Consider the following 288358-nt stretch of genomic DNA (forward strand, 5'->3'; position numbering starts at 1 on the left):
GCAAAGCTAGCTGAGCACATTTGGAAGTGTATTCTGCACAAATGAAAGAGTGATGGTGCTGTGTGCAAACTGGGAGATCTAGGAGGAATGCTGTCCCCCGCTGCAGCACAGCCACACTGCACTCCCTAGTTCAGGACATGGCTTAAAAGTCTCAGTCTGGCCCCGAGTAAGGATCCCTGGATGTAAAGAATAAAAAATAGTTTAGGAAAAGGTCTATTAAACTATATACCGGTAGTCTATCCTCTAGGTGCACAATTGTTTCCTATTGTAAAAGGGTTAGTGCTTTATTCAGTCTACTTTTAAAAATCCCAATAATCTGCTAGAAGCGGACATTGTGGTATAAGCCTGCTCTGGCAGATGGATGTACTAGACAACCTAATGCTGGTCCTCTACATCTCTAATATCTATTATTGCAAGATCAATGTGTAAGCATCTTTTGAAATCAGGGAAGCATTCTTTGGCTCCTTAAAGTATTGCAATTGGACAGAATCCCATTACCTGTGGTACTTCTGACATTCCTGTTTGGTGACTCTATGTCAACAGTAGCAATACAGTATAATTTAAGTGGAAGTTGTTTCTAAATCAGTCAGATAAAGGAAATAAATTCAATTAAGTGTAAAAATAACACTTAAACTAAACACTTAAACAGTAATCTTCTAGTCCTAACCGGCGATGTACAGAAGAAGAAGAGATTATGATAGGCTAGATGACCACAACCTTCTTGACAATAATATTAGAAACAACCCCAGATAGCTACAGAAAGTGGGATGTAATTTCTTGCTTCTTTTTCAGTGATCAAATCTGTCTATATGGGGATGGCTATAAATACTTGTTTTGTTTATTCTACAGCTCAAGGGCAAATGTACGGGAGAGACAAGATTCTGCAGCTGCAGAGTTACAGAAAACTCAGCGTTCTACTGTACCAATAGGAGCTTCTAAGTACGTTTTGAGACAATCTAAAAATAAATCTGTATGGCTCTCCGCATCTTATAGACACATTTATCAGAGAAAGGAAAATGAAAAACAGCATAATGGTTTAAACAAATCTTAAAAACCATTTTTTTCTAAAGAAGATGTATCTTCACATTGAAGTATAATTTATATGCAAATAAATGTCAAGGGTGAAACCCATGGCTGAATTAAAATACAATGCACTTCAGAATTTTGGTCCTGAGCCAGTCAAAACTCTGATGTGTCCCCATAGGTTAGTGGTTTGGCACTTGCAGACCATAATGGCATTTCTACTCTAAATAAATGTTAAAGCCATTACTGTAGAATGCTTCTTGCTCTGTTTACCTCCCTATGTTCTTTTCTTAAATGGGCTATAAATAGCACTTGGTCTTCATTAATAATGTTATAGGCCATATAGAATGATAATAGATTTGCTGCTCTATAGCTTCTATGCCCTACGGAAAAAGGCCTATAGAAATTTCCACATAATTAATAAGGAAGGCCACAATTCTGAACAAGATAAAAGAAAAAAATATCCCAACTAATACCCATTTAATAATAAAAGATGTTAGATCTACAAGTTATCTCTGAATGAAAGGTAGATTTGTAGTCTAGAGTCTCCTTACCTGGAAATTAGCAGCACACTGGCAGTTTTTTCTAATCTGCCAATCAGAATGTTGAGTTTTTATCCTTGAATGTGACTTAGATTAATCAACATACATTTTCCAAATTATTATTTATATAGTACACAAAAACATTACAACACAATCCTGTTCATTTTTACTTCATGGGACCAAAATGCTTGACCATAGTACAATTATGTCACCTGGAGTTTTGCAGGGTCTTAAAGATCTCACAGAGCATGTCTCCTTTAAAGGCATATCCAACTGGCTCTCTCTTCCTTCATCCAAGACCCCATTTTTCCAAAGGCTTCAGATCAATATTCCTGGCTGAGGTAGGGAAGAATAACTATTCCCCCTCCCCCCCCATGGAGGTTTCAGCACCCATGGTTGTATATGTATATACACACGAAATCATAAGTGTAACAGTATACCTAACACAAAATGCTAAATATATGCACTATGACCAAGTTGGGTTACTAAGGGAAACATCATTTTTACTTTTCTGTCTTTTGTGGCTTAAATTTGCAGCCATTTGTGTATATTTTTGAACCAGAAACCTCTGTCATAAGCAGAGATAACTCCATTAATGTAGATGGAATTGAGCAGGAGCACACTGGTGGAAAAGCTGACCTCCAATCTAGGATGCAGTAAAATTAATTTATGGTCTGAGTTTTGTTGTTACACCATCAAGTAAACACTTATCTTCTGGTCTTCCTAATGAAGATTAAGGCCTTACTGAAAAGGCATAGGCATTACTTTGTGCACAGACCTAGTTACATAGATATTGCTTAAGTATAACCTACAGCTTCCTTTATTAATGTTACTGTAGTATGTAAAGAGTGGATTTTGCTCCTCACTCTACTTCTTCACTGACGACATTGTTTCATAAACATTTCTTTTTTCTTACTGTTGCAATATAATAAAACCATTGTTTTAATAAGACTAGTGGCAGCATATTAATGATATTGTTTTCTAATAGCTATTCAGTAACTTATTACAGGTACATTTTTGTCTTCTCCAACTTGTGTCCTGGAAATAGTTAGTGCATTGCAAGGACCTCACTGTGCTTGCCAGCTCCCTGAGAAGTCCCCAGGCAGGTACAATAGGAGCAGAGGCTGGAGGCGAAGAGCCTGCTGCTGTTGACAACCTTTGGCTTTCACTAGGGGTCGCAGGATGTCAAAAAATCAATCTGCCAGCAAGGACAAGGCTGCCATACCCAATCTGTACAAAGCAGCTTGAATGCAATCATTTGCAAACTGAGAGTAATCCTTTGGAAAGCTCGCAAATTAGGACAGCACATTAGGGCCATACATTTTCCTCTATCCTGGTGGTGCTGGTTCTAGATGAAACCTTGAGTATGCAGAATATTAGCCTTAAGTCTTGGTAAAAGGCATCTGATTTTTAACAAATATATGCAGTAGATCAACTGCAGGAAATATCTCAAGTTGACACAGATGAGAGATTTTCTTTGCTGCTGCATTTAATCAGGATATTAACTAAAGATTTGGTCAGACTCCATATATCCTATAATGTCATTTTTAGTAACCAGTGACACACACTACTGTAAATGAATAATACATTTGGTTCATAAATGCAGATCTTTCTCTTAGGATCATGTCACTGCCAGAGGCACGGCTGTTGATGCACTTTTAGAGCAGGGTATCTGAGTAGCACGTTTGGACTTCCTCTATATAATATTTGATCAATTGCATTTCTAACCATTGACTTTATAAAGTATTGATATTAAAACACAATCTCAGCTAAGGCTCTCGAAAAAGAGAGTTTCTATATTTCTTCACTACTTTAAAAACAAATCCCTTGTTTTTCATACTACAAGGTTGTCATTTTAACTTGCTTTTCTAATATCCTGGGGAAACAGACACTCAGTTACTGTGGTGATGGGGGCTATATAAGTACTAGATAGAAACAGATACAAATACACAAGAAACAGCAAGACTGAGGTTGAGAATGAAACTAAAGTGGTCTTTTTTTTATTGAGGAAAACAGAATTTGGAGTATGGGTGGGGAAATGCTCTCAATACATCAAGCTATCCTTTTCTGAATTTATTGAATACCAAAATGTCTGATGCTGCTTTCAGTAAATATATTCTGGCCTAATTCACCTTGTTCTTTCTTTTAAATATCAGAATGAAAATGAATGAACGGACGACTCGGATTTCTGAAGGGAGGGGAGAGAGGGGGAAAAAATAGCAGACCTCTGCATATCTGCCTGTGTATATATAGATAATTAAATATACTGTGGGGGGAGGGGGGGAGCAGAGGGGGATATGACATATTCTCACAAGTTGAGGATGATTCTTGTAACTCCAAAGTGTCAGAGTTTGATAAGCTTATCCCTTAAAAGCAGGAAGATTTCTGTCAATTCCCACTGTTATATATTTCATTTGTGAAACCTAGGTGAAATTTGGGGGTTTAGGTTAGAATTTGTCTTGCATTTGGTGTTTGAAGTTGTGCTTTAAAATGTTTACATGTAGCTTATCCTGTAAATTGTTACCTGCAACTCATGACTGTTGCTGTTGTAAATGCAGTATCCAAAGAAACACAAGTTGCACTGTGGCAGGATAGCTCAAACATGCAGCTAGTGCTTTCTACTTGTTGGAAAGTAAAGAAAGTTAATTTTTTAACATGCCCTAGTAATCAAAACATCACAATCCTTTTGTTTCTATTGCATTTCAGTGTAAATATAGTTAAAAAGCTGCTCCTGATTGTTGTGGTAACGTTTTACAGAATGATAAACTCAAGTGCCAAATTTAGATCTTGACCCAAATTTCACAAAGCCCTAGGTTCAGATTTGTAGCTCCAGTTCAGCACATTAGAGATACAGACTAGATGTGAAATATGTGTCCAGGTCAGGATTTGAATTCTGGATGGGTCTGGAAATCAGATTTTGGTTTGGGCCAATTATAGTATTGGTATTTCTTTGCCATCAATCATCCATATTTCTTTGACACCTCTACTATCCTCCAATGTGTAGTTTCATAGGCAGGTAAAAAAGAAATATTTCAAAAATATATTTTGCATAAACTGTATGGACTTAGTTCCGCAGCTGCTCAAAGTGGAAGTCCACTGAATTAATAGAATTAACTGCATAACTGAGCTCTGCAATATGTGTATATACTATACATATTTTATGTGTGTATATTATTATATGTATAGTTTACATCAAATATTCATTGGTGGTTGGGTATATAGCACAAAACTATTGCTTTGATGATTGAAAAAAAAAACTATCTCTGAGTTACAGTATGATGCCTAAATCTTCAGAAACGGGTAATTAATTATTGGCACTTGACACACTAGTGTCTCATAAAAGAAGCTTTATACAGCACAACCTAGGAAAGAGGCCCATAATAATAAAGGAGACTAATACACACAGTACAAGTAATATGATAGAGCAGCTGAATTCTATGGATAACATTTAAATTAATTTTCCCATAGACATTCATGATTTTTACAGTACTGTACATCAGAAAAAGATGTCCCGGAGTTGATCTACACTAGAAAGTTAGGTCAACCTAGCTGCGTCGCTCAGGGGTAGGGAAAATTCCTATCCCTGAGAGCGTAGTTAAGCCGACTTCAGCCCCAGTGTAGACAGCGCAAGGTCAATTCTTCCACCAACTTAGCTACCAACTCTCAGAGAGGTGGATTTACTACAGCAATGGAAGAACCCTTTCCATCATTGTAGTAAGTGTCTACATTGCAATGCTACAGCGGCACAGTGCTGCAGCTATGCCTCTGTATTGTTTCTAGAGTAGACGTACCCTAAGTCACACCATTTATATGATGTTTTTCTGGAACAAAATCATCAGAGCTCTGAGTTCCAAGCCCAAAAGGCATCATGTACCTTATTAGTCAAATGTATGTCTAGGTAATTTCTATTGTATGTGAGAGAAGAAAGAGATTGCAGTGTAGCTAACTTTATATAAATGTTGTTGCTGCCAGCAGAATAAGACACATAACAGATACACACTTTATCAATGACCACAGTGTTATCTAATTTTCTTATCCCTTACCATAAGACAACTGGCAGAGTCTTCCAAGTTCTGTGGGTATTGGATGTGCTTTATTTATTACTGGTGATCCGGAGTTTTAACAGTCCATTGTATCTGTTCAGAAGGACTAATTAGAAATTAGCTACCCTATTTATTGAGGTTCTCATCTTCATTCATAAATACTAGAGTTGGGAGGGGATATCTTCCTGTCCCCAGGCAGTACTGCAGGATTATTTTCATAACTTTCTTCCTTTCCTAGTTTTGCCTTGAATATCTCCAATTATGTTGATTCCAGACATGAAACCTCTTGGCAAGCTTCCTTATGTATGCCCATTTACGTTAGAATATTTATCAAAGAAGTTGTTGATAGCCTAGTTTAATATCCAAAAGGTTGATCACGCAAATCAAGTTAGAGGTTCTCATCTGAAATGCCGATCCAAGGGGCTGAGCATCCACAGCCAGCAGGAAGTGACTGGGAATTGGGAGTGCTCAGGACCTTGTGAGATCAGACCCATTGGGGGTTTTCTCCTGTCAAAGGTTAGCCACTGGGTTTGATTTTTTGAAATTGATATTTCGACAATATGCTGAGTACTGAAGGGAAGAATTAACCCTGTACATTTACTAGTCAGTCCCGTAACAATGTTTAATTATAGATCTGGAGTGCACAGAATTCAAAACATACCTTCTTAGACCAATGTTCTTTTCACACCTATTATTTGAGGGCATGCTGTAGTCACTCAGTAGAACCGTGATAGGCAATAAATAAGAGTTAAAAAATCTGGTACAACCTCAGTAGGCCAGATTCTGCCACCCTCACTCACTTTGAGCATCACTTTTCACAAAAAGCCTCCATTAAATCAGTGGAACCACTTCTGTTGATGCTACTCTATGTAAGTGAGGGTGGCAGAATCTAGCCTACTGAGGCTGAAACAGACATAGGATGCTTTTGCCCTACAATTATTGTTGTTTATTATTTACTGAGTGCTATCAGTGTGCTTGGCATTGCACAAACTTATTTTGTGGCAAACTCAGCCTAAATTCAGCATACACTCGCAGTCTATGATTCATATATAGTAACATGACTGGCTATGAAGTTGGTTTAAAACATTCTATTGCTTGCGGGCAATTAAGATTTCAATGATTACTGGAGAAATAGACAATTCTAATTCAACTCCTTTGGACTATTTGAAATGTAGATTTTTCATTCATTGCTTGAAGGTGACATATAATTAAGTATACTAACTAAACATTTGTTCAGTTCAGACTTAGTCAAGGTTGCTTTTTTTTTGGCAAAGAGGCTGTTGTCTCAGTATTAATATTTTTGTGCAAAGGAAGCTATTAGTACTGAATAGTCTAGAATTGTAACTAAAAACTTATTACAAAAGCTATTTTTTTCAAGATTAAAATGAAAGTCTTAAACAACCTTTTAAAAGGACCACAGTGTTGTGACTATAAAAGTGGACAATAGACATAGCACCATTTTTATAGATATAACTTATTACTATTCCAAAATGGAAGAACATTCATTGTATTCCCAAAAAAACAACTAAGTTTACAAACTCAAAGTCCAAAATAGCTAATATGGGGTCCTGTCCGGGTCCTGTTGAAGTCAATGGATGTTTTGCTACTGATTTAAGAGGCAACAAGACTAGATAAAAGTTGAGGGCCAAATTTTGCTTGATTTACATATTTTCACAAATAGTTCTATAGGCTTCATGAATAAGGTAAGCAGGAATTGTCCTGAGTGTGCTATGTGTCAGAGGTTAAAATAATATAAATCTACTAGTAACCACTGATAAGTGTATTAAATTCACGTAACAAATACTTAGATTTGGTTTTTTTAATCTGGCAATCTACATTTCCTTTCAGAGTCAGAAAACCTAATGAAGGACAACAAATCAGCAAAAATTGGCGTTTATGCACACTGTTTATTAACTAAAAGGAAGGCAAATTGTCTCCTAAAACTCAGAATACAGATCTATGAGTGTGCTCCAGACAAGTGTATATATAAGATAATCTGACCCCTTTAAGTTTGAACATTGCTTCCCAATTAAGCTCTTCTGGCCCTGGATCTAAATAGCTGTCCACAGCTGCTGCAAATTGATTTATTCCCTGAGGAGAGTCAGGGATGCTGACCAAACACCAGAGAACAGCGGTTTCTGATTTAGATATTTGTACTAAACAATCTGTTTTATGCTTATTTGCTTGTTTTACCATCCATACAAGTTTTACAGCTAATCTTGTGTTTATTTTTACATTTTATATAATATAAGAAATAGAGAGAGGATACAATCATTATATTTTAGGTGTAGCTAGGAGCACTGCCCATTATTAAGGTTGCCTGACACTTCCTATTATTAGACATTATTTTTACTTACTTATAACTTTGCTGAACTTTAAGCTTTGGGCTGACATTTTCCATGCTGGGTGTCTCCCTCAGACTGATTTATTTATTTATTTATTTATTTTAAATATCAACCAATATGGTCCAGCTATTTTTGAGAATGAGGTCAGGGAAAAAGATGTAGTTTTGCCCATGTTAGAAATTAGTGACCTTTTCTTCATACAGCTGTAGTTCCCCCATGTTTTGGAACAGGGACTTGAAATTTGGCATGAGGGTGGCCTTTCTATCAGGGATGTGCCTTTTGCCATCCCCGTGAAAATAGGCCCAAATTTGGTCAAGTTATAAACCTTTGAAAAATCTGTTGCACATGCTCAGTAGAAACGTCTAAGATTTTAGCCGCTAAATTCCTTGCAGATTCCATCTGCACTGAGCATGCTCCAGGGCTGAGCAGGATTTTCCCTGCCATTGTAGATCTGGATAGTTGGTCATGCTAGGTGTAGGTCCAGGTACCTTCGCTGAGAGCTGTGCTCTGTGACCCGCCTGTTGGGCCTAGACAGCCTGGAAGAGGAAGCTGCCTGATTTGAATATAGAGGGGACAAGAACTGGACCGGCAGAAGGGGTATGGGGACTAGACTGGGACAAGGAGCCTGCGGGGAGTGTATTAAATTGGGACTGGAAGGTGGTGGGAAGAGGAGAGGGGAAACTGGGAGCTGGGGTGTGATGGGAGGTTGTGCTGGGCTGGGCAAGGAAACTGACACTGAAAAACAATGGGGTAGGGAGGAAGAGGTGAAGGGGGAGGGGAGATGGATCAGATGAAGGACTGAAGTGCGTGGCAAGAATTGGCACTGACTGAGCAAAGAGATTGGGCCAAGGAGTGCGGGGGGTGGGTGGGTGGGGGGATAAGGACACTGAGATTGGGGAGGGAGCCTGGACAGGGAGATTGGAATTGGGAGCCAGTGAGGACATAGGCACCAACTCCGTGGGTGCTCTGGGGCTGGAGCACCCATGGAAAAAAATTGGTGAGAGCTCAGCATCTACCAGCAGCTCCCTATGGCCCCGGCCCGCCCCCCTGCCCCAGCTCACCTCCGCCTCCTCCGCGAGCGGGCTGCTGCGTCCTGCTTCTCCCCCTCCCTCCCAGCGCTTGTGCCATGAAACAGCTGATTCGCGGGGCAGGGAGGAGGGGGAATGCAGCGCGCTCGGGGAAGAGGCGGGGCCGGGGCAGGGATTTGGGGAAGGGATCCAATAGGGGCAGGGAGGGGGAGGAATTAGGGCGGGGACTTTGGGGATGGGGTTGGAATGGGGGTGGGGCCAGGGGCAGGAAAAGGGGCGGGGGGGGCGCGGAGAAAGTTGGCGCCTATGAGTGAGGATACAGGGTGATGGGGTTGTGAGGCACAGAGGATGTGGACAAGGAGCTAGGTGGTGGAGTCAGGGTGGAACTGGGAATGGCTGGACAAGGAGACTGGGAATGGGAGTGTGGAGAGGGTGAGACTAGGACTTGCTGGGCAAGAACTAGGATGAGCTTTTTAGTGGAGATTGGGAGTGACTAGGTGAGGAGAATGGGCTGGGCTGAGGAGCCAGGCATGGGGAAGAGACAGGACAGGGACAGGGCAAAAGAGGGAATAGGCAGAAGAGTCTGCGTCCAATAGATTACACTCCATTCCAGAGCCTGGAATGGAACCCAAGATTCCTGAATGTCACCATTCCTCTGCTGTCAGCAAATATCTGTGAAACCCTCTGGCAAAGCATCTCATCCTCTTCTGGTGTTGGTCCACATGCAAGATGACAAACTACTACTGCTATCAGTTACTGCATTGCTTCAAGTAGCAGAGATCTGTGTGATGGATCTAAAAGTTGCCTGTGCAACCTTAATTTGGTCCCCTTGTTCATATGCATGATGATAGTCTTTAATTACAGGATCACATACTATTTTTTCCATAGGACCCCTCCCTGATTCAGTGCACAGGATGAATCTGCTCTGCTTTATTTGTTGCAGAAGTTGGAAGGTGTATAAAAAGGAGGGAGGAAGAGAAAGGATAATCTCATGGTTCAGACAACAAGGAGTCCCATGGCACCTTAAAGATTTATTTGGGCATATGCTTTCGTAGGAAAAAAAACACTTCTTCGCATCTGAAGAAGTGGTTTTTTACCCACGAAAGCTTATGCCCAAATAAATCTGTTAGTCTTTAAGGTGCCACTGGACTCCTTGTTGTTTTTGTGGATACAGACTAACACAGCTATCCCCTGATGGTTAAGACAGTTAAATGCTACTCTAGAGAATTGAATTCTACCCCTGCTTGTGACATAGAATTCCTATGTGATACTAGTAAAGTCACTTAAACCAAATTTGTTTCTGTTAAGTACTCTGAAAACTTAGGCCCAAGGTGTCTCAAATTGGGCACCCAAAATTGGTGAATACTGTTTACCTTAATCTCTTTATGCCCCAGTTACCCATCTGTAATATGGGGATAATACTCCTTCACCTTACAGGGGTATTGTGAAAATAAATTCATTAATATTTGTGAAACACTCTGACTCTAGTGATAAGCACCATAGAAAAAAACACAAGGAAATTAATAATCCTTGCCTTAAAACCAGGGTTTGAATAGTTTGCAGTAAATAAGGCCTAGGAAACACATTGAAGAATGAGGAGAAAACAAAATATTGAATCATTCATTAATTGAGCACTGTCTGTTCTATGCACTGAATGAAACAGGGTCCTGTGGAGAAACTAGTATGTGACCATGCAGTTCTTATTTGTGCCAAAGCTTGCCAATTCATAGCCGCGGCACCTCTGCGCTTGCTGCATCAGTTATGAATGTAAAAAAAATTGCCTGACACCTCTTTCATTAGAAATTAAGCACTGTGATCATGTAATTAAAGACTGTGTCATAATGCATATGCAAAAGAGATCTGAATTAAGACCATACAGGCAATGTTAATTCTGGCATTTTCTAACTTTTGAGTTCTTGACTTTGCAACCTTAATAATGGTCTTTCAATTTTTTGTGTTTGACTATTATTTTACCTTCAACCTCACTGTCTCATCAATGAAGAGAGAAATTGAAACTCATTAAATATAATTTATTATTCATATTTCTTCAGAATATGTGTTAGGCACTTTCCAGATAAGGGCTGGGATTTCAGGATTTTAAGGGAGAGAGAGCCAACTTTCATTGAATTCACTCCCTTAGGCTCCTTTGAAAATCCGGCCAAAGTCTCTGCCCCAAGGAGTTCATGATTTATGGACCCAATCCTGCAATGGTTTAGGCATATGTTTAACTTTATACTGTAAGTAATCCCATTGATTTCAATAGGACTGTACTGTGCTCTGCATGAAGTGCAGGGGAACACACACACCCAGTTCGGGTACAGAGACACATGCTAGCTCTGCTTGAGTTAGCACGCTAAAAATAGCAGTGTAGCATGAGCATTTCAGTTGTAGTGTGAGCACCTCTCTGAGTACAACCCCTATCACCCCCCCCCCCCCCCCCGCCCCGGGTATGTACTTGGGCAACTGGCCCGAGCCACTGCTTGTGCTACCCTTAGCTTGAGCAGAGGTAGTGTGCGTGTCCTCACTGAGAAACGTGTGCCCAGCTGCAGTATAAGTATAAACATACTCTCAGAGCTCAGGGCAGAATTGAGGCCTAAGCAGCAGACACACAGACAAAGAAGGATGGGTGTGTGTGACAAAAATGATTGAGCAGCGACATTTAAAGGTTATCTTTTCAGTTCCATGATTGGTGAGTTTCTTTTGTTTTTGTTAGTTTCTTTTGGGGTTTTTTGTTAATACTTTTTGTGGTGGAAGAGAGGCTCTATAGCCCTGCTCCAGTGAATTATGTAGTGAGACAGGATGAAAGAAGTATTCCATCACCACCTGTTTTGTATATCATTTATACTATAGTATTTTCAGTATTTTTGGTTTATAACATATTCAACATTTTGGAGAAAAGAGGAAATGCTTCAGGTTGGGGTTTTTGTTGTTGCCACTGCTGTTGTGTTCCTTTGGTTGGTTTCCTTCCAGCTTATGCGATCTGTCTCTTTGGCTATGTGTTGGTTTCTTTGGAAACAGCGGTAGGATGTATTATGATTGATTGATTGTGTTGTCACATGGATTGTCAGAACTGTGAGCATTTTGGAGTGGTAGAGACGTATGTGTGATATTTTCCCCCTTCTATTTAAAGTGGTGTTTTTTAAATTGTGCAGCCAGAAACAAGCTATATTGAATATGGAGAAGATTACACTTCTGAAAGTTTTTATTAGGAAATGATGATGTAATAACCAAATTATTTAAGTAAACCGAGAAAATAATTTCTATTAATATGAGGAAGGATTTTCTAAAGTGATTGATGCGAGTAGTAGTATACATTTATTATTTCTCCATCTTCCTGTTTTTAGAATACGCATCACTGTGATATCTAAGTGATGCGTATCTTATAAATGGCAAGAGCTTTACATTTCAATCTGAATCATTAACTTAATCTGTAGTTGTTATGGATAACAAACACAAAGCAGATCTTGTCCTGAACCTGTAAATCACATTTACTAGCTCTTCACACATCATACATTTACATTTTATCCCCATCTACTGTGACAGGTGCAGAGGATCTATTTCTATGTCTTTGGCACAGGTGTATGTCTGGGTCTCTTTCTTATCTTGGTCAGAATTCTACGAGGCAAGCTGTCCTCAAGCCTGCTAGCGGCTGGTGCTGTTCTGATGTTTCTGGTGATGCTGAGGTCAGGGGCAGATTGTCGGCTGGAGGCTAAGGGTGACGTCAGTGCGTACCTTGCTGAGAGAGTTAATCTCCCACTGGCGAGAGAGAGAGAGAGAGACAGTCTAATAATCATCTCACTGAGGAGATTGGCACATTTGGGATCACATACTGTACACTGTTTTTCCGTGGCTACAAAAGAACGGGCAAATACCACAATTACTAACACTCTACTGATACGTGTGTGTCTGTAAAGTGTTTTACAGGTTTAAGACAAGTTCTGTTTTGTGTTTGGGATCCACAGCAACTACAAAGAAAATTAATGTTTCAAAGGTAGGTATATCTATTTATATTTGTGTACAGAACTAGGTTTGATTAACAGGACAATAAACGAAATCTGTTTCTCTTAGGGACAAGATTACTGAAGTCCAATTTGTGAACTAAAAAAGTGACTCGTAAAATTTTAAAACAAATATCACATAGTATAATATAAAATAGTAGAAGTTAGGTTTTTGTTCTGATCAAGGCACACAAGCCCCCTCTGTAGAATACTGTATTTGTTAATAGATACAGCCCACCAGTCCAAAATATCATAGGGATAAAGACAAGGCATTATATTTTAGCATTTCTTTGATGGTTTTGATAGAAATGTTCTCTGATTCCTCTTTGTGAGTTGATGTGCCTGTATTCAGAACTGTTAGGATTGCTGGTCATGGAAACTATGCTGAAAGGAGAAAAATAGCTGCTAAGTTTTTCAGGCTTGTTTGTGAGCTGATGTAACACGCTCTTCACAGGCTTCTGTAACCCACAGAAAACTGAACTGCTAGTAAATTGCCTTTTAAGAAATATTACAGACAAATTTTTTAGCAGTGTTTGCTCATTTTGAGGTCTCAACTTTAGGCTGACCGATTTGAGACCAGATGAAGTCAGAGGGAGCTGTTGGTCCTCCTCGCCTCTGAAAATAAGGCACACAACTTCTTAAGTTGGGTCCCCTGAAATTGAGCAAAATTAATGAATGCTTCTGAAAATGTTGACGTTAATTGATGTTTGACACTGAATGTGGTATGGGGCAGCAAGCTACCACTTACAACTCCTTCCCAGTTTTAATTGCATTAACTGGGGGGCAGGGTATCTATCTATAGCACTGCACCAGAGCAACACCCACCATTCATTTTTGAGGAGTAAATGAATCTCACACTGATGGGCTCAGATAAAATAGATTGACATAAACTGGATAGCGGACAGATAGATGTGACTATTCTTTTCTTTTTTAGTAGCCAGGATTATGTAGTCACAGAAAATACATTAATTGCAGTGAAGATAAGAGGCTATTTTAATTAATCCAGTTTTGGCTATCAGAATCACAACCCCCAGTCTCACATTTGTGTCTCCTGCTCCTCTTCCCCAAACTTCCACTACCTGAAGAAGAGCTCTGTATAAAGTTTGAAAGCTGGTCTCTCTCACCAACTGGAAGCTGGTCCAATAAAACCTATTACCTCACCCACCTTGTCTCCCTAATATCCTGGGACCAACAGGGCTACAATAACACTGCATACCTTCCTCTCAGACAGCTCTAATCAGCAGCAGCCAAAGCTTGAAGGTAGATCGCACATCTAACTTTCCAAACACTAAGCCTTGAGAAACAGCATTTGCTATAGTACTGAAGTTTAAGAAAATGAAACAAGTGCTTATAAATGTTCAGTCCAATCTGATTTTATTTATAATGACTGTGTCCCTGTCTGCACTGCACAGGAGCAGATGCATGTATCCTGTTCACATGCTAAGGAAGAATGGACTATCTCTTGCCTGGGGAAGTTGTTAGGGCATACCAGACTTTTGAGGGCTCTGATGTAAAATAAAGACAGCATCTTCACAGTCCTTTCAAAAGTCAGTGTTAAATGTGACACCATAACGAGATTTGAACAGCAGAAACTCCCAGCTACCTACCCCTCCTCTCCTCTCCTCCACCCTCCTTTCCATGGAAATTTGTAAAAGGAGGAGGAGTTTGTTAGGGAAAAATCTCACCTTAGTTTACAGTTTGAGGCGTGACTGCAGGATCGGAATCACTCTGTCTCAGAGAGGGAGTTAAATGAACACATGGTATTTTTATCGCTTTATTTTTATTCCAGCAGCACGTTTTCTTTCTCCAGGTTGATCGGCTGAAAGGAGGCTTTGGTGTTGATCCGTTCTCTCTGGCTTTAAAAACAACAACAACCACCCACCAACAACTCACCCTCACCGATTGCGAGTGACTGAATGCTCAGGCTGAATTATACAGTCACATATTGAAGGCAAGGGAGGAAGAGAGCGAGCTGGCGCTGCTACTTTTGCTGCTTCTACGGGAACTTTTGAAAATAAACCTTTACAACTCTCCTTCAGATCCACGTGAAAAAAGCAAAGCCGGACTGCAAGAGCTCAGCGTTGCCTGTTGCAATCTGTAATTTTACGTTGTATTTGCCTTTTTATTTTTAATTTTTTTACTTTCATTTTGGAACTGCTTCCCCAGCTCCTTGGCTGAACTTTGGAGATCAATGGACCTTTTATATCTCCTGCCCGTATTTAAACAAACTATGGACGCTTAAACTCCCCCCACCCCCGCTCATGGGGCGAACGCAGCACGGCCGCAGTAGAGGGAGAAACACACAGGCACTTCTTTAGAGACGGGGGAAAGATTGCAGTGATTTCTCATCCTCATCTCATCCTCACGGATTCCCCCGAGTCTCCTTCGCTGCTGAGAGTTGACCCGTGTGGTGTTTTATCTGATTCCCGCAAGATTTCCCCCCTCTTAAAAAAAAATACCATGCGTTGCTTATCTATAGAGAAAGCTATATGGAAAGAGAGGTATACAGTGAGTGCGTATGTGTTTTCATAAGACTATCAAGAGAGCAGATCAGAAGCAGCCCGGATCCTGACCCTGATTGTATGAATAAGTAAGCAGGATGCTGACGATTGTTAGTTGCCTGTAAGGTTTTTATAAGCTGGGAGGGAGGGGGGGGGGGGGAGACCAGAGACACAGAGCAAAGGGGGGAGGGGGGACGCCCTTGCACTTTTTCTCTCTTTCTCTCTCTGTTCCCTTCACTGCTGCTGCTTCCCATCACTGTGGTGGAAATTATTGTTAGCACCCCTCTTCTCTTTCTCTTTCTCCCGGTGGCAGTTTGCCGATGTGCACACCGGATTCATCTTCCCGCACCAGCTGCAGCAGCAACGGGATCAGCGGAGCGCTCGGGAGGAGGCAGCCGGCGGAAAGGATCCTACTTGCCCTGGCCCCGGAGCCCTGGCAGCAGCGGTGGAAAGTTTGGCTGGGGGCTGACAGAGGCGAGAAGACGCCCTGACAAGCGAGATCCCTAGTCAGAATACACCCCCCCCCCCCTGCGCCCACCTACCCGGCAACTTCTCCCCTGCAAGGGGAGGGGGTGGAGAAGGGGAAGCAACATTCTCCTTCTCTATGGTATGCCCATATGACTGGGGACACTTAGAGACCACAACATCTCAGCGGAGCCTTTAGGTGGAGAAGAGAATTCCCCCCCCCCCCCCCATCCCTTGCCTTCCTGTATCGGTCCAGCGTGGACAGCAGCTCAGTCCTGGTTCCTCTCTGCCCCCTTGCCCACCTCTGTGGTAGAGGATGAAAATGCTTTGCTGGAGGGTGGCGTTGTGGCTGGCTGGGTTGACTGCCTGGGGGAAGCTCTCCTCCTGCTCTGGCCTTGATTATGACTACACTTACGATTTCAATGAAGAGGATAAAGCTGAGGCGATAGATTATAAGGATCCTTGTAAAGCCGGTAAGTGACTTCCAAGGCTAAAACTGTTACCCCCCACTTCCTCCCCCAGGTGGTGACTTTGTCTCTTTTTCTTTCCGATGTGTGTATAAGCTGGGAGCTCACCTGCTTCCTCCTCTTTGGGAGGCGAGGCCAAGGGGAAGTCTGGGCGGCAGCAGCAAGTGGAGTTGGGCTCAAGTGCTTTGCTGTGTCACTCGGTGGGATTTCTATAGACCTGCTTTCTCAGGGCTTAGAGTTTCCACTTTCCTTGCACTTTACAACTGTGCTTGGACGACAAAGTGCTTTGAGTGCACTTTTCAGCAGATGCTTCTTCCCCCCCCCGCCATGATTTATTAGAAAGCCTTGAATAAATCCCAGAATTGGGCTCGTTTCCCCTGCTCTCCGGGAGACGTTTCCAGTCACTACAGTCTTGGGTTGGATAGAAAGGAAACCTGTAGAGAGGCTACTGGACACAACCTCATTCCTTGTTATAGCGCTATCAGAATAACTGGTCCATGGGGCTGATCGCTAAGTACAACCCCTTCAGCATCCCCCCCCCCTTCTATTTACAGCGCAATATTGTTGCTGCTTCCCATCGGCAGCCACTTGATTTGGGAACAGCTGAGAAGAACTTGGAAGTTTCAAGGCCACTTTAAATATTGAAAGGGGATGATTCCAGTGAGATTAGCTCTCGTGCGCCTCGCCCTGCCTTCCTTGCACAATCAAAGCTACCCTTTGAAGTCAGGAGGAATGTTGGCCGTCCAGAAAGGCAGGATCAGGCCCCACATACCGCGCTGTAGGTTTGTTGGCTTCTGCTTGAGCGCCCGGGGTAGCAGCAGCAAACCCCCCCCCCCCCCCCAGGCTGCTGCTCGCACACCACGTGAGGAGAGTTCCTGTGGCCCCCTCCTACTTTCAGCAGCTTGTCTGGCTGTCTCTCTTTTCTTTCAACCTGTTTCTTGACCCATTGTCTCTTTCTTCTATTGTTAACGGCTAGCACTCACGTTGAGCGATTACTAGAAGCAATACGCTTCCCGTGTGAGTGTCTCGGTCTTGCACTAAAGAGCCACCTCCAATGGGCGGCCTCTCTTTCCCCATCCTCGGCTACCAGTTGAAAGTGTCTCCCGGCTTTCCATCACAATTGTGCCGGGCTCTTTAGTTAAGGAGCAGCTCTTTTTGTGGATTGACTTTGATGGTCCATTGGATGGTCTCTTCAGACTGGTTTTCCTATGTGTATTTATGCCAATGCTTACACAGACAGAGCTGGAGAGGAGAGTGAATGGGAGGGGGTGGGGGGATTGCTACATTTAAACCACATTCGTTGGTTGTATTCACTATATAGTCGGCTAGTATTTGTTGTGGTTCAGTGTAATCAGGTTGGTAGCCACAGCTAAATAGAAATCTGGGCTGTCTGCATTCTGTGTACTGATCTGTCTCGAGAAATAACCTCCTTTCTTTATTCCCAATTAGACTTCTGTCATTTCCCGTTGCAAAGGGAAGACCTGGTTTTCTATAGTATTTGCTGACTGGGTGACATTGGTTTTAGGTTTATAGGTAAGGTTCTGTAAGTGATTTGAGTAAAATAATATCGGGTCCAATCCTACTTCCATTAAAGTTAATTGCAAAACTCTCATTGACTTCATTGGGACCAGGAGCAAGCTCACAAGTTACTTAAATGAAAGAGTGTACCTTGTTACTTGCAAAATTTGTTGTGGACACCTATTCTAAAGTCATGGTGGTTGATTCACATCAGCCTTGGTGTAAAATAAGTGTTTTGGTTTTGTAGCTGTCTCCTTTGCATTAATTAGTTATTCTATATCCTGAAACCTAGTTCAGCCAAAGGTTGTGTTCTCTGTGTGTATGTGAGTTTGCTGAATTTGAGGAGAATGCGGTGAATATATATGCCAAATATGCAGACACTGTGTTTTTCTAATCACAAAACTATTCCTTTCTGAGGTGTGAATTGCTAATATTCTTTGCTTAGAGCTGAGGAATGTACAAGTTCAAAAACAGCAGAATCAGCTACAAACAAATCTTAATTTACTCCCATTAAAAACATGCAAGAAACTTTATATAAAAAAAGACAGTTACCTACATTTTGACCACAATTGATTTGAATTCTTTTGATGTTTTCTGGGACAGGTTTTAAGTGAGATTTCATTCATTTTTTATTTCGTAAGAAATGTTTTTATCTACACTCAGTGAAGTGAAATGCTTGTAGGTTTTTTTGTACTTTTTGTTTCATTTTATAAAATTATGCATGTGTGAGTTTTAAATAAGTATCATAGGTAGGAAAGAAAAGGAGTTGTAGCTGAAAGACAGCTGGAATGTGTTAAATGTGTCAGCTCTCTTTTTTGATCCATTTTGTTTTACTTTTGAGAAGGCAGGAAGAAGGTGACTATTTGGGTCCAAATTAATATTTCATGTAAAATCATCCATGAATATATATTCAGTCATTATAATGATTAAAAATGAGCCATTCTCTTACTTCGGATTTTACTCTCCCTTAAGTGCTCAGATAATAGTGATGAGAACCATGTAAGATAGATGCATGATAGATTTACATGTGCATAGTTCCCATTAATCTTAAACTGAATCACCTCCATATTTCTCTACACATTCAATATCCTCTTTAGTTTTTGAATGTATAGTAACTGTGAAAACCCAAATGCAACATACATACCATTGTATATTGGATTTGTACCCTCTATTTGAGGGTTCTTTTCCAATCATTGTGTATACATGAGTAATTCTCCATGTATGAAAATGAGACTGATACCCCTGAAAAAGTTTCACTGAAAATTTTTTACGTTTGAGCTTCCCTAAATACTAGAATAGTCTGATTACCCATTGCTGAGTATCCACTGAAGTTAATAGGAATTATGGATGCTCAGCACCTTTTAGGATTATATCCTAAACTTTTATTCTCTCTTGGTCTGATTCTACTCCCTTATTCCTGTTGAGTGGTAACTCTATTGAAGTCAGTCGGACTACTTCAATAGTAAAGTTCCACCCAATGTAAGGAAGGGTGCCAAAATCAGGCTTTGAGCATGGAAGTACATCCAGGTTTGTGTGGATGTGCCATGGGTAAAGCAACAGGACAAAATAAAATAACCTCATCCAGGAAATGTATTCATTGCAAACTAAGTATGTATATTTGATATAATTAAGGTAGATGTTCGCTTTTTTTGCTAGACCTTCAGTGACTATAACTAAGAGTACACAATTATTTTCTATAAATGTTTATGATGAGGACAATTATGTCCCATACTTATATGGATTTCAGCTCACTTCTTCTACATGAAGAAACACCATAAAACAACTAACATGTTACATAGTAACATACTCCAAATATTCAGGAATTAAACAGCAGATTTAGGAGAGCTAGCAGAGTAACATTACCTGTTGTAATTTGTGAGAATGTGGAGGATGAATTCAATATTTGGGAGTTCCTTTTGTAAAACAAGAGCAAAGGGAGGAGAAGAGGAACATGAAATAAATAAGAACACTTTATAATAGCCTTTCAGCTGGAAGACGTGCTGATTACAAGGGCTTAACTTGTCACATAAAACTTATGTTTTCTGACCAAACACAACTAAGGCTTCCTTAACTGCATGTTCGATTTAAAAAATAAAAGTGGGCATTTCCGTTCTGCTTTTCTCCCAGTCAGCCGCTATCATTGTGCTGTCATTTTATGACTAGCTGCTCACTGTGTTTTCATAAGACTATATAGGAAAATGTCCATAATTTCCTGATCCAATGCACACCATGAGGCAGATCCTTAGCTGGCGTAAATTGTCATAGGTCCATTGAAGTTAATCCTCCTCTCCCCCCCCCCCTCCGTCTTTTAGTAGGTTCTCTTCTTACTACAGTATCAAAGACACCGGGGGGGGGGGGGGGGGCATATACTCTTAAGGAAGAGTATAGATAAATGTACTGCAAACCCACTAGTGAGAGGTCAATGGTTTTTGGTTTTTGTTTTGGGGTGCTTGTGTGAATGTGAATCTTCTTGCAGATGTGATTTCTTTCCAGGGAAGCAGGAAGAATGGGATGCACTGAAGACACTGCTAGCTAGGTTCAGATGCTTCTATGGCTTGTGTGGTGAAAAATGCTATAGAAACAGGAAAAATACTCCGCACAGAAAGTACCTCTGCATTATGACACATCACTCCAACTTAATGAAAGCAGAAATACACACATGACAAGTTCTGCAGACATGTGGACAGGGCCTGGGTTGGTAGGGAAAAGTCTTGTTGGTGACTATTAGCTCGTGTGCATTTACAGCCCAAACTTCAGATATTATGTGCAAAGAAAGCATAGCATTATTTTGTTCAAAGCATCCTGAGAACCCTACCATAAGTGGAATCAATGGCAGAAGGGTCTGAGAAAAAGGGATGCTGACAGTGCTGGGCTATGAGTGGAACATGGCACTGTAAGAAGGCCATGTTAAGCTTGTGATCTGTGTGGTTTCTAGTGTGTTTCCCTACTGACCTATAGCCTATGCATGAATTTTGATTCATGTCACTTCCCCTTCTGACAAGCACCCTGGCATGCTGAAACAGTGGGATGTGATGTAGCACAGTTTCTGTGCTTCTGATGCCTCACATATTTCCTTGTTTCTCCCCAGAAGAGGAACATATTGCCCTCAGTGCTTAACACGGTAAACTTCAATAGGGCATTTTGAGTTCAACTTCCAGATCTAGTTAGCTGAAAGTTGAAATACTGAGACAGTCTTCATTACAATAGCAGAAGTAACCCTGTGAAGGTGCTATGAAGAATCTAGGAATGTACAACTTATAAGAAGAAGCTTTGTATAAATGGGATGTTACTCCAGAAACAAAGTCCAGTAGTCAGCAATAAAGGGGTACTGTCCACCTTGTCACATCTGGACAGTTATTTAGAAGTTTTTCTCAGGAGTCCTGTTTGTTGTTGTTTTCTTTTGTCTGATTAGTACAGCAGCAGCATATTTATAAAGCAGCCAAAACCAAGCTTATAATAAACACACCAGATAAAATCTGCAGATATGTGCTGAGACACACAGTCAGTGCATGTATAACTTGCTTTGATTTTGGGCACCCAAGAAGGTATTTTCTTTTGTTTTGCTAATAAAAATAGCAAGGAATAATTATCTTCAAAGAATAATAACAATAATCATCTTTACAGATGGGTAGTTTTGGGGAGTTAATGAGGTTGAGAGTGGCTGGTTAAAAATAGTGTGTGTAGAGCAGGTGGGGATGGGGGGTGGTGGTCTAGTGATCTGAGCATGAGAATCAAGAATCCTGCTTACTATTTCCAGTGCTGACTCCTTTAAGGTCTTAAACAAGTCACTTGATTTCTTTGCTTCCATTTTTTTAAAAATCTGGAAAATGGGGATGATAATACTGCTTACCTCACTGGGTTGTGAAGCTTGATTATATAGTGTTTTTGGAAAGTGCTTGGAACATGAGAAGCATGAAAAACACAAAATAATAGGATTATTATTATAACATGTCATCTGTAACTCCGCAATCTATCTCTTGTCTATTGATGTCATAACACCTTTTGCAAAAGTTGTTTTTTGAGATTATGAAACATATGCGGCTGGAAGACTGTTGTTGGGCTGTGCCTTGTATTCTGGCATACACATCTTTGTTTTTCATGTACTGCAAACGCTCTAATATGCTCTTGGGTAACTGGGAAGTCTTTTAAAGTAACTTATTACACGTTTGAATCTGTTGTGTAATTTATACGGTGAAGCTCTTTCTCTATATACTTAAGTGTTGTTGTAAATGATGAGAGCAGTCCTGTGCACTATTTAAACACTTTATTTAGAGAATGTAATGCTCATAATATATGCCAGATGGACAGAATTAGTCTGAAGTCCTTTATTTTTCCATAGGACAGATACAACATAGGAAGCAGAACAGTAGTAAGCTCCCTTGCATAGCTTCTCAGCTTTGATTTGGACTCACTTTGATTGATTAACAAACTTAATTTTAAATCAGATTTGTTCCTGCAGTTCAGCATTCTTTCTTTCTATTATACCATGCCCATTGCTGTGGAATCCCAGCAATTTACATATATGTGTGAACATAAAGGTCTCCTCTCAATCTCTCTCCCCTGCCCTCCCCTCCCCATCCCTTAGTTAATAGGATTTTGTTGGTAGTAATATTTTGGGAAAGCTAGGTTGAAAAAAGGGTTTTACATTTCAGCTATGTGTCCGCTGTATCATGCCGAAGACTTAGGGCGTGTCTACACTAAAAACTTAAATCGACCTATATTAGGTCAATTAACAGCCACTGCAGTCCACTCTACCCTCCTTGGTTTAGTGGTGTGCATCCTCACAAGGAGTGCTTCCACCAACCTAAGAGGGGCAGTGGGGGGATCTGAGAGCCTGGTCTCTCAGCTCCGCTGGCAGCTCCCTACTGGGAGCCCAGCTGCCCCATAAGCTTCCTGGCTCCCTGTTCCCTGCCAGGAGTGGAGGAAACCACCTGGGGCTTCTTGCCTCCCTGTTCCCCGCAGGGAATGGGATCCAGCCATTGAGGAGTCTTGGGTCCCCCCTTCCCCCTCGCCTGCTTCCCACCAGGAGCTGGGCAGTCTTGTCAATTTCATGCTGGAGCCATGAAATTGACAAAACAGCCAACATTCCCAGCCTGGTGGGCGTGGGGGCAGGGAAGAAGCCACCCAGGGCTTCTTGCCTCCCTGTTCCTTAACAAGAGCAGGGTCCAGCTGCCTGGGCTTCTCGCGCTGGCTCCCAGCTGGGAGCGGGGTATAACCACCCAGGCTTCTCGCCCTGGCTCCCAGCCAGGAGCTGGGTCCAGGGGCCCAGCTCTCCAGGGGAGTGGAGGGCAGCTGGGCTCTAGCTGCCCAGCTTTCTTGTCAATTTCACGGCTCTGCTGGAGCCCTGAAACTGACAAGAGAGCTAACTGGGGATGTAAGTAACACAGTGTTTACACACACATTGCCTCGCCCTAACTACATCAACATAAGCCCTACGTCTGTCATGAAAGTGGAGTTACTATGGCCGTGGCTATACTAGAAACTTCAAAGCGCTGCTGCGGGAGCGCTCCCGCAGCAGCGCTTTGAAGTGCGAGTGTGGTCGCGTGCCAGCTACCACACTCCACCTCCACGAGGGGATTAGCTTACAGCGCTGGGAGCACAGCTCCCAGTGCTGGGGCACTGTTTACACTGGCACTTTACAGCGCTGTAACTTGCTACGCTCAGGAGGGTGTTTTCTCGCTCAGGGGTGTGAAAAAGTTGCAACGGTGTAAAGCGCCAGTGTAGCCATAGCCTAAGTCAATATAGTAGGGGCGCTTACATTGATGGGACAAGGCTGTAGTGTAGACACTGACATAATTAGGTCAACATAAGCTGCTTTATGTCAACCTAACTGTAGTGTAGACTAGGCCTTAGTTTCACATTCAGATCACTTTCCACAGGGGCTTGATTCTGAATGTGCTTACGCCACTGTAAATCAAGAGTGATTCCTTTGAAATAAGTGATGTCATATCATTAGTTATAAACTAATGAAAAATAAAGTTTATAATAATTTGTGCAAGGTTATAGTGAAATTGCACTTCACGGAAGGGACACTGTAGCAGACATTGTTTTAAACCTGTCAAGGGTGGGGAGAAGGTTCTAGGAGTATTCAAGAGCAGAATTGTTTCCTGTGTGCTTGAGTCTTAAGGATCTAGCTGCCCTTACCAAATTCAAAAAGAAAAAAAAATCTAAGCCACGGGTTCTCAATTTTTTTCATAGTATGGACCGCATTTGACAGTGTGTCTTACGGGCCTGTCTCCTCCCATATACAACTGTATAGTTCTCCTCCTCCTATTCAGAATTGTACAGATTTCCTCCCCTTCCATTCTTGATCACAGACAACCTCCGTTTACATTAGCATTACAACTCTTTTGCAGCTATAGCAACTGCTTACATAGAAAAGTAACACTAGGAAAGTATTTTGGTATTTTTAGCTCTCTTTGTGAAGAAAGTTAATCGTGTCAATTTAGCTCTTCATTTCATCTCCACCTTCCATCTGATCTGTTCTGTCCCTTCCTCTCTCAATGTTTTCCTCTACAAACTTCACTATTGCCTGCTCTTCCTTTCCCTCTGCACAGGCTTCCTTTCCCTTTGTTGCTTTCTCTCAGTTCATACTGCTCAACCACCTTGTCCTTTTCTCCCCTTGCTCCCCTTGACAAACTGTCAAAATATTCCATTCCCTTCCACCCTGCTCCCGGGATTTTCCTTTCTTGCTTGTGGCTAGCAGCTCTACTTCCCAGAGGTTGCTCCTGTTTCCTACCATCTCTTATGTAACATTGTCTCCTCCTAGTACAGGCAGCTAGGCTGGCTCTTCATCTTTGTTTCACCTGCTTTTATAATCCCGCCAACCTGCTTTTATAGTCCTGCCAACCTTTCTTTCAATGAAGAGAGTGGGCAACTGTAAAAACATTTGGAAACAAGGAGGAGGAGACAGCAGTATGTGACCAGCCAACTTTTGGAGGCACTCAGGGCCACCATCCGGTGCTCTGTGGACCACCAGTGTTCCACGGAGAACAGTTTGATTATGATTTTTCCTACATTTACCATGCTTACTCATACAAATCATCCTATGTGCATGGGTAGGAGTTTGCAGATTTAAACAATGTGAATGCCTGGATCTGATCTTTGACATACGTGCAAGAGAGTGAACATTTAACCACAAGCTCTCAAAGAGACACCAAAATGCAGGCTTGTGGGTTTTTCCCTTCAATATTTAAAAACACAGATTGTCAGGATTAAAAGAGCCAGAAATCAATTTTGCTCTAAAATAGCTCCTAGAATCTTCTTTTCTTGAGGTATGTGAAAAATGATGCCTAAGGGATGCACAGTGTGTGTTGTTGTTTTTTAACCAGCCACTCTGCAGACTACGTTGTTAAGATGAAATCTTTTAACAGCAGGACCAATAATTGAATACATAATTGATTTTGAAATGTTTGTATTAGCATCAATGACTATAAATTATGTTACAAAACAATTTTATTTCATAAAGATTTCAATATTCTGTTTTTTAGATGTTTTCCAAATCATGTAAATATATAAATGCTCTTACCTACCTACAATTCATGTGCTGCTTGAAACAGATCTACAGATTTTAAAAAGCAATTGCCTAAGAAACATGTATATTTGGGGGTGGGGGGTTAATTTAAAAATAGATATAAATCAGACTGAAAGAAAAAGACACCCCGGGAAAAAAGTTTTACCTCTGGTACACCATGATTATAACTGTCTGTCCTAAGATGTGACAGAATATCTGTATTTTCACATCTCCTCAGGGTTCAGAGATTCCTTTGGTCACTATTCTGACATGTTATTGACAATTTCTGTGCTTTTAAAAATGTAGTGAGGAATAATAAGCACTGAATGTGTTGTCTAATCAGCAAGGAGTCCTCAAGAATGTCAACATTAAGCAATAACATGTTAATTTAAAAATAAATTTTCATTGCAATTGAGAGCAAAAATCTGAGGCTTTAAAATGCTGCTGTCCTTTGTGGGTTTAATGTACATTTAGGCCCTGATATGGCACAGATGGATCCCTGCACCCAGATGGAACTAATGGGTCTCCACTTTGGTAGTTCTCTTTACAGGAGTGGGGCCTTACCTTGTAGTTTAAAATACCAGATTATGGAAGAGAGGGTGAGGCATGGACAGTGAATTAGAATAATATACTTAAGGAATAACACAAATGGACCACCTTGCCAATGTTAAAAGTAATACATTCTTATAACATCTTTTAACTATGATCAAACAAAAACATGAATTTGTTAATGACATGAGATCACTAAGAGTATATTTTTAAGATGTCTAATTTTTGGATGCTCAAAAGTGAATAATTATATAGACCAAGTACTACAGTAAAATTAAGGGGAATTTTGTGTCAGTCTGAACCTGCAGGAATTCCTCACTGTCCATTGCAAATGAATTAATAGAAGAAAGAAGCACAATTTTGAATAAGGTTCAATAATGCCAAGAATAATGTCCAAGTTGCATAGCTTCTGCATATTCCCATATGATGTCCTCAAATAAGCTTTGAAAGGAATTTCAGATGGTCCTTACATAATATCAAGGTTTGTTTCAGCAGTTTACTAACACAAGCCAATTATATTTGGTTTCATAAAAAGTAGTTTTAGAACAACTCAGTGGGTGTGAGAACATGATGATGATCAACTGCCCAATTTCGCCATCTGGTAAAATTCCCTTATTGCATTTATAACAAATTTGCATACATTTTCACAGGCACCCATCAAATAGAATTTGTTTCTTTCTCAAAGTTGATACTTTAATTTTATTCTTTGGTTCATTTTTATTTTAGGAGGATTTTTATCCACTACTGGCCGAGTTGATTAAACCAGTAATTAATTTTTTGATGAATATTTCTATAATTAACATAACTATTATGTATGTTCCTAGTCAAAGTGCAGGATACTGGAGCACAAATGGATATTTTAGGATTTTTGACTTTTATTGACTGGAGAATCCCCATAACCCTTTCTCCAAAGGATCAATACCCGCTGAGAGAGTGAAGTGTTTCAGTGTTGCTATCCTATTACAGACACTTAGTATTTCTTTCTGTGATTTTTATACTTTTTGGTACCAGTGTCTAAGTGTTATATACCTTACTGTCCTCAGGAAGATTTTATTCTTTTTCTAAAACACACAGATATCAAGACAAATCCATAGTGGACCAAATCCTGGAGTCTTTATTTAGTTATAACTCATACGCTATGATAATGAGTGTGGTGTGAAAACCATCATAGATAAATGCTTTTGCCTGAATAAAGACTAAGAAAACAACTACTACTGCTAGGGTGACCAGATGTCTCGATTTTATAGGGACAGTCCCGATTTTTTGGTCTTTTTCTTATATAGGCTCCTATTACCCCCCACCCCCGTCCCGATTTTTCACATTTGCTGTCTGGTCACCCTAACTACTGCTACCATGACTTCTGAGGGCCAGATTCTGATATCTGTAGTCATGCTGATTAGTATCTTACTCCACAAAGAGTTCTACTGAAATCTGGTCCTAGGTAAGCACCTTGGGTCACTCTTCACAAACCTACATTCCAAACAAATGTAGTCTTATATATTTACTGTAATTTAAATAAAGTCACATAAAAGAAGGCCTATCCCAGTTTCCAGATGCCTTTGCCATAATTTAAAAATACAGTGTAATAATCTTTACAAAACCAAAAGGCCATCCCCTGGCACTATCATCAAGCAGCAAAAACACATTACAAACCATATCAGAATCTTGCTAGCCCTCAAATACCCCAAACACACCCTGCCTAGCCACCTTTCTGGTAAGCGGAGGATAGTAAATGTTGTACCTTATTTTAAAAAGGGATGATCTGGAGAATTTATGGACTAATAATACCTGCCAATTGGTTGAAATAGTAATTAAAAGTAGAGTGACAAAACACACGCGAGATCATGTTATGATAGGGTCTAACCAGCATGGTTTCTGTAAAGGAAAATTGTGCCTTGCTAGTCTCTTAGAATTCTTTGAACATGTCAGTAAAATAGTGGATAAAGGAGAACTCGTGACATGATTTATTTAGACTTCCAAAAAGCCTTTGACAAGGTCCCGGACAAGGGACTACTAATGAAGCTAAATAGCCATGGGTGAGAGGCAAAGTGTTGTCGTGAATCAAAAACTGGCTAAGAGATAGAAAATGAAGTGTAGGCTTAAAATGGACAATTTTCATCAAGCAAAAAGTTAACGGTCAGGTGCCTCAAGATTCTTTACTACATCCCATGTGGTTTAGTAGCAATTTATTAATGATCTGGGGAGAGGCGTATGAGTGAGGTAATAAAATCTGCAGGTGACACCAAGTTATTTAGGTTGGTCAGGACGATAGGGGGCTGTGAGGAGCTTCAGAGTGTGAATGGACAACATGATTGCAAATGGAGTTTATTGTTGATAAAAATAAAGTAATGCATATTAGAGGGGACAATTAAACTACTCAAGTGTCTTAGAGTTCTAAATTAGCTGTATCATCTCAGGAAAGGGACTTGGGCATCATTGTAGACAGCTCTATGACGACATATGCGCACTGTGCAGTTATGGTAAAAAAAAAGCTAACAAAATGATAGGATGGAGAAGAATACGAAGAATGTAATTCATATGTGATAGTCCACCACTTCAAAATCCCATTTTTAGTCAGATAGTCTGTTTTAGGATTCTTAAACTTCAGCTTTTCTTCCTGTTATGTTTTCTTACAAGTGCTTTGTTAGCTATAATTATATCCCATGATCCTTATTAGGAAAGAATTATACATCATACATGAAAATGGCTTAACGGGAGGAGGCCTGGGTAAAGGAAATTCTCTTAATCTCCTAATGGAATTTTATTACATTGTTCTTGTGGGGTGAGGATTTACCCTGCATGGAAGAAGCAGTGGGCTCTGCTTCCTAGCACTTATGGGTACCCTAATATACTATGTTTTTATTTTGTGGGCTAATTTTTTTAAAAAATAGGCCTATAAACCTGTGCTTATAGTTTTGTGTGAGTGCAGGCTTCTGGGGGTGCAACATTTTTACACACAAAATTGTAAGTGCAGAATCAGAGACTGAGTGGAGACCATTTTGAACATTTTACTCCATAATGTTGGTAATAGATGAATTGAATATTACTTACAGTCAAATCATATATAGTGCTTGAACCACAGTCACATAACCCATTACTTCAAACATTTTGATTAAAAACTTAGAAACATATAAAATTGACATGGCACACATTAAATGGATTAAAAACTGGCTAACTGATAGGTCTCAAATGAAATTGTAAATGGTAATCAGCATAGAATGGGTGTGTTTCAAGGCAGTCCTGCGGGCATTGGTTCTTTGCCATCCACTATTTATCATTTTAATTAATGACCTGGAAGAAAACATGAAATCATCACTGATACAATGTGTAGATGATGGGGGAGTGGTAAATAATGAAGAGGACAGAGATCTGGATCACTTGGTGCATGCAAAAAATATTCATTTTAATATGGCTAATTATAAATGGAACATCTAGGAACATACTTACAAGATAAGGGACTCTTTTCTGGGAAGCAGTTACTCTGAAAAAGATTTTTGGGGAATATGGTGGAAAATCAGCTAAACATGAGAGGGCACATGCAGTCATTGGATGCAGAAACAGGGAATTGCAAGGGGAAGTAGAGAGGTTATTTCACCTCTCTATTTGGCACTGGCGTGACCACTGCTGGAATACTGTGTCCATTTGTGGTGTCCACAATTCAAGAAAGATGTTGATAAATTGGAGAGGGTTCAGACAAGAGCCATGCGAATGATTAAAGGATTGGAAAACATGTCTTATAGTGATAGACTAAAGGAGTTCAATCTATTTTGTGAACAAAGAGAAAATTAAGGCGTGACTTGATTAGTCTATAAGTACCTACATGGGGAACATATATTGAATAACAGGCTCTTCAATTAGGCAGAAAAAAGGTATAACATGTTCTAACAGCTGGCTCTTGAAGCTAGACAAATTAAGACAGGAAATGAGTACATTTTTAACAGTGAGTGTATTAACCATAGGAACAACTTACCAAGGCTCATGGTAGATTCTCCATCACTGACATTTAGCAAAACATCCAATCTTGACTTTAAAAAATATATGCTCTAGGAGCTATTTTGGGAAAGTTCTATGGCCTGTGGCATACAGGAGGTCAGATTAGATCGCCACAGTGGTCTGTTCTGACCTTGGAATCTATAAAAGTATGGAAACCTGGCCTATGATATTGGAACCTCTGCAGTTATGGAGGGGAGCTCAAATCCTGAGATGCCACATATGTGGATTACAGGAGAGAGATAACTCTGTGTTAGAGAAAAATGCAAACTGTTTTAAAATGATTTCAGTCATCTGTGCGTGGGGCCCATTGAAAATAATGATGAATTCTTAGCTTGGATGAATTAAATTTGATTAGGATCTTCTTTTCCTTGTTTTTTCCATATATAAATTAAAAATCCCCATTAGATTACTTTTGGGGCATGATACAAAACTCTCAGTCATAGATAGGTGTTTATGCTGACTTTTCAGATACTCCTACTGGACCTGGGTATGCACAGGAACTCCAAAGGTTTCCTGAATTATTTGGAAAGACTTGCTTATAAATGTAAACCTTTCTTGCGTCTTTCCTGAACATGAAAAGACTGAGTTTAAAGGCCATGAGGGAAAACAAAAAAAACCCCACACAAAACATTGAGTTATATGTGAAACTGTTGTTAGAGAAAAAGCAATTGCTGTATGTAGAAAGAAACATCTCTAAGCCACATTCTCAGCTGGCGCACCATTGCACATCTTCATTGATTTCAATGGAGCTCTGCCAGTTTACACTGGCAGAGAACTGCTCCCTTATCTTCTAAAAATGAGAGGAAGAAGTTGTTACTGTAGAAATCAGCAAAAATCGACACAAGATTTAAGATGCCACATGCAAATATTAAAGAAACAAAACAACTTTCTCCCACTCGTATGTACTAATATTTTCTAATTTCTTTTAGTCATTTTGCCAGTCACTCCTGTCCTGGATGTCAGAGAGGCACTGTCTTGTTCCTGCTGTCTGTGCTCCAGTGTGGTGCTGTTAGCTCCCCGAGGGGGCAGGGAAGAGCACAGGGCAGCATCCCCTTGTGCCACCTTCAAAATCTGTTTCCTCCTGCCTGTTTGACAGGGAAGGACTCTATGTTGGGAACTGGCTATGTACTTTTACAAACTGGACATATGAAACAGACAATATCTTTGATATGCAAATTTCTTTGTTAAACCAGGCTGATGTGCAAAGTTAGAATGGTGCTGTGTGGGGGGTTGTTTTATTTTTTGCTAATGATATTTGCTCCGAGTTATTAAAAATGAGAAGTTTCACTTTCCATTTTAAGTGGAGATTGAGTCATTTTCTGTTCACTTAGTAAGTTAAGGTTGTAATTTTGATGAAACAAAATTAAAATAAAGATAGGAATTTCAGTGTTTCTACTGTGGTTCTTTATAGCATGGCACTTCATTAAATAAAAATATATCAAACGTCCTTTCCAATGAACCTTGTGGATGTTATGTCTTTAGTATGGCTTAGTACTGCATATTTTCCACTCATTCCATGGATATCACTGGGAGGTCCACATACAGAATGCATGCATCCCAGGGCTGTGCTAAGGAATATCACTATAGGTCCACACCTAGTGTCATGGCTCCTAGGCTCATATGATTACATCAGAATCTTAGCTTTTTTTTAAAAAAGTGTAAGTTCCTAGCCCTCATGGTGCAAACGTAACCTGAATTTAACCAGTGAAGTATCATTTGCCTGAGTTTGCAGACAACCTGAAATATCAGCTCTGAGAGCTTGAACCAAGAAGTGATGTGGGACTGGTGCATCCACCCCAGCGCATGGGGTTAATACTGGAGGACCAGTACTGGAGGATCTCCTGCTTAGTCCGCTTCCATTCCTGAGAGGAAGGGGCCCTACCTGCCATTCCTGGGAGGAGAAGGAGGCTCCTTACCACTGCCAATGCCTCTATGGGAGAGGAGGAGGCGCCCTTCCACCACCACTCTTAGGCTTGGTCTATACTACTGTCAGTATAACTAAGGGCTTGTCTTCACTACCCGCCGATCTGGCAGGTAGCAATCGGTCTATCGGGGATCGACTTACCGCGTCTAGTGAAGACGCGATAAAATCGATCCCTGATGGCTCTACTGTCGACTCCGGAAATCCACCGCAGCAAGAGGCGGTAGCGGAGTCGACGGCGGCGCGGCAGCGGTCGACTTGCCGCCGTCCTCACAGCCAGGTAAGTCGACCTAAAATACGCCACTTCAGCTACGCTATTCACGTAGCTGAAGTTGCGTATCTTAGGTCGACCCCCCGCTGTAGTGTAGACCTAGCCTTAGTTGCTCAGGGGTGTGAAAAATCGTATGATACCAAACTACTCTCCCAATGTAGACAGTGCTATGTTGGTGGGAAGGCTTATCCCGTTGACATAGCCACTGACTCTTGGGGAGGTGGAGAACCTACACCAATGTGAGAAGCTCTCCTGCTGGAGTAGGTAGCGTCTTCACTAAGCACTACAGCAGTGCAGCTTCACTAGTGCAGCTGTGCCGCAGCAGCACTGTTGTAAGTGTAGACAAGCCTTTAGTGGGGGATGTGGCCACAGCATAGAGGCATGGCCATGGGAAACCCCATACCATTGTGTGCCTATGGCATGAGATTACCTGAGTTTGGTTCTGGTGCAGACCGTACAGTGGAGATTTGTCTGCAGTACAGTTATCCCATCGGAGAGGTGAATTGTATCCTTATTTGTAGTAAAATAGTGAACTCCTTACAAAATTGAAATGATTTCATCACCTTTTAAATTCACTTAAAAATGTTAACATAATCAACTAAATGTGTGTCTGCTTGTCTATATGCTGCTGCCCACTGCAGGCGCTCAAGACAGTGCACCAAATTCTCCTCTCTGTTACACCAGTGCAATCCCATTGGGGCTCTGTCCTGCTCCCAATTAAGTTAATGAAAACTTTGTCATTGATTTTAATGGAAGCAGAATTTGACCCTGGAGAATCTGACCCGCTGATTGGCTGCCTTAACTACAGAGCAAAATTCACTCTTCATATAACTTTACTGAAAATCAATAGTTATACCTGGGTGAATGTGACCCACAGTGCTGCTTCTTGTCAGATCCAAATTCTTCTCTGATCTCCTTTGAAACCAGTTTTCCTGTGATTTGTGAATTTGTGAAATACATTAATTAACATTGCAGAAGGAAAATCTCACCTCAGACTAGAATATTTTATTATCCACGACTAAGGGCCTGATCTACTGGAGATTTTGCCATTACATTCATTTTAATTAATCCCCATTACTGGTGTATATGAAACAATTAATTAAAATGAAAATTGCTTGTCTGAGTAAGGAAGAGCGGATAGTAGTATTAGTTATTTTGCTGGAGAGCTTTTATACAGAACACAGATGCAAATTGATTTAAAATACTTGTGTCACTATTAGCATAGCACACTTACCCTTTCACCACAGGGAGTGGAATAAAAAGGAGTCATTGGAGTGAGGTTCAGCATAGAGGAACTGTTCTAAATCAGAGCCAAGGTACATCACTAAGAACACTGCTATTATCTGGAAGTCTGACTTCCTGTCTCAGTTTCCTCGTAGATGTCAATGAATGGCAGAAGAAAGGGAACACTTTCCTGCTTGGCTGGCACGTTTGCTAAATTACTCCTTTTTAGCTGCATTCTGACAGTTGTGCTCCATACAGTGCTTTGGGACAAATCCTGCAGCTCCCCATGGGTCTGGAGGATACTGAATGCAGGCTTCACTTTCTGGGAGAGCAGGACTCAGCCTGCAGTGGGAAAGGCAACTTCCTCCTTCACACTGCAGGGCTGTGAGGCCTCATATGTCTCCTTATACATACTTGTATGTGTTTTTGTGGGAGGGGTTCAGGGAGTAGTGAGAGGGTGTAATTTGCAATTAATACAAATCCACCACTTATTTCCTCTGGAGTAAAAGTAGTTCTTGTTTTAAGTCTCACTGTACATTTTCCCCTACCTGCAAGGAACTGTGTTTTTATATTGGAGACATTGCTCTAGTCAGGTGCTATGAAAAATAGCATGGAATGTTTTATAAAACATGACAGATACACTGAATACATTAAAAAAAAATCTTTGCTTTAAAATAGATAATTAAATTGCTGTTTTGATTGTTTTATTATAATAACTAGTATGTATACTGATGTATTAATTGTAGTTATATTATAGATTATAAAAAATGTGTGGTAAAAATTGTATGCACTGTAATGTAGTGTTGTGAAACAGGTAAATAAGAGGCACAATATTAGGACGTATTGATGCCATATACTTCTTTTTTTTCCCCATTGCCTCCTTAGGGTGACCAGACGTCCCGATTTTATCGGGACTGTCCCGATATTTCCTTGTTTGTCCCGCGTCCCGACCGATGTGCGGTCGGGACACTGGACAAACAAGGAAATGCTCCGGAGCCCGGAAGTGCTCGCCCCCTCCCGCCCCAACTCCGCCCCCTCCTCCCCCCATTGGCTCCCTCCCCGAATCCCCGCCTCTTCCCCAGGCTCACCATTCCTCCTCCCTCCACAAGCGCTGGAGGGAGACCCGGGAGATGCAGGGGAAGCGCGGGGCCGGGGTGAGTGAGAGTCCGGCCTGGCCCCAGTGCAGGCAGGACTCAGTCGGGCGGTAGGGAGAGTAGGGGGGTGGCCCGCGGGGCCAGGCGGCGGCTGTTCTCCCCCCTGGGCAGCGGGACTTGGGAGCAGCCGCTGCTGCAGCTCCCACTGCCGCGGGGGGAGGAAGCGGCCGATGGCCAAGCTCGGCGGCTGCGGCTCTGGCGCCCCCGAACCCTCTGAGCCCGGGCCTGCTGTGGGGACCCAGCAGCGCGCACGCTGCACCCAGCCCCTGGCCAGTCACGTCTGGGCTGCTGCCCAGCTGGTGCAATCCCGCGGCGGCCCCGGGGCGGAGGCATCGGCAGCCCAGGCCCGTTCGTTCCCCTGCGGGACCCGAGCGGGACGGGGGGGCTGGGGCCTGCTGCCCCCACTCCGGGGCCGCTGCGGGATAGCACCAGCTGGGCAGGCAGCCCAGACGCAACTGGCCAGGGGCTGGGTGCAGCGTGCGCGCTGCTGGGTCCCCGCAGCAGGCCCGGGCTAGGGCCCGGGCACCAGAGCCGCAGCCGCCGAGCTTGGCCATCGGCCGCTTCCTCCCCCCGCGGCAGTGGGAGCTGCAGCAGCGGCTGCTTCCGAGTCCCGCTGCCCGGGGGGGAGAACAGCCGCTGCCTGGCCCCGCAGGCCGCCCCCCTACTCTCCCTACTGCCTGACTGAGTCCTGCCTGCACTGGGGCCAGGCCAGACTCTCACTCACCCCGGCCCCGCGCTTCCCCTGCGTCTCCTGGGCCTCCCTCCAGTGCTTGTGGAGGAAGGGTTTTTTGGGTTTTTTTTGCCCCGCCACCTCCCCCCCCCCCCGCGTCCCGATATTTGACTTGGGTGATCTGGTCACCCTATGCCTCCTGCATAGGGTTTTTTCCCCCCATTCTCTGTCCTTTTATTATCTCTATCTAGCACTCTTTTCCTAACATGTATGAGGAAACAAAACATTAGTGGCAAATAAATCTCAGCTGCACATCAAAGAAAAGCCACAGAGCCAAACAAAGGACACTGTCAACTTGAATTCGTTGAATTTGGCTATATTGCAAAAAAGACTTGAGAAGTGTGCCCCACTGAGTCGGGAAAATGTAGATTCCTCTCACAGTTTCCCCACTAACTTTCCTCTCTAGTGGGAGCAATCTGGGGCTCAGCTGAGTTCTTGAGTAAGTTTTCCTGACCCAGTGGATTCTAGAGATGCAAAGAGAAAGGAACTCGTGCTTCACTGGAGGCAGGAGATCTGTGGTTGACTTATGTCTCTGCTGATGCTTTATCCCTTGAAGGAGACCTTGGCCAGGTGTACATTACAGGGATGCTCCCGCAGATGTAAGTCCCCCACAACAATGACTTTATAACTCCCCCTCCATGAGAGGCGTTGCACGTAGGTGACTTAGGTCGATGTCGTTAGGGTGACGCAGTGTCTGTGCAGACACTGCATTACATACATCACCTGTTAGAACCGTGCGGAGCTCACAGCTGTGAGCCTCAGTGCCAGGTGCTGACAGCCTGGGCTATGGGCTCCAAGCAAAGCCAACAGCCAGGGCTGTCAGCGCCCCGCAGTGGGGCTCCACATGGAGCCATAGCCCGGGCTGTCAGCACCAATTTTCACACAGTTAGGCAGCCCCTCTAGTTCTCTTTCCCTGCTTGCCTTGCTGGCCCCTGGCCAAGGTGGAACATGGCACTAGGGGAGGAGGAGATGGCAGTTGCTGTGCGTTGCCAGCAGGAAGATGAAGCAATTGGAGAGTGTGATGAAATGCGGAGTACAGGGTCAGAATGGGAGAGGCTCCACAATGTCCCCTTCCACTCTGTTTCCACTGCCCCCTCCCCCCCAAAAACCCATTCTCTCTGTTGTGTATTTGGTTGTTGTGGTAATAGAATCTTGTGTTGCTATGGCAACTGAGTTAGATTATTAGGGGATAGCCCAGCCAGTTTTGGCTGGCTTTTGGTTAGTTCAGTGTGTGGCAATAAATGGCTGCTTTCAAGGCTTACAGCTCTCTGTGTCTCCAGTGATTTCTTCCTAAAACTGTTGCCCCCAAGGATATAACAATGTGGTGACGAGGATGGGATGTCTGTGCTGCCCCAGCAACAGATGGAAGTAGAAGTTAAGGTACAAAAAAAACCCTTTTTGCTGCTGGAAGGGGGTGAGAACTGGCTTGTTTGCACTGACTGTGCAAACTGAAACTAAAATCATGGCTACACTTACAGGGCCACTGGAACCTTTTGAGGAAACTATAGTGCAATGGCATGTATATACTGCGCGTTTTGAGCTTTTTGTTATTGCAAATGACATTACAGAAGAGAAGAAAGTGCCAATATTCTTAAGTGTTGTAGGGGCTAAGACCTACTCCCTGCTACGCAGCTTACTACACCCTGTTAAGCCAGAGACTAAATCTTACAGTGACATTGTGGAAATCCTGGAGTCCCATTTTTCTCCAGAACCACTGGTAATTGCTGAAAGATATAGGTTCCACAAAAGAGACCAGAAAGAAGACGAAACAGTTGTACAATTTGTAGTAACTTTGAGAAAGCTTGCAGAACACTGTGAATTTAAGGAGATACTAAATGACGCCCTACGTGACAGGTTAGTGTGTGGCCTGCACAGGGACGCTATACGGAAGCACCTATTGACAGAGGTTCAGCTTACCTTACAGAAGGTGTTGACATTGCGGTCTCTATGGAACTGGCTACAAAGGAGGCGCAATACATCGGTGCATCCCCTAAGGTGCATAAAGTGTCACAGGAACCTACCCACAAAACTGTGGGGAGTCAGGAATGTTACCGCTGTGGTAAGCTGGGTCACCATGCATCAGAATGCTGGTGTAAGGACCTGAGGCCAAAAGGGACACATTGAGTGTGCCTGTAAACAAAAGAAAAAGAGGCCTATGGTCTGGCTGACCAAAAAGGGAAATCTGCATACCCTAGAGCAGGCCCAGGATGACCAAGGAGACACCTCATCACAAGAAGAAGAGCCACTCCACGTTTCGTCTTTGGCAGTGGGCTCACATGAATACTGGGTAACCCTGTTGTTGGACGGCAAACCTATACGTATGGAGCTGGACACCGGTGCAGCCGTCTCGCTGGTCTCTGAGACTGTGTATAAAGAAAAGCCACAGCATCTTCCACTTAAAGCAACAAAAACAGTTTGGAAGACATATACGGGAGAACCTGTGCCCATGTTGGGCACTACTGATGTTATGGTGGCGCTCAATGGACAGGCTGCTAAATTGCCACTGTTTGTGGTGAGAGGTAATTACCCAGCCTTAATGGGTAGGTCTTGGCTTAGGAAGATCCAGCTGAACTGGGCAGAAGTGCACCAAATGACTAAAGAAGAATCCAGTCTGCCAGCTATACTAAGGAAACATGCTGCTGTTTTTGGAGAGGATCTGGGAAGTATGAAGGGAATCACTGTAACATTGAACATTTAACCTGACAGTCAACCAAAATATCTGAAAGCCAGAACTGTGCCATATGCCATCAGGCTGAAGGTTGAAGTGGACCTGGAGCGCCTGGTCACAAATGGAGTCCTAATACCAGTTACCCATAGCCCATGGACAACTCCTATTGTTCCAATAGTGAAGAAAGATGGCTCCCTCCGGATTTGCGGTGATTTTAAAATCACCGTCAACCCAGTGTTGTGTGCAGAGCAATCATAGAATATCAGGGTTGGAAGGGACCTCAGGAGATCATCTAGTCCCAACCCCCTGCTCAAAGCAGGACCAATCCCCACTTCCCCGCATCGATGACCTCTTCGCGGGCCTGGCTGGGGGACAAAAGTTCAGTAAGATTGATCTGAGTCAAGTGTATTTACAGATGCACGTCGATGAAAAGTCCCAAGAGCTGTTGACTATTGTGACGCATAAGGGGCTTTATCGATACTGTCACCTACCCTTTGGAATAACATCTGCTCCCACCCTATTCCAGAGGGCTATGGACCAAATCTTGTGTGGCTTGCCAGGAGTCCAGTGCTATCTGGATGTCATCCTGGTCACTGGAAGGAATGAGGAGGATCACCTAAAGAATTTAGAGGCTACCCTACAAAGACTGGAAGAGTATGGCCTACGAGTCCGCAAAGACAAGTGTGAATTCTTCCAGCCCGCTGTTGAATATTTGGGACACATCATTGATGCTGCAGGTCTTCGTAAGGCCCCTGCAAAAGTTAAGGCTATTGTGGCGGCTCCCCCACCTCGAAATGTTAGCCAGCTTCGCTCGTTTCTAGGACTACTGAACTATTATGGAAAGTTCATCTCACAGTTAGCCACACTGCTAAAACCACTTCATGAACTCCTTGGGCAGAACAAGGCCTGGAAGTGGACTGAAGCCTGTGATGTTACATTTAACAAAGCTAAGGATGCATTGCGAAATTCTGAAGTTCTGCGCACTTTGATCCATCCTTACCCCTACAGTTGGCCTGCAATGCATCCCCTTATGGAGTGGGAGCAGTCGTGTCACACATTATGCCTTTGGGAGAAGAGAGACCTAATGCTTTTGCTTCACTCACTCTTAGCAAAGCAGAAACTAACTATGCCCAAATCGAAGGTGAGGCATTGGGAATTGTTTTCGGAATTCGGAAGTTTCATCAATACCTGTTCGGACAGAAGTTTACTCTTCTCACAGACGATTGACCTCTGACATCAATTTTTGGACCCCACACAGGCATTCCCCCATTAGCTGCTAGTCATATGCAACATTGGGCATTGTTGCTTTCCGCGCACACACATGAAATCAAATATCGGAAATCCACTCTGCACGGCAATGTAGATGGTATCTCAAGGCTGCCTTTGCCAGTCAAACATCAAGATATTGCCCAGAAGGAAATCTTTTACTTTGAACAGGTGGAGAATACACCCATCACCGCTACTCAGGTAAAGAAGGCAACTTGAGTTGACCCAGTATTGTCCCAAGTTATGGACCTGGTGATGCATGGAACATCTCGACGAACCTCTCCTGTCTCACCCGACCTTGTTACCTACCTGTCCAGGAGAACGGAGTTATCGATCCAATCTGGTTGTTTGGTGTGGGGGAGACGTGTCATTATCCCACCACCACTGAGATCACAGATCTTAGAACAGCTACATTCTTGTCACTGTGGAATAGTGCGCATGAAGGAAATTGCAAAAAGCTATTTTTGGTGGCCTGGATTGGACAGTGCTATTGAAGAGAAGGCTAGAGCTTGTATGTCATGTCAGGGTGTGAGGAATGCACCCCAGTGGGCACCCCTACACCCATGGGACTGGCCTGAAAACCCGTGGCAATGTATTCACGTTGACTTCGCTGGCCCCCTTGAAGGAAGCATGTTCTTGGTGGTGGTAGATGCCCATTTTAAATGGTCAGAAGTCTCTATAATGCAGTCCACTACTGTAGAGAGTACTATCCAAAAACTACTAGGACTCTTTAGTCGTTTCAATCTGCCAGAACAACTTGTGAGCGACAACGGATCGCAGTTCATCTCTCAGGAGTTTCAAAATTTTATGAAGGCAAATGGGATACACCACATCACTTCAGCACCATATCATCCATCCACCAATTGATTAGCTGAAAGATTTGTGCAGATATGAAACAAGCTTTGAAATCGGCAAGGGGACAATTATCCATTCAAAAGCGTCTGGACACCTTCTTACTATCCTACAGAAACACACCTCATGCTACAACCAGCGCATCCCCCGCCTTTCTAATGGGATGACAGCTGTGCACTTGCTTTGATCTGCTGAAATCTTTTGAACCCCGACAAATTGTGCAATGTCAGCAGCAAGATCAAGTCATCAGGCGTGCACTCAGAGCAAAAGACCGAACCTTTAGCCTGGGACAGCTGGTTTTGGCTCGGAATTATACTTCTGGAGCTAAATGGGTCCCTGCCACTGTCATCGTTCAAACAGGGCCTGTTTCCTACACAGTCCGGACTGCAGAGGCTCTCACCTGGCGATGACATGTAGATCACCTGCTGCCAGGTCATACCAGTCCTCAGGACACATCTTCAGTTGAGTTGCCTGACTTCACCACTTCCGGCAAGACACCGAATCAAGAGTCACCTGTTCCTGACTTTTCCCCTCCATTACTGCCGGCGGCAGAGATATCCCTCTGCCCGGCATGAGCTGATACCACATCCTCACCCATTCGCCCTATGAATCCTGAGCCCATCGTCAGGCCTGCGCCCAAGACACTTTCGGCTGCAACAACACCAGAAGTCCACCGTAATCCACCTAGAGACAGAAGACCTCCTCAATGGCTGGATCTTTAGCTAGGGTGAGCCCACGGTTATGGGGCAAAATAATCCCCGGGATTAGCCGGGAATGGAGGCAGTCTACCCTCCTTCTCTAGTTTAGTGTTTGTTTTATTCAGGGAACGTTCTTATTAAGGGGGGAGGAATATGTTGTGTATTTGGTTGTCGTGGTAATAGAATCTTGTGTTGCTATGGCAACTGAGTTAGATTATTAGGGGATAGCCCAGCCTGTTTTGGCTGGTTTTTGTTAGTTCAGTGTGTGGCAATAAATGGCTGCTTTCAAGGTTTACAGTTCTCTGTGTCTCCAGTGATTTCTTCCTAAAACTGTTGCCACCAAGGATATAACACTCTCCCTCCCCTCTTTAGACTGTACAAGGCAATTTGTTGCCAACTCTTGTAATTTTATTGTGAGTCTCATCAAACAAGTGTTCAGAACCAAATTGTTTGTGATTGTGGGGGGGCGGACGGACTTGAAAATGAGAAATGGGTGTGCACCCCAAAGACTCAACCCTATTGGCAAATAAAAAAGAATCCCAAATCTATTATATTTTAAAATGCTTGATTTTTTTAAGCCAATCCCATAATTTTGGGGCCTGACTCATGATTTTTTATTGGTTGAGATTGGGAACTCCCACTGCTCCAGAAATCCAAGCTTCTCCATCCTGACAGCCCTACCCAGACTCCCTTCAATAGCTGCTTCCCTCTTTCCCCTTGCTTCTGAGGAGTGTGGGGAATAGACTCCTGCTTCCCCCACACCTGCTCCCACTGTTTTTCTTACCATTGAGAAATGTTGCATATGGAACTGCACAGAACTTGGTAGTTGTGTGAAACTTGTTTCTAATTCATCTCTAGCTTTTAGAGGTGACAAACATGTAGGATTTAGCTAGTAAAATGGAAGAATGGTGATGCACACAGTTCATGTGGCAATATAGGCACTGTCCACAATTAAACTTCAGCCACACATTTTTCTTAATTAGTGAAAAAAATCACCTCAGTGCTTAGGGCTCTCAAAAGTCCCATTGTAAAGGGCTTGTGCAACATATATATATATATATATATATATATATATATATATATTTAGGTAAGTGTGTTTGGAGGAAGAGGCTCAATTACATTACTGGAGAAAGTAATGGCATTTTAAGATTGCAAGTCTGTATGGTCACTAGTTTAAGAAAGTATGTTGTCATTTTAGTTGGTTATATGTAAAAGATAATGGAAAACTGGCTGATCTTAAATATTTTAAGAATATAGTTTTTAAAGCTCTGAAGCTCATAATACATTGTATAGTTCAGGGAACTATTCAGGGAAGAATAAGAATAAAGTATGCTTTCAGCTGTAGACGTGGAAATAAATTGCCAAGTACGTAACAACTGGGAAAGATCAGTTAACGCACAAAATGCAGCTTTAAAGCATCTGCAATGTAGGGTTATAAAGACAAAATAGTTATTTTATTCATGTTGGTAGCTTCTTGAAGAACCAAGAGTAACTTCTACATGGACAAACAGGGCTAAATTCAGCCTCACCAGATGTTTGCGTAACTTCATTTGTCTTCAGCGGGGACTGCCCCTGATTACGCAAGAGCTGAATTTTGTAGACCGTAATATTAATTATTTGGTGCTTCTGTTGTTTCATTTGTTTAGCAAAGCTGTCTGAACAGATGATGTCTAGGGAATCATCATGTTAAAACTGGATTTCCTTTAAAGCATGGCGGGACCATGCTAAATAATTACAGATGTGGTGCCAGATTCTGTGTCTGTTTTTTGTTATGCATCAATTGTTTGTTTTATATCTGGGAAGCATTTGCCACCTCTCTTTTCTCATGAACTGCATGAATTCCTATGTGAAAAGTGGGTGTATCTTATGGGAGAAAGGAGGAAAAATTAGCTAAGAAATACATTCTGCCTTTGGCTGCAGAAGTGTTAGCTATAGGTCTGTAGAGCAAAATATTGCTTAAATATTTACATTCTTCCAGTGTTATGACTTTTAAAAAGTGGATTTGTATCCAATATTGGATGCTTAAGTTACAAGTGAGTTTGCAGGGAGGAATAGCTGTGCTTTTGAATCTTGGCCTATTGTGTTTGAGTGAGATCAGCTATAGTCATATTGTTCAGTTGCAGTGATATGTATCCAATCATGCTTAACTCCTTGTATGACGTCTTATGTCCATGGATATACCACATATATATGTTTCATTGTGTGTCCTTTTTAAAGTTTTTGTTATTCCTTTACTTCACAAAGATCTATGTTATATACTTTCACAAAGATTTTCTTACTGGCCTATAAAGGTAACAGTAACTTTTCAGTAGACACACAATAAATCAAATCTGATGTGGGTAGGTACATCTCCTGTACGTATGTGATATTTGTATATTGGCTTGGGGAATTATCATCACTGGATCAAAAAAGATCAAGTATTACATTTTATTAGACATATATGCTGAAGACATGTTGCAAAGAAATGTTAATAAGGAATACTTATAAATCTATCAATAAGTAAATAAATAAATGCTCAAGTTAAGTTGAAAACTGTGAGCACAGTAATTAGTGCGCAAGAATGTTGCTCCATGGAGAATTGTGGATAGAGTAATAATTAGAACATTAAATACAAAAAACATTAACATAATATTTAAATATCACTAGAACTTCCCTGGATATAATAGCTCTAGTAGATGATGAATCCCTATTGGGAATTCTCAATGCATTAGGTTATCTTAAGGCTTGTCTACACTTACTGGGGGATCGACGAGTGGCGATCGATGCATCAGCGGTCGATTTAGCAGGTCTAGTGAAGATGCGCTAAATCGACTGCAGATTGCTTTCCGGTCAACTCCTGTACTACACCGGATCGAGAAGAGTAGGGGGAGTCAACGGGAGAGCGTCTCCCGTCAACATCACGTAGTGTGGACCCCACAGTAAATAGATCTAAGCTACGTCAATTTGAGTTATAAGCAACAGAGGGTCCTGTGGCACCTTTAAGACTAACAGAGGTATTGGAGCATAAGCTTTCATGGGTGAATGCCCACTTCATCAGACGCAAGTAATGGAAATGTTCAGAGGCAGGTATAAATCAGTATGGAGATAACGAGGTTAGTTCAATCAGGGAGGGTGAGGTGCTCTGCTAGCAGTTGAGGTGTGAACACCAAGGGAGGAGAAACTGCTTCTGTAGTTGGATAGCCATTCACAGTCTTTGTTTAATCCTGATCTGATGGTGTCAAATTTGCAAATGAACTGGAGCTCAGCAGTTTCTCTTTGGAGTCTGGTCCTGAAGTTTTTTTGCTGTATGATGGCTACCTTAACATCTGCTATTGTGTGGCCAGGGAGGTTGAAGTGTTCTCCTACAGGTTTTTGTGTATTGCCATTCCTGATATCTGACTTGTGTCCATTTATCCTCTTGCGTAGTGACTGTCCAGTTTGGCCAATGTACATAGCAGAGGGGCATTGCTGGCACATGATGGCATATATAACATTGGTGGACATGCAGGTGAATGAGCCGGTGATGTTGTAGCTGATCTGGTTAGGTCCTGTGATGGTGTTGCTGGTGTAGATATGTGGCCAGAGTTGGCATCGAGGTTTGTTGCATGGGTTGGTTCCTGAGTTAGAGTTGTTATGGTGCGGTGCGTGGTTGCTGGTGAGAATATGCTTAAGGTTGACGGGTTGTCTGTGTGCGAGGACTGGCCTGCCCCCCCAAGGTCTGTGAAAGTGAGGGATCATTGTCCAGGATGGGTTGTAGATCACTGATGAGTTATGCTATTCATGTAACTCAAATTGCGTAGTTTAGATCAAATTTCCCCTGTAGTATAGACAAGGCCTTAGATTTGGGAGTCCAAATTTTCTTGGCCATACTCGGGTGAGCAGTCCCACTGAAGTCAATGAGTCAGGTACAGATTTCATTTACAACAGTGTAAGAGTGCCGACTTACACTGATGTAGTCAAGGTAAAAGTAGATCCAAGTAGAACTGCTTGAGTGAATAAGGCTAGCAGGAGCTATGACCGTTGTGTTCAACAGGGAAGTTAAGATCAGAATTTCAAGAATTTTGATGGCTCTAAAAATCTCATTTTAATTATGTGTGTTATTGAATTTCATTTTCTTTCTCACATTTATGTGTAATCATGTCCATGTTTTTGATCAATTCAGATCAGAATGGGGATACTTACTGAATCAACACATCAGCATGTCTTGCTAGTAAAATGTCTCTTTCATTCATGCTGTTGAAATGAATAACATATTTTATTACAAAGGGAGACTTCATCCTGTTTGTATGGGTTCCATTAGGGCTCTCGTCTCAGAAATGGACAATTAAATTTAGAGACTGTTGGGACTTGTAGCTACAGTATATGTTATTGTAGAGACAGTTGATAAATAATCTGTAGACAATAGAAGTGCATGAACTTGAGCTTTCATTGTGGAGATTTTCTGGAATTTGGTAGTATAAATGAAAAATGAGAATTTACTGTCACTATATGTTCTTGATAAAATCTTGCAGAATTGTTTGCCAACTTTTCATTGCTTTATAAAATAGCCTAACGTTATTAAAATAAGAGTAGTAAAATCTGCCTTGGGGACACTTTACAATTTGAAGAAGACTTGCTTTAAAAGCTCACTGTTGTATTTATCATGCATATTTTTCCTGGAAACAAAGTGGGTCTTTATTTTGTTCCAAATACTGTACTCAAAAATTTTTTTTGCTTGTGGCATAGGAACTCATTTGATAATCAAACAAAGCATACAGGAGTGAATTGCAAATAAATAGTGTAAATGCTGGATAAAAGTTACAAGGATGTTGTATAAATTAGTTGGTGTCATAAATATACTGTGTCTAAACCATTTCTTACATAGAAACTTACATGTTTTGTATTAGTAGCTACACCAGCTAACATATCATATACTGCTTAAGGTCCAAATTCTGCCCTCAGATGGGAATGTGCAAAGTCAGTGGGAGATGAATTAACATCCAATGGCAAAATTTGGCCTGGAGGTTTGATTCATTAGCAGTTTGGACAAAACCAAACTGACTGCAAGGGACAGATGAGTTGTTAGCTATATTAACCCAAACATAAAACATGACCGTCTAATAACAGGAAAATGAACATTGTTCAGTAAATGTATTGATATATTATTTTATGGGACAAATTTTCAAGGCAAAGTGCAGTAGAGGTGTGCCTGCAAAATCCCAAAGTTGCATATGCAAACAGGCATGAGCTCATGCCAATCAAGTGTCCAATTTGCAGTCACTAACATGGATTTTACAGGCACAGTGGATGTGTGTTCATTTCTACCTTGTCTTTCCAAAGCACAGCATTTTGTATTTAAGCATACATTTTCAAAGGGCAGCCTCCATTTGTGTGCATGCAGAATTGTGCAGGTTTTTGCCACTTTAAAGTGGACACACAAGTGCATAACTTGTGTGTCCACTTTAAAGTGGCAAAAACCTGCAGCAGGAAGGCCAATTTCAACAAACACTTGTGTATGCAAGTGTCAGACTATGCACTCACAAAACCTTTTGGGGCCATATAATACCCATTTTAACGAATAGAGCTCTGCATTAAGATAAAAACAGTTTACGATTGCTTTACAACACTGAAACAATAGTTGTTTCTGTGTTGTATCCATCATCTAGGGCTTTACTGTTAGAATTCTCTGCATGGTTTTTAGCTTTCATTCTCATAGAATTTTTATTGCAAATTCCATAACCCAATTTTCTGGTACAATACGCTTAGCTTTACTGAGTATAGAGGTTTGTCCTTTGTCTATTGCCTCTGATGAAAGTTTTCTTGACTGCTGATTGATCCTTTTTTTTCCAGACAGAATTTTAGAACTAAGATAAAGGAACATTTACATTCTGTCACTTTTAAAGAAGATATCTTGTCTTTACAATGTGGCTTTAAACAGTCTCTCTAACTCGCTCACTCATTTAACTACAACAGACTGGGACATTTTAATATTTGTCCATGTGCATTGAGCTTTCTAAACATTGATGCTAAAATATTCAGCCAGAAGTCTTTAACTAATCCTAGAAGTTCTCTACATTCTGCTTTGGCATGGGACTCCAAAATCTAAAAATAATTGGTCATTGACTTTATATTTAGTAGCATGAGATTTGGGGAAATCTTTTACTTGATAGTGCAAGCACTTGTGCTCACCACATTCCTGAATAGTACCTGAAAGCTTTTGTTGGCCCAGCACCTTATAAAAAACATCTTTCTCAAGAGTACACATTATGTAGTCTGAAATAGGTGATCATGAACCTTTCATTTTGTCCAGGACACAGGAGGACTGTTAGTAAAAGCCTGTGCCCAGACACGAAAAGATTGAACCCTGACTTGTGAATCCTGAGCTACAGTATTAAGATTTCTTTAGCATGGATTTGACCTTTGCTTTCTGTCAGGAAAACAAACACTCCATAAAACCATAATGGCCCATTTTACAGCTCATACTTACATATTGGTTAGTGTAGTTTTCAAAATGGTAAAAGTTCCATTCCAGGCTTGGTAAGTATACCTGTCCTTGGTTTGATGGAAGCAAACATTCAGATAGTCCTTAGTCTGTTTCTCTTCTCTTTTCAGTAGAGTGGGCTCTAAGAAAGATCCTTCTTAAAATTCTGCCTGCAGATTGAAGTGAGGGTTGGGGTGATTGCCCTGTTTCTGATGGATTTCACCAAACCATCACTGTCAGAGATGCCTTATTCTTGGAGTTTATAAAAATACTTTGACTCTATTTCACCTCACTCACTCTTGACATTTTTTTATCTGCTTTTTGGGGGGTTCTAGCTACTCTTTAGTTCTACAATATCTTATTTAGTACCAATGGAAGTCAATGGAAAGATTAGGAGTACTTGTGGCACCTTAGAGACTAACACATTTATTTGAGCATAAGCTTTCGTGGGCTACAGCCCACTTCTTCGGATGCATACAGTGGAAAATACAGTAGGAAGATATATAATACACAGAGAACATGAAACAATGGGTGTTACCATACACACTATAACGAGAGTAATCAGTTAAGGTGAGCTATTATCAGTAGGAGAGAAAAAGAACTGTTTGTAGTGGTAATGAAAATGGCCCATTTCCAGCAATTGACAAGAAGATATGAGGAACGGGGGGAGGGGGAGGGAAATAAGCATGGGGAAATAGTTTTACTTTGTGTAATGGCCATCCACTCCCAGTCTTTGTTCAAGCCTAATTTAATGGTGTCCAATTTGCAAATTAATTCCAATTCAGCAGTCTCTCGTTGGAGTCTGGTTTTGAAGTTTTTCTGTTGTAATATTGTGACTGTTAGGTCTGTAATCGAGTGGCCAGGGAGTTTGATGTGTTCTCCAACTGGTTTTTGAATGTTATAATTGTTGACGTCTGATTTGTGTCCATTTATTCTTTTACGTAGAGACTGTCCAGTTTGGCCAATGTACCTGGCAGAGGGGCGTTGCTGGCACATGATGGCATATATCACATTGGTAGATGTGCAGGTGAATGAGCCTCTGATAGTGTGGCTGATGTGATTAGGTCCTATGATGGTGTCCCCTGAATAGATATGTGGACAGAGTTGGTAACGGGCTTTGTTGCAAGGATAGGTTCCTGGGTTAGTGTTTTTGTTGTGTGGTGTGTGGTTGCTGGTGAGTATTTGCTTCAGGTTTGGGGGCTGTCTGTAAGCAAGGACTGGCCTGTCTCCCAAGATTTGTGAGAGTGATGGATCATCCTTCAGGATAGGTTGTAGATCCTTGATGATGCGCTGGAGAGGTTTTAGTTGGGGGCTGAAGCTGACGGCTAGTGGCATTCTGTTACTTTCTTTGTTGGGCCTGTCCTGTAGTTAGGTGACTTCTGGGTACTCTTCTGCCTCTGTCAATCTGTTTCTTCACTTCAGCAGGTGGGTATTGTAGTTGTAAGAACTCTTGATAGAGATCTTGTAGGTGTTTGTCTCTGTCTGAGGGGTTGGAGCAAATGTGATTGTATTGTAGAGCTTGGCTGTAGACAATGGATCGAGTGGTGTGGTCTGGATGAAAGCTGGAGGCATGTAAGTAAGTATAGCGGTCAGTAGGTTTCCGGTATAGGGTGGTGTTTATGTGGCCATCGTTTATTAGTACTGTAGTGTCCAGGAAGTGGATCTCTTGTGTGGACTGGTCCAGGCTGAGGTTGATGGTGGGGTGGAAATTGTTGAAATCATGATGGAATTCCTCAAGGGCTTCTTTTCCATTGGTCCAGATGGATGTAGAAGCCCTCTACACCAACATTCCACACAAAGATGGACGACAAGCCGTCAGGAACAGTGTCCCCAATAATGTCACGGCAAACCTGGTGGCTGAACTTTGTAACTTTGTCCTCACCCATAACTATTTCACATTTGGGGACAATGTGTACCTTCAAATCAGCGGCACTGCAGTGGGGCACTGTGCATGGCCCCACAGATGCCAACATTTTTATGGCTGACTTAGAACAACGCTTCCTCAGCTCTCATCCCCTAACGCCCCTACTCTACTTGCGCTACATTGATGACATCTTCATCATCTGGACCCATGGAAAAGAATAAATGGACACAAATCAGACGTCAAGAATTATAACATTCAAAAACCAGTTGGAGAACACTTCAATCTCCCTGGCCACTCGATTACAGACCTAAAAGTCACAATATTACAACAGAAAAACTTCAAAAACAGACTCCAACAAGAGACTGCTGAATTGGAATTAATTTGCAAATTGGACACCATTAAATTAGGCTTGAACAAAGGCTGGGAGTAGATGGGCCATTACACAAAGTAAAACTATTTCCCCATGCTTGTTCTCCCCCCACCCCCGCCACAGTTCCTCATATCTTCTTGTCAATTGCTGGAAATGGGCCATTTGCATTACCACTACAAACAGTTCTTTTTCTCTCCTATTATAATAGCTCACCTTAACTGATCACTCTTGTTATAGTTTGTATGGTAAACCCATTGTTTCTTGTTCTCTGTGTGTATATATATGTCTTCCTACTGTATTTTCCACTGCATGCATCCGATGAAGTGGGCTGTAGCCCACGAAAGCTTATGCTCAAATAAATTTGTTAGTCTCTAAGGTGCCACAAGTACTCCTGTTCTTTTTGCGGATACAGACTAACACGGCTGCTACTCTGAAACCTGTCAAATGGAAAGACTGTCACTGATTTCAAAGGCATTGGTTTGGGCCACAGATCTCCAGCACTGCATCTTTGTTAGAGTCTTCCATTCTTTTTCTTTTCCTTAGCCCCCAAATGGAGGCTATTGTAGCTCTGTTGGAGATGCTAAAAGCATATCTAAGCATATCTTTGTCTTCCCTTCTCCCAGCTCTCCCAGTGACTAACCCCGAACTATCCAAATTAATTATTTTAAAATAAAATGTTCAAATAAAAAGATTAAATATGTCTCAACAGAACCTGAGCAAATTGCAACAGATAATTTGTTTGACAAATTTAAATTTTCTGTTCTAGAAATGCCCATGAACAGATCAAAAACTTCTAAAATTTAATCAGTTATTCAAAAGAATTTGCTAATTTCTTCAGCAAGCAATCCTGGTTCTGCAGATTGTTTGTACACAGTTCATTACAATGTTCACAGTTTATACAAAGATGGTTAATTATGTAAGTCATGGGTATTGTTTTGCTTCTCTGGTTGGATGGTTTGTACAACTAACCCAACACAATAGTACTGATTTGAAAAATAGATGTGCATACAATTCCACATCTGGTGTCATTGAATATTGAGTTTTAAAATTTGCTTTTCAGCAGTATTCATACTAGTAAATCTCAAATTCTAGGATATTCACAGAAAGCAAATGTGAAAGGAAAAAGAACATAGTCAAATTCAAATTCTCTATATAGGTTTGAATGAAGAATTGTGTATATTTAGTTTCTAAAAGTGCTGTCGAGTGTTGAAAGGCACTATATAATTCTAAAATATATTTTGTTGTCTTTAAGGGAGAAATAGACAAGGTATCAGATTAAATAAATGCAAAGCTTTAACTGAAGTATTGGGAGATAAATAGAACAGGGTATGCTAGTAGATGTATGTGTTATGAACTTATCCCAGTCACAAGGTCCCACATAATTTTTTTACCTGTTCTTGTGATGTACACTTTTGGCATACTGAGAATTCGCTTGGCTGTTGTAAGGAGACTTAATGGTTAAATGTATGCACAAGCATTGATTTTTAAGCAAAACGGCCACTTCCTTCAGCAACAGTTCCATATGTGGAATGATGACAGGATATAGGTCTAAATCTGGTATCATTTAATATCTTGATTGTTCCTTTTATAAAAAAAAGTTGTTGGACACCCCAAGAAGTGCATACAGTATAAAGGAAAAACTTTTCATCAGGTGTCCAGCTATTAGTTAATATTTTACAAACATGGATAAGCTTCTTGTCATACTATCATTTTTTATATTCCACTGCTACTACCTGTACTGCACAAAAGAGCTGTAGAGAGCTTGTTTGGCTCACACTAGCTGCTTGTTAACAGACCCAGCCTTAGATCCCCATCAGTCAGAATCTCAACTTTCATTTATCCCCCCCCCCCAGGTTTTAGCTCTTTTCCTTGCAAAGACAACCTTGAAAATGTAAACAGATATGAACTGATGTAATTTGATCTTGGGTTTGTGAGGAACATGCAGCTGTGCTCCACTTTTGCAGCAAGAGGTTAGGGAGCTTAAAGATATCCGCAAACTTTTATTTTTAACTGTAACAATGATGTATCATTATAGCTGCTGCTGGGTCCTTGGGCTGGAACCTGGAGGGTCGGGCGGGTCAGGGTTTCCCTACCAGTCCTTGGGAAAGTGGCATAGACTTAAAATTGGCATGGAGGACTATCCAAGATGGCATCTGAAGAGTTTGTCCTGTGGGACTTTGGTACCCCTGAAAAGGACTGTACAGTGACCTGGACAGAGGGCTGAGTTACAAAGAAAGAGCACCCTGAGTCCTGGAGAGTGAGAGACCCAGGGGGAGTGAGAGATGGAAAAAAGTGCTAGACCAGACAAGCGCTGATCCCCAGACCCAGCCTCATGGGGCAGGGGCACCCCCAATGGTGAATGAACCCCGTTACACACACCTATCAGTGATATCTGAGATTGGAGCTGGAGTTTGGAACATCTATATTGGGAGGTGAACTTAGAGATGCTAAGATCCTGGTAGAAGTGCAGCTAATCTACTGAATGGATGGCAAGCTGTTCAACCTTGCCTGCTTCCGATACAGAATCAAAACATCACTGACTTCAGCTGTCGAGCTTCAGTATGTGGATGCTGCTGTAGTGTGTGCTCACTTGGAAACTTCTTTGCTGAAGCATATCAGAAAATGGAACTGACACTTAGCATCAGACAGAAAGACAAAGGTCCTCCATCAGCAAGCTCCTGGTGCACAATTCCCAGCACTAGCAATACAGCTCCACGATAACCCTCTAGAGCAGTGCTTCTCAAAGCCGGTCCGCCGCTTGTTCAGGGAAAGCCCCTGGTGGTCCGGGCCGGTTTGTTTACCGGCCGTGTCCGCAGGTTCAGCCAATCGCGGCTCCCACTGGCTGCGGTTCGCCATCCCAGGCCAATGGGGGCTACGGGAAGCGGCATGGGCCGAGGGATGTGCTGGCCGCCGCTTCTCGCAGCCCCCATTGGCCTGGAGCGGTGAACCGCGGCCAGTGGGAGCCGCGATCGGCCTAACTTGCGGACGCGGCCTGTAAACAAACTGGCCCGGACCGCCAGGGGCTTTCCCTGAACAAGGGGCGGCCCGACTTTGAGAAGCACTGCTCTAGAGAATATTGCGCATTTCCCATATCTTGGAAGCTACCTCTCAGACAGCTGATATTGATGAAAAAATCCTGTACTGGCTCAAATGTGCAAACCAAGCTTTTTGGTTGTCTGAAAAAGAGGTTGTTTGAAGATTGCGACATCAGAACCAAAACCAAACTCATGGTCTACACAGCTTTGTGATTCCCCACCTCCTGTATGGGAATGAAACGTGGACAACGTACAAGAGACATCTTACAGCACTGGAGAAATATCATTAATGCTGTATGCATAAAATTCTCCAAATCAAATGGGATGATAGACGCATTAACATCAGCATCCTCTCACAAGACAATATTATGAGCATCGAGGCGATTATTATTTATCATCAACTTCACTGGGCAGGCCATGTTGTCCGGATGCCTGATTCCAGACTGCCAAAACAAGTCTTATACTCTCAACTCAGCCAAGGCAAACATGCCAGAGGAGGACAGAAAAAATGCTACAGGGATGTCCTCAAGGCTAATATGAGGAAATACAACACTGAAATCAACTCATGGAAACGTATAACTCAGGACTGACAACAATGGAGGAACTACTTGAGGCAGGGAACTCAGCACTTCAAGAATCAGATGAAACTACATGTAATGGAAAAATGGAAGTGACAGAGCGTGCTATGGCCCGAACCAATACTCCAGGTTCACCCGCCCTGCTCAGAAACACATCTGCAATGTTACAGTCAGCAGCTCCAGAATAGGTCTTACCAGCCATCAGTGGACCCACAGATAATTTGAAATGGACAATCCATGAAAGAGAATCATCCTCTACATGGAGGGATTCCTGATGATGATTGGGAAGTAGTCTGGAACCCTGTTCCTTTTAGACTTTCTCCTGCCTTTCAGGGGAGATCCACTGCCCCACCAAAACCAGCACAGTAGGCAGGGGGGACTTGCTCTCCCACTTGATCCCTCACTCACTTCCTCACTACCAGCGGTGATGGAAGGCCCACTTACATCAAGAACCAAGGAATCTCATTCCCCAACTGCACATCTCTCCCATAACCAGGGGGACCCACTCCCCACACAACTAATCATGGCACTCTGTCATGGTGCAGGAGGGTCTGCTTACCACCACTGCTACCAGCACTGCCTGCAGGTCTGCCCATGTGCCATCATTGCTGCTGGCAGAGGTTGTAGGATGACCCATCTACTACTATTACTGCATTTTGGCTGTGAGGAGCCACTGCCAAGTAGATGAGTTTCCTAGAGCAGAAACTCCATGAGTGGCTGGAGAGGAGGAATGGATAGATTATTTTCTTAATGAGGGAAAAGTATGAAAATGATGGATTTTGGAGTATCGGGCGAAGATAATTTTTCTATTGCTAACTAAGGTAGAAATTCTTTAGGGAGCCCCTTGTTTAAAAGTTAGCAAGTTAGCTTTATTGCAGCTTTGTGTGCTAACACAAGACAAATACATCAAACAAATAGAAGCACTAGTCTGAGATCCATTGAACACTTCATGTCAAATCCTAGCCCCATAAAAGTCAATGTAAGTCTTGCCATTGACTTCTATGAAGCCAGAATTTGGCCTTTTGAATTTTTTCCATTGAATGATCATTGCCAGAACACTTGTGCTAAATATCTCTGTGCTAACCCCTTTGAAAATTCATAGTGTTCAGTATCACAGTGTGTGGTAACCTAATAGATGTGCACTGGTCTGTAGTGTAAATCATTAGGCACACATTTAATATCTCCCAAGATATTTTTACTGGTGCTAGGTATATGTGTGTTTCTTTACTTGGAGACTGACAGCTGCTATAGGTAGCAGTGCACTTGTGGCTGAGTTGAACCCAGGAAGTTCAAGAAGATATGCAGAACAGTGGATCTACTATCAGGTGAAGGAGTATGCTAAGAAGAAGCATCTACTCAAGTGTGGGAGTGTTGCTTAATGGCTCAAGTGGTGGAATGGTAATCAGGACTCCGGTGATTTAAAATCTTCCGATAAAATGCATTGTATAGGCCAAATTTAGAGCTAACCTCAACCCTCCATTTAAATGTGTATCTGCAAGTTTTGCACTTGCAGGTATAGATGGACATTTGGGCATGAAAAAATAGCAAGTACCCAACTTGTATGTACATATGTCTGTTGCAAAACATAAATGGAAATGTTTACACACACAAAGAATTATATTCACAAATTTTCACGTATAACATTAGAAACTGGTTTTGAAAATTTGGCCCTATAAGTGCAAAGTATTATTACAGTTCTGGTTGCTGCATTCCAATACTAGCTCTGGGTTAAAAAGCAAAGTGCTGTGAAAGAATTCATTGTTACTGTATATTCTATGCCAAAACACTTCAGCGACCTTGCCACTGCTGTCCACAAATATAGCACCTTGGGAAAGGCTGATGCACATTTTTCAGATACTAGGGCAAAGAATGAACAATGTTTCTGTTATATGGGTTCAAGAGCTATGTGCTGTAGCATAGACAACCAAGACAAATAAAGGTTTTGCCGCAAGAAAATGTGTTCCTGTGAATTTAATGTTAATCATAGCTCTTCAGTTAGTTTCATGAGGTCAAAAGAAAACTCTTTCAAATGTTGACCTTTGCTACTTATTATGTGTTTGTTTATTTCTTTTGAATGAAGTTCAAGGTTCCTTTCTCTACCTGCATCATTCTCTGTCTCTTTTCAAGTGACTCTGATCATCTGCTAATGCATCCCTTATGCCTGAAATGGCTTCCTGCATCCCATACACTATGTAGTCTTCTTCAAATCTTTTCTGAGAACCCAGTTCGGACAATTATCACTTCAACACTGAACCCCTTTCCCATTCTAGCTTAACAAACCAACCAACCAACCTACCAAAAACACATACAGACACAAAAGGAAACAATGTGATACATGCAATTTGAAAACTAATAACTTCACAATATATTACTGGGTAATCCTTCCTGCTTTTTCCCTTTAGTCTGTTGTCATCCACATTTTAAGCTGTTCAGGGCAAGGATTGTGTCTTTAATTTGTCTGTGAAGTGCCATGCACATCTATGCAATGTGTAAAATAAATGGGCCAGATCCTGAGTTTCTTTCTTAGCTTTTACTTGGCCTTTACTCAGGTAAACTCTCAGTGAAGTAAACTGGAGTTTGCTTATGTAAAAATGAAGTTAGGATTTGAGAATTTGGTTGGCCCAGTAATAAGGTTAGAGGTATTTAGCCAATTATACAGTATTAGTATTGAAGAGCTTAGAACAATGGTTTTCAGTGTGTGGTCTGCAGACTCCTGGAGGTCCACAGACTATGTCTAAGGGATCCACAAAAGGTGACTATGATCCCAGAAGAGGCATATTCGTTTTTTCTGATCAACCAAAAGTATGTGAATGTTCCCACCTACAGGTCAAACCTGGAAGTGTTGTCATTACCATAGAAGTCCACTGTTCACTGTCTTTTCTCATGCTGCGTCACTTGTCAGGCTGAACATTTATAGTTGAATTCTGTTGTAAGTTTTCAGTGTAAGACTTCTATGATAGGGATGTGTGGACCACAGGTTGAATTTCCAAAGGGGTCTACACCTCCCTTCATTTTTTTTTAGGGGTCTGCAAATGAAAAACAGTTGAAAACCACTGGCTTAGAATGTCAATATCAAAGCCAAATCCTGAGACCTGCTGATTGCTTAAAACTATGACTGATGCCAGTGGCAACTCTGGGTGTGTGACATTATTGACATGAACTGTGACCATATAGATCATTGTTGCAATCAAGGTCCTATAGTTGCACCAAATCTTGTACAAAGAAGGTCAAGTAAGGTGTCTATAGAAAGGTTGTAATTTGCTGGTTACAATTATGCTGTCTGTATGCGTGTATCATTTTTGTATTTGAAGTTATGAATATTGGCTATATACTTGTATCTCAATGAGTTTGATTCTAAGTAGCATCAATAAAGCATTTGGTCAGCTTCTTGAGTAAGTGCCCAGTCAAGAAACACTTAACTGACAATGGACTTTGGGAGACGCCAATCCACACCTGAGCTTTCCTGGGAATGTTCAAACTAACATGTAAACAACGGCATTGGCCGGCAAAAAGCTGAATCATTCATGGACATGTTACTTGCCCAGGTGGCTACAAACTCCAGCTTGTTGCTCTGATTTTGCACAGAAGAACAAAGGGGTTTCCGCCCACAGGAGAGAGAATATAAAAGGCCCTGGAAGCCTCTCCATTTTGTCTTCAGCTGCCTCAAGAGATGGCCTCTCCACCCCAAAGAGATGCCTGAAAAAAATGGAAAAAAGGTCTGTAACTATGGGGGTGTGAGTGATTGCTGGACCCAGGCCATAAGCCACAATGCTGGTCTGAAAAGGATTGGGTCCAGACTAGGGGGGAGTCTAGTCTGTGAAAGAAGCTTATTGGGACATCTCTGAGGGTGAGATTTACCTGTATTCAGTTTCCTACTGTATTAGGCTTAGACTTGCATGTTTTGTTTTATTTTGGTTGGTAACTTACTTTGTTCTGTCTGTTATTACTTGAAACCACTTAAATCCTACTTTTTATACTTAATAAAATCACTTTTGCTTATTAATTAACCAGAGTAAGTGATTAATAACTGTGGGAGCAAACAGCGGTGCATATCTCTCTATCAATGTTATAGAGGGCGGACAATTTATGAGTTTACCCTGTATAAGCTTTATACAGAGTAAAACGGATTTATTTGGGGTTTGGATCCCATTGGGAGCAGGGTGTCTGGGTGCTGGAGACAGGAGCACTTGCTAAGCCATTTTCAGTTAAGTCTGCAGCTTTGGGGGCATGGGTCAGACTCTGGGTCTGTGTTGCAGCAGATTAGCGTATCTGGCTCAACAAGGCAGGGTTCTGAAGGCCCAAACTGGCAGAGAAAACGGGCTCAGAGGTAGTCTCAGCATATTAGGTGACAGTCTCAAGGGGGTCTCTGTGACCAAACCTGTCACAGGGTGTTCATCAGGAACTAAGTACTACATGGAATTTGGCCCTTTGTGGTGCATGGATATCGGTCTGCATATGTGCTGTATACATGAAATGGCACAAAAGCAAATAGAAATGTTGGAGTTTTTTTCAGGAATATTTTGGGCGCTTTTTATCTAACTATGAATGACAATGTGGAGACTGCAAGAAGAACAATTTTTCTACTGAAAATACGAGAATGTTAGTATAATGATATCACTGAGCTATCTCAGTAATGGAACTTAAATAAACTGGTTGATGGGAGTGAAAGGGAATGCTTGTACAAAAATACATCATGCTCCATTGGAGTCTGTCAATATGCAAGATATGGTCATTTATGTACTAGTTGTTCCAAGTGCTCACCATTAAATAATCTTCCCTCTTTTCTCTAAACCAAAAAAAGAGGAGATTTTGCTATAATTCCAAAACACTGAGATATGCATGATGGATGCCATAGAAAAAACTAAGAAGAAAAGTGATAGCTCTTATATTGAGATTTTTTTGGTGTTCATTTTTCCCTAAAGGAGAGAGGGGAGGAATGAAATGCTAAAATATACTGTGGGAGAAGGTGAATCCTGTTTGATGATCTCTGGAGGAGAGGCATTCCACGCGGGAGAAGTGTAGTCCTTTAATAATAGGCATCTTTTTAGTATGGAATAGTCACTCAATGAAGTATTTGAATCTAAGTCTCAGGTGCTGGGTCATATTTCAAATCTGCTCTGCAATTTGGCTTGATTTTTTTTTTTAAGTGGCCTCTTTCCTCTTTGACTTTGAGGGATCTTGATGTTGATTGCTCTTGAGTATAATGCAAACAAGGTGGCATAATGCAAGGAAAAGGAGAGAAAATAGAGAAAACAAGAAAAGAGGAGGTATAATGAGTAGCTAGGGAGTGTAAAGACAAGCAGAAACAAGAGAAAATAAAACATAAAAGCAGAGAGAAAAACATGGGAGATAAAAAACAGAAAACAAGAGAGGAAGAGAATGGGGAGAAAAAAAGAGAAACAGTTTGGAAAAACTGACTGGTTAAAGAAGTCATCCTTCAAATTACACACAAAAAACAGGGAAGATGTATGAAGATAAAAAAGGGATAAGGAAAAAATAGGTGTTTATGAGTTTAAAAAGGAGAAGAAATTACATATGAAAGGATGTGTAGACTCATTCAGATTTGCATATAAGACTTGGGCAGCCCTCGGCAAGGACAGTGTTAACTCTCTTTCAGAAGAGAGGGAGAACCACAGCTGCGTGCCCCCAGTGCAAGGATTGTCAGGCACCTGCCCATGAGGGAAGTAAGGTGGGGCCCAGCCTTAGTGAATTATGTTCTCCTCTAAAGGCATTGTAAGAGGAGTGTGCACTGAGAAACTGCATTAGCAACCAGACCCTCATGTGCGGGAAAGGAGAAATGCTACTGGAAAAGGCTTCTTTGTAGAGTACTTGCACTTGAATTTTGGCTGCATAAAGACATGCTTTTGTTTATTTTGCTTAATGAGTTGGGCAAAGGAAAGGTCCTTTTTGGATTCTCAATTTAAAAATCTCTGGTGGAATGAAGACTTTGTTTGTTTTTGTCTAGGCTTGGGAAAAATCTTAGTTTACCTGGCAGTGCCTCATCTAAGTTTTCACATACATTGCTACATGATTGAAAGATCATGTTTTTTCCCTTAGTCTGTACACTGCCTAGTTAAAAGTCTGTTCTTTTCTGTCATGCAAGTGTAGCAGCCCTGACAGCTGTTAATATAGGGGAAGCTGGTTAAGAGAAAGAAGTCAGGCAAAGCCCAGTTAGTCTACCTAACCTGAAACTCATTTAAGGTGCATGATCCTTACTGTATTATCTTCTCATGCTATACTAGAAGCTCTACATACATTATAAGACACCACAACTATACAAAGGCCTCATCTGCATGCAAAAATTGTACTGATTTAATTAAATTGGTTTAAAGATCAATTTAGTTAAATCAAATGCAACTGTCTTCTACAGACCCTTATTTTGGTTTGAGGGCCTTATATTGATTACTTTACGTTTTAAACTTAATACAAAATAAATCTCTCTACACAAGGGCTTTGGACCAATTTATTAACTAAACCAGTTTCTAAATCTTTTTAGTTAAATTGGTACAACTTTCTCATGTAGACAAGGCCAAAGGCTCTTGTATTGAATTACATCTCTTTCTCTTACCTTCAGAAATCATCCTTCCCAAACAGGAGCTTGCTTAATGCTTTGTAGTGGAAGCAGTAGAAAGTAGAGTGTAGGCTGAAAGGTGGAAGCTGCAGAAAGAAGGGAGGGAAAGTGTCCATTAAATCTGATATTTTTCAATTTGGATTTGGAAACTTGTCACTTAACATTTATGTGAACTATGTCAAACGAGAGGTCCAAGCGAATACAACACAACAAAATAATGCAGTACAAACATAGAATGGTGTACAGTAACTCTCCACTTAATGTCCTCTCGCTTAACGTTGTTTTGATCTTGCGTCCCTGTTCAATTACAGAACATGCTCCATTTAAAGTTGAGCAATGCTTCACTATAACATCGTTTGGCTGCCTGCTTTGTCCACAGCTGGCAGTCCCCCATCAGCTCCCCTACGCCCCCCCCCCACAGTGCCTCCCGCCCACCGGCAGACCCCTCAGATCACCGCCTTCCCCCTTCTCCCCCTGCCTCCTGCCCGCGGCAATCAGCTGGCTTGTGGCATTCAGGGGGGTGGGAGCGAGGACTTGGCGCGCAGGCTCCCCCTCCCCAGCCCCGCCTCCCAAATGCCACAAGCCAGCTGATTGCCGTGGACAGGAGGCAGGGGAGGGAGGGGGGGAGCCTGCGCGCCAAGTCCTCGCTCCTCCCCCCTCCCTCCTGCCTCCTGAACGCTGCAAGCCAGCTGATTGCCGCGAGCAGGAGGCAGGGGAGGGAAGGGGGAGGAGAGAGGACGTGACGTGTGGAGTAAAGGGGGAGGAGGGAGGGGAAGAAGAGGCGGATTAAGGGTGGGGGCTTGGGGGAAGTGGTGGCGAGGGTTGAGCCCCCCGCCCTGGTGCTTGCAGAGTAGGGGAAGCTGTTGCTGCGCAACATGCTTCTCCTAGCCTACAGCACCTTCAGCCTCTTTGCCTGCCTCATTGTCTCCAGTTCCAGTGGGCTGTTCCTGTGTGGGGTAAGGCAGGGGCACCTCCCAACCATAGTACTGTACTGTATGGCAAAATAAAATTTCCCTGGAACCTAACCCTCCCATTTACATTCATTCTTATGGGGAAATTGGATTCGCTTAACATTGTTTCACTTAAAGTTGCATTTTTCATGAACATAACTACAACGTTAAGTGAGGAGTTACTGTATAGTCGTTATGTCTAGAATGCTTCACAGAATAGTAAGATTTTTCTGAAGAAGTAAATATAAGGAAATATTTTGTCCATCTTGCCTGTGTGATCTGTATTTAAGTACAATCCACTGTATGCAAAATACATTTCTGTACTTAAACTAGAGATGTTTTCTATTGAAAACCACTTAAAACAGTGCCCAAATAGTGATTCCTTCTTCTATATTAAAGTTATGTTCATGTGTGCTAAGGATCTGGAGAGAGGATTAGCCCCCAGGAGTTCCAAAAAAACCTGAATATGGACTTTTGTAGTTATAATATCTACTAAAATTTTCTTACTAAACAGATGTACACAATAGTAAATTTGCCTCATACATGATCTGAAGTTAAATTACTGCAAGCAATTTGTTAAATTGCATAAAGTCTCTGTTTGATCACATATGAGCCAAAAGACTACATTAATCAAATGACATCAGTGTGATTTTGTGACATTCAACTCCTGAACATGCTTTTAAAAAATATTCAAGCTCATCAGATCATCAGCTGCAAATAAGTAATCCAGTTTTTTCAGAAGGAATCAAGAGAAAATGAATGAATGCCTCCATTGAGATGACCTTGTTTAGCAGAAAAGGGAATAGGCTAACACAGATTGTAGTTTTACTGGGATTTAAATTAGTTTAGTATTAGGTGGGATTAAAGTCTGTGTTTTGATAAAAAAGAGTCTCATAAAAGTAGGATGTTGTGAGACCATATTTACCAAACTGGAGTGTTATGTGAGTTACAGGCAGTTGACCATAGTACCTGACTTCTCAATAGGGTAAGAGGCAACCTGCATGTGGTAGAGACTATGTGGAACATGAACTAATCTGAATGGGTCATATCTGGTTGGAGAGAAATTGTCTAAAGAGCAGCTTGTTTCTATGACACATTAGTTTTAGAGGTTGACATAACATTAAAATATAAAAAAAACTTTCATATGTTATAAAAGCTAAGGTCACATGTTTTAAATTAAAAGTCATATTCTTTTAAATTGCACTGGGCTAGCTCTCACTAAGCTACTTTGCCTAGTTTTTACAGTGAAGACTCTTATTTGTTATGAACAAGATTTGACCCAGTTTAATTGAAAAAACAAACAAGTACTTTAAATCAAAAGTGCTTTTGCTGCTAATCATATGAAAAAGGGCACATAAAGATAAGATATTTTAAAACTTTCCATTAACCTACATTATTGTTTGATCTGAAAAGCTCATTTCAGTGAAATTCATTCCATTATGATTGAGATCCCAGGCTGATGTAACTGAATAATACTAACATGCATTTTTCTTACGTTCTTTGACTACCAGATTTAGCCACATTATCTTTGTTACTAAAGTAAGCCCTGCAAATGCTATGAACATAACTTCATGAACATGAATAATTCCCTTGAACTCATATTGCATGTTATTGATAAACTAAAATAGGTCTAGATCCTTTAAACACTTAGTGCATGAGAAATCCTAGTTCCATTAAAATCAACTGCAAAACTCCTATTGACTTCAGTGGAGCCAGAATTTCATCTTGAGTTCAGTGGGACTATTCTTGTGCCCTGATGTTGCTGGACCAAGGCCTATATTGATATATTAGTATATTGAGTTATGTCAGATAAAGATAAATGTCACATGGTCATCCGTACATCATATGTTTGAGACCTGTTCAATCAAGCTTCAGGCAACCCTTGTCAAAGTTCCAGGGCTAGATTATCAGGTGGTGTAATAATCCATTGAAGTAAGTGTAGCTATGGTGAATTACACCAGCTTCATTATTTTTGTACATATACAATGTGTTTCATAGTCCTCAAGCCATTAAAACAAAAAACCACCAAAACACCACCACCGCCAACAGAAACATCCCCTACTTCAAAGAAAGCAAGTAACGAATTATCTTGAATAGTTTTGTAAAGTGTCTATTATATATATTCATAAATATCAAATCATGTGTTATCTACACATAAACTGCTTTGCTATGAATAATGAAATAAAAATTAAAATAATTTATTTAAAATCTGAAAGTAAATAAATGAGGATGACATTTATTCATAAAGTCTGTAAATCCTTACACAGGCAAAATGCCCAGTGAGGCACATATATATGGATCTATTCAATGAAAAGTGCTCATGGATAGATTGTTTTAACTGTTACATTTTAGGGCAAAAATCTTTTCTTAGAATAACAGTTAGACAGTTGGTAGCTCTGGTGTTCTGTATGTGTGCCTTCCCCAGGGTTTATCTACATTTATTGTTCTACCTGCATGGAAGAGTCAATCTATGAGGAAAAGTTGGCCCTTTACGTGAGGCTGTTGGTGCATGCCATACACTGGCAAAGTATCCACGGACGGATAAGCTTGAAATGCTTATTGGAGAATGGGCTGCACGATGAGTTTCAGTACTGAATTCACAGTCTATTTTCTTAAATATCATGGTCATAGCATTTTACAAATCTTGAATTTTATGATTTCAGATATTTAAATCTTAAATTTCATGGTGTTGTAACAAAGCATGAATATGTATTGAAAAACAGCAAAATACAAACATGTAAAGCCCTTACGTCAACGTTTCTCAAAGTGGGGATCCCAACTCAAAAGGAGGTTGCAAAGCTATTGTGTGTGTGGGGGTGTCGCGATATTGCCATTCTTACTTCTGCGCTGCCTTCAGAACTGGGTAGCTGGATGGGTGCTGAGCTCTGAAGGGAGCAGCTCAGCCTTCAGAGCTGGATCCCCAGCCAGCAGCCTCTGCTCTCCAGCCACCCAGCTCTGAAGGCAGTGCCACTACCAGCAGCAGCGCAGAAGTAAGGGGGCATAATATGGTATTGCCACCCTTACTTCTGTGCTGCTGGTGGTGGTGGCACTGCCTTCAGACCTGGGTGCCCAGCCACCAGCTGCCGCTCTCCGGTCACCCGGCTCTGAAGACAGCATAGAAGTAAGGGTGGCAATACTGCGACTCCTCTTCAATAGGCTTGAAAAACCTTTTGGGTTGGGACCCCCAGTTTGAGAAACGCTGTCTACTTGTATATACAAATACCCATGAGGTTTTGAGGGCAACTTTTTTCTCTGCCCCACGTGCTGGACTCTGATAATCTCTTCTTCTGTGTTTGTATGTAGGTAAATCCACATATGCAGTTCCTAGAGTTTCATATGAAACTCCATAGAGTATCAGAGAAATCTGTCAACATTTAACACACAAATATATTCCGTTTTCCCTTTTAATTAAGTTAGTCTAGTATATATGAAATATTTTTTTCTTTCATGTAAAATAATAAACGGTCTCTTAAATACCAATTGGTGGAAATGTTGCCAGTTATTTGTTACAGAACTGATGATTGTTTTAACAGCGGTTACGTGATTCGTTCTGGAGCTGTCATTTTTTCAAAGAAAAGGTTACACCACTGAGTTTGAAACGATGGAAACTTGCACAGTTCATTGTTCATTATACGACCAGAATTTATTTTTCAGTCTCTTTTTACCTTTTGCTGCTTAGCCTACTATTTGTGTTAGGGGCCACTTCACTTCCTCTGCTCACCCTTTAATGTGTGTGATTAAGTCCCAATGACATGGTGAGCTTTACTCATGTTCTGGGAACTGTCATTTTTCTCTGATGCATATATTTTTCTCAGTTCTCTTCTCACAGCTGCTGCCTCCATCACAGTGCTCATTCTCCGTTAATCCCAGGGCAGCATGGGTGTAACTGGCAGTTGTGTTAAGGGGCTATTTTCCCCCTTCATTTGTGTTCCTAACTCCCATTGACATTAATGGGACTTAATCACACATATCAAAGGGAGAATAAACCACTTAGAGTCTATGCCATCCCTTTGGAAATGTAGCTGATTGCTATCAGCCCAGAGCATAAAAGTTTGGAGATTGCTTCTGAACATGTCTTATTGCATTCTAATGTAACATGCTGCTTACTCTGGCTGGATTTTTATTCTTTTTAGCTGGCCTTTATGACTGTGTGTTCTGGTGCTTTTGTTTTTTGTTTTTGTATGACTGCCTATAATTTAAACAGATTTTTTGTGTAAGGGTCTTGCTGTTTCAAATCCCTTTAATACCGTAGTGCTAAGTATATCCTGTTGCTTTAAGGTGCTGCGGATGAAAGTGTGGCATTTCTGAATTTTATGTGTTACCAGTTCTGTAAATGAGTTCATTTCATTAGCACGTTTGCCATGTATGTATTAGTTTGTTTACACTTTATCTCGACTAGTTTCTGTTCAGTGTTTTACAACATTGTTGAGTTAAGGATTCTCACAATAGATGTTGATGAGGGAAGAACTGTTAAACAAACATTGATTAAGTAAATGTTACTAAGCCTATCTCCCCAAGGCAGTGTTTCAAATGGGTTTTACTTTCCTCCTGGTAGAAAATGTGGTTTTAATGAAGTTGCTTTTTATTTGTCAAACATGAGCTTTTTTCTAGTGGTTGTCTTTAAGGAAAAAGCTAAGTTGTAACCTCATTGTTCTGAATAAAATGGATTAATAAAGATGTAAGAGGATTAAGTATTTCAGCTTCTGGATTTTACACTTAATTTGGGAATTCTGGTCAGGAGCCAACATAACTTATATGCTAATTTTTTCAAGCTCTGCTTTGAAGTACTGCAATTCAGGAGGTAGTTTCAATGCAGGCTAAATTGTTCTCACCTACAAGTATGTGTCATTTGATGATACTTCTTTCACTAATGGAAGAGTGTGACTACTTATTTCATTGTATGTAGGCAAATTAGCAATTCAGCATCTAGGTTAAGTTGCTGCTTATCCAAATTGAATCTCATTGAAGTTGTACCAGCTGAGAATTAGTGTAATATAATAACCCAAATTTAAAGTTATACAGGATATTGCTTTTCATTTGAGGATCTCATGCATCTTATAAATATTTTATATTAGGCCTTACAGTGCTCCTCTGAAGTGTTGACTATTTTTTTTTCAAAAATGTAAACCGAGATACAAAATAAGTTAAATGACTTATCCAAGACCAGACCCGAGGAAGAGCTCTGTGTAGCTTGAAAACTTGCCTCCTCACCAATAGGAATTGGTCCAATAAGAGATATTAATGAGACATGGTGGGTGGGATCAAAACAGCTTCAACAACACTGCAAATTACCCAAGACAAGTTAGAAATGCAACCCTATATTCCTGACGCTTAAGCCCTACTGAAACCAATGGATGATGTTCCTTCTCACTCTGCTTGCATATAGTTGCACAAAGAAGTATATAGCGACTATTGTAACTTGCACCTTCTTCCAGCTCCAATGAGCTTGAGTTGTAGCAACTTAGGGTATGTCTACACTGGCAGAGTTACAGTGCCGGCAGTTACAGCGCCGCTCAGAGAGTGCTGAACGGAAACCACTGTTGTGTGTTCACACTGTCAGCTACCTGCGCAATAACGTGTTCATGCTTGTGGCACTTGAAGCGGTATTCAGAGCGGTGCACTCTGGATAGCTATCTTACAGAGTATCTCTTCCTTTTCTGCTACTAAGAATTGTGGGAAGGTGGAGGGGGTCGTGGGGGATCCTGGGTCCTGTCGCAATGCCCCATGATGCATTACTTCGCATCCCAGCAATCCCCGTGCTTCCGTCCACATTTGGCGTCATCTTTCAGTTTGTGAACTGCGCGCTCTGCCTCTTCAGTCTGCAGGAATGGATCCTACACTGTTGACCAATATGCTGCTTGCTCTGACTAGCACATCACAAATGGTAGTGGAGTTATTCCTTAAACTACAAAGGCAAGAGGAATGCGACATTGATTTCGCCATGAGATTGCTTGTGGCATTCACGGAGGTGCTGACCACTGTGGAATGCCACTTTTGGGCTCGGGAAACAAGCACTAAGTGGTGGGATCACATTGTCATGCACGTCTGGGATGACTAGCAGTGGCTGCAGAAATTTCAGATGAGGAAAGCGACATTCATGGGACTGTGTGATGAGCTTGCCCCAGCCCTGTGGCGCAAGGACACGAGAATGAGAGCTGCCCTGCTGTTGGAGAGGCATGTGGTGATTGCACTGTGGAAGTTGGCTACTCCAGACTGCTCCAATTGGTCGCTAACCAGTTCGGAGTGGGAAAGTCGACCGTTGGACTCGTGTTGACAGAAGTGTGCAGGGCCATTAATCGCATCCTGCTCTGAAAGACGGTGACTCTGGGCAATGTGTGTGACATTGTGGATGGCTTTGTGCAAATGGGCTTCCCTAACTGTGGAGGGGCGATAGATGGCACGCATATTTCAATTCAGGCACCAGACCACCTAGTCACTGAGTACATTAATCACAAGGGATATTTCTCAATGGTTCGACTAGGCGCAGGCTGGTCCAGAAAGGTGTGTGACACACGCATCTTTCAGAACACTGGTCTGTTCAGGAAGCTGCAAGCAGGGACTTTCTTCCCGGACCAGAAGATCACCATAGGGGAAGTCGAAATGCCCATTGTGATTCTGGGAGACCCCGCCTACCCCTTAATGCCATGGCTTATGAAGCCATACATGGGGCACCTTGACAGCAGCAAGGAGTGGTACAACAACAGGCTGAGCAAGTGCAGAATGGCTCTTGAGTGTGCTTTTGGCTGTTTAAAGGCCTGCTGGCACTGCTTATATGGGAGGCTGAACCTGGCCGATGACAATATTCCTATGCTTATACCCGCGTGCTGTACACTCCATAATATTTGTAACGAGAAGGGTGAAAGGTTCACTCAGGGCTGGACAGCTGAGGCTCAGCACCTGGAGGCTGAATTTGAACAGCCAGAGACCTGGGCTATTATAGGGGCGCAGTGTGGTGCCGTAAGGATCAGGGATGCCTTGAGGCAGCAATTTGAAGCTGAAAGCAACTAATATTTGTTGCTATGCTTGGGAGTGCAGTGCTTGTAATGCTAGGAGGTGATTGTGATTGGTGCAGACGATGCACTATGAAGGTGTAAAAAAATTGCTTGTTGCTTTGAAGGGCTCAATTTTCTTTCAATTAATGGAATAAAGATTTCTTTCAAACCAACACAATTCTTTTATTAAAAAACAACAACTGGAGGAGAGAGACAAACCAAAAAACACATCAGCAGTGCATGGGATGGGGGAAGGGAAGGTCCCACGAGGAAGATGGATCCCGGGATGGCTAAAGATTTGTGAATGCCGAGGTATCATATTCAACCTTCTCCTTTGGAGTACAGTGCAGTGGGTACTGTACTTCAGCAGGGCCAAACTGCAGAGGGATGGCTGTTGAGTGCAGTGGGTACTGGGAGTCCACAGTGCTGGACTGTGATGGGGGAGATGGCCTCTCCACCCCAAAGAGATGCCTGAAAGAAACTGGAACAAAGGTCTGTAACTACCTGGGTGTGAGTGATTGCTGGACCCAGCCCATAAGCCACAACGTTGGTGTGAAAAGGATTGGGCCCTGTCAAGGCTGCTTCCCCACTTTGAACTTTAGGGTACAAATGTGGGGGCCTGCATAAAAACTTCTAAGCTTAATTACCAGCTTAGATCTGGTCCGCTGCCACCATCCCAAAGCTAATTCCCTTCCCTGGGTAGCCTTGAGAGACCTTCACCAATTCCCTGGTGAATACAGATCCAAACCCCTTGGATCTTAAAACAAGGAGAAATTAACCATCCCCCCTCCTTTCTCCCACCAACTCCTGGTGAATACAGATCCAACCCCCCTTGGATCTAAAAAGAAGGAAAAATCAATCAGGTTCTTAAAAAGAAGACTTTTAATTAAAGAAAAAGGTAAAAAATCATCTCTGTAAAATCAGGATGGAAAATAACTTTACAGGGTAATCAAACTTAAAGAGCTCAGAGGACCCCCCTCTAGCCTCAGGTTCAAAGCACAGCAAACAGAGATAAACACTCTAGTAAAAGGTACATTTACAAGTTAAGAAAACAAAGTAAAACTAACACGCCTTGCCTGGCTGTTTACTTACAAGTTTGAAATATGAGAGACTTGTTTAGAAAGATGTGGAGAACCTGGATTGATGTCTGGTCCCTCTCAGTCCCAAGAGCGAACAACAACCAAAACGAAGAGCACAAACAAAAGCCTCCCCCCCCCCCCCCCCAAGATTTGAAAGTATCTTGTCCCTTTATTGGTCCTTTGGGTCAGGTGTCAGCCAGGTTACCTGAGCTTCTTAACCCTTTACAGGTAAAAGGATTTTGGAGTCTCTGGCCAGGAGGGATTTTATGGCACTGTACACAGGAGAGCTGTTACCCTTCCCTTTATAGTTATGACAGGCCCAGACTAGGAAGGAGTCTAGTCTGTGAAAGAAGCTTATTGGGATATCTTTGAGGGTGAGATTTACCTGTGTTCAGTTTCCTACTGTATTAGGCTTAGACTTGCGTGTTTTTGTTTTATTTTGCTTGGTAACTTACTTTGTTCTGTCTGTTATTACTTGGAACCACTTAAATCCTACTTTTTATACTTAATACAATCACTTTTGCTTATTAATTAACCGAGAGTAAGTAATTAATACCTGGGGAAGCAAACAGCTGTGCATATCTCTCTATCAGTGTTATAGAGGGCAGACAATTTATGAGTTTACCCTATATAAGCTTTATACAGAGTAAGTGAGGTGGTGGGGGAAGGAAAGGTCCCAGGAGGAGATGGGGTCCCAAAATGGCTAAAGATTTGTATATGTCCAGGGATCATATCCAACCTTCTTCTTTGGAGTACAATGCAGCGGATACTGTACTTCATCAGGGCCAAACTGCAGAGGGATGGGTGTTGAGTGCAGTGGATAGTGGGAGTCCGCAGTGCTGGGTGTTGACAGGGGAGGAGTGGAATGCCGCAGGTACAGACTGGAGCCAGGAGGTTGATAATAGTGTGTAGGTGGTGTCTGGGGGGCGCATGGGAAAGAGTTTTGCAACAGCAGCTGCAGGGGAGGGTGGGTGTGGAGCTGATCGGTTTGCAGTGCTAGTAGTGCCTAAAGAGTGTCCACTTGGTGCTCCATAACGTTTAAGAGTCGCTCCATTCTGGTGTATCACATTCTCCTTTTGATCCCTCTTCTTACTGTCCCACCACTCCTTCAGTTCTTGTTTTTCGGCCACGAAGTGCATCATGATCTCATGCAGAAAGTCCTCATTAGTTCTTGGTGGCCACTTTCTAATTCTGCACAGGCATTCAGCCGGCGATAACAAAGTGACAGCAGAGTGGTGTAGGAAAGTTACCCTTAATGGGGCAAGAAACAAAGCAGCTCTGCTAAAGAACCTGCGGCAGCGGATTGCCCAGTATCTCCAAGAGAGTTTCCTGGAGATCTCTGAGGCAGATTTCCGTGAAGTGAGGGAGTCTATCAACACCCTGTTCCACCGCTCAGACTAGGCATGTGGTGGTACGCACATAATACAGACACAAGCCTGCTTTCTGTAACCCTCCTGACCCCAACAACTTGCTTCAGCAATTCCCAAAATCAAAACCACTTACCAGCGGCCTCCTCTCCGTTTGTGCTTTGACAAGATCCGACTGCTGTGACTGGCTAGCCTCCTCAAGGGTAGAGAAGAGCTCCGGGCTTCATGCATCTCTAACCCTGAGTCATCCTCTGCTTCTGGGTCCCCCTCCCCCTCTACATCCTCGTCCAAGGTTTCCTCCTTCTGGCTTGGTCCACTCTTGACTGGCATGGGAGCCACTGAAGTATCCACAGTGGTCTTTGCAGTGAAGGTGGGGTCGCCGCCGAGTATCGTGTCCAGCTCTTTGTAGAACCGGCAGCTCGTGGGCACAGCACCGGAGTTGTGGTTTGCCTCCCGCACCTTGTGGTAGGCGTTGCGCAACTCCTTCACTTCACTGACCCTGCACTGAAGTGTGTCGTGAAATCTGTCCATAGGTATCATAATTCCTATGGCTGGAGCACAGCTGGGACTGGACAGCCTCCTCTCCCCAGATACTGATGAGGTCCAGCAGCTTGTCACGGCTCCAAGCGAGGGATCGCCTGGTGCGTGGAGCACCTGGAAAAATGCACTAAGACTACTGCATGCATCATCGAGGAAATAGGAAGGCAACTTTCAAAATTCCCAAGGAATTTAAGGGGTGGAGATGATGGTTGGAAACCTGAGGGCAGGGCAGTAGAGTTCAAACTGATGAGCAGAGAGGTGAGAACAGGCATTGTGGGACACCTCCCAGAGGTCAATCGCAGTGCTGTAATTGACCAGGGTGTCTACACTGGCACCACACTGCTGTACCCCTGGCGCAGAAAGCTGTACCCCTCTCGTCGGGTGTGGTTTTCTTTACAGTGTTGCAACTGCGCAGTTTCTGCACACTAAGTGACTTGGCAGTGTGTACACCTCGGGAGTTACAACACAGAAAGCTGCTTTACTGCGCAGAAACTTGCCAGTGTAGACAAGGCCCTAGATTCCCTTGTTCATTGGTAAAGTAGGTGTAAGTAGGACTAAGGGTTGGTGCATGTGTGTGTGGGGGGGGGGGGGGGGAGGGAGGTGGAGGGGCTTATACCGGTATAGCTGTACCTGTAAAACTATTGGTATAACTGGTAAAATTTTCCCTTGCAGACCAGGCCTTAGTTTCAAGGAGCCTAACTTACACCACCTTGTGTAATATCTCTGAATTTGGTCCTAATGCTTTTGCACTGTTTTCTGTAATTACATACTTATGTTTGTGCTCTTAGTTAAAGTTGATATATAGTTTTCATATTAAACCCAAGGTTTGAATTCCTTCTAAACTTTATCCTTTTGGCCTGAAATTTATTATATGCTTATAATATGAGATACACTTATCTTAGACCAAAGGCTAATATATATATTTAGAAGTTTGAAATTATTTATAACATCTATTCTTTTATTATTTGTTTATCATATTTTGTGATACAGTGTGTATGATAGCGTCTATCCAAAATAACATTTGTTTGTATGTCTTTGTAGCCAAAATAAGTCACTATCTACTTATATTTCTCAATCTTGACTAAGGCTGAGAAATAATTTTGACAGGAACCACCTGGGTAATTTTCAGGTAGTAAGTGTATTATTCATAGTCAGGACAAATGTTTATTAAGGTGAAAACAAACAAAAACAAAATAACCCAAGCAGTTATTACTTTTGTGCCTTGTACTATATGTATATGCTAAGATGACAGGGCCTCAAAATGTATTTAAATTAAAAAACAATTAGAAGAGATAGATAGTGTATTGAAAAAAATGTGCAGAATTTTTCAGGTCAATAGTGTTTTAATGTAATATTATTGTTTTAAATCTCGAACCTGAATTTTTCTTCTCCTGATAATCTCGTATGTATGCAGTGTAGTTGTAGCCGTGTCAATCCCAGGATATTAGAGACACAAGGTGAATGATGTAATCTATTTGGTCCAATAAAAGATATTACTTCACCCACCTTGTTTCTCTAATCTCATATGTATACATTTAGTCTTACATATTCTGAAAAATGCATATGCACAAATGATCAGTTACATAACTAATGCTTTTTATGCCTCTCATGAAGTGTGCAGGTATCATGACACAAACCGGGTACACAGTTATACATACATTTACATTTAGTAAAATGACTTACACATATGGAAACCGCTGAGTTCAAATGAAATGGTGAAATTCAGAGTTATATGTAGATCTTATAGCCCATATGATATAAAAATAGCCAGGTAGTACCATAGTGATGTGTGTATTGGAAATACATAGATCTTATTGTTCTGAGTCATCCTTATATAGGACAGCATCTTTTGAGACATGATGTCTGTGAATTGTATGACAATGCAGTATTAATTTCTTGATCATTGTAAGTTTGTTGCACTTTAAACTGACATTTATTCACCTAGATTTCTGGGACTTCATTGCCAGCTGTGGCATTAGCATTAGCAACTTCTCACACATCATCAGCCAGCATTGTTTGTACTTATACCGTGCTGCCCCGCTTATAGGTCATAGCAGTTCTATTGCTTGAGTTTTGCTCTCTCCCTCCTTCCCTGGCCCCCCACTCCATTCTTCTTTGGCTTCATTGACTTTTCTGCAGTAGTCCTCCTGTTTTATTTGATTCCTTACAGCTAAGTGGAAGTACTTCTGTCCGAGGCATTGAATCTGTTGTTTTTCACTCATTCTCTTTTAAGTACCTTTTATCAGCTATTTGCTGATTCTATTCATTTATGCTTTTGAAGTTCATTTTAGTTCTAAAATTGAAAAATGGATTCTAGGAAGGGGAACAAAGCCAGAGGTGCATCACTTCCATTCACTGTTTGGTGCGCCAGACTTCCATTGTATACTTGTTCTTCACTGCATATGCACATTCACCAGCATCACTTGAAAGTCTGTTCCTCAGTGTCTCCATTTCTCAGCAAGCACCTAGACTGCTTTCCAATTCAGGATGACTCTTTGATAGACCTAGTTGAGGGCTGCTAGATAGTGCTAATTCCTCCATCAGCATTTGAGGAGAATTATTAATCCTTGAAGGGATTATTGGGTGATTAGACTCAGTCTTTGAAGCTTGCCCAGCATACTAAACCATAGATCTAGCCTGTTAAGAGGAACTCTTCAGGTGCTCTGAACGTCCCTCCTCAGGGTACGTCTACACTACCCGCCGGATCGGCAGGTAGTGATCGATCTATTGGGGATCGATTTATCACGTCTCATCTAGATGCGATAAATCGATCCCCGAACGCACTCCCCATCGACTCCAGAACTCCACCGCTGCGAGAGGCGGAAGCGGAGTCGACGGGGGAGTGGTGGCCGTCGATCCTGAGCCGCGAGGACGCGAAGTAAGTCAATCTAAGTCGATCTAAGATACGTCAACTTCAGCTACACTATTCTCGTAGCTGAAGTTGCGTATCTTAGATCAATTCCCCCCCCCCGCCCCCCCCCAGTGTAGACCAGGCCTCAGTGGTATTTAGAGCCTTGTCTACAGTAAAGGGAAAAGTCGATCTAAGCTACGTAATTTGAGTTACGTGAATAGCATAACTCAAATTGACGTAGCTTAGATCTACTTACCGCAGGGTCCACACTACGCAACATTGATGGGAGACGCTCTCCTGTCGACTCCCCTTACTCTTCTCGATCAGGTAGAGTACAGGCGTTGACGGGAGAGCAATTGGCAGTCGATTTAGCGGGTCTTCACTAGACCCGCTAAATCGACCACCAATGCATTAATCGCCGCAGCGTCAATCCTCCAGTAAGTGTGTTTTTCCTCAAGTAAAAAAGAAAAATGCTCACACAGCTACTTCCTCCCTACCTCCCTCTTATGTATGGAATGAGGGAAACTTTAGTAAGGAATTGGAGCTTTAGAATGAGATCCAAGAACCTTCCCCAAAACATTCTCATGTAGGTGGAGGTTAAAGATGTTTCCAGTGCCCTGCAGCTCCATTAACATATGGAAAAGTAGAAAGAAAAGCATCTCCTGTCCTTTTTACATGCATACAATTATGAAAAATCATTACAAGTCCATTCCACCATCCAGAATATGGTCAAAAACTGCTGAAAGTCTCAATTTAGCTATGGCCAAAACCATCAATAAACAATATAAGCTTGCTAAAGATAGCTAAGAGAGGCAGATGGTATTTCCCAAGGTCACTGGAGCTGCAGCATCATGCATCGTGTCACTGTCTCCTGAATGCCTCCCTCTGGCTTATATGAGAAGGGAGCTCTGACACCTTTAGCTAACATGCTAATGTTTCTATCGGAAAATAAAATTATCATTAAAGTTCTGCATAAGCCTCCTTTGTATTTTGATTTGCAGGGCCGGCTCTAGGCACCAGCGTTCCAAGCATGTGCTTGGGGTGGCCCTTTTCAAGGGGCGGCACTCCGGCATATAATTTTTTTTTTGCTTTGGCGATGGCACTCTGGCTTTTTTTTTTTTTTTTTTTTTTCGCTTGGGGCAGCAAAAAACCTGGAACCGGCCCTGGTGATTTGTTGCTGGGACCTAGCACCAGCTTTATCCTCTTAATAATAGTAACTGTGCCATGCAAAGAGCTAAACTCTGCAGTCATTATCCTATGTAAAAAGACCACAGAACTGGTGGCTCTATAATGAAAACCTTTTGAAAGGTTACACTTTTTTGGACCCATATCATGATAGATGGCATCTTGGTAGTCTGGAAAACTCACATATAAGAGAGTGGCTCTGGGCTATAGGTTCCCCAGAGGAGGGAGGCTGCACATCATTGTGGTAGATTAGAGAAGTCAGGCTGGAACTGATCAATCTGAGGGATATACTTGTGTCCTTCTTTAAAGAAAGAGTCTTGTGAAATCACAGAGAAGAGGTAACAGGTAAAACAATCTTTTTTTTTTTTTTTTTTTTTTTTGCTGGTGGTTGTCAAATTATCAGTAAGTTTGGAGGGGAAAAGAAAAATAAATTGCACTTTCCTGGAATGTATGTATGAAGAGCACAGGTAACTTTTAAAATTAATTAAAACACCCAGAATGAAGTCCAGTGGTGAGGACACTCACCTGGGAAGTGAGAGATCCTGGGTCCAGTCCCTCTGTGCCAACCACTCTTTCATGGTTCATCCACAGTGGAAAAGCTTCAACAAGAGATAGAGTGGGAGTCCCACATGAGAATATCCCATAGCTCAGTGGTTTGAACACTCTCCTACAAGGTGGGAGACCCCTCTTCTGGCAGAGAAGGGGGAATTGAACCTGGGTTTCCCACATGCCAGGTGAGTGCTCTAGTCACTGTCTATAAGTTAAACACTGGCCCCACCACCACCTCTGACCATTTTATGTGGAGTGAGGCAGGTGCCTAAATCATTCCCTCAAAAAGCGTCTTAGGTGTCTAAGGCACCTGACTGCTGGTGGTGGCTTCCTGTTTGCGGATTGCTAGCAGAGAGAGGCACCTCCCTGCAGCCCAGACTTAGCTGCCTATCTCTGAGACATACCCCTCTTGCTGGCATTTCCACTGGCTATCTTAAGCAGTTTCCCACCTAGCATGCTGGCTTTTATGGATCCAATTCTTAGGCACCTACCTCTCCCCATTCATTGTATAAGGAACCTAGGTACTTAATTTCGTCCTATAAACACACTTATTTTTCTTTTATAATATTTTTGGGGAAAACTTTTGGGGGAGGGAGGATTATTCGTCAGCATGTAGGTGCAAATATACTAACAGGATTATTTAAAATTCACACAGAAAACAAGTTTGAATTAAAGTTAAATGGAACAATAAAGTTTGCCACAAGTGTTCTTGTACCTGCTCATTAAATAGATCCTTTGAATTTTATTGGCAGGAAGAGAAAATTAAAAGTATTATTCATAAACCCATGTCATTTTTAACAAGGAACACTAATTAAATGTTAAGAGGAAGAGATGGATAGCAATAGAGGTATATATGTCAGTTTTAACTAAAACTTTGGTTTAGCCATGACACTCTGAGTACCTTTCCCAGATGTGAAAAAGAGTTAGGGTTAGGGTAGCTGTGTAGCTGGAAAGCTTGTCTATCTCACCGACAGAAGTTGGTCCAATAAAAGCTATTACTTCACCCAGCTTGTTTCTCTAATATCCAGGGACCAACATGGCTTCAACAACACTGCAAACAGTTTTAACTAAGTAATGCTGTTAAAAAAGTAATTTGTTAATGAGTTATGCTGGCTTTTATGAGGGGGAGTAGTTTTTATAACTTTGGATAAACAAAAGTTCATCGTAGTGTACAAATGTTCAAAGTAGATTTTCTTCCAAACAAAATACCATGAAATTTTAGCACTGCCAGGTATTCCTGTCCATGTTATTGTTAGGAAAGACATGATGTGGATATTTGGCTGTTTGCTTATCAGATATCATCTTTTCTATTAAAGAGCAGAATGCACATTGCCAACCTTTTGTTATCTAGTTTCCCGACTGCAGTACAATATTGGGTTCTGCCAAACTTGCTTATATTTTGCAAGCACTCACCATTGACTTAGTTATCTCTTCCTGGTAGTCTGCATCCTGCCACTTAGTTGGAAATGTCACACACTCTTGTTCATTCATGCTTCCTACTAATAGTTATTTGTATTCAAGTTGTATACAGAAATATGCAAGTGTGCACAGGAAAATATAATTAAATGTATTCTAAACACTGACACATTTAAACAAGCTTTTGTTGGGGAAACCCCCCCCCCCCAAAACAATCATGTGAGGAAAAAGATGTGGAAAAATTATCTAATGTGGGGAACATTGGGGGAAAATGGGATGATATCTAGGAAGCATCAGTATTTAATTTTTTGAATGGTTTTAATATTTAATTTACATTTCAATGGTGACTGTGTTCTTTCCAACTAGGCTTGTTCAGCACTATAATTTTGTAGTTAATTTACCTCCAGTTGTTGATGTTCAGATTTAATCTGCCCATTTTGTACTTAATTGAATAATATAGAATGGAAATAGCAGAAAAGAAATAAGAACAATAGTAATTCATATTAGTATATCATTACATGGCATTTGATGAAGCACCAAAAATGATAGTTTGTAGTTTAATAACTGATTTCAGTACACGTTGCTTCAAGTTTCTAATGCTTTGAAATGCATACCATAAAGTGGTGTTTTCACAAATTAAAACAGTATGTTTTTGAAATGTAGCATTAAAGTGCTTTCTTGAAATGTCAGAATTTCACAAGTTATATTTTTGTTACACTTGGGATCCAAACCTGACACAAGATAGTATATGTATTAAAAACAAGTTTAAGCTAATTTTCCTGTTCCAAAAATTAATCCAATGATGATTTTTAAAAATGCTTTCAGGTAATAGATTCCAGGCACTGACACCCAAAGGACAAACTATTACTTTCTCAGAGATAATTGCCATAATATTAATCTAAAGAATGTCTAGCTCAGAAGGTATTTGTGTAATGTAGGAGTGGTGAAGTCGACTGCTAAAGGAGCAACGAGACAACAGTGTGAGAAATGTGTATGTATACTGGGAAAGAAATCAGTATAAATTAGCTAATATTTACAGGGAGAAAAAAACAATTACCTTTGGTAGGTGTTTACCACTAAACATTATTACATTTAAAACCTGATTTCAGTTTTTTCTTGTTTCTTCCTGATGACATAATTACTTTGTCAAGGACTTGCTTTCTTATTTTTTTTTATTCACTGACAAGGCTGAGGCAGTCTTAGCCATGTGCTTCCCTTATTCCTGCTGAGTGCTGACATGGAATTTTTGCCCTGCTACAGCATTTTTCTGCTGAAGTATGTGGCGCTTTCTGGGAGTTGCATTTTTTGTAAATAATTTGCCTAGTGATGCATTAACAATCTCAGTGTATACACATGCAGTGCTGTGTATGTTAATGGTCATCTTAATTGATTATGAAAATACAGAATGACCTCAAAAACATACTAGTGCACCCGGGCAGAAATACCAGAGATGCCATTCCTTAAAAGCTCCATTTACTTCACTCACAAACTACTTTGACAGAGCGAATAGGAAGAGGGGAAAAAGAAGAATGAACAGATCAAATTGTTCATATGTCTGCTGATTATGTCCAAGAGACTTTTGCTTTTCTAAAAACTTCCACACAATCAGATCTTGCTACATGTTTTTACTTGCATTAACCTTAAAAACTGTCTAGTGTCCTTATCTTAGGCCTGTAGAAAAAAAAACATGTATTTGTGCAGAGGAATTTTTCATAGCTCAAAACAGTTGAGTATTCCATACATCATAAAAGATTGCAATGTATTTTAGTAATTTATTCTCTTTTTTGATTACGTGATTATATATTGTAGCACCTTCTGCTGCAAAAGTATTAACAATGGGCAAATGACATTTATTCCGAGGGTTTGGATTGAACAAGTACCAAGAACTATAGATGTTTCTTTGGACCTCATTCTAACTTATGCCAAAACTCTGTTATAAAAATATGGACATAGAATCTCGTTGACAACAGGTGTTCTTGTGAGATTTATTATGCTTCCTACTTTTGAGGCCTGGTTGCCACATCCACTACTGACTAATGGTGAGGTTGAGCCCTTTCCCTAGATGTCAGGCTGCAGTTAATAACCAAGAGAAAGCAAACTTTTAGCTCCATTGAATACAGAACCTCTTTGTCCTCTGGTGAATTCTTTACCTGCCTCACACTAAGTGGTGAGACAAGGGTAGTTCTGTCCGTCTTAGTGTGGTGACTGAGTCACCTTACAGGGACAATGTCATCTTGCATACTTGCCCTGGTTTGTGTTTTACCTATATTAAGTAAAAGATATTATAAGATATTTCCTGACTGAAGTTCTACCACCCTACCTTTTTAAGAGAGTCTTTGGTCATTGTTATCTTGATGTGTCTGATGAACAATGCAACTTGTTTCTCTTCGCTTAGTAATTTGAGACTGGTGCAACTTGGATTCCAGCAGGTTGCACTAGAGCAACTAGGACACAGAAAGGACAATTTTTACCATGCCTCTGTGACTCTTCCAAACCAGCAAAGACCTCCCCCACTTTTTTTTAACCTTTTTTTGTTTGTTTGCTTAGACACAAGTTGTATGGATTACTTGTATTAAATATTTTACATTAGTCTTAAAATAACTTACAAATTATCAGAGTTAGTTTGAGGCTCTAGAAGTACACGCCTCACAGTGGCCAGAAAAGGTAGAGGAGGTACTACTTCTGTTGAACAATGAAGATAAGACTTTTGGGGGTGGGGAATGGCATGAAGAATGACCAGATCTGCACAGTGGCAAAACAACTGGTCCTTCTCCCAACCTGCCCCATTTCCCAAAAAACATAGTGCACCTAGAATCCTGCTCCTCCCATGATGCCTTACCAGCTCTCATATCAATGATGCACTTTGGGCCCTTAGCTCTTATGGAAATGTGAGGTGTTCTCTCTCCTCCTTCCCCCACCCGAATTTAATTTAAAGTATAGGGATCATTAATTAAAGATGTGTGTGAAGTGCTGCACAGTTCCCATCACTAGAAGAAACTATATTTCTGTACCTTTTGCCCTCCCCACATCCCCCCAGTCTTCAAGATACAAAAAACACATAAATTCATTGTTGTTCTCACATTATCCAGTCTACCCACACAAACACGTAGAGTGTGATGGGAATAAGACAGGTCAGATTTCCAGTCTACAACTTTAAACTGAGAATGTGAACCATGAAACTAATTGCATCAGCCATACAATCCAATAGATGTGTCTTCACTGCCTGTTGTTTAAGATCTGAGATGATGTGTATAAGTTCATAACTAAAAATAGATAGTTCCTTCCCCAAAGAACTTGCAATCTAAATAGACTGGAAAGACACAGGGTCGCAGAAAGGGATAGAACGAGGGCTTCTGGTTTTTGGTTTTAATCAATAAACACCAATAAAATATCCCTGAGACACACAGAAAAAAAATCTGTGTTTATCCAATAAACACTGAAAATGGTTACTTGTATCTAAGGGCTTGGCTACATGGAGTACTAGTGTAGACTATAGGGTGTGATTTCTAACATGCACTAATGTTTCCACATTTATTGGTCTTCCTTGACCCTGCTGGTGTGCATTAAATGTTCCCTAATGAGCTTTAATATAGTGCTGTTTGCAACAGTACTATGTTAAGGCACATTGGGGAATGTTACAAAGAGATTACTCATTACAGTATAAACTACTGTAATAAATAATGAATAGTATGGTATATACATTATAATATACACAAAGAGAGCGCCCCAAAATTCCAATGTTTGGACAGCTACATAAAACACAAAAGTTGGTAGCTAAAAATAACCCCCCCCCCGAAATGAAATTAACAAACTCTGAAAAATAGAAGCCCTAAATACAATGTACAAGTAGAATGAATGAAGCGATGATTTGTGAATGCCATATAGTTCCATTATTCATTCATTTGCTTCTGTATCTGCTCCTGCCAGCTTGAGAATTTCTCTTGTCTCCGGAGCTGGCTCCTCCCTGGAATTCTAGCCTGACCTCCTGAATTTTACCTAGTTATTTCTGCATCAAAGTCAATCAGTTGTGGGTGAACTATCTTTTAGGAAGACCTTCAGTCTTAATTTAAAGAATCAAGTCTTGGAGAGTCCACTACATCCTTTGGTAAGTGATTCCAAAGGTTAATTACCTTTGCTTCATTAATTTTCCCCTTTCTTTCCTCTTTGAATATTTCTAACTTCAATTTCTATCCATTCGGTTTTGTTACATCTTTATCTACTAGATTAAAGAGCTTTCAAGTATTATATAACTTTTCTTCATGAAGGTGATTTGATAAGTTAAATAAATTGAACTCAAGTCTCACATTGCAGCATATCAAATCATTCTTGTAGCTCTTCTAGGACCCCCTTCCAGTTTTTCAACATCATTTTGAAAGTGCAGACGTCAGAACAGGACATGTTATTCTAGTAGTGGTCTCACTTGTGTTATATGCTGAGATAATATAACCTCTGTGCTTCTACTCTGCCCCTCTTTATATTCATGTAAGGTTTATGTTGGCTCCGTTGGCCACAGCATTACACTGAGTACTCATGTTCACTTTATTTACCAGTTACCCCTAAGTTCTTTTCAGAGGCATTGATTTCCATGTTACATCTGCCTTCCTGTAAGTGTGACCTACTTTTGGCTATGTTAAAATTCATTGGACCCCGTTTACCAGGTAATTCAGATTACTTTGCATTCATAAACTGTCCTTATCATTAGCTACTTCTCCACCAATCTTGTGTCATTTTCAAATTTTATCAGCAATGATTTTATATTTTCTTCCAGATCTTTGATAAAAATGTTGAGTAGCTTGGGCTCAGACAGATTTCTGCAAAGTACACTCCCATTCAGTGATTACTTTATCAACTAAGGGTATGGCTATACTACCCGCATGATCGGCGGGCAGCGATCGATCCAGTGGCGGTCAATTTATCGCGTCTAGTCTAGACGGGATAAATCGACCCCTGAGCTCAATCCCGTCGACTCCTGTACTCCACCACCACGAGAGGCGCAGGCAGAGTCGACGGGGGAGTGGCAGCAGTCAACTCACCGCAGTGAAGACACCGCAGTGAGTAGATCTAAGTACGTCGACTTCAGCTACGTTATTCACATAGACCAGGCCTATATCTTCATTTGACAGCTAGTCAGTTTTAAATCTATCTTGATACAATCAATTTTGTATAATACTACAAATGTATAGGTAATTGCTTTAAGTGGGTATAGAAAACCCTTTAGTTTCTGTAATAAAATTGTACAGTAGCTAACAAATTGAAAGCCAAATTCAGTTTAACACAATCTTATCTTAAACTGGAGATTCTGATACCGTAAAAAATGCTGTTTAATTTATCTCTGACTTTAAAGTTGTCTGATTAGAACTGATAAGCTAAACCCCTGTTATCATTATGTCTTCATGAAAGAATTCCTTTCTCTTCATTACTTAGCCTGTTGTTTTAGCATTAACTGGCTGTATCTTGCTGTGAATTAGGACTTTATCATCTGCAACGTGTTAATTCAGGATGGGTAACATGGTATGAAGCATGTTATCAGTTAAATGCACTTAGTAAATATTTTAAAACAGTAGATATGTACTTTACACAAAGGTTTTACTATGAACTTAATGAGCTAAAGTAACGCTGTCATCAAGGTATTTTAGAGCCACAACTCACCCAGCCTTAAAAACTTGTAAAATCTGATGAAAAAACTTCTCTACATTCAAATTACTGTCTATTTTTTTGAAAGTCTAACAGTGCAGTACCAGGAAATTAATAAAAACGACTAAAACTCAGACTAACAAAACTACAGACCTAAATCCTAAGAGCTGTTTTGTTAAAAACAGCTAACTCACTGGAAGATTTGACAATTGGGTTATTCTGTCAAAAGTACCTTTTACATTGGACGTGTCATTGAACTTTGATTAACTTTGATATTATAGGCGTAGATTAGCTGAGAAAAACTGGAAACCAATTTGGAAAAAATAACAGGTGTATTAGCTTATGGATCAGGTTATTGTTGGCAGTGTTTCATAATTCATGTTTGCAAAACTCAGTATTTGTGTTTTGGGAGTTGTATAAAAGAAAAAAATCAATAAGATAAAGTAAAACAAACAAACAAACTAATCCTGTTAATTTCATTTCTATTCAAAACATAGAGAAAGGGAAATATCAGTTTGTCAAATGGAAAAGAATATAATCCATTGAAGGAAAGGTTATTTTTATACTTCTGGGCTGGAATTAAAAACACTGGATTGTGCACTCTAAGAAAACATTATTTTTGTAACTCTCTAGTGAGTAGAGCAGAGTAAATAACTGATTTTTCAGCTTGGTGGCAGTTTAAAAAAAATGGTTTGGGTCAAACTGAATCTGAAAATTCAATTTTTTTTTTGCCAATCGAAAAAATCTGTTTTGGGTTGAATGAAATATGTCAGAGTCATCGAGCCAGGGCGAGAGTGAGAGTGACTCTATAGCTCTGCTCCAATTAATATTTAATTATTTATACAAAGTGGAACAGCTTTTACAGGAGAAATGGAGAGAGAGACACCCACATTAGCCTATAGCCCGGGGCAGGCAAACTTTTTGGCCTGAGGGCCGCATCGGGTTTCAAAAATTGTATGGAGGGCCGGTTAGGGGAGGGGGTCTTGGCCCGACCCCCACCTCCTATCTTCCCCCCCTCCAGGACTTCTACCCTATCCAACCTCGCCTATTCCCTGATGGCTCCTCTGGGACCCCTGCCTCATCCACCCCCCCCCCGCTCCCTGTCCCCTGACTGCGCCCGGACCCCCTGATCCCCCATCTAACCCCTCCTCTCATTCCTGACAGCCCCCCCGGGACTTCTGCCCCATCCAACCACCCCTTCTCCCTGTCCCCTGACTGCCCCCCAGAACCCCTGCCCCCATTCAACCTCCTGTTCCCCCCCAACCACCATTCACACCCCCACCCTCTGACCACCACCCCGAACTCCCCTGCCCTCTATCCAACCCCCCCTGCTCCCTGCCCCCTTACCGCACTGCCTGGAGCACCGGTGGCTGGAGGCGCTACAGCCGCGCCGCCTGGCTGGAGCCAGGCCACGCTGCCGCTACTACCACCCGGGTCAGGCCGGGCTCTGCAGCTGCGCTGGGGGCGGAGCTCACAGTCCCGCCGCCCAGAGCATTGCGCTGGGGGCGGAGCAAGCGAGTTGAGGTTGTGGGTGAGGGGGAACAGCGGGGGAGGGGCCGGGGCTAACCTTGGGGGCCGGGCAGGACGGTCCCACGGGCCGTAGTTTGCCCACCCCTGCTATAGCCTCTCACTTGGTAGGGGGAGCCTGGGTTCAAATCCCTGCTCCAGAGCTGGTATCCCATATCCCAGATGAATGCCCTAACCACTGGGCTAAAAGTTACAAGGTGGGCAACTCTTCCTCTGAAAATATTTTGCCCAGTTCTGCTAGTAACATGTTCTTATGTTTTTGTTAGACGATATGTTACAATTCCATACTGTATGCACAAGGCTTTACAGAGACCAAGTCAAATATAAACTAAAAGGGAAGGCTTTAAGACCATGGGCTAGATTACCCTTGTGTGGATGTGTAAAGCAGTGGGACTAAAGGAGCCTTGCCCCCTCTTTCCTGCTTCCACACTCAATGCAAAGACCAGGGTCAATTGTAAGCCTCATACTCAGGAGTGCAGGGACTGTTCCCTTTGTATGCCCCAGGGCTGCACATCACCCAAGGCGGTAAAGAGGAGGTAGGTCATTGTGTTGCTCTCCCTCAATAGCAGCCCACAGAGCCAGCCAGGTACACTAAGAGGAGCAGCCTGCAGTGGAAGCCAAGCAGCTGCAATGAGCACTCAAGCACTCTGGATGATGGTGTGGCTCTGCATTGCATCCACACATCTATCCCTGAATGGCACTGTCTAGCTTAATATTTTAAAAGGGGGCTACATTTTAGAAGGTTTTCTACCTATAAAAATCTGAGTACAAAATAATAATAATCAGGTGTAAGATAAGTGTCACAGTGAAGTCAGAATCATAGAACAAAGCAGATTTCAGTGATTGAAGCATTCATTGACAGTGAGCTGCAGAGTAGATAGAAGCTGAAACTGTCTAGACAGGCATCCAAAGGAGAGAGAAAGTGGTCAGGTTATATGCCAAAAGATGTTGAGTTGGTGCCATCTACACAGAAGTGATACAAAGTTGAAGTTAACAGTGAGGCGTCTCAGAGGGAAAAAGAGATGGACAAAGACCTCAGACTACTCCATAGCAGGGGTGATGAAGAGAAGATGTAAGGTCTCAACCAACAATTAAATAGGAGTGATTAGAAATATAAGGTTCTGACCTTGAAAGAAAAATGTTGGCAACACCAGCTTCTTGCTCCAGTCACTTAAGGAAGATAAAGCAATCAACAAAAGCCACATTGAGCTCAGGGGGATAAAATAAGAGAGGTATTGTGATTAGAGGAAGAATTAGGCATTAACTACCTGGAAAAGAGGAGTCTGAGTACTATAAGTGGGTCAAAAACCAGACAGAAGATGATCTAGGAGGCTGTAAAGGAGCAGATGGTCACAAAGGTGACCAGATCATTTCTTCAGAATCATTATGATTTTAAAGGCATGTTTGAGAGAGCACACTCGTTGCCAGATCAACAGGGTATTTGATGTGACAGAGATCAGAAGGGGATATTCTGTTTCCATTGTGTTTTTTTCTTAAATGTTATTCTATTTATTATTATTCCTTAGGAGACTGAAAACTTCATGTAAAACTGGGAGAAAAGGATTAAGCTTTACTGTCAAGAGGTAAAAGCTCAACCTAATGCATACAAGCTAAATAGAAGTGAGCTGCCATTATGGTGGGTGTGCGGGGAGCCATGCCTGTTGACAACTGGTGACAGGTTTGGCAGCTACAGGTCTGTTTGGATTAGGATAAACTTTCTTATAAACATGTTAATTAACATGAGGCTAAGGTTCTCCTTGATCAGCTATCACTTGTTAACATACAACTTGTTAGCTAAAATATGTTGGCTAATGAGTTTTTTTTTTTAAACCTCTTTGTTCTTGTCTAGACTGACCCTAATAGGTACTGGAGGTCAGATTGCTGATTCCAAGGGACTCTGAAGAGAGGGAGTAGAGGGGGGAACATTTCTGGCCACAGGGTGGTGCCTGGTTAATGGTGACCCTGTCACACGGCTAAAACATGTTAAATACTTTCTTAATATTACTGTTCCTTGTACAGGTACCTATGCAAACAACAGTTGTAGCTGATATAGGGATGTTATGCAATTTTGAATCAGAGGAGAAGTGGTATGCATGATCATGAGTGGGATGGGAAATGGGGTATGCGACAATGTTCATAGTAAGATGTATGCCACACCATGGAAAAGTTTGAGAAACCCTGTTGTAAATAGTTCAAAAGGAACTATAATGGCCTGATGAAGGCAAGCGGAGAAGATAACACAGTTGGTGAAAAAGATAGAATCCAATATTTTGTTTGGCCCACTGTAGTTTCTCCAACATACAAACAAGAATTCCTTATGAAAACAGGATCAGTGTGAGACTCAGACTTTGAGAGTGGGAACTGTAGCAGTGGGGAAAGTATTTGCTTTCTTTTAAGTTTTATGAAATTCCTGAACTTTTACATAGTTACCATTGACACAGCAAATATCTCTTAATAAAAATAAGTGAAGTAAAAGTAAAATCAGGATATTTAGATTATCATATGATTTTCCTCTGCAGCCTCATTTCAATTCAGTCAGTTTTAGCAGTCAGTTGTAACGAGGTGGCAGACTTTAAGACCCTACATAAGAATTCAAGGCTTCTCTGTTCATAAATTCATCGATTCTAAGGCCAGAAGGGACAATTATGGTAATCTAGTCTGACTTCCTGTATAACACGGGTCATAGAAATCATCCAGAATAATTCTTGTTTGAACTATAGCATATTTTTTAGAAAAAACATGCAATTTTCAAAATTGCCAGTGATGAAGAATTCACCAAAACCCTTGTTAAGTTGATTAATTGGTTAATTGCCTTCCCTGTTCAAAATGGTATGTCTTATTTCCAGCCTGAGCTTGTCTAAGTCACCCTCTAGTCAGGAGTTTTATATACGCATAAAATATAGCATAACTATTTCTGAGTCATGTGCCGGGTGTAACTTGTGAGCACCAACCAAAATATAGGAGGGCTTGGTGTGTCGAGGGTCTGGGGCAGATGAGGTCTTGCAGGGAAAGTAGAACAACCAACCTCAATAAGAAAGTTTAGGCTGAAGTTTATGTTCTGTTAGTGTCACTTGAGTTCCCAGCAAAGCCTAATTCCGGGGAGGGGGTAAATTTGCACTGTGTACAGCATGTATGCATTCTTATTAGAGCAGGGTGGGAACTCTACCTGCTTACTCCAGTATTCTCATGAGAGGTTATTGCTTAATACCCTTTGAAAACTGTAATTCCAAAGCTTTCAGATAATACACAGCATTGGTTCAACAGTAAGTGCAGTGATTCTTGAGAGAGCAAAAACTAAAATAAGGTCAAAATTGAAGAGTCTGTGGCAGGGAAGACAAGATGCTAGAATTATGTGATAGAAAGTCTGATTTCATGAACCACCATGGCTAGAAAAAATGCTATATACCATTGAAAAGTTAAAATATGTACAGCACTCATTTCTAGCCCTGATAGTTAGCTTATTATTGGGCATTAAAAAGTGGCAGTGATTGTTCAGACCAGCAATTGTTCATTTACTATTGCCTGACTGAATAGTCTGAAATTCTTTGCAATTTCTGTTTTATTTGCCATATCCAAAACACAGTCAGCAGCTGTGCAGTGTCTCCATGGAAAACACTTAAATTGCAAATGTTGAAAACATCAGTAATCAGGAATTGGCCAGCAAAAAAGTGAGACTTATAATTGCCATTTTAAACCATAACATGATCTGGATGATGCAAAGTACAGTTTTCATGCTTCATCCTCTTTATTGTAGAAACCAGAATTGTGCCTTAGTTAGAAGAAAACAGAGTTGGAGACATTTGCTAAATATGTAGACGGGGATAAAAAAATTATCATGATCCAAGGTTCAGAACCCGTCATCGTAAGTCCAGAACCAGTGCCCACTTCCTCCAACAACCAAAAAAAAAAAGGGGGGGGGAGCATTATGAAAAATGAGGGCCATGTGGTAGGATAAGGTGATTTAAATGAGGGACACGACAAAAGCTACTGAAGCAGGAAGCCTTAGCTGTTAATGAAATCATTTCTGAAGCCTAACAAGGTTTTCTTTAGATTTAATTGAATAATTCTCTAAGTTTAATGCAGTATAAAATGGGGCAACAATTACTCCATGTGGCATGAAGAGAACCGTGATCCTGAATGTCACATTATCCCCCAAATAGGCTCTTTCCATTCTCTGCTGTTTGACTTTCTGTAATATTTTTTGGTATCATTTAATGGTTATTTAGGGATTTTCTATTTTAGAAATACTGGTTTACTTTGCTTCTTGGAATATCTCTCTGAGAAAAAATTAAATAAATTATCATTTCTCTATGAATGTAAAAAGGTTAAAGAAAGGGACTTTAGTCTGGGTTGATGCTGATGAGCTACAATATTAATTTTGCCGATTATTAAGTTCCAGTGCCAGGTTTTATTTTTTTTAAAATGTTGTTCTCTATCATTTTCATAAAATCATAAAAATTAAACACGGCAAAGATTTATTAAGTCATCTAGTATAGTGGATCTCAACACTTTCTATACCATAAACCTCTTTTCCATACCAATAACACCTTCCCATTTAGCAATATGGGAAGGCCATGATGGTTGTGATCCCTGATACCTGTTTGTAACTTCCCAGGAAGTTGTGATTGCCAGGGTGAGAACCCTTGATCTAATACATCCCCTGCCAGTGTACAGTTGTCCCCTACAGTACATTTTCTAATACTTTATTCAATATGGCTTTGAATATGCTAGGTGATAGGTGTTCCACTACTACTGTTGAAGCTATTTCCCAATCTAACACTTGCAGAACTTGCTGTCAGAACGTTTTTCTTGATACTCTCTCTACATTTTCCTTAACTTAATTTCATCTCATGGCCATCCCTAATTTTGCTTCCTTGTAGTACTCTAAATAACCTTCTCTCTCTTCATTGTTTTACACCCTTCAAGTACTTATATTTTTTGTTTTGATTTCCAAAATGTGCTTCTCATAAACTCTAGGTGCATGTACCACAAAGTACTTGAAAATACATTAAAATGGACTAATATCAACCTTTTCCTTCAACACATTAGGGCTAATAATTTCCACTCCACACTGGAACACAATCCTGGGAAATTAAATATACCTTATTGTGGCCAAAACTGTTATGTTCTCATCTAAGTTGCTGCTTTGCTAAACTAAACATAGTTAGCACCTAATCTTTCCTCAAGTGAATCCCAGTACTCCTGGGAAATGGATTTTGCTATTCTCTGAACGTTTTACAATTTGTCAAGATCTTTCTGGCAATGAGGGGCTTAGAACTGAACATGTTATTAGGTGAAGTAGGATGAAAGCCATATAAAAACATTACCTCCCTACTGATGCAATGTTTTGTTTGTGGAGACCAAAATTATCTTGGCCTTGTCTGCTGCAGTGACTCACTGCAATAATTTATTTAATTGTCTGACCACTGTCACACCCATGTCTCTTTTCACAAAAGACATTCTTCTGCCCTGTGATCCAAAATGCTTGAATCCATCAGAGATGATCTTTCAGTCTTCTCTTCTTCTGTCAGACCTGGCAATGTTAGAGCCCTGAAGTGCATTGCATGAGCCCTGAAGTGACTCTATCAAATCTTCCTTCATTGGAGTGCTTTGTTTCCATGTGGATTACAATCCATGAGAATTCCCCATCATCCTTCAGCATATTTTAACCCCCTTATTGTGATGTAAGTCCTGGCCCAAGGGATGCAGCCCACCATCTTTTTTAATCTGGGCTACAGAAGTCTTGGTCAGGGTTCTGCGGAATGAAGTATTATCTCCTCCAGTGGGGATTACTTGCCTTTTTTTTTCTTGTTGGTTGTTCCCTTCCATTCCTGTCTGCTCTCTGTCTGTCATCTTGGTAATGATCTGGCATATATTTGGTTAATTCTCAGTCTGCTTCTGCTCTTCCTCCTCAAGAGTAGAATGCTCATTGTTGGGGATTAGAATGAAATGCTCCATAGATGTTTTCATTCTGCTTGGTTACTACCCTTCCTAGCTGCCACATTCTTTCACCTCCTTTCTTGCTGCTCCATAACTCTCATCCATTGTCTGAATTTGTGGTGTCCTTCATAGCTCTTTTCTTTGTGTTTCATTTAATTTGATTTCCTTGGTTCTTTCTAGTTCTTTCAGCTGCTGTTTGAACTCCTATGTCTTTTCCTAGAGATAGAAGAACGAGCATGCACTTTTGATACAAATGTTGCTCTGCTGGTCTTTGTTCAAAAATGAGCTTTTCACAATTTCCACTTCAGATCACTTTGTTCCCTTGGTATCCATTCTATATCACAGTTTCATTTACTTGATTAGTGTTTCTACGCTTGTGACCTGTCAGCGTCCAGACACTAAACCTTCTTCCTCTTGGAATTCCCCACTGTGCAGCTAGTCGGTCTATTACTGTTTCAGTGTTCACTGCATCACAGATCTTTTATGCCTAATTCAGCTTCACCATTAACATTCATTTAAAGCTCTCAGTGGCCTGCTCAACCTCCACAGGTTGAAGAAAGATAAACCTGGAAAGTTGCCAAGCAAAAGGAGCATCTTCAGTAATAGTGCTGAGTTTATGGAGCCAGGAAAACAAGACTGTGCTTCATTTGAGATAGTAAAAGCATTAAATAAAGCACAAAATAAAATATTTCTATTGTAATTTAAGAATTTAGAATCATGTGGTGATAAATTACAGATTGTGTCTCATATGTAGTCACAATTGTATTATAAATCTCAGTAAATAATAGGTTTAGAAGGTCTCACGTCATATTGGATAATATAAGCTTGCATAAGGATAGTATGCTGTAAGCATGAATAGGTTGGAAGGAGCAATCTTCGTAATGATCATAAAAAGATAAAATACAATTTTTGCGCATGATACGGTGTAGTCTATATTATGAACAGATTTCACCCACACTTCAGATTTTTGATCCAATTGTTTTGTGATGAGAAAAGTACAATTAAAACGTTTTCTTAAAATGCTAAATAATAAATTGGTTTTGGGTGAAAATAATTGTTTGCCTGAATTTACCCAGATTCCCCCGACATTACACAGCTCCAGCATATTATAGCTGATTAACCATGGTGTAACAACAAAATATTTAAAAAAATAAGAACGTTCTATTTAATTCTTATCCTTGCATAGAGTAATAGCAGTTTCTTTGACAGTCAGTTTGAGTTGGTGAAATTACTGTCTTTTTTCTGGACGAAAGAAGAATATCTGTGACTTACATCTTTAGTGGCGCTTGCAACAGCTGCTCTGTCTGTCTTCTAGCTACAGCAGCTGTTTTATGTAGGTGGCAAATGAAAAACACAAAGGTTTGTTTCTGCTGTGGATTTTTTCATTCTTTTATTTGCAGCTTATTTTTGAAGACATGGATCTAGTTTGGAATTTCATTGTCAGAAAAAGTAATTTTAAAAATGATTACATTTTAAAGGCTAGAACTTTGCTCCGTGGAGTCAGGTCTCACTCACAAAGGTAAATTTACTCAGATGAGTAACTTTGCAGGATCTGGCCCTAACACTGTTTCCAAGAATGTGAATTTTCAAAAGCAAATAAAAATATGAGTTGTTGTAGCATGTCTATAATATGGGATCAATTGGGGCACTGTGCTATGATGAAATTAACTCTGACAGTCATGATATTTTTACACCTAAGATAGCTAGCTGGTGGACATATTTGAGGAAAATGACAGTATTTTTTTTCACTATACTGTTGCTTTTGGTATAGCTGTCCCTCCATTTTTACATAAACAGTACACTAGTAATGTGTTTCTGTAGCCTCATTAATATGGATATTTTTATATACACATGAATGGTTTAAATTGGGAGGGTGTCTTGAATCAGTTTGAAAACTGAAGCCGAATGTGATTGTGACGGGTTTGGGCCCTTTGGGGTGTCACCTGATGTCATCCCAGTGGGATGTCACTGAGTCAGTTTATTCTGCCAGCCTGGGTCCCCTTTACCTGGACTTGCCGGGTTAGGCTCACAAGCCTCTTCCAGCCAAGCACACAGGCAGGGCCACACCCAGCTGCACAGAGAGACAGAGATCCGTTCTGGAAAGATTCAGCCTTAGGGGCTTGCCCCAACACTCTGGTGCCCACTCCCTTTAAGGGGTACAAACCCAAAGATTTTATGAAATTCGCCCCCTCCCTCAATGTGGAGGGAGACGTGCACAATTTCTCCCCCCCCCCCCCCCCGTTATAAATTACTTAAACTGGGTTATATTATAAACAAGAAATAAGTTTATTAACTACGAAAGGTGAATTGTAAGTGAATATAAGAGAACAGATGGAACAAAGCAAATTACTGACCAAATAAAGCAAAACATGCAAGCTAAGCTAAGCTCAATATACTTAAGAAACAGGTTAAAAAATGTAAATTCTCACCTTAAATGTTGTTTGAGGCTGGTTGCAAAGTTTCTGTGGTTCAGAGTTCCAGTTGTATTGCTTTTCAGACTGGATCACTGTCTCAGTCTGGACTCTCCCTCTCCCCCCCCCCCCTTTTCCTTCAGGTGGCTTTAGCAGTCTTTCTTCTTGGGCAAACAGGCCATGGAGTGGAGGAGCTCCGTTTGCCTTCCTCCCCACCTTTAAATAAGATTTACATAAGGTGTGAATCCTTTGTTTCCCAAACTTGACCCCCCCCCCTTCCGTTCCAGTGGAAAGTTACAAGAAGTCCCAAGTAACATTTAGTATCAGGTGACAAGATCACTTGACTCTGTAGTATCACCATGTTCATGAGTCGGTGGCAATATGGAGCGTCTGCAGGAAGGCCAAGTCTTTTCACAGTGCACTGTCCTGGCTAATGGGCCATCAGCCCTGTCTGGCTTTTCCATTGTTGCACCTGAAGTGTTAGCAGTGGGCATAACCCAAAGTTGACATTGAAATACCATACATAGTCAATATTCCTAACTTGAGATACAGAAATGATACAGGCATACAAATTGGATAATCACATTCAGTAAATTATAACCTTTCCAATGATATCTTACAAGACCCATCTTGCATAAAGTACATCTTAGTTATGTCATATTCATATCAGAAGCATGTTTTCATAAAGAATATGGAGTGAAACGTCACAGCGATTTCCCACCTGAGGTGTTTATGTGTTTTATGGAGGAGTAGGAATGATGCCATAATTAAGGCTGGGTTGTGTTTTCACTTAAAGCTGACATTCAACTCCCTCTTTTTGTGTGAAAATGCTGTGTAAATGCCCCACATTTTCACCACACAATATGGATTTTTAGAAACTTTTCAAGTAAATCTGCAGGTTTCTCACTTCCAATCAGTTAAAAATTGTCCTTAAGAAAAGTTTACATTTTGAGACTCAAGACTTTTGGATCCTTCTAGTTTAAAAGCGGCAGAAAGTGGAAACTCAGAAATGTGTACTAGTGAAAGTTTGTGGGCATATTTATGTAATTATTTTGGTAATTTGTTCAATTTTCATCATAACCAAATCCTTATGTGCAATGGCTAGTGATGAAGAACAAGGATTATGTTAGCTATTTCCATTCTCCAATGTGGCATGCAGAAATCTTTTTGAACAGTTTAGATGAGGAATACAACACTGCCTTTTGTCACATGCTCCCACTAATGTTCCTTGAATCCAAAATTGGCAGTTAGCACAGTGATGTGTATTGGATTTTGCTAGTTCTGGGACATTTGTGTTATGCTGAAGATCTTTGAGAAACGAATGAAATTTTTTTGGAAGAGTAGGTTCTTAGTGAAAATATTCAGCCTGAATTGGCTGAACCATTGAATGACTAACAGAATTTTTGACACAGTAGCTTGTTCTTTGTTGAACATCCTATTCTTCACAAAACTGTTCAGCTGATTCAGGAGTGGAGCATTCGTTCCAGTCAAATGCTTTAACTAAGATCCTTGTTTCATCAAAGTAGCTTTGGCTTTTTGAAGTTCCTGTTCTTTTGTAGTTTACTAAAGAAAAATGAAAAATTGGACAAAAATGAACATTTCAATAATTGTTTTGAGAAAATGGTTTTATGAAAACTTGTTTTCAGAATACAACTTTTGTCATGGGAAAAATCTAGTTTAAAAATTTTCAATCAGCTTTCTTTCAATGACTTTAGAAGAGCAATACAATACTGCTGTTACATGTGTCCATGTGAAACTAGGGCTAACACAGTGGAAATAAATGGATTTTTGTAGACCAGCAGCATTTGTGTTGTGCCATAGAGGAAGATCTTCACCAAAGTGGCTACTTTCATAGAGAGCAGGTTCTCATGAAAATGCCTCTTTGTGTAAGTGGAATTCCTGTGATGGCTGGGCACTTTCACAGAGATCCTGCTTTTTTGTGTGTAAGTAATCAGAGAGAGAGGGTCAGAGACTTCCTTAATTTAAAAAAAATAAAAAGTGGGACATCAATACAACATTGTGTGTCACTTAGGATGGTCTGCACATAACATACTAACACAAAGCATGCCTAACCACAGAAACAAAGAAACGAAAAGTTAGGGCATCTAGTAGTACATACCCTCAAACCAGAAACACACATTTTAATGATAGAACCATCACCTTACACCACAGACAATGCACCACAACCTTAACTCTGTCCCAACAGGGACACTAGTCTTCCAGCACCGCTTCCACAAATGTGAAGACTTGTAGGAATGAAGGCAATAATGTTTTATGGTGGGAATTTTGGGGAAAGTTGGCATCCCTACTGGAGCAGAGTTAAGGCTGTGATGAGTTGGGTATAGAGCTGTATTAGAAGTGAAATGTGTACTCTGAGTGAAGGAGGACAAGGATCACTTTAAATTCACTTGCTTATTGAGGTTTTGGTTAGATAGATAACCTATTGTCCAGCCTTAACTGACATACAATACTGTGATTTTGTGTATTAAAATATCTGTATTTTAATGTATTTAATAATGTTTAACCCCGACATAAAAAACTTTCCGCTTTTACCTTTTTTGTATTTAGAACTTGCCATTTTCTATTATCATTTTTATTAGTTATATTTAACCCTAACTCTTTTGTATTTAAAATAATTTTTAATTCTCACTCCACTTTATTTGTTGCTTTTTTTTATACACCCCAGCCTTGCCTCCAAATTCTGTCCCTTCCACAGCAATCCTTATGGATTAATATTTAGATGTAGAGGAACTTTGGTATAGCTATTGCCCTTGCTCATTCCCTTGAGGTATCAAGAGTTACAAGAATATGATGTCTCCTCACCTCAACATAGTGCCAGTTGTACTTTAATCTATTTCTTTAGATTTTGTACATTTTACCTGCTCCGCCTAACAATACTTATTTTTTTATTTGTTTTTGATTCCAATCAACAGTAGTTTAAAAAGAAGAGGAGGGAAAATCCAAAAATATTAAGTTTCTTGAAGACATAGGAAAGAGTCTTTTTAGCACATTACATTTCAATAGCAATGTAGAATACACTTTGATTTCTCTTGACACATATAGCTGTGGAAGGGTTTGTATTTGTTAAAGTTTTAGTTAGCCAGGACCAATGTAGCTAGTTATTAACATATGCTTATGTCCATACATATGAGTCTCAGATATTTTTATGTCTCGTGCAATGTCAAAAAAAAAATCCCTCCTGTATCTGTACCCAGAGTTGACCCTCTGTGCACAGATGCCCCCATTCCAAGTAGAGGTCTCAGCTGCTAACACTGTGACACCATTCTGAAAACTTGTAGAGGCCTTTCCATGTGGTCTGGAAACTCCATGGTGTGCTGAGCCTGGGGGCAAGGATAAGGGGGGTGCACATTGCTCCTTCTATGGCCCTGTGGAAATTAGTCCCAAAAAATAATTACTATTTTTCCTGCTTTCCCCCAGCTTGATTTCCCTGGGGGGGAGCTGTGGTCAATGGAAGACTCTGGAAGGATTGCTCTAATGGGTAATTGGAAGCAAGACACAGGGTGTCTTCATGGACAGATCCAGCCTTGCGAAGATCTATCAGGTTTGGGGACAGATCACATAGACTGTTCCATGGGGCAGGCAAACCACAGGTATCATAATGGGTTGATGAGTTATGTGGGATTTCTTTGAGGCCTTCTACATGGAGATTTCCTGTCTCCACTATCTGTCTGCAAAAGGGAACTGATCTGGGCCTTCACTACCATATCATCTTCAGTATTGCCAAGTTTCACAATGTTTGTGGTAATTTTAAGGGTTTTCATGAATTTCTGATTTCTACTTTCAAGTTTTTGAAGTTTGATCTTACCCAGAATGGCCACCAACATGCACTGCTGTCAGTGAGATTGAAACCTCAGCAATAGGACCACCATGGTCATTTAATTTATGCAAATTAAAGTGAGGTTGCCCCAAGCAAAGGCCATCACCTCCCATTTTTCCAGTGGTGCAGAAGCAAGGTGGTTCTCAGGTAAAATGGTGGCCCTTTAGTTACGATGTGAGGGCCAGGCAGGGGACTGGAGAATGTAGAAGTGCAGAGAATGAGAGGATATGGGCAGGAGGGAGGGGTATGTGTTAGTAAATAAGTTAAAAAGCGGTGAGACAGGAGAATGTGGGGAGCAGGAGACAGATAGATGAGGTGTAGGGGAATGTGTCATGGCAGAGTGGTAGATAGGAGACTGTGAGGGAAAAGGGAGGGAAATATGGGAGTCAAGTGAATTTAGGTGTGGGTAGGGAACATTAGACTATGAGGGAGAATGAGTGAGGCAGGTGACTATCCTATTTAGGGCAGAAGGGAGATAGACAAAATGGCAGCTCTCTGGACCTCAGGGAACAGGAGAGAGAGAGCACTCTAAATAGTGAACAAAGAGGTCTGCAGATTTGTGCATTTGTACTTAGGGTTGAATGTTGAACCTGAGATGATCACACAAAAATTGGGGGTGGGCAGCTTCCACCTAAAGATGAAAAAAAATCAGAAGGCAGGTGAAAAACAATGTGATTTTAAGCTTGATTTTTTTAAACCATAGTTTTCGGGGGTCCGACACATGGTTTTAGAATGCTTTGGCTTGGCATTAATAACTGCATATTAGTAACTGTGAGTAATAATACTTTAGAATGCATTATGTGCAACTGGAAGTGCAGGGTTAAAACTCTAGTTTTATCAGACTGTGTGGCTCTGTTTCACAGATATACAGAAGTATTGTTTTAATGGATTTTACCATGCATTGCACTCTTGATAGGAAAATTACAGATTTGATCCTGAATCCAGTAATTTTAAGAACTAAAATAGCTTTGACTCCACTTCAGGTTTTGTATAACCTTTCCTGATATTCTCTATCGATATTATTGCAAGGAAACTCAGTCTATTGAAGGCCAAGCCATAAAATCTATATCCACTAGCTAAGAAAATTCATTGTTTTGCCACCACTGAAGTTCCAAATGGAAACATTTGTAGTTTGAATGGATTTATAAACAATTTTTAAAATTCAGATCAAATATTAACATTGTTGTGGCTTATTATGCTCATTTGCTTTTGTTCATTTTAATATTTAAATTTCTTCCTTACTGAATTTAAGTAATATAAACATTTAGGAGGATTAATTCTTGTTTTCAATGCTTGTTCTACTTTCCCTTTGTTCATGTTTATTAAATAAAAACTTAAAAATAAAAATAATAATTAGTTACAATAGGTATTGTACACAAAATACAAAAAGAAAACATCCAAATCCAAATCCTCCTCCACCCCAGACTCTTTGTCCTGAGAACTAAAAAGTCAATTTGATATCATAGGCCTCCATGTCAATTGCAATTTTTCTTCTCTCTCTCTTTCTCTCTGTCTCTTTATTTAATTTGCATAGAACATCTCTTGAGATTGTTAGGATTCTTGAGATAAGTTAGGTGCAGAACTGAAGGGAAATGTTCCCACATCGTGTGTGACTTTAAACCAGGGGTGCAAGATAAATATAATCAGTGAATGTCATATTCTGTAATGAGTTGAATCAGTTTTGCACACTTAGGTCAAAATCTTCCTCTTACCAGTCAGAATCACACTGGGGAGAGTGTACTGTAGAGCAGGTGCTACTGGGTAAGATGGCTCTTGAGGACTAAGTAGGGGTGCACCCTACTGTTCCTTTGAAGTCCTGTGTACCCTGGCTGTTTAGTTAGTAGGCCCAATGCTACAAGATGCAGAGTGCCCTGTACTCCTGCTGTTGGGAGCTGACTGTGCTTAAAACTTTGTCAGATCTGGCCCAGTATTCAGTAGAGAACTAGGGGCCTCATTATGTCCCTAAAACAACAGATAATTCTCCTTGTGGCCAGGGGGTGGTAGCTAGCTCCTCAGCAAAGCACTCTTTAATGTTACGCTACAGTCTCTCACAGCTGCTGTGAAGAGGATGAGAGCACAGCTCCTCGTGCCTTCTACCACCACAACAAAGTTCAGGGTTTTGCCTTTAAGAATGTTGTTGTCTTCTAAAATTTCCTTAAGCCTAACATTGGCATTTCTCCAAAATATTTAGGAATAATCTCTCTTCTCAAAATTCTGCATGTTTTCTCAGAACAAATCATAGTTTATCTTTCAATTTGTGCCCCCATTTTCAGTACTGACAACGTAATTTGTTTATAGCCTAATTTGAGAGAGAATTGCTGTTGCCTCCATTATGTTGCAATTCCAGCATTTGTAATTCTGTTTTAAGCATAGCTTTCCAAACAGGAGCATTTTCCCACCTGAGTGGAAAGTTTGGTTAACACATACAAAAATCAAACCGATGTCTACATTTGCTAAAATATTTGGTGGATCACAGTGAAATACTACAACCCAACCCTCTTAGAGCTGTCCTTGGTAGCTAAGTAAGTCAATTGCAGTGTCACTAGGTATAGTTAGTTTTGGTGTTATTAACTGCTGTGTTTTAGGGTCAAATGCCAACAACCTTTTCTCATCTATGCTTTTACTCATGTCAATATTAATACTGTCTGTAATACGCTTTTCTTATTACAAAATGGCTGTGAACATTTATATTTTTCTTTTTATTTAATAGGTAATGAATTGCAAAAATATTAGTATGAACACCAAACAAGTTTCACATCAGATAATTATTTGTATTCAGTTTACATTAAATATTAAGTTTGTTTACCTGTTCATAGATTTATGGATTCTAGGACTGGAAGGGACCTCGAGAGGTCATCGAGTCCAGTCCCCTGCCCGCATGGCAGGACCAAATACTGTCTAGACCATCCCTGATAGACATTTATCTAACCTACTCTTAAATATCTCCAGAGATGGAGATTCCACAACCTCCCTAGGCAATTTATTCCAGTGTTTAACCACCCTGACAGTTAGGAACTTTTTCCTAATGTCCAACCTAGACCTCCCTTGCTGCAGTTTAAGCCCATTGCTTCTTGTTCTATCCTTAGAGGCTAAGGTGAACAAGTTTTCTCCCTCCTCCTTATGACACCCTTTTAGATACCTGAAAACTGCTATCATGTCCCCTCTCAGTCTTCTTTTTTCCAAACTAAACAAACCCAATTCTTTCAGCCTTCCTTCATAGGTCATGTACTCAAGACCTTTAATCATTCTTGTTGCTCTTCTCTGGACCCTTTCCAGTTTCTCCACATCTTTCTTGAAATGCGGTGCCCAGAACTAGACGCAATACTCCAGCTGAGGCCTAACCAGTGCAGAGTAGAGCGGAAGAATGACTTCTCGTGTCTTGCTCACAACACACCTGTTGATACATCCCAGAATCATGTTTGCTTTTTTTGCAACAGCATCACACTGTTGACTCATATTTAGCTTGTGGTCCACTATAACCCCTAGATCCCTTTCTGCCGTACTCCTTCCTAGACAGTCTCTTCCCATTCTGTATGTGTGAAACTGATTTTTTCTTCCTAAGTGGAGCACTTTGCATTTGTCTTTGTTAAACTTCATCCTGTTTAACTCTGACCATTTCTCCAATTTGTCCAGATCATTTTGAATTATGACCCTGTCCTCCAAAGCAGTTGCAATCCCTCCCAGTTTGGTATTATCCGCAAACTTAATAAGCGTACTTTCTAGATCTTAATGCTGGAGCGGGGTTGTCATGTTTATCTATTTTCACTTCCTGCATAACATAGCCCATAGCATTTCACCAAGTGACTTCTACTCCAAGCCTATAACTTGTGATTGAACTGCAGCATATCTTTTCGAAAAATATTCAGTCTATGTTTAATATAGATATTGATTTGTGTGTGTGCGCATGTTCACGTGTACATATGCGTGTCAGTTCCCAACAAAATTTTGTGTATTATGTGTGGTTTCTATCACACATTCCAACCTTAACTCTCCCCCCTTTTTTTCTTCTTCACACATCCCTTTACTAAATAAATCCTCCCCTCTCCCTGCCCCAACACTAGATATTTGTTGTGGATATTTGGTGTAATAGTTGGTCATGTTGAGGGAAGGTAACTTGATAAAGAGATGTGCACAATACAGTAGTAAAAGGGGATAATAGGAGGCTGGCATCCTAGGGAGACAAAATTAAGGTTGTGGTGCATGGTAGTTGTAGTACTGTTACGGTGTGTGTGCCTATGGATAGAGGAAAAGAGGATATGAACGGTTAGGTGGCTTAACATCTCATTTCTTCACTTTTGTGGGTTTGAGTCAGGTGTGTGTGTCTGTAGCAATGCTAACTGCACCACTGCATTTTGTATATTAATTTTCTAGGGTTCTTTAAGACTTGATTGATTGATTGGGTGAGAGTGCAGATTTGTAGGGATGCAAAAGTGCAACAGCATGAGCCCTGTGAGCATAAATGCTTCTCCACTGTGACAGAAAATTGTAGCTCCCGATGGAGATTTTATGTGGGCTTGTCCTCATCAATGAATTTATCAGGGTTGTGAATTTATCAGGGTTGAGCCTGTTCTCCATCAATAAGGTTTATGTACATAGTGCATAAACTTTCAGTTACAATGTGAATATTGGCTAAATATGACACTAAATACATTAAAAATACATATTGCTCTAGAACTAGTCAGGATCTGCTCTCTCTTAACTGTTACATAAACAGATCCAATAGCTCTTTCCTAAGCATGGGAGTTTTGATGGACTCATGGATGCTGATTCCATTAAAAGGTTGTTTATAATGTGATGGCTGAAATACTTTTTTTCTATTGTATCTATTGTTTCAGATACAAAAAACTTATAATACTTTCTGTAAATTAATTTCAGTGTTAACATTTTCAAATGAAGAGAATAAACTGTAAACAGCAAGTTTAAGATTCCTTTTGTTGTTGTTGTTGTTAACAAAATGGTACGCAAGGTAAGAAATTAGATTAATTTGAGATTGCCTCCCAATACAAATACCTCCAAGTCTTCCAGTTTTGTTTTGCTCATTTCAAATGCTTTGTTCCACAGTTTTTGTTTTTTGTTTTGAAGCACTAAATGATCTGATTCTTGTTCATTTCTTGGAGCAAAATTATCAAAGAGAAGGTTATCTTTACAAGGAGTAATAGACACACATATCGAAACAGGTGAGTCCTGCCAGTAGTTGCAAAAGGAGAATCAACAGAATTCTTAACCGTTTAGCTCCTCACCACAAACATATACACGCAAGGAGTCCTCTGCTTACTCTTACTAAAATCAATTTAGGTATTCTACGAGAAGACGGCACCTGAATTGCATTCTTGAAATATTTTTGGTCCCTAAGAAATTTAAAACTGGGGAGGGATATGCATTCTGCACTGGTACCTCTACTCTTGCATAAAATTCCAGAAATTCATGGTGGCAATATTCTGTTTAGTTTTACTAACTAAGGGATATGTTCCGCTGATTGCTGAGCAAAACTCTAATTGCATTCATTGGGAGTTTTGTTCCAAAAATTAATGGAAGGATATGCCTTCTGTTCATGACAGTCCCAACCTTTTTGTCAGAAAAAGGCAATTATCAGGAAGTTACTCCCTTTATACTTTAAGGAAGCATCAAAAGATGGACAATCCAACAGGGCCGCATTAACCAGATTGGAGACCTGGGACTAATGTTTTTCAGAGGCCCCTTTTTTGTTGTGAACATGCTATTAATGAAAGCAAAAAGGTACCCCGGCTTCTGACAATCAACAAGTCATGTATATTACTGAATAAATAGCAAAAGAAAATCAGTGGCAATGAATAGGTTATATAGTAATTGGATAAACATAAAAAGTTACGAGTCAAATGAAATGCTGAGTGTTTAAACTGGCATCCTGCAAGCATTAAGTGCTACAAATGTTAGTGTATCCTCAAACAGTGTCGGAAGTAAGTCCCATTCGATTGACATGATAGCAAGAGCATTAAGCTTTGTTTCTACCATAGATGACAGAAAATTATTTTTTATTAAAGCAAGCTTCAAGAATGCTCATCTGCTTCACAGTTAGCAATGGTACAGTCAAATACAACCTCAATGCAATGAAAATATTCAGAAAGACATCACATAGATCTTTGTCATGCAAAAATGTAATGATTCAAGTAGTACTCTTATCCTGCATGTCACAATATCTTATAAATGCTGAAAATTGATAAATTTTGGCGAAATGCTAAGGCTCTAGTTCATTTAGGTAAGTGCTAAGCTATGCCTGAGTGTATCTTTTTTATTTCCTCTTCACTTTGTACTTGATCAATAGATGTGCTGGATTATCTACAAGGTATAGCTTCCTTACAATATTCACTTATTTTTACTTTTGAACTTAGCTTGTCAAGGATAAGGTATAGCACTCAACCTCAAATTTCCTTCTTTCTCAAAAGATAGTGTAATTTTTGCTTTACAGTACATTTGTATTCTTCATAGTTGGACTCATCAACATCACTTCCCAATTTTTTTTTGCTTCCTCCTCAAAATAATCAAACTGAGACTGTAAGCTTGTAACAAACTCTTCCAAGGAAGTCGGTAAATCAGCAGCAACAACCTGGCTTTTGAAGCTTTATGCTAGTTTTGTCAAACCTTTCTAGTGTCACATTCCCCACGATACTCATAAATGCAGTTTCCAGTTGGCACATTTTCTTGTTTAATAGTTGTGCTTCACTTTGAGTTTCATGGTTTTTCTTGGCATTGTCCACTCCTTCTTTCAAACAATGTTGAATGCCCTCATAGTTCACTACAATTGTTTTACAAGACTCAGCATGATAGCATCTCATATCTGACAGGCTTTTTTTGGACCAGGAGAGCTTCTTGTTCACTCTAGGTAAGATTGTTACGCAGAAGCTGCCATTGCCTGGGGGATGACACACACAAAAAAGTTTCTGAAGAAAACTAAAACGTTGGATGGCAAGAATCAGTACTGTGAGTTTCAGAGAATAAGCTGTGCATGTCACATACACAGCTACTGAGTTTAGTCTTTTGATCTGAACTTGAAGACCTTCATACTTTCCAGACATGTTACTTGCATTATCGTATGACTGACCTCTGCAGTTTTCAATAGCAGTGTTGTTTGTGTCCAATAAAGACTTCACAGTCTGGAAAAGTGACTTTCTTGTGTGGCTTTCAATTGTTGTAAACCCAGGGAAATGCTCATATGTGGCACCATGTAAGCAATATTCTAAAATGATTGGTAACTGATCAACATGAGCGATATCAGGAGCTGAGTCTACTATCAAAGAGTAGTATTTTGCCTGTTTGACTAGATTTACAATGAATTCCAAAACTTTACATCCCATTTGCTCAGTAAAGTCATCACAGATGGTTTTCAGCGTGTAGGACGGGTGACATTTCCCTTTGTTTCCATAGCATTTGATATGCTCATTTAGAAATGGGTCAAATTCAGCAATAGCTTCAAGAATACTTACATAATTTCCATTGAGAGGCGAACTGATGATAACTTCCTCCCTTCCTCTAAATGCTAAACTGTGTTCAGTGAGAAGCTCACCAACTGTCACAGTATGCCTTAAAACTTCCTTCCAGAAAGCAGTTTGCATTAGAAGCAACTGTACGATCTCCCTGTCAATGTGATTCTTGTCTTGCAACTGTGGTAGTCATGCAACCATGGCATTGCAATGTTCCATGCTGTTTGCATGAGAACAAGTCTTCTCCTGCTTTTTTCCAGTCAGAAATGTCTAGGGTCATGAAGGTGCTAAGATTGTTAGGTGATGAAAAGCCTTTGCAGGCAAAACAATTCTGCTCCTGTGGATTTAGAATACAATAAACCAATGCCTCTGATAACATTTGGTAGTTTTCATTCAAAAACAAGAGGTGAGAGATACCATTTCTTAAGTTTGTACTCCCACTTGGAAGCTATACATTTGTCATTGAAATTCTGAAAATTGAACAGACCTTTGTCAATACACTGGGTATGAAACTTCTCCATTATCAAAGAAGGCTGGATTTTGTGCTATGCTAACGGCAAAGTTATCCTTTTATCACTACTATTCTCTCTGCCTTCTGTATAGAAAGGTGATAGGAAAAGTGTCCTGGAGTTCAGAAACATGTACCTTTCCTTCTGCCCGCTCTGGAGGGAACAAATTCATATCCATATCTTCACTTTGGTTTTAATTTTTTAAGAAGGTCGCTCAGTGTCTTTGGAAGATGATTCTGAAATAATACAGTAGAGAAATAGTTAGTAAGTTAGAGTAACTTGCTTACAATTTTCTCTCTTTATAATTTAGCTTTCCTTTTGGCTGCTCTGCTTCTAAATTGTCAACCAGACGTCTCATAGAACAATACTAAACAAGTACTTTGCATTGCTGTCATTAGCAGGTGGCAATTATTGCTGCCAATTAGCACCCTTGTCACCAGCAACTGAAAGTCTGAAAAAAATTAAATATGAACTGTGAAAGCTTAGGAAACTGGTACAAAATTAGTATCAGGGGGCATCAGTGATTTTTTTCTCTTCTTTTTAGTGTTAGCACAAATATGATCAAAATCTCCCTTGTATTTCCTGGCTCTGCCATAGACCTCCTACGCAGCCTCAGCGAATCACATAATCTCTTTGTGCTTCAGTTTCCCATCTGTAACACTGAGACTGCAATAGTGAATCCCAGTCACAGGAAACAGGTCACTGGTAAAATGATGGCTGTCCATAATATGTACTACTGATGAGGTGAACTGGAAGGGATAATGTTTCTGCTGAATCAGTGCCTCTTAGGAGGAAGATGTTAAAAGGATATATAGAGACTGAATAATTCAAAGGTATTTGGAATGCCCTCAAATACTCAAATTTGTTTCCAGAAGGCTATTATTTTATGTAATAAATGAAACTGTTCAAGTTTAAAAATACATTATGCATAAGGTTCTAAAACATTTTGTTTTAAAATGAATGAGTTCATTTGCACCCTGTAGTGTAGATATTCTGGCATTTTTTCCCTAAAGAATAAAAGAAGCAATTTACTACGCTTACAAAACTGGCAAGATGAGGCTTGTACTTCAGCTCCTAATTTTGAACCAAGTACTATAAATAAAAATGGTTTATAACTCTGGAGTTATTTCACCTCCTACTTAGTATTGTCTGGCTCTCTGCCCTTTATTATTTATTTTTTACTGATTTTTAGCTATTTTTTAATATGTAAAGTACTCAACCTTTGTAGAATGTATATCAAATTATGATGGTTACTCTATGTGGCCATTCCAGTTACAAAAAATAGTGAAGTTATTTTCAATGTGATTTGTTTTTCCTAGTAGCCTTGGGTTCAAGAGTGAGTGCTATGGATATAGGGAATGGGTATGCACTGCACAGGAGTTCCCCAGCAAAGACATCCTACAAACAATGACTTCTATGATGCAAACTTGATTAAATAACAGCTAACAAAACATCAATAAACAAAAGAAAATGTAATCTTTACAGCAAGCAAAAGCCAGAAAGGGTTTCATCTAGGGGAATGACATGGTTAGAGTAATAGGAAAGGAAAGCATTAACAAAAACGTTTTGCATGGATTTGAATGAACATATAGGGACACCAGAGATGAAGTATTGCAGTGGATGAACTGTGGACAAGGGTTTTAGTTGTGGGAAAAGAGAGGGAAGGATTTACTGTGGAAACTGTATAAAGGAACAACCAACTGAAATTGGTGACATCCTGTACATAGGGCGAGAGGAGAAGGAAGAGTTGAACATGACACAGACTGTTTGCCTGGGTCACAGGGTGGATAATGGAGTTATTGTCAGAGATGGTGGAGGCTGGGAAAAGGAAGAATTTGGGGAAAAGATCATAAACAATAACTTCGGCCAATGCAAATTGGCAAAGCTCTATTGACAGTTGAGGGTCTGGCCTGCTGAGTTTAGCTTTTGCCACAAGCTTGAGTTGGACTTTAGTTTTGCATCTATTTTTGCTGATATTTCATCCTGAAGAGAGGGAGAGATTGGGCTAAAGACAGATGAACACGCATCTAGCTTACTCAGCTTTAGCTGTTCAAAGCTCCTGGCCCTTTGGTTTGGATCAGCAAAGGGATGACAAGTTAAGATATATGAGCTCATATAAGTGTACAGAGGAAAGAAGAGGAGACCAAGAACAAAAACCTGAGAGAATGCTACTGAGGATAGGAAAAGTAGAAGGGAAGAGCTACCAAAGCAGAAGCTAACAGAGAAGTAGGAAGAAAACCAGGAGATTATAAAGCCATGAAAGCCAAAGTAGCCAGAGAACACAAAATGTGGGATTAAACCATGTAAAGGAAATATATAGGTCAAGCAGGAGGATAATGGGAAAGAAAACTTTTTGTCTTTGTGAAACAGATAAACAATCTGACGAGTATATATAACATGTTATAAAATATGCACTAAACATATTAAAGACAAAGTAGTCTTTTCTGTCTTCATTTTCCAGGCTATATTATATTATGGGCTGTATCTTTGTGAAACTCCTGTTTTGATGGACTTCATATTAAAAAAAAAACTTTAATTCCCTGTTTTATTTTTCTTTATTGTGCGTATAAAGGAAAAAATAGAAGGATTTGTTTAAGATTACTGTCATGTTTGTATGATTGCATGTATTCAATTCAACAGCAAAATTAAAATGTCCATAAAATAAATAAATAAAGCTAAAGGAATATTAAAGGTAAATGGGGAAATATTGGAATGGATTAAAATGCATGTTCTCGAGGTTTTTATGAACTAGTCAACATTATAAAATCTGGGTATATATCTTTTCATGAGCTGTGACATCACAATGTATTCTTCAGATTGGTTTTAATATTTAAGTAAATGGTTTAATTAAATTCCGCTTTCTTTTATTTAAAGCTGTCTTTTGGGGAGATATTGCCTTAGATGATGAAGACTTAAAAATCTTTCAAATTGACAGGACAATTGACCTTACACAGCATTCAAATGAAAGACTTGGACATAACACAGGTATGATGTTAAAGGTGTGACTTTAAATTTTTTTATTTTAACCTATATTTATTCATTCACAGAACACAACCCACGCTTTAAACCTACAAAACACGGTATCATCTAGGGGTAATATTGGTTTTAAACTTTATAAAGTTGTTTAATCATTACAAGTTTGCTTTCTAAAAGGCAATGAAAAGTCATGGAATTTTGATTTTATTCCTGGTATTTCTAATGAAAATTCTTCTCTGGAACATAAAAATAAAGTTTAGTGTTCAGCTGGGGCCAAATCATGGCAGCGTAAGAGAGTAAGGAGGAGTAAGTCCCTATGCAGGGGGGCAGGACAGGTTCATGAATGGGTGAAGACTTGGCTTTGCCCCTTCACATGCCATCTGGCACAGCTGCACTGACCTGCTGGGGAATGTATACTGATGTGAAACTAGAAGGGAGATTTTCCTCAGTGAATCACAGTCTCCCTCTTAGGCTGGTCCAGGAGATACATCACAACATGTTGTTGTGCCTTGTTCAGGGCAGAGCATATAGTTACAATCTTGCCCATATGGAATTTTCAATAGAGAAACGTGATTTCCTGTATGATTTGCATCCTAGAATGTTCATTTCATGGAATACTCCAGGAATTTGTCAAAAGACCATGGGGCTTGATTATTCGTTAAATTCTTTATTTGTTTCAATGTTGGACTGCAAAACTGGTCTTAGAGATGGCCAAATAAATATTTACTAGACAAGTGTGTGTGTGTGTGTGTGTGTGTGTGTGTATCTGCTATTATTTATGTGTGTATGTATTTATAATGCAGAAGTACAAGAAGCTGCAGTCAGGCTTAGTTCTCTGTTGTGTTAGGTACAGTACATGCACATAGGAAAACTAAGTTTCTGCTGCATAGCTGTAGGCCCTAGTCTTGCAGTCTTCTCTAGTAGGATTTGGGGTAGTTTGTGGAAAATGAGATTTAAAAGACAAGTGACATATGAAGAGTGTAGAAAAGTGATATATGCAAACATAAAATTTTAAAATACATTTACTTTTTAAAATATATATGTAAATTTCAGTTGCCCCCATCTGACCCTCTAACTTTGCCAACATTAATTTGGTGATTTTTTTAATAGATGTTGCAACAGGAGTGTGTCTTGAGGAATGATTTGAAGGAAAGGGCCCATTCAGATGAAGATGGCCATTCTAATTGTTAATTTTTCTTATAAATATGTTTAAAATATTTTTTCCCACGGATTTACTCTTCTTTGTAACTACATATAAAGAATATCTGTATATTATCCTGGCATTTTCTTTTATTTTCTTCTTAATCCACCTGTTTGTTCTAGGCAGGATCATCTTTGATCTTTTCTAGATCAAAATTGGATTGAAAAAATTCACTGACTCTTATTAACATTTTCTCAAACAAATCATTTTAATTGGCTTTGAAGTATTTCAGGTCCTGGTTTTGCTGACAAAATGTAGAGAGCAAGGTCAGTTATTTCCCTTTAAAGTAGCTGTAGTTGAGTGATTTATTTGACCTGCAGACTTGTTTTAATACCTCTGATGATGTCTTTGAAAGTGACAAAGATCTTTCTGGTGATTGCCAGACAGATGCAAGATAATTTTGGAAGCTGTTTCTTATCATATTTAATGTTCTACTGTTTAATTTTCTTTTCCTCCCTGTGTTGGGGGATGTGCATTATTCCAGCCAAGTGGGAGTATTCTTTTCAGGGACAGATTGTGGTACCATGTTAAGGACCAGATTCTGTCAACCATAATCCTCCAGTAGTCCCCACTAGGAGATTATAGGAATAATAGAAATAGAACCGGGCCCTAAAGCACTGATTCAACTTCTGGTACAGTTCGTGGGAGCTGGACTGGGCCCTAAGTGATCATTTTAAGACTTGTACTTTTGTTTTGACAGATAGATTTAGAGTATTAAGTTTGAAAAAGTTGGTCTCATTTTACATTATAAATACATGATTTTTCTAAATTCAGATTATTACATGTATATACTATAATGGCACTTTGGCCCATATTTAACAAAACACTTAAATGTGTGGTTAACTGCCACTCATTGCAATATCTTGATATCTTTTTGATGAGATTACAAGTTTGGTTGATATAGTAGTGTTGACATATTATACTTGGACTTCTGTAAGTTATTTGACTTGGTACTGCATTACATTTTGATTAAAAACTAGACTGATATAAAATTAACATTAAATAGATTAAAACTGGCTAACTGGCAGGATTCAAAATAAAGCTGCAATTGGAGAATTGTCATTGGCTCGATGTGTTTCCGGTGGGGTCCCGCAGGGATCGGTTCTTGGCCCTACGCTATTTAACTTTTTTTTTTCAATGACCATGAAGAAAATTTAAAATCATCACTGATAAAGTTTACAGATAACAAAGAATTGGGGGAGTCGTAAGTAATGAAGTGGATAGGTCACTGAGTCAGAGCAATCTAGATTACTAGGTAAACTGGGTGCAAGCAAGCAATACACATTTTAATACAGTTAAATATAAACATATACATCTGGGAACAAAGAATGTAGGCCATACATAAAAGATGGGGGACTCGATCCTGGGAATCAGTGATTCTAAAAAAGATTTGGGGGTCATGGTGGATAATCAGCTGAACAGGAGTTCCCAATGTAACATTGTGGCCAAAAGAGATAATGCAATGCTGGGACGCCTAAACAGGGAAATCTCAAATAAGTGTAGGGAGTTTATTTACCTCTGTATTGGGCACTGGTGTGACCGCTGCTGAAATAATGTGTTCAATGTTGGTGTCCACAATTCAAAACAGATGTTGATAAATTGGAGAGGGTTTAGAAAAGAGCCACCAGAATGATGACAGGATTAGAAAACATGCTTTTATAGTGATACTCAAGGAGTTCAATCTGTTTACGGTAGTTTAGCAAAGAGAAGGTTAAGGGGTGACTTGATTAGTCTATAAGTTTTACTTGGGGAATAAATATTTAATAATGGGCTCTTCAATCTAGCAGAGAAAAATGTAACATAACCCAATGTCTGGAAGTTGAAGACAGACAAATTCAGATTGGAAATAAGGTGTAAATTTTTAACAGTGAGCGTAATTAACAATTGGTACAATTTAGCAAGAGCCATGGTGGATTCTCCAGCACTGACCATTTTTAAATCATGATTGGATGTTTTTCTAAAAGCTCTGTTCTAGGAATTATTTTGGGGGAGGGTCCACGGCCTGTGCTATACAGGAGGTCAGACTAGATGATCACAATGGTCCTGTCTGGCTGCAGGATCTATGAACGTACAAAAAGCATGTGCTTAAGGTTAAGTGCATGTTGAAGTCCTTTGCTGAATCAGAACCTTTGTGTATACCTTTGTTCCTCTGCCATCTGGTTGTTATGGTGGCATGACCAAGCTGCTGAGAAAAGAACGTGCAAACGGTTATTAAATAGAAAAATTTAAGTAGCCTGTTTAAAGTAAAATCTCTGAACTCAAACTATATTTATTCTTTAAAATTTTGCTATTGTTTATCAGGGCAATTTAAAACATCTTTTTAAAAAGCCTTATATACAGATGTTTGTCACAATTAAATACATTAATTTCAGTCCTGATTATGCAAATAGTTACTTGTATAATTGTGTATATTTGTTCCTATGTAAATTCCTATTGAAGACAATGTGATATAATGTGGGAAAAAACTAGCCACGGGGGAGTATAATAGCTAGACTGGTGTTTGCAGGATTTGGCTCTTGCATTGTAAATAATAGTGCAGGGCCTGATCTTCCAAATTCTGACTCAAGCAGTGGGACTACTCAGGTGAGTAAGGATTATCTTCTTAGATTTGCAGGTTCAGACAGTTACATTATGAGCTTCTCAGAGCAAGGCCCTGACATTTTGTTGGCCTGTGAAGCAACACTTATACATTGTGCTGTATAAGTAATAATAACTTAATAAACAACAAAGAGCTATTATGTAGATAATTTTTACATAACTGCCAAAAATACTATTTCCCTGCCCCCAACTTAAAACATGTAGATTTTTTAAATTCACTTTTGGTTAGCTTGAGGCTTGACATGTACTTTCTATAGTGTATGCATTAGTCATATAAAATAAGTCAGGTTAGCTATTTTAAGATATTCTGATTTAATTTATTATTTGACAGTAGTCCTTTTGTATACCAAACAAAATACATAGTGTGTGTTATTAGACTACCACTACTAGTGTACTACTTTACTCCTTATTTTTGTTGTAATAACTAGAGATAATAAAGGAATAATAGCTTCCTATATCAATAAGGTCATGGATTCCTCTCCATTACTGTTATTTCTTTCACATTTGCCTGTTTTCTAAAGATTTTTTTCCCCCTCACAATTGTCTGGATTTTTTTACTCCATACATAATTTTGCAAAGTAAATGCTAACATGAGATAATTGCATTAATAATGGGCAATGTGAAATGCATGTATATGGCATGGCATATACTATAGCTAACCAAATAATTCCTTGGGAAGGAATGTATTGAAGTATTACCTCATCATCCTAAAATGTTTTTAAAAATTTGGAAAATTTTTCTCAAGGGATCCAGCAAGTATATGACAGTGTAATCCAAATAATTAGGCACATTATTATTCACTGAGTAAGCATGCTAACTTACTTGCCTTTTATGGCATTGTCTAGTCTGTAATCTGCCTTTTGAACTGCCATTTGGGGGGAGGAATAGCTCAGTGGTTTGAGCATTGGCCTGCTAAACCCAGGGTTATGAGTTCAATCCTTGAGGGGGCCACTTAGGGATCTGGAGCAAAATCAGTACTTGGTCCTGCTAGTGAAGGCAGGGGGCTGGACTCAATGACCTTGCAAGGTCCCTTCCAATTCTAGGAGATAGGATATCTCCATTATTATTATTTTATTTATTTATTGTGGTAAATACACCCTCAAATGTTGCAGAAATTGTTGTGAAAAAAAATGTAAGAGGAAAAAGGAATTTGAGAAAATTATTGTTGGAACTAGTATGGCTAATTATGACTTCTGCAATCCTTTATTCTTAGCCACCTCCTCCTGCTGCAGTAGCTTGGAAACACTGATATTTCACAGCAAATATTGCTTTGTTTAAAAAAATTTACTTCTAGGAATTCTATAAAGTTATCTAAAACCTCTTAAGATATTCTGGTTATTCATTGCACACCACAATACTGCCAGCATTCTTTTTTCTTGCTTACTAATCTTTTTTAAAGGTGATATGCAATAATAACTAAAGTATCAGAACCACTATGAAACCGAAGTAGTCAGCAGACTGCTATAGATGGCATATGTGGTTTAAATTAATCTGGTGCATGCCTGTAAGTGGGATGGTAAATGTTCAGACAATGAAACTCCAGCTGCCTCTTTGGATGGTTAGGTTTTCTGCTTCCCTCTCACTCGTTGATTATTGGAGCTCCACAGGAATGCCTCAGAGGTCATGTTACTATACTTTGGTATTTGATAGGTTAGCCACCCTTATGTGACTGACTGTGCTTTAAAGATCCATTTGCAAGTTAACAAAGAACTGCAAAGCTTTGGGGATAAAATCAATCATATTACTTTTTTAAATCATGTTGGTTTGTTTGTTTGTTTGTTTCCTCTTGGGGTCTTAACATACCCCCCCCCCCCTTAGATATGGGAACATTGTGGTATACATTCAGGAAATATCTGTGAAAGCAGGGCATCCAGCTGTCAATCAATATGGCACTAAGGATGTCAAGGTCACTGAGAAGAAAAAAAGCTTCAAATAATAATTAGATGATGTAATTGTCATGACTTGTCTGAATAACAAAGACACATTGGCTTACGTTCTGGAATGCATGCTAGAAAACCTTTCAGCTACAAATGTGGTTTTGTTTCATTGTCAAAAATGCTTGAAGAATTTGTATGTGGGTCATTAAAGAATTTTAAACTTCCTTAAAGATACATTGCATATTCTACAGAGTAATTCCTAATCTCTCTCCATAAGATATTTGCTATATGTGTAATGTTCTGTGTTTAATTTCCATAATATTTCCTTTTTCTTTTTAAAGGTGGCTTTGGTGAGCATGGGACGTCAAAAAAACGAGGTGCTCTCTATCAGCTTATAGACAGGATAAGAAGATTTGGCTCTGGTATTTTCACTGTTTGAATTAGAAGACTGCCTGATGTGATGTACAGTTAACATTAATGACAGTACTTTAACACCTTAAACCCAGTCTATATCAGTATTACTGTAGACTATTAAAACAAGAGTAATGAAGAGATTAGCTCTTTTCCTATCTATACTTTGTCAGAGAGCTCATATTTCATGTAAGCACTAGAAAAGTTATTACTGGAAGCTAAAATCCTAAAATACATTATTTTAAATTCTTAAAAAATCACTAGGAAGTATTAGAATATTAGAATACCAATACTATTAGAATACCAGTAGTATTCACAGTAATGAATGCAGTTGGGATATATTTTCATTAAGATTACAGTACTCTTTGTGTATGTGTTATGCATGAATGGATAGCTGCAAGTAACTGCTAATGGCCTATGTTGGTTTTGTAGGCAATGGGACACTGTGATGAGTCATACTGCATGTGAAACATTTATGATGTGTTTCACCTCATGAAAACATTTTTTAAATGTTGTAAATTTCAGTAGAATTCAGTGGACAGTATCTATGGCATCTTCATTAATAGTGAATTAAGTTTATTCACTATGTTTGGTGCAACGTGACTTAACTCTGGTGCCATTAAACCCCAGCATCTGCAGGAAAATGTAAAACTCAGTTTTAATTGCAGTTCAGCATGTGGGAGTGCATCACTCCGTATCTTGCAAAAATAGCCACAGCGTAGTATCTGACATTACCAATATATGGTAGTATATAACTGCATGCTTGATCTGAGAACTAGACCCTTAGTTTTGTGTAACTGTCTACCTTTATCTAATCCAAACAAAACTGGCTGAAAGAATAAGCAATGATAAAAATTGACCATATTATCATGTAAGCCACCCACACATCATCATCAGATTATTCAGTAATGAAGAAGTACATATGACTGTCTGGGATTCCAATTCGATTTACATTTTAATAGATTACCTGTGTCATAGATTGTATAATAATTCTCAGTAACAAATTCATTATTTTAATATCAAAAGTTTGAAGTAAATTTAAAATTATATTTGCTTAACATAGATATAGGTGTTCTGGACATAGAACATTTTCCTAAACCCAACAACTTTCTGTGTGGTTTTTGATGTTGCTTAAACTGTACAATGAGTTAAGCTATAAGTAATCTTACTTTTCTGCCCAGGCTTCTGAAACTTTTCTCCCGTTTTTCATGGCTCTTGCACCTTTCCTTATTCTTTTTGTATCTTCTTTGCTTCCTTGCTGACTTATGGATCTGTACCAAGACCCTTGGCCTCTTACCTTTCATCCACAATTGCTTCTGTCCTGACCTGACATCTTTCCTGGTCTCTCTGTCATATCCCTCACTTGTCTGGAATCCCTGTTAACAGACTGTCACTTTGTGTTCAGAACATTTTAGTGGGGCTGCTCACAGAGAAAGGTACTATTCAACAGGAGTGAAGGTGGCAGAATTGGGCACTACTGAATAGGACAGACAGATCAACTTTTGCAAAAAGTCCATTTTAACCTGCCACCATGATATTTATACTAATTTATAAATTGCTCCAGAAAAGGGAAACAAGTAACTGTATTGTATGCAAGTCCTTGCATTCATCTTCATAATAATAGTAAAGATTATAATAATAATTAAATTGGACCAGAGAGAGAGAGAGAGAGAGAGAATGACTCTTTAATCTGGGCATTAGGGCACCCATTTAGGAGGTGGGAGACCCAGATTCCAGTCCCTTTGTGCCAATGAATATATAAGTATTTATACATAGTAGACAGTATCAATAGAAATGACTGAGAAAGACATAGCCTAGTGATTAGGGCACAGTCCTAGGAGTTGGAGGACCCAAGTCCAAATCCTTACTCCACATTAGTCAGAGCAGGGAATTGAATCCAGGTCTCCTACAGAATGCTATACCAGTTTTATAAGTGGGCAGCAGCTTCAAGCTTATCACTCACTACTCTTCTTCTTGTATCTTTAACTGTTAATTACTTGTTATTTACAAGGCCACTTGTGAGTTTATGCTTTGTCCATTATTAACCTCTGTTTCTGTAGTTCTATTTTCTTTTATTATTCATGCAAGGCTACAATGTTTTTTGTTGGTTTGTTTTTCATTTTTGACAAAGGACTGACCTGGCTTTAGTGCCTAACTCATGGAGTGGAGATAAGATTCCTCCATCCGGTCCTGGAGCTAAATGCCAAAGTCCCCTTGAGGGGCAGAGCTTAGGCAGCTCTTCACTCAGCTTGCTGGCTTTGTGAATCCTATTTTTAGGCAACGATTTCTCTCCATGCAATGTACAGGGAGTGTGGGTGCCTAACTCAGGTTTCAAGTATCAGAGGGGTAGCCGTGTTAGTCTGGATCTGTAAAAAGCAACAGAGAGTCCTGTGGCACCTTTAAGACTAACAGATGTATTGGAGTATTCATCCACGAAAGCTTATGCTCCAATACTTCTGTTAGTCTTAAAGGTGCCACAGGACTCTCTGTTACTCTTAACTCAGGTTTGTGGATTTCACAGGTGGCAGGGCACCTAAAAGTTAGGTGCTGCAATGCTGAGCGTTACAGTGCCTAAATCTTCCTTTTGAATCCCACCCTAACTTTCTACCTATTTGAGAGAGATTACCAATACTTAAAATTGGGAGTTCTGTTGGCTCTGGTAATATCTCTCAAAACAATAGAAATTTTTTATACCACCAGACCTTTCAAGGTGTAGGGATCTTTTTCTCAAGACAATTTAAGGCATATATAGTGTATGTCCATAGAATCCCAAACAGTTAGTTTCCGAAGAATATATTTTCTATGTCCTCAAGTACTTGACACTCCTATTTCCATCTGAAAATGTTATGTCTATTGCTATTACAATTAGCTCCTAAGACAGCTCACTACACTGAAAGAGTTCATCTTCCAGTGTGACTGGCCATCAGTAAAAAAGTTAAATGGACCATGCACAAAGTGGTGCAAAAGACATCAAGTAAACTAACAGTGCTTCCCTACAGCAGTGCATGCGGTTGCTCTTTCCCAGGCCCTGAAATAATATGGTTATCTCTGAAAGTAGCTAAAACTAAAACCAGGCATTTGCCCGGATAGAAGTGAAACAGGCCTAAGCACATTTGGTGGTATTGCCTCTGCCCAAAAGACTCTTCTAAACATCATCAATGGAAAAGAAAAACCCACCTAATTTTTAAAAGGTATTTTAAAAAAAAAGTCAAGGAATATTACTTAGAGGAAGCAGTTTTAGAAAAATGATATACTTTTTAATTGGAGAATCTAGAAGTAATCATGTTAGAAATGTTTCTTTAAGGTGTTAAAGTGCCTCTTTGCCTCATTGCATGTAAATTATGATAATGAAGATTGAGTCTTTCCATTTCAAGCACTTCTAACAAATATATTATTGTTTTTACATCGCACTGAAAAGCCGAATTGCTGTGTAAAAAGCTATGTTCTGTTATTAAAGTGCATAACGAAAACATGGAGCTTTGGCCTTGTAGAAAACAAATGTTTTCCTTTGTGAACTCTGTTGTCTCATATAGTGTTTTTTAAAATATCATTACAGGTTTTGAGCAAAACAATTCTTCTAAAGGAAGATCAACTGTAAAATTCTCAGGGAAAAATGAGAAAAACCGATTTCCCAGAGCTGCTACGTCACGAACAGAAAGAATATGGCCAGGGGGCGTCATTCCGTATTTTATAGGTGGAAATTTCACTGGTAAGACAAAGGGAGAAGAAGGATGAATGTCTTTTTTTAAAAACAGGTTCATGAAGAGCCTAATGTACAGCCAATTGAAGTCAATGGGAAGACTCTTATTGATGTCTGTTGGCTTTGGATGAGTCCCTAAGTAAATCTTTTCTGTAAATGTTTATCAGTGCATTAAAAAATTGTTCCCAAAGGCAATTTATATATAAAATTAGTCTATGATGTTTCAGAGGAGGTGAGAATGTTTGTTTGTTTGTTTTCATTGTCTAATTTCCTGCTATTTATTTGTAGCAGGATACAATTAAATCTGGCTCAAAACTATTGTGGCATATTCAGTACAAGGCTACAAGTGGCTTGACTGATAGGTGAATCCTGTTCAACTGACTGCATGAACAGACTGGGCCCAATTCATCTGTTCTATAATTCTTTAATGTACTTCATAGATGCACACATAAAATATTATTTGAAATAACCATGGAACTTTAAAATATACGAGGGAAGATTGTGACTTCTTAATAGAGATAATTTTAAAATAATATAATAATTTTTAAATACAGTATTATAAAAGCCTAAATACCACCCTGTAAAGCTGCAAAAAGATAAATACTAATGGGGAGGAAGAAAGACATTTAAAAAGAAAAAAAGGAGCGGGGGAAAAAAGGATTGAAAAAGAGAGAGAGAAATATAGAGCCAGCAGTGCTGTGCAATAACATCTTGCTAATTGTGCCCCAAGGGTATACAGAAAACTGAAAGAGCTTGGGAAAAGAAATGTAGTCAAGAAAGATTTAAAAAATATTTTAAAAAATTGCCCCAAAGCTCATAGCTGAAGGTCAGACTTGTAGTTTGGATATTTACACCACATTGCACTGAACATGACCTTTGTTTTAGGAATGACATTTTATTAAAGAGCGCTGAACAACTAAGTGTAATAAGTAATGTGAAATGTTACACACATTACAAGTTTCTTATACTGAAAGGTAAATTCCAAAACGCTTGTGTGTGTTTAAGAAAAAAAAAAGGGGGCGGGTTGATAGGTGGGATGAGGGAGTGACGGGGAAGCAGTGATCTTTCATCTTTAGGTCACTGACTTGAATCCAACCAAGTTTGGTAGTGGCCAACTATTATTACCATATGATGGGTCTTCAGTTTTTGTGTTAGTCTCAAAAATCTTCCCATTGGATAAGTCTCTGTATCACAAAAACTACTACCACAACCAACAGTAATTTGCAAGCTTGTTGTCAGTTTGAAAGAGCTAAGTATGTAATGGTATAGAGAATGAATTGTCTCCTCTAGTCCTTGAGGTGATTCCTTCAGGTCAGGATTTGGACACATTGGCAGAGTACAACTAACACAGCTGCTGTCCAGGTGGTTTCTGTTCTGTGGTCTGGTCCTAGAGACAAAGGGTGGGATTTTCAGAAGCTGGCCGAACTGTGTTTCTAATGAAATCAATGGTAAAACTTCAATTGATTTTAATGGGAGTGGAGATAAGCTAATGCTGAAAGCTTTTGAAAATCCCACTCATCAACTGTCCCTCTCCAGGCACATTAGTCTGGTATTTTTCATCATCACTAAATTTTCTTTCTCATACTAACTCACTCGCTCTCTTGCAAACACATGCACGCAAAGGAAAAAAAGAGAACATAGTTCAAGATTCCAAATGATCACAGGCTGTGGACAAATTGTTAAAAAACAGTCTAAATTCCAACTGTATAAAGATTAAAAAATGGGCTCATACACCCACATTTTAAGGTACAAATCTCTCAGGTGCACACTTTGTTTCCCCGTCTAGTGAACTACACACTTGTCTGGTTTTGGACATATAACTTTGCTTCTGATTTTTAAAAAAGTGGCCCTTTGTGCATAGACTTTGAAATTGCAGATATATTTACAGAACAAATTATTTGAATACCAATTCCTTCTTCACTTACCTTTCAAAACCTGAGGTATGCATTTTCTCACATTTTAAAATAACTGAATCTCTAGGTTTTTGCAGCAGTGTGTCATACTAAGATTAAAATGTAATGCCGGGAAGAAGGATGCAATTTTGAAAACCTTGTTTATTTCATGTTACACAATTCTTCCAGGCAGCCAGCGAGCAATGTTCAAACAGGCTATGCGGCACTGGGAAAAGTACACATGTGTTACATTCATTGAACGAAGCGATGAAGAAAGTTATATTGTATTTACATACAGACCTTGTGGGTAAGTAAGTACATGTGTTAATGGGTATTTGTACTGTATATCTTTGAGTACCAAAGAGTAAACAGCAATTTGTTAAAGTTCTTTGTCATTTTTTTCTCAATTTAACATCTGCAGGAATAGCTATGTATTCAATGTCTGAATCCTGCACACATTCAAATTGTCTCTCTAATAACTATCAGTCCATATTTTTGACTCTTGAGAAAATCTACATGGTGCGCAGGAAGGATTTTAAGCTTATGCCTCTTTTCTTGTATGTGACACTAGATAAAATTAGACAGACAAGGTAGATGAGGCTGTCTCTTTCATCAACAGAAGTTGGTCAATAAAAGATATTACCTCAACCACCTTGTCTCTCTAATATCCTGGGACCAACACAGATACAACAGCACTAGATAAACTTGACTGATACTGAGATATAAAGAATACACTGTACAATCTATGTGTATGTGTGTGTGAGCGTATAATGTATATTAGCGATACATAGGGTATATAATACAATGGAAAAAAATCCAGATATATTGGTGGATATTTCTCATACTTTTAGCATATGGGCTTTATTTATTTATTCTTAGCTCTATTAATTTCACTTGTCTCTATGGTAAGTTACATAATACACTTATTTTGCCTCGCTCCTAGTCTAGCTTAATCATACAAAATATTAACTCTTCCTTTGTATTGACTGTCCTTACTTTAGTTTTGTTTGAACAGCAAACCTCATGACTTTTCTGCACAATCCTTCTTCCAGTAATACAGTGAACAAAAAACAGGTCTTATTACTGATCGTTGTGATCAGTTACCTCACTCCATCCTGAAATGCTTCTCACAAATGCCGTTGATAATTATTCCAGTTATTTTCTGAACAAGAATTCTTGATTTTACAAATCAGTCAATGACCTTACTGCATATGCCATATTAACTTCACCTGGGGCTGATTACCCTTGTAAACACTTGCAAATTAACTCATCATCCTTAAAACGATCCTTTGATGTGGTGCCTACAAAAAGAAAAAAGAAGACAACAGTTAGGCTGCTGGTGTGCTGAGACACAGCCTATCAGGCTGACCAATATTGTCTTATTGTTTTCTTGTAATCTCCGTCTGTCCTTATCCATCTGTTGTCTCTTGTCTTATACTTAGGGCTTGTCTACATGGTGCCTTAGTCTGCACCATCTGGGGTGTAAATTTTAATGCACACTAGCTCGTTGTCCACTAACTGATCCTGTAGATCCTGGTGGTGTGCACTGAAAGTTCCCTAGTCCATGTTAACATAGTACTGTTGGAAATGGAGCTAAGAGCTAATCTGTCATTGTATCAGCAGATAATTATAAAGAATGCAGGGAGAGTGTTACATGCCTACAATTATTTAAATGAATGAGCAAAAGTGCTGCTGCATTTTGAGCTATCTAAAAGTGCTGAAGAAGCTTTGCTAGGAGAAAATAACAATTAATGATTCTTATGTTCCTGAAGCATAAGTTACTTCAGTAAGGTTGTCACCTCGCCAGATAAATAAGAGCATAGACTCTTTGGATAAATAAGGTCTGGTATGCACAAACAACTTTGGTACTATGTCTGGCATATGATTTTCTATGGAAAGGATCGAGTCAAAAGAGACACCAAGCCATTTGTATTCACTCTCCACTCCAGGACTGACACATCGGGAACTTATCTTGGTTCTTTCTCATGGCACTCTCCTGTGTTGATTTCTCAGCAAATTGTTATCACTATTTATTTTTTGTATTACTGAAGCACCTAGAAGCCCTAGTCATCTGCGAAGATCCCGTTGTGTGAGGTGCTGTACAAACACAGAATAGAGAGCTTCTCCAGAGAGCTTATAATGTAAGGGCTTGTCTACACAGCAACTTAATGCATGACAGGCTAATACACTGCAGATTCACACCCTGGCTTGTCACACACTAAATCACTATGTAGACAAACCCCAAGAATAAGACAAAAGACAACAGATAGGTACAGATAGACAGGGGAGTACAAGGAAACAATGGGACAGTATTGGTCAGTGTCCTAGGCAGTGGCAGCATGCCAGTGACCCGTTGTGAAAATTTTTGTAGGCAAAGGCAAAATTAAGAAGAATTTTTTTTGAATGAGTATTTGCAGATGATTACAGGGTGCTCCTCCGAACATGGGGAGCAGGAGGAGACAAAGCACAAAAGTGCTTGTTTGGAAATTTAACAAGTGGGTGATTGACATTGTTATCATGGGCTGTTCAGAGGTGATGGTTGACATCTTACGGTGAATGAGAGATGATAGGTACAGTGTGGATAAGCCATGAAGGGCCTTGAAAGTGAAGACAAGTAGCTAATTTTTGATGCAATAGAGGAGGGTGAGCCAACAGAAGATGGTCAAAGCAAGGGGCTAGGAAAATACTGTATTCTGAACGAGTGGGGCAAGATGGCATTTTTGAAGGCCAGAGAGAAGGATATTGCAGTAATCAAGATAAGAGCGGCTGAGAGCCTGAATGAGTTTTTGCTGTGTGGATAGGAAAGGCTGTATTTTAGAGATGTTATGCATAAAGAATTGGCAAGATTTAGACATAGCCTGGATTTGAAGACCTAGAGAGAGAGGTCTAAGTCAAAGGTAATACCCAGGTGATGGCCCTAGTGACAGGCAGGATGGTGCTGTTGTCCACAGTAATCAAGAAGGGAGGTAGCAGGAGGAGCTTGGGGGAAGGGAAAATTAAGAGCTCTGATTTAGCATGTTGAGCTTGAGCTAGTGGTTAGACATCCATGAGGAGATGTCAGAGAGACAGGCTGAGATTTTGGTTTGGATGGAAGGAGACAGGTCTGGAGTAGACACATAGATCTGTATGTCAACTCCATAAAAATGGTAGTTGAATTTGGTTTTGCATATATTTTTATAGAGATTTCTTATGGCATATCTGAATTTGTTCCTTCTTATTTCACAAAGGGCAGTCTTTGGGCCGAAGTGCTGAGCTATTTCTGAGTCTGATCCTTCCTCTTTAGAAAATCTGTAGTATCTTCCCAAAATGGCATTATAGTGAATTTCACGAGGAAACAAACAGAAAAATAACATATATATTGAGGTATAGTACTCTGCTATGCTAATCTTAAGTTTATATACACATCAACTGATACATTGCTTCTCTAATCTCTGTTTAATCAAAACTGGCCTGGTTTTCAGAAGTAGTGAGCACTGATTTCTGTGGGAACTGCAGTTCCTCAGAATCTCTGAAATTCAGCTCAGAATTTTTTGAGATGGCATATCATTATGAGCAATATGATCACTAACATAAAGGGTACAGTTACCAAGTGAGAGATTGTATCAAAGGGAAGAAAACTGCATTGTTTCATTTCCCACTTTTGATTACTCTTTGTATCTTCTGCTTCTCCATATTGGCCTTTGTTTTTTATGTTGTAATGAATGCTAATAGTGTGTGGCCATATATGAATTTGTTAATACATGCAATTTTCTTTTTAGCCCTTTCCCTTTATCCCACTTATCATCCACCACTTCCCACCATTCTTTCACTTTCTTCAAAATGTACTTTGTGACTATTCATCATCCATATTCTTTTTTTTCTCACTTTTATTAAAATAAAATAAAAATCTTACTCTCATAATTATTACTTAGAAGCTCCACAACTTCATCTCCATTTATGTTCTCTATTTTTTAATAGCTGGGTAATTCAAAGCTTCCATTACTGTTTGCCCACTCACAACCTTTTTGGTTTTGATTACCTACGGATCAGGTAACTCCTCGTCAGAAGGCTTGTAGCAATTTCCTCTACTCATATTATTCATTTTATTAGGTTCTGTTTTGAACTGTGGTTTGTCCTCATCATGTCTCATTTAATTAACACATTGTTTGAGATGGGACCAGGTATTGTTTCATCATCTATTACAGTTGAAAAGGCAAACACTGGTGAGTTGAAATTCCATAGTTAGTGGATGGTGGTCATTTGCACCTTCTAATTGCAGTATGAGCATTGGAAAATAAGGATTTATAGTATAGGGTTTATGATTATGTTACCAAAGCAATGTACATTGTTATTCTTGTCCACTGGTAATAAATATGGATGTAGTTATTTGATTGTGGTATGTAACATTTTCATCTCTAAACAGGTTGCAAGAGTGTGATGTTGTGTAAACCGCTAGTTGGTAATTACAATCTGTAATATTCTTTAAAGAATTGCTGCTTATGGTTCCTGGGTGATATGTGGAAACTGCTTGGAGATTCAGTCACTATATTATGCTGTATGGGAAGCCGAAAAAAGGGCTCAGCTTTTCCAAGTGGCACTTAATCTCATGCTCACAATAAATATTACTGAGAAAAAGAGCAAGTCTGTTTTGTATGTAGTGAGTCTGAAGAGGAACAATAAGTCACATTGTTTTCACACTGCAACATGCCTTTGATCTTTGTAGCAATTTTGGTTATTTACCTGCACACTTAACTATTTTCTTATGACAGACTTCATGTGATTTAGAACAATCACTGTTGATTTCCTTCAGTATGTGTGTTTGACAAAGTTGTCTGAAGTAAAGAAAACTCATATCTTTCATATCATGTTCCATATGCTCTAATCTGTACAGCTTCTAAATGGTCAAAAGCTATATGAACAAAATGCCATGTTTACATGCTACACATTACAGACTGGATTTTTAAAAAATGGATAAAAGTTATATTCTGTCTTTAAAAATATACTTATGCTTTAATGTTTTGTTTTAGTAGCTTTATTTCTTGCATGTAGAAATGACTGGCTATTTAAACAGGCTATACAGTTCTTTCATGGAGTTCAAAAAAGTAATATTTATATTAAAATAATCATATTAAAAGGTCTCTAATGTTAGTAATGACTACCACAGTCAAGCATGAAGAAAAAAAATCTGCTGCTGAAGGTAGGTCATAGTGAAGCTCTGGTCGTTTGCCCTTCATAATCCTTCAAGTCATAATCATGAATAGAGCTGGGTAAGTAGTGGGGGGGGGGCACAAGGAGTGTTACTGAAGGTTTTTGTGAACTGTGAATCACATTCTAATTCAGTCATGTTTGTACCCCTTTTTGTTTGCTGCTTGGAAGTTTGTATGAGAGTACAAAGTTTTGTTGGTATAGTCTGAATATTAACAGGAAATCAAATTTTGAACCTGTAGCAAAGATTTGTCTAATCAAGAAATGAAATTAACTTCTGGCTGAAGCAGAAGTAGTTTATAAAAGTTAAATCTTCCAGTCCAGGAAGAGAAATAACAGCATGTGACTTACTGAAGGTGACTAGTCATACAGCTTAAGTAGCAAATTGATGTAGACTTAGCAGTGAAATGAGGACAGACACATGGATGGATTTTACCTGGCAGACTGTAACACGGGAGGGGCTCTACCCACCCATCACCCATACTCTCCTATACCAGGCAGGTGTTACAGCACTCCTACTATGGGACCCATAACTCAGGGTAGTCTCTCCTCAGTCTACCTCCCAGGACTCAGCTCACTCTGAGGGGGACAGAGGGTGCAGAAGAGTGGGGACCTCCACAAAGTCTGACCATATCCTGCAAGCCAAAGGCCCATCACCAAAATCCCAGGTTTTTACCTCTAGGAACTGTTCATTTTATCCTTTAACCCCACTGGGAACAGGGAGTGCCATCTTGATCCCCACCTCTCCTCCCCCAACTACTACCCAATCCAGGCCCTCACATTCCACAACCATTTGTCAGTGCCTCCATCTGACATATGTGCACATAATCCCTGAAAAATCCAGGCCTTTTGTAATAGATATCCCTATGCTGTATCACTGAACCCCCTGTCTCCAGGAATATCCTAGTGACCTCTCTATTCACTTTCTTCCTTGTCTTGTCCACACAGGCTGATCTGCAGCTCCCTGCCAAACCCATCTTGTGAGCGTTTCTGACCATACTAACATAACCACTGGCCACAATTGCCTAATCAAGCTAACATCCCTCTGGATTCTATCCCTTAAATTGACTCCTGTGCAGTCCTCAAGATTATTCTTCCTGAGGTGAATAGCCAGCATGTGAGGGGGTCTGCTTTGTTCAACAATGAGAGCAGAAGTGGCATGAGCTGATCACACTGCATGCCTCTTCTGCCGAACCACTGGATGCAAACAGCTTTGGACCTGAAGCCTAGCTGAGATCTGCCTGCCATCCTGGCTGCCCTCTTCTACAGAGTGCTTCAAATCTGAATATTAAGTATGCTCTGGATATCCTCTGAAACAAAAAAGCTCACGGGGTTAGTTACTTTTTACTGTTCCCTGCCATCTTTTCCTTGGTGTGGACATACGTCCTGTAACACCTTGATTTCCTGTGCCCTATCACCTTTACTTTCCATGGACCAAAACCCCTGCAGCTGTTGATGTCACTGTCCCAATCCTGAAAGAATGAATGCCAAATATACTGAGGTCAAGAACACAGTCGCGCAAGGTTTTTTCTCAGTACCGCAGGAAATTGGTATCTTGTTAGGAAGCTGCCATCGCCATGTATGGACGGCTGCAGGCTCTGGATTTTTAGTAAGGCTTTCACTGCCTTTACAGGGCACAAATGTTCGTCTGAACATTCCTTCAACACCACATATTCCCTTCTGGTCTTTTTGAGGACCTTAACTGCCGGGACACTGTTCCTGTCGATTGTCGTACATTTGCTAAGTTCAGTGCTCGCTGGAACCTTCCCACAGTTGCCAAAAGCACTAGTTCCCTCACTCCAAAAGTGCCAAAGAGGGCAAAAATGAATGCCATCCTAAAATAAAATGGCCTCCCTCTCGTAGCTGCAGACCCATCCTAAAGCCTTTAATAAGACTGGGTTTTCACTGTTATAGGTAATGTTGTCCCTCTAGTGCCAACCCCTCCTGTACCACCCTTCTAAGAGCTTCTGTAGTGCCTGCCTGGGTCTGGGAAACCCACCAGCCTACTTGAGTAGGACAGGCCTGCTATCTCACCAGATATAGTGGAGAGAGCCAACCTGCAATGGGTCAGAGACACCCCATATTGCACCATCTGGTGTGTAGGTATGGGCCACCCATGATGAAGCCCTTCTTGAGCCCTAAATGCCATGAATTCTGTAAGGCTGGCTCATAGGCCCTGTGGGTATGTCTACATTGCAGTTATACACCCACAGCTTGCCCATGACAGCTGACGAGGGCTCACGAGGCTTGGGCTAAGGGGCTGTTTAATGGCGGTGTAGACATTCAGGCTCAGGTGTAAAATGAAGGCCCTCACCAGCTTCATTACCTGAGCAGTCTTAGCCAACTGTATATTTACAATATGGACCACTGATTGTTTTTTGCACCAGAAACACACTTTCTATTTTAAAAGCTTTCTCCCCAAATAGTGACTGCCAGCAGTATAGGAAAAACTTGAGCAAGGTAATGTCTCTTGTAATGTGCACACCACCTTCCTTGACAGTAAACCTATGCCTCCCAAGATGTCAGATTGTATCTGCAGTTCAGTCTTGAGCAACCAGTCCAAATGTCATATTGAAATGCCATTAAACTCCTCCAGAAATCTTTCTCACACTTTAAAATCTCCTTTCATTTCCTTTGTCATTCTGACAGTGGTGGGGGTTGTACAATCCAGAAGAACCTGATGCCAGATGCGTGCAGAATGCCTGACTAGGAGCCACCACCCACGCAAACTTTAGGTGCCCTCTGACTACTTGTTCCCGCAATGCAATTTTCTTTGCCCCTTTGAGAGTCCACGTCAGTGCCCTGACCAATTCTATCTTCTGTACAGGTAACCTTAGAAACACCCTGAACTGTGTCCAGTTCTAAGCCCAGGTATGTTTAAAGGTTGAGCAGGGCCTTCTATTTTCTCCATGGCGAGGGGGACCTTTGGGCACTCGGCAAGTTCTAGAATGCCTTGAGCAAGTACTCATAGTTGCCTTTCCCTAATCTACCCTACCTGCAAATAAGTTCAAGCTAGTGCACCCTATAACACATGCTATACTCCCGCACAGTTGCCCACTCCAACATGGAGCTGAATCTTTTGAAAGTGGCACGTGACACAGAGCACCCAATGGGCATGGCTTTATCAAAATAATGGCCTTCAAACTGAAACCCACACAAGGTATTGTCCCTGCTGTCACTTAAATGGCGAACTTCACAGTCATTATATGCTCAAAGCCTTTAACAGACTTCAAATTCTCTGCTCAGGATGGCATCTCACTCCCTCATATATTGGATTTGAAAAATAGCTGAAAATCCATTCCATAAATAAGCTGTTTCTTTTTTCTTGGGGTAGCCCATAACCAATTCCATAACACCTGTACCTTAATTGGAGAAGAAACCATTTCCATGGTTACTGCCTCCCCTGTAGCACCTCCCAAAACACTGGATCTTTGTGGACACCCTTTCCTACCACTCTCTTGGAACTGCCTTTTACCCCTATAACAGGAGAGGGTGCTTTGCTGACCCCCATCCTGCCTCCTACAGTGGTGTCTGCACTAGTATTGAGAGCAAAAATATTTCCCATTGTTAAATGCAAAGCATACATTCACTTTTAAATCTGCAGTTTGAAGCTGAGGTTTTGGCACTGGCAACCCTCTGTGAATGTCAGCTGGATGGGGTGATAAGGAGTCAGACACTCTAGACAAAGAGTCCTGTGTCACCTTATAGACTAACAGATGTATTGGAGCATCTGACGAAGTGGGTATTCACCCATGAAAGCTTATGCTCCAATACATCTGTTAGTCTATAAGGTGCCACAGGACTCTTTGTTGCTTTTTACAGATCCAGACTAACATGGCTATCCCTCTGATATTTGACACTCTAGACAAAATTCCTGGTCTATTTTACCCCAGGGTAATTCAGGTTCCTCTGCTGTCCACTGTTTAAATTCCCCACCATATGTTGCATATGCTCTCTCTATTAAGTCCTCAGACTTGAACAAGGAAATACATCTCTCGGGGTTCCTCACACAAATTATACCTACATGAATGTGAAAGTCCGTGGTCCAGTTCTCAAGAGTTTGAGGCACCTTAGATCTGTGGGATTTGTCCTAGTCTTTTCTGTCCTTTTTTCCATTCCTCGGTCTGCTCTTCCATAAACTGCAAGGTAAATAAATCCACAAACTCCCCCTTCCAAATCTTTACCTTAACCTCTTTAGAGAGATGAGTCCCAAGGGGCCGATTGGATCCCTGATAAGATCAAGGGCCTTTACCTGCCCTCTCTTCCACCTGTGTCTCGTTAAGAATGCTGCTGACCAATTGTGGGGGGGCCCTCCCTGACTGCTCTGTATCCCTTTGTGGAATATCAGTCCCGCTCCAAACCTGTGACATCGTTACACCCTCATCTGAGAGGGGCCCATCCTTCTCAGGAAAGCTGCTCAGCCTATGGGCCACAATGCCAATGGTTTCAATAGGTTTACCCCTCCCATCCCATGAGAAGGGGTGTCAGAGGGAAGAGTGACGTAGGCAGATACCCTTGCACCTGAGTGCCAAGGGCTGCAATCCCTTCTTTCGCTATGTGCCGGCTGCTGGTAAGCCCTACTGCTGTATCCCTGCTGGACTCTTGGTGGGTTATGGGGGCAAAGTGCAGGCCCCAGAATGTTCACCTACTCCTCGTCCACCTTCCTGAGGCTTGGACCCTCACTTTCCCATGGACCCATGGACCTCCTGTATAAAGGATTCAGGATCCCATCCGAGAGGAATGCACTCCTCTGACCCACCACCACCAAAGTCCTGCCCACCTGTTCTCCTCATTCCCTGACTCATTATATGCATCAGTTATCTTCAAGCCATTATCTGCGTCAGTTATCTTCACTCCTGTGAAGACTGAGCATATCCTTCCCCGTGGGATGGCAATCCAAGGCCAACAATTCAGGCAACTTTGCTGAAGAACGAACCCTCACCCTCCTCCACAGCCTCCAGTAAGGCCAGGCTGGGTTGCTCCAATGCATGTCCAAGGACACCCCTACTACCTACACCCCAACCCCACCACCTCACTCGGAGGGGTGGGGGTGGAGAAAGAGACCAAGCATTCTGCCTGACTCCTTCAGAGTGGCTCCTGGATTGGGCACCCGCAGACCTGCTGGCCATACCTTTGGCTGAAGCGCCATGAGCCCTTCCCCTTCCACCACCCATAGTAGGAAGGGAGGGGGCATAACCAGACACAAGGAGCATTGTGCTCCTGCAGCAGCCACAGCACACCCATGGTCTTCCCTCCCATGAGCAGGTTGTGGGGGAGCAGTTGCCACAGACCTGGCCCTGGCAGGGCTGCCCAAGGACACAGGGCCCTTTGCAGCTGCCTTAGTGACATCGTATGACCTACTGTTTCCCCCATACCCCCTCAAGCAGGGGTGTGTGTGCGTTGCCACAGTTGCAGGCTCAACCTGGGCTGCACCACCTTAGAACCCAGCTGCCCATCAGCTTCCCCATGCAGTTCTGAGCCTCCCTGCCCTTGAGCAGGGAAGCCAGCAAGGAATCCCTCCCTAAGGGGGCTCCTGCTCCAATAGTGGTCAGAACCTCCATGCTGGGGGGAAGGGATAATTCTTACCTATCTTCCTCTGCATACTATTGGCAGCAGCTGCTGCTGCTGGAATGGTAAGTAACCCTTTCTCTGCTGGAACAGAGCTGAAGTGCAGGCACCTGCTCCAAGTTAAATCTTCTGAGCTTGGGAATGCTGGCCAAATAGCACTCTTTCCCCCTCCACCCCGCCTAACTGCCCAATGCGTGCCAGAGACTCCAAGGATGGTGAGGAGGAATTACCTGGTGTCCCTCAGTGAGTGACTCCCTCCCTCCCTGCTGGGGCTGTCCTTCTCTGCCAGGAGCATCAAGTTCCCCCACCAGTTGAGGAGTGTGGGTGGCATTTCTGAATATTGAGTAGTCGAATGAATGCCCACTCTACACAGTTTGCAAACATTCAGCAAGCTGAAATTATTTCTAGTAAACTATCACAGAATAGTTTTGAATATCAAACAAATCAGTAAAAATCATGATCTATTTGTGGACAATTTGTGGAAAGGACCGAAAGGGATAAATTCATCAAATCAGAACAAATATTTGGCCTTCTCTATTCATGTGCCATTTTAAAGCCTAGTCTGGGAATAAATGAGTTTGGAACAAACAAATGGAACAAAAAATTGCATATAAATATAGACCAAAATGAATGTAAGGAAAATAATGTGATTTTGACTACCAGACTTTTACCAAGAATTATATTTGAAGGTGGAAGAAAACTACTAACAATAATTTTCCTTACAATTTTATTCCTGATGAAAATGTCCAAGGCAGACCACTATTGCTAACTTTATTTCTATACAAGTGCCAATCCAATTTCCACTTTACCTAGAGGCATTTTGGACTGTGAATAGAAGGGGTGTGCTTTGACCAGTAAAGTGATTAACAATATTGCTTCATATTGAGTTCTCTTTTGTGAATTACAGATTGTTTTCCTCTCTATGTAACCAGAGCAAAGGGTGTAATCCTAGTGGGTTTGTGGAGTTCTGCATCATTTTCATCCACAGCACCATGCAGTTAATGTCATGGTGAACTGCTATTATCATTCAATAGGGTGCTTTAAAGTATCATGTTCTGTAGTGTGCAGCTGTTTAACTCGCCAAAAAACTGAGACTAAGATCCCACAGGTTTCCCCTTCCCACTCATCAATTTTAAGACATATTTTATGGCAGCTCAAAAGGCCCTTATTTTTCAAAGAATAGCGGTAGTAATCACTGCACTTTCTCTCTGCCAGTTGTTTCTCTTTGCTCACCATTATTGATCAGCTAGACTGATTACTGGAATTAGAGATTCATAAATAGTTACCATCTTCAACTGCTGTCTGGTGCAATAAAGATTAAAGGAGCTTTAAAGTCTGCCTGTTGGCTGAGTTTGAGAAGGATGACAAGTGCTCATACTGCAGAGAGACGCCTGGGCCTTGTGCCAAGCACACCTAAATATGTGGTCACAACAAAGGTATTGCAAATCAGTGCCTTTTGATGTATCACTTTTTTAATATTCTTGACCCTTTGACTCCATTTTGTTGTTTGAGTGATCAGAATGTTGTAACTTCATTGGATGAATCTGATGTGTGCATGGCAGGGCACTCGATGCAGTAAATCCTAATGACACCCCTACCCTCCTGTATTCTAGACTACTACTGTTATTTTAAGACTCAGTGTTTACTGTTGACTGCTGTTCTCCTTTGAAGTAGAAAAAGATAATCAAAGAGCTTGCCTGCAATAATCAAAGTTAAGAAATTGCCATAATCAGCTGATTTTTTAAAAATAGGCTGATACTCTTTTTAACATAATTTGGTTGCTGAACTTGAGACACCTGAAGGGGCCTGATTTTCAGAAAGGCCTGTCCATTTACCTTCTGAAACCAGGACACCTTTAAAGTATCTCAAATTGAGCACCCAAAATTACTATTTACTTTTGAAAAACTTGGCCACATTGTCTCGCTTTAGTGGGAATAGCAGTAAAATTTCACAAAATCAAGGAATATACTATAAAAAGCTACCTCATTTTGTGATATAAAACCCAAAGGTCCCTAGGACAATATTTTACACTACTGTTATTCAAAGGCAAATAATTAGTATTTGTTTTACATATCAAACATTTTATGTGATTTTTATGTGCTGTGACCGATGTTTTGGGTTTTTTCAAATCACATTGCCTAGCTTTCGAAACTAATAGAGCAGAATCTTGAAAGGTTCTATGTTGCTGTTGGAGACAGAATGAAGAAGAAGAAGAAAACAAAACAGTGAAGAGTATTGACTGTGGTTGAATTTTATCGGACTATGCTATTGCCTCATGATTTGAAAAAGTAATTGACGGTGGGATATAAGACTCAAAATAGGCTGGTATAATACTGACTGAAGACGCTATTGCCTTCTTTGTAAATACAAGGGAATTGGCTCAAACTAAAATAGCCAATCCATATGTTTTATTATATTTAAAAAATGTTTTCCCCCTAAATATGCAGTCTCAGTTACCCATTGTTGAGGCTCGTCTGCAATTGAGTTAACAGAGTCATGTAACCCTCCAGTAACAGAGCTCTGGCAGTAATATGGTACCATCTTGGATAAACTGTTAATTATTTTTAGTTTATTTTTTCCTTAGATTGCATTTTGAAATATGATGTAGAGATCACTTGAGGGTTACAGAGAGGAGGTGCTTACATTATGCTGGTACCTCTTCTCTCTTCTTGCTTCCTTGCTAGGTGTAATTCATTTTGTGCCTTAGCTTTTCTGATTTGTCTCTACATCTTTGTGCTATTCCTCTGAACTGCTCCTTAGCAATTCATCCATGTTTTCACTTTTTTTAGGATTCTTTTTTTTTATTATTTTAAGGTCATTAAAGAGCTTGTGATGGAGTCATATTCTTATTATTTTTGCTATATTGTACACAGTAGATAAAATGATAGAGACAGATGTGTGTCAGAAATCTCAGCCAACCATTTGATCCCAAATATCTCTCCATCCCTATAGGTTTTGCTTTAATCTCTATTCTTTCCTTTTCCTGTCATAGTGAGCAGACTACATTTTTCAAGCCCTTCCAAAAGAGCAGACATCTCAGAAGAATGCTGAGTATGGATGCCGAAAAGGGCATACCAGCCCCATTAGATTACATTGGAATCATGAAAGCACAGAAAAACAGGAATGAAAAATGAGAGCAATTGTGAAGCTGGCTTTTTTTTTACCACTCCCTCAGAAAAATATGACTCTTCAGGTTGAAGACTCTTATCCAAGAAAAAGGGAGAGGGAGAATAAGTGGACCATTTATTTCTGGACTACAATCTCCCAGTATGGAAAGATTACTTTTGTGGGTCACATTATCTGTCACATACACCCAGAAAAATCTTTGGGGGGGAGGGAGGAGGAGAGATGGCATTCCTGTTTACTCAAGCATAGGAGTATCCTGGGATTCTAAACCTCATTCACTCCATTTCAGGGTTATCTACAAAGTATTCATCTTTCTTCTGTGCTTTCTTCTGTGAGTTAACAGATGTTAGGTAAATCTTCAAAGGGTTATGGTATCGTTAACATTTAATATTTCTAAAACCCTGCAACCATAATTAATGAAGTAGCGTGAATTTTCAGATTAAATATGAAAGATTTACCTACTAGCCAACCAGACTTGAGTGACTATGAAATCTGGACGAGTGTTGGTAAGAAGTACAACAGAGATAGACACAGCAGGAATCTACCCCCTGCTCCCTGCTGCTTCTTCTCCACTCTCCCCTGCTCCTGGCCCTCCCAGCTATGGAAGTCTGGTTGAAAGATTAAGGTATTGGACCCAAACTCATAGCTTTTGTGTTCTTATTAGAAACAAAACTTTGGCCTCAGACCATTTGGTGGTTCTGGACTGAGTCAGAAATACAACAGGAATGCTATAGAGGGTGAGTCGTTGCGTGTTTTTAGAGTTGGGGGATTTTATGGAGACACAAGTCTGTGGGGCCTGGTGAAAGGTTTGGGAAAATAGATGTAGACACAATAGTTTTCTAATTCAATTTCTGATGTGACTTAGGCACCAATCCATCAAAGCACTTATGTACATGATTAATTTTAAGCATATGAATAGTCCCAGTGTAATCAATGGAGTTACAGTGGTATGAAAACTAGTGTTTTACTATTGAGAGGAGACTACCTGAGAGAAGATTCAAGTCCAGTATGGTTAGTCATGGAGACTTTACTTTTATTCTTTTTTTATTTTTTATTTATTTGTCATAGAAAGCATTTTTAGACTTTAAAATAGGTTTTGCTCTTTGCATACTGAAGTGGAACATTCCCCATCCATTCTTTCTTGAGAGAGGGCAACCTCTCTCTCCAAGCCAGAAAGCATGAAGAGGTGAAGGGTTTTTGGTGTGTACTGTCTCCTCTACTGGGGGGGGGGGAAAGATGTTTCTTAATGGATCCTTATTCAGGGAATGTGGGAGAGGAATTTGAAAAAGCTGATGACAGAACTTCCTAATGATCCAGAGATGACTGCAGTAGATGCTCCACTCCCAAGCAGAGCAGTAGAGGGCCAATCACTTCCCCTGCACACCTAGTGGTGTTATATGTGCTACTCTTATGTGAAAGACAGCACAGAAGCAGCACAACACCGCAAAAAAGACTGATTTTAACCACAGTCATTTTATTTTATTTGTTGGTTTTGGTGTACAAATCTCCTTTGTTTTTCAGAGTGACTCCAAGGACACAAATAACAGTCCATTAGGTCACAAGTGGCACCTTGGATAAAGAAATTCATTCTAATAGTTATATATAATAATACTCTGTATTAACTACTGTAAATACTAACTTCAGCTTGTTGTAGCACTGTCGTGTAATGTACTGTATGGATTTTTTTAAAATTACCCTCTAGAAAAATTTTATTTTTAAGTTGTTTTCTTGAAAGTCTTAATCTCTATTGATATTTTGATTACAGGTGCTGTTCTTATGTGGGTCGAAGGGGGAATGGTCCTCAGGCTATATCTATTGGCAAGAACTGTGATAAATTTGGAATTGTAGTTCATGAGCTAGGGCATGTGATAGGCTTTTGGCATGAACACACACGACCAGACCGAGATGACCATGTAACCATCATTAGAGAAAACATCCAGCCAGGTGAGACAATTTGATAAGGGTTCTTAGGTTATATTATTTCACTGTTTATTTTTGTTCTATTGAAGATTGTAACAATTTTTACACTTTTTAAATGAGTCTTTTCAATTAAAATAATTACAATTGAGATTTTGAGTATTCTTAGAAAATTCAACATTCTAATAAACTAGCCAAAATTAACATTTTTACATTTACACCATTCTTTTTATCTGGAGGGATCCCAAAATGATTCAAACTATATACTGTGTATACAGTACCACTAAAGTGTAATCATGTCTGGAGTGGAGAGAAACAGCCAAATAGACAGCCAGTTAAACAACCTGGAGGGACTCCAGGGAAAACCACTAGTCTTATGAAAAGAGCCGTGGGACCTTTCATGTTCATACAATGGAGGCAGGACTGTGGTTTCATGGTAAAGATAAGTAAAATTGTGACAAGGCTTGGAAAATGAACTAAACACTAACAGAAATTGTTTTTTGACAGAAAATTTAGTTTTTCTCTAAGTAACATTTTTTGTGACAAGTGTCTGCTTTATGTGGAAACATTTGCGTTTCCATCAAAAATCAAAAGTTTTCTGTCTTCAGTCAGAAAATGTTTGGTTTTTCAATGAAAATCCAACATTTTCCATGGAGGAGAACCTTTCCGACTAGCTCCATCCAATGCTTACTTGCCCTGAGTCTAAACCTATTCACCATGCTGAACTATACTGGTGCCTAAGCCTCACCTGCACCAAGCCACACCCCCTACTATATGTTCTCCTACTGATTGTATACTACTGGGTGTGGGCCTGTTGGGTGAACTCAGTTCTTCTAATTAATGCTGCCCACTCAAATAACACTGGCTAACTTAATTCATGCTGCCTCCAATAAATGAGTGCTGGGCCACTTCCCATACTCCTAAATAAAATAGTTAATGCTGTTTTGCTCAACAATAAAGTTATGCTGGACAGCATTCTCCCTACCCACTCATTAAATAAATATATGATCTCATTCCTATCACACACATGTACAAGTCCCCAAAGCCCTCTGTTGCAGTGGCACACACATGACTATGTACCGTGATCATCCTGCAAAACCCTCTACTCCAGGTGGAAGAAGTAGCAGGCCCCTGCTTGACAACCCTGCTCCTTAAAAGTGACTTGTATGATAGTCAATTTACCTAATTGTGAAGTAGGGAGGTTGAGATTATCTTGTCACGATATAAACCTATGATTCCAGAGACTCTGTATTTCAAAGTTGATGTTTTAGATGCTAAAGGCCTGATTTTCAAAACTTCAGAAGCCCATGTTGACATGGAAATATGCCTTTGCAATTTTGCATCAAATTTGCATTCACAGTTATGATGATTGTATAAGCAAAACCAATACTGGTATGCAAATTGGTATGTGGTTATCTGACTAGCCATTTATACTCCCAGATTTAAATGCATAAACAAATCAGGTTTACAATCTGGCCCATACCATTGAAAGTTTTATTCTTATTAAATGTTCTTTGCAATGCTTATCTGACCTGTTCTTGTTGGAACCAGAGTTGGGCTACAGAAGCTGATTTTGGCCAACAGAGACAAGGACAGAAGAGCATCTCATAGAAGATAAAAATTGCTACTTCTGCTAGCATGCAAATACTGTACTTGATTCTACAAGCCTATGTTGCTGCAGATACATTTAGTTGTACAAATTATTCATATTTAATTCAGGTGAGTTCTTCATGGCACAGTAACAAGTTTGAAATACAAAATTATGTTTAAACTTCTGGGAGATAAAAATGGCTTTTGGTAAAATATAGATTATAGTTAACAAGCAATTTAAATTGGTTTATCAGCAATTTTCATTTTTATTATCAAATGTGGGCGATCATGCTGAGCATGAGAAGCAACGTAATCTAAAGGCTAGGGCTTAGAGTCAGGATGCCTGGGGTTTATTCCTGGTTCTGTCTCTGACCTGGGTGACTTTGGCCAAGTCACTTCATCTCACTCTGCCTAAGTATCATCATTTGTAAAATGGAAGTAATGATACTTAGCTGCTTTGGAAAGCATGTGGAGATCTACAGATGAAAAATACTATGCAAGAGCAAAGGGTTATATTTATTTATTAGCTATTTCAGTCACAACAGCAGAGCATTCTGCAAGAGACAACAGATGACAGCTATGATCTAATCTAATTTTGTTGTCACTTCTTTTATGCCTAATACGCACTAGCAATATTTCATCCTTTAATTTGCCTTATAGCAAGATCAGATTGTTAGTTTCCCTCTCCTGACAACAGGTTGAGGCAGAACAAACTTGCATTGTCAGTTTCTTTCTTGCTCTGCCTCCCCCCGACACCTTCTATCCCCTTTTATAATATAGGTTGACAATCACTAATCAGATTGTGCCAGTCAGCAAAACCTGCCTACTGAAATCATTTACACTACTCACAGTAATAAGCAGAGTTGGGCCCATATTGTGAAAGGTATTTAGGCACCTAACGCCCATTGATTTAAATGGGAATTAGGCACGTAATTATCTTTGAGGATCTGGGCTATATTCCTTAAGCAAAGGTTTGTACTAGAAGCGCAAATGTTGGCTTGCTCAAGGAAGGTCCCTACCTTACCTAACTTTGTCCTTATTGCTCACGCACTGATGACTTGATAACTTATGATTACTCCCTAACTTTTTCACACATGCACATAATTTTAATTACATTTGCATAATAATACATATATAATAAATACATCCTCAGCAACTTTTGCACATATTCAGGATTGACACATGTGCAATGTGTTACGTGCTTGTGAGGGACGTATGGGGTTGTAATTAAAGTTTTGAATTGTACTGTGAGGGAGATGTGTAGTCTTTAGAGTGTTTCCTTAACAGTTGGAGTCCAGTTCCTTTTGATGATACAAACAGTCTGTTGCTGTCAGTGGAAACATCCTGTGTGGTCTAAGAAGGGTGCTATAACTTGGCATATCCTAGCTTTTTAGGATTTTCACTGTGGGAGAGGGTGTCACACTTAACCAACTTAAATCCCTTTAAAACATTTTCAGAATGGAATTATAATAGCGGATCAAGTCTTAAAAGAAATATGAAGATACAGATTAAACAGATATAGGATATTTTAGAGTCCTACAAAATAAATAGCCTAACAGGATAAAATCAAGAGAACTTATTTTTCAGTATATGGGGTTTTTCTGCTTTCATCTTCACAGTGCTTTTGTTTTATTTGTTAACCAATTGCTCAGTGTTTGTGCAGCAGTGTTTTATTTTGCTTTTAGTGCCTTATTTTACCAGATGGCTTGGGTAAAAGAAGAATCTAAATTACACAGCTCTTAAAAACGCACAACATAACATGCAGTTTCGAAAATCTCTTTAAACTAAGCCAGACTCATTATGTTTTAAATATTGCACTACATGCAACTGACGTAAGCTAAGAGTTAAAGTTTGTGCCCTGAAAAAGCCATTGTATGATTTCTTGGTCTTAAAGCAATATTTAAATATTTTAATTTGTGGTGCAATGAAGCTGTTAAGATTCACACCATACTCCTTGGAATGGGACTTTGAGCAGGACTGGCAGGGAACAGACACATCTCATGGTTCTTAATCTGAAGTGTTGAAAGAGGTTCAGACTCTTCTCCCGCTACCCTCTGAATCCACACATTGCACATATGCTCTTCCATACTTCTGTGTGCTGCATCCTGGACTCCTATGTATGCTAAAAGGGGTTGGGTGCAGTAACTGCTCCTTGTCCTCCTTCAGGCTTTGCCTGTGATTGGTGGATTCATGTCACAGGGAGAACTTGTTGCCACCCAGACCTGTATGTGAATGGGTACAGTATTTACCTTCCTCCTGGGTTGGGACTGCCATTCTCAGGCCACCCGCCCTTCGCCTTGCAAGCTTCCACCTTCCTCCCTAGTTCCTAGCTGAAGCTGTTAATGCCCCTTCTTGTCAGACCCTTTGGGCTTAGTCTTCAGTAATTGGAGTCAGAAAGGCATTTCCATCAAGAGGAAATTGGCATGTGCAGTGAGGGTGTTTTTGATTTTCTGTTAGTGTCCAGGAGGTTTGGCCAGTATTGTTCATTAATGTAAGTAACAACTTTTGGCAGGAATCCAGTGGATTTGGGTTTGAGCAAAGGTCAGTTTGCATATTTGTATACTGACAAGGACCAGTGGCTTTGGACCGGGACCTGAGGTTGCTGGAAGGGCTGGAAGTGAGCCTCTACTTCTTACACAGATCAGGGCATCTCTCACATGTGCCCCGAACAGTTGCATAAGGTTAGGGTGGCAGGGGTAGTTGGAAGTTGGCCCAAATAGCTGTTGTGGTAGAAGGGGACTGAAAGGGTAGCCTCTACTTAAGCAAAGTCACTTTGGTAGCCAGCCTGTGGAAACCCCACTGAACAGCTATCTCAGGGGTGGGCAAACTATGGCCCGAGGGATCTGGCCTGCGGGATTTCCCCCCGTGGGCCTGAACCTCTCCTGCTCCCCACCCTCCAACTCCCTGCCCTAATCCCCCTGCCTGCACCTCGCATCCCTTCCTGAATCCCCAACACCCTGCCTTGAGGCCCCTCATACACCCCCACCCCTCCTGCACCCCAACCCCCTGCCCTGAGCTCCCTGCCGCACCCTGCACCCCTCCTGCACTCCAACCCCCTGCCCTGAGCCCCCTCCCACAGTCAGCACCCCTCTTGCACCCCTGTCCTGAGTCCCCTCCTGCACTCCGCATCTCTCCTGCACCCCAACCCCCTTCCCTGAGCCCTCTCATGCACCCCGCACCTCTCCTCTGCCCCAATCCCTTGCCCTGAGCCCCTTCCTGCACACCACACCCCCCCACACACACCCCGCACTCCCTCCCGCACCCCAATCCCCTGCCCCGGCCCTGCATACAATTTCCCCACCCAGATGTGGCCCTCATCCCAAAAAGTCTCTGCTGGGCTGTTTGTGATGAGGTGGATTTTTTTCTTCTACATTGATAGCTAAGTTAGTGAATGTTGTGGCCTCCACATTTGTCATAAGTTGGTGTTCTGTGTCTTATTCACTTACGGTGCATAGGTGAATGAAACAGCTAATTTATATGTATAGTAGAATAAAGTTAGTAGTGGGTGTTCTAAGTGCATGGATCTTCCTCCATTCATCCAGTTAATAAAAGAAGTTAACTATTCTAAAGATTAGATTCACTAAGATCCATGAGTTTCTGTGAATGGCATTGTAGCTCTTTTCCCCCTTCCCCCACCTTTATCAAAAGATTCATCTGAGACTTTGCTTATGACTTATTTGTAGGTCAGGAATACAACTTCCTGAAGATGGAGCCTGGAGAGGTGAACTCCCTTGGGGAACCATATGATTTTGACAGCATTATGCACTATGCCAGGAACACCTTCTCAAGGTTGGAGTCTCAGGTTATACCTTTTGACTTTTAATTCCATTCCTGTGTGTGAAAACTAGGAACCATAGATTTAACAATGGCATTTCCAGAACAGCTTTAAAATATTATATTCCTTCAGCAGAGAGTGTTCCAACAGAAGTCAAAACACAGCTTGTTGGTTTTCTTTAAATCCAACTATGTAGGATAATTTGATTATTTTTTTAGAAAGACATTGCTTAATGTCCCCACATGATATTCAATTTCAAAGCAGCCTTTAATCTTGTTTTAATTTAGATTTAATGTAAAGATAACCTGGAAGCCTCGTTTCATAATAGTTGTCTATTATTTTGTAAAACCTCATATGCTGCAAAAAAATTAAATTTAGAAGAATCAAGCACATGAAATATTTAAGTATGTGTTCCTTTCTCTACGAGTGAAATTCACTTCAATACACAAAGTCTAAGTAATTGTGTACCTCTGTGGGTGTAGTGAGTGAGATGTAAGTCTGGAAAATTTACCCCAAAAACCAGGGCCATGGGAAAGGGCTGAACTAGACTAGAGACTGCAGCTCATTCTGTGCTGTTCATGGTGTTAGTGGCATTAGAGCCACACAACCAAGAATCCCATTGTTCCCACATTGGGAGCTCCCACATTGCTGCTCCACTGCTGGTTATCCTTGCACAGCCTGCCTATGAAGTTTGAGTGTGGGGAAGGGTCTTTCACCCATAGTGCTGATTATATTTCATACCTGTAGCTCAGCCACTAACCACCCTATATAAATGTTATCATTGTAATGCCAATGGACCCCACAAGGGTAAAGTCTGTGGAGGAGGATTCAGGTTCAAGTCCCTGCTCCATCCCAGACTTTGTGTGAACTTGGGCAAATTGTGTAGCCGCTGTATACCTCAGTTGCCCATCTGTAAAATGGGAATAATAGTATTTTCCTACTTCACGGGGTACTGTGAGGATAAATACATTAAGATTGTGAGGCATGCAGATATTACGGTGATGGGGACCATATATGTTCCATGAATGGATGGATAAAGCTCAATGGTACAGGAGACAGAGCTTTCTCAGGGGCTGATCCAAAACTATGGAATGAACTCTCACATGCACTAAAGACCATCATCAGTCTCACTACTTTTCACTATAAGTGCAAGGAACACTTATATGACCTGCCTTCTCTAATATAAGCACATAGCAGCATGTACATTTAAAAAAAAACAACCTACCAAAACAGAACACTTCACACACAGTTCTCCTCCAGGAAGAAGATGAGTGTGGGAACGAAACACACATGATAGATGTTGTTTAATGCACTACTAGAAGGTGCTCAAATGCTACGTTGAGGAAGGTGGTGTAAGAAGTTTTATAGAATAGAAAAGAATAACCATAGTCTTAGTGCTCTGTAATGACTACAAAATGAGGATTTGGTTTCTGATCCTGGGCCAGGTCTACACTAACCCCCCCACTTCGGACTAAGGTACGCAAATTCAGCTACGTTAATAACGTAGCTGAATTCGAAGTACCTTAGTCCGAAGTTACCGCGGTCCAGACGCGGCAGGAAGGCTCCCCCGTCGATGCTGCGTACTCCGCTCGCCGAGCTGGAGTACCAGCGTCGAAGGCGAGCACTTCCGGGATCGATCCGGGGCACTTCCGGGATCGATCCGGGATCGATTTATCGCGTCTTAACCAGACGCGATAAATCGAACTCAGAAAACCGATTGCTTACATCCGGACCCGGATGTAAGTGAAGACGTACCCCTAGTCTCAGATGCTCCAGGCTGGCAGAAACTAAGAGTATGTCTATACTACCCGCTGGATCGGCGGGCAGCAATCGATCCAGCAGGGGTCAATTTATCGCGTCTAGTCTAGATGCGATAAATCGACCCCCGAGTGCTCTCCCGTCGACTCCTGTACTCCACCGCCGCGAGAGGCGCAGGCAGAGTTGACGGGGGAGCGGCAGCAGTCGACTCACCACAGTGAAGACACCGCGGTGAGTAGATCTAAGTACGTCGACTTCAGCTACGTTATTCACGTAGCTGAAGTTGCATAACTTAGATCGATTCCCCCACCCCCCAGTGTAGACCAGGCCTGAGAGTGCTATAGGGAATCGTATTCTACCCCTAGGCAGAAGAGAATGTTTTGTATCACTTACAGAAGCCCTTAAGGCCCATAAGGGGGAGGGGGAGTCCTATTCAGTGTGGAACTTTAACATCTGTTAGTAACTAGGATTTCCTTTAGTCACCAGGACCAGGTCAACAAAGACCACAAAACTTCATGAAGTAATAGCCACAACATATAGATAAGTGTTAAGACTATCGAGGGCTTGTTATTTCCATAAGCCTTTTTAAGGTGATGCTGGAGAACGCAAAAGAGGAATGATTTCTTATTGTCCAAATTTTAAATTCTATTGATTGGTCATTTTCAGGTTATGCCAGTGGAAAAATAAAATCATAGTTTCTTGTTATAGTTGCTGTTTTATTTTACAAAAATCCTACTTTGTTCCTAGAAATAGTTATTCAGATGGTTAGTTAGTACTTTGAACTGTTTCTTCTAATATTTAAAATAGATGTATTTCCTGCAGTCTGTCTTTATGGAATAATCCCAGTGATGTCATGGGGAGTTTTACGTGTGCAATGACAGCAGGATATAGGACAAACATTCAAAATGGCCAGTTTAGTGTACTTCAAAAAGCAGCCTCTATTCCTAGGCTCGGATTTCTGCCTTAGCACTGAGTATTATGAAACAACATTATGCAGTCAATACTGATAAGTGGTAATACAAGATTTTAGCTTTCAGTGTATGTGCTACAAGTATAAGTGAGTATCAAAGATAAGAAAGAAAATCTAGCAAAATTTTTAATAAGCCCAGTGACATCACATCAGAATTCAAAGGTTTTCAGACTCTGTAGCATGTTAATGGAACATATTTCTTTGTTCATATTGCTCCTAATATTAATTTAATACTGCCGTAATTAGCTCATAAAAAATCAGATTTAAAAAATATCAGACTTAAACCCACCAAACCAAGGACATTCTGAGATGAGATTAATACCTAATTTTGCTCTCTGTTACATCAGAGTCATTTGGAGTAATTCTGCTGAAGTCAAATGAGTTAGCATGGATTTATATCATTGTAATAGAAAGTAGAATTTGGCTCACCATTCATGTCTTAGCAGCAGAAGGATAGCTCAGGGGTCTAACACACAACAGAAGAATGATCTTACTACATACCTTTACATTGAAATAGCTTAGCACAGTTTTATGAATTAAAGATGCATTGGCAACCTTAATTCTGAATTACCCTGCTTTTCATGGATGTAAGTAAGACCTTTAACACGTCCTCGAAATTTCATTCGGAACAGGGACTTCGGAGGAAGAATTTCACAACAAGGCAATGTGTAATTGTTCATGTTGTTGCCAGGCAGACAAAACAGAGTAAGCAAACAACAGATTCTGTCTTCAATGTGACAAGTACTAGGTCCCAACAATCTTTTCCCATTTAATTTAAATTTGAATAGGAAATTTCTGGGCTGTTGTTATTTATTCGAAATACAAAAGTAGTTGCCAGTTTGCATTAAAGTAAGAGTATTTTCTAATATCATTGCTACTGTTTAAGCCATTTTTTCAACTTGGGGAATTTTTCTCTTCCATTCACTTTTTCTTTTCTTTTTTTGTTTCATATTTTGCATTTTACCTTTTAAATTATGCCAAAATATTTATTATTTACAAAATAAATATTATATAATATAAAAACACAGATAGTTTTATAAAAAAAATTGCTAAGGTTTTATGAGTCGATTTTTGTTGTTTTGCTTTTTTTAGGGGTATGTTTCTGGATACCATTCTTCCTTCCCGTGATGATAATGGTATACGACCTGCCATTGGTCAGCGTACTCGTCTAAGTAAAGGAGATATTGCACAGGCAAGAAAGCTGTACAGATGTCCAGGTATTTCACCATAAAAATACATACATACACACACACACACAAAAGCATGTTTTACTATGTTGTTTAAGAGAAATAATAAATCTTTTGAGTAGGCTATTTACTAACCCATTTCCATGCTGGCAAGTGATGTGTACAGTTCAGGAATCAGATCATAAAAATGTTGTGTAGGTGAGGACTGTGGAATGGAAAGCATTTACGTGTAGATAAACTGCCTGAAACTGAATTTACTCATACGACAGTTCCATTCTTGCTTGCTTTAGTTGTTCAGTGACTAGAAAAAACAACATACTACTTTGTCAGTTCTTATTTACATTTTGTAATTTAATACCTGAGCTATACTTAGATAGATGATAGTAATGTGTAGTGTACCACTATATTGGAATCTGAGTGTCCTCCAAAGGATCATTCTCAACATTTTTTTGTGCACATAAGTATAACTGGAGTGCAGAAATTACATTTTTAATCAATAAACAGATTACACCCCTGCAGTGAATTATAACTTCTAGATACATTTTGCCTATTCAGCGCATGAAAATATGCAATTTAAAACTAAAAATTAAGTGAATTATAAGTGCACTGATAAGATCAGATACAGTTACATTTCTATTATAGTCAGTGTTTGAATGTCATCAGCCTAGTTATGCCAATTATTTTAAAACAGTTTTGAAGTAGAGTTATAGTCTGATCTCTCAGACACTGATGTAAATCTAGAGCAACTCATTTTAAGCCATGGGGCTCAGTCCTTTACCACTGTGGTGCATGACAGAGATGGGATAGCAGGCTGTGATTTCCCAATTCTGGGTTTGGCTGGGGGCCAGTTCAAATTTAGTGTAATTAGAGCAGCCTCAGGTACCACAATGGCCATCTACCAGCCAGAATTTGCCATAGTGCAGCATGCTCTCACCACCCCCCATATGGTGGGCTAAGAAGGACATGATGACTGGGAGAATTCCCACCTGATTGTTGAAGCCAGTTATATGGCCACTTTGTACCACTTGAGCCACAAAAGGACTCAGGATTGAGCCAATGAATTTGTTTGAGATTTACATTAGTGTCAGTGGAATCAGAATCTGTCATAAGCTGTTTGTATGCACACAACACAAAGTAAGTGTCATGAGAGTTATCAGAAAGCTAACAGTTATACATTGATTTGGTGAATTAAGAAGTTCTTCCACGTACACTGAACTTGTACAGAGTTGTAGTGCGACCAAGGAAACCATTTTCTATAATTTCCTTTTAAAATCATTTCAACAGCCTTCAAAAGCCCTCTAGGAGCAATTTTTAAAATGTTATTTGTTAATTTTTACAATATAAATAGATTTAAATGAATAAGATACTTGCATAAATACATTATGCACTACTCAATAGATTGACAAAGAGTAAAATATGCACAGGGGAAGAGAGTCTTTTTGTCTTACAAGCACTTAGGAATTATATACACCTACAGACACCAGAGAAATTCTTGAAGATGAAGAGAGTCAGTAGAGTCAAGAATGCTGTGCATTCAGTCAGTGTTTGTGTGATCAAAATGAATGAAGTAAACACCTCATTATATTCTGACAATATGTATTACATCTGAATGACACCCCAGAAATGCATTTGGTTTTTTCAATCTATTCGGAAAAGAGGTAGCATGCTCCTAAAACTAACCTCAAAACAAATGTTCAGGGAAAACATGTTTTTCTGTTCATCATGATAATTATTCATTACTGGTCATAGATATTGTCAGTGTTTTGTTCTGCAGTGATCTTTGGGTCTGTAGGGGTCTGGCTTTACAATATCATACAAAGTTTCTGTTTTGCAATAATATGCTTTGGAAAATAGTAGCTATTATTTCAACACTGATAGACTAATACACACATTGAAATGAATGGGACTATTTGAATGAGTAAGAGATGCAGGAGTATGTCCCTTTTTTGTGAAACACTTTGGCAAATTTTGGGATGAAAGGTGTTGTATAAGGATCTAGTTTAATTGCATGAGTTAGTCCTGTTACAATGAGTAAGAATGCTCATGTGAGTAAAGCCACAGGATTAGCTCTTAATGTAAAATATTATTTAATATAAAATGGTAAATGTTCTCCATTAGTAAAATATTGAAAATGAAAGATGCTTAAATTGCAAAACATACAGCAAAGATTTTGAAAATTAACATCTAATAATAAACAAAATAACCTTCAGAAACTGGTACACTATTGTGATTAAAAATATATTTCACTGCAGTCGGTAAGGAATATTAAGAGTTAATAGAGACATATTAAGCTTTCTGTTTCATGTGAAACAACATGGGATCATGTTAATATATCAGGCTGTGAAACTTCTGATGTTTGTTGTATTTTATAGCTGTGCTATATTACCTGTAAGGGTTGGAAAATGCTAATCACAATGTTTGCTTGTGGTAGAACATCAGTGTTATTAATAGTATGAATATTTGCATAGTTTTCTACTTCTATATTTTAATTACATTAAGTTTAATATAATAAAACATAGACACAGAAGATAATCATTTAAATGACATGATTTTTATGGAATATGTTCAATTTGGGGGCTTTGTAAGGAATTCTTATGTGCTTGACTGTATTCATCCTGATATTTCCACTTCTGGCAAATCTCCAATTATTCCTATAAACAGACACTATTCAGGAAGCCATCTATTGCTTCTGAGGGATTACAAATACTTGTATGGAATCCTGACCATGATCAGTACTCTGTACGGAGGGTTATTTAGAATAAAGCACCTGAAGAGTTGCTGGGTGAATGTTTCTCTTTCTCCAGCTTCTCTAGCCTTTGGGAAAACAGCCTCACTGGTGTTTTAATTAAGTGTCATTATCCTAGAAAGTTTCTACAGGATGAGAGACATATTTCAACTCTGGAGAGACTGGGCGATAGAATGATATGTCCTGTTTTCGCCAGGTGTGAAGGTGCCAGGACTATAAGATTTATAAGATAGGAGTTTGATCTGTTTGTACTTTTTAGTTTGGATTGTGGTTTTGGTGACCTTGTCAAGGAAAACACAGCTACCGATTTGGCACGGTTACTTCTTAATATTAAGTAAACAGAAAATACTCTTCCAGCATTTTGGCCCAGGTGTGCGGACTTTGAGTGTTTGAAATCTTACACGTATATGATTAAGAAAAAAAGGAGTAGGAAAAATAAATGAAGGAGAAGATGGACATTGATAGGTACAGAGCAAAAGAGAGATGAGTAGGAAAAAAGGGGGAAAGGAATGAGGGGAGAAAATGGAGAGGAGCAGGTGGAGCAAGGCTGGCAGTAGAGAGTTTAGGAAGGAGAGAGGCAGGAGGAAAGAAGTTTGGCCAAACAACCAGTCTGCAGAGTTTAAATTATGAAAAGCAGTCTCATCACATCATTGGTGTACTGGGACTGTGAAGGCCTTGAGGGGGAGGTCCAGTTTTTTTCCTGTCCTGCTGCTGCTGAAGTGGTCTCTGCTGTTCCTAGATTTAATCCCTGGAAAGTCCAGCTTTGCTTCTTCTACACTATATAGCTGGTCGAGGGAGGGAGAAGAGAGGCTTCTGAAGCTTGATAAGCCTGAGAGGGCTTTTCCTAAAGGGAAGCTCTCCATCTCTGGAGGCTTGGGAGGAGGGAGGGAAGGCGGGCCTCAGCTTCTCCTTTTCCCATTCCTGCTGTTGCTGAGGCAGAGCCTGCTGCTCCTGGGGCCTGGCCCAGTCCTCCCTGGTGAGTCAGAAATAGTTGGCCACTAATTCTATGTTCTTTATTTTCTTGGTGCCCAACTTGAGACACCTGGAGTCTGATTTGCAAAAGTGCTGAGCACTCACAGCTGCAACTGATGTCAATAGGAGCTGTGTTTTGAACATATAAAAAGTAAAGCACTCAGAAAAATCCTGCCGTAGGCATATCAGGTTTGCAGCCCAAAATTAGTGGATGCTTGACAATTTTAGCCTTAATCTCATGTGCCTCAGATCCACACCCATAAAATGGTGATACGTAATGCCACTTTACCTCACAGGGGTGTTGTAAAGATAAATTCATTACTGTTTGAACCACTCATATGGTTCAGACTCAGTGTGATGATGAATGCCATAGAAAAACCCATAAGGAAACTAATAATTCTGTATTCAATGCATTGTTTAAATGGTGTGTGCCAAATAAGCCCATGGGGCCACACACTGAATGATGAAAGGATAGAAGGATAAAAAGATATATTGAATAGCTACCCGTTCAGTAAACACCATCCATCTTACGAATTGAATGCGGCAGTGGTCCTGTGGAAAAAATATTAAGTGATCATGTAATTAAAGGCTGTATCATAATGCATGTGCACGCACTTGAATTAATTTAGGCATTTCCCAATTTTTGAGTTTTTGGCTTTGCAACCTGAAATACATACATACAGCACCAATATTATTCTCCACTCCAGCTTCAGTGCAGGAAACTAAAATACTTCCTAACATTTTTATACAAGTAAGCCACCAGTAAATCAGTTACTATTTACACACATTTACCACGCAGTGGTACTGAGAGTCTTATTAGTATTTCCCCCATAACTGTAAAAGGAGAGAACTGCAGCATCTCAAACACTAGTATGTAGCAAATGCTGATTATGGGTGTTTTTTTTTAGTTTAAAGATAAATACCATATCTGTTGCAGGTATTTTAAAGGCATCTTTTATTGCAGTATTATGCTCCATGTATTTGTAACTATCAGGGGCCTTGTAACTTTCACATTTCAGTTTGACTCTTAAGCAGGGAGGGAGCAGGTCAGGTCAGAGAAACGTTGCAGACATGCCAGGGTTTGCTAACCCATGCTATATAATTAATGAAATGTTGACAAATGTCACTGGTGGCAGTTGCTTTGTATGCGTGTATGGTGTGACACACATGACTGTTTCCGTATCCTTTTATCTGTTTGCCATCTGTAAAAATTGCTGATCTTCATAAGGAAGAGGCAGAAATAATTTCCCTCTCCTCACCCCACACACACACAACTCTCTTGGTTTCTATAAGGGGTGTTACAAGTCCATACTTCTTGAGCTGTAAAATAAACAGATTGCCATTCCATACTGGAAGGACTGCAGTTTTGTTTCCACTACATGCCTAACCTAATAAAATTGAAATAGGGCATAACATTTAGAGAAGCCAGGCAATAGAGGAAATACCAGCTATGTTAACCTTTATTAAGGGAGTAAAAGTGATCTTTGTAAAAACAGAGGTGTGTAACATAGAGGTAGTAATTAGTTTATTCTGGCATGAAAAATACTAAAATTGGTTCTTAGGAAATGTAAATAAGTCACCATACATTTAATTGTATCATCTGGTCACATTTCTTTTTAATAGTGGAGCCCATTACTCATGGACTGCAATGGTCAGTGAAATAGTTTATAGTGAAGCATTTCATAAGCCTAATCACAAATAATGTAATTGTTGGCAGTCCAATTATGGAAAGAAACCCTCTGAATTCTCTTGTGATGGAATTTTAACTAACTGCTTCAAGAACCACTGAGCCATTGAAAAGAAATGTGCTTTTAAACAAGTGGGGTGCCCAAATATTGCCCAATCAAAGGCAGCTTTGGAAACTGGCCAGGGACTCAAAGGCTGTGCCTGATTTGTGTGACATATGGAGTAGATTGTATCTGCCCTTATTTTTAATATGGAGTATGTCATCCTATTCTAGTTTAATCTAAGTGAACAGTGTCTTTAGAGATGAAAGTTGCCACAGGCCACTTTGTTCTACTTGGGGCTCAGTTTGTCCACGTTACTAGAGCAAATTAACAAATAGATCATTAAACTAATTCAGCTTTCATAATGTAAAGCAAAATGACCAAATCATGTGAATACATGACTTTGATTAAGAAGTAGAAGAGGCTTATTTACAATCTCTTTTTCTTGGCTGACAAGAGATGTTTAACTTAAACAGTAAATATTGTCAAATATATGACACAGGAGAGTAGTTTAACACTTCAATTATATAAAATTTTATTAGAAGAGATCTGATTTTAATCCCTCCCCTCACTCAATCCAAAGTTTTGGAGGTTGTGGTTTGTCCCCTTATAGGACTCCGTGATTGTCAGTCACATGGCCTGGGTGTAATTTAAAGGTACAGGAGTAATTCGTCAGGAGCAAACTTCAGCCACTTGGAGATCACTTTGATCCACTTATATGCAGCTGAAGTGACCTCACCACACTGGAGAATCAACCACCAAATCTGGGATCTTAAATTTTACTATTAGGTCTTTTCAGAGAGGTGGCTCAGCCAGGTAGATACTGAAATTCTTTAAATGAAATTTTAGGAGCTGTGGTGCTTAACTGGCTGAGGTTGATTTTATAACAATATAATTTAAGGATCTGAATAGAGTAAATCTCCATATCTTAGCTCTGTGTGCTTTACTGGGCTGCTAAACTCTGATGATTCCCTATGTTACTTCAGTGTCCCCCTCTATTTTTGATACACTGTGGAGTTCCTAACTGACTTCCATTATATACCTTATACACTTCAGTCCTCTTATATATATTACATGGTAATATGTATATATCTATCTATAGGTATATATTGAATTATTGAATGGTTTTTTAAATTATGTTTTGTGGTTCAAAGTTAAGGTTGTGTGTAAACAAACCACCCCTTACATGTTGCAATATTGTTAATAACTCAGCCTCAATGTATGGACTGTACTGATGATGAAATATTTATATGTTACTGTATTAGTTTCAGAAATGTATTGCTTTGGTATTTTTAGTTGTAATACGCTTGTTATGTAGTTATTATTGGAATGACTTTAACTATATTGTAGGTTAACAACAGACATCCTAAATGTATAGGCATGAATCATAGAGTCATAGAATATCAGGATTGGAAGGGAACTCAGGAGGTCATCTAGTCCAACCCCCTGCTCAAAGCAGGACCAATTCCCAACTAAATCATCCCAGCCAGGGCTTTGTCAAGCCTAACCTAAAAAACCTCCAAGGAAGGAGATTCCACCACCTCCCTAGGTAACCCATTCCAGTGCTTCACCACCCTGCTAGTGAAAAAGCTTTTCCTAATATCCAACTTAAACCTCCGCCACTGCAACTTGAGACCATTACTCCTTGTTCTGTCATCTGGTACCACTAGAACAGTCTAGATCCATCCTCTTTGGAACCCCCTTTCAACCCCCTTGAAAGCAGCTATCAGATCCCCCTCCCCCCCCCAATCTTCTCTTCTGTAGACTAAAGAATCCCAGTTCCCTCAGCCTCTCCTCATAAGTCATGTTCTCCAGCCCCCTAATCATTTTTGTTGCCCTCCGCTGGACTCTTTCCAATTTTTCCACATCATTCTTGTAGTGTGGGGCCCAAAACTGGACACAGTACTCCAAAAGAGGCCTCACCAATGCCAAATAGAGGAGAATGATCACGTCCCTTGATCTGCTGGCAATGCACCTACTTATACAGCCCAAAATGCTGTTAGTCTTCTTGGCAACAAGGGCACACTGTCGACTCATATCCAGCTTCTTGTCCACTGTAACCCCTAGGTCCTTTTCTGCAGAACTGCTACCTAGGCATTCGGTCCCTAGTCTGTAGCAGTGCATGGGATTCTTCCGTCCTAAGTGCAGGACTCTGCACTTGTCCTTGTTGAACTTCATCAGATTTCTTTTGGCCCAGTCCTCTAATTTGTCTAGGTCACTCTGTATCCTATCCGTACCCTCCAGCGTATCTACCACTCCTCCCAGTTTAGTGTCATCTGCAAACTTGCTGAGGGTGCAATCCACGTCATCCTCCAGATCTTTAATGAAGATATTGAACAAAACCGGCCCCAGGACCGACCCTTGGGGCACTCCGCTTGATACCGGCTGCTAACTAGACATGGAGTCATTGATCACTATCCATTGAGCCCGACGATTTAGCCAGCTTTCTATCCACCTTATAGAAGCAGGGGAGACTACAGCAGTTCAGGTTCTCTGGGAGATGCATCGTTATTTGAAGATAGTTGTTTGTGTCTCTCAGGTAAATAATATATAGTTTGGTAATTTACCATGAAAGATTATTTTTAAGCAAAGGCCTGGATTCTTCCATACCGAACTCTTGTACCTGTGGAAGAGGAGGAGACCCCTGTAGCTCCATCCTACCACGGGAGCACTCTTAACAGGATTAGGGTTTGCAGCTGGTGAGAGAATTTTGAGGAGTGTGTGGTTGGGGGGGGGGAACAGGTGGGAGATGCAGTATATATGTTATCCTCCCATGGGCCTCATGGGTAATCTGCTGAAAAGGTGCTTAGTTACTATGGTGATGGGGGCCGTATACTTACCTAGGTAGACTGATATGAAAAGCAGCCCGATCTGCATTACATACATCCTCTCCATGACATGTAAGAACACTACCTCCTCTCTTCAAGAGAGGTTCAGAATGAAGCAACTAATAGGAGAAGCCTTGGCATTGTAATCCCATCAAAACCACACTGATGGGGAGGTGAAGGTGGTGGAGGAGCAAGAGCAGGGCTTCTGAAGATAGTGTGCAGTACCTTTGGAGCCAGTGAATTTCCTGAATTCCACACAGATCTCATGGGCAGAACCACGCTTCCATTCTGGTTCTGCTTCATTGCATTTGAAGTAATATTATTGTGTCCTGAGGCTTCTTTTAAATCTGTAGGCAACGCTTTGGTTTCATATCAGTCAGCACTAGGGAAATCCAGTACAGTACTCTGCAATTTATTTGAACTTTCTTTCATGCTGAGTTAAAATAAACTCTTGTTAATTATGGTAGAGAATTTTCTCTAAAAATGACTTGTACAGAAATAATTATTTAACATTTAAGTAGCTTTTCTATGTATGTAATTTTACATAATTGTCTGTAAATTAAAAAAGAGAGAGAGAGAGAGAAACATATTTTTAAAATAAAGGCAATAAGAGATTTTTCTCTATTTGGTTCCTAAAGGACACAATATTATGCCACTTTGACCTTGGAAATTTTTGATGGAATGAGAGTCCTTTTTTTTCTCCTTTATCACAATCACTATTAAATCTTCAGAAGTCATGGTTAGTACTTTGAATGGAGTTTAAACCTGCTTTTACAATGCAATTGTCAGATTAAATCTTGGACACATTTTAACAAGGCATCTAACTTTATAGCTGCATTGTCTGTCTTCAAAATACAGTCTCCTCCTTTGTACCCTCTTATCTAAAGGTTTTTCCAGATCATTTATAATTCATTGAGATTTTGATGATACGGTGGTTCACCTGCTGGCAGCTGTAGCCCTGTAATTTAAAAGTATTGCAGATCTGATTACACTGTCAGTCACGGGGTAATATTCTCAAGTTCACATCTCTCCGATCACACCTACAAAATCAGTAGGTGAAACAACTTGTTGATTGAAGGTCACAAAGATGACTGACTAAGGTGTAGGAATCCTACTTGAATCAGCTTTAATGGTAGAGAATGGCAGCAGCTTGTGATGATATAGCTCAGTGGGAAGAAAGAATTATTAATCAGTAACCCAGCAGCTAGCAGCATGATTGACAGGTAAGCTAAAGGCTTTAGTAATACAGAATATCAAAGCTTTTGGTATTATGGGTCTTTACATTTGTTTCTCTTTATTACTACCTCCACAAATCATTTTTGTGCAAGAGATTTTGTTGAATTTAGGATTTAGGTTTCCTATTCTAATATGAATGAATGACATCAGTTCATATTGAGCCTTAATGCTGGACAATGTAAATTATTAAATGAAACTGCTGATTAATTTCTCATATGTCAATCACTTAAGCACTGTGTTTTTCTTTTAGTTCTTCTCAGATAATTTGGGTATGGGTGTGGGTACTGCATGTAAATTCAGAAAGTTGTACAGAAATAAAGTATAATTTTGCCATGTGATTGTCAGCCATGACATTTTTTAAGACTCTGGCAATTTTGGTTATGTCAGCTGCACAGCAAATAAGTGAAAGGGTTCATGGAAAGAAAAAACTATGTATAAAACCAAAATGTATAGCAGACTCGTTTAAATCATTGCTTTTGACTAAATCATAACATCACTAGACCACTTTTCATTCTGCCTCTGTACTGAATCAAATCAATTCTAAATAAATATTATAAAGGAGACACTTTTTCCTGTGTGCCTTATATTTATAAAACACATGAATTTTTCTGTTTTTACCATGTTCTGTTTCTTTCAGCATGTGGAGAAACACTGCAAGAATCTACAGGCAACTTTTCCTCTCCAGGATTTCCAAATGGTTATCCTTCCTACACACACTGTATATGGCGAATCTCTGTTACCCCAGGGGAGAAGGTACTTAACCATTATTTCACCACCTCTGTCCCTCAAAATAAATACAAGCGTTCCTTTTCTAAAAGATATTCTTCCCTGATTATTTAGCTTTTCTTTTTACTTTTTTTTTAAAGTTTGCATAATATCAGGAACCAATTCAATCCCTTGAGCCAATATGTTACAGACTTTGAACTGTAGGCAATTGATTTGATTTTGGCCCATGTGATTAGACGCTCAAGGTTGTTGCCATCTGATGGTTGTTTAAATGAAATAAGTTCATGGCTTTAGTCCACTTCTTAGTAGGTAGATGTTCATATCACAAAAACCCATCAAAAACCCAAAACCCATCAAAACTTGCGCCCCCATTGACAGCCTCAACCTAAAGGCAGAGGGGTTTAATGGGCATGGAGTTTCAAATACCTTCTCATCTGCATGGATGATCCTTCCAGGATGGGGCTGAGGCACACTGGTTGTGCAGCATGGGGAAACCCAGACTGACTGTGCAGCCTACCTAATACCAGCACTTTTAATGCAGTCAGTGGGTTTATATTTGTAAATTGAATATAATACAATGGAAAGTAAGAAGAAGCTACAAGAGTTTTAAATGTATCATTGTAAGTGTTCTCTGGTGGTGTTCTAGTGGAGAATTTGTATACCTTGATTTCAGGAGTTTGTTTCATTGTGAAAGTTTGCATGATGCTGAAGCAGAGTCCAAGTTCTCAGCCTGGGTGTAAATTTTAGAAAAAATGGATCGAGAAAATTATTGGGCTGGTACTAAGTAGGTGAAGAAAATGAGGCTTCCTTTCACAAAGTTTCTGTGATATTAAAGGCACAAGCCGGCTCTTCTTTTCTAGGGCATTCCAGCTTTTACCATATTTTGTTCTCATTTATTTACTAGGATATTGATCTCCCTCCAAGTGGGATGAAGGGAGGTATGGAGAGTTTTCCCACAGACAAAATGTGCAGAAAAAAATACACAAGTACATTTTAAAGAGATGGAAAGGGTATTAGGAGGGCAATATTAAGCAAACTGATACAGCTTTGAAGAGAGAGCTATAAGAACTAAGAAGCACCCTTCATACTAGAGTAAAAAAAATCCCAAATCCACCATACTCCACCAGATATTGCATTCAGGCCATGCCCTGCTCTCCCATTCCTTCTCTTAAAACAAAATTACTATATTCTTAGTTCTCTCAAGGTCTGTGTCTCTTCAGCCTAATGAACATGTTTGTTTTCTGATGCACTGATAGATCCCAGAGAGATGTGAGAGCTATTGCCATTGTTATGAATAAAAGCAAAGCCTTTTGGAATGTATTACTCCTCCTGTTGGCAGGCACGTGAAACAGGATGAAAAATAAGCAGTCTCAAATGCTCGGAGGATGTTGGTGGCACTGCAGGCTGGTAGGGAGTGGCAAATAAAAACGTCTGAATAGGAGAAGGTTTGCACAAAGGAAGCAAATACATCTGGAGGGATAATTTTACATCCCCACTACCTGCACTGCAACACAGTTAATGCTATCATCGCAAAAATTTAATGCCCTACGTTCTTTTCTTTTCTCCAGTAAAATAAATAAATATATAAAGTTTTAGGGTTTAATCATTGCTGTTTTGTTTAACTTAGAAAGCGGTTCTTTCTGAGGATTTCTAGCACATATGCAATTTCATATGACTGGCTCTAAGGACCTTAGGTTTATTATAATATATTTATAATGTTGTTGCAGAGCCCAAAGGCCCCAACTAGGATTGGGGCCTATTATGCTAGACATTGTACAAACTCATAGCAAGAGAGAGCGCCTGTCCTGAAGATCTTACAGTATAAGAAGACAAAAAACAGATGAAGGACAGAGAATGATTCCCTAAATATACTTTGATATGACATATAGTATTTATCAGTCTCAACTCCATCATCAGGCTCTGAAACAATATCCATTGATTTGTGTAGCAGCTGAGAGCAGAATATGTACATTTTGTGTAAGTGTTCCATGTATTAAAATCAAAGGATTCATTTCTGCCTCATTTCACACTAAGTTGTACCTTACTTGAAATAAATGGGAATACTTGTAGAGTAAGGTACTTAATGTGAGCAAGGGTTGGCAGAATCAGGGTCTAAGAATTAATTGACATACACAACACAATGTCTCAGAAACAGATATTTAGGTCCATTTCATCAAAAATATATGGATGATGGTAGAACAGAAGAAGTGAGGTTTTTACCCACGAAAGCTTATGCCAAAATAAATCTGTTAGTCTTTAAGGTGCCACCAGACTCCTTGTTGTTTTGATAGAACATCAGTCTCTTATTTCATTGTATTCCCTATGAAGGAACAAGTGAGACATAATTATGTTTGTATTTTACTTCCTTTGCTTTTAAACACTGAAATAAATGGTACAATAATGTTAAGTGCCATTTGTTTTGGGATTTTGCATTCATACTCATTTGCCCCTAAAATAAGATGTGACCTAATGATGGACTGAGAAGTCTTAACTCCAAACTTCCTGGCTTCTCGCGCTCTGGTTTCTTTGGACTGAACAGTATATTGTTTCAACATAGTTTGGTGGGAGTTTTGGTGGGGTGTTACTTTTTCCCTATATTCATTCCAGAATCCACACTGACTTATGCTAACACAGATCCTCTATGAGGTCACTGGTGGTAGGAAATTAAGAGGGATGAGGTTGCAAGGGTGGTATTGGTAACAAACACTGCCATCTGAAGGGTGAATCCCTGCTTTCTGACTCCGAGGATTTAGTTAGCATAGGGGGCTAAACTGTACCATATGTGCAATATGCAATATTCAATATTCTCTATTTTTCCTTTAGCCTTTATATGGATGCTTAAATAGGACAACTAATCCTCAGCTATTATGAAAGTAATATTCAATTAAAAAAAGTCCTTGCAGAAATATATAGAATAGCCCTGTTTCCACAATGTATTTTGTTCTTTCTCATCCCAGCAAATAAGAGGTGTGATATATTATTCTATTTGAGGCTGCAATGGCATGATTGACTTTGCTTACGTAACCAATAATTTCTTAATTGTGCTGACAAATGTTCATTGATTGTCTTTCTCTGGAGACTTTCAGTCATCCTGTCCCCTTGAACTGTTGTTCTGCCTTGTCTCCAGCTCTCCAGATTTCTGCAGAGTTGCAAAATGGAACCTTAAATATATTCATGTTGATTTCTGACCACGAATCATGCCATTTTTAGCTCAGTAGTTCAACAGTCATAAAACCTAATACAGTAGCATTGAAGGAATCCTGTAGAAATATTACAAGAAGCTATAGTTCTGATATGGTGTGTTTCCCATAACAAAGGTCTTTGTCATCTCATTCATTGAGTGAATAAAATGTTAAAGTTCTTCATTATCTCTTTGAATTAGACATTTATAAATGCAACCTGGGTCTTATCAACACTTGCATGTTACCTAATGGAAAGAGATTGTTAGAACTAGTTTTCCATTAAGACTATATTTACTTTTATTTTTGAAGTTAATGGAAAGGCGATTCAACATATAAAAAATAGATAGCTGAAGTATGAAAATATAGCTAAAATATTACCTAAAACTTTATATCTTCCAATGCAAATAATTAATACAATTTCTATGAAAAGATGTTAACTGATAGTGTAATAAAGAAAAATGTACAGCAGATTCAGGAACAATTGTGACTGATTTTAAAGTATTCAGTTCTGATCCCTAGGCTCAGGTTTTAAGCCTAGTATATAATTTGATTAATATTCCCTCATTACAGATTTTAGCTGCTTCTGAAATAACTACAGTAGAACCTCAGAGTTATGAACTGACAGGTCAGCAACACAACTCATTTGGAACCAGAAGTACTCAATCAGGCAGCAGCAGCAGAAAAAAAAAAAAAAAAGGAAAATACAGTACAGTACTGTGTTAAATGTAAACTACGAAAAAAATAAAGGGGAAGCAGCATTTTTCTTTTGCATAGTAAAATTTCAAAGCTGTATTAAGTCAATGTTCATTTGTAAATTTGTGAAAGAACAACTGTAACTTTCTGTTCAGAGTTATAGACATTTCAGAGTTATGAACAACCTCCATTCCCGAAGTGTTTGTAACTCTGAGGTTCTATTGTATGACCCGGAATTCATACAACTGTTCATTTGTGAGATGATGAAATAAGACCTAAATGTTTTATGTTTTCCAGTTTATCAAATTTATACTGAAAACATTAATTCTTTGCTTGCAGATTGAGGAATTTAATGCTAGTTTCTGGCTGTCCCATACAGTAAGGGGGAAGGGACACAAAGATCAAGTAAGGACTGGTCAGATTTGTTGCAGTCCCTGCACTTTTAAAGGGGTGCAGGTCTGTTTTCAAGATGCTTTCCACAGAGTTTATAATATCCCTAAGTGGATGGGGAGCAGGCAGAAGCATGCTCTGTTTTCACCCTCCACCCCAAACTGCCAGCCAGCGAAGCTGGACAGCTGCACAAAGCACTGCTGCACTCATTAAGTGGGCATGGCAGTTCATGTTCCCTGTAGCACACCAGGGAGCTCTGGGAAAGGGTCTCTGATGCTTACCCTGGTGCTCTGAACCACCCCTGTGCAGGGCTGTGTTAAAGGCACAATCTAGCCATTAAAAGATGGCTAGATTGTGCATCAGTGCATTTAGCCTTGATTTTGTTTAATCCCATTGTTTCATTTTCTTGGGGAGGTTTTACCCAGTGTTTTAAATGAGTGTCTGTCTAACTTTTTCCCTAGTACTGCCTAACTTTTAAATTGGGCTATCCAAAATAAGAAAGAAACCAATTTTTCTTTACTTGAAACTTCTTTCCTTTTCTTGGTATTCAATTGCTCTCGGTCACTTATATTTAAGCTGTATATTAGTTTGTCTACAATATCTAATTGTTTATCTTCTATTACAAGATCAAGTTGCCTGGGAAAGATTGTGATTTGTGGATAAATACTGTATTGTATGTTCCTTAAAAAGGGACATATAGTACACCTTGAAGCAATGAAAATAAACCTTTAAGTGACTATTTGGGTCCGTTGTTCAGATTTAAATGTTTTTTTTTTTCTCAACACAGTTGGAGTAAGAGAGTTCCCTGACAGTTTTAAATGACAAACGCAGCTGGTACTTGGCTGCCATGGGAATATATTGTAGTAGTGTGAAATTTAAATTAGTGCACAGTAGCAAATGTTTCCTCTCTAACAGCATATTTAAAATTTGAGTACCCAGTATTAAAGTCACATGACACACAGAAAAATGGTCTGTAGCACAGGGTCTGTAATGACATTTTCTGTTGTGCAAGTATGCTTCGGATCAGTCTTTTTGTTGAATACTTTTGGTAAGGAATTAGTGAGGTATTGTTTTAAAAAGACTTTTGATCTCTTAAACAAAATGCAGTTGCAAGAAAATAAAGTGGGCTGCTTTCCCCATTGCCCATTGGGGCCAATTTTACCCTTATTTACATGTGTGTAACTCCCACTGAAATCATGAAGAGTTAACCATATGACGTGGGTGCAGAACCGTTTCCAGCGTTAGTTTGAATGTTCAGAATCAAACTTCCTACATTAAAAAAAGGAATAAGGGGAAAGAAGGAAAATGAAAGCTAATGAAAGCCTATGAATTCTAGAAACTATTTTACAGACTAAACTTGCAATGAGTGATGCTTTATCTTCTTGTTATGCTGACCTTCTCTTAAATCTGACCTGGTTGTAAGAATCATTGTTACGTGATGGTGCTCTTGCCTTTATCCCCCTTACAAAGTATGTTAATTTCAGGATACCAAAATAAGTTCTAAGTGAAACCAAAATGTATTAACTTTGACCTTAGCAATGGATTACAGTAATATTTCTTTTAATGCTCCTAATGCTTTACGTGTTTACAGCCATTATTTCACAGCAATGCCACCACTACAAGAGAGAGATACTTAGCTTCACATAGAGTAGGCCAGATTGCTAAGGCAGTGCTAGTGAGCTAGGAACCAACCTATGGCCATTGTGAATGTGTGGCCTCAATTAACTATTTCAGTTGAAAAGCTACATGTTATGATGATATAGGGTATAATAATTCTGGAGAAAATGGGATGCTCTGATGCATTATTCTGAATGCTCCTCCAGCAATGCTTGTGTCATTAACTAAAAAAATGTGTGTGTATTTATGGATGTACTCAGTTCTTTTCAGCGTGAGTCAGAAGCGGCAAGTTCTGAAGTTTCACATATACACCAAATTCTGATATTGCTAAGTGAAACTCTGTTATAAGTTTATTTAGGTTTTGTTCAAAAAGTGACAGTGTATCCAATTTTTTTTTAAATGGTGTTGTGTTCAACACGGGTCATGTCATCACACTGAATGCACACCCCATAGTTTTTGAATGTAGAGCAAGTTCTCAAAGTAGGAAGGGAAAGAGAATCGTGGTGATTTTATGTCCATAAATGACATTTATACCCAGGGATGTTATAAATGACCCAAAGTCCTATTCACTGAATGGAACAAGGCTTGGGATGAAGTAATAGCCAATAATGTAATGTGATGATGTTAGAACAACATTTTACTGTATTGTCACTTTCACATTTGGATTTCTTAGTAAAAACACTCTGGAAACTGTTAAGCTAAAGTGGTCAACCTTAAGCCTGCCAGTTTACCTTACACAAAGTTACATCAGTACCTGTAGTATTCTCTTATACTTACTATAGTAAATAACTTGGATACTGCCAAAGGACTAGCTATTTAACTATCTAGGCAATTGGCGAGACTTTAAGGGTGATCACTATGACTTTGGTTTCACAGCATATTGGTTGGGCTGTCTATATTCTAGTGCTAACTACAACCAAGTTAATTATATGGCATGCTATTCTCCTCTGCATTGCAGATTGTTTTAAACTTTACTACAATGGACCTGTACAAGAGCAGTCTCTGCTGGTATGACTATATTGAAGTAAGAGATGGCTACTGGAGAAAATCACCTCTGCTTGGTATGAAACTGTTTTCCCACTCCGCTATTGTTCAATGTATAGTTTGCATGCAGAAATTGAACTCCTTGTTTTCTATTCACAATAACTTTGCAAATCTTTGAAAAACTGCAAAATGCTCAGGAAATATAAATAAATAAAATAAATAAAAATTCCCCCTTCAGAAAACAAACAAATACAAACAAACAAAAAAGGAAATAAACTTTTATCTCAGTGGAGCAAGAGGTTATTAAGTAGATGCTTGAATCTGAGCATGACAAATAACTATGTGTGTACTTAAAATAACTGCTCATGCAGTATTTCTGTGTTTTAAATATCTAGGTTGCTATAGATTTGATGATAGAACTTTAGGAATAATTTTTTGAGTAAGTAGTCAGTGGCGCATGCACTACCAGTGTACATAATTGGTAACTGACTTGCTATGACTAGAACACCAGCTGTAAAGTTCTACTCATCAGCTTTGTCTCTGTAGTTTTTCTATTGTGGTTACGAGAGGAGAACTTTCAGTTTGAGTAATGGACATTCAACGCACCAATATCTTCTTGCAAGTCAATAATGCAGTCCATGAGACACCCTTTTCATTAAAAAGATAGAGGTTTAGCTGGGAAGATTTGAAACTCCAACATGCCATGCTCAGGCCGTGGCATGCTGGGACATGTAGTGTGTATTGCATGCATGCACATCCTTTTTAAAGGCATGGGTACTTATTGCTTCAGGTTGTATTTCAGTAGAATGTAGGCAAACAACAACAGATTTGTTAAACTGGATTATATATTTTTGGCCTTTTTAACTAATAAAATTTAGGCCAAAGCTATTCTGTGGAATTTGAGAAATATATTGCATGCTACCACAAATACAGTAGTGGTATTCATGTCCATGTGATAAAGTGCAGATCCATATGATAAATTATATCTATTATGCGTCTTTGTCCAGCATACTTGCAGTCTACCCACTAATCCCATCTACTTCAAAAAGCTGTCATTTTTAAATTTAGAAAAAATATAGAGAGAGAACATTACCATTTTTTCTCCCACAAAATTGGAATTCTTCCTCAATTTTTGCTGACATTATTCCAGTATGAGGTCCAGAATGCATAATGCTCAATTCTAGATCAGTGACAGGTTTGAAGTATGATATCGTTTGACTCATTATGGTTAGAAAGAGGAACACCCTCTTGCCCCGCAATCCCTCTGAGACTTTTACATGTGGTCTCATAGTACTAAAGGAGCCTGGGAATTGTGAAAAATAGCACCAACAATATTACAATAAAATCTCTCTATCTCTCTACAATGTATTTTAAAGCATTTTTATTGACTTTAAATGTTCATGGTTGGAAATTATGTGGGGGCGTCAGGCAACGGGGGGGTCAGACAATAATTATTTAATGATAGTAGCTGTTGAGAATTAAAAAGTAAAGATTTATAACCATTAAACCCTGTCAACATCATATGTCAAAATGTACAAAGTAAATATTGTTAAATCAAACTCTAACAACTTCTCAAGGAACATTTTTTCTTACTTTGCCTTTCTGTACATATCTATTATTATCAATGGAAATATTTTTGTTGATTTGTGTGTATGGTGAAATCAGCATTTACTGATAAAAATTGAATCCTTCCAAGCCTGTTTATAAAGATAAACCCACATGTAAGTGCTTGTAGGATTTGGTCCTGAAAGATTACATAAAGTATGCTTATTCATTGCTTGTTTTTAGGCAGGTTCTGTGGTGACAAACTACCAGAAGTACTCACATCTACTGACAGCAGAATGTGGATAGAGTTCCGTAGCAGCAGCAATTGGGTAGGAAAAGGTTTTGCAGCAGTTTATGAAGGCAAGTCACTATGAATATTAAAGATGACTTAATCATATGGATAACGATTAACAAGAAACACATTAATATCTTGACAAATGTGGGCATTGATAAATAGTTACATTAACTTCATCTGAAATTAGTTTCTTACTTTTTAAGAAAACACTTTGGTTGTTTTGGTATGGGCCATCAACTTCACAGATGTATAATTTTGAAATTGCCAATATGATCTCATTACAGACATCATCCTTTCCAATAACATCAGTAATGGTGGTCATAAGTATATCATGCAAATTTTTAAATTCTTAATTAAATGGTAGTTGGAAACTCTCTTAAACTTTCTCAATAGATTTTGAGATCTATTCTTTAGCACATACCTACATTTCTGCACCGAGCTTACCAAACATAGGGAAATTTCCATTTTCCTTTAGTTCAGGTGTATTGAGTCCATTTTGTTAATGACACCTTGGAAATTTAATGTGGCTATCTCTTTCTCATGGGAAATTTTGGGAGCGGGGAGTTTTGCACATTTCTTGTTGGATGTCTTGTTTAAGAGGTAGCGTTGAAGAGAAAATGTATTTAATGTTTTGTTCTATACTTCCCCACCTTCCTTCACAAAATCTGGTTCTGTTCTTGCATGTACTGTAGTTTAAGTAAATGAGAACGTTAATAGATACCTTCTTGAAATACCAGTGAAGCCCAGTTTAACACTGTTTAGTAGAAAAGAGTAGATGTTTAGTATTTGAGGGTAGGCCCCAATCCTGAAAACACTTATGCATTTGAGTAACCTTACTCATGTGAATTGTTTCACTGAACTCAGAATGTTTGTGTTTCCAGGAGCAGACCGTAGTTTGTAGGTAAAGATTCATAGATGTAGAGGATGAAGTTTCTGTCTCAATATTCTGTTTTACTGAGGCTAATAAACTACATATGGACATGGCTATTGATGAGAAATGTATGTTACATACCCCTAAAAGCATATAAAAAGTGATATTATTTTGTGACAATTTTAATGCCTTTTTAAGCAGTCACAAATCATAAATATCAGTGATTCCGGAGTCTTCTCCAGTGTTAAAGGTACTGCATTATTAAAAACATTAAATATTCTGTGAAAATGTGCAGTAGTTTATACAACCAAGCTTGATTTCAGCAATTTGACCTTTTTAAAGTTTGTACATTTTTTCTTGTATAATTTCATCACCACATAAAATATGTCAGTTCAAGAAGAAGGGGAAATGTCTGTCCTGAAAATATACTTAGATTGAGTTTTATGCTCTCATCAGCAATCTGTGGAGGTGAGATCCACAAAAACGAAGGCCAGATCCAGTCTCCTAATTATCCTGATGACTACAGACCAATGAAGGAATGTGTGTGGAAAATAACAGTGTCAGAGAACTACAATGTCGGATTAACCTTTCAGGCATTTGAGGTAAAGCCATTTAACTGATTCAGCAAACCAGCTAGTGGATAACTGACAGTGCCATTTAAGGGAATCCTCATTAAACCAATGAAGAAACAAAGAATTCTCTCCTCTGCCCCCCCTTCCCCCCCAAAAAAAAGTCTACTGCTGAAGTTTACTTTCCTTGGGACCTTTCCTGTTGCAGAAATTTTCAAGAAGATTAAAGGGGTTTTACGTTATCTGTGCTATTTGAATTGGAATGTTTTAAATACTGACAATAGTTTCTTTTGACAAATGCATAATCCTGTTTCGCAAGACTGCTTTAGGATTCTATTAAATAATAGAGCTGTTATTTCTTTTCTCAATCTAATTGTTTAAAAAAAGGAATGCCTTTCTGGAAAGAAAGCACTATTTTCTGTTTTTATTATGCAGAAACAAGTACTGTATTTTTTAAAAAGCCAAATTCTTAAAATGGTCTAAAAGCCCATATTTTTTCAAATTTAACATATCTATAGTGGATCTCTATAAACATTTTTATTGAATGGTACAGGCCAGCAAACTTGTCCCTAACACAGGCAATTGATATTTCATACAACCCATTATACATACTATAAGTGCTGGTTTGAAGTTCACAGCTAAGTTTAGTAATACTTGTTCTGTCTACTCTTTTTGTTTAAATATTTCACTAGAGTATAAGTTTAGGAACCATGGCTCAGACTAACAAAGATACTTAGGTGCCTAAACCTTGCGTTTTGGTGATTTAATTACAGTTTTGGTTCCACTGCAATCTACATTTCCCAGGGGCTATTTTAGGTGGCTCCCAGCCTATTGTGCTGGCTTTTGTGGACTGCATTCTTTGGTCCCTATCTCTCTCCATTCATTTTATAGGGAGCTTAGGTGACTAACTCAGGTTTTGTGGATCTCAGTAGTATTCCTTTGATTTCCTATCTGCCTAAAAGTGACTCTTAGCATTGCAATGCCCAAGTCCCTTTGTGCATCCGTGAAAAAACATCTGGCTCTTTCATCTCTCTTGTTCCTGGTCTTGCAGCCTTTAAGTGATGTACCACCCTTGAAAATCAATGGGAGTTCTGGCATGGAATTATCAAAAGATCAGGCCTCAGTGGCAAAATTTACCATTTGTAATGACCATATATTATAAACATTAGAAAACATTATAAACATTCATAGGTGTTACCTGCAGTCTCCTATCTTTTTGTCAGTTAAATTAATGTTCCATACCACATAAGGCAGGAGGCTCTTCCCCTGCCCAAGGATCATTTTGAATGCTAGTTAGGCTTTCACTGTCCTGGCTCAGAGTTGAAAATTGTTTTAAATGGACAGTATTTTCAGTAATACTGTAGTTCTTAATAATACCTTTCTATATCAAAATACAGAGAGTCTGTTATAATGGATCAGGATTGATTAGGACAGCTCTATGAAATCTGACGTTAAACAAGATTACTTTGTTTAATGGACAAGGAATGCCTTTCCTGCAATAGCTATACTAACAAAAATATAGAGCAGTGGTTCTGATTTTTATTACTACCTGCGAGGAATCAGTTGGTCTTCTCTGAAATAGCAAAAAAACAACAACAGATTATCCCTTTGCGGCATATAAACGAAACAAGCAATGTCCAACTTTAAGCTTATATTGGCAGCATAGCTTACTAAGCCACTCATAACTTGGTTTCACTCCTTCTTTCAAGAAATTTTGCTTCACCTCCTCTTGTGCTGAAAACTCAAGAGACAGCAAGTGTTTGGAAAAGATTTCAAAGAATAGATAAAATGAAAAAAAGAAATGCAATCAATATTGGATATACTTATGGCTGAACTGTAATCCACCCCCCCCCCCCAAATGTATTAATTCATGAGTGTTAAAGGTTTATTGTAGGCAACGTATGTATCTGTAAAAGAAAAATTTTGAATGTTCTGTTGCTAATGACAAAAGGTATCAGATATCCTTAAATAGATAACAGTTCTGTAGCAAAATTATCTCAAATATGAGTTCCAATATGTCACTTTATTTCTATATACTCGGTGCATTGCCCAGCAAAACAGAAAAGTGATTTAAAAATCAGAAGTCCCTGTGTCCAAAAATAGTAAAGGGCAGACAGAAGTTATTACACTGTGTTTGTGAGAAAATTTGTTTGTCCTTTGAAAGGTGCTTTTATGTTTCATAAATTCTGATTGCACACAATGCAGTGAAATAACTTTATAAATAACCTCCAGTCTATAATTAAATCCCCAGAAAAGCCAAGAACTTCAGACTTTATCACTGAGTCATCTTGTTTAGCCTGCTGTGGGCATTGCAGCTTCTGCATAGTGTAGGATTACCTGCTCTTCTTTAGCTCACTGATAGAGGAATTGTACTATGTGATGTTTAGGCAGAGCAGCATAAATATTAGCATAATTAACTCCACTTAATCAGTCTCTCTCAATCTCTCGGAGTCTCTCCAGCTGGAGATGTTCCACTTTGTATAAATAATTATTCATTGGGTCAGAAGAGAGAGTGACTTTATAGCCCAGTGGTAGGGCATTCACTTGCAATGTGGGAGTCCCAAGTTGCTAGTCCAAATCATGCAGAACAAAGATTTGAACTTGAATTTTCCACATCCAAGGTGAGAGCTCTACCACTAGGCTATTGACTATTCTGGGGCTGAAAAATAAATTCTGAGAAACTGTCTGAGACAGTAAAATTTTTGAAAATAAGAATCCAGACTGTTCTGCCAGTGGTGTTACCTCCAGACGGGGAAGGAAAGTTGGAGTTCTGTGCATCCCTACTTTTTACTTCACCACTTGCCACACACTGTATAAACACTAAATGTGAGAAAGCTGAATTGGAGTTGAGCTGCTTGTCTCACCAAACCATTAGATCTGGTGAGAACCCACCTCTAACTCACCTTGTGAGACACTATTTGAGCATGAGAGGAAGAGATAATATAGAACAGGTTGGTTTGGGAGGATGGGTCAGTGTCCTGCCAAGTTCCCACCTGTCGTAACCTCTTTTGGACCATATCCAACCAGTTTCTCTGGGTCCCCATGGCCACTTGAAGCAGTCTCACCTGGAGACCCCATTCTGGCCACTTCTGCTGCCTCCATCGAGGGGGTTTCTCTGGCTTTCCTTCATCCTCATTCTGTCATGCTGCCCTGACTTTCTTCAGGAGCCTTCAGCTGCTGATGCTACCAACACAACTACATTTTTTTTTGCTGTAAAAATTAAAATATGTTTTATTTATTTACTAACAATTTCCATATTCTTCACCCACATGTAATTTGAAGAAATGACATTTTAACCCTCCAATAAACAAGGTTTATGGGCCCAATCTGAACTCAGTGGGAGTCATTCCATTACTTTAAATGGGTGTTGGATCAAACTCTATACTGCGAAGCATAGCAGACTTTTGTAGTTTAGCATAGCAAGTCTTTGCACAGCAGCGCTGCCAGATAACACAACACCATAATGTCCTAAAATATGAGACTCAGATAAGGAAAACACAGTTCAAATCAGTTCTTTTTATTTGTTGCCAAAGGGTTTTAAAGTTACTTATTACTTGTCCAAAAACACTATATTTAACTTCTGGTTTGTATTTCAGGTTGTAACTAGTTAATCTCTAAAGATTATTAGTATTGGAACCACTTGCAGTGGTATTGAACTAAAAATAAATTAATCTAGTCAAATGATCACCTTACTTGAATGTTTGGTGTAAATCAATAGCACTTTATAAGTTGGTTGATTTTTATAGTCTTAGATGTTTAGCAACTTACCACTGCCCAAAATAGATTTTTATCTTTCTTCCTCTGCCAAAAATGAAAGGTGATGCTCAGAAAGGAAATTCTAGTGTTTTACTTCAATGGGAGTTGGGCACATGTAATTTAGAGCTGAATTTGGCCCATAAAAGTATTTTCCAAACTCCCCTACAGAGTGGAACAATGTTCCTCTATCAGAGAAAAAAAATTGAATTGCTGAATGACTTATGCTCCTGTAAAAATGAACTGTGGACAAAATATAATACAGTTAGACCCTTTATTGATTTTAATGGGCTTTGGAGCAGGCCGATAGCCCCTACGTCTGAATGTAATAGCTTTTTACTCTATTACTGTTAATACAATAATGCTAACAGAATTGCATATTGTAATTGTTAACATTAAAAAGTTGTCAATTTAATAACTTTAAAAAAAATTGGAATGCGAAATACATTTAAAATTTACCCTCTAAATCTCTGAAAAACTGGTGCTCAGATAGACACATGCATGACCACAACATTAGTTGTGCACGTGAAACTCCTATTGAAGTCAGTGCAGCGATAATTGTGCCCCAGGTTGTTATGATATTTCTTACTCACCATCCTAACTCTGGTTCTGGTACTGCTCATGATCAAAATGCCTAGATGGATATCTGTAATTAATTAAGGCCCTGAGCTTGGAAACACATAAGCCCCTGTAGCATTACTCATGTGAGTAGTCCTACTCATTTCTATGGGACTGCTTGCATGGGGAAAGTTATGTGTATGTTTAAATGTATGCAATATTGGAGACTTAGATAAGAAAATGGACAAGTTTTGTACAAGAGGGACAAAATTTGTTCTTTTTTTTAAAAAATGAAATAAACAAAACTGAGCATAAAAGAATCAGAAATCCTAATGTACTAAGCAAAAGCTTCTTAGTTCTGCTCATAATACACAGTAGGTATAGTATTTCAGCAACCAAATGAATGAACAGCAAAACTGTCATAGAATATATTAATAGGTTTAATTCCATATTACAAAAAAATCCATTTGGGGATGAGATTTAGTTTGCTTGTATTTTTTTAAAAGGGTGGTTCTGTTAATAGATTTGATTTGAGCCTTCTGCTTAACTAAGAAATCTCCTTTTAAAACAAATCCTGCCATTTGTTTGTATAACAGGTTTTCTCAGAAGATATAATTTTATTCTCCTGGATTTAGTTAATTTATTTATAGGCAGGATTCCATGCACCTGTATTCCATAATTCTAAAACCATGGGGTAATCCTAAAGTAAAGCAGCCGTAAAAGTTCTGGTTGCATTAGGGGGATATTTTGTCTGTCTGTCTGTCTGTCTCTCTCTCTCTCTCTCTCTCTCTGGGAGTCTATCTGCAGTACCTGGGATATAAGATCATAAGGCTCATCTCCAGGTCCTACTGCTGCTTTACTCTCTGCTGCAACTCCCACTCTGACAGGTGCTCTACACACTACTAGGTAGGGAGCGTGAGGCACTCTAACCTAAGACATACACAAAATTGTGTCTATGGTCTGAGGTCTTCTGGCAGGATGTGTGGATGAGATGTCCTACCCACATATTTCTAGTCCTGCTCGGGTTCTCCCGTTATATATCAAAGGTTCAGTCAGCTGCCTGGAAGAGTCAAGAGAGGTCACCTGAAATCAGGAGTCTCCAAAGTGAAACAGGAAACTTAACAGCTTCAGAGATGTAATGATGACATTTTAAGTGTCATTACTATTAATTATTTCATTGCTCACCATTTAACAGCAAATGTGGGTAATTCCAGTCTGCCTCCCACACTCTCTAGGTGCCTAAAACTTTATTCACTGCCAGTACATCTAGCTTCCCACATCAAATTCTAGAATGTAGTTATGCAGGGTGAAAGCAGTAATGCAGAATTTTGCACTACATTGAAAATGAAAGGATAGCATAAAATAAATTGAATTTAACATCAAATTAAATAACAAAAAAATAATACTTTCCTGATTATAGTTCATTTTTATATTCAGTTCAATAAAATTTAAATTTCTTTATTTGTCAAAAACTGCCACTGAATCACTAGTCTTCTGCACTAGATTGTGCAGAAACCAGGTCTTCCATAGAGTTTAGATCAAGCTTACTGTGAAGTACATGGGGCCTTGTTTTGTAGCTATTTAGACAGCTGATTTTTTGCAATTAAGCTATTGTATCTTATCAACATCTCAATGGATTTTGCTTCTGTTCATGAAAGTGAGTGTAGTAACACACAGACCTATCAAGAACATTTCTTTTTTCTCCCATCAGTTGTTATACTCTCTATGACCATAGATATGGTCTTCCAAAGGAAAGAACATTTTCTATTCCACTTAACATAAAGGAGTGTTAGTCCATGGTTAAACAGAGCACTGTTGTATATTTACAGATCGAAAGACATGACAACTGTGCCTATGACTACTTAGAAGTCCGAGATGGAACCAGTGAAAATAGTCGTTTGATTGGCCATTTCTGTGGCTATGATAAGCCAGAAGATATTAGAGCTACCTCTAATACCCTGTGGATGAAGTTTGTTTCTGATGGAACAGTTAACAAAGCAGGGTTTGCTGCTAATTTTTTTAAAGGTATGTATTATATGGGGATTGACTGTCATATAGTATTGAAATATAGAAGAATTACGATGTTTGTCTGCTCTGTTACAGAGAACATTAAGGATGTAATATTGGTAGAATACAAAATTAATATTATTTTAGTTTCTGTTCTCATTAGAGGCCTGATTTTTCACTACCTTTTACTACCTCTTTTTTATTCAGTTGTCAGTACCTAGGCAAACTGGGTGTAAAATGTTAACCGATCAAAATGGCAGTGTTTTTACACTCACTCTGCACACATGTAAATGACTACCCAAGGCGCAAGGGGGTGAAAAATCAAACTCAGTCTGTCTTTCTAATTTCTTCGAATGATTGGTTGAATTTTGATAGAGATGTAATCACTCCTCTTAAACATGTTTAGAGGAATATTATGTTGGCAAGTCTATAAAAAATAATTGAAAGAATAAAATTTGAATAGGAATGGTATTGTCTGAGAGGTTCATTATTATGAATGTTTGTGCTTTCTCTTAAATAGAAAATGTATCATTCTTTCTAATCGCTTAAGTCATTGTCACTTTATTATCCACCACCAGCAAGGGCAAGGGCATACTGGAGTTGTCCCGGGAAGAGCTCAGGAAGCGTATTTTGACTTTGAGAGTCACAATTTGCCTTTCAGTCTCCTCATTGCTCCAGGGAGGAAATAAACTGCAGCAGGGTTAGTGCCTGGTGTAGTATTATCACTTGCCATGCCAGTGCTTTCACAGTCACTCCATTAATGTGGTGGGAGCATGAAGCCAAGGCTCCATCCAGTCCTCCCTGTATTTATTATTATTAATAATAATGATGATGCTGATGCCTGTGTGCACAGGGTATGGATGTAGAAGCTGCGTGGACCTGGATTCCCTCTGGAACCCATGGTACAGGTAACCTACTCTCCCGTATTATTCTCTTGCCCAGCCACAAAGTGCTAGTGATGATCTAGCCCTTACCATCAGTTTTCACTCTGTACAGATGTGGGAGAGGAGAAAATAATTGTCAGTGTTTATTTCAAATGAGAATATTCTTCATATTTGCCACTGTGCAAGGAAATGATATATATTATATCTCAGGCGTATTTGAGCATGAATATTATGAGCATGTTTCACAGCTAGCAGAGATAATGCTGTATTCCATTTTTTCTGATGCATCTTGTTTACTTTAATATCAGTAGAATGAAAACTGGGATTTGAGGATTCTGTTAATCTGGTTTTGAGTATGAGTTCAGGATAACGTACAAATTCATTCTGTTGGAGATAAAAGTGCCCTTCAAGTGACCCTGCTGAGGATTTCCAATCATTCTCTCAGTACTTTACACAACCTTTAGATTGCTGCTGCCTAAATCATTGTATGCTGGCCACAAAGTGCTTATAAATTAGGTCTGTAGCTGTCAGTTGCTATTGTAGTGGAAAAGAGGAACATACGTTTTATTTACCCAGTTTCAGGTCTTTAAGATTTTAAAAATGCTCCAGTCAGTGGAGATGATGTGCTATATAGACAGGGCCGGCTCCTGGCACCAGCTTAACCAGCAGGTGCTTGGGGCGGCCAAGGGAGAGGGGCGGCACCTGCAGCAATTCAGGGGCGGCAGGTCCCTCACTCCCTCTAGGAGCGAAGGACCTGCCGCTGAACTGCCGCCGCCGATCGCGGCTTTTTTTTTTTTTTTTTGCTTGGGGCGGCAGAAATGCTGGAGCCGGCCCTGTATATAGACAAGTTCAATGGCATGCACACCACTTGCTGCAGATAATATCAATCTGTTCAACAAATAGAGATGAGGAAGGTAAAGACTTTTAATTAATGCCTTTTCCATTCTTTTATGTCTTCATAGAGGAAGATGAATGTGCCAAACCTGACAAGGGGGGCTGTGAACAGCGGTGCGTGAATACCTTGGGCAGTTATCAGTGTGCTTGTGATCCTGGCTATGAACTTGGACCTGACAAAAAGAGTTGTGAAGGTACAGTATGCTGCTAATTTAAAGAAGTCCTAAAATTTATAAGGTATGTCATTTTATAAAGCCATTTTTTGCGTACTAAAGCTTATGCATTAGTGAGTATAGGTATTGGCATGCAGCTTGAAAAATATCCTCCACAGTACAATGTCTGTCTATAATAGTCTTATTCATTTAGTATTAATTACCAATTTATCCTGTTCAAGTTTTATTGTTATTCAACTGGAAAATTATGTACAGTAGAACCTTATTAATTCACACCTCACTGATCTATACACTACATAATTTGCCTTCAGAAAAGAGCAGTTTCTCTGTGTGTATTAGGAAGGATTTAACAGCATAGCAACACACTGAGATCTCATATTTCAAAGACTTCATTATTCTTATAAAATTATCTGACATAAATTTACTCCATACATAAATATACATTGCTACAATGTATTGTAATTAAAACTAAGCTTCACTTGTCAAATGAATGAAATACTGGTTTGTGATATGTTTCAGAGTAGCAGCCGTGTTAGTCTGTGTCTGTAAAAACGAACAGGAGTACTTGTGGCACCTTAGAGACTAACAAATTTATTAGAGCATAAGCTTTCGTGGGCTACAACCCACTTGTTATCCTTGCTTTTATAACTACATTTGTTCACTTGCTCCCTCGTTTGCCAAAATTTAATGATTTGCAATGGGTTTCTACTGTTATTTTAAAGTGTCCTTTTACTTATCGTTTCATTTTAAAAAGTCATGTTTGAAATATAATCTGATATCAAAGCTTTTTATTAAAAGCAAGGAAACTAGATTTAATAATCATCTGAAGAAAGCAAAAAGGCCCTTAAATGGAAGATATTGCAAAACTAGGATTAGATTAAGTGCCCATAACACTGAATATATGCACACTAAATGATGCTCAGTACTACGGTCATTAAAATAGCGATAATCATATGCTAATTCACAAATACTAGTAAATTCAGACATGAGACATTTTAGACCATCCTTATTTCATCTATTTTGCCTAAGTATTGTAAGCGGTCTGAGAACATTGCCCAGTGATGTGGTTCTCTTTAGATGGAGTTAATGGGTACTATCTCTGAATTCTATGATATTGTGGGATTAAACCAGATTTATGACAGTAACATTCATTATTTATTTTGTATTTAGTTTCCTTGAGCTTTATTTTAAAGATAGTATTAGAAATGTATGAGACATTCTCAGTATGCATAGCTCATTGACATGATGAGTACTATGGCTCATAAGAGTCCATCATGATGTTTTGTTTCAAATTCCTCAACATACACATGAAAAATACCCTATATTCCAAATACGCATTATGACATGGGATGTCTGGTTCCAGGATCCTGCATGGAGATGCAGGGCTTGTCTGCTGATTCATACTGGAAGCGAGAACAAGTGTATCCCAATCCAATTGTAAAAAAGTGTTTTTTTGTCTGGGTGCCTATCTCAATCAGTAAAGACTAGGGAAGAGAGGAGGGTCTTGCAGAAAACTCCCTAAAACAGACCGTTCAGGAGAAATTACCTCCCACTGCTCCCATACAGAACCAGGAGCAGCTCTGATGAGAGCTGGAAGCACTCTTGAGAGCTGCTGTCCCTTCCCTGGTGTACCTGCTCAACAGCTTCCCCTCTGGCTATATTTCAGAGAAGGTAGGAAACTAACTCTGGCTACTCCATTGCCTCCTTCCTGACACAGTCACTCAGGGTAATCCAGGAGAAGGAAAAGAAAGGAGAACTTGAGGATGAACAGCCACTTGTGTGACAAATTTTCATTACCAATTGGGATTTGCCTCCCCATGGGACCCTGAGGGAGGGATTCCTTGGGGTGTGACACTTGCAGCTCCCCTCATTCTTGTCCCACCCCAGGTTAGAGCAGCTTAGGGATCTGTCTAACTTGTGCCAACTGACCATGATCCCCAAGGCTCTCTAAACCAGATGGAAATAACCAGCGTGCAGTATGTTCCAGCCAACATCCAGCTTTCAACTCACCTTCTGCACCACTAGGAGCTGATATGCTGGTTCTATACCCCCATGCTGGGTGGGGGAGTACGTATAGGTGGTTTCAGGTTCCTTAGCAATGCCTGAGTTTCACAAATGGAGTGAATCAGGGTAAAGAATCTGCCTCCAAAATATTGCTTGTGCCTTTTGACTTGACTTTTTTGAAATAGGAGTTTGACCCTCAGGCTGAAAAGTTAGTCACTCCTTCCTATTTGTTCTGTATGTTTGGTCATATGGTACACTTCTGCGGCCTGATTGGATGACTGAATTTTTTTAACAGGAGAATAATGAATGACTAATAAGGTTAGCAGAAATTCTTCTGAAAAAAGGTGAAGCAATGAAACTTTCTGTATTCACTATATTTTAGAAACACCTAATGACTGTGTAAATATTTGTGAATAATAGTATGAACCCCATGAATAAGAGAGCGTAGAATAGAATTTGGATAATTTATTCCCAAATACATTCTGATTTTTTCACCATATTATTTGAACAGCTGTATTTTTAACAAAAGTAACCTTTGTACATGAGTAATACCTGAGCACCGTAGAATCATAGAAGATTAGGGTTGGAAGAGACCTCAGGAGGTCATCTAGTCCAACCCCCTGCTCAGCAGGACCAACCCCAACTAAGTCATCCCAGCCTGGGCTTTGTCAAGCCAGGCCTTAAAAACCTCTAAGGATGGAGATTCCACCGCCTCCCTAGGTAACCCATTCCAGTGCTTCACCATCCTCCTAATGAAATAGTTTTTCCTAATATCCAACTTAAACTTCCCCGCACTGCAACTTGAGACAATTGCTCCTTGTTCTGTCATCTGCCATCACTGAGAACAGTCTAGCTCCATCCTCTTTAACACCCCTTCAGGTAGTTGAAGGCTGCTATCAATTCCCTCCTCACTCTTCTTTTCTGCAGACTAAATAAGCCCAGTTTCCTCAGCCTCTCCTCATAAATCATGTGCCCCAGCCCCCTAATCATTGTTGTTGCCCTCCACTGGACTCTCTTCAATTTGTCCACATTCTTTCTATAGTGAGGGGCCCAAAACTTGATGCAGTATTCCAGATGTGGCCACACCATTGCCGAATAGAGGTGAATAATCACTTCCCTCGATCTGCTGGCAATACTACTAATGCAGCCCAATATGCTGTTAGCCTTCTTGGCAACAAGGGCACACTGTTGACTCATATATAGCTTCTTGTCCACTGTAATTCCCAGGTCCTTTTCTGCAGAAAAGGCTTAGCCAGTTGGTCCCCAGCCTGTAGCAGTGCATGGGATTCTTCTGTCCTAAGTGTAGTATTCTGTACTTGTCCTTGTTGAACCTCATCAGATTTCTTTTGGCCCAATCCTCCAGTTTGTCTAGGTCACTCTGGACCCTATCCCTACCCTCCAGTGTATCTACCTCTCCCTCCAGCTTAGTGTCATCCGGGAACTTGCTGAGAGTGCAATCCATCCCATCATTCAGATCATTAATAAACCATCACTGGGGGAAGAGCCCCTTTGGCAAGGAGAAGGCACATTTATACAACCTATGCTGAAAGGACAGCTGAAATCTTTCATCCTTACAGATTTTGCATCAGGGATAAAGTGTGTAGAGGAGAAGGGGTGAGGGAAGCAGAGAGTGATGTGTCCCATGGAGCCTGGGAAATACAGATGAAGAGACAGGATCTGGGAGGATTGTGGGGGTATATGGAACTGGGTGAGAGAGAAAAGGGTGAATGTGATATAAAGTGTTGTGTAGTGTTTCAATGCACTCAAATGTCTTAAATTAGATTGTAAGCTGTTGAAGTCAGGGACTATTATTTCCTTGTGTTCGTGTCATAGTACAATGGAGCCCTGATCATGATTGGTCTCTCTGGGTACTACTGTAATACAAATAATGTCTGAGAGGGCTGAATCTCTTACTTCATATGTTTCTGTTAATAACAAAATGTGGTTTCAGAGGAGCCTGCAAATAAGTGAGGTGCTTCCTTTTCATTTTACATTACAGCTGCTTGTGGGGGACTTCTGACAAAGCTAAATGGGACTATAACCACGCCAGGATGGCCCAAAGAATATCCTCCAAACAAAAACTGTGTGTGGCAGGTGGTTGCTCCCACTCAATACAGAATTTCAATGAAGTTTGAGTTTTTTGAATTAGAAGGGAATGAAGTAAGTAACCATGAACTGAGAATTATACAAACTAGTCAACTGTTGCAGGATTGTTCAAAAATAGAAATTGTCTCATACAACACCATTGCTTCAAATACTGACAATTTCCATGTAAATTCTTGTTTTCATTGACTTTGAGTTTGGGACTGTTTCTGGACTCTTTCAAAACATGCATAGCATGGCTTGCTCTCTTTTAAAGATATGAGTATCATAATGTAAATGTATTAAAATAAATGTCTTTGCTGAGCTTCAGCTGGCTTTTTTGTAAATAAACTAAAACAAAACAAATGGATGAGCCACTAATTGGAGAGAATTCAAGACAAGACAAAAATCTGGAGGAACGGAATTATGTGTAGAGAATAAAAGTACTGAGTATATATAATTTGGTTAAATGAGGAGTAACGGAGTATTATAGCCATCTATAACCATTTCAAGGTGAGAATCCTAGGAAAGGAAAGTAATTTTTAGAGTGGAACAGGAAGTATAATAAGGAACAATGGAATGAAATAAGTAAAAAAAGCATGTAGACTGAATATCAAAATAAACTTTCTACTTGGATTGTGGAATGAACTCTCTGATTTTTTTTATTATTATTTTTTAAGCTCCCTGGCTCCAGATAATTAATTATACAGCATCTCAGTCTTTTACAGACATAGAATCATAGAAATGTAAGACTGGAAGGGACCTCAGTAGGTCATCTAGTCTGCACTGAGGTAGGACTAGCTATTGTCTAGATCATCCCTAAATGGTCTTGATAATACCCATAGAACATGTCATTTGTCTAACCTGTTCTTAAAACCCTCCAATGCTGGAGATTCCACAGTGTGTCTATGTAATTTGTTCGAGTGCTTAACTACCCTGACGGGAAGTTTTTCCTAATATCAATCCTAAACCTCCCTTGCTGCAATTTAAGCCCATTATTTCTCATCTGGTCCTCAGTGGATAAGGAGAAAAAAATATTTTCCTCCATTTTATAACAACCTTTTACTTACTTGAAGACTTTTATTGTGTCCCCTGCCTCCCCCCCACCCTGTTAATAACTAAAACCTCACAAATCCCTATGAAATAAAGAAATGTCATTATTAGAAGAAAAATAAATGAAGCAAACTTTTTTTCCCAAAAAATTGCTGTTTTCTAGCCAGCTCTAAGTTTGTGTCTCCATTTTTCAGATGAGGAAACTGAGTCAGTTGTCCAAGGTTACACAGGATTTATGACTGGCAGATTGTGGGGAAAAAATTGTAGATCTCCTAACTCTCAGCCCTGTGTTTTGATCATAAGACCATTCTCCTCTCTTGTGTTGCTAAAAATAGATGTTAGATGGATAGTACTAACAGAAGTACTTTGTTATCCAGAAGAAACTGTTATAGTATATCAGGCCACTAATATATTTTATATAGTGTCTAAAAATACAGACATAAAATGGGTACCTACAGTCCACATGTTAGAAATGATTTAAATACTTATTTATTATGAGACTTAATTAACTATGAAATTGTTTTTGCTGAATAAATAATTTTAAATTAGCTGGATATATTTATATACATCTTTTCTAATAAATACAATTTTAATATACTTGTACTTCTATTAATGTTTTATATACTGCCATATAACAGAAATTATATCACTAAGCCTACATTCAAATAATATTACATGTCTAATTTAAACCCACAAAAGCATTAAAATTCACCTTAAGGCATACTGATAGGCTTAGCAGTGGATATTGGGTTTTATCTTCAGTGTTCACATTATTGGGAGTTGCATGTGAAAATCCCAGGTATCAAGATGAGAATTTAACTCAGGTGAGTTAAAGTAGACTTCCAGTTGTAACTCAGTATTTCCTTGTGCCTGTTGCATTAAGCAAGACTCTTAATATTATTTAAGTGGAGTTATTATGACTGAATTAGCTGCATTCCACAGCGGTAACATGTGAAAGTGATTCCAGTAGTTATAAGCACTTTAAACCTTTCCCTCCATTATGGCAAAACATTGGAAATCATTTTTATAGTCCATAAGGAGATAGTAACAAAAGCCAAAATAATCTGTTTGTGTGGTTTAAAAAAATAAAGATTGTGATTTATAAAATTCATGCTTTCATTTCATGCACAATCTAAGCCTTGTATGAATCCCCCGGCCACTGTTTTCTCTTAAGCTATTAATTGCATACAACTGGAACATTTTTGATTAAATGATTGATAGTTGAGCCTAAGAAGCTTAGAAGTTTTTGAAGTGGAACGTTTTATATAGACATGGGATTATGCACTGAAAGTATTATCCTGGGTAGTAGGCCTTGCATAAGGGCTGATTTTTTTAAACCTCCTAATGAAAATGACACAAATTAGTCCTCTAAATTGTATCAGTGCCACTGTTGAGAAAGAAGTGACACTATTAACAATGCAGATTTATACTTTCATAAGAAAATAATGTGGTCTTAAATTTACAATGGGAAAGACTTGGCTTGCAGAATTTCCATATTAAAGGTAATATATTTTAGGTTATAGGATGTTAAAAAAAAATAACAAATCCGCAAGCATACAGAACCCATAAATGTTTATGACTCAGAGATGACTTTATTCTTCAAAGTGAACATTTGGAGGCCTTAGTCTAATGTCTTCAGAGTTTTTCCTTTTTAATTAAAATGGCTGAGCTATGAAACACTTTAAAATGTAGACAATGTAGATACTACATATTAATGCATGAACTTTGTCTTAAAACATGTCATTTACGAACTTAAATATGTTGTAGTGTTTAAAATTATATTGAAACAAAATCAACAAACATTTATAAAGGAGTATCAGAAAAGATGCAAAAATATTAAATATTGAAAAGTCAATAAAATATTAACTTTGTAACATAAATCAAGAGAAGATCTTACATTTTAAGTGTAGAGGCACTTGTATGGAATTTTTATCTATTTTTGGCTAACCAATACAAAAATCTTTCTCTTTCCTAGGTTTGCAAATATGATTACGTGGAGATTCGTAGTGGCCTTTCTTCTGATTCCAAACTGCATGGTAAATTTTGTGGTACAGAAGTGCCTGAAGTTATCACATCACAATACAACAATATGAGAATTGAGTTCAGATCTGACAACACAGTCTCAAAGAAAGGCTTCAAGGCCCACTTCTTTTCAGGTATTAAAAATCACTCATGTACTATGGATACTTCTGAGTATAGAGTGTCTAGATGCAGTGAATCTTTTTCACAGGTTGTGTTCTTCATTGCACAGGTGATGAATGTGAAAGGCCTCTCTCCTTTTGATTACAGTTTTAATTTTTGGTTCAATTTAATAAGTTAATAAAATATAACAATAGTTATCTAGAATTGAAATATATGTATATTGTGGGAAATAGGTGAAATAGGAGGGTTTTTTCCCCTAACAATCCAAACCCGTATTCTACAGATATACACAAACTGGGAGGTAAAAGAGAAGGGAAACCTCAAAGTGTGTGCCCAGAATTTACCACAACAGACTTCTGTTACCCCAGTTTCTTTGTTTGTTTGTTTGTTTAATAATCCCAATCATAATGAGATGTAAATTATTTATTACAAAATATAAGTACATTTGTATTTTGCTTTCGCTATCTCTTTTTCTTATTAAATTGCATTATTTATGACTTGTCTCTTGCTAGGTATTTGTTAAATACTGTAGAATCTTTCTTGCCTGATTTTGAACGTTTTAAAGGTTTATGGAAGAACCAGTCCTGATTCTGAAAACATCTAGGAGTATCTTTAAGTACATGGGTAGCTTCCATGTGGCAAATCAGAACTGGTATAAATTGTCATAGTTCTATTGACTTCTATGGAGCTATGACATTTTACACCAGCTGAGGATGTGCATCATTGACTTTAATGGGACTATTCATATGAGTAAAGCCTGTACGCAAATGTTTGAGAATCACAGTCATAGTAATCACCCACTTAGGACTCTGTTATAACCATGTTTCCATGTGACAGGATACATTCTGTTAATAGTATAGTACTGGAATTCTTCTTGTGTAATTAAAAATATCAGTTACTGCATCTAGGAGTTATATAAATAAAAAATATAAATTATAAATTAATGGAGATATCCCATCTCCTAGAACTGGAAGGGACCTTGAAAGGTCATTGAGTCCAGCCCCCTGCCTTCACTAGCAGGACCAAGTACTGATTTTGCCCCAGATCCCTAAGTGGCCCCCTCAAGGATTGAACTCACAACCCTGGGTTTAGCAGGCCAATGCTCAAACCACTGAGCTATCCCTCCCCCCCAATGAGAGTTGAATTTTACCCTCTCATTTTCTGATAAGAAATTCAAGTTCTTCAGAGCTAGAAATATACTTAAGTTTAGTATGTAAAAAATGTTTTATTAGCTTATTTTATTATTGTGCTTTTGGTTAAATGTTATATTGTGAAAGCCTAAGTAAACACAGTTTCTGCCTGGATAGTTTCAGTAACTGAGGAATGCATGATACATTTTGTAGGAAAGTTAAACAGTATGGTTCAGCATATTATGTAAGTGATGTTGCTTAGATCTTTTACAAAGTGGGAAAAATATCTGTCAGAAGCTGTAATGTACGTAGACAAGAAGTTTAAAGTTTAGCAGCCCCGAAAGGAAGTCTTATGTTTTCTTTTATGCCTTCTCAGATGGTTTATTCTAGCAGTGAGGAAAGAGCAAAGTAAATGATATTTCCCATACATCACACAAAGATATTAACAAGTGTTTTGCCTCCTGAAAGCTTTAAACATACTGTATTTGCTGATAATCACATTTCTGCAGGCAGAGACATTGAGATCAGTTTCTGGTTTATGTAAACGACATTTTTAAGGTCACAGAAGGTTACTTTTCCTTGTAAAATGCCAGTTTAGATTGTCATAAAGCTGTAAAGGTTAACTATGTATTTGTACCTAAATATCTATGCACATGAAACTTATGGGGCCCATCCTGCAAACCCTTGAGTGAATAGGCCTTATTTACATGCTTAAGGGTTACCCATTAAAGGCAGTGTGTATTATCCTGTAAATAAGGGCTAGTGGCTAGCATGATCTAGTCCTACATTTTCAGATCACTGGTAGTATTCAGTATACATATTTCTGAGTTAAACCCTATTATTTTGATACCTTTATAGTGGTGCAGTATAGCAAAAGTAGCCCTGGTATTCACTGTAATCTGCTTATTAGCTGTAGCCCAAAAGTTATGGATGATGAACATATTGAATATAGCTTCTGTTTAACAAGCAATCTCTTTTTCTGCATTTTTAAGTGTAGATGAATTGTTTAAAGAATGTTAACCCCATTAGTAGTCAAGGTTTGTACTAAAAAGAACTCAGAACAACTGTGTGTGTTGGGGAGGGACCAGGGTTGTTGTTCATGGGGTTCAAAGGATGGCTTGTCAAATTCTGTGACAATTTATTTTTCTTTGGTCTCTGTTTTGAAAACTAACTTAGTTCACACACCATTTTTTCCTGGTAATTTAAACTCACTTTTTTTTTTTAAAGGGCTAAATTTATCTCTGGATTAAATTCACTAAAGTCAGGGAACTTATACTAGCGATGAACCTGAACCAAAATGTTTTTCTGGTTAAAGGGAAACCTGTTTTGCGTAGTGGGGATAGAAAACTCTCTCTCTCTCTGATCCTTCAAAAGAACTGGATGGCACACATGGGTATTCCATATTCACTGAATACTGTGCATTTATTTTTCATTAGAATTCTTTTCCATTCTGCTCTCTGCTCATTTTTCACAGTCTGTCTGTATTTACTTTTCACCCTGTTTCCCACTCTGTTCCATTCGCACCATCCTTTTTTCATTTAGTTGTTTTCTTCTATATGACTGGCTTTTGTTCCTTTTATCACAGAACACCCACCTCCTAATATTTTAGTCTAAGTCAAACTTTTGAATCCAAGATGTTCAAATGAGTTTGAAAGTACATAAAAGAAGCTTGTTTTTTCCTTATCAGCGCACTGGCAGTTAGTCACCCTTTCATCATTATAGACAACATGTGCTCTTGATCCAGGCATTGAGGGCACTATATGTATTGAAATCTTCAGCACATATATTTTGACTTCTGAAAGTTGACATTAGATCATCATTTTTCCTGACCCTATGTTCTTCTTTAATTCCTCATTTAATTATGCCTTATGAAAAATACAAGACTATCTTTAGCAAAGTTTACAATTAAACAATGTATAGATTAGAGAATTTAGGCATGTATTTATTATTATTTTTCAGTTTAAAAGTTGTGTTGGAAGGCCTTTAAGCATTGCACTAAAATCATAATAGAATCAATACAACCTCTTTAAAACTTCACCATTCTAATTATACAGCCAGACATCATCAAAAAAATCTAGCAAAAGGGCAAACCCAATATCTGTCTGGCAATCCACCCACCAGCAATAGGTACATGCAATGCTAAGCAAGAGGATAGTAGATTAACAAAATGAGGGAGAGAGCCAAGACGTTTAAAAAAGAAAAGGGCACCATCCTGTACAACATTCTTACAGACATCCAAGGGATTATTTTGGGACTCCTTTGTGAGGGAATTCCACAACCATGAGTCCTCAGCCATGAAAACCTTGCCTACCTTCTAGCTCATTACTGGCTGAGCCTAAATTCTGTGAGTGGACCCCACCCCAACGGATTGTAACTGTTGCCTATAGGGCAAGAGACAACCTAAATTATGAAGGATTTTATATTCTAATATTACAACTTTAATTATGTCCTTTGGCTAGAATTTGAGTGTAACAGACTCCCAGGTGCTACCTGAAGGAACAAACAAGCAACTATATTCTGTAACATTTCCAGTCAATGGAACAAATTTGAAGGAAGTCCAATTAGAAGCACATTACAGTAGTCTACCTGAGAGTTGACAAAGTCTAGTATGACTGGGGTAGGTTTATGTCTGAGGAAACTTTCCATACAAGCTGGAAACACTGAGCTCCATGAAATATATTCAAGTGTGACCCTACACACACACACACACACACACACACACACACACTCTCTTACTTTTGTATCTGTCTGACAGGTAGTAATCATACTGTCAGAATAAAAGGCATGTGCATACTGCCAATAAGTTCTGCAGAACACTTAGTCTTACCGAGGAACATCACCTCAGTTGTGCCTGGAATGGTTTCCTCACTCTTAGCTGAACACATGGGCAGATACACAGCATTATGCCTTCTTTTCTATCATAAGCATTCCAGTGATACCACCGTTCCGTTTGTTCTCTCCAATCACAAGTATATGGGATCTAATGGAATGCTTAGGGGAAGATGCGTAGGTATCCACAGCCACCTTCTTTGAGTTCTTCCCCTCCAGGAATGAGCAAAGTGGAAAAGTAACACTGCACAACCCCTTCTAGGACTGAAAAGATTGGGACAGATTACCTTAGAGAGGAGATGAATGAGAAGGAACATGATAAAGGGACCACAAAATAATGAATTGGGGAAAGTAGATCAGGAGCTTGTATTCCATTTTTAAAATGCAAGAACAAGGGGACATTCAATGAATTTGAAAGATGGCAAATTCAAACCAAATAAAAAAATACTTGTTTGCAGAATGCGTAATTAGATGACGGAACTCATTGCCATAGCATATTAACTGATCTAGCTGAAAGCTGAGCAGGGTTCAAAAAAATTAGACATTTATGTGGAGTTATCTAGAGTTAGACTAGTAAATATATTTTTGAAAAAGTTTTGGAAGGGATATAAACACTCACTATTTAAGGCATAAACCCATTTCTAACTATTGGACCTTAGTAGGGAAATTTCATTGGGGGCAGCTTATCTCGCAACTGACTACTGTGGGGTTTTGTTGTACCTTCCTCTTTAGCAGCTGATCCTGGCCAGTGTTGGAGACAGAATACAGGACGACATGGCCTATTAGTCTGATCCAATAGGATGTTCCTATGAATTGCCAAGAAACAAATCACCTGTTTCTGTATAAGACATCTCATGTAGTCAAATTTGGTGGACAAAATTATGACAATCCCATCCCACAAACAATTCTTGCTAAGCTGATACTGACCCAAAAACCCATGCATAATCAATTGTGCCATACAGGCCTTTCAGCATCTTTCAGTCAGGTCTCAACTGCCAATTTTAAAAAAGGGTAAATGGGATGATGGGTAACTATAGGCATGCCAACCTGACATCAGTCGTGGGTAAGATAATGGAGTGGCTAATTTGGGACTCAATTAATGAAGAATTAAGGAAAGGTAATGCAATTAATGCAAATCAACATGGGTTTATGGAAAATCAATCCTGTCAACCTGACTTGATAGCTTTTTTTTTTTAATGAGATTATCAGTTTGGCTGATAAAGGTAATAATGTTGACATAATATATATAGATTTTTCTAAGGCATTTGACTTGGTATCACATGACATTTTGATTTTAAAAACTAAAACAATATAAAATTAATATGGCACAGATTAAATGGATTAAAAACTGGCTGATAGGTCACAAAATATAACTGTAAACGGGAAATTATCATTGAGTGGATATGTTTCCAGTGGATCCCAGAGGGATTGGTTCTTGGCCATATGCTACTTAACATTTGTATCAGTAACTTGGAAGAAAATATAAAACCATAACTGATAAAGTTTGCAGATGATATAAAAATTGGGGAAGTGGTAAATAAATAAGAGGACAGGTCACTGATTCAGAGCAATCCAGATTGCTTGGTAAATTGGGCTCAAGCAAACAAGTCTTTGATTATGGTTAAATGTAAGTGTAGACATCTAGGAACAAAGAATGTAGGATGGGGGGGGCTCTATCCTGGGAAGCAGTGACTCTGAAAAAGATTTGGAGGTCATGATGGATAATCAGTTGAACATGAGCTCCCAGTGTCACGCTGTGGCCAAAAGAGGTAATGCAATCCTAGGATACATAAACAGGAACTCTTAGGGGTAGAGAATTTATTTTACCCCTATATTTGTCACTGTTGCGACTGCTGCTGGAATAGTGCTTCCATTTCTGGTGCCCACAATGCAAGAAGGATGCTGATAAATTGGAGAGGGTTCAGAGAAGAGCTACATGAATGATGAAAGGATTAGAAAACATACCTTATAGTGACAGAATCAAAGAGATCAATCTATTTAGCTTAACAAAAAAGAGAATGTTAAAGGGTGACTTGATTACAGTCTATAAGTATCTAAATGGGGAACAAATATTTAATAATTGGCTCGTCAATCTAGCACAGAAGGGTACAGAATGATCCAGTGGCTGGAAGTTGAAGCTACCCAAATTCAGACTGGAAATAAAGTGTAAATTTTTAGCAGTGAGAATAATTAACCATTGAAACAATTTACCAAGGATCTTAGTGGCATCTCCATCACTGACAATTTTTAAATTAAGATTGGATGGTTTTCTAAACTATATTCTCTAGGAATTATTTGGGGAAGTTCTTTGTCCTGTGTCATGTAGGGGGGCAGACTATATGATCACAATGGTCCTTTCTGGCTTTGGAGTCTGGGAATCTCAGAAACACAAGATAAAAGGATAATCTTGCATGGTTGCCATGGTTAATAGGTGTTTGTAGATGCATAACAAAATGTGAGTGGAGAGTTCTGAAAACAAAGGTTTATGCACCAAGTTTAACATGGTCATAAAAAAGTATACATTTTAGAGGATCAGAGAGACTGAGTCAACAACTGAATTCCATTCACACACCCATTTTTTCTAATAATAAATTCTTATCTCTTCACTAGCCAATCAGCACCCAAATTTTCATAGTGTTCCAGAACGCACATATTTAGCCAAGAATGCTTATGTGTGAGTGTATTCATGTGCTGTGACTTGAGGGATGTTTCAGGGTGATTTTCTATAAGTAGCAGAATAGCTGTTGTATAGATGTAATCTAGTGTCTTGAGGCGGGGGAAGGGATAATTTAAAACCATCTTGGGGCTGCAGGTAACTGATATTTTTTGGAAATAGTTGTGTCAATTTTTTTTAAATTAAATATTAAGTTTCAAAGCATAAAACTTCCTATTACAAGTTTTGTGCCCTTCATGTGGATAACTGGGCAACCTATTGCAAGGTTTTTGCTGTGCGCACACAAGGAAAAGTAGGCTGCTGAATCATTCAACATGGCCTTGCTTCAGAAAAAAAAAACAATGTTTGATTTTCTGTGTAGGAAAGGTGATGGTCATGGGAGCAGCTATAATCATTTCTTTGAATAAGGCTCTTAAACAATAGTATGATTAATCACTGGTAGCAACCTGTTGTTAAACTGCTTCCATTTATCATGTGCTCTAGAGTTATTTTTGTGGTTTTGAATAAATATGATGTTTTGCATGCTCATTTAAAACAGTCACTGTGTCTGATGCATGATAAGAATTAATTTTACTGGGGTCTTTTTTTTTTTGTTTTTTTGGTGGGTTATGATTCGGTGAGCAGTTAAAAAAGAAAAGCTTAAATGTTTCTACCCTTGAGCAGATTCATGTTGGAGCACACACTCACCTCTGGCACTATCCTGGTACATTTATTTCCACAGACAAGAAAACTGCCTGCAAAGAGAAAATTTTTGTTTTTGAATCATGCAAGGACTTGATACAGGTTGCCCCCTCAGGCCGAGTACGTATTATTCACAGACTGGTGGCCTCTGGGGGTCTCAGAGGTACGACCACGTCCTCTAAATTGTTAAAATCTAACATTTTGTTGAGAATGGATCTTTCCCTATACTGAGTATTGAAACAAACACACAAAAAGGAAGAAAGCATCCATTCAAAATTGGGAGACGGATTTCCATCTGTCAGAACAACAAATGATTTTGTTTTTACTAAGCAAAACATTTGTTTCTATAACTAATACAGACTAATTTTGAAACTGAGCTACAGATATGATGGAAAAATCCATACTGATTTATTCAACATCTATAAGGTTTGTTCAACAATTGCATCCTTCATTAAGTGTGCAATTAATTATTTCCATCCTAGTATCACTAAGCTTATCTCTTCTACCTTTTGATTATTGTTTTGCACAGAGCTGATCTTTGAAGGGATCCATCATAGGCCCATTTCTTTATGCACATGTCCCTTTTGAGATTATTCTTCAGAATAATACATATTTATTTAATGTGAGAGTAGACTTTTCTGTTTCAGACAATTTGGCAGATGGGGAACTGGAAAGGGCCTTTACTTTATTTATTACAAAACTTGACTGGAATGTCCTTGTTTGTTACCTTTGATGAAAGCATTTGATCTTACCTTCCATTCTTTTCACTAGGTAAATAGAAAGTAGATACTAATATATAGGAGAGGAAATACTTACAAGTTTCTGTTATTGTTAGTTGCATTCTAATTTCTTATTTGCTTGTCATGCTTCTAAGCTTGCAACAGGGAGTATGTGCTAGTGCTTGCTTTTGCAAAGATGAGAGATTAAAACTTTTGCTTGAAATCAAATAATGCATGATGTTGACTTTGTGTTCCTATTAGAAAACCTGCAAGAAGTATCCTTCTGAGTTTTTATGTTTTTCTAAATGATCACAAATATAAACCGCTTCTGTGAAGTGTATTTACTTTTAAACTGTTCCTCCACATTCAAATCTGTTCACATCTGCAGGAAGCTCCCAAGCACTCTCAATGCAAACAGATTTGAGATTTATAGTACAAATGAAAATGCAGTAGCAACTTGGTTTTGACTTGCAGGATTTTCCTATGAATATATATCATCATCATGTTGCTGTACAGCAATGTATTGTAAATACAAATAGATGTACTGAAGGGCTTGCAAGTCAACAAGTCAAGCTTCACGTACATTTTGGCAGGTAAAACTCAGGTATTGTGTAAGTACTTAGACAATAAAGATTCGTTTTGCTGTATTACTATACATATGCTTCAACAAAGGTAGGGAGAAGTAATACAATATGAGTAAAACAGTAACAAGAAGCTTAAATTATACAAGACAGCTTGTGTTTCTGTAGAAATTCCTACTGAGCCAAACACGGTCTGAAATATTGCATATTAATTTTGTTAAGAATTAACAAATTCTTTCTTTCGTATGTCTTAAGAAATCTGAGGGCAAATGAGATGCATGCTCTGCATCCCAGTTCTGAAACAGTCTGACTTCTGATATGACCATAATTTGTTCACATTTTTTTTGCATGTTGAAACGACAGAGGTCGGTGTGATATGGCATTATATATGTATGTCAGGAACAGTCTGCCAGTTTTGATTTAATGGACCAGCCCCACCTAAAATGACAACAGCCAAATGACACAGAATGGTAGCAGCTGATGCCTTCTGCTGTAATGACTGCCTGTTAATCTAATTTGGCTTTTTTCCCTGCAGTGAATTTGGTGGCTGTGTAATGTAGCTCATATTTTCTCCCCTACCGTCTGGTTGATTTCTAACACGCTAAAAGCTTTTTTAGAGAGGATTACTTATTAATAAACAGGACTGCATGCTATATGGCAGATCTCCCTGAAACAATTAACATCGGTTTCTTTTCTGTGTTTTTTAACAATGTATTTTCCCTTTTGAGATGTTTTGTAATGTCCAGATTCATTAAAATCAAAGCACATTTTTCACTCTGCTTGAACAAAACAACTAACTGATAATGTTTATGATGAGTAACTTATTTTTAATATCAACATGTGCAGAGCTTGAAACCTTGTTTGGCCTGAACATCCAATTTACATACATTGTAGAATTGGTGTGAGGGGGGAATACCTTATGTGTTTGTCCAGATAGTAAAACTCCTTGTTGTGCATGGAACTGTGGCCACTGAAGAGATACTTTATGAAATCTATATCAATAAAACTAGCTAAAAAAGTAATATTAGCCATTTGTTCTATATCTTTTATTTTCTTGAAACTACTTTGTTCTGTCTCTTGAGAAATAGACCTCACTTTCCATGGGAATTTACTAAAATAATAGTGCCATAGTGCAAGGTTGCAGGCTGAACAATGAATGGGTAGAACTAAGGTACAATTAAATTACCATACTGAGAAGAATAAGGTCTGTGCCTTAGTTTACCCTTTTCTGGACTTAAACATTAATATAAATATGTTGTCTACATTCTACAAGCTATAGTTGTGATGCTCACAGAACCATGTTGTGTATCCCTTAGACAAGGACGAGTGTTCTAAGGACAACGGTGGCTGCCAGCATGAATGCATCAACACTATAGGAAGCTATGTCTGTCAGTGCCGCAATGGATTTGTGCTACATGAAAATAAACATGACTGCAAGGAAGGTAAGGGTTAGGGCATTTGAAGAGCAGATAGTAGAGACGATCCGGCTATCTTTTAGAAAGTTATCTTCATCTCTGTAGAAAGTTATCATCATGTTGAAAAGGGAGGTACCTTTTAATGCAAACCAGCAGGGTCTACATGGGGCAGATAGAGCACTCTACAAATCACATCCCTCTAGTCTGGACTGTGGTGCCGTTTAGACAAGCCCTTACCTTCCTTCAGAGAGTGTTGTGAGGCTTAATTCTCTAATGTATATAAAGTCTTTTGAGATTCTTGAAGGGAAAGTACTTAAGAAGGTGGAGTAGTTTTATCATTTTATCCTCACTTTATTTAAATTTAAATGTTAGTATTTATTTAATGAGAGGGACTTCTACTAATTTGATTAGGACAAAGAAGACCTTGTATAGTCAGACATTTCTCAGTAGATATTCATGATTCATTCGCAGTCTTTTGCCAGCAACAGTATCTCTCTCTTTCTCTCTCTGTTAATCATGGTTTCCCAACCAAAATCAAGGTTCAGTACCTTTAATGCCTGCTTTAGTGGGAGGGCAGAAAAGCAAAATATGAAATTTTCAGGAAGGAATTCCATTCTGGGTTTTTCTACTTAATTTTATTTGTGAGGAAGGCTTAGTAGCGGGAATGGCAAAATATTGACTTCATTTAGATAAATGGTTTAGGCATATCATTCATATATATAGTTTGTTTATAGAAGGTTTATGTGATCCATTGTAAACAACACTGTAAATGTAATGGTCAATCAGTAAACAAGCAGTCCTAGATTAATCTCCATGATGTATTTGCCAAAGGTGATGAACATGATACCGGATACTGAAGAGGTGATTAGCTAGCTTCCTGAAAATCCTTTCCTTTCAATGAATCAGTTGATAAAAAGTCTGCTTTTCTGACTACATCTTTAACACAGACTTCCAAACTAACTGATGCTATCATTATTGGCACAGCTGAGTGTGAACAGAAGATCCATAGTCCGACTGGAGTCATCACAAGTCCTAACTGGCCAGACAAATACCCAAGTAGGAAGGAATGCACATGGGAAATCAGTGCCACTCCTGGTCACAGAGTCAAATTAGTAAGTTATTTAAGTGTTGTTGTTTTTTAACCAAATTTCCTCCTGAGCTGACCAGCTACTTTCACAGGCCACTATATGAAAATAATATTGATCTATGTTCACTGATCAATTGGCAGCCAAAAAGTATGCTCTTTAGATTACACTAGTTAGTAAGAATCCGCTGACTTTTAAAATAAAACCCATTATTTTTAAAACAATGAATATTTACTAAAATGTGTTATGAAGATATCAACATTTTAAAACAAAGATTAATATGAAGTTTAACCCTCAGTGAAGAATTATTTTAAGAGTGTTAAGTGTTTTCATAATATTTCGATGAAAATTCAAAAGATCTGATTTTTTTTAATCTCAAATATTGGTTTGGAGTTTTATTTTTGTCTGATTATATATAATTGATTCAGAGGCTTGGGACACTTTCATGTACATAATTCACATGGACATTCCAGATTCACTGTACAAGGTTTCTGCACTTTGATTCTCAGCTTTTTTTAGATTTCACCGCATTATTGTGGTTCAGCACTGAGCTTGAGAGATGGGATGCTCTTAAGGGTGTGTCTTCACTGCAATTTGAGGTCTGATTGCAGCTCAGATAGACATAGTCATGCTAGCATTACCCCATTCTAGAATGGCTAAAAATAACTGTGCTGCCATGTCTTCACTTGCTTCAGTGTGGGCTATATAAGCACATGGGTACATATCCCTTGGGCACATACTCATGCTGCTAGTCTGTGCTGAAGCCCATGCCCTTGTGTCTACACTGCTATTTTTAGGTGGGCTAGTGCAGGTTGAGCTAGTGTGGGTTTGTCTACCTGTGCTGCAGTCATACCTCAGATTCCAATGTAGACATAGCCTAAGCCAACTTTGTGCCCTCCTGACCCTGAGCTGTTCCAGGCGCTGGAGAGGACCCTGGTGAAACAGCCCTGAGGCCTGTTTAAGTTATGGCAGATTCCCTGGACTGCCCTCTGAGAATCGCACTGCCCAGGGCCGGCTCCAGCATTTCTACCGCCCCAAGCAAAAAAAAAAAAAAAAGCCGCAATTGGAAAAATAAATAAATAAATAAAGCCGCGATCGGCGGCGGCAGTTCAGCGGCAGGTCCTTCGCTCCTAGAGGGAGTGCCGCCCCTCTCCCTTGGCTGCCCCAAGCACCTGCTTGTTAAGCTGGTTCCTGGAGCCGGCCCTGGCACTGCCCAGCATCTCATCAGCTCTGCATGCTGTGTCCACACCCCCAACATGCCCTTCCAACCTTCGGCATGTCCCCTATATTTAAGGCTTGTGGAACGGTACTCAGGATGCAGCCTTATAGCCATTTTCTGCAGTGTTAGTGCCAGAAGAATTGTCCCCTAGTCAGTTACTGAACTCTTAGGTCCTCTTTATGCTGCTCCAACCCTTTTCCCTGGCATAAAGAAGCCCGAGCAGGGGTAAGGATCTCACCTAAAATGCAATGCAGTAGTTTTCTCTTAAACAGTCTTGGTCAAACAGGGGAGGAAAATGTACCGTAACAGTAGGAAACAGCTTTTTCAGAGACATGGTGGTGTGAAAATAGAACTTGCAAAACATACTAAGGCAACACTAACATAATCACTCTACACTAAAAGCCTAAATTTCGGCCTTTGGGTATGCGCCTAACTGAGCATAGCAATGCCTGTCCCTTTGTGGATCTGGCTCCAAATGCTTAAACCCTACATGCAAAGAGGGGACGAATGCTCTGCCCATTCACTGGGTTCAGTGAGTGTTCAAGTAGAGTGGAGAGGGAGGGTGGGCCTGTGCTGGCTCATTCCCAACAAGTGAACTTCTCCCATATGAACAACTTTTATTTTGTGTATATCTTATCTAGCCAGAGGCATGGACAGATTTTTATAAAAGCTCTTTGAGTGCCCGTAAACTCAGCAGGAAAGCTCATGCATTTGGATTTCCTTGCTGAATTTTAGTTTTCTCTCTTCCAGAAGAAACCATTCTAAAATCTTTATCAACTGTTCCTTTTTCATTTGAAATAGAATCTGGGTAAACATTTTCAAAAGCACCCCAGAGGCCCAGTTTCAAAAGTGAAAGTCAGTGGAAGTGAGAGTTGAATGTCAATGAGAGTTATGTGCCTAACCTGCCTACGAGCTTTTGATAATCCCACAAGGCTGCACTACCCGCATCTTTCGGTGCCTAAATACTATTGAAAATCTGGTCCTAAGCATCTAAATCACTTTTGAAAATGGGGTTTAGGCCCCTAAGTTATTTAAGTGTTTTCAAAAATTATAGAATCATAGAATATCAGGGTTGGAAGGGACCTCAGGAGGTCATCTAGTCCAACCCCGTGTTCAAAGCAGGACCAATCCCCAACTAAATCATCCCAGCCAGGGCTTTGTCAAGCCTGACCTTAAAACCCTCTAAGGAAGGAGATTCCACCACCTCCCTAGGTAACCCATTCCAGTGCTTCACCACCCTCCCAGTGAAAAAGTTTTTCCTAATAACCAACCTAAACCTCCCCCACTGCAACTTGAGACCGTTACTCCTTGTTCTATCATCTGGTACCACTGAGAACAGTCTAGATCCATCCTCTTTGGAACCCCCTTTAAGACAGTTGAAAGCAGCTATCAAATCCCCCCTCATTCTTCTCTTCTGCAGACTAAATAATCCCAGTTCCCTCAGCCTCTCCTCATAAGTCATGTGCTCCAGCCACCTGATCATTTTTGTTGCCCTCCGCTGGACTCTTTCCAATTTTTCCACATCCTTCTTGTAGTGTGGGGCCCAAAACTGGACACAGTACTCCAGATGAGGCCTCACCAATGCCGAATAGAGGGGAATGATCATGTCCCTCGATCTGCTGGCAATGAGCCTACTTATACAGCCCAAAATGCCGCTAGCCTTCTTGGCAACAAGGTCACACTGTTGACTCATATTGTCCTCCATCCTTGAAAAAAATCACAGAGCTAAAGGGTTATCATCCTTTCTGATCTGAATAGTGAAACTCTGTTAATCAAACAAAACAGGCTTCTTTATTTACCTAATGAAGTGTTCAGCAACCACTGAAAGTTAATGAGAGCTGAGCACCTAACTCCCTTAAGCTCTTTTGAAAATCTCACCATCAAGTATAGTGGACAAGTATAACACTCATTAGCAAAACATTTCACAACTAGAAATTCTCAACTGTGCTAAATGTTTGATGGGAAGATAACACATTACATTATTTTATTCACAATGTTGTTAGCTGCTTATCACTTATTTTGTATTTGACTCATATACCAATAAAACTAATGCAGCACTTCCATTTTATAAATATTTCCTATTTTGCTTCCAAACTAAGTTCAAGTTCATTCCTACTTTTCCTATGCCCAATGAACAGAAAAGATAAGCTTCTGCACACCAAATGAACCAAGTGAGTCCTGAAGCTGTGCGTTATTTTTGAAGTTCCGTGTACCTAATCTTCTCCTGTGAGTGCTCTTAGTTTTGATAAATCATTGCAGAGTCTTTCCCTGGTAACAGTAAAATGAAGCATTCTGTGTAATCAAGGGTTCCAGGAAACAATGGACGTGCACTGTGGAATTTTTAAACTAGAAGTCCAGATGAAAAAAATGCTTTTGAAACTGTCTACATACGGCACAGAGAGAGAGAGAGAGAGTTTAAAAGCTCATTTGACACTTCAATTTTGGAAATTAGTCTAAGTGAAGCTTAATTTGAGGAACACCCTACTGCATATATAAAAATGATTTTTGAACAAATGCCTGGAAATGAATCTAGATAACATAGAAAAAAGAATGAGTTAAAGAAAACTGCAATACTTTTGCTCAGCCTATTGTCCTAAAAGTTCCCAAGTTCATAAGAACGACCATTCTGGGTCAGACCAAAGGCCCGTCTAGTCTGGTATCCTGTCTTCCAACAGGGGCCAATGCCAGGTGCCCCAGAGGCAATGAACAGAACACATAATCATCAAGTGATCCATTCCCTGTCGCTCATTCCCAGCTTCTGGCAAACAGAGGCTAGGGACACCATCCCTGTCCATCCTGACTAATAGCCATTGATGGACCTATCCTCCATGAATTTATCTTGTTCTTTTTTGAACCCTGTTAAAGTCTTGGCCTTCACAACATTCTGTGGCAAAGAGTTCCAGAGGTTGACTGTGCGTTGTGTGAAGAAATACTTCCTTTTGTTTGCTTTAAACCTGCTTCCTATTAATTTCATTTGGTGACCCCTAGTTCTTGTGTTATGAGAAGGAGTAAATAACACTTCCTTATCTATTTTCTCAACACCAGTCATGATTTTATAGACCTCTATCATATCCCCCCTTAGTCATCTCTTTTCCAAGCTGAAAAGTCCCAGTTTTATTAATCTCTCCTCATACGGAAGCCATTCCATACCCCTAATCATTTTTGTTGCCCTTTTCTGAACTTTTTCCAATTCCAATATATCTTTTTTGAGATGTGGGCATGCCATGTATTTATATAGAGGCAATATGATATTTCCTGTCTTATTATCTATCCCTTTCTTAACGATTCCCAACATTCTGTTCACTTTTTTGACTGCCGCTGCACATTGAGTGGACGTTTTCAGAGAACTATCCACAATGACTCCAAGATCTCTTTCTTGAGTGGTAAGAGCTAATTTAGACCCCATCATTTTATATGTATAGTTGGGATTATGTTTTCCAGTGTGCATTACTTTGCATTTATCAACATTGAATTTCATCGGCCATTTTGCTGCCCAGTCACCCAGTTTTGAGAGATCCTTTTGTAGCTCTTCGCAGTCTGCCTGGGACCTAACTATCTTGATTAGTTTTGTATTATCTGCAAATTTTGCCACCTCACTGTTTACCCCATTTTCCAGATCATTTATTAATATGTTGACTAGAACTGGTCCCAGTACAGACCCCTGGGGGACGCAACATTTACTTCTCTCCATTCTGAAAACTGACCATTTATTCCTTCCCTTGGTTTCCTATTGATTAACCAGTTACCAATCCACGAGAGGACCTTCCCTCTTATCCCATGACAGCTTACTTTGCTTAAGAGCCTTTGATGAAGGACATTGTCAAAGACTTTCTGAAAATCTAAGTACACTATATCCACTGGATCCCCCTTGTCCACATGCTCGTTAATCTTTATTCATCTTGATTTAAATTATGCAAAGAGTATTTAAAGTTTTTTTATTTCAAAATTTTATTACCGAGCTTAATAATAAAGGCAGCTGAAAAGCAAATTCTTTGTGTCCCTGGAAATGTGGGGATGCTATGGATAAAACTTTAAGCCAATTTCTTTGTTTAATATTTCTTTCAAACTGTTTTAATGTTTGAAATAGTTTAATATATAATATTTGCTTTTTCTTAAATCCTCTAGTTCTGTTTATGATTGTTTAATGATTATTAAAACAGGTTTGAAACTCTTTGCATTCTCTTTGCGTAGGACACTGACTTTATATTGTATGTCAAAATAACATATCTTTTAAGGAAGATAGCTTCTGTGCATTAGGCTCATAAACCCTAATTGTAATTCAAACATTTAAAATAATAGATTTCACAGGTTATTGATTGTAAGAAGTGCTCTGAACAACTGACCTTTCAGATTGCAGAACTGAATAAAATACAGTGTGATTTTCCTTTTAAAAACAAAAAAATTTAAAAATCAAACTCAGAACTATAGACTGCTCTTAGAGCACATATAGAATTCCCATTGATATTCACATTGGATTCACTTGATTGTATATTTAACCAGCTCTTACAGCCTCTCACTGTGTGTTGTTTTTTTTTTTAATTAATCAAATATTATTAGGGGCCCAATGACAACACATACCTGGCCGTATGAAGATAGGATGGTTGATTGAAATTTTAGAGTGGCAACGGGGATTGCTGCACATCTGTTTTTATTACATCTGTGATTTCCTTCCGCTCATATAAATGTCAACTTTTCCTATAAAATGAATCTGTGTCCATCCAGTACTATCTTTTCACTCTTCAGTACTTTGTGAACTAAAACTGATATTCTGAGTATTCTTTCTCATTTGCCAAAACATCAGTGCTTCAGCTGTATGCAATTCCTTTAGGACAGCTGGTAATATAAAGTGCCATCACATTTTATATTGGCTGACTTCCATCAGGGATTCAGTAGATTAGACTTGCTTTGGTGTACCAGACAGAATGCTCAGTTATTATGTGTGCTCAGAGTTAGACTGTTTGCTTTTATTTCTTTTAAATATTGCTTCTTAATCTTTTAGCTTGCTTTGCTGGAAATACACTGAGTACAGTTAGGAGCATTAATTCCTAGAGTGCTTTTGTGATATTTTATTGTATTAACAAAACATAGTTTGAGAACCATAAGATTGCTAATTATTATTAATAATAATAAATACATTCCACTGAACTGAATGAGCTTTCAATTTAAAGGTTAATTGTGAAAATGTTCAGAGAAGTATTTCAGCCTCTCAATGCTTATACATAGTTCTCTATGACCTTTCATCCTTAGGGTTCTCATACAGGTCAGTAGTGACCAGAAGTTATATCTCATGGCTTTTTGATGTCCCATTTGTAATAAGCTTGGTGATCTCAGTCCAGTCCTGAATAGAGAAGCATCCATATATCACATAAATAGCACACTTGTCATTAGTTGGAACACTAGGTGGCAGTCTCAGTGGAGAAGACAAGAAGGATCTGGAGACTGAACTATTCCTTGCTCCTGGAAGTGGTCCCTTATTATTAGGTTCTGATGATATGGTTCAGAAACTCCCACTGCCTTTGAGCTACCCTGTTCTGTGGACAAATACGTTTAAGATTGTAAAAAGTGACTTGTGATTTTTGGGTCCCTCAATTTTCGGGTGCCCCCATCTTCAGCCAGTTTAAAGGGCCTGATTTTCAGAGAGTAGGGGCCAGACTCGGCGAATCAGACACCTTCAAAGTATCTTCAGCTGGATACCCTAGAATTGAGGGACAGAAAATCACTAGTCACTTTTTAAAGTCTTGGACAACTGGACTCCACTCTCCAGGGCATGGGGAGAGTTGTGAGTCTCTAGGAGCTCAGATAAACACTAAAATAAATGTTGCTGTGTGGAGAAGAAATATACAACAGACCTGAAAGTAAGTAATACTTGTGAACTTTAAGATAACTGCAGCAACGTTCCTCTTTCTTTGAGAGTTGGTGACAAGTAAAAGTGAGTTATGTTGGGGTTTATTTACAAATTCACTCCAAAACCATTTTTGCAGCTTTCTTAGACTGAATTCCTGGAGAAAGATGATTTTAATTTGCTGAGTGAAGCCTTAAATATAACCAATATTGTAGTTATAAAAATTGATTTATATGGCATAATTTTCAAAGGACCATGCTGTATATGTTTTACTTACAAAAGGCCATGTGGAAACGTCGTTTTCATTGGTTTAAACTGCATTGAAGAAGCACATATATAAAAGCACAATGTCTCAAAGATGTTGCAGGGCCCCAGTTATAAAAGGAACCAGTAGATTTTCTACGTTCTGGCTGGTTTTGGATGTTCTGTGAAATTTGGAATAATCCTGGGACCTAATTGTATGAATTCAACAGAATGGCTATGGTATTCCAGATTTGCTCTTTTCTGCCATGGATTGGACACAATTGTCCTAATCCCTTTCATGTGAAGTGGTGCCCTGCCAATGTTAAAATTATTGTCTTTATTATTACTCTGCTTCCTGAGAGTGAGTGTCATTCAAAGGTCCAAGCTTATAACCGCAACAAAATTACATGTGCTCTCAATTGCAAGCAGACTGCATGCTGGAAACGTATATACAGTTCATTTTTATTATGTATAAGATATAATATGTATTGGAGTCCTTCTTAACACACTATTTTGCTTTCTTTTCAGACCTTTAATGAGTTTGAGATTGAACAACATCAGGAATGTGCTTATGATCACTTGGAAGTGTTTGATGGAGAAACAGAAAAGTCACCAATTCTGGGACGTTTATGTGGCAATAAGATACCAGATCCTCTTGTTGCTACTGGAAATAAAATGTTCCTCCGGTTTGTTTCTGATGCATCAGTACAAAGAAAAGGCTTCCAAGCCACACACTCTACAGGTTAGGAAATCAGGATGTCATTTACTGATCATTTTCCCTGGATGGAGACATTCGGGATTTTCTCGCTCTATGAGCAATTGTTTAGTAGATAAATCAGTGCTACGAATAAATCTGAACAAATCCTTGGAGGCAGTAGATGAAATCTAAACTCAGAGATGAAAGGAAATATTGTCAGGATTCTAGAATTAACTCTTTTTTGCCATCTTATTACTTTATTTTTTGTTTTGTTTTGGATTTTTTTTTCTTTTTTCTTTTTTTAACCTTAATGTTGTTCCTGGACAGTCATTAAAAAGTAATCAGTTACTTTGGAAAAAGATCTAGTAAAAGCCAAAAGCAAGACAATGGTGAATTCTTTCCTAAGGAAAGGCATGATTACTTTTGAAATTCAGCAGATTTGGGAAACAGGTTTTTAAGAAATTTGTATTCTTATAATTAATGCCATAACTGACTCTACTTATAAAAGATTCCACAGCCTCTAATTTCATTTCCAGTGGAGCTATTTTAATGTAGTGTGCTGTGTACCAAAATAGTCTCTGATTTTTGTCTTCTATGGCTTTAAATAAAACATGGGATTTTATGTTAACAGGTAACACTATTTCTTCTACAGTTAAAAAAGGAATGGTAAGCAAAGGTAAAAAATAAGCAAAACAAAATTGACAGTCTTGCTAAAATAAACAAGGTTTTAAAAAGTTTAGTCTCCTTCAGACTTAGCAGTTAGTTTTGGTGCTTGATAGGAATTATTGGAATTCAAAATATGTTTTGAAATTCCATTAATCGGTTGCTTAGGACATTTTCCATGTTACAAACATTAATTTTCTGAAGTTGCTTGGCTTACAATGACCCCTAGTGGTGACTCTAAAAATTGTAACCTCCAAGACATGTTTGTAAAGGGAAGAGGAGCCATTCAAAAATATTAGAGAGCAGGGGTGCTGGAACAGTTTGTATAGTGGGGGTTCTGAGAGCCACTGAACCAAGCTGTAAACCCCGTATATAATGGAAACCACTTCAAGCCAAGGGTTGCAGCAATGGCCCTAGTCCCCAACTCCACCTATGTTAGAGTAGAATAGAATAATATTTCCCCAATCTCTACAGTAGAAATAATATTTCTTCATTTACCACAATCAATTCTTACTCAGGGATTATTTTGTAAACTGCATACTAAAGTGGATATTATATAAATACAACTTCTAGCATACTAAGGCTTTGCTGACACACAAAAATCCCTAATCTTGAGTATAAGGATGAATAGTCTATATTGTATCCATGTAGTTTAACATTATCTAAAACATCACATGCAACATGAAAGTGTGTGTGCAACTATCGAGTCATTGTAAATTAATATTAAAATTCGAATTAGATTTTTTCCCTTTGCATTTTTGTAGAGAAATAATTTTTGATACTTTGTGATTAATTTCTCCTTTTGGCAGAGCCTGGGCTCTCTCTCACCTTTTGTGTTCTGATGCTGGAAAATGAAAGCTTTGTTTAACCTGACATTCAGTGTACTTCTCTTTCTTGTTATAGGGCCTGATTTGCAAACACTTAGTAGTACGCTCATGATGTGTTTTGCTGGATCAGGCCCTTCCTTATCTCCCTTTGTATCTGCTACAATTGTACATCTACAACCACATGTGTTACACATGTACATTTTAACTCTTAAGAGGGACTGAAAAAATTATCATGTGCTTTACTTCATCCTTCCCAAATCCTACCAGATCATTTGTATTACCCCCTCCAGTCTTCTCTACCACACAATGACCATTATGATTTTCACAAAATTATATATAAAAGGTTTGATTGGTCCTTATTACAATTTTACAGTAAATAATTAAAAACCAAAACTATTGGTAAGATGGGTGTTGTAATACTACTGATTTATGTAGTTTCTTTCCATTTACACAATTGCAGTAGTCATTACATAAAGGAAATTAAAATCTATGCCCACAGTATTTCTAAGTGTTACCAGTTACATTGCTACATAAAATCATAGAAGATTAGGGTTGGAAGAAACCTCAGGAGTTCATCTAGTCCAATCCCCTGCTCAAAGCAGGACCAACCCCAACTAAATCCTCCCAGCCAGGACTTTGTCAGGCAAGACCTTAAAAATCTCTAAGGATGGAGATTCCACCACCTCCCTAGGTAACCCATTCCAGTGCTTCACCATCCTCCTAGTGAAATAGTTTTTTCTAATATCCATCCTAGACCTCCCCCACTGCAACTTGAGACCATTGCTCCTTGTTCAGTCACCTGCTACCACTGAGAACAGACGAGCTCCATCCTCTTTGGAACCCCCCCTCACTCTCCTCTTCTGCAGACAAATAAGCCAAGTTCCCTGAGCCTCTCCTCATAAGTCATGTGCCCCAGACCCCTAATAATTTTTGTACAGTTAATGGCTTGCTGGTATTTCCCTTATAAATGTCTGTTTGAAGAGGTTTATAACTTCCACTTGATGTGGAAACTTTGTGTATGATATCTCAGCACAGGTACAGTGTTTTCCTTCAGAATGTTGAAAAACAAAATCTGCTTGATTCTTTTTAAGAATGTAGAATAAAAAAAGGTGCATTTTTTGCTCATATATAGTTCAAAGTTAATTTTTGAAGGAAAATGTTTCACAAAATGTCCATTAAGTTAATTGATAGCATAGCGAAGAAGTGTTTAGGGATACAGTTTGTATGTACTGTTTGTACAGAATACGGACTTTATCCTGCAGTCTTGATGAAAGCATAACCATTAATTTTAGTGGGAGTTTTGTCTGAATAAGTATCCTTATGGACATTGCATTTATGAATATATAATCAAGGAGTTTTCAAAGCATATATTATTTTTCTTCATTTCATTGCTTCCATAACATAATAATAAATAATATTTAATTTAAAAAGGCTAGATTGTGTGGGTGAGATCAGGGGTGGTAGTAAAAAGATCATGCCTATGTAACCCCCACACCACCTGGGTGTGATGTTCTGTCCCATCTAGAAGCACTGAGACCACTTAGAGAGAGAGAGATAAAATGAGTCTGCTCTACAGCCTTAGCTAACAGCCAGTTGGCTTTTAGCTCATGTGATAGAGGCTCATGCACTAAGCTCCAGAGTCCCCAGATTCAATCTTGCCTGCCGACGACCAGGGTCTGTCGGCGTTACACCTAACCCTGCGTGACTGTGCAAGGACAGGCAGAAAGAGCTCAAGGAGCCATTTCCCTCTCTCCGTACTGGACACAATCTTCTGGCTTTACACTCCCTGGCACAAGGCCAGGAGTCATATAGTAATCTCAGAAGGAGCAGTCTGACATGGAATCCAAAACTCATGACACTAAACTTTGTATTCCCTTCCAGATTTTCTGGACAATTATAGAATCATAGAAATGTAGGTGTGGAAGGGACCTCGAGAGTTCATCTAATCCAAACCCCTATGCAGGAGTGAGTAAACCCAGACCATCCCTGAGAGGTGTTTGTCCAACCTGTTCTTAAAAATCTCCACAGGTGGGAATTCCACAGCTTATCTTGGAAACCTATTCGGGAGCTCAACTACCCTTATAGTTAGAAAGTTTTCCCTAATATCTAACAGACGAGGGTCTAGTCCTACCTTCCGTAGAAATAGAGAACAACTGACCACTGTACTCTTTATACTAGCCCTTAGCATACTTGAAGATTGTTATCAGGCCTCCCTCTCAGTCTTCATTTCTGAAAACTAAACATGCCCAGTTGTGTTAACCTTTTCTCATAGGTCAGGTTTTATAAACCTCTTATCATTTTTGTTGCTCTCATCTGGATGCTCTCCAATTTATCCATATCTTTGCTAAAGTGCGGCACACAGAATTGGACACCGTTCTCTGGGTGAGGCCTTACCAGGGTGAAGTAGAGCAGGACAACTACCTCCCATGCCTTATATATAACACTCCTATTAATATGTCTCTGAATGATATTAGTCTTTTTTGAAACTGCATCACATTGCTGACTCATATTCAATATGCAGTTCCCCAGATCCTGTGAATTAATGTGAGATTTCCAATCATAGTTGTTGTTTTTTGGTTGGGTTTTGGGGTTTTTTTGCATTTTATTTTTGTTTGCATTTGTCAGACTTGGGAAGTGATGAGTATTTTGGGAGCTAAATATGTTCAATTTCTTAAACAATTCCAGTGGATTTAAAATATTAATTTCCTGAGACTATACATCCATGTCTGCAGCACAAATTAAAAAATTAGTATTTAACTAAAATTAATGTACTCATAATGTAAAATTAATGTATTCCTGCCCATAATAAAGGGGTATAACCTATTTAGAAGCATGTTTTAAAAAGCATGCATCTACCAGCAGATTAAACATTGTTTTTAAATGGTTGTGATAATTCCATACAGAGCAAACTGTTTAAACTGCATTATCCTGAACACATTTTAAACGACTTTTTAAATCAGTTTCTCTACCAACGTTTTGACATAATATAAATGAGTCCTAGAGTAAAGTTTTCAAAAGCGCTTAAGTGTCCAAATAGTATAACTCCCATTGTCCTCGACAGCACAGGAAGAAAAACAAGACACCAGGAATGACACTAGGCTGCAGCTTTACTGAATAACACACCTGGGAACTATCCAGCAATAGCTCCTTTGGTGCAGGTCATCCTTCCTTCTGTAACCCATACCACCTGGGAGAGGGCTGCCATCAGCCCTCCACACTGTGAGCATGGTCTCAGCACCATTGCTGGGACCTCACCATCTTCTTTCATATAAGTGGGTTTGTCTCCTTGCTGTACCAGACATTAGGAGTCCTGGTTCAATTCCCCACCTTTGTTAGGACAACCCTTCTAGTAGTCCACTTCCAATTCCAGTTTATCAGGGAACTGGAACCTCCATTGAACAAGTAGCTGCACTGGGTACCTGCTGAGTTGCAACAACATGAATTTTGCAGTGCAACCTATCGACTGGTTCCTGGGCTGCTGAGAGGAAAGCAAAAAAACCCACACTGCCCAGGCCAATCTGGCTAAAAAGGTGACTAGGATGATGCCCACAGTGAGTGCGGGGGGATTTTGATCAGGGTGCAGAATTGTGCCCTGGGCAGGGAGAAGGGTTTATAAGCCCTTTGCTTGTGTGCATGGGAGCCAATAGGCTTATGCTGCACCCTTGCATCCAGCCAGTCAAGAAGCCCCCCCTTCCTACCCTTCTCAAGCTCACAAGGAGGCTGAGTGCCCATGGGGAGGGGAGGAAACAAGAAAGGGTCAATCCTTACAGGAGCCAAGTGTTTTCTTTCCCCTAATGGCCCTGAGAAAGCCACCCCATCTCAAAGGCTGACTGGGGTATGGTGTGCATTTTCAAAAATGATATAGGCACTTCAGACCCTAAATCCCATTGATTTCTAATGAGATTTAGGTTCCTAAGTGCTTCAGTCACTTTGGAAAAGTACACTTAAGATCTTGTGAAAAAATCCTCTTTATTTCTTAAATTGGTTCTCCTTTTATAAATGTGAGAAATTCTTCTTGCTTTAAAATTTTTGCAGCTGGTAATATGGGTGGAGCTTTCTTTTAACCTTATAGAAACAATAGCATATCTGGGGGAAACAGTACATACAGTTGATTAAAAGTATTCCTTTTTTACAGCTGTTCTATGTCTTAAATGTGTAAACTCTCTTACAACCCTCTTATTCCAGTCAAAAGCAAAAATGTAACTAAATTCACAAAAAAGTGAAGTAGCCAGTAAATTAGAATAAACAGTAAACTGAACCCAGTTGAGGCGTCTCATCTGTAGCTTTGATAATGCACAGTTGTGAAGTGGGAAAAAATGCACACAAGTACACATGTATGAAACCTCATGAAGGTATCCTGTGAATCGGCTATGGTGGGATTTCTGATTTTGTCCGAAAATGGTACATGCTTGTCTAGAAGAATTTAAAATCCTATGTTGAGCTATAAATCAAGTTTAATAGAATCATTCCACTTACATATTATATAATATTTTCTGTTTTGCTTCCCTTGATTCTTAATAGACATATTTTCATGAATACTATAAAAATGCAGTTTTAAGCATCCATGTGTTCCTATTATTATTTCCTACCTGAATTCAGAATCTTCAACATATGACACCACAATTTGTTGTTGTTAAAGTTGGGCCTGATCCACAGAGTTCATGACCAGCTCCTCTCTTGTCCAGAGCTCAGCTGTGTTTGGATTCTGGGATTTGTTTTAGCTGATCATAAAATTTAATGCCGCTGTGCAGGATCCTAACATAAACAGATTTTGTTATAGTTACTGTAGAAATGAATGTCATAAGCAGACGATTGTGGCCTGGTGAGAAATAAGGAGCAGATGAACCTGTAAAAATAAGTGATCTGTTTTAATTGAAATCTCCATAGGTGTTAAAATCAAAAGAACCCAGCCAAACCTTCCCTAGAAATCTAATCAACAATGCAAAGTTTTTTCAAAATATAGTTTTACATGTGTTCCTAGCTGCTTTTAAATAGTGCCTTTAACTTTAACTCACTGATGTAGTATAGAAAGCTAAACACAATGAAAATGTATAATGAACAAATATTTATTAATTGAAACTAGTTAAAATGTTTAGACAGAAGAAGGAAACATAGTTATGTTTTGATCTTCAAATATACAATAATAGCTGCTTCTGTCAAGCAAACTATTTGTAGCCCAGTTTATGGGTCTTAACATTCTTTTTCATGAAGTGAAATGTAACATGTTTCAAAACAGTTTTTTCTATAAAATGTTGTAATATACATATTTTTAAACTTGGAATTTTTTTTGACAAGCTACACCTGAGTGAATCTGTAAAGCAACATGTATCTTAACCCATATAATTAGAAATTTACTAACTCATATAAATAGATATATTATGAAAATATTGACATACAGTATGTAATGCCCCAGCATAAAGTTTGATTTGGCTGCCCTTATGTGCATCTCAAATGTATATTATGAAGGATATCACACAGTTTATCTACATTCTCTGCAAATTTGCTGTCCTCTTTTGTTAAAAGTTATTTACATAATGGGAAATGATATATCTAAGGCTATAAAAAGAGGAAAGGAATGAATTCTGCAGTATTTTATTACAATTTAAATTTTTTTGGACTCTCATTTTGATTCTTCACTGCACATTCAGTTCCACATTTGGACCTTAGCAGGGCACAAGGGTTCCTTGCTCCCTTTTAGTACCTTATAGGCAAGAAGTTCCATTGAAGTTGTAAATTACTACTCAGGCACAGTAAGCAGAATTGGGTCCATATGACTTTAAAAAATAAATTTTACATTATGGGCCAGGTTCTGCCATCCTTATTCAGAGTAGTACCTCACTGTGCAAAGTAGTCCCATTAACTTCCATAGATCTATTTGTGGGGTAAGGACCTACTCATCCTGAGCAAGGCTAGCCTTACAGGAAAAGGGAATGATGAGCTGTACTGAAGCAAGCTTTTCCTTATTCTTTATTTGTTTCCTTCATGCAGAGTGTGGTGGTCGACTGAAAGCTGAATCGAAGCCCAGAGATCTGTACTCTCATGCTCAGTTTGGTGACAACAACTATCCAGTTCAAATGGACTGTGAGTGGTTGTTAGTATCAGAGCGTGGCTACCGAGTAGAGTTAACATTTCAGACATTTGAGGTGGAAGAAGAGGCAGATTGTGGTTATGACTACGTTGAACTCTTTGATGGCCATGATACAACAGGTGTGAGACTTGGTCGATTTTGCGGATCGGGGGTAAGTAATCAGTAACTGAAGCTTATATTTATGCACAGAAAAGCTACAAAATAAAAATTCTTACAGTGTCACTGTCAGGTAGTTTTCTCCAAGCTGTAGGTTTTGTCAAAAATAAATAAAATATTTTTCCAAAATCTGGGAACAATAGATATGTTTTTATGATTTCAAAAAATATTCCATTGAAATATTTTCAGTCAATAAGTATTCTGTGGTCTTTGTAGCTGGAGTATTGCATCATTCTGCTAGTGCATATGAAGTTGAAAGTAAAATTGTTTAGTCTGTTCTGTATAGGTTTTTATACCGCACTCATCACTTTAATATCTGGGCACTTTGTAGTACTGCATTAAGCAATGTGACTAATGTCTGTCACATGGTTTGTTCTCTTGTTCCATTCTGATTTCTAACCTGATTCTAAAGAAATATAGTCCTAGAATGAGAGAATAATTTTAGCTTAAGTAGGCAGCTTTGCATAGCTGTGCCACTGTGCCATCCAAGTAGGATCTCTGAAAAGGAATTGTGGCTCCTGGGAGAAGACAACTTACTGCTCCCCTAAAAGGGTGCAACTTACATCTCCCTTTGCATTGGCCTAGCTCTGCAGGCCCAGTGTGTTGAGGAAAGGGGAGTCAGGGCTCCACCCACTTGCTCACAGGGGAAGAAGGTAAGTATCTGGTGTACAGCTCTTGCTTCTTGTTCTGTTTCTCCCACTGCATGTAGACCCAAGATTTGACAAGATCCGACAAGAGGTGGTAGCATTTACTCCCCTGCATAGCCATGTTGGGACCAAGAATAGTCTGGCCCTATGAAGTATGAGGATCCAGCAGGGCCAGCTCCAGCATTTCTGCCACCCCAAGCAAAAAAAAAAAAAAAAGCCGTGATCGCGGCGGCAATTGGGGGGAAAAAAAAAAAAAAGCCGCGATCGCGGCGGCAATTGGGGAAAAAAAAAAAAAAAAAAGCCGCGATCGCGATCGGCGGCGACAATTGGAAAAAAAAAAAAAGCCGCGATCGGCGGCGGCAGTTCAGCGGCAGGTCCTTCGCTCCTAGAGGGAGTGAGGGACCTGCCGCCCCCGAATTGCCGCAGGTGCCGCCCCTCTCCTTTGGCCGCCCCAAGCACCTGCTTGTTAAGCTGGTGCCTGGAGCCGGCCCTGGGATCCAGATAGATGTCAACCTCAGGCTGACTTGCTCTGAACACAGCCAAATCAACCCCTTTTTAAGCATATTAAGCTTGAGGGAAAGGAAAGGAGGGAATGATAGAACCTTAACTAACCCTCAAAACAACAAAACTACTGCTAGGGGCCCAATTCTGACATTCTACACTGAGCAGTACCTCAGTACCTTTATCAGTAGTCCCAAAATATGAGTAAAGGTGGCAGAACAGAGCCCTGTTCCACCCTCCAGATGACACAATTCATAGTTTTATGATGGGGTAAATGTTCTGACTGTTTTAGCTTTCTCTAAAGCTATTCACTCATCTCATCCTTCTTGCTATTACCTGCTATAAATATGAAACTGATCACATCATAGTGTAGTATAAAAGCTCCAGATGTGTTATTGTCCATCATTTGTATAACTGACCTGTCAGTACAAGGAACAGCACAGGCTACATTAATACAAATCTTAAATATTTTTCAAGTGGCACGCTCCAGATTTTATATTTAGTTTATACTAAACTGACCGTCCTTTAATAAGGGGAGAGGTAGTTCAGAAAAAAAAAATTGCCTAGACCTGTTGACCTAGTTTCAAACCTTTTATGCAAGTTTCAGAAGACTCTAACTCTTCTTTTGGACTCCCAACACACCTGAAGCTCACTTCCCTACCCTGCAATATTCTTATAGATAATAGAATCCTTCCTAAGCTATGACCCTCTAGTGGGTCCCAGCCTTCTGCTTGCTCCGTCTCTATTGTCTGTATTTACAGTTATACATATGTTGTTGATCTCGTTGCAGTGCTAGTGTGACCACCAATAATTACAAACCTTATGCAGTCAAGGGCACAATAGGCACTCTGGGAACACAGCCTCACGTGGGGCAAAATTTGAATTTAGTATTATCCAGATCCCAATAGAGCTGCGGTGCTAAGCAATGGGATCATCAGAAGATAGGGGTGGTCATGAGTGGGAGAGAGGTTAATTGTGGTAAGTAGGAGCCATTGTGGAGATAGAAAGAGTAGGAATCTAAAAGTTTGGATCCACTCCAAACAAGCATTCTAACTGCACTGAATGTTTTAACCTTTAAAAATTTACCCATGACTAGTTTTCTTGAGGACAGCTATTCTAGTTTGTCATGTCTACATTACACAGTTTAGTTGCCATCTGGCTTTTCTAGACTTTACTGTACTAGGATGGATTTTTAGCAGAGCATCCAAATTAGACAATATTCTGCTCTCCATTATGGCCGTATAATTCCAGACTATCGCCTCTGATTTCAGTGAGATTACTCTGGATTTGTACCAGTACAGTGGAAAGCAGAATTTAGCCAACTATGTTTTGGTGTATTGAATTGTTATAATTTCATTATATAAGTTAGTCTATCCAGAGGAGACTTCAGAGAGACCTACTCAAGTTAGGTGAATGGGAAACAGGATAGCAGATAAAATTCAATACTGATAAATACAAAGTAATAACATTAGAGGAAAAAACATGAACTACTAATACCCTTAGAGTGTAGCTTAGGACAAAGGACCTGGACATCATTGTGGACAGCTCAACGAAGGCCTCTGATCATGGTGCAACTACAGTGAAATAAGCAAACAAAATGTTAGGCTACCATAAGCATGGGGTAGAGAATAATACAGAAAATTACATAATGCCATTATATAAATCAGTGGTTAATCTTCATGTGGAATACTGTGTACATTACTGGTCACCCCATAGGAAATACAGCAGAATAGAGGGAGTCCAGGAAAGGGTGATGAGAATGATTTGGGGCATGGAAAAACTTTCACATGAAGAGTAATGGAAAAGATTGGGATTGTTTCCCTTTAAAAAGGGATGAATAAAATGAGATGTGATAAAACTACCTAAAATAATCAGTGGTATAGAGAAGATAGATTGGGAGCTTCAGTTCTGCCAGCCTCATAATACTAAATCAAGGAAACATTCAATAGAATGGAAAGGTGGCAAATTCAAAACTGATAAAGGAAATACTTTTTTACACAACACATAGCTAGGCTGTGGAACTCATTGCTACATGATGTCATTTATGCCAGGAATTTAAGATTCAAAGAGGGACTAGATGGATAACAAGAATTTCCAGTTATAATAGTTAATACTAAAAAAGGTTAAAACCTCATACTTCAGGGTTATCCTCTTAGGGGCTAGGAAAAGGCTTTCTTGGAGTGGAGATTATCTCACTTCTGCCTACTGTGGGGTTTCTTCCATCTTCCTCTAAAGCATCTGGTTCTGACCACTGTTAGAGACAGGCTACTGAAGAAGATAGACCATGAGTCTGTTCCAGTATGTATAGTCCTATTCCATTTTTCACTATGTTGGTCTGGAAAAATGTTGTATGAGTCTCTGAAATTTGTTGCTGCATTGTTTTATAATGTTAGACTAAGACCTAGTGCTGCCTGTGTAAAGGTGTTGTATCCACTTTGAATGGTGGTATTGGTTCTATCCACTGTGAATGGTGCTATTAAATTATACTGCTTAAAAAGGAATGAAAAAATCCATAGGAAAAGATCTTAACTGAAAAAGAACTAATAGAGTAAAAGGTGAAAAAAATAACTTTACTTATGTACTTATTTATTCTAGCCACCAGAAGAAATTTATTCAGCTGGGGATGCCGTTTTACTCCATTTTCATACCGATGATACAATCAACAAGAAAGGATTTCATATACGATACAAAAGTATAAAATATCAAGATAGCATTCACACCAAAAAATAACGCAAGAACCTCTATGCCAGAAAATAAGAAAGAGAGAGAGTTAGTGTGATGGAGAGGAAGGAAGCCGTATTTTTTTACTGACATTATTAGCACAAATGTTTTATATAATGGGTTCAGTTGGAAGCAAAACGTATATGACCAGAAACATTTTAGTTCACAATGAAACTTTCACCTATCCCAATGGAATGGACATGGTGATGACATGTGGGCTCCATGCTTGACTGTCTCTGCAAAGCTGGTGAAAGGGCATTGCATGCTTCCAGGGAAACTATAAAATCTTTTGTTTCCAGCTTGATGTTTGTATAGATGCTTGCAGATTCAATCACTTAAATTCAGTGGAAGTGACCTTGCAGACTGTTCTTCCTTCTGAAAATTATCTGGTCCAGGAGAAAAAATGCTCCTTCAGGTCACACACACAGAAAACTGTCCTTATATCTTATTGAAATTGCTTTGGCTTTGTATCAAGGATACAATGCATGCGAAGGCCATAAAAGGAGATATGAAATGGGAAAGTCTTCTGAGGTTGGTCTGTACTTTTGTAGGGATTCATCTCTCCTGTTAGTTTACCAATATTTTGAAACTGGAAAATCACATCTCCTGAAGCGTAATTGATTTCATTTTACCAGCATATTGAAAAGTCTGAAACATTTTATTCATCGCCATTATTAGTACACTCAGAATTTGAATAGTAAGTAATTGAAAATGTCAAGTGTATTGGTTAAGTAAGCTATAACTGATGATGTGCTCTTATTTTGCACTGAGCCCGATAAGAGACTGAGTTAATGTTTAACAGACCTGTTGTAAATCAAAATCTTTATCCACTGGGAAACAGAAATAATCATGAATAGAATCATCTGAAACTCCAATTACTGATTTCATTTTCAGTAGTAAAATCATAACTGCTGCTAACTTGTATTTCCTTGGAACATTTTATGAATGAGCTAATTATCCATTTTAGCTAATCAGAAACAAAGCTGAAAGTAGTATCCGAAAGAAACGTTTCCCAACCCGTTGAAAGAACAGTATAATTTGTTTTCTGGAAATAAGAATTTCTGTAATGGCAAAAAACAAACAGGATTTGTTGTTGAAAGAGAATTTCTATGGTGCTATTCCATGAACATTAAACACTCAATGAAGAAGTTTTAGACCTTTGAGCCAACAACCTGCAGATCATGAATGTCTCACTATGCCTGGCTGCATCTGAAGAATAAAGACTTATTACACGTATGACGAGATCATTGCAATGGCAGCACTAGTCCTGTGGAACAACTACTACTATTGCCTTAGAATTCTTGCACATGATCAAACAGATCTTCCTGTAGATACATCTTTAATTTGATAAATAATTTGACAACTTGAACGTTTTAATGTATGTCAATGAAAAGATCTTCAAGCAAAAGCCCATCTGCAAAGCTTAGATCATCTGCTGTAAATACAGTGACCTGCTTTTGATGTAGAAATATGTTACTTTAGAATGAACTATTCTATGTGCTTTAGGCCATACATGGCTTTAGTCATGATGTATATGCATTATGTAAGTATGTATGAATGAGTGCTCCAGAAAGGTGAGAGGTGTTGTATGGATGAACAGTTAAATTGTGCCAAGTTCTACCAGAACCCTGTTTGACTGTAGCAACTTAAAGGTTTCATAGGCAGGTAAGTGGGACTCCTAGTCAGCAAGAACAGAATTAAAATGAAATGTTATGTTTCACTTACAAGAAATATTATTTTGATATCCTTTGATGTAAGTTGCTACCCAGATTAGCTTAGTTCCTGTTACCTTACAATGAACATTCACTGGCACTAATAAATCTGGTGGGTTTTTTTGTTTTTTTTTACAAAAATAAAAACTAAACAGATGTGTAGGCGTCTTTGGCTGTATTAACCACTGATTTATGTTGCTGTATCTCCCTTTTCCCTTCCAGAAAACTCTCTCAAGTGAAGTTCAAAGAATGAATCATTTTTATTCGTCCTTTGGATATAATTGTGCATTTTAAATATTGCATGGCTTTACTTTTCTATGGATCGTTTTTCAGGGTGCTTGCACAAGAAGAAATGAACAACATAAACTGGCAGAATGGAGCAGAGTTGCTCCCCAAAACCTTTCCGTACAAACTCATGTCATAAAACTTAACATAGCAGAAAACTATGCTTTAACTTCAATGCACAATATACTGGCATAGTTTGTTCTATTCCGGAATGGCTTAGGAAAACATTTTATTAAAATAATATATTTAAAGGAGTAGAAGAAGGGTTTGAGGAGGGGGTAAAGGGCAGGTTGCTGGGCTCTTTTCACTCCACATCATTCCATGTCATCTTTTTTCCCCTCATTAACTCTTTCCCTCTGGTCCCATCTCAATATTTTCTTACTAAGTTCTGTGTAGTGTAAACTGAACAACATTTGCCCTAACCACACAGGAGAATTTCACTCCTTTCTCCTTCACCAACATGCTACACGTTTTCCCACTTGGTGAAGTTTCTTCTGGCAACAGAATTTGGCCCAAGATGATGACAGTTATTTGGTAGGATCATCCCAGGTTTATGTAGGGAGGGACTCCTTCATGCATGCATCTCCAGTGGGCAGTTGGGGTGGTCAGTCACCTCCATTCTGAGGAAGACAGCTTAGACTGGGCAAGTTGAGGAGAGAAGTGAGCAAACTGAGATGGGTCCATCCAGAAAGCTGCAATATGCGAGAGCTGGGGTACAGTCTTGGAGCAGCCACAGGAGCAGGGCTGGCTCCAGGTTTTTTGCCGCCCCAAGCAACAACAAAAAAGCCGGAGTGCCGCCCCTTGAAAAGTGCCACCCTCAAAGGGCCAAAATGCCACCCCTTGAAAAGTGCCACCCCAGGCACATGCTTGGAACGCTGGTGCCTAGAGCCGGCCCTGCACAGGAGCTATGTTTCCACATATCCAGTAGCTCCATCACTGTGCATACTTGGCACGGAGGATCTGACACACATACTGGAATAGCAACTGTGTGTGTAAGAGGGGAAAGAGGGCTGCTATGCTTCTTGACATTGAGTTAGGGGAGTACATTTCACTTCCCTAACCCCTCCTTGCTCTTCCTAATAGAGCCCAAACACTTAGGCTTTGTGCCTTGGCCCTGTCCTCCTGTAGAAGAATTGTAATTGGTCCAGTTAACTCCATGTCCAAATAAGCAGGGGGAGTATATCCCTGGAAGGTTTTCACCTCTTAATTTATATATATATAAAAATACACAACTAGTGGCAATTGAATTCAACTTATTTTATTACATCGGTCCTAAAGAGCGCACAGAAACTAACATAAGTGAGGTTAATCTGGGGTAAGGTAGTTATTCAACTTGTCCTTGTATGTATTACACATTTGGTGAATAATCCCACATTGTTCTGAGAACCATGATATGGCGAAGTACTATACAGTGACCTACGCGTGGGGTGATAGCCAGATCAGATCTTTAACATTACTATAACTTTGGTTTTGTATTTTAAAAAGCTTAACTTTTATAAGCTTAAATAATTAAAATAATTGAGTGCAAACTTTGTTGAACTGGAGGGCTACATTGGCAATGTGCCAGGAGATCAAGGGCCAGGCCTAATTTTTATAAAATGGAGGAAATTGCTGTTGACCTCATAAAATAAAAGCCATGCTAATTCTTGAACTGAGTGATTTCTGTTCAGCTCAAGATGAAGCATTATATATTGGCCCTGTAGTCCCTGTGCCACACCTTCTCATTATAATTTGAGTGTGGCCGCAGTTTGAGAGTGGTCACCCAGCCCTTCTGTTGTTGTTGTCATTATTTATTAATATTTTTGTTGTGCTGAATTTATGGATCCCATATTGGGGTTAGGATCCCACTGTACTAGGCACTGTACAAACAAATAACATAGACCCTGCTCCAGAGAGCTGGATATAGACAATACTGATCAAATGTCCACTGCACTCAATGGTAACTGTTCCATTGACTTCAGTGATGTTGGATCAAGCCCCATGAGTAAGAGTGGGAGAGTAAGGTGGTAATGGAGACATATGTGATTGCATAAGTTAGTAGTTGGCTAAATTAAAGCGTCACTAATATGTTTTTCATTTAAATGCTTGTAAAATTAATTAGATATAAATGTGAAGAATGAAATCTGAGCATAAAAAAAGTTATAGCAATGACAGGAGCAAAAAAACCGAACAGAAGATTAAAAATATAATTACACTAGAATGAAGAGATACGTAGTCAATTTATAAAAAGAAAGAGATCTCAGTGGGCTAAGTTCTGCCCTCTGTTTACCCTGGCAACACCATTGGCTATTTTCAAAGCCCAGGGGGTTGCAGTGATGCAAAGATGAATGGAATTTGGCTGAATTACATTATAAGTATTTTATTTCACAGAGGCTGAGTGAAGGCACGTACAGTTTAAAACCAATACTTTTGTGTAACAGATGTGCTAATCCTCCAATTAATCTTTCATATGCATTAGAATGCTTTGTACTATATTGCTTCCATGTATGCTAAAGAAGGCTTATGTAATTAGCTAGATGTGTAGGATAGTCACTACTTTTTGTCATCCCTGAAACTACTATTGAACTCTAGACAACATAAAAATGATCTGTTTTCAAGTCAGTGAATTATATGGTGAGCTAAGTTCTTGCAACCCAACCCATGTGCAGAAGAAAAAGAAAAGAAAAAAGGCTTATCCTGAGTAATCTTTTCCTTACTAGCATAATTAATGCCATAATGCAATTTTTCCCCTTAGAGGTCTCAATTTTAGCTCATGGGGCAAATAGAGAGAGAGAGAGAGAGAGTTGAAGTAACACAAATGTTCTTATGCATGTTGTAATTAAGATAAAGTCAGTAACCCTGTCAAAGAAGGAAATTAGGTTAGTTTGGCGTGATTTGTTCTTGACAGATTCATTTTGGCTATTACTTATCCTCTTAACCTCTAGGTGCTTAGAAATTGATTGTGTAATTGTGTTCCAGTATCTTTCCAGGTATGCAGCTTAGGCTGACTGATCTATAATTCCCCGTGTCCTTTTAGTCCCCCCTTTTAAAGATGCTTAAACTATGTTTGCCCTTTTCAAGTCCCCTGGGACATCATTCTCCTCCATGGATTCTCAAAGATAATCTCTTATGGGTCCAAGATTGTTTCAGTTTGGTTCTTATGAACTGTAGTATGAATGTCATCCAGCCCTGCTGACCCGAATACGTCTAATGTAGCTAAATATTCTTTAACCTGTTCTTTCTCTATTCTGGCTTATGTTCCTTACCCTTTGTTGTTAATATTAATTGTGTTCATGGAGGATAGATCCATCAATGTCTATTAGTCAGGATGGGCAGGGATAGTGTCCCTAGCCTGTGTTTGCCAGATGCTGGGAATGGGCGACATGGGATGGATCACTTGATGATTACGTGTTTCTGTTCATTCCCTCTGGGGCACCTGACATTGGCCACTGTCAGAAGACAGGATACTGGGCTAGATGGACTTTTGGTCTGACCCAGTATGGCCGTTCTTATGTTCTTATATTCAGCATCTACTCACAAGTAACCTTTTTAATGAAGACTGAAGCAAAAGGGGCATTAAATACCTTACTCTTTAGCTCTCCTGACCCACTAAGTAAGTTTTGTTCCTAATCTTCATGAAACCAGATTTTGAAATAACAAAATCTTCTGCGAATCAGAATTGTCTTTCTCTGCCCAGCTCTAGTTATCAAACTATTAGTATACTAAATAATGACAATAGTAATAGCTTGGACTTATAAGGCTCAATCCTGCACCTGATCAATTTAATGGCAAAACTTCCATTTACTTGAGTGGTGCAGGATTAAATTCATATAGCACTTTTCATTTTTGACTCTTCATGTGCTTTACAAATTAATGAATTTAGCTTCAAAAGATCCCCATAAGGGAGATAAGTATTATTCCCCCATTTTACAAATGAGAAAACAGGCATAAGGAGGTGAAGTCAAAGGGATATCCAGGTGATCAGCACCTCTGGAAATCAGGGCCTCAGCGTCTCAATTTGGGGATCCAAAACCTGAGGCATTCTAAATTAAAGGACACATTTTTGTATGAATTTGGCTCTTAGTGACTTGCTCAAAGCCACATAGTACATTTAAGGTAGAGCCATGAATAGAATTCCCTTCCCCAGTCTCCAACTTAATCATAAAGCCATGTTGAGCTCTCTAGGAAAATTCTGACTTCCTTTAAAAAAAGGCACTTTTGCAGAGGATATTTTAAAGAGAACACAATACAGCTTTTGAAATTTCAACCATATTAATTCTGAAAATAAAAAAAAACCCAAATCCTATAGTACAGCAAGTCTTTTTGCAAGTCACCTCAGCATCATAGGGTTAAGTTAGGAGCCAAACTTGAAAAGCGATATGATTTTCAGTAGCCACGTCAGGCCAGGAACATTACAGCCTACCCTGAAAAAAATGACATTCTCCAGCTAAAAGAAAAAAATGGTTAACCTGCTAAACTTGATTTAAAAATGTTGCTAACCTGAGTGTTTGTGACAGCCGTGCTAAGTTACTGCTTTAAATCACCTTCATTGTCAGTGCTGTGGCTGTGTAGGGACTCTGCTAAGCGAGGTGCTGGGTGCTGGTGAGAGGAATGGGTTGCTGAGGCAGCCCTTCTCCCTACTCTCAGCTACTGCCAGTAGTCTGCCTCAGAGTATATAGATGGCTGTTCTCTAGCTTACATGATGGGACTTTCAGGGGAACATGGTGCTGCAAGAGTGCTGCTCTACTATCAGAGCACTATTTCACCCTCAGACTTCCTTTGGACTGCAACACCATGGGCCCAACTTTCAAATGTGGGGACTTAAAAAGGATGTCCAAATCATGCATTTGATCAGTCAGATTGACTCTTTGGCACATAAAATGGTCATTAACATGACTCAGTGCTAATCTGAGCTCACAAAACCTTCAAAAATGGCCTTCAGCTGTACAGCTAAAAGACCTTTCTGATGATGTGAGGAGAACCTTTATATTGGGGAAATTTTATGAGTACATATTTAGCTTAGTGTGTGGTAATATACCTATTAATAATTGGAGGTTGTTGCCTCCCACTATTAGTCACTGAAAAATTACCCTTTAAAGTCTCCACATTTTAAGTATACATTTGTATGATATTTATCTGTAAAAGCATAGAAAGCCTTGTGAGAAATTTTAACACTATTTTTATTCTTGAAGAAAAGAGCCTGAAATTGCCTGTGAGTAATATAGTCCAAGGTTAGTGAAATCTTTGGATTGCTGTGTACACATGAAACACTAACAGGTATTTAAATACTTTACATCCATTCACAGCTCCCACATTGGTCTATCCTTCTGTTCCAGTTCATCAGTTAATGGAACCCTTATCCCCAATGGTACAGATATTGCCAAAGTTCTGTTACTAGACAACAATATGCAAGGGGCAGCATGCTGCCCACTAATAACGTGTTATAGACCAAATTACTCAGTATAAGGTTATTTTTATTCTTTTCTATTCAAAGTGTATCACACTTTCAATTTACATTTTTTAATTATCAGTGCATTTTTCTGAAAACGGGAGGATCTGCCACCCAGTCTTGTAACTTATTTTTAATTCTGAGTTTAGTTAACTATTCCCCCCCTTCCCCACACACACCCACTGTTTCTTCAGTTTGCTGTGGGTTTATAGGTGGATCCAACACTTGGATATCACAGAATTGCCAGAAGCATGAAACTGAATTTTGAGCAAGGGATGTCTGTCGTACCACACCAAGGACAACGAGGTTAAACTGCAAACCCCAACTGAGAATTTACATTGAGTAAAAACTAAGAAAAGACTTCAAGATGTGTTAGACAAATTAAGAGCATCTTTGATTTTTTTAAAAAATGTATGCAAGAAGAATAGAAGAAATGCTAGATGTTGTGAAAGGGACTTCTACCTTAACATATTTGTCAGAACTCTTTGGACTAACATGAGGCATACTAAGGGAAACAGTGTTGTGCTATACAGTAGAGTCTAGAAACAAATTTCAGGAAATATTGTGAATATATAATCTAGTGTACTATTAATAACAAAGTAGGTATTCTATGTCTCTTAAGGATTTTTTATTTTTTCTATCCTAGAAGAGTCATTTGTAGAGCAGAGTTATAAATTAAAGTGACTTCATAAAGTGCATAATTCTTAGATATGTTGATGTATACCATTAAAGACAGAATCATACACTTTAATTCCAGAAGTAACACTATAATAGTGACTAGCAAAGTGAATGTAGACACCCTTCAGATGCACACTTTTTAAAAAGCATTAGTTTTTCAGATATTCCTGAACCATATGTCATCACCAATAAAGACTTGATGCTTTTTGTTTGTATAATTTTGAATAAATGACATTCTTACTTATTTATCAAATTTCAAATGTTAAGCTGTTCTGGTGACAGTTACCACCTTTTCATATGGCTAATCAGCAGTTAGTAAATCTTGTTTTGACTATCAAGGAGGGACCTTAGTGGATCTGTAGTTAAGGTAGCATTCAGATTTATACTTAAAGCAGGAAAATGCATACCCAGATAATAAATAATGATTTGCTTTATTAGTCATATAAGAATCTGTTTTCTTTACATAATTACAAGATACAGTGAGATTGTTTGATATCATTTAAAATACAGTGAAATCTTTATTAGGCCTCATCCTGTCTTAAGAGACAACATCAAAGTTTCCCCTAACACATATTAGGCCAGATCCTCCAATATGTATTGTTAAGATAGCTTTGTGCCACTCTGCTCGTTCTCGGTAGACCAACAGCCACCTTAACCAGATGTCAGAGGATCCCGCAGTGGAACCTCCTGTGATATAGGCGCACTCTAGCGACTCCTATCCCCACCCCATTCCCTGTAGTTGCTGCAGGGTTTGTGGATGGGGAGAAAAGAGTCTGGGCAGGGTGTCCCTCTGATAGGCTATTGTAATGGCCCTTTTGAGCCACTGGAAGTCAACTCAAGTTAGAACGGTTGGGAACGACTGGCACATAGGTAGTGGCACTATGAGCTGGGAGTGCAGTAAACCACCTTTTCATCACCCCCTTCCCCCCCCCCCCCGACTTGCATTTAGTGCTTGGCCAGATCCCAGTATCTTGCCTACTGAGTGACCTGCTGTATTAGTCAAGCAGTGTTTTATCTGTCCCTCTTTTGAGTGGTCATTTAAGACAGACCTCAGAGTGTTTGCTATAAGGAGCCTCATTTATTTAAAATTCTATATACAGTGAAAAAATTTGCCGTATTCCCTTTCTTGAATATGATATATATATTCCATTTACTGAAAGAGGCTGACTAAGGAAGATACAAATTCAGTACTTTTATCTGAAATTTGAAAACAAATGACCTTGAAAAAGAGCAAGTAGCAAGAAAAACAGCTTTCGAGTTTCTCATATTTTGCTGTTGTAAATTATTTGGATTTGTCTTGATCTATCTTTTAATAAACCACTCGAGGCTTAAAATGTCAAAGCAGAATTTGAAAACAAGAAGCGCTGTTGAGAGAGAGAGAGAGGCAGCTGAAGAATGAAAGAGTGGTGATTAAATGTGGTGGTGTCATTAATTCTGAAAGACAAGAGAAAGCCTTTTTTCTTTTTGTTCATGCTTTTCATTGCTGTAAGATCATGGAAAATATCCCAATGTTTGTTCGAAAATCCCATGTGGTGGGTGAAGCTGTTGAATGAAGAACAGCTGTGCGCATCCTAAGCGAGATGGATTGTTTCAAGTGAAATGGTCTCTAGAAATAGCGTTCAAATACTCTTACTGTCTGATGTGCATCCAGAAACGAGCGAGGTATATGCCTCTTATAGACCCATGTTAAATACTCATGGTTTAAATACTTGTGACTTGGGAATACTTAATATTTGTTGTTTAGTTTCCTGTTTTCTTTCTTTACGTTAAAAAAAAAAAAAAAGTTGTGGAAATCAGACACGAGTTTGCAGTTAAACTCATCACATCATCAGAGGTGCTTAATGAAATGAACCTTTGGCACAAATAATACAGCTTTGTCAAGGAACTAGAGTATTCTCCAAACTACATCGCCACCCTTGCTTGGTTTGTATTTTGTCATATATCTTTGCTGAACTACAAATCTACGCAGAAAAGCATTTATCATTTTTAACTTAGTTTTATTTTCCTATTAGAAATACCTTTGAGTGAAATGATCTTCTCCATACAGCTGTATTTAATTCTGCAAAAGTGGGCTTGGGGAAATGAGATCTTGTTCATACCAACTAAGTGATTAAATCTTGAACAAAATTATGGTAGGTGGCATGGGTTTTTTTTTTGGCTTTGCTGCTTCTGTGTATTTCCTTAATGTCTGAAACAAAGTATCTGTGTTTTGAGGAGGGTATTATGGGACAGATTCACCAAACATGAGTTAGTTTAAATGCAATTAGCTGCCTCATCTTATTTCATTAAGATCACATTGAAATTTTGAGAATTGCCTCTGTTCTGCTTTTACATGCCTGGGAACATTCAGTATAAAGGCTTTTAGGTCGCTTTTTAAAAAAAACAACAGCAGCAGCATTTCATTCTGCATTAAGGCCCTGCCCTTGCAAACTTATTGCACATATTTCACTTTAAGAAATAGGATTCCCTGGTGCTACTCACATGCTTACAGTTAAGTATTTGTTTGCAGGATCAGGGCGTAAATCAATAATTCAAGATGTTGATCTATAAATTCCTTTTATGATCTGGTTCCAGTGCACTTTAAAGACTATCTGCCTCTCTGTCTTCATTCCCTGCCTGGACAGTTGAGATTATCTGAAATATCTGATCTGATAGTCCCCAAATATGTTTGTCTTGAAGGGTGAGGCAGGAGGTCTATAGAATGGGGTCACAGCTCTTTATTTTGCTCCTAAGAAAACTCAGTTTTCTTGAACTGCAGATCATACCAATCTGTTTACCTGGACTTTTTCTTCAGGGGGGTGTCTGAAGCAGTAAGGGGTTGGGGAAACCTATTTTTGCAGTAGCTACTGTAGCACTGGTTCACTGATGCCCTGGACTGTTTTTAACTGTTGTTTTAAATCCACCTGGAGATTATAGATAGATGCATCATATATATTTAAAAACTAAATAATTATTTTCTGGGGCTAACTGGTACAATGTGTTCATGATGTGCCAACATTTTACTCCTGGCATTCTGGTTTATGATATGGCTCATGTAATAAATCAAATGAACGTGGTAGGCATTTTAAAGCATCACACAGCTTTTGTCCGCATCATAAAGCCTCCTCACACCTTGAAACAATTTGACAGGACTGATCTTAAACAAGGCAAGAAAAGTCTTGTTGTCAATCCACTCAACCATGCTCCCTCTAGCACACTAATGGGCTCCCTTCCCACATTTCCATAGACATTCAGACAGTGAGACAATAATTTTGCAGAAGTTTTGTGGGAAATGGGTACATTATTCTTTCCTTTTCTACTCATGAGACATTCATTATCCATTACCTTTTTCTAAATCTTTTAGTCTTTGGTGGATGGATGGCAAAGCCTGCCAGAATTCAAAAGTCAGGCATTAACATCATGTACTTATTTGCTTTTGTTCTAAATCCAGTGAATTCAGATTTCCCTAGATGATAATATAGAGACATCAATATATCACAGACTCTCATGGTCCATGCCAGGGCACCATTCCATATGTCATCCATTCGAGAGGTGTGTGATTAAGTGGAAGCACAATAGGCCTGGAGTTTCCTCCCCTGATCTCTTTCTCATCTGGATCCAGGACAACCCTATCCTGTATACACACAGCACAGCAGAGGTCATGACGGGTGATAATGGAAGCTGAATGGTTACAAATATGGAATAGAAGTGCAGCTTCAGCTATTTGCACGGTCAGTGGAGAGAACCATTTAAACTATCTTACTCCTATACATTGTAAACAAATATACATAAAAAATGATTGCAGAAAATGTGGTGGACTTAACCCAGGGATCATGCTCAACTTTAATTTTGGTCTTCTTGCTGGGTGTCCCTTAAAAAGAAAATATAATCTACAAATATGAAATTAAATTTATATTTACTAAGTGTATAGCAGGGTGTTAGTATTAACAATAGAAATGCTTTAAAAAGCAAAAAATAATTACCTGGGATGCTTTCATATAACAGTATATTTACTATTCCTCAAATTTATTGAGGAAAAAAAGACATGGCTAAATGAGACCAAAACAAACAAAAACAAGCAAACAAAATCAGTTATGAAACATACTGTAGACACCAAGATAGTTAGTCTCTCTTAGAAATCTTTATTCAAAATATAAAACTGCCTTTGGAAATACCGTATCTTGGACATTGTGGATTTTTCCACATGCAATCATTATGTCATGGCTGAAGTATATGCCAGTAAAATATGCAGCAGTACCTTCCACCGATGTTCTATGGTCATTGTGATCTCTATTCTATGAAAATTCAATAATAGAATGTTTTATGGTTAATTTTTCTTTGAAGATAGCTCAAAAAGAAGTCCTTTTATACCTTTCCCTACCACACTTCTTAGTCTTCAAAGCTACTATGAACAGAAAAGTATTTTTGTACATATTCAGAGAAATCTAAATGAATTATAATAAATATTCATCTAGGGACTGAGGATATTTTATGCCCACGGGGCTTCATTTCAGGAATGTGTCTCAGTACTCTGAGCACATCACCCTTTTTTTCCAGGTGCAATTTATCTGTTAGACCACCTTATTAGCTTCAGAACCAAGAAACAAATAATTTTCTCATTGCTCTAATTTTACTGAAGCCCAATTTTTAGAGAAGATCTATGCTCTTGCCTGAAGACTACTGGTTCCTAATCAGAGTTTGGTGAACATTATGATTTAAAATAATTTACTCTTCTCCCTTTCTTCTGATGGTTGTTTAATCTAAGAATTAATTACTATTGTTCTTTGTATACTTTAGTTTGTATTTCAGCCATGCTAGGAATGGGCCTTTTTCTGTGTTTCTCAATGCCTGTAATTCAGATAGTCTAGTCCATATTTCTCAGAACTCTAGTTCTTTATTTATCTACCTGTCAATCATTCTATTTGCCCAGGGATCATGATAAATCAGTTTTCTTAGTCTCTTGTACAGCTGTCAAGATGAGGTGCTACACAGACGTCCAAAGGAGTTGTATAGGCCAGAATTTCATCCTTACAGTTTACCACCCAATATCCTTCCTGAATTAAAAGGGTTCATTACTTCTCATCGGCTTGTTTTTCAACACCACAGATCGACTAATAAGACATCTCTGACATTCAGTGTAATCTTTAACTGTCAAAGGAAATAGATGCCAAGTAATTTATAGGCTAAGAGTAAATTGTAATCTTAATAGAGATATGTTTGCATTTCTGACAACTTTTTTCTTTTGTGTAAATGAACTCACTCTTCACTACCTTCTATCCCATAACCAAATCTGAAAGAGACCATCTACTGTGTACCATAGTGTGCTGAACTGTACCAGAAAGTGGAAGAAAGAAGAAGAAGTGACCAGGGGAATGAGAAGTTCTCATTTGCAGAGTAGCTGCACTTATTTGCAGGGACCTGTTGGGATGTACCCCCATGTACTGGTTGCCCAGATGTGTGCAGACTTGTCTTAGAGACTGGACAGGGGGATGTGACTCTCCCAAGTGTGCTGGTAGCAGAGAGCAATGCATTTGGGGATGCTAGTAGGTTATAAGTCAGCAAAAGGATCATATTTGAAGGGTTGTGCACTCACTGGGCTCCTTCACATGAGTGAGCACCCTGTTGGATAGAGTGTGCACATATTGCTCTGGTCAGCAGCTCACTGACTCTTGCAGATTCCCTCAAGGAAAGAGCCACATTAGTTATGGCCTTTGCCACAGGAAGCTGGCCACCCCCCTCTTGTGGTCTACACACACCATTTCTCAGCTGCACTTTGGCCCAGGCATTCTGCTTCTATGTCGGTGCTTTCAGTTCCTGCAGGAGCTTATTGTTGTAGCCCTGCACCCATTATAGCATGTTGTGGAGGAGGCGCTGGGCCAATATGGCAGTGCCAGGTGTTTTCTATGCTCCAGTTGTTGTTGGGCCTGCATGAAGTGACACTGTTCTCCATTTGGGTGTATGCTGTGGGGCAGGTGTTTAATACTGGGGCAGATCTCCCCTCATCTGTACTCAGGTCCATGGGGTGGGGAACTGCTTTTCCTGATGATTGTGATGGCTCATCCTTTACCCTTATGTTATCTCCTCATCTTCACAAGTGCTGTCACCCCTTCATGGCTAGCTGGTGAATGCTTCTGGTGGGCCTTAAATCTGCTGGCCAGTGCTGGGTTGTGGGACTGATTCTGCTCCAATGTTCTTGGATGAATATGAAAAACAGACTACCACAAATTCTATCCACACAGGAAGAGGCAAAGCCATTACAAGCCTCAAGGACACTAGTTACTGGGTTAAACATCTGGCTACAGCTACCTACAAAGAAGCAATCTTGGCTGATGCTCAAATAGGAGTGGGGAAGACAGCTGAGGATTTGCTGCCTCTGCATAAGGTGATGACTGTTAATAAAAATCAGAATTCTGGCTAAGTTCTCTGTACAGTAGGGCAGCCTGGAGCAGGATAAGGAGAAGCTATTGGAATAAAACTGTTTTAAAATGCAAAGCACACAATCCAGTGCACAAATTACATCATAGCACAATTTCTGAACTCTTGCCACCTTGCTGGAAGCATGAGTGGTGTCCAGTACTCCTTTCCATGGATATTTTTTCCATGGACAGTCCAGACCTCCATTGTCTCCTCTTCTGAAAGAGCCTCGGGCCTTAATCTGTGGTCAAAACTGCCTTCCTAGCCGCAGTCACACTCTTCTTTACATCCTGGTTGGAGTGCTCTCCACATCTTCTTGATATCTTCTAGACCCTCCTGTGGCCTCTTAAACATCCTACACTGCTATCTGCTACAAGAATGCCCCTTGTCAAAGTCCCTGATCACCAGTGAGCTTTTGCGCACCCACACCATCTGACTTTAATATTGCCACTTATCCTTTCAAAGAGCTCCAGGGCATATTATATTAGACAGCCATTCATCGTATTGTATAAGATCTCTTGTTTGGCAAGATGCCTCCACCAGCAGTGGAGTTAACAACTAGTGGGTTTCTGTTTTTGCTGGCCTGGTTGGTCTGTAAAGAAACATACAGTATTTGTGGATTTAGAACCTGCATAGCAAACAGCCTTCCAGTGAACCCAGACTCCCCTCCCATTAGCCAGTGATTTCCTTTAGCAAGTAGCATACAAACCAGAAAAATGTTTTCCCATAGCAATGCTTGATCACACCCCAGAGTCCTTTCTGCATAGCTTCCATTAAAACATTATTGGGAACTTCTGATTAAAAGAATTGAACTTACACAGCAAATAAAAATTCAGATAAATTATCTGTGAACATGTTCCTATACTTGCAGCAGAAAAGGTGCAAGTTAAGTTAGTGTTACTTTAGTTGTATCAAACAGGACTTCACGAACCAGCTGCATAGAAACAGAAAGATGGAGCAATACTGAGAATGCATTTCGGAAAAAATACATGATTCCTAACAACCCTCTTGAAAATCCAAGGTAGGTGCACCCTCACAGTCCCTAGAAGACACAGCACTTGACCTGCATGTGCATTTATCTGATCTTAATTTTCATTAAAAAATAAGCAACAACGAAAACTTTTGAAAATGCTCATGACAGAATGCACAAGAATATATACAGGCAAATACACAAGAAGGAAAGCAGGGGGTTAACATTTTGGCCAAAAAGTAAAAGACATTTCTTCCCTGAAGAGCTGACAACCATAAGGTTTCAGAGGCCGGCCTAATCCTGCCTTAGCAAGGGGAGATGATGATGACCTCTTGAGATGCCCTTCCAGCCCTGCATTCTTTGACAGAATTAATGTACTAGTGGAAGGGGGGGAAACTGAGTTGTTATTTGTACTTATTCCCAATTTTCTTTCATTTATCCTGTCTTTCCAAAAAGCAGGAGGTATACTTAAGAACTTTGAAAATGGCTGAATAGGAAGCTAATGTTTTGCTTTCAGATGCTTGAATGCAGTATAGATAGTCGCTGAAGCTCTGCAGGAACTAAAATGTTTGGACATTTTTTCACCACCTGACTCACTCAACTTTTTAAATCACGATGGACTCACCTTGTTTGCCTGTGCTGGGTTTTAGTTTGGAATAGTTTTTAGAGCACTGTTCTGTGTGTGCAGAAAGCTTGTATTAAAACACAAACCACAGATATGTAATTCTGCAGGGGTTTCATGATTAGCTGATCGTACTCCAGCAACACATTAGAATAAGTTGTAAAAGCCAAATAAGCCAAAACAAACCCACCTCTGACTTGTAAACTAATTCCAAGAAGTATTTCTTACATCTCCCAAACACATACTTCTAGTTGTTCTTTTAGTGCTAGTCATTTCCCATTTTATTAAGTGGAATGGGTTAGAAAAAGAACATCTTTACTGAGATTTGCTTTCATGAAGCACCAGTTTCAATTTTGTTAAGAGTTTAAAACAATACAACATAAAACATGGCAATTACCTCTGCATGAGGGTTTGATCTCATAGATCACTCAAGTTTAAGAAAAAAATCCCTCAGTAAAGGCTCGCCTTAGTCTGCAAATAGCATAAAAATGTTAATTGAAATTTGGACTTTTTCTTGTTAGTGAACTGGGGCTCACTCTTGCTCCCATAGGGAGCCAATGAGAGCTTTGCCAGGCATTTCAAGGAGGTGGTTGGGGCTCATGTGTGGAATGAATACCGTTGTGATCAGACTTGAAGGCAGTTTTGAGATGTTTCTGCTTGATATTTATACTCATGCATCAGTGAAACAGGTAGGCATGCCGCGATGCGGGTTTATAAACTCAGGGATTTTTAACTGAGTGAGGACTGCAGGATCAGGTCTAAGGTCTTTTAACATATAAATGCCACTTTGGTGAGTGGTGAAAGAATAGCTGAAATGTTTTTAACAAAAGAACTTGGAAATTGCAGTCCTCCCATCTGTTAACCACTTAACTCATAATCCGGTGTGTAATGCTATTACAAATACATAAATAATCACCTCAGGCTTAAGCTGAATGTGTTTAAATAACTTTGGAATGCATTTCTTCCCCAGTGATGAAAGAATACAGTTTACCCAATCCAAATACACACACACCCCTTCAATTTCTGTAACCTCCAATTTTTCTTGAAGTCTTCAGCTAAACAAGCATCTTGTTATAATCTTTGAGATAGCTAGTCTTCAAATTAATATGGTGACTTCTTTCCTGTTCTAGATGTGAAGCTGTGCTGGATGATGTCCAAGTGGCCTGAATGCCCTGCTGTTCATGCCTAATTGTTTTCTATGGGTTGCGGGGGAAGGGGAGTTAATCAAGGGTATTTCAGGAAAGCAGAGCAAGTTGCTAGGGCAGTGGCTCAGCCAGCTTTACACTAGACACATTGGGGATCAGTTGGTAAAGCCAGTTGGATTAAGAATCGCTAATACAGTGATCATCTCCCACAGGTGTAGTGGAGAGAGAAGGGGCATTGGGAAAAAGGAATCAAGCAGTCCGTTTGAATTAAGTTAATTAAAATTGAGTCTCATAAATTTCATTAACACTTTCAAATGTTTCCAGCTGAGATTACTAGGGATTTGAGGTCACCAAAATTCCCCTCAGCACAAATTTGAGGTAGTAAGAAGGGACTGAAAGAACTGAAAGTGGTAAAATTTCTTTATAGTTCTCCTGGCTGTTTTTGCTGAGTACAGTACCTGGTGCCATAGCACATAGCAGATGGGTAGAATTAAAAAGGGAATTGTTGTTGATTTATTATCTGAAATGGTTTAAGCCCCATTCCAAAATTCTCTGGGCCCCATTTCAGTTGAAGAGTTTTGTAGCAATATTTTCAACACTGCATACTGTAATTGAGGAAATATTAAAATTGTTAGAGGCTCTTATGTCTGGAGATTATGAAATTTAGATAAGGCGCTTGGTATTTATTTAAAAATTAGTATCACTGGCCAAATTCCAATTCCTTTCAACTCAGTTGCATTGTAGTCATGGAGGGCAGAATCCCCCCCCCCCCAAATTTTTAGGCATGACTTATTTGCAATACAGAAAGAGAAATCTAGCCCCATTTACCCCCAGCACCAGATTCTGAATGTTCACACAATGAAAGGATCTTCCTCTCCTTTGAATATACTGAAACCAGGTTGGCTTTGCTAGGTCTGTGCAAACCCACTGAAGTCAAAAGGTACTTGGGTATAACTGAAAATGGAATGTGGCCCCCTGATAATTAGATTTCAAAAGTAAGCATTGGCTGAAGTGTCAAATCTGAATTTCCCTGTGCTGCTAGCCATCTTGCTGAAAAAGTGACATCTTTTCTGAGGGTACAGTATATGGAAGCCTAATATCAGAGACTGTCAACTAGTTTCCATGTTACTTTAATACAGCTTTAGCAGTATTAACGTAAAGAAGGATTTTTATTATTTTAATATTTAGAGCCAAATGGTGACCCACAAGCATGGTGAAAATGGGGCATAAGACACCCCATACCAGCTACTGACATCACAGATAGCAATGCAGGAGAGTCTCAGCAAAGTTCATATTTCCCTCCTTTTTTCACAGATGGCTCCATTCACCCTACATGTCCACAGATGGAGCTGTGAGAGCTCCTCAGGGACTATATGCTGCATTGGGTATGTACCTGTGCCATTCATACTCTCCCTGGAACAGCCAGGAGACATGGAGGAACACTGCAATTAGAGCTGTGCAAATAACTTATTTTTCAGTTCGATGGCCAAACTGATTTTTTGTAATTAGTTTTGGATTGACCTGAAACAAAGATTTTGATTTTTCCACAAACAGAAAAAGTTGAAAAAAATGGGTTTGACCCAGAACAAAATAATATGTTTCATTTGGGAGATTTTAACGGGGTTTTTTTTGTATAAAACTGCAGTGAATTTACAATCAAAGTTATTTGAGATTGAAGCATTTCATTTCAAACATGATTTTTTTTCCAGATTTTTTTCTCTAAACAATTCAATAAACTATTCAACTATTCAAATCTGTATTTTTTGCTGAAAAAAGGTTTTGCATGAAAAATTTCACCCAGCTCTAATTGTGATGTCCCACATCACAATCTCCTCCCTGAGCTTCTCCTGGGACAGTGTAACAACACCATGCCCCTTGCTTGTGACAAAGCCATAGTTAAGTTCTTAAAGATCACAAAAAGGCCTTAATGAAGTCACTCCAAGTCAAGGTATGAGTACTGCTTTAAAAATAATAAAGGCCTTTAAAAGCTGTGTTCTTTGATGGTGCGAATGCCACTTCAAATGCAGCAACTTAGTTGCAGGGAAAGTAAAAAGATTAGGAAAAATTCCAAAATAATTTGCAATCCAAAGGGAAAACACTGTCGATTTATGCAGCGATTGACTAATGTGCATTTTTACTACTGTCCTCTACTGGATAAAATTAGAGTTTCTGAGTTGTGTATCATATTACTTACAACATAAAGATTCTCGTTTAGTTATGGTAGTGGGAGCGTGTGCTGTTGGAGCAGAAGGTGCAGATTTATATTCCTGCTGTTGCTATGAAATTCCAAATGGATGCGTGGTAACCGTGAAGTCCTCGGTGTCCACAGCTTGTTATGTGTGTGGTCTGTGTAAACCCTACATGCATTTCTCACCCAATCTTGCAAAGGACCTTAAACCAGCCTTTAAATTGTACTCACAATTTTTCATGTCCAAGTTTTTTCATGTGAAAATTTTTGTCCCATGTTTTGTGCTTTACATGTGTAAAGCAACAACAGATTACAAGATGTGTAAAATTGTAAGCCAGAATTCAAAAACTGCTTTTGAAAAGTTGTCTCTCTCTTTCTCATCCTGTTTCTGCATCGCCACCACCTTTTCTCTTCAGTGTTAATTAAATGAATTTTCTTCTTTGATGTTGGAGAATGGGATTATTATAAATGAGCAGGGTTTCTCTGTCTGCAGGTAAAAGCAGGATAGGGAATGGCGGGTGGGGGAGCCCAAAGGTTGAACGAATGCATACTGTTATATGTACATACTTTTACATTACCTTAACAAACTATCTTCATTTACTCTGAACAGAAATTTCTCTTCCTTCTTCAGGCACAAACAACTGCTTATCCCAAGGCTTACTCAAATTCATGACCATGTTCAGATCAGAACTTTAGATTGATTTATAAATGAGAACTAAAAGCAAACAGCTCTTAAATAAATATAATACAATGCCATAAATAGAGAAGTTTACCCTTGCTTATATCCAAAGCAGACAAGACAATTTCCTCATATATAATGACTGTGAATGGCTCTACAGATAATTAAGTACCTCTTAAAACCAAGGGCCTGGTTTTTCCATTGGTGCAAAGCTATCTGAAAGTATAGTATTTCCCCCCCTGTGTCATGATTAGCACTAGTTTGACTAAGGTATTTGTCTAATCAAAGATTAAATACATTCAGGGTTTATTTTTTCAGCTTTGAATTTGGGGGGGTTGGTCAACTGATAACTGTAATTCAGCAGTCTCTGTTCTTAATGCTAGACTGCAATGAAAACTTAAGCACACTTGTAAAATAGGGACTTGCACTAACTACTTAGCTTATGGCTGGATCATTATAAATATATGCATTATGCCTGTGAATCTAGGACCTTTTAAAATCATCCCCTACTGCATAATTACATGAGATATGCAGTAATCTGTAGTAAATGAGCTGGTTGGTGTACATATGTACAATGCCCTCTACTGGTTAGAATCAGAACTGCTTGACTAGGTTTCATAAACCTCATTCATCTAACATCAGAGGGGTAGCCGTGTTAGTCTGGATCTGTAAAAAGCGACAAAGAGTCCTGTGGCACCTTATAGACTAACAGACAGTCTATAAGGTGCCACAGGACTCTTTGTTGCTTTATACATCTAACAGAGCTTTTCCTTTAGCGTAAGTGGTAAGCTTCTTCAGCAAGAGTGTCTGAGGCTTTATCCCCACAACCATACCAAAGTTCCAGATGGCCAGAGCATGCAGCACTGTGACCACAGCAACGCTTTAGGGGGATATGCATTTGTTACAAGAGGAGAGGTAAATATTTTGTAATTTCCAAAAACTCCTAGCTGTAAATTGTTGAAATACACAGCCACATCAAATCCTTCCTGCAAAGTATTGTGAGTAAAAAAATTCAAAAATGCTTACATGATTCAGGAGCCTAAATCCTCTATACTTGCAGTGAGGCTTAGCCTCCCAGGCCCCTTATGCATTTTTTCAAAATGTTACCCTATGCAATCGCACATTCTGTGTTCCCCCACATTCTATATATGGGCAGGTCAGAGTAGCAGGCAGAGTGTGATATGCTGTCCAATCCAAGATCCTGTGTGTCTGAGAATCAAAGAGATCAGAGGAATTGTCTATGCAGAAAAGCCTTTATAAGATTTGATTAGAAATCAAACTGGTACACATTCAGAGTAAAGTACATTTTAAAATGACACAACTTGCATTAATTCAGAGATGCAACGCCTCATTCTAAGCTAATGTCCTGAAAAATAGCCATTAAATAAAAAAAAAGACAGTGAGCATGTAAGAACCAGACATCTGAAGTTATTAGATATATATTGTCTTTATTGTTTAACTCAAAAGGGCCAAAATAGTTTCTTTGAAATTTGGCACAATAATTTAGACCCCAGCCCAAAATTTTTCATGCCAAGTTCCATCCTGGTACACTACCCATATAATGTATTATGTTCCCAAGAAATGTGTTTCACAATGGAAGCAATGATAGCACATCCCTAGTTGCTGAAGTGCACTGCATGCAGTTCTTGTAGTAGTCAAAGTACCTCCAGATTGCCTTTGTCAACACAGATATAGCCTACTTTAGCGTGCAATAGCCTTGAGCAGTTTGCCCTGGCAAAATGGGCTTATTCTGGAGTAATGTTTGATACTCAGGAAAATAAAATCATGTTGGCATACAGTGGGGTTTGATATTACATCACACCCTTAAGCAGGAAGGCACCTTTCAGCTGTTTATCAGCTAAGAGTCCACAAATAGTAGAACTGTTGATACAGAATGTCATGAAACACTGTTAATTGCTGTATAATACCTGAGTGATGAAAGTGTTACAGACTTAAAAAGAAGTGATTATTGGGCACAAAGTCCCACAATGCCCCCATGCTCCTGGACAGTACTGGAAGTGAAGCAACCCCCATCCAAAACTGAGGGAAGGTGGGGTCTTCATTGCATTTTTGCTGTGAGGTGGGACAGATATGCACAGGGCCTTTAAGGAGAAAATGAGACCCTTGAATTTGATGCAGACAGTGAAAGGGAAGTTATTGGAAAGAGTAGGATCAAGAATTTAGCTACGTAAGTCTGTGCGTCTTGTACACTGGAGAAATTAAAATGACATGTGAGGAAGCCAGAAAGATTAAGGAAGTTGTAGTTGTGGCAAGAGATGTCCAAGACGTGGGTAAAGGGTTGGTGGCAGGGATGAAGATGAAGGCATCAACCTGGCAGAAGTAGCAGAAGAATAGAACAGCATATGACAAAAGCCTGGAAGTGGGAGGAAGAAAGCGTCTAGTCAAATATGAGCCCAGATTGTGAGCATGGTTGGCAAGTAGGATCGCAGTGACATCAAAGGAAACTGAAAAAAGTCTCAAGGAGGGGAGGAGGTTATGTATTCTGTGAGGCAGTCATGTAGATAACTTGAACCATTAGCGCATGCCACACTCGACAAGGGAAACCTACATTTTAAAAACTGTCACAATCTCAGGCACAGCAGGATTTAAAAGTGAAAGCTTTAAACAATCAATTATAAAAAGAAAAAAAGTGAAAGCTTCACACTCGTTAAACATCGAGGGGCCTGTGCAAAGGTTTCTATGTCAGCCTGCCTTGCTTCCTGCTGAGAGCAGATTTAATGAGTCACGAGCAGTGAAAGGCGGCTGCTATGATGAAATCAGCGAGAGGATGCTGAGGATTTAATTTAGAATTCCATTAAGCAGTAAGGTTCTGGTTGAGGAGAAAGGTTATTGACCAGCTGGCAAGCATGTGTGCATGGAACCTTGCATACAATTTAGGGAAACACATACTCTGGGTTTGTTATAGCTGTCCTATGATTTACTACTTGTTGTGCTGTTAACAAACAGAGCCTGCTTTTAATTTTGCTTGGGGCACAGATTTTTATAACTAGGGTGACAAACTTGTCAGAATATTAAAAAAATCAGATGGTCACATGACCCCTTTATTTAGCTTTTTCAGTCCTATTTACATGGCACTTTTCAAGGCTAATTCTCCTGAATATCTCCTTGTTCTTGAATTATGAAACAGAATGTAGACATTCCTGTTTTACCTTCTCGTTTATTTGTATACTTCTTTCAGTCTTCCATTAATTCATCTCCTCCCTAAATTAAACACTTCCAATCTTTCCAGTCACTCTTCACAATTTCAACTTTCTACCATGTGGTCATTAAAGCACTTCAAAAAACATCACAAATATTTCTGTTATAATATGGGGCAAGCATGTTCTTCACACACCTTGCTTTAAAAAATGACTGGACATTTTTGTTCAAACTTTAATTTAAAAAATCTCATATGGGCTGGAAAGTTTCAGCCCCAAAGGTGAATGTTTAGAAATTTTCACAGCCACTCCTATTCTGGCAGCATACAGATTGCAGAAGCAGCATGAAAGAGAAATACAGCATTGACCATAAATGCTTTTACACTGCATTATTCTTGTCATTAATATACCCATCAGTATTCATCAAGGTCAAAGTCTGGTTCCCTTCCTTCCCCTTTCTCCATGACCTGCAAAATATGTCCCCTTTTAATGTGTTTTTATTTATTGCCATTTTACACTTTTATTTTCAGCTCAACATTTCCCCTCTGACCCAGGCATGCTTGTCAGGGGTTCCTTGGAAGCTGCCTTTCAGCTGTCTCTGCTTTGCCAGGGAACCCTCTATTGCTCACAACCAGGGCTTTTGGGTCCTCCTTACCCTTCTCTGGCCCTTCATAGCAGTGTACAGGGACTGGAGCCAGAGTGAACATCTCACCATAGGTATATAACATTTCTGAACATTTCAATGTAATATTTTTTGGCATTAAACAATGAGATTTACCACATCTCCCTTCCTTTTTCACTCCTTGTATCTCTCCTCCATTTCTATTATTTTATTCTATTTTCTTATCTTCTACTGTATATTTTGGTGTTTTCTTTTTCTTCCTTCTTTCTCCAGTATATTTTCCCTGTAATATTAAATGATCATTTCCTCTCTCCCCTTCTTTTCCTGTCTTTCTTTACCGGGTTTGTATATGTTCCTCCCTTCCCTGATTTTCTCACAATCCTTATTTTCTCCTTATCTTTGTCATATCACTCCCTCACTCTTTCAGTCTGCTCCGTTCTGTCTTACACTTTTCCATCCCCACTTCTCACACACCTACAAAGCTTTCAATTCATCCTTTCCCCTTTCAAAGTCTGTTGGGTGGCAGCAAATGAGCAGTGTTTAAACAACTGTGTTGCCCCTGCAAGGATATGTGGTTTGCCAAAGTGCTTCTCTGTCCTGGCATGTCACAAAACATTGACCCTTAAAGCATCAGTGACAGATAATTTATTATTATTATTATTATTATCAGTATTTTTGATCCTGAATGCTATGTGACACTTGTCATAGTGGCAGTTGTAGTGCATGTTGAACATGGAGACAGGACCTGCTTGCAATGACAACAGCAACAGCCTGGGATTTGGACAACCTCTCAGACTTTGCTGGGAGAGGGAGTCACCTCACAGCTAAGGGTGAACGAGGAAGGTCTGTGACACTTCTAAAAAGTTTTACACTGTCAATCTCAATTTATAAAAATACCAGATAAAAAAAAGGAGGTAATGAATTAGCCAGCACCCTCACTTCGAAAGCAGATAGTTTTCTTTTCTAGTTTGTACTTTTGAAATAAAATAACCAAACCAAAACACTCCTCCTTCTAGAGTTATAGATAAATACTTAATAGCATACTGGGACTACAAAATTTCAGCTAGTTCACAGCATTGGTTCTAGCTCTGTCAGTTCTAGGGTGACTACTAAAACTCCCAATTAAAGTTAGTAGAAATTGTATGACCTTAATATCTAACACCCTCACAAAACATATGGGCTAGAAAACACTCCCTTACATCATGAGACACCTGAGAATCCTAGCTTCCTAGTGGTGTTTAACACACACCAATCCTGGAGGTTAACAAGAGTGTCTTTTCAAATGGTCAGTGACCCAGGGCCAGTGTGCTGCTCTTCTGGGGAGTGAATGGAGGAGGGAAGGTTATGCCTGTGCTCTAGCATTGCCAGGATTATGTATACTGGAGAGTGACTAGGGAGAAGGTGCATGAGTTGTGGCACTGAAAGGTTTAAATAAAGTGGAGACTGAATGGGGGGTGGTGGAAGTGGTGTTCTGCTAATGAAAAGATGACACCTACTGGGAATGGGGAGGAGGAGAGGTGAGCCCTGCCTTTCCCTTACTCCCTCCAGAACCCCAACTGGCTAAAGAGAGACTCCCTAGGCTACATCCCAATCCCCTCCAGTGAAGCACTGCTACCAGTGGCTGCTACAACAACTTCCAGATCTACATGCACTAGTGCATTCTAGCCTCCAAACCACACTAGCATTGGGTGCTTGATAGGGAATTCTGTTGCCCCTTGGGTGAAACTTCTGTAAATGCTTTCCTGCTCCCCTTGCAGGGGCTGTAAAATTTCTTCTTTGTTGTTATTTGTACTACAGTTGTGCCTAGAGGCCCCAGCTGAGAGCAGGGCTCCATTGTACTAGATGCTGTAGTAAGAGACAATCCCTGTCCCAAATAGCTTAAGGGCTTGTCTACATTATAGATGCTACAGCGGCACAACTAAGGCATTACACTACAGCACTGTGGTGCAGACACTTGCTACAGTGACAAGGAGTTTCTGTCACTGTAGTAAATCCACCCCATTGAAGTGGAAGGTAGGGCGATGGAAGAAGTCTTCCGTTGACTTAGCAGTGTCTATACTTGGGGTTAGGTCAGCTTAACTATGTCTCCAAGCAGTGTGAATTTTTCACATCTTTGAGCAACATAACTAAGTTGATAGAAGTTTTAGATGCAGAGCAGACCTCAATCTAAATAGACAAGCCAAAAGGCATCGGAGGAAGCACTCTCCATTTTACAGATGTGGAATCGAGGTACAGAGAGATTAAGTCACTCGCCCAGGGTCCATTCAGGGAACCTGTAGCAGAGCAAGGAATTCAATATAGAACTTCTGACTTTTACACCTGGGCTACACTAGAAAATTAGGTCAATTTAAGTACATCAATCAGGGGCCTGAAAAATCCACACACTCCCATTAGCGGTGTAGTTAAACTGACCTAAATCCCTGTGTAGACAGCACTAGGTCGATGGAAGAATTCTTTCATCGACTTAGCTGCAGCCTCTCAGGGAGGTCAATTACCTACGTAGACAGACAAACCCCTCCCATCAATGTAAGTTGTGTCTACACTGTGTCTACTCTGTGGTTACAATGGCTGAAACCACAAGACAATGCTTACTCTTCTGCAGGCAGGGTCTGGGGGAAGGGAGAGTGTCCTGAAGACTCCACACTGCCTGTCCTTCCTGTTGGGATAGAGATGGAGTGTATGCTGGCAGGTAGGAGTGGGAACTCTAGCTAAGCTATCAGCTGTTGTGGTAGGAAGTGGGTTACCATGACTGGTAATTGAGGATGCAGCTGCAGAGAGAATACACTACTCTGATAAACTTTCAGTCTAGAGATGGAGATCTGTTTATATTTTTAATGCGGCCTCTGCAAAGAAAAGAGCAAGAAATTGACTTTTTAAAGGAAATCTTAGATAAGCACTCACACCTAGAGGGTTTGGTGTCGAAGTTATAAGCTTCAACAGGAAATGGCAGAGCGTATGAAAGTTTAAAATTTTATGGCAAATAACTCTAAACATCAGCTACCCAGAGGCACTAATTCTTATTGAGGAGAAAAGCAATGGAGGTTCTAGAAGAAGCCTATTTTGGGGGAACAAAATAAATTACTTTCCAAAAAAGTTAGCTGATTGCAGTGGAAGTCAACGAATGGCTACGCAGGTGGTGTCGGAGAGAAGGCTTTGGATTTTTCGACCATGGGATGGTGTTCCAAGAAGGAGGAGTGCTAGGCAGAGACGAGCTCCACCTAACGAAGAGAGGGAAGAGCATCTTCGCAAGCAGGCTGGCTAACCTAGTGAGGAGGGCTTTAAACTAGGTTCACTGGGGGAAGGAGACCAAAGCCCTGAGGTAAGTGGGGAAATGGGATCCTGGGAGGAAGCAAGAGCAGGAGAGTGCAAGAGGGGAGGACTCCTGTCTCATACTGAGAAAGAGGGATGATCGATGAGTTATCTTAAGTGCCTATATACAAATGCAAGAAGCCTGGGAAACAAGCAGGGAGAATTGGAAGTCCTGGCACAGTCAGGGAACTATGATACGACTGGAATAACAGAGACTTGGTGGGATAACTCACATGACTGGAGTACTGTCATGGATGGATATAAACTGTTCAGGAAGGACAGGCAGGGCAGAAAAGGTGGGGGAGTTGCATTGTATGTAAGAGAGGAGTATGACTGCTCAGAGCTCCGGTATGAAACTGCAGAAAAACCTGAGAGTCTTAAAGTTGAGAAGTGTGAGCAACAAGGGAGATGTCGTGGTCGGAGTCCGCTATAGACCACCAGACTGGGGGATGAGGTGGATGAGGCGTTCTTCCAGCAACTAACAGAAGTTGCTAGATCGCAGGCCCTGGTTCTCATGGGAGACTTTAATCACCCTGATATCTGCTGGGAGAGCAATACAGCGGTGCACAGAAAATCCAGGAAGTTTTTGGAAAGTGTAGGGGACAATTTCCTGGTGCAAGTGCTGGAGGAACCAACTAGGGGCAGAGCTTTTCTTGACCTGCTGCTCACAAATAGGGAAGAATTAGTAGGGGAAGCAAAAGTGGATGGGAACCTGGGAGGCAGTGACCATGAGATGGTTGAGTTCAGGATCCTGACACAAGGAAGAAAGGAGAGCAGCAGAATACGGACCTTGGACTTCAGAAAAGCAGACTTTGACTCCCTCAGGGAACAGATAGGCAGGATCCCCTGGGAGAATAACATGAAGGGCAAAGGGGTCCAGGAGAGCTGGCTGTATTTTAAAGAATCCTTATTGTGGTTGCAGGAACAAACCATCCCGATGTGTAGAAAGAATAGTAAATATGGCAGGCGACCAGCTTGGCTTAACAGTGAAAGCCTTGCTGACCTTAAACGCAAAAAAGAAGCTTACAAGAAGTGGAAGATTGGACAAATGACCAGGGAGGAGTATAAAAATATCACTCAGGCATGCAAGAGTGAAATCAGGAAGGCCAAATCGCACTTGGAGTTGAAGCTAGCAAGAGATGTTAAGAGTAACAAGAAGGGTTTCTTCAGGTATGTTAGCAACAAGAAGAAAGTCAAGGAAAGTGTGGGCCCCTTACTGAATGAGGGAGGCAACCTAGTGACAGAGAATGTGGAAAAAGCTAATGTACTCAATGCTTTTTTTTGCCTCTGTCTTCACAAACAAGGTCAGCTCCCAGACTGCTGGACTGGGCAGCACAGTATGGGGAGGAGGTGACCAGCCCTCCATGGAGAAAGAAGTGGTTCGGGACTATTTAGAAAAACTGGATGAGCACAAATCCATGGGGCCGGATGCGCTGCATCCGAGGGTGCTAAAGGAGTTGGCGGATGTGATTGCGGAGCCATTGGCCATCATCTTTGAAAACTCATGGCGATCGGGGGAGGTCCCGGATGACTGGAAAAAGGCTAATGTAGTGCCCATCTTTAAAAAAGGGAAGAAGGAGGATCCGGGGAACTACAGGCCAGTCAGCCTCACCTCAGTCCCTGGAAAAATCATGGAGCAGGTCCTCAAGGAATCAATTATGAAACACTTAGAGGAAAGGAAAGTGATCAGGAACAGTCAGCATGGATTCACCAAGGGGAAGTCGTGCCTGACTAACCTAATTGCCTTCTATGAGGAGATAACTGGCTCTGTGGATGAGGGGAAAGCAGTGGATGTGTTATTCCTTGACTTTAGCAAAGCTTTTGATACGGTCTTCCACAGTATTCTTGCCGCCAAGTTAAAGATGTATGGGCTGGATGAATGGACTGTAAGGTGGATAGAAAGCTGGCTAGATCGTCGGGCTCAACGGGTAGTGATCAATGGCTCCATGTCTAGTTGGCAGCCGGTTTCAAGCGGAGTGCCCCAAGGGTCGGTTCTGGGGCCGGTTTTGTTTAATATCTTTATTAATGATCTGGAGGATGGTGTGGACTGCACTCTCAGCAAGTTTGCAGATGACAGTAAACTGGGAAGCATGGTAGATACGCTGGAGGGTAGGGATCAGATACAGAGGGACCTAGACAAATTGGAGGATTGGGCCAAAAGAAACCTGATGAGGTTCAACAAGGACAAGTGCAGAGTCCTGCACTTAGGATGGAAGAATCCTATGCACTGCTACAGACTAGGGACCGAATGCCTAGGTAGCAGTTCTGCAGAAAAGGACCTAGGGGTCACAGTGGACGAGAAGCTGGATATGAGTCAACAGTGTGCTCTTGTTGCCAAGAAGGCTAACGGCATTTTGGGCTGTATAAGTAGGGGCATTGCCAGCAGATCGAGGGACGTTCCCCTTTATGCGACATTGGTGAGGCCTCATCTGGAGTACTGTGTCCAGTTTTGGGCCCCACACTACAAGAAGGATGTGGAAATATTGGAAAGAGTCCAGCAGAGGGCAACAAAAATGATTAGGGGTCTGGAGCACATGACTTATGAGGAGAGGCTGAGGGAACTGGGATTGTTTAGTCTCCAGAAGAGAAGAATGAGGGGGGATTTGATAGCTGCTTTCAACTACCTGAGGGGGGGTTCCAAAGAGGATGGAGCTCGGCTGTTCTCAGTGGTGGCAGATGACAGAACAAGGAGCAATGGTCTCAAGTTGCAGTGGGGGAGGTCTAGGTTGGATATTAGGAAACACTATTTCACTAGGAGGGTGGTGAAGCACTGGAATGCTTTACCTAGGGAGGTGGTGGAATCTCCTTCCTTGGAGGTTTTTAAGGCCCAGATTGACAAAGCCCTGGCTGCGATGATTTAGTTGGGAATTGGTCCTGCTTTGAGCAGGGGGTTGGACTAGATGACCTCCTGAGGTCCCTTCCAACCCTGATATTCTAGGATTCTATGATTCTAAGCTTCCTTTTCCTCTGACTAGAAAATACGCATTAGAAATTTCAGGTGGAAATCATGTCTTTTTGTTTTTATTTTTGTTTTTTGAGGCAATGAGGGTGGGGGATAAAATTTGGGTTTATAGTGGGAAACCAGTTACTCCCTGTGGTGCAGAGGCCTGTACACTAAGTTGCCCACGGTAACAAAAGTCCAGCTCAAACTGTTGCATAGAATTGTTTATGAAAGTCAGAAACAGATACAAAAACTATTACAAATTGGATTCAGTTAAAAAAAATTCTGAAATAGCATCTTCAAGGCTTCTATTGAAGTCACTGTTTGGCATGACAATGAATTGAAAGATTCTAGAAACAGAAGAAAATATTTAGAGTTACAGATCACATTTTGGTGATTGTTTTTGGTTAATTTGAATGAGATGGGGTTGCAGCCCCTTTGTGGACATTGCTTATCTGGGGACAATGGGAGGGATGGACTGGAAAGAGCTGGCATTTACTGGGAGCCCAGTGATATGATAAATAGCCTTACATAGGGAATGCTGTAGTATGATTATGTCTAGGTACTTAGGGAACCCTACTTTCAGATAGTGTTTCATGAGAGAGACTAGTATAGGTGAAGGAAGGAATAAAATCTGAATGTTATATGTCTTGGCTCTCTTTCTCTTTATGCTTCACACAGAATGCCCAGGATTTACCAGGACACTGGTGGACCTTCATCATTCTGATCCTAAAATGCACCCTGAGCGGACCAGGCTGGAGAGAGAGAGAAGCAGACGGCATCTCCATCTCTGCTGACTTCAGCTAAATCCTGAACACACCTAAGATGTGGACTTGGGTTCCTGCTGTCGTCCGGTCTCCTCATGTCATTTTCCTTTCCCACTTACTTCTCATCTTTCCTGTCTTTCTGCTGCCTTCTGTCCAATAAAAGACTCTTTTGGCTTAGCTGCTAAGACAACTCCACCTTTGCAACAGCGCTGTGACCTGAGAGGCAGCTAAAAGGAATACCTTAAACAGCCCCAATGGTAGTCACAGTTCGCTGGGCCTGATAAGACTTGTGTTTCTCCAGCAATGAGGGTGAAAATGAAAGTCAGCCCCAGAGGCAGAAACAGCATTTTCTGTCTTTGCTGTTCCTCTCTTCCCTTTTGTGTGTATTTGTCTTGTTTTGACTTAAAGGAAAAAGGATCGGACTTCAACAACCACATGAGTTCCAGATCATCTAAACCAGGGCTGGGCAAACTTTTTGGCCTGAGGGCCACATCGGGGAATAGAAATTATATGGCGGGCCATGAATGCTCACAAAATTGGGGTTAGGGTGCGGGAGAGGGTGAGGGCTCTCATTGGGGGTGCGGGCTCTGGGGTGGGATTGGGCATGAGAGGTTTGGGGTACAGGAGGGTGCTCTGGGCTGGGACCGAGGGGTTCAGAGGGTGGGAGGGGCATCAGGGCTGGGACAGGGGGTTGGGTATGGGGAGAGGCTCAGGGGTGCAGGCTCCAAGCAGCGCTTACCTCAAGCGTCTCCCAGAAGCAGTGGCATGTCCCTTCCTCGGCTCCTATGTGAAGGCGCGGCCAGGCGGCTCTGCAAGCTGCCCCGTCTGCAGGCAGCGCCAGAGGGGGCCATTGGAACATGTAGGAGCCGGAGCAGGGCCATGCTGTTTGTCGCAGCCCCCGACCCAGCGCCCCGTCTGGAGTGCCGCAGTGGGGCAAGCTCCAGACCCTGCTCCCGAGTGAGAGCTCGGAGGTCAGCTTAAAACGGCTCATGGGCCGGCTCTGGCCCGCGGGCCGTAGTTTGCCCACTCCTGATCTAAACTAACTTATCCTCTTTGCTTCCAAAACCACAGTGAATACCATCATTAAAAGCATTTTAAGAACACCTATCAAACAGGGGCTTAAGATAGGGCTCTTAAATTCCAAATGCTCTGAATAAGCCTTTCATTTTACCAATATGCCCTGCTCCCTTTCCCTTTAGCTGGATAAAGTATTATTTCTTTTTAAGCTCTTATTAAAGACCCTGAAAAAGGAGGAGAAAGATTTTTGATGGTGCTTGTTACAGCAGGAGTAAACCAGTGATAACCTGACATGACGCCCCGGAGCATACTTAACTGTTTAATGTTGTAACAGTGAACATGAGTTTTATTAACCTCATATCCCTTATTGGGCTTGAGACTTCTCTTATCAGCAACCCATTCTTATGAATTTACAATCATAGCTTCAGAATCTTTCCATTCTTTCCTCATTTTCCGCGGTACCACTCCCTCCCCCTTTCAACACCTGTGAGGCACTAGTGGTGGCCTTTCACATCACACAGCTGTTTCTCATAGGTCTAGTATATGGTCATTTTCCTGGTGGATTGTAAGACTGTATGTCCCCAAGCATTACCTCCTTCCCTCTATTTGTTAGCCACTAGTCCCCTATTATTCACTGTGAGCTGGATTGTTTGGAATTTGCTTTCATCTTAGGGCTTGTCTACACTGGCACTTTACAGCGATGCAACTTTCTCGCTCTGGGGTGTGAAAAAACACCCAGCCCCCCAAGCGCAGCAAGTTTCAGCGCTGTAAAGCGCCAGTGTAAACAGTGCACCAGTGCTGGGAGCCGCACCCCCTCTGCTGCAACTACACAAACTATGTTAAAGTGCTGCCGTGACAGCACTGCCACAGCAGCGCTTTAACATTGCCAGTGTAGACTAGTCCTAAGTAACAAACACCACATCAAAAGAATTTGGTGGCTGTAAGTTGTGGTTACTTCAGAGGTAGTAGGTGATAGACAGCACTCCAATAAATGATGTGAGTGGATTAGGCTGTGTCTACACTGCCACTTTCAGCGCTAAAACTTTTGTCATTCAGGGGTGTGAAAAAACACACCCCTGAGCGACAAAAGTTTTAGCGCTGAAAAGCGCCAGTATAGACAGCACTTTATCTGATAAAGCTACCACCGCTCGTTTGGAGCGGGGGTTTTTTTATCGCCGGGAGAGCTCTCCCCCAGCGATAAAGCATGACTATGCTGCCCATGTCAGAGCGGCCACGGCCATGCTGTAACAGGGGTAGTGCAGACATACCCTTTGTTGCTATAGTCTTATCTCTCTCTGCCCTTTGCACCTTCCCTTGCTCGTAAAAAACTTGGAGAAATTTGATACTTTTGTTCCAACTGTTAATGAAGTTTTGGTTTAGACCAACTCCCTTTTATTACAAAGATCCCTTCAGAAAGGGCCATCTTCAATAAGACCATCCCACTAGGCTTAACAGTTCACTGGAAGCTTTGCAGTTATCACTTGTGGAATTGAAGGCTATCCAGTGAGAGATCTCAGCATCTTTTGGGGAAGTTCTCTGACCTGTGTTATACAGGAGGTCAGACTAGATGATCACAAAGGTCCCTTCTGGCCACAGAATCTATGAATCTTTTTAGTCTTTGCACCATTGTTCGGAAATCATGACATATTCAGGCATAAAATAACATTTTTTTAAAAAATAGACAGTTCATTCTTCTAATGGAAGAGGAGAGATGTTAAAATCTGGGATAATTTCCCAATGTACCACTTAGCAGTTTAATTCTGGATCAGATCCCTTAATCTGTAATGCTGGTGCAGTTTGGATCTCGACAAGTTTCCTGCCCTAACTTTTGCCTTCGCAATAGAATAAATAAAAACCTGGAAGAAAATTCCAAACCTTGCCATGCAGCACTACTGCACTAGATGTCACTATTGCTCTTTCTTCCTAAAAAGAAGTGGCTATTTCATGATGACTGCTAAGTCATGCTCTATCCATGCTGAGAAACTGTTTTGTATGAAAAGACACTGCTGTGTGAGTATATCATAGAATGATGCATTTTTCCTTAAAACATTTTTTGCATTTAAGCCATTGCATTTTTATAGAAAATGGAAAGGCACAAGGATATCCTTATCTTTGTGGTCATGAATATTTTCAAAGCTAATCTCACATTAGAAGATTTGTAGTGTACAGAGCTGTATAGAAATAGTGCAATGATGGGGAATCTAGCTGATGGAAGGTAGGAGCTCTGTTTCATGTCTCTACGTGCTGTGAAAGAATATGTATGTCAAAAGAAATAAAAATCATAGTATCAGTGAAGCTACTATTAGGCAAGCAGATGAACACCTATACCTTGCTCTGTCTTAGGCCTGGTCTACACTAACCCCCAAATTCGAACTAAGGTACGCAACTTCAGCTACGTGAATAACGTAGCTGAAGTCGACATACCTTAGTTCGAACTTACCGCGGTTCAGACGCGGTCCACACGCGGCAGGCAGGCTCCCCGTCGACTCCGCAGTACTCCTCTCGCCGAGCTGGAGTACCGCAGTCGACGGCGAGCACTTCCGGGATCGATTTATCGCATCCAGACCAGACGCGATAAATCGAACCAGGAAGTTTGATTGCCAGCCATCGAACTACCGCAGTAGTGTAGACCTGGCCTTAGACTAACCATTCTAAAAGTGTGTGCAAATGAATGGAGGATGACAGAACTGGAATGAAAGGTGCTTCCATTTATTTGAGAAATAACATTGCTTTTATGAGATATGCATTAAGCAATAGTTACTTTAAGACTGAAGAGGGTTGGTGGAAATTCCAGAGTCTGCTTTCTTTGTAGGAAAATGTGTGTTCCAAACGGGTTCTCTTCTCCCTGAGGCAGGGAACTAAGATACAAGAAAACACTTGCTGCTTCATTCCAACTCTCTGTTTTCTCCATGCACACGCTGCCACTGTGGCAAACTGTTTATCCTGATGACAAGTTCAAACTAATGGGCTTATTGCCTTTGAAAAAAATCATCTGCTTTGATTTCCCTCCTGGCTTTTCAAATAACCCATTTTTACTCCACTCCTCTCTGGGTTTCTTTGATTTCCATCCCAAATACTCCCCAGGCATCCAGCCGTCTATCTACTTATGTGGTCTCCATCAGTCTAGTATATAAGCACCTCCCAGGTATTAAAAGCAGAAATAAAAGTAACAATCTCTCTCTGTCTTTCTTTCTTTCCAGCCTGTAAGAGAAGTGGCTTGAGTAGTTTATCAGGTTGTTTGGAATTAGTCTGTTTGTGTGTGTCTATGTGAAAGGGGAAAGAACTTATTGAGGGGGGCAATAAGGTGTAAGTCAAAGGAATTAGTTTTGCACGGAGCTGTGAAGGTGGTGAGGTCTTAGACCATCTTGTCTATTCTGTTTATATTGTGTGCTTAACAGAAATCCTGTTTGTCTGAGTTTGTTGGCAGGATAAACAGTGTATAAATACTGGATAGATAGATTTGTAGCACCTCTAGTATGTTAATGCAGAAAGGGGAGCTTCTAATGAGAAGAGGTAGTCCCAAAATGTTTCCTAAATTCTGCCGTGAGTTGAGGTTTCTGACTTGAAAAGATGAGTCCATTTTGCATACACACCTGCCAACCCTGCATAGTCTTTTACATGACGATCTCTGATATGCCTCCTGTCCTCCTTTAGTACCTTTCCAAATCTACCTAATGCCTTTGCATCTGCTGCTTCACGGGCCTCTAAGGCTACGTCTTCACTACAGGGGGGGGGGGTCAATTTAAGATACGCAAATTCAGCTACGCGAATAGCGTAGCTGAATTCGACGTATCGCAGCCGACTTACCCCGCTGTATGGACGGTGGGAAAATCGACCTCTGCGGCTTCCTGTCGACGGCGCTTACTCCCACCTTCGCTGGTGGAGTAAGAGCGTCGATTCAGGGATCGATTGTCGCGTCCCGATGGGACGCGATAAATCGATCCCCGAGAGGTCGATTTCTACCCACCGATTCAGGCGGGTAGTGTAGACCTAGCCTTAGTTCTTCCTCCACCTATACCAGGGCATTAGTGGCCATGGCCAGTATTTCTCTCGAAATTCCTCTCTCTTTCACAGGCTGATTTGTTTTCTTCAGTCAGCTCAGTAGCCTTCACACTGGGGTGTTCTGCTCTCACACAGTCACATAAAGTAGATGCCTATACTGCTATAAAAAGGGGATGTTAGATTACCCACTGAGTCCCTCCACGCTCGCCCAGTTGTTACTAATGCACCTACATTACATTTGAAGCACAGAAAGCTGTTAATAGTATCTCAAGAGCAGCTGCTAAGTGGGGTCAAAGGGAAGTCCAGGCCATACTTTTTTTCCCCTTAAATAAACAGGGAGGCTTGTCTTGGGGAACCATTTGCTTCCAGCTAAACAACAGGTACCAAAGTGTAGGTTCCTTTGGCCAACATAGAGACAGTGCCAGGATAATGTTCAGTGCTGAAAGCTCCACTGCCAAATGGAATACTGAGTTTGCAGGGTTCAAGGATGTAGTCATTAGGGAAAATTGTCCCTTGATCTTTTCAAATAAAAACAGAAAATACTGCAATGCAATGAGTATTGACCACAACTGTAGTGGAGATCTTGCTTAACAATGTTTGGTTGTTGCTTTCATTCAGAATGATTCTTTTACAATTAAGATTTCATGGATCTGGACTTTTAAGAGCTTTTTACTCCTCTTACTGTAATGTATAAGATGGGAAGTTGCATTCCTAGAGAGGATCAGACAGCTATCTCCACACACGCATCCCAAAGGTACTATTCCACTGTAGCAATTATCCTGAACAATAACTAACTGCAGTGAATTAAACTCAACTTCCTTCTCATACAGACTCTGAGCTGAAGACGTTTCAACATTACAAAAAACAAATCACTGCAAGTAGGCAGTTTCTCTATTACTTAGCCAGCCCAAGTGCACAGGCAAGAGCCAGAGAGCATGCTTTTTAGTTGGTTAGGTCATCTATTTCTTGCTCATCATATGTAGTTTTTATTTCTGTAGAAGGGGAAGAGTTTCAAAAATTATTTGCAGATTTCCTAGACAAGGTGGCACAAAAGAGCTTTCTATCCAAACTATTTCAGCCCAGTTAAAATCCATGAGCCCCTTGCAGCCATTTCAAATACACAAAGCATCCACTGTGGTCCAAAAGAGGGGGCACCGTCTTCAGTTGGTAGTTGTACAAACTTGATCTAATATTGTACTTTTTATCATCGTCTTTTATAGAAAACAAAATCCAACTTCTATAGGGCTTAAAATTACACTGTTTTGTGAATGTATTTTCACTCCACACATCTGTATGGGGTAATGACTCCCAAGACTTATAACTGCCCTGGATCCACTGCAAGAACTGTGATGGAGGTCAGTGGGAATTGTACACGTGGATGTAGGACAGTGTGTGTCCCTAAACGTGTATGTTTTTTCTTCATGCACAGATACCAGATGGCACATGCATCAGGCAGTGAATCAGTTCAGTAGTCATAGTCATATTTAAAACAGACTAGGATTGGAAGAATAAACAGAGTATGTTGCTGATGAAGTAAATATGCCACAAGTTTTAATAAAACAATTTACAGTACATCTCTCTCACTCACACACACACACACACACAGTAAAAAAAAACCCAGAAAATAATAAGTGCCTAATAAATCTCTTATCATTAGAATTACTTGAAACACATCTAAAGAGAACAGATAGGGTGAATCACATGTAGTGTGTGCCAGATCCAATCATTTGGTGGTAATTTCTCATTATCAATATTTGTATTGTACTTTTAGAATTATTTAGGCTCATTTTTGCTAGTTCTCAGGAAAGCCTGATATAATTTGATGTTTTGTTACGAACTGATGACTTTGGTCAAACTACACATTTTTTACCTTCATATTAGAACTAGTCAGAGGTCAAAATTGGAAGCTCTAATCCAAACCTCTAATCCAAATTTCAATAGAGATTGGAAGGGAGATTTCAAATCTGAATCGCCAGATGGCAGAGTACAGCAATCACTGAAATTTACTGAGGGATGTGTATAGAATGTTACATTTTCATTTAATGTTAATGGCATAACCAGGTTCTAAAATTGTTACAATACTTATAAAATAGCAATATCCCTACATAGAGACAGAGAAGGGGAATTCAGGTTCACAGTTAGGGTTTTTAGGGAATTTCTTGGTTAACTACAATCAATGATCTAACAATGTTGCTTTAAATTAATGCATATGTTTACAATTTTAACTTTAATGACCCCCTTAAGTAGAGGTGGACCTTTAGAATTATAATGGGACTTAGCCATGTGCTTAAAGTAATGCATGTGCTTAAATGCTTTCCTGAATAGGGATGGACAGAAGCTCATGCTTGATGTTAAGGATATTCTTCAGAGTTTTAGTGAAACAAAGCCATTTTTAGATGCTCACATGCCATGGTGCTGGACATTGCATTGTTACCTGGTGTTTTCTGGATCCAAAGCAGTGGGAACTTAACTGTTTCTCTCCATGCGGTGTCAGGAATAAATCAATGGGGACACAGCTCCTCTGTCTGATAAATTATGGGTACAAACGCAAGGGCTTTTACATAAAAACACCTCTTTTATTAGATCTCAAGCACACACACACACACATATATATTCTGTAGCAGTAGATTCAGAGCATCCCAAATATTTATATTTACCCAAAGTCTGAGATGGTTAGAGTGATCAACAGCCAGGCTTCCTAGAGGCCCTCCTTCCGTCGAGCTGCTGGGGAGTATAGGTGTCAGTTCCTTGCCCAAAGAAAAGTTCCCTGGGACTGCTCCAAATCACACTTTCTAATTAAACTCATTATAGAATTTCTCTGAACAAAGCACATAACTCATAATAACCCCTAATAGGCTAACAATTTCCCTAGCAACAGCCAATAACAATTCATTATCCTCCTTATCAGGAAAGCGGCTTCAGCACAAAACAAAACAAAACAAAACAAAAAAAACCTTATAAACACAGACAACCAGAATCAAGGTCAGTTTTCCACATTTCCCCTCCTTCTCATGAATCTGTCCTTTCACTTTATCTATTCCAGTCAGTAAAACTGCAGCTTGCAGCTGTTTTTGTATGCCTAAGCAAGGTCAGATTTTTCTCCTGACTCTGTGGTGTCCTCGCTTCCAGTTTAAGTGGGGGGGTTAAATGCAGAAGATGGCTGTGGATTATGTCAAATCCAGTTCTCTCTCAACAGTATAACCACACCTAGGTAGATAGAGATCTCTTCTTGAATACATAGACCTTTCATGGTATTTATATATTTCTTCACCAATTCAGAGAGAGATTGATTTTTGCCTAGGCTGTCCTGCTGTCTTCTGGTGGGAAGAGAAATTCCCCAAGCTACCAATATGCTATAAAGCATTTTGAAATGGAACAAATGCAGCAACAACTATTGCTGCTTCTTCTTATTTGACTAGTCTATTTGGCACGTCCTGATTTTTGTTTGATTTTTTTTTATCTGAACAACCACCCTTGGTCTTTTTATCCCAGCAAGATAGAACAGCTTAAAGTAGGACAGAATAACAATAACTGACAGAGGAGAATTCTTACCACTAGCGTTTACTTGGGTTTGGTTGGTGAACCAAAAGAGCCTACAAAGCCTGGGAGAATGGAAACCGTTGAGAGTCTGTGGCCAATTTTCTCTTTAGTGGGTTTTTTTCCCTTTTTCATTATGTTTGACATATTTGATATACAGGGATTTGCTACAAACTAATGTATATGGCAGGAGACTGGGGAGATTAGACTGTACTGAGATACAGAACACACACACACACTGTATGAAAAATTGAAATGACAAAGCTATACTGATAGCATGGTTCTTTCTGGTAGCTGAGGTAAGTGCCTTGTTGAGTTAGCCGAGCTAGCATAGAAAACAGGGAATAAGTTATTGCTTTGTCCTGCTAAGTGGCCCATGATTACCATTTCACTATATGCAAGATTGTATTAAAATTGTGCTCTAAAATGCCACCTGCTGTTTCCCATTTTACTTTGCAATTCTTTTGCTAATGATGAGGTTGAAGCATTTCAAGAAAGCTAGATGAAGATTAATTACATTTTTATGATTGTATTCTTAATCAAAAACAAATGTTTTAAGTAATGAAGTGCACAGGTTTTTTTTTAGTTATATAAATTACAATGTGAGATTTTTTCCAAATATGGTTCTTGGATTCTGCATGGACAGAGTCACTTCCCTGAGCGCTTTTAAGAGGAAAGCAGCCGTTCTGCATCTCCAGCTAAGAGAGCAAGTATGCTTTTGGCATGCCTCACATTTTTCACCTTTGATTTGTGTAGTTCAGTAAATGACCCTCCGGTGCTAGGGGACGCTTCTGTCACTCTGACTTGACAATGGCACTGAAAATGTTCTTTTCAATCTGAAGGCAAGTTTTCTCAGTATAGGACCAGGAGACAGACAGGCATGAAAGTTGGGATGGTAAACTCAGGGGGATAAAATGAGTGAGCCCACTAATGTGTGGTTGCCTGAATGAAAATGATGAGTAAAATCAATCTTTATTAAAAGAGAAGAGGTTCATAAGAGAAAAGAGGATGCATTTATTATTATTTAATTGGATTCCAGTGATGATGCCTAGAGACTCTTACAGATATTGGGGTTCCATTATGCTAAGTACAGTACAAATGCATTGTAAAAATCGGTCCCTGCCTGAGGAGCTTAGAGGCCAAATAGACACAACAGACAAAGAGTGGTTGCAAGGAAGTTTTATGCTCATTTTACAGATACAGGACTGAGCGCCAGAGAAAGGTGAGTGACGTGCCCAGGTGCACACAAGGATCAAGTTCTATTCCAGTGCCTTAACAGTAAGACCTTCCTTCCTCGCATATACTCTGATCTTTCATAGAATGCTTCTCAATAATTTCCCTTTATGAGAGACATGCATGTGATGCGAATGATCAAAAATATATTCATGGGACTATCTAGAGTAGACTTATGCTCTTCCCTCCCCTACTCATTTTCTGTGTTCACTCGAGACCAGCTAAACTGCCGGAATCATCTAATTGTTGTAAAATGTCATCTGAAATTAAAAATTCCAACCACCATACATGGAAAATGTGGAAGGTTGAATACAAACTGTTTGCAAATGGGCTCCTTGTTGTAATATTCAGGTTTGTTGCAATCAGAACAGCCTGGTGCAGGATGTGATATGTAGAATGTATATTTTGTGTTTGGAACATGTGAAAAGATGTCTGTTTCTCTGGCAAGGAAAGAGAACACCCAGGTGAACTGGGTCTGCAACCTGATCAGGTAAACAACTGAGTTAGCAAACTAATCTTGGTGTTAGGCAGAAAAGTGTTTATACAATATATAGTGAATAACTTTGTAATACTGTATTTAAGGCACACACCTGAATGTAGGTGTGTGCTTGTGTTTAACCCTGTGCTGTGCCCTGTTTCAGTGGACTGATCACTCACTGAAGCAACAAATAAACGACATACTTCTTCAGGTCAAGAGTCTGTTTGTGAACCTGTGCATTCTGGGTAGCGGAAAAGAATCGGTCAACACCCAGCACACCCAGAAGTCTCAAGCTACACAGAAAACAAAGAAACAAAAATATCCAATAATTCCCTCACTCAGAATGCTAAACTATTTAGCTTTATTTTCTCCGTTTCCCCCTTTAAATGCTATTCACCTTGAGTGTCTTTTGGCAGGAGTGCCTTTCACTACACACAGCCTCCCCCACTTCAAACTTCTCCCAGACATTCAAAAATCACCTTTAAATGACACTTTCATATGCATTTTGTGACATTCTTCACAAGTTCTGAGGATTTTTTTCAAGAGTTTTTTTCCTTTTCCACCCAGCGCTAACATGTGATGCTGCCTCTCATAAGCACAGACATAGTGAAATAGCTGCCAGCAGTGCTGAGTGAAATCCTATGACAAAGGGAGCGAACTCAGATGGACCCTGATTGGATTGGCCATTCCTACTTAGTTTTACCTAAGGGCTCCATCACTCTCGCATTTGTGAAGAAAAAAAAAAAAAGAGATTATGCAGTAATACCCCCTATAATACATGTACCTGACCGTCTCTAAAATTATTATTATGTCATTATTTGTATTACCAAAGCACCTAGGAGCCTGAGCTACGGACCAGGAGCCCATTGTGCTAGGTGGTCTTCAAACATATTCAAAGGTGCTCTTGTACTTACTAACCATTTATGTCTTTGCCCATTTTAATCCTAAAGGCCTTATCAGCAAACATCAGCCTAGTTCTGCCTAAGGCAGTGGTTCTCAAACTTTTGTACTGGTGACCCCTTTCACATAGCAATCCTCGGTGTGTGACCTCCCTTCTAAATTAAAAACACTTTTTTATATATTTAACACCATTATAAATGATGGAGGCAAAACGGGGTTTGGAGTGGAGGCTGACAGCTCGCGACCCCCCATGTAATAACCTCGTGACCTGCTGAGGGGTCCTGACCCCCAGTTTGAGAACCCCTGGTCTAAGGGACCATAATAGCAGGAAATGTTTAGTGTGTGATTGGCAGCAAGGGCTTAGAGGAACATATATATAAAAGGCCTCTTTTCAGTCAGAAAATGTGCACCTACGTTGTGTACACAACACCATATATGTATATAGAAACTTGGACTTGCAAGAGCACAGTACTCTAAAGGCCCGCAACTAGCCCTGAGTAGATGTAAGGTGGTTTATAAATCAAACCCAGTATTTTCTAATTTGCCCAGGGCAACCTATACCTTAGAGCCAGACCTGCATCCCAAGAAGTTTGTGGGCTGTCCTGTTTTGTTGTTCCCCGATAGTTTTCCCTTTCAGACTAAGCATTTCATTACTAAAATCTAATCCATATCTTTGTTTCTATCACTGCCACCACCGGCATTCTTAGAGTGAACAACTAATTCATCGCTGGGCTGTGGGAAATAGAAAGATTTAATTGAAAGTTCTGCATCAGCTGCTGCAGGGGGCCTGCACCCTGCTCTTGGCTAATTGTCAAAGTGCTAATTGTTAAGAGTGATATTGTCTAAACACAAGCCATTCTATGTGTGTGGGGCTCAGCAGGAGCACTGTGTACTTTTTGCCTATTAAATTCCATTCTCTGGAGAAAAATGCTGTTTGTGTAGCTTGCACATGGGGGGCAGCCTAATAACAAGATAAATGAGAAACAGCATCTCAACCTTTTTCTTGTTAAACAGCAGAAATAAGGAAACAAGGAGGTGGAAAATACAGTCAAAAACCTGCACTGTATGCTTTTAACCAGAGAGAAATTCTGGTTTTTAAAAAAATGACTCCCACAGTAGAAGGTAGGCATAGTTCTTGATCAATCAATAACATGCAGTACATGCTGTTAAGAACATGTAATCTTGTAGTAAGAACATTTAACCAGGATAAGAAATGTTCTTTTTATTTGTGGAAATAGAAATAGATACACAGCAGGGAAATGGATTTTCTCAAGCAGCAATGTTCTGTTCAGTGACAGAAAATAATGTCCTAAAGAAAATCATATTTGACCTGTACCAGAAGCATTCAGTACAAAACACAAAGAGGTATCTCTTTTACTAATGACAGGCAAGTTATTTAATCAAGGCGCAGTCTAAGATGTTTCCTTGTAATGTAGCTTCCTGCTCCAGCTTCTCCCACTATATATTCTCATCTACTTAAGAAGTTTTTATTATAATATTTTCAGTTTTGATAGTGTTTCATCTAAAGAACTTCAAATGCTTTACCAAAGTTGGTGTAACCGATGCATAAGGTGATTAAGAAGCTTGGACATGCAATGAGATATTGGCAGAGTTGGGACTTGGACTGTGGCTTCCCAGCTTCTAGAGCAGTTAGTGCAACTACCATACCACAGAGAAGCTTGCACAGTTGCTCTGTTTCAAGGCTGGTACAGGTGAACCCTGTTTATCTGATCATGTCTGGGGTCATCCAAAACTTTTCAGTAAACAGGGGTTCAGCTACATGAGAACTTTACTCCTGCAAAACTTAGGTGTCCTGCACAACTGATATCCTGACACGAAGTAGAGTTTCAGTATCCAGGCCAGAGCAAGGTGCTGAGGAGGGGAGAACCAAATGGGTCCTGGCAAAGAGGAGGGGGACTAGGAATAGGGAGAGGTTTACAGTACTGCCCCTAGAACCAGCTGAACCAACTCCATTAGTTGAGTCCTGTGACATTGTGCAGTCTATATGGTTTTATAAAAACATGACAATAAGTGAATATAATGCAACTGGGGTATGCTTTGTGCAAAAGGTCTCTTGTAAGGTATCATTACAAAGCTCATAATCTACTGAGTGTGATCATCCTATTTGTAGAAATGTACCACTCTTGTATCTAAAACTAGAAATATAAAACATAACTCTGAGGGCCTATTGTAATTATGTAAAGTGTGGGCCATTAATGATGGTTTGGAATCTTGATGACTCCCATTAACAAGGACCATTGTCTGCAGATGACTGTGTTTACCTGTGAGTCTTCCTGTATATGTGTGTGCTGGCAAGTGAGTAATGAAGTGACATGTGATCATGTCACCTGAACTGGAATCCATCTTTAACCTGGTGCTTTTCCAGTGAGGGGGGGGGTGGAAACCCAGAGGGACAAAGGGTTCCCGCCTTATGCAAAAGATATATAAAGGGGTGGAAGAGAACAGAGTGGGAGAGGAGCCATCATGAAGAATCCCCTAGCTACCACTTGAGCTGGAACAAAAGCTGTACCAGGGGAAAGAATTGTGCCCAGGCCTGGAAGGTGTCCAGTCTGAGAAAAAGCTTACTGAAGCATCTCGGAGGGTGAGGAAATTATCTGTATTTAGTTTGATTAGACATAGATTTGCGCATTTTATTTTATTTTGCTTGGTGACTTACTTTGTTCTGTCTGTTACTACTTGGAACCACTTAAATCCTACTGTCTGTATTTAATAAAATCACTTTTTATTTAGTAATTTACTCAGAGTATGTATTAATACCTGGGGGAGCAAACAACTGTGCATATCTCTCTATCAGTGTTATAGAGGGCGAACAATTTATGAGTTTACTCTGCATAAGCTTTATGCAGGGTAAAACGGATTTATTTGGGTTTAGACCCCATTGGGAGTTGGGCATCTGAGTGCTAAAGACAAGCACACTACTGTGAGCTGTTTTCAGGTAAACTTGCAGCTTTGGGGCAAGTGATTCAGACCCTGGGTCTGTGTCTGGAGCCAGATGGGAGTGTCTCGCTCAGCAAGACAGGGTGCTGGAGTCCTGAGCTGGCAGGGAAAACAGGAGCAGAAGTAGTCTTGGTACATTGGGTGGCAGCTCCCAAGGGGGCTTCTGTGATCCAACCTGTCACAAGTCCTCTCACCTGGTATTGAACATAGACCAGAACTCCATTCCTCCAGAATTTAGGAGCTTAGCTTCAGCCCTGTTTTGCATGTGGGGATTGGAGGCAAGAGAGGATGGAGAAACCAAGGGCCATTGTATGACACACTCCTCTGGCAGAGGCGACCAGTTTTGGCATTATCCTAATGTGGCCTGCACTTCTCACTGAGATTATGGCAGGCTAAGAAAATGTGTAGGGGGAAGACCCTATAGAATCTTCCTACTGCCCTTGTACAATCATGCTGGGTTAGACGAGTGTTTAGGATATTTCTCTATCAATTTTTAGGGCTTAAAATATCCAATTGGAGATTCATCACCCAGTATAGAGCTCTCTCAATAAGCGATGGCTAGTCTGAATAATATATTCAGACCTTAAAAAAAAAAGAGGATTATATTCTGGCTTTGGATACATACACGGCTCTCATTGAAGTCAGTGAATGTGATGCACATGTATCTAAAGTCAGACTGTGGCTCTGAACATCTCTTTATGTTAAAATTCTGCTCTGTTCATATGCTAAGATGTTATTTAGTGTAAAAACAGCAGTGTATGTCAGAGGGAGGAAACATACTTACGTGAGTGAAGAATGCAGACAATTGCTTCAACAAGCACAATGCTTTAATAGGCCTACAGTTTCATCAAGACTTTAGTTAGGCTTGGCAGAATTTTTTTTAATGATTTTTTACTGATAATATTTTTAAGCATTTTTGTAGATTTTTAAATTAAATTTAAATTTTTATAGTTGCGGGAAATTATTGGCAGAACAAACAATGGGAGAGTCAGACAAGTTATTTAATGACAGATCATAAATGGAAATGGGCAAGGAATAATTAATTGTGTTGAAAACTGTATTATAATTTATGATCTACAACTTTAAATTCTCAGGGTTTTTTCCTGGTCCTGCTTGCAGTCAGGGGGGCTTTGTAGGGAACTGTGTAAGCAGCAGTCATTTGGCAGACTGACCGCCTACAATAAGGTAGAGTAAATTATGCCTCTCTGATTTAGGAACAGCCTGATTTCTGTGTCTCTATGTTTTGGGGGTCTTGTGTGTTATCACTCTGAATTGTAAGCAATAAAGTAGTGTTATGTTGCAACCTTTCAGCCAGAGTATAGTATGTTATTATCTAACTTCTCTGTGTGAACATAAGAAATAGCAAAAGCCAAACTAAATAGGAGAGTTGGGGTGGCATAGAGAGGAAGATTGAATACTGCAATTCAGTAACAACAAACAAATTCAGGTGAGCTAGAAAAGCCTTTGTTCTAGCTGTGTCAGCCAGAGCATATGTGACAAAATAAAAGCTCTCTGAAGTATTGCCTTTGATGTTGAAGAGTCTGAATCTTAGCCTTCAAGTTAAAGTACTGGATGTATGCTTGATGGTGAGAACTTTGAAACCTAAAAATCTGAGCTGATGTCAGGTGTAAAGTTACATGTTTCTTGCTGAACTCAGAAAGTTTCATTAAACTCTTTGCCAACAAAAGACTTGGGCTATGTCTACACTTGCAGAGTTTTTATGCTGTCAGTTTCAACAGTGATAGTGAACCAGTGAAAGAAAAGCGCTGGTTTGCGTACTCACTTACTTCCACAGGCGTCAGAAAGTGTTTACATTTGCAGCACTTCCATAGAGGATGAGAGCAGCAAACTGAGGGCAGCTATCTCACAGTGCACCTCTCTCCATTTTGATGATGGGTCTTGTGGGAATGGGGGGTGATCGTGGGGCATCCTGGATCCCTGCACAGCCTCCTCTCCCCAAACACTGATCAGCTCCACTAGCTCAGCATTGCTCCAGGCAGGGGATTGTTTGCTCTGCGGAGCAGGCATTGTCACCTGGCCAGATAAGTGAGCACTTGCCAAGAAAACAGGAAGGGGCGTTTCAAAGTTCCCGGAGCTTTACAGGGGGAGAGGTGGATGTCAGTTTACCTGGCATCAGAACAGCAGAGCTGTGGGCCAGAGTGGTCACCGAGGCACTGTGGGATATCTTCAGGAGGCTAAAAGCTGTGTAAACAGGAAAAACGTGTCTACACTTGCACATCACTGCAAAAGCGTCACTGGTAAGAGCTGTACCCCTCTCATGGAGGTGGTTTTCTTTTTCCGGTGAAACTTCTGAGTTTCACCGCAAAAAGTCATTGGCAAGTGTAGGTTTTTGCGCAAAAAAGGGACTTTTTCTACTTTAAATGGCAAGTGTAGACATGCCCTCAGAATATGTCATAGTTAGAGGTTATTAGAAGGAAGGTCATCATGAAGAATTCCAGCTAATAGAACGGAGATTCAGTGATACTTAAATAGTCTAAGCGTGGTGGTCAATTTTCATGTAAATAAAGAAACACATAGTGCATGGATTTCGATCGCCTATAAACTATACGTAGTAAGAATTTGTAATGAAAATCTGCATTTGTATTTCTAAAGAGAATTTCACACATTCAGGTCTAAATACCAGGATTACACAGGAATTAAACATGATTGAAAGTTTAATTTTAAAAGACATGTATTACACCATTAATTATTTTCATGACCTTTTATCAGGGTCACACTGGAATCCTGAACTGTTTAGTTACAGACATAACTCCCTCCCATGCACTAAAATCTTCCTGAAAGATTCATCCTTGTTTTTATACCTTATCATTTTATGAGGAACTGAGTGCAAAAGAGACAAGTGTTTCTTGGTGTCAACTACAGGAGCTTCTCCTTTAGCTCAGTGCAAAAACGGAAAGCCTAATTTTTCAGGCCTTTCACCCTGTAAATCACTCTGACTTAGTGTATACTGTGGAGTATTCCTGCTGGTATCTGATTACCTCCAGCTGGGAATGTTACTGTAGAAAATACCAAGTCTTCATCAAATGTTGGCTCAAACAAACCCCACACATCCAAACACCCCAAATTTTGGCAGTTTTCAGAATGTGGAGCTGGTCCTGTATAGCATGCTGATGCCAAATCTGAATAATTGGTCACGCTAAAATCCCAGACTCATTAAAATCCCACAAAGTAATGTTCTGTCCAGACTAATATGAAAGAAAGCACCCTAACAACTTAATGTACTGAAACATTGTTTAAAAAGGTATCAGCTAAGAAGATACATGCTCACTATTTCTCTAGATTCTCTCTGCAACGGAATTAATGTTTTCTTATGTTTTGTGTGTGAATTTAGAGCTTGTGACATTCAGAAGAGTGGACAAAACATTCTGAAAATAAAGGGGGAAGGCGGGGCAGCGGTTCCCGGCCAGCTGGCCAGAGCATCCACGGCTCCGGGCAGCAGTCCCCAGCCAGACAACTGGAGCAGCTGCAGCCTGTGGGCCCCGGCAGCTGGAGCTGCTGGCCCCAGGCAACCTCCCCCCAGCATTGCCCCCCTGACTTCCTCCAGCAGAAGCCCCCCCCCCCCCCCCCCCGTGCCTCCTCCCATTTAAACACAGGCATTTTTAGTAAAAGTCATGGACAGGTCATGGGCCGTGAATTTTTGTTTATTGCACGTGACCTGTCCATGACTTTTACTAAAAATACCCATGACTCAAGCATAGCCTTAATCATGACCTAGTTTCATTTCTTATGTGCAAACAGAACATACTCCAACCCATAATAGCGATACTAGATACTTTTAGAGGGCCAATTTCCCAAATCGGAAAACAATTAGTAAAACTAAATAGGAGGAAATGTTTAAACAAAAATGTGAGTGATAATTGGAAATTGATTAAGAGTGTTTTATTAGATTCCAGGGAAAAATAAAAACACAATTCAGCAATCATATAATAAGTCGTCTATTTAAAATAAATAGAATATTTTGACTAAAAGGGGAGTGAATATAGCCATTATTAAAAAACAAACATAAATGTAAAAATGGCATAGTTGATAGTGATGAGTACAAATTGCTAATTCGGACATGCAGATAATTGATAAGCTAAAATCATCAATGAAAGTATATGGCCAGTAAGATTAAGGACAAGGAGAATGAATTATTTTAATATACTGGGAACTAATGAAATACTAATCTACTATAAAAATCCTGTAGGTCTGTGTGACAAGGTTGGGACTCACCACCTGGCACCCCCTACTGGTTGCTCCGGGAATTAACTGTCCAGTGGAGCACCCCCTCTTCGTGGTGTCCCGTCCGTCATCTCGCCCTCAGTTAGCGTGTCTGGACCCACGTTGCTCCCAAGCGCGTGGCGTCCTCTTCGAGGCACTGCCCTCTGGCAGTGCCCCTTAGTCCATCCTCACCCCCTTCCAGGGTGTGGGGGGGTGATCAGCAGTTTCTATGTCCAGCCACCATGTCCAACTACATGGTGCCTTTGAGTCTAATCCCTTCTTGTCAGGGATCTGGCGGGTCTATGATGGCCGCTCCCTACGGCCGATGGCTGGGTGTACTGCAAGGGGAAGGGGGGGGGAGAGACCTAGGCCCGCCCACTACTCTGGGTCCCAACCCAGGGACCCTCTAGTGGCAGCTATCCTGCCCTCCTTCTTTCCCACCGTCTGTCCACGTCCCTGGGCCGTTTCCCCTTTGGTCCCTCACACCGGCTAAGCCCTTCCCATCAGGGCCTGCAGCCTGGCAGACACCAGGCTGGAGTTACCTTGTGCTCCCCCGGGCCTGCCCAGCACTGCGCTGTCCTAGGTGCTAGTCTCCCAGCTCTGGAGACAGACCTTCCCCTGTCAAAGGTCTGGGACAGACTGCCTGCTGCTCTTCCTGAGCAGCCTTTTATAGGGCTGAGCCTGGCCCTGATTGGCTCCCTCCAATCTGGGCCCTGATTGGCTCCCTATAAGGCCTTCCTCGATTGGCTCCCTGTCTGTGCAGGCCCACTGGCCTGTTGCAGCCCAAACTCTCAGAGAGTGGGGCAGCTGCCCCACTACAGTCTGATACTAGATAAGGATAGTAAAATTGTCAACTATGATGCAGAAAAGGGACAAGAAGTCTATACATATTTCTATTCTGTATTTGGAAAGAATCAGGATGGTGTATTCAGATCATCCAGAGATTATGAAATACTTTCTTTTCCATGAGTAACAATGGGAGAATGCTAAATAGCAACTATTAAACATTTTAAAATCATGAGAACCATATATGTACACACAAGAGTATTAAAAGAAAAGCATAGGCTGATATGGGACAGAATGTGTAAAAGACTGAAGGATGGTAGCATAATTAATAATAGTCAACATAGATTTATGGAGAAATGGGTCTTTTCAAACAAACTTGATATGGTTTTTCAGTTTGATAAAGATAACTGTGTTGCTATAATATACTTAGGCTTCTGTAACGTATTTGACTTAGTCCTGCATGGGACTGGATGCAATGAATCCAAGAATGCTGAGGGAGTTGGCTGATGTGATTGCAGAGCCATTGGCCATTATCTTTGAAAACTCATGGTGATCGGGGGAAGTCCTGGACGACTGGAAAAAGGCGAATGTAGTGCCCATCTTATAAAAAGGGAAGGAGGAGTATCCAGGGAACTACAGACAGGCCAGCCTCACCTCAGTCCCCAGAAAAATCATGGAGCAGGTCCTCAAGGAATCCATTTTGAAGCACTTGGAGGAGAGGAAGGTGATCAGGAAAAGTCAACATGGATTCACCAAGGGCAAATTATGCCTGACAAACCTGATTGCTTTCTATGATGAGATAACTGGCTCTGTGGATATGGGGAAAGCAGTGGATGTGATATACCTTGACTTTAGCAAAGTTTTTGATATGGTCTCCCACAGTATTCTTGCTAGCAAGTTAAAGAAGTATGGATTGGGTGGAAGGATTATAAGGTAGATAGAAAGCTGGCTAGATCGTGGGGCTCAACGGGTAATGATCAATGGCTTGATGTCTAGTTGGCAGCCAGTATTAAGCGGAGTGCCCTGGGGTCAGTCCTGGGGCTGGTTTTGTTCAGTGTCTTCATTAATGATCTGAATGATGAGATGGATTGCACCCTCAGCAAGTTTGCGGATGACACAAAGCTGGGAGGAGAGGGATAGGGTCCAGAGTGACCTAGACAAATTGGAGGATTGGGTGAAAAGAAATCTGATGAGGTTCAACAGGGACAAGTGCAGAGTCCTGCACTTAGGATGGAAGAATCCAATGCACTGCTACAGGCTGGGGACCAACTGGCTAAGTGGCAGTTCTGCAGAAAAGGACCAGGGGATTACAGTGCATGAGAAGCTGGATATGAGTCAATAGTGTCCCCTTCTTGCCAAGAAGTCTAACGGCATATTGGGCTGCATTAGTAGGAGCATTGCCAGCAGATTGATGGAAGTGATTATTCCCCTCTATTTGGCACTCGTGAGGACACATCTGGAGTACTGCGTCCAGCTTTGGGCCACACTACAGAAAGGATGTAGACAAATTGGAGAGAGTCCAGCGGAGGGCAACGAAAATGATTAGGGGGCTGGGGCACATGACTTACGAGGAGAGGCTCAGGGAACTGGGCTTATTTAGTCTATGGAAGAGAAGAGTGAGCGGGGATTTGATAGCAGCCTTCAACTACCTGCTGGTGGGTTCCAAAGAGGGTGGAGCTAGGCTGTTCTCGGTGGTGGCAGATGACAGAACAAGGAGCAATGGTCTCAAGTTGCAGTGGGGGAGATCTAGGTTGGATATTAGGAAACACTATTTCACTAGGAGGGTGGTGAAGCACTGGAAAGGGTTACCTAGGGAGGTGGTGGAATTTCCATCCTTAGAGGTTTTTATGGCCCGGCTTGACAAAACCCTGGCTGGGATGATTTACCATAGTTGGTGTTGGTCTTGCTTTGAGCAGGGGGTTTCGACTAGATGACCTCCTGAGGTCTCTTCCAACCCTGATCATCTATGACATTGATTTTTTTTTTAAAGTTAACACCATATAAAATCAATATAACCCATAGTAAATGGATTAAAAACTGGTTGATCAATACATCTCAAAAATAATTGTAAATGGAGAATCATCACCATACTGGAGTGTTTCTAGTGCGATCACACAGTGTTCTATTCTTGTCTCAATGCTATTCAATATCTTTATCAATGATCTGGAAGAAAATATAAAATAATTACTGGTAAATTTTGCAGATGACACAAAAATTGGTGGATTGGCAAATAATGATCAGTAATAATAAGGTCATTTACACAGACCAATCTGGATTGTTTGTAAGGGGGGCTCATTTAGCAATACAGGTCTGTCGCATCTTACGCGCATTGAACATGCACGAATTCAGCTTTACGCGGTCGGCAAAAACAAAAAAAACAAAAAAAGAGAAAAATAACAATTTAAATACTGTTCCTGTAGTGCGGGCGATTCTGCCCGCCATTACACTCAATGTAATTTTGACTATACGCGGTTTTCGCTTTACGCGCTGACCGCGGAACATAACCCCAGCGTAAGATGAGACAGACCTATATGTGTTTTAATCAATCTAAATGCCAGGTAATACATTTAGGAACAAAGAGTGTAGGTCATACAAGATGGGATACAGTATCCTGGAATGTAGGATACTAAAAAGGAGTTTAGGGTCATGGTAGCTAACCATCTGAATATGAGCTCTCTGTGCAATGGTGTAGCTGAAGAGGGCATGCAATCCTTGGATGCATAAGCAAGAAATATCAAGTAGTAGCAAGGAAGTTTGTCTCACCTCTGTATATGGCATTAATGTCACCACTGCTGGAATACTGGGTCTTGTTCCAGTGTCCACACTTCAAAATGGATGTTGAAAAATTGGAAAGGGTTGGAAAAGAGTAGTAAGAATGGTAAGAGATCTAGAAAACTTGCCTTATAATGTGAGACATTAGAAACTCAATCTATTTAGTTTAAGATTAAGTAGAGACTTGATCACAGTCTACAGATACCTATGTGAGGAAGAGATTTCTGATAGTCAATGGCTCTTTAATCTAGCAGAAAAAGGCATAATGAGATCCAGTGGTTAGGGATGAAGCTAGTCAAATTCAGACTAGAAGTGTGGTGCAGATTGTTAACAATGAGCGTAATTAAGAATTGGGACAGTTTACCAGGGATGTGGTGGATTCTCCATCACTTTCAGTCTTTAAGATGGTCTGTCTTTCTAAAAGATGCTAGAGCTCAAACAGCAGCTGTCACAGTGATGCAGAATTTATTGGATGATCTATTGACATCTGTTATGCAGGAGGTCAGACTAGATGATCATAATGGTCCCTTCTGGGCTTAACATCTATGAAAGGTGCCAAACTGGCAGCCCTGGAGATTGAAAGCCTCTATTTACCTGCACAACAGATACAATATGAAAAGCAGCAGGGCAAGCTTCCCCACTACCATGCCTCAAATTCCTACTGCAGGGACCACCTCTACAGGAGAGATGGTAATTTATTATCAATGTCCACTTAGTCCTTGGCCACTCTGCTGAGGGTGTCACCTCATGCAATGTGGGATGCTGAATTTATCTGTAAAAAGCACTAGTTTTCACTAGGAATTAGACAGAGTACCAATTCATTTAGCTCCCAGCTGGTAATGACTATAGGCTACTGCCAAACAGGGCTGGATACGAATCAGTGACCTAAAATGAAAGGCTCCATATTCCATTATCATTAAATGTGGTCCTCTTGCTAGCCACCCACACGCCTTCATGACATGAGCAATGGAAAAGGCCCTTTCCTGCAGGCAGGAAATTTTAACCTTATCTGCTAGCTGACCTTTGTCCACAGGACTGCTCTGAGATCCATGCCAGTAGCTCTTTAATCCGTTTCAGTTTCTATTGTGCACCACTTTCCCCATTCTGGTTCCCAGCCTGAGGGAGGCAACAGGAAGCGGTAGAAGGGAGAGGCAAGTTATGATGAGAGAGCGCAGATTGTAGAATTGGGGAGGTACTCAGAAGAGGGGAAGCGCTCTCAGAAGTCCCAGCTTGCCCTAGAGGCCTGCAGTTAGGTTTCCTCCCTGCCACAACATCCCCTTCAATGTTATCTTCCAGCCTCTAGGTATTAACCAGTTGCTCGGTGGTATTGATCTTATTGTTAGCTAGTGTACAAAGTGTTAAAGTATTTAATTAAAATTCCTTTGATTGGGTTAGTCTGAGAGCTAGCGTACAAAGGTCCTGAGCAACAGGACATATAGGAAATGCAATAAGTGTCTCTATCTATGCAGGTACTTATATGGCCTTCATTACTGTAGAATATGCGTACTCAACTCCAGCACCCACACACATACAAAAGTGCCCAGGACTGGTAGGATTTCCTTAGCAAATATTACCAGGATAACACAAAATCACTTTTGAAGATTTCAGTTTATTAGAGGAACCTGTAGTGTCGCTCATAGTAGAGATGAGACGAGACTCATTTGTCCCATAATTAATATAGAGGGTTTTGTTTACTCAAAGTATGGCCAGACCCATAGTTCTTTCTGGCTCTTACTAGCTTCCTGACTAATAAAACACAACCTATGCTGCCTAGTGTCGCACCACAAATCCTTCAGCAGAAGTCCTGGCCTGGACTCAACAGTTATGGAAGGGAGAGTTGACTACATGGCAGAACCACAACCATAAATTTACTGTAGCGTCCCTTTTTTGAAAATTTTACAGAAAGAGCTCTGAATTATTTACTATATGTCATAAATTTGATTAAGAATTCCCCTAGCAGGCGGTCACATGACTTTTACTGAGCCTACAGAAACACCCGACTTATTGGGAATCAGCTTTTGCTGAACACTGACTTTGTGAGAAATATGTATTGAATCTTTTCTATAATTAAGTGTCCTCTACATATTACTTTTAAAGAAACACCTAATGAGGCATTGAGTATCTTCAGGATTTCATTTCCTTCCATGACTGCTGTAATATGAGCTTTTTCATTTTCATTACTGGATTCACTCTGTATCATAAACCTCAAAAGCCTGAGAAAAAGCTTGTTAGCAAATGCTTTATGGCAGCCCTACTGTATTTTGTGGTTTTGCTAGGTATAGGGGGCACTGGCCACTGTGTTAATGCTTCCCCATAGCTGTGTGACAGCCGAATAGATAACATGACATTTTTTTTATTATGACACTTGTAATATAATAGCTAAAAAGCCAAATATCATCTCTGGATAGTGAAAAAAATAAGCTGCTGCATCAACTGGTCTTATTTCAAAATCAGGCTGAACATGAATGATCCTAAGAAAACATCCTTTTCATACTAAGTCAGGGTTTTATGATGCTAATACATGAGGAAGAGCAAGCAAGCTGAAAAATCTGCAGCATTATATGTGAAGAAACCAGCAGCAGGATAACAAACTTTGCCCACAGAAGTGTACAAACACTATCTCGTCATAATCACCAGAAGCTACATTGTACAAAGACATATAAGAGCCTACGGCTGACAGCAGAGTTGTAGCAAATGGTGTGTACATAGGTATACGGTTCTGCGCCCAATGCATCTGCCAAAGAACATTGCAAAAGTCGATATGCAACCATGCTGTATTCTAGAATGTGTCCATCATCATTAGACTGAAAGGGTGAAATTCACCCCATACAGAGAGATAGAAGGAGGCTTATGAGACAAATAAAATCCCACTTAATAGGCTTTGTGTTGGCTTTCCACACGGGAGTAAATTTCACACAGTGTATGTCAACCAAGTTTGTCACAACCAAACCAGCTATTCGTACCTATGCGGGTGTTCAGCACATAGACATGGTTGAACATTTTTATGTAGTCCTTTCCTGTGTGTTTCTGCCCACTTACCAGCTACTAGGATCAACCTATATTTGTAAGACTGTTTTGTAACTTCTTGCACTATTCCCCAATGGTGAGATATCCAGGCTGAAATTATGGCACCATTGAAATCAATGATAAAACTCCCACTGATTTAATTGGAGCCAGAATTTCACCTCAAGGGGTTGCCCTCCATTTCATTTAATGATTCTCATTGTACCATGGTTTTCCGCTCTTGGGAGTCTATGTCATTCAATACTTAGCTTAAAAAAAGATCTTGCTTGTGCCTTCTTTTGTTGAGTGAGAGGAAATGGGATACTTGAACTACTGAATAAAATTGAATTTGGATTTCAGATTATAGTGTTGCCCTGGGCTTAATCGGGGCAGGAGTAATGTGACATGTTAGCACTGGAACAATTTTAGTGTGTGTCAAGTTGGAGGCTGTTAAAACTAAGTACACCACACCTCTTCAATACCTCCTATATATCCTTCCTCTGCTGCAACAGCTAAGCATGACTCCTGTCCATCATCTTCAGTTTTATGAGTGGCAAGTGTACTTTCTGCTATCTGTGGTGTCCTATTTGTTTTCTCTTGTTATAGGATGTCTTGGGGCTATGTCTCTTTATAGTCTCAGGAATGACAGTCGTCAGCAGCCACCATGAGCTAGTAGAGTTAAGTGCAGTAAAGTAAAAGGTTTAATTCCCTGAAAGAAGCGTAAGCATGCAATTGGAGAGAATAGGGTGCTTAGGGGGAAAAAACACGTTTGACACTCTGAGTGACAGAGAAGAGAAATTACAATACACAAGAGGCTTTTTTTAGCAAAGCAACATTTTAAAATTAAACCAGTTAATGAGAATGTCAAAGTAATTGTTCTGTATGTACGAGTATCCAAACACCAATTCATGTGCAAAAGTCATAGTTGTCAATCAGTGTGACTAAAACACTAAAAAATATCATGTCTAATCTTTATGCACTACAGCTAGGTCAAGAGCTTGGGCACAAATTGATGGTTTGGCAAGTGCTGGATTTCCAGCCCACAACAGATGTCTTAATTCCTCGTGCAGACTATATCTGAAAGATAATTAATTTTCAGTGTGTCAGCTCTTACTAGGGATTCTGGGAATGGAGGAAGAACACAGAGAGGAAAGAGGGGAGGAAAATTCATGACTCTTCCAAATATGCAAAAGGTGCTGTTTTTAAACTGGACATCCACAGAGGAAAAAGTTTAAATCGAGAATAATTAAAGATGGCATTTTGGGGTTATATCTGTGGGGTGTCTGTTCTAACCAAAATTAAATTAAATTAAAGCTGAAAGAAGCAGCTGCACATGAAGCCCTAAGTGAAGTATGGATTTGAGTGTGCTACAAGGTTTCTGCCTTGTATTACTGCCTCAGAGTAAAATAAATATGGTTTCAGCTCAGAACAGGAAAGCAATCTTTCTTGTTGTGTAGTCTTTCACTATATTTTAAGAAAAGATATTCATGTTTCCTCTTGAGAAACCCCTAGAATGATAGCAAAAACTTCAGAAGTACTTTGTTAAAAATGGAAGGATACTAGAAAATATATATAAAATGTTTAATTGGGGAGAATGAATATTTCCCCTCCACACTAAAACAGCCTTCTGATCAAAGTTGCTTCTTTTGACTCATAGACCAGTTTATTCAAAATATTTACATTAGCTAATCCACTAGACTGGTTTACTTTTAAACAGCATCCTAGTTCAAACTGTCACTAAGTTTGCATAGCAAACTAGGTACAGAGAGATGCTGGCCTGACCTTTACTTATTGGAAATCTGATAGCCAGTTTGTTCACAATCATTATCTTCTTCAGCTAGTCACTCTGAAATGAGTGACACATCTTTAAACCAGGCATTATCACTTATCAGATATCTTCACTTCTTGCCAGGCAGAGGGAAGAAGTGGGGAGAGGGTTGAAACTAATCTGGAACTGAAAGCAAATGAGAAATCTTGCTGCAGAAATAATGGCAGAAGAAGCACCATTGCTTCTGTGGTTACATTTAGATGCTCCAATACCTGAAATGTCACATTCCTTTATGCTGCCATTTGATCCTTTTTTAAAAGGTAAAATGAAAACCATGTTTCTGTGATGTTTCAAAATTGATTGCTGGAAGATCATCCTTTTTGAACAGCAATGTATAAATCTAACCATACATGATATTCCTCTTTGGCCTTTATTTATGTAATTTATTTCACCAGGAAAATTCTAATGGCAGCCTGAATCCAAAAAAGGTAATAATTTAGGATTATAAAGCCAAATTATGAAGTTCTTATTCAGTTTTCACTGAGACCCTTTCAGGAAAAGCTCTCTCTGATACTTTTGTCAAAGTAGGAATTTAAAGATTTGTCCATCATGCTTTCATATGAGGATCTGAGTGCTTTACAAATAACCTAATAATATATGACAGGTGGGTTAGCTGAGATTATATGACTTGTCCAAGGTTATTCAGCTGCTTGGTGGAAGATCCAGGAACAGAAAGCAGGAGTAATGACTGGTCATCTAGTCCAACCCCCTGCTCAAAGCAGGACCAATTCCCAACTAAATCATACCAGCCAGGGCTTTGTCAAGCCTGACCTTAAAAACCTCCAAGGAAGGAGATTCCACCAACACCCTAGGTAACCCATTCCAGTGCTTCACCACCCTCCTAGTGAAAAAGTTTTTCCTAATATCCGACCTAAACCACCCCCACTGCAACTTGAGACCATTACTCCTTTTTCTATCATCTGGTACCACTGAGAACAGTCTACATCCATCCTCTTTGGAACCCCATTTCAGGTAGTTGAAAGCAGCTATCAAATCCCCCCTCATTCTTCTCTTCTGGAGACTAAACAATCCCAGTTCCCTCAGCCTCTCCTCATAAGTCATATGCTCCAAACCTCTAATCATTTCTGTTGCCCTCCGCTGAACTCTTTCCAATTTTTCCACATCTTTCTTGTAGTGTGGGGCCCAAAACTGGACACAGTACTCCAGATGAGGCCTCACCAATGCAGAATAGAGGGGAATGATCACGTCCCTCGATCTGCTGGCAATGCCCCTACTTGTACAGCCCAAAATGTCGTTAGCCTTCTTGGCAACAAGGGCACACTGTTGACTCGTATCCAGCTTCTCGTCCACTGTGACCCCTAGGTCCTTTTCTGCAGAATTGCTTCCTAGCCATTCGGTCCCTAGTCTGTAACAGTGAATGGTATTCTTCCGTCCTAAGTGCAGGACTCTGCACTTGTCCTTGTTGAACCTCATCAGGTTTCTTTTGGCCCAATCCTCTAATTTGTCTAGGTCCTCTGTATCCTATCCCTACCCTCCAGCGTATCTACCACTCCTCCCAGTTTAGTGTCATCTGCAAACTTGCTGAGAGTGCAGTCCACGCCATCCTCCAGATCATTAATGAAGATGTTGAACAAAACCGGCCCCAGGACCAACCCTTGGGGAACTCCGCTTGAAACCGGCTGCCAACTAGACATGGAGCCATTGATCACTACCCATTGAGCCCAACGGTCTAGCCAGCTTTCTATCCACCTTATAGTCCATTCATCCAGCCCATACTTCTTTAACTTGGCGGCAAGAATACTGTGGGAGACCGTATCAAAAGCTTTGCTAAAGTCAAGGAATAACACATCCACTGCTTTCCCCTCATCCACAGAGCCAGTTATCTCCTCATAGAAGGCAATTAGGTTAGTCAAGCATGACTCAGTCTCCTGCTCTGTCCATTGGACAACATTTCTTCTGGTCAGCTGTTTATCTTACATAGGATTGGTCAAAAATGTAATGTCAAAACTGATTTTTGTTAGAAATTTTTGTTTTGGCCAAACAAAACTTTTGGCTGGAGTGTCTGCCTTATGTAGAAAATTATGACTTTATATTGAACAAAGAAAACCCCAAATTTTCAGTTTTGGGGCTTAATAACAAGTTGGAATTCTGCTGAAAACGAATTATTTTGTTTAGTTTTTGTTAAACTGTCTCCATTTTCCAACCAGATCTAATCTTACCTTTTTCAGCACAACAGGCATACACTGTGCACTTTGTTAATTGCCTAATCACATGACAACAAAACTATAGTATGTGTGCTTCATTCCTCTCTCTCCTCGGGCTGTCAGTCTCCCTTTCTTCTCCTTTACACTTTATCTCTGTGTGGCTTCTACTGCTCACAAGGATTCAACTATCATCTCTGTGCTGTGCTGATGTCTCACAAATCTGCTTCTGCACATCTAACCTGCCCTCCTACTAGTCCTGCATATATCACTGCTCCATCCTCAAAGGCTCATCATTCACTCAAGCCTAACATGACAAAAACTGACCTCATCATTTCTTCTCCTAAGCTCTCTTCTCTTTCTCCTGTTAGTGATGACAGAACTACTCTTCTCCATTATTGGGATGTCACCAAATCCTGCGGATTCTTTCTCCACAAAACATTGAAAATCCAAGTCTCCTTTAATGTTCTAATAACTACAACTGTTGTTTAGGGCCTGGTTATCTCCAGCATGGATGGATAAAGTTTACGCCAAATAGTCTTTCCCATATGCTGATTGGTGGTTTGTTTCAAACATCTACCCTTCACAGTCTCTTCAGATCAACCTAACTTCTAATGCCCTCCGTCCTCTGCTTTTCCCTTCTTTCTCTCTTTTCCCCTCACTATCCCTCTTACGGCCATCCCTTCATTGTCCCCCTCCCTTCCTTTTATCTTTCCATTCAGCTGATTCCCGACCCCGGCCCGACAAAACCCCGTCAATAATAGAAATGAATAAAACTTCCCCCACCAGAAAAAATCATAGAACTAACTAAACATTGCCAACCATCACAGTCTCTTGTATATTTAAATTATAAGCTCTTTGAGGCAGAGATGGTTTCTCACTCTGTCTGTACAGTGCCTAGCACAATGGGGCCCTGATCCCATTTAGGACCTTAAGATGCTACTTAAAGCAAACAAACAACAACAATAATAATAATTAATAAATAATAATAAAGCTGGGATTGTTTTTGTAACTTAATGGATGTTGATGTGTCAAGAGAAATATATTTCCATATGTTTGTTCAAACTGAATATACTCTTTTGGATTTGTCACCAGCCTTTGGTGCTGTTGATCATGCAATGTTGTTGATATATCTGCAGTGCTACCAGGTGTAGATGGAGTCACTACTAAATTGTTCCACTCTTGTCTTTTAGACATGTCCAAGAGGGTGTTTTTAAGCAACTGTTTGCTTCCCCTTCTATTCAATGAGGTTGAAATTACTAAGTGGCATCGGGTGAGTTTGGCAAATGAATGATCAAGTGTCTGAATAAGGCTGGAACGTGGATGAGATTTAATTGCTTGAGACGTGAATAATGTTGGTGGGTTTGGGGGAACAATCCAAAAAGCTCACAAAGATTATGTTGGTTTACCTGACTGAGAGTGTACACCTGCTATTGTAAGAGAGATTCATAGAATAGTGCAACTTTTTTTTCAGGTGTAAACCTTGTTGCAGTCATCTCTGCCTTTGTCTCAGTACTAGACTGCTGTAATATACTGCCTGTGGAGCTACAGCTTGAACACTGTATACATTTCTGGGTAGAGTTTTAAGTGAGCCCTATTTTGAAATCATTACCTGACTCTCCCCCTCTCCTTCTTTGTGCCTGTGGAACATTGCCATAGTTACACTTAGTGTCCTCAGTTTTGGAATTTGCTACAACCTAGATCTTCCTGGAATACTGCAAACCTTATCTTTTTTCTCAGTCATTTAGGTAGGTTGAGGCCTATTGAGTGGTCAGATGAGATGTTGTTAACATTATTATTATGGTGGGTGTTATTGTGATATTGTATGGGTAGCTTAATATGTACTATCAATTTTGGTTTGGTATTGTATATTTTAGTTATTATAATGTTGCTTAGGAATATATCTAAATAAATATAGAAGATGAGAAATAACAGAGGTTACGCAAAGTCTTATTTCTATTTTCTTCTTTACTCCTCTCTTGTCTTCTTCTTTTCTCTGTATTCTGTAGTAATACATTTCTCTAGCACCGTTTCTACGCTTTCACCAATATGAGCTTGATGGGCCCAATAACATTTCCACTGAGGCCTGCAGGAATCTTCCTACTGATTTCAATTTGAGTTGGATAGGGCCCTTAATGACAGATAGCCATCAAAGTAGCCACAGCAGAATCATGGTAAGTTGGTTAGGACCAGTAAGAATAAGTTGATGTTGGTTATTGGTGATCCAGCTAATCTGTGTATTTAAGATACTATTTTTATAAGAACAGGTGTAAGGATAACTAAGAACAGTTGGCCCACAAAATGATGTTTGTTGCATAGGGTTTGTCTAAGTGATCATCTGTTTCTTTCACTATTGGTAAAATGATTCGTTCATTATCAAACACAAAAATGAATGATGGTTTTATCTGCTCAGACACCAGGAAACCACAGGGTCACAACCCTTTGGGAATCTCAGTCATCTCTGCATTTCTGTCATTATGTATTTAAAAAAAATATTGGGTTTCTTAATGATCTGTGAAGTTTTAAAAGCAAGTCTGAATCCTTCAGAGTTCTTGTTTATTCTCTACCAACTTGTCTCTGTTGTTACAATACAACATTCATTCTCAGAATACATAGAATAAGCATGTTGTTTGATTGAATCAGAGTATTTAGGCAAGTATTAGCAATTCAAGCATAACTTTACCATCTGTAACATTCAGGATTCCTGAAAGTTGATGCATGCTACTTCTGCCTCCATTATAATCACCATTTTATAGGCAAATGCATTAGAATGGGGAAGCAAGGTCTAGTGAGCACTAGGAGCCAAGAACTCCTGAGTTGTGCTCCTGGCTCTCCCACTGATTTGCTATGTGGCATTCAACAAGTCACTTAGCCTTGAATTATCCATCCGTAAAATGGAAATAAGAAAACTAATTCATAGAGGCGTTGTGAGATTTAATTAATTGTTTGTGCAGCACTTTCAAAATAAAAAGTGCTCTTATATAACTCTAAGGCCTTGTCTTCATATGGAGTTATTCAGGAACAACTATATACCCCAAAGTGGATTAAGCTAAACAAGAACAAGTCACTCTCATTCCAGAATAAGAGTGTATCCACATGAAGTTAATCAGGAACAGCTGCTCCTAGATAATTCCATGAGTAGACAAGCTAAAAGTTTCTTTAGAATGAATTGTATGCCATCTAGAATTGCACACTATGACATTTCGGGTGCTTGGATAAAGGGAGTGACCGGAGACTGCTGGATCTGCCCATGCTTTGCCATCGTGTCCAGATTATACTATCTCTCCTTCTCCTTTTCTAGGGCTTCTTTGCTTTCAGCTCTATGCCTTGCCAGTGTGCATCTTCCTGTTGCTGCCTTTCTGCTTTCCCCTCCTGGGTTTTCATGTCTGCTTTGCCACTTTTGGTGTTCACTCTCTTTGTCTCTCTGTTCTTTCTTCAGCCTGGCCAGCTCTGGCTTTATAGATGCTTCACTAGTCCTCATATTTGTGCTTTACTGTTTCTATTTCCTTTATCTGAAATAAGCAAACAAAAAACAGTAACCCTTCTTTGAAAATTCCCATCCACCACACCTGAGACTCACTTAAAACCGTTGCCCCAGTATTTAAAGGGTAAATCTCATTTAAAACTGTGTATAAATCCTGCTGATTATGCCACAGTGACATTTCAGGGTGTAATCCAGACCACTAAGGGGCCCTGTCACCCCTGCTCTGCAGTCTTGAGTGCCTCACAATGCTTCGCTGTTGTAGATCCCAACCTGGGTTCCTCACAAATAGCCAAACAGCATGCAGGTCAAACCCTGAGTGTCTGTAGATAGCCACAGTCCTGGTCCAGTAATTTTGACCCCAGCAGCCAGTCAGCCATACTCTGATGTCCAGCAGCCTTGGTTACCACATTCAGTGTGACCCAAATACACTCCCAGTTCTGGATTCCCTGCACCAAATGCATATTCTGTACTGCACTGTCCAACCCTCTCTTGGACAGTTCAGATAACAAAGGTTCATTGTCCTTGTAAGAGAACAATATACAACAACTTGCCACCTTAAATGGAGTTACCCACAGAGTTCATAACACTAGCTTAATTTTCATTAAAGAACAAAAAAAATTAACTACAAAGAGAGAGATTTTAAGTGAGCACTGTACAAAAATTAAGGCATTAAATTCAGAAATGATTATAAGAAAAATAAAGAGAAAACATTTTTTAGTACTGAACTTAACAGACTAGACTTGGTTTAAGGTGAAGTTCTTCCCATAGGTTGCTAGAATCATTTCTGACCAAGTTTCAGGTCAGGATCTGCCCCCAAAGTCCATAGGCTGTTTCTTTTGTCGTCTTAGGGCTTGTCTACACAGGCAAGTTTTGTTGCCAAAAACTGCCTTTGGCAACAAAACAGCAAGAGCGTACATACTACAATGGGACTTTTGTCGCGCAAAACGCCCAGTTTTGGCGACAAAAAACTTCCACCCCTACGAGAGACTTTTGTCTTTTCCCCTCCCATTATTGTCGACAAAGAGCCAGTGTAGACACTACTGATTGTTTTGTCGACAGAACTGGCTTCCGCCAGAATCCCACAATGCCTGCCCTGATTGCTCTGCTCAGTGTTTTGATCTCAGCTTCCCTGCAGCATGCACCCCTCTCCTTTCAAAGCTCCAGGAAGTATCTGTGTGCTGCTTTGTTTGGGGAACAAACAAAAAGCAAATAATTGGAATGCTCCTGTTCTGCCCTGCGCTAGGAACACAGCAGCAGGCAGACTGCTGCTGCAGGGGGCGGGGGACAGACTGCTGTGCTGCTTTGCCATTCCTCAACATGGAGAGCTCACAGAGCTACTCATGATGCTGCTCTCGGCAGCTGAGGGGGCTGTGGAAGAACTCAGAGAGAATCCCAAGATGCTCAGCAATCAGCTCTTTCTTCCCACAGCACTGCACTGTGGGATACATACCCACGGTGCATTGCTCACCCTGTCGATGTAGTGTCCCCAATGTGGACACGAGCTGTCGACAGAGAGGGCAAGTGTGAACACCCTTTGGCGATTTTTGTTTTGTCGACTTTTGGGTGTCGACATAAGTTTTGTCAACAAAACTTGGTAGTGTAGACAAGCCCTGAGATGGAAAAGAGAGATGGTTAGGGAGATCCCACTTAGAGTGTTTTTACCCCTCACTTTTAAAGTTCAGTCACCCTTTAAAATGCATTTTCCTGAGAGTGAGCCCTAGATGAAGTTCTTTCCACTGAGAGCAGGGAGACATAGAGTCTGGTGGGGGAGAGGTTTCGTACTGTTATTTGCTAAGATCAGATCTGTTTGTTCCTGTCCCCTTCCTTGCCAAAGTATCTCCACTCAGCTTTGACTACATCGGCTGGGCATCAACTTGGCCTTTGTCTTGGAGAAACAGGTTTATCCACTTCCCAGACTTGTCTGGTAAACACTTCAGTCATGATTTCAGCTTATGTTTATAAGTTTACTTATAATATTGCTACATACATTTCACCCTGATATTATTGACCAATGAGTTATTAGTTTTCAAATGATACCTTACAATGGATATCTTGTACAAAGATTATTACAATAGTGTGTAGGGAATGAGTATAGCAGTGTATTCCGTCACACACCCCAACACTGACTATGATGCTTGCTAAAGGAAACTGCTATACTTCTCAGTTTTATATTTATGTATATATTACAGTAAGATAAATCATATATGTATAATTAATTTGTTATTTGAACCACAAACACATTCCTAGTAATACTAGAAAGACATATGCAGACCAAATAATGTCTGGACATGCACCCATATTGTGTGCCAAAATACCTAGTGCTTACAGGATGCAATTTTGCTCTGTTATGTCAGTGTAAATCCACTAAATTTGGTGGAATTGACTGGTGTAACTAAGAACAGAATTTAGTCCTCTTCCTTCAAAGTGATTTAGAAACAATAACTAATTAATCCTCCCAACAATTCTGTGTGGCAGATAATTATATAGGCTGTTTCTGACTACTGAATACTATTTTCTATTCAAAACATTTCCAAAAATTTCCTTGGGGGATGGAGCAGTGGGATTATTAGGATGTTATCTTGATTAAATAATTCCAAAATGTATTCATTACTTGTGTTTTTTAATTTGAATGAGAGGACACAGGCACTCATATGTCACCAGCTTAGTTGATGGGATGAGGCTGTTTTAGCTATGCCTGTTGACCTGTTGGGTATTCAGAAAGATAGGAGTCATGAACAGCTCTTCACCCTGGGGTCTTCTGCAGATTAATAGCAGCAGACTTGAATATTCGTTTCCTTATGTGATATTTTGTGCAGTCATCTGAACTAAAATGTCATGAACATCAGACATTTAGTATTACCCATCCATATTCTGTAGTCATTGTAGAATGCTGGTATGACTACAGTAAAGGGTGCCTTCATTATTATACAGAATTGACCACAAAATCCATTATTCTAGATACACCGGAAGAAGGAAACTCAGACTAAAGGTTAATGAAAGAGTAATTAAGTAACTACTTGATTATTCATGAATGCTCTCTTTGTCAGAGTTAATATAAAGCTCAAAGTGAACCTTTATACAAATAGAGAGGAAGGAGGACATGGCCTTCTTCTAAGAGTTCAATTTTGCAGCAGGTTTCCTAGGAGGCTGCAGAAGTGGCTGAATCAAATCTGTAACAGACTTCGTTTGGCCTGTATCAGCTTTAGTAGTTTGCAGAATGGACTTCAGCTATTTCAATTTTTACTCGGGTCAGGAGAAACTAGGGAGGGGGGAACTAAACAGTTGTTTGTGTGGATATTTGCCAGCATGTTTTCCCTGAGATTAGAGGAAGTACAATCCTATTGGTTGTGAAAGAATGAATGTTTGAATGTGCTTATAATCAAGTCATGAAATGGCTCTTTGTGTTAGAATGTTTATAATAGCCTTGATAGCGATTTAATAAAAATCAAAATAGGACACTTTACTTCTGAAATAAGAAAATCCACACATTGAATTGAACAGAAATAACAAAAGATGTGAATTAAAACTGAATTAGTTATTCTAGTGCAAGCTTGTATATAGTCCAGCCCTTAGAGTGGGTGAAATTATTCACTGATCATCTGAGACCTCAGTAAGAGAAGATGGGTGATTCTTGGGAAAGACCACGAGAAGTCTCTTCTAGCTGAATCACAATTAGGGTTTAAGACTAGGGCTGTGTGAGCCCTGCAGTTGGGTTAGCTGGGGCTACAAATAAACTAACCCCTGCAGGAAATGCAAACTTAAACCTCTGAAGGTTTTCAAAGGGGCCTACCTCTTGCCCCAGCAATTCGTTTTTACATTGGATGTCATTAAAGAGAGTATCCTGCGGCTTGCTGGACATAGTTGGGCAAGGGAGGCAGCTGCCCATCTGTGATAAAAAATACATTTTATGTTCACCAAACTTCCATTAATATGGCCTGTAATGCATGGATCCTTGATTGGGCCTAGGTCTGTGCTACTGTAATACAAATAATAAATAGCAATAATAATAATAATAGTAAGTTTGACTGGGTATTCGGTTGTTATGAATATTTTGCCCAAATCTACCTGTAATGCAAACCTGAAGAAGCCTGATATTCCACCCACTAGAGGGCAACAGTACACAAACATACCGACTAGTGCACAACACTTGGTTCACAGAGGAATACAGGTGGTGAAGACTTGCCTCTGACTCATGGTTTTTGTTACCATATAGTGGTTGCGTTCATGATCCTAAACACTGAGGGTTAGTGTTTAAGCAATATTCATAGAATCATAGAATCGTAGGACTGGAAGGAACCTTGAGAGGTCATCTAGTCTAGTTGCCTACACTCATGGCAGGACTAAGTATTATCTAGACCAGTGCTTCTCAAAGTCGGTCCGCTGCTTGTTCAGGGAAAGCCCCTGGCGGTCCGGGCCAGTTTGTTTACTTGCCGCGTCCGCAGGTTCGGCTGATCACGGCTCCCACTGGCCGCGGTTTGCCACTCCAGGCCAATGGGGGCTGCGGGAAGGGCAGCCAGCACATCCCTCGGCCCGCACCGCTTCCCGCAGCCCCCATTGGCCGGGAGTGGCAAACCGCGGCCGGTGGGAGCAGCGATCAGCCGAACCTGCGGACGCGGCAGGTAAACAAACTGGCCTGGACCGCCAGGGGCTTTCCCTGAACAAGCGGCGGCCCAACTTTGAGAAGCACTGATCTAGACCATCCCTGACAGGTGTTCGTTTAAAATCTTAAAAATCTCCAACAATGTAGATTCCACAACCTCCCTAGGCAATTTATTCCAGTGCTTAATCACCCTGACAGGAAGTTTTCCCTAATGACAATCTAAACTGCCTTTTCTGCAATTTAAGCCTATTGCTTCTTGACCTATCTGCAGAGGTTAACAAGAACAATTTTTCTGCCTCCTCCTTGTAACATTTTATATACGTGAAAGCTGTTATCATATCCCCTCTCAGCCTTCTCTTCTGCACACTAAATGAACTCAGTTTTTTCAATCTTCCCTCAAAGGTCATGTTTTCTAGATCTCTAATCATTTTGGTTGCTCTTTTCTGGACTTTCTCCAATTTGTCCACACCTTTCCTGAAATGTGACACCCAAAACTGGACACAATACTCCAGTTGAGGCCTAATCAGCGCGGAGTAGAACGGAAGAATTACTTCTTGTGTCTTGCTTACAACATTTCTGCTAATACATCCCAGAATAATGTTTGGTTTTTTTGCAACAGTGATACACTGTTGACTCATATTTATCTTGGTGATCCGCAATGATCCCTTTCTGCAGAACTTCTTCCTAAGCAGTCATTCCCCATTTTGTCAGTGTGCAACTGATTGTTCCTTCCTAAGTGGAGTACTTTATCCTTACTGAATTTCATCCTGTTTACTTCAGACCATTGAATTTTAATCCTATCTTCCAAAGCACTTTTGTAGCCCTCCCAGCTTGGTATTGTCTGTAAACTTTATAAAAGTACTTTTTATGCCATTATGTAAATCATTGATGAAGATATTGAACAGAACTGATCCCTGCGGAACCCCACTCCAGCTTCACTGTTGTGCAAGAGGTCCTGCTAGAAATACTCATCACTGTTAAAAACAGTGTCCTTTGAGCAAGATGTTAAACTTTGGTCCCTTCTGTCTCTCCCTTGTGGCTGTCTCTGGGAGGAGAGGTCAGGAATTCCTGCGGCAGATCAGAAACAGATAACTCCTGAATCACAGTCAACATTCCCTCTCTCATTAAAATTATTAATGTCCAAGGCTATGTGATAGTACCTAACAGGGGTTGCATTTGCCTACATATGCCACTGTACTACCTTTACCTTCCTCATTACTTGATACAGCAGAGAACTTTTACTCTGCTATGAAATGAGTTACAGTATATAAGGCATATTCCATTATGATACCTTGGCCATGCTGGGTTCCTGAAAGCAGTTTTTGTTATGAATTAAACATTGTCATATTTTTCAACATGACTAGTATCACTATTACACTCACTTACCAGTGTTCTCTTTATAGTTTAGCTATTTTCCCCCCTAGAATATTTTTTAACCCTAGAATATTTTCCCACACACTGTTAAATACACACGATTATTTAAGGTGGTCAAACGTCATGTCATATTATGAACTGAGATGGAGAGTTTCCTTTATTCTTGTTTTGAAATTAATATATTTTCTCTGCAATTATTGTAAATCTCTATCTCATCCCTCTGATGTGCATTTGAAGATAGTAATTTAATCTGGCCATTAAAAAAAAAAGAATAAAAGGGGCATTTCTTAATGGATTCTCCCTAGCTCTAGGGTTAAACTACTTAATTAAAATTTGATAAATTCCTAGGATCATAGACTAAAACAGCTGAGGAATGATGAACAATGCATTCCTTTTCATGACTGATTTGTAATATGGGCTCAGAAGTGAAGTTTAATTCAGCTTTATAGGTCAGGATGGTGGGGGTGAGTTTATGTAGTTTACAATTACTGTTTGCTTTTAGGGACAACTTAGTGATGAACAGCCCTGATGACTGCAATAAGATTATTAATTTCTGTTCATTTCTGCAAAGGTAGTTTTCTCCCCAAGAATAACTTCCCCAAAGATTGGGTAAAAGGAGAGAGAAAAATACAAATAGTTGGACTCAAGTAGTGAATTTCTATGGCTAGATGACCAGTTAGCTGTACTTCTCTGTAAGTAAATTTGTCTCGTCATGATTCAGTGCAGCAAGGGGCCCCAGAACAAGGAACCTTTACAAAGTGTAGAAAAATCCCTAAGATTTTTTTGGAAAACGTTTGCAGGTCCCTCTAATAGAAAATACAAAGAATGAGAAACAAATTCTGATCTCAGACCAGTCGGACATCAATCTACAGTGTCAATCTACAGACTTCATGCAAATTACTCCTGATTTACATTTGTGTGAGATCAGAAACAGGATTTGAATTATTAAGTTGTTTGTTTATATTACTATTACGGTAGCAACCAAAGTATCTATTCAATATCAAAGACCCCTAGCCCCCAGGAGCTTACAATCTAAGGGCCTGATCCAGTTCTCTTGGTTGTCAATGTGAAGATTCATTTGTATCAGTGGGAGCTGAATCACTGCCTAGCTAGAGAAAAAATGCTACAGATAGCTGTTGAATTCAATGGAGGGAAGTAGCGGGCAAGCAGAGGTGAAAACAATAGGGGCACATTTTATCCACCTGTACAATTAGCCATTATCACTAAGCAGGTTATGGTGGAAGTGTGGTAGGGGCAAAAGGCAACATTCCAACAGTGTTATTTGAGCAATCAGATCAGGAAGTTAAAGTATCCTCATCTGAAACTTGGGCCCACAGTGTGTTTATCTTATAGAGAGATGTTCTTTTGCGGGTGAACAGGAATGTTCATATTTGCACTGACGTCTGGTACCATGGGGTCTGTGTCACTCAGTAGTAGCTGCTGTTGTACTATGAACAAAAGAGATTCATGTAACAGAATGGATTTTTTTTTTCAACAATGTTTTGAATTTTAAGAACTTTTGCATGCTAGAATCTTTCTTTAGTTACCCTCACTGTGGATTTAAAGGTAGCTTCTCTGCTGCACTTAGTTGAGCACAGACCGGAGGGCGGAGGAGGAATATTAGGGAACTGTTTACACTGTTTATTCTCTACCTGTCCTAGAGAAGGCTTGAGAAGCTCCAAGTCTATTGTACCAGCAGACAGCAGTTCCTAAGGGACAGTCTACTAGCTGCCACATCCCTTCCCTCTCATCTCCTTTTGCTGTGGGAGGATGAAGTGGGCCAGAGGATGTCAAGGTCTGTCTTTCTTTTTTCAATTAACGTTTGTGCAGGAATTTGGTTAGCATAATAATTATACTTGAAGTAGGGATCTGTATCTTGAAAGTACAACATATTATGGCTTAGATTAATGTCCCCCTTACATTTCACAATAACACTTCCTGCATCTATGGTGAGGTGGGTATGATTACTCCCCTATTTATGTCTGATTGTGCCAATAGCATGCAGCAGGATGTAGGCCATACAATGATTAATTTTAGGATGATGAAACACTCTGCCTTCCTGAATCTGTTTTGCATATAAAAAAGTCTCCACAGTGCCTGTTTCATGATATGGCATCCTCCCATACAGCACTGTATGCCCAAGGTTACCATCACTTTGCCAGAGGGGTTGGAATACTTGTAGTGTGGTAACAAATCATCAATGTTAATGATGGCACACTGGGAGTGCAGTAACAAATCATTTACATTAATGGATTACCCTGTGCTACGTGAGCAAATCTTTACATTAAATGACTCCATTTTTCTTGAAAATGTTTTTTAAAAAATGCAGACATAATGGAGCCAGGGTGCTTAATATCATCCAGGATGGCTAAAGCAGCATGACAAATAAATTAGAGGGGCATGCTTTGATGTGGTAATCTAATCTGAACAATGGCTCTTCATGATGTGAAGTCTCCAGTTTAAAATTCTGCAGGGTAGCTTTATTGGGAGGTGGATGGTAGGGGATAGTTTCCAATTGTTAAGTGACTTGGCATTCATTGGACATTCTTCTGCCAGACGAGAAACAAATGTCTGCTGTCAAATCATGCAGAAATGAAAGGAAACATAAGATACAAAGACTTTTTGGCATCTATCACTCTTTTTAAAAAATTCATCCCTTATTTTCTCTTTGCTATATAGTGCATATTTGTTTCATTATATGACCTAGAACTATTTTGGCCAGAGGTATTCTTTATTAGGAACTTTTAGATAAGTTGTTTCCTTGAATTGTCTATTCTTTTCAAATAGCTCTGAAAATTTCTTTCACATCTAGGTTATGACCAGTGAAAGAGTCACAGTGAATGGTTTCAAAAGGTATTTCTTTCCGTCTTTCTCCTGTGTCTTTACTCTATGCTGTAATAAAGCAATTTAAGCACACGCTGAAGTCCATCCCTATGAAGCAAAACACATATGCAAGTGCTTAACTTCAGACATGTGTTTTCCTGAAAAGAATGTACTGCTGAAGCGTGTGTGGGTTGTGGAGTGGGGAGGGGGTTAGTAGCTAAGTATTTTTACATCTGAAGGCTAGAAATAGCACTAGGAAATATTCAGTAAGGACCATCATCCATGGTTTAGTATTTAGATGATACAGAGTGTATATGATGTAATACAATCTACATAAAATGGAAGTTTACATAGTACAGTTTTTTCCTTCTCAGAATGATGATGTGGGGAAGAAAACCACAGGAACACATGACAAATTGTATAGATCTGGTTGAATAATAAAAAGTGATTTAAAATATTTTCATAAATAGAAGCAAAATGTTTGCTTCACTCCTATTTGTGGGGTCATATTTTTCATATTTAGCTGCTGCTACATATATGTGTAAATGTCCAAAATTATCATGAGTTTTAGCACGCGTGAGAAATTCATACCAGAAATGCATTGTTTGCTATTTGGTAGGGAGCAGAAACAAATATTGTGGAATTTAGCTGACCAGTCACATATAATTAATTACAAATACCAAATAGCCAGTGCTTAATTTATGTCAGGTCTTGCCAGGCTAGGCTTGGCAGTTCATAGCCCCAGCACCACTGCACTTGCTGCATCAGTTATGAATGTAAAAAATAGCTTGAGCCCTGGCATCTAATTGCTTGAGCCCTGGCTCCTTTTCATTACAAATCAAACACCGCAAATAGCTGAAGTGTATTGTTGGGGTCTGTTCCTGCATTCTCACTGACTTCAATGGTAGTATTCCTATCAATTCAGAAGGTGCAGGATCAAATCCTTGGTGAACAAAGGAGAATCTGAAATTTGTTCACATAAACTAGTTGATGACTGCTTGGGGATAACAAACAAAATTTAATATTCACAGAAATTGGGATCTGTTTGTGAATGGAAAATAACTGAGGTTACAACAAATAGTATTCATGATTAATATTCTTTGCAAACAATAATTTGACCAGCTCTAATCACATCACAAACTGGCCTTTTCACCATACCAATACCTTCTGTTCATATTTCAGTAAATGAACGCCTTCAGCTTGATACTTTCTTCAGCTCCACTTTCACGACCTAATTAATATATATACTTAACTCTGTCCACAATATTGAATGCATGTGTGTTTGTGCATGAAATGTACCACATATACATGTGTATATATTGAGTAGCTGGGGCTAAAGGTGCTCACTCAGGGTTCACATAGAAGTGGTAGTTTGCTTACACAAAAGTGAAGTTTTGCATACACAATGAACTCAAACATTGCAGATACAATTAAGGAGGACGACTGAAAATGTTTCTTTTATTGTAAGCACCAGCTAATGAGTAGAAATGATTTATTGTTTAAATAACAGAAGTGAGATTTTCACAGGGTTTGATTCCCTAGTTTCAGTAGTAAAACATGACAAAGTCACAGTAATCCAGGAGTGAACAGTATTTCCAGTCCATGATTATTTCACAAATGATGACCATGACCAAGGACTAACTGACTCTGAAAATAATTTAGTGGGAAACCATTACCATAATTGTTCCGGACATAATGTAGCAGTTCCATATAATTAATACAGACAGATCATTTCTGCATAATTTCTCAGCTTTAATACTGGAAGATTAAATACTGAAAGAAGTATAGATGTGGCACAAGTATATCTTTCTAACAAATGTTTCAGACTTGTAAGTCTTTTTATTACTTTGCCAAGCTTCTGCCAAGCATTTACTCACATCTCATCTGTGCAACTGTATGAAAATATGTACACTATTTATTTCAATCTGTAGCAGTAAGCCAGGCAGTAGATATTGAGTAAGGTCCTAGGCTGAAGCCCCACCAAGTGTGTGTGTGAGAATGTGTATGTGAAAGAGAGATGTTCTCAGGTTGCTTTTCTTATTCCAATAAACTTCACTGTTCAGTGTTAGAAGAAAGTGACTGTAATTCTTTACCATTGTCATATGACACATATCAGGACTGAAAAATGAAACACTTATAACGGCAAATGACTGCTGTTTTTGCTGGGATTCCCTGGGCAGCCCATCTGAACACGTTGCCCAAGGATTCATGATTATTTATTGTTCATTTTAATACTGAGTTGCCTATTCCAGGCTCTAGGTTTCTTACAAACCTAATATTGACAACATTAAAAAAGTTTCTTCTCCCTACAGGAGGCTTCTTTACTTCTCTGAGGGAAGACATCAGGGTCCTGATACTGTATTGATTGAAATCAAGGCACACAGAATCAGCCATAGGTATTCAAGGCTCAGTCAGCTGCATGGTAAAAACTAGTTTATGGAAATTTGAGAGTAATGGTTTAGATAAGCACCATACATTACTGTCCATATTAGAAAGACTGGGGTGACCTGCTGCCTCCCTGCAATTGTATTGTCCCTATTTCATCAAGAAGGATAGAATGCACTAAATACATGTAGCTAAAGCTTGTTTTTGTTGTTATATAATGCGGCGGGAGTTCTACTGTAGGAGGCATCTATTGAAATGGCCCGTTTTGTAAAATCACTATGGATATTTATTCCATTTTAACAGGGATTTTTCAAATGATAATTAGACAAGGCAGCCAGAACTATAGTGTGTGACCCATTGGCAGCATGACCTACTCACATACCCATAACTTAGATTGTCAGTGAGTCAGCTATGTGCCATATCACGTCTGTAGCCTAATAATGAAAAAGTCAGCCAAACAATAAGAACACATGATTGATCATCTGTGATCTTTTCACTGTCACCTTGAACACAAATTAATCATGATTATTCATGGTACAATTGACCTAATGCAGGGCATAAATTGTCAGATTAAGTCATTACCATCCAATGTGACAGTAACTAACATTAAACCTCAGTTTTACAACAATAAGCAGAAATTACACAAATGCAATTTTACATCCATATATTTATTTGTTTGCATCCATGCCCTTATTAGTTGTGACTTACCTAGTACATTTTTATTTGTCATTCACCTGTTCAGATGGACAGGCTAGAAAACAGTACATATCCAGTTTCTTCAAGGGCTCAACATTATTCTGTCTATAATATCATGAAGCCATTGAATTCTGACACTTGCATAGTTAACTATGTGAACAATGAAAATACAATTCCTAATATAGGAAAATAAATGATGACCCTTTATTTCAGTGTTTGTGCCAGACCATTGCACCTTACTGTAAAACAGACAAACTATAAAAGCTAGTGGATCATGTAATTAGAGCTGAAAAAATTGAACATACTTAAATGCCCTTGTTCAGTTGAATATTTCAGCAATGAAGACAATATAGGTAGTAATTGTACAGAATGCAGTGAATTCTGAATTCTGTGTAGTGCTAAAACAAATGATTCAAATAACAAGGGTTGTGAGAGACATTTTAACACAGTATATGAGCTGCTAAATTCACAGAAAATAGCCTTAAGAACTAGTAGATTATAACGCTAATACAAAGCTTTAGAATCTGTTATGCAGAGCCATAGCTAAGTACAGTACCTATTGTTTCATCCTAAAAAAAGATCTTTGTAGCCAAGAATCACTGACTGTTGCCACAAAATCATCCTATAAGAAGAACTCTATATTAACCGGATGGAAATGCAGATATCCATGACAAATTATTAGAATACTTGAGGTGTTTAGTAGGATTCCATTATCAGTGATCCATGTTGGACATTTTACACAACAAATTGCAAATATGTCTCCTGGCCTTTACAAAAAAAATGCATCCAGTTATCTGCAGGAAGAAGGAAATATTCTCCTTTTCATGTTCTGTTTCTATGATCAAGATCTTACCAGGGAAATGCTAACATCCAATATTTATCCTCTCTGCACTACATGTTATATTGAGATTTTAAATAATGTATACAACATATATAAATTACAAGCTTTAGAAAGCTTGAATGAAGTTGTGAGCAGCACAAACCACCTGCAGTTCTTCATGAACAATAGCTGATGGAAATATAAAAGCACCTTTTACTCTCCTTTAAGGGCAACTGAATGAAGCCATCCAAGATTGTTAGCTGTCACATACCGTAAAGTTCTCTCCTTCCCAAAATGACTATCTTCTAGAGATGAAACAAGATTGGGATCTTGACTCTGAGTTCCTCAGAATTTATGTGAGTTTCTGGATCTAAATGGGCCCCAATGGTTTTTGTTTCAAAACAGATCCCAAATGGGAGGAGGGCTATTTCCAAGTTCTAGTGTAGAGGTAGCCACCATTTCTTGAGAATGGCCATTATTACAAGAGGTCAGAACAATAGGTCAGAAATCTCACTTAAAACAGCTGATCTCATATGACTGCAATTTCCAGATTTTGTCTTCATCAAATATGAATGCAATCCTGAGTCCTGGTTTGGCATCAGACTCTAACCTTAGCCTAAACCCAATCCATATCCAATCTCCAACTCATTGGCCAATCCTGTCTTCCCTATATATATGTCTAACTGTTTTTAAAGGTTATATTTATCTGGCCTCTAGTTGCTACCACAATACAAATTATGAATAAAAATAATAAAAACAGGTCTGAGCCACAATCTGACATACTTTGAAATTATTTGAAGCTCCTGGAGAATGCCCTGGTGACTCAAGTATATATTTTATGAGAAAAGAATCTATTGAACATTTTCATGGAAACTACAAACAAATTACATCTGGCAGCTGTTGTTTTCTGTGGCACTTAATATTGAACCACACTCAGCCTGAGTTGACACTAGTGCAGGGTTTACACTGGGTTTATTTTTCTTGGTGAATAACATTAGTGCAGGATCCTAGCAGGGAGAAGTCCACTGGAGGAAATTACAGGGTTAGAAAGCAACCGCAATCTTCTCTTCAGGTGAGCCAGGGGAAGCCAATCTATATTGGCCAGTAACGATTTATAGGCAGAGCAACTAGGGCAGGGGTCGGCAACCTTTCAGAAGTGGAGTGCCGAGTCTTCATTTATTCACTCTAATTTAAGGTTTCGCGTACCAGTAATATATTTTAACGTTTTTAGAAGGTCTCTTTCTAGAAGTCTATAATATATAACTAAATTATTGTTGTATGTAAAGTAAATAAGGTTTTTAAAATGTTTAAGAAGCTTCATTTAAAACTAAATTAAAATTCAGAGCCCCCCGGACTGGTGGCCAGGACCTGGGCAGTGTGAGTGCCACTGAAAATCAACTTGCGTGCCGCCTTCAGCACGCGTGCCATAGGTTGCCTACCGCTGAGCTAGGGGGATATACTGACTCAGTGCATTCCTTCATCAGCCTCTGTTATGGCAGACACAGCTACTTGAATTGGCTCGTTAGCACCACAGAAAGTAATTTTCCCTCCGTTGATATTCACCCCTTCTTGTCAACTGTTGAGAATAGGCCACTTCCACCTTGATTGAATTGGCCTCGTTAGCACTGACTCCCCACTTGGTAAGGCAACACTCGTCTTTTCATGTGCTTGTAATATATATACTGCTTACTGTATTTTTCACTCCATGCATCTAATGAAGTGGGTCTTAGCCCACGAAAGCTTATGCCCAAATAAATTTGTTAGTCTCTAAGGTGCCACAAGCACTCCTCATTGTTTTTACAGCTACTAATGAAATAAATGGGAAAAAATCCCATTGTCTTAGAGTGAAGTGGATCAGGTTCCTAGTGGGGTTTCTGTTGGTCTCTGGAAGAAAATTAAAGCTACTTTTCTTTGGGATTAATCCTCCCTAGAGTGCAAAGGGTCATCCTGGGGCAGGAAGGTGTAATTAGCAGTACTTTGTACTACCACTAGTGCATCCAATTCATTGCTTTATGCTTGCTGGAACAGGGCTAGGACTGTGAGAGGGAGTAGAAAACAAAGTCTGGATCTGTGCTTTGCTGCAGAAAGAAGGAAGCAAACAAGGGACCAGCACATTGACTTGTAATTCAGAT

General features: G+C 39.8%; 1 protein-coding gene across 2 annotated transcripts; it reads left to right on the forward strand.

Moving 5' to 3' along the window:
- Positions 1-16261: 16261 nt before the first annotated feature.
- TLL1 (tolloid like 1) lies at positions 16262-210259 on the forward strand. 2 transcript variants are annotated; one of them, XM_065404705.1, is made up of 22 exons: positions 16262-16418; positions 106746-106856; positions 112865-112945; positions 116491-116643; positions 118716-118833; positions 134170-134348; positions 139595-139700; positions 143507-143631; positions 153748-153863; positions 160677-160779; positions 162491-162607; positions 163870-164015; positions 170123-170318; positions 172147-172272; positions 176255-176415; positions 179366-179546; positions 186887-187009; positions 189463-189588; positions 190546-190673; positions 198479-198692; positions 206126-206376; positions 210125-210259. In XM_065404705.1, exons 1-22 carry the CDS (start codon positions 16262-16264, stop codon positions 210257-210259), a joined length of 3153 nt encoding a protein of 1050 aa, XP_065260777.1. The 2 variants fall into 2 exon arrangements, with proteins under 2 accessions (XP_065260777.1, XP_065260778.1); XM_065404706.1 differs by lacking the exon at positions 186887-187009.
- Positions 210260-288358: the final 78099 nt, after the last annotated feature.

This window comes from Emys orbicularis, chromosome 5 (genome assembly GCF_028017835.1).
Source record: "Emys orbicularis isolate rEmyOrb1 chromosome 5, rEmyOrb1.hap1, whole genome shotgun sequence".
NCBI classification, from domain to species: Eukaryota; Metazoa; Chordata; order Testudines; family Emydidae; genus Emys; species Emys orbicularis.

Bases quoted from the DNA above. Each gene is read 5' to 3' on its own strand.
- TLL1 (XM_065404705.1), top strand. From the start codon at position 16,262: ATGAAAATGCTTTGCTGGAGGGTGGCGTTGTGGCTGGCTGGGTTGACT. The intron at 106,857-112,864 runs GTATGATGTTAA...TTCTTTTTAAAG, and splicing joins AAGACTTGGACATAACACAG to GTGGCTTTGGTGAGCATGGG. The intron at 116,644-118,715 runs GTAAGACAAAGG...CAATTCTTCCAG, and splicing joins TATAGGTGGAAATTTCACTG to GCAGCCAGCGAGCAATGTTC.